The sequence below is a fragment of the Tachypleus tridentatus genome, chromosome 3, assembly GCF_004210375.1.
Source record: "Tachypleus tridentatus isolate NWPU-2018 chromosome 3, ASM421037v1, whole genome shotgun sequence".
In the NCBI taxonomy this organism is placed as follows: Eukaryota; Metazoa; Arthropoda; class Merostomata; order Xiphosura; family Limulidae; genus Tachypleus; species Tachypleus tridentatus.
The window spans coordinates 2,449,788-2,738,145 of record NC_134827.1 but is presented as its reverse complement, the minus strand read 5'-3'; the positions used below and the strand labels follow the sequence as shown (position 1 = coordinate 2,738,145).

The following is a 288,358-nucleotide window of genomic DNA, read 5'->3' as shown; positions in this document are numbered from 1 at the left end:
TTTATGTAATGACAATTTATAGAGGCCGCCACTTTTCTTTCGTCTTCATTCGTTATCCGGTTTAATGTGACGCATAAGTGCAGAGAAAACATAAACGTTCATGTGACTGAATTTTATATGCAAAAACGGCTCGTTTGGGTTGAGAAAATATTTTACATAGAATAGCGAAGAACGTTTCGACCTTCTTCGGTCATCGTCAGGTTCACAAAGAAGGAGGTAACGGACCGGAAGCTGACCACACGTTTGAAAGGGGTTGTGTAACTGAGTGTCGGAATGTAGAGAGCGGTGTTAGATGTTTGAACATATAATTTTATTTGTTTTATTATATTAATATAGGTATAAAGGCGTTCCTTTATATTGGTTTATTTTGGGTTTAAGTTGTTGTATAAGTAAGGCTTCTTTAATTTCGCGTTTGTTTATATTTGTTTCTTTATTTAGTATTTGAGTGTTTTCTATGGTTATGTTGTGCTTATTTGACTTGCAGTGTTCGAAAACGTGTGAAGGTGACTTTTTATGTTCTTTGAATCTGGTTTCCATTTTTCTACTTGTTTCTCCAATATAGAAGTCGTGGCAGTTATCACATTGTATTTTATAAATAATGTTGGTGTGGTGTTTGTCAGTGTAGTTTTTACATAGTATAGACCTCAGTTTTGTGCCTGGTTTTTGAATAAATTTGGTATTAACTGGAATGTCATATTTTGTTACTAATTTTTGCCAAATGTTGGTTATTTTTCTGCTGATGTCGGGAATATATGGTATGCAGCAGTATATGGTTTCGTGATTTTTTTAATTCGTGGGTTATATTTACTTTTGTTAGTTGATTTTGCTTTCTGTCTGGGTGTGTGCGTATAATATTTTCTACGGTTTGTGGAGGAAACTTATTGATGTTGATGAAGTATTGTTTTATTTTGTCTAATTCATCGTTAATTTTATCTGGTGAGCATAGTTTTATGGCTCTATTTATTTGGTTTCTTAGTATGTTGAGTTTTTGTTTTGTTTCATGTGCTGAGTCCCAAGGAATGTATAGTCCAGTATGGGTGATTTTTCGGTGGATTTCTGTTTTGAATTGTGTGTCGGTTCTTTTAATTTTGAGGTTAAGAAATGATATTTGATTGCTTTCTTCCTGTTCACATGTGAAGTTAATATTGGGATCTATAGAGTTAATGTGATTGAAAAAATTTAGTATGTGTTCTGTAGATTTGAATCCCGCAACCGTGTCATCTACATATCTGTACCAATATAGTGGTGGATGTAATGCTGTGTTAATTGCTTGTGTTTCAACTTGTGTCATAAACATATTGGCTAGAACTGGTGATACTGGGTTGCCCATGCTTAGGCTATTTGTTTGTATATAGTTTTGGTTATTGAACATGAAGTTTGTCTTTATCGTAGTGAATTCTATGAGGGTTGCTAACTGGTTACTGGGAATTTCTATAGTTGTGTTAGGGTCTCGGATATAGAGTTCTAAGGCTATCTTGCAGGCTTCAGTGGTTGGAACTTCTGTAAAGAGGGATATAACATCGAAACTGGCCATTAAGGCTTTATGATTAAGTTGATTTAGATTAGACTTGAAATTAAAAGAGTCTTTGATGAATGAGCTGGCTGATGTTACATATTTGGAGAATGCCCATGCTATGTATTTACCAAGATTGTAATTAAACGATTCACATGTGGACATTATTGGTCGTAATGGACAATCTGGTTTATGAGGTTTGGGGATGCCGTATATTTGCGGTGTGCGTGAGTCGGTTTTACGTAGGTAGGAATAAAGTGTTTGTGAAATTGTGTTTGCTTTTTTCATTTGTAGTAGCAATTTGTTCAGTTGCGTATCGTGTGTCTTTGTTGGATTTGTGTGTATTAGTTTAAATTTGTTCGTGTCTGATAAAATGTTATTCATTTTTTGGATGTATTCATTCGTGTTCATTATGACTATAGCGTTACCTTTATCTGCTTTTAGAATTTTATGTTTTTGTCTTGTTTTAGGTTTTTAATGGAATTAATGTCTCATTTTGTAAGGTTGTTTTTTAGTTTTCTGTTTTGTGAAATTATGTTGATGGTTTTGTGAGAAAATTCTTTGAAAAAATCGTTTAAGATGTTGTTTTTAGGTGTTTCTGGAAAATATAAATTTGTAATTTTACCTGGGAAGTTTGGCTGTTGGATGTCAATAAAATTATCTAAGTTGTCTTCTTTCTGTTGGTTGTTTTTGGCTGTTTCCTTGTTTTTGTTCTCTGTAGAAAGTATCAGAAGTCTCCTGGCTAGGTCTTCTAAACATGTTTTGATTTCTATGGTTGGAATGTTCCTAGGTGCTATTGCGAAGTTGAGTCCTTTATTAAGTAGATGTATCTCGTCTGTGTTTAATTGTCGGTCGGATCTGTTAATTATGAGGTTAGTCAACGGTTTGTCGTTTTGGTGTCTTTTCTGTTGTTTGCATCTTAGTTTTTCTAGTTTTTTATTGTGGCAGATCTTTTTTGTCTCTGTCGTTCTTAGTATTGATTTGGTTTATGTTTCGTTGTATAAGTCCGTAAATCTCTGGTTTAATGCAGCATGCCAGTTGATGGTCTAGGTTCATTTTTTGTTTTTGTAAGTCATGGAGTTCTTTGTATTTTGTGTTCAACATGGCTTTAAGTAGTTTTTTCTGTAAATTTTGGATTATGTTTGTGTATGTATTAAAATTTTTTGAAAGTTTTACTTTTACAAAATTAGGGGTTAGTTGTTCCTTTCTACATTGTTGAATAAAATAAATGTCATTTCTTCTATTAATAATTTGTTGGTTTAAATTTCTTAGTTCCTTAACGGAACGCCTTTATACCTATATTAATATAATAAAATAAATAAAATCATATATTCAAACATCTAACACCGCCCTCTACATTCCGACACTCAATTACACAACCCCTTTCAAACATGTGGTTAGCTTCCGGTCCGTTACCTCCTTCTTTGTGAACCTGACGATGACCGAAGAAGGTCGAAACGTTGTTCGCTCTTCTATGTAAAATAATTTCTCAACCCAAACGAGCCGTTTTTGCATATATATTTCTCTACAAGTGGGTTTCTCGACATCATTGTTCATGTGACTGGAATAATACTTAACACCTCAACTGCCTGGGAGTCTTATGTGTTGGAGGATACTTATTACGCAAAGTGTAAATCTGATATGTAAACATATGCGGAAATTTGATATACACTGTATGTATCTACGGGGAAATTAAATTCTGAGTGCTTCCGTGAAAACGCTCGTGTTCAATATTTGCAATGTACATCAAGTAGACATAACTAAATCATTGTATCAAAGAATTTATGGGTAGAATACTTTTAGTTTAGTATGTCAATAATGTATAGTCTTGTACATAAACCTAACATAAAGAAAGTAATTTATCCTTACCTCTATATTCTAAGACAACTTTAAACAGTTTACTATGTTTGATAACGTGAAAATGAACTAAGATGATTGAAACGTTATTCTGTACTTCATTACAATTTAAATTTTAACATCCATACCAGTCGTCTTTAGAATATGTTTTTACATCAAGTGGGTTTCTCGTCACCATAAATGATACTTTACAAATAATAAAGAAACTTCCGTGATAAGTATCTGATATAAAGCGCATGCACTTATTTGGATTACAAAAAAGAACCCCAAAACTTGCAATTATAAATTATCCAAGCAATTTATTGCTCAAGTAATAAACTTTGGCGTATTCACTATAGATGACTTGCAAAATAACTACAGAATAGTATCAACGAGTAAAGATCAAGTTCTCTTGATCAAATTCCTAAGAAAGAAGAATGAAAAATCTTCATCCATAATCTACATTACGATAATAATTATGTGTCTGCCTTTATTCATTCAGAGTCGAAACATCAAATTTAAATATCTTAATTTTCTTCCGAAAATAATAAATGTCGGGCTGTATATTTCTTAGCCTCTTTTACTTTCTCTCAGCCAGTCATTTGCCCATTTCTCCCGTCACAAACAATGCACAACAAATAATCTCACCTTCTAATCATGCATGAATAATTGCTCTTTCTGATTTCAACTGTTTTTATTCCGTTCCTTTAATGGGAATTTTATTGGTGAACCACAACATATAAAAGTGTTAATAGCGTAATTGTATTTCTTTTATATAAAATCTCGTTTAAAAATCTGTTTTATTCATGCTATGATTCAATACGAGATGAAATCCTGTTAAACACCTTTCTAGGCTTAACTTTCTCGGTGTTTCGCAAACACAGCTTCTTCCTCCTAAACGCATGCACGAAGGAATGGGGGGTAGGCTGTTAATGTGCTTTTACACCACCCATAGTGCAACCCATAGAACACGCAAGAGAAGATAGTTTCCTATTTATTATGTCATATTCTGGTTATAATTACGTTTCTTAACTAATAAGTATAATTAATTAAACGTTGTACTTTCAGGAACAGGTTTGTTTATACTTTTTTATATAATAAATACATATCGCAGGAAAATAGTTTGGTTTGAATTTCGCGCAAAGCTACATGAGGATTATCTGGGCTAACCGTCCCTAATTTAGCAGTGTAAGACTAGAAAGAAGGCAGCTAGTTATCACCACCCATCGCTAATTCTTGTGCTACTCTTTTACCAACGATTAGTAGGATTAACCGTAACATTATAACACCCCCAAGGCTGAAAAGGCAAGCTTGTTTAGTGGAAGGGGGATTCGAACCCGCGACCCTCGGAATACGAGTCGAGTGCCTTAACCACCTGGCCATGCCGGGCCCATGGAAGAAGTTCTTTAAACTAGCAGTTCTTTCAAAAGATAGACTATTTTTATAGTTTTTAATAACCTTAATATGGACTAGAATAAATTGGTAACTATATTATTGTTTAAAAGCGTCATACATCAAAATAAAATTAGCAATGGTCACTGAGGATATGAGACTTTGATTATGAAAACAATAAATCATAGGTTGGTGAACTTAGTTCAATGATTACCTAATGAATTTCGGTCACTGAAGAATTTAAAGTTAGATTTAAATGTACACATTATTTCAGCAGTGCAAATTAATATTTATAATAACGTAGCAATACTATGAAATGTAGGTCCACTAATGTTGTTTTATCAAGAAAATCTAAACGTGGGTGTTACTAGCTAAATAAGTATTCAAATTTTCTTGCACATGCGCATCTGGTACTTGATCCTTCACTCAGCGCTGAATACGAGATAAATCGATGTATGGTCGGTCCAATTCGATGTTAAAATTGTTATGTTGTGGTAAATCCAGTTTATATGCGCCTAAATGTCTCTAAGAACCTAGGTTCTAATAATATTTATGAGCCAAAAATCATAGTAGCAGGCATCTTTATTCGTAACAGTGTGTGCAATATGACGCATACAGGAGAGATATAAAAACCAACATCAAAGCCATTAGGGGTCTTCAGAAATTACGGAGAGTGAATGATGCCTGCTGGTTTACCAGCCATTTAAGATTAAGTTACTTCTGCAAGAAGAAAGTGTAATATGTCTTTGTTTTCCGGGGAAGTTTACTTTAATCAACTGGAAACCGAGAAGTCCTGATGTATTACAATACTTGAATTAAAAAAAAATAAAACCTAAAACAATTGACTCCTAAGCCCTTTTATTTTTTTAACTTAATTTTTTTTCACTTTCAAAATTACTTTCATAATTTATAATAACTTTTTAAGCCTGTTTTGACGATTACAAATATTATTTATGTCTTATATTTCGAATAAATTTAAACAATGCATGACGGTTCCGGAATGTATAAAAACGTTTTTGTTTTGTATAAACAATACATTCATAAAGCTTAACTTAGATTCCAGAAATCTAAAGAGCGAGTTCAATATAATAAAATATAACGTGATATTAACGCCAACAAAATCAGCCATTCGCTAGACATCATCTTATAGTTTGTATATGTAAAAGTTAGTGAAGCATTCATCCTTTAAGATATTAAGCGTAATGAACCATCAAAATATGAGTAGAAATATCATAAGGAATTTTACCTTTACCTAGAACGAGCTAACTAAAGTTCTACAAAACAGATTTTAATCAGAGTTTCCGAGTTGCGTCCCTTGAGGCTAGGGGATAATTTAGAGTATTCTGGTTAACAAGGTTGCGGTTATTATTTCAAAAGACTAAAATTTGGTTTGTGTGCAAAATAAAAGTACACCCCTAAACATACACACAAACACATCATAGTTATTGATAAACAAACAAATAGTCCAGGAACTTGGCAATTTTATGGTTATTTTTGTACGATGTATCTTGCATGTAAGTGGTTAGTATTTCCGTCTGCGGACCGGGGAACCAATGTTTGAGATCAAACCCTGAAATTTAAGCAGTGGACATGTTATTTAAGTGACATTCAACCTCAGTAATTCGAAACTATATATGGCTAAACTTTAGTTTGATAACGAACGTTTCTATCTCCATAATGAAGCCTCATGGAAACTCTTTTTATGGAAAGAATCTCATTTATGACAATTTTGCATACTATCCATTATTTACTACACTGTATCTATTAACTTAAACATTTAAATACTTACTATAAGGCTGTGATGATCGAATATTAATCGTTGTTACATTAAGTAACCAAGCGCGGTATGGCCAAGTAGGTTGAGGTGTTCGACTCGTAAACTGAGGGTCGCGGGTTCAAATCCCGGTCGCACCAAACATGTTCGTCCTTTCAGCCGTGTGGGCGTTATAAAGTGACGGTCAAGTCACTTTCCTCTAGTCTTATACTGCTAAATTAGGGACACCTAGTGCAGATAGCCCTCGTGTAGCTTTAAGCGAAATTCAAAAAACAAACAATTTAGTAGCCTATGGGACCATCTAAGTTTAATTATTATTATTTTATTGAAATTAATTACTAACTAAATTTCATTTTAGGTTTCAGCTACTAATTTTTATCGTATTAATAGAGAGCTTGTTGGGTTATCCATCCTTCTTGAATGTCTTAAAAATCATTAAAATAAAAACGTTGATTTAAGCTCTAATTAAGAAGACAGATAGAAAATGGTAGAACGCTCAGGAACATTCCCAGCTGTCAGTCATCATAGTAATAGAACTCACAACCTGCTGCCAAGAACAAGTAAAATATTATCAACAACAAGAAGTCTTACCCATTGGTTCACTTCTGTCATCAACATTCAGTAAAATCTACAAGGAAATAATGGTCTCAATACAATCACTATAAGTCCAGAACTTGGTTCTGACATGTTGAGGATAAATTGGTAATATGACCATATATTACAGATAAGCTGCAGAATTTGTGAACCACCTGAACAAACAACGTCCGACCATACTGTTCAAAATAGAAAGGGAAGAAGATAAGGATATTTTGTTTGTAGATGCGATAGAAACCAAGACATATAACTTATATACTACACAAGTGTACAAGAAGCTCATAGACTCTAGTGAATACCTTGATTACAAACTAAGGTACCACAACAGTGCAGGGAACACGTATTATAGATTTATTAATTTCTAAAATGAAGAACGTCTGTAAGATCTGTAATACTAAGCACAAATACAAATAATAGCACCATGACCTTCTTTAACAATGGACACCAAGAACACTTTATAAAAAAGAGAGCAAGCACAAAGAAAAGAAACACATAATATTCAGAAACCACAACGAAATGCAGTTACAGTTGGTACACACCAAACACCTTAAAGACCCAAAAGAGAAGAAAAACAGTACTTATAAGATATCCTGTTAATATGAACTCTAATAAGCTGAAGAAACAAATAAGCCAGATAAATTAAAATTAAAGAGCCTCATAGACCCATAAAACTCAGTAATATTGATCTACGTAAAATATATTATCGTAGCAAAAAAACTATTGCATTCAGTTAACTGACAACACACTAGGTCAATTGAGTATAGAAGTCATACGAACCCAGGTAACTCGCTTTAAAAAAATCAAAATAAGTTAATTAGTTCATATAGTAATAGAGAAGACCCTGGACAAGTGGACAGCACCTTAATCACCTCTACCAATAAGACACAGGATCTTATCGTGACTGTACCAATAGAACGTTTCAGAACATAACTAAATGCAACAGCTGGAACGTGTGAGGAACTCACTATTATATATTTCTTTTGAGACCGATGTTTGTTTTCGTTAAATGTATTTTTAGAAATGTGTGTAATTTATGCTGTTCAAATTTTTTTTGCGAAATTACCGTCTCTTCGCTAAAGTTGTAAAAGAGTATCAAGTGTAAAAATCAACAATGTGTGTATGTAAATATAAGTAATTGGCAGTATTGTTGCCAATTGAAATTTCGGGAACTTGGCATAACATTTATAAACCGACGCGCCCCATATATATCGTTGGTTTGCTACAACAGGTATACTATAAACCTCGGAAGCTATAATTGTAACTAATGCTTATTAATAACTTAATAATTTGACAAGGAACATTTATACATTTCAAATATTACAAACAATTTAATTTCATAGGAATACCATTGGACGTTAGTATTTTTACGAATATATTATATAACCTCAACTGTGAAACACTTGTGTGTAATCAGTGAAGAGCTTGTGAGTTACCTATTAAGTGCCTGTATCAACTCGGATTTAATTTATTCATCCTGAACCGTAGATAAAATATTCAGTTACAGACCAGATATAGTCGATAAAAAAGCAGAAATATGGAAACTAGATTCAAGGAACACAAAAAATATCTTCACACGATTTTTAACACAATATAATCATAGAAGACACCCAGATATTAAATAGTGAAACAAATATAAACAAACACAAAATCAGAGAAGCCCTACTTATACAGCAGCTAAAACCAAAACTCTACCAATATAAAGAAACACCTTTATACCTTTACTAATTAATAACCCAACACCCACCTGCAACGCCTCCTACAATCCCATACCCATTTATACTCTCGTCCGTAAAATATGTGTCCGTCAACGGTCACATTCAAATTTTCTCTTTCTTAACCTGAAGATGACCTACGAAGGTCAAAACGTTGTTCTATCCTTAACAATAAAAGGGTTAATACTCATACCAGCCGTACTGAGATAGAAGAGTTAATACTGGTTTTAAGTTTGTAGCACTTTGTATAAATTCAGTATTTCTAACAACTGTTATTATAAATGATATCATTGTTTGTATATTAAAATACATTTGTATTAAGAAAGAAAACACGTAACCTTCTGCCAATTCAGTCTGCGAGTTTCATGAACAATGTATTTTTTAATGTTTTGGATAAAATAAACTTAATATTAACAGTACAACTGGCAAAAATGTGAATATAGGATGAAAACTGGACGTAAATTCCATTAAATACAAGAATAATATACTAAATCTTAAAAATTCCTTATTGCAAAATGAGTCGATATTTTACTCTTAGCTGAGCTGCCCAATGTTTTAGAAATGCATTTTAGAATTTTGCCAAGAGAAGAAGGTGGTCAGGACACTTGACTCGCAATGTGAAGGTTGTGAGTTCAAATCCCTATCCCACCAAACATACTCGCTCGTTCAGGGGGCGTTATAAGTGACAGTTAATCCCACTATTCGTTGGTAAAAGAGTAGCCCAAGAGTTGGCGATTGATGTTGATGACTAGTTGCCTTCCCTCTAGTCTTACACTGCTAAATTAGGGACGGCTAGCGCAGATAGCCTTCGAGTAGCTTTGCGCGAAATTCAAAACAAACCAAGCCAATCATTACATAATATCTCACTTAGTTTGGGATTTGAATTTTCAGTATTACTGAGATATTTAAGAATAAGTCCATGAACACTTGAATGGGCATGCGCACTGTGATAATCGTCACACCACAGACATTAATTGCATGTAAGTGATGTCAAACAATACTTTCTTATTTTTCTTTCTTTTTTGGTACTATCGTTGTATAAGTTCAATAAACATCAAGTTTTACGGGTTTACTTCCGAAGTCGAACACAGTGGATACTTGATAGTTGTTGACCCCTATCCTTAACATGTTTCATGTGGTTGATGTATTTTGGGATTTAGGATGAAGTAATAGAGTTATCTCTAAATAAAAATGTTTGTCTAAATAATTTAGATAATGTAACAGAGAAGGTTATACCATTATGACATAGTTATGAGTTAAAAAATTAGCTTATTACGAAGAGTTAGAGATTAACTCTTTAGATCAGTTGGTAGAACACTCAACTTGCGTTTAACAGCTTTCAATGTCACATCCGATGTGAGGAAAAATAAATTACACTTTCATTTTAATTATACCATATCTCATTAATTTAAACTTCTAAAGTACAATAAGTATGTTTCTAATACATGTAATAAGTTGATGAAGAAATGCTTACTTGTTCCCCGAAAAAGTATATTAAAAACTTTGATAATTTTGTTACTATAAAAAAGTGTACCTCCACAGACTGGAATATTTACAGTTTTTATTAGTATATCATCGTATCGTTTCGAGAAATTTGACCTTATTTTTTTCTTATTGTCGTTTTTTTATTTAAATATTTCTACTTTGTTTTTATGCTCTCTAGAAAAATTTTGGTGAGAAAACATTTCAAATAAAAATTACATGAACTAGGAGAGAACCTAGGAGAAAACGTATCTTTGTAGATAAGGTTAAGAGATGCACAAAGAAAAAATTATGAAACCACAGAAAGAAAGTTATAGTTACAGCGCTTCGAACAAAAATATCACTCCAGTGCAAACCATAACCTGTGGAAGCTGCAAATAGACGCAGTCTTCCGCCATAGTTGTTGAGTCTGCTGCTGACAGTTGTAATGTGCTGTTTGAAAGGAAAGAAATAGCCCCGCCAGATGTTGCAATTGACAGTAATACTGAAATTGACATGGTCTGTGAAGCCAGCAGAAGAAAGTAGTCCTTTTCAATCATATATGTTTGTTCCGCCCCGTAAACATGTTTCAGTTATGGAAATTTTGAAGTTTTCATCTGAGCATTCTATTCAATCAAACTGCATTTTTCAAAAAATGTTTTGACCACAAAAAGACACACTAAAAATAGTTTTTAAAACTATAAAGAACTGGGCCTCTGACTTCCAGAATGGCGCGCAACTTTTTTCCACAGTTTTTGAATAACATTCTCTGATAACGAAAATTTCCCCCTCTGCATTGAAAATCGTTTATATGAAAATAAAAAAATATAATGCGCAGGGTTGGAATTCAAGAGTTGTTACTGGATATCTGGTTGCTAGGAACGACATAAAAGATACATTAAGGATAAAGAAAAGAAATATATTTTCTGAGTAAGATCACTGAGATAATTTGTTTATAAAAGACAGAGATTAGGGTACACAGTCTATCATGAAGAAGAGGTTTACACACATGAAAACAGTTCATAAACAAGTCATGGGAACGTTTTGGAACTGCTGTTAGAGAAACATTTAAAAATAAACATTGTTACCCGCAGAGAATTAAAAAAAATTTATGTATGGAAAAGTTATATTAAGACAAAGCTTAGCTGTAACATTTCTGTCTAAGACGACATTTAACAAACACACTGATTATTACCTGTCACATTAACCAAGTAGTTATAGCAACGGAAAAAGCGATTTACAGTAGCTTAGTACTAGATTCCTCAAAGGATGTTGTAGTTACTGATCAGCTGTTAGTGGGTGCCAAATATCTGGAGAAGACTGCTACGAAGGAAAAGTTGATTGGGTTTTCGCCTGCTATTACTATTTCAGTCCCACAACCTGTATAACTTAATGAATGTAGAATTAGAAAAAAAACGTGGATTTTTACTTTAAAATGTGGTAGCCGTGCCTATGATGTTGCACAAAACTAATAAAAAATGGGACTGTCCTACTTGTAACCTGGCTTTAGCTCAATCCAGCTAATATCACTACAACCGCCACTTCTATGTTTGGATTACTTGGAAGATTAGCTACTTTCTTTTCAGATCCTTACAAGTTATGTAAAAGGAAACAGTGAAGGATTCATGTACTTGGTAGTGAAAGTTTGTTTCAATTACACAAGATAAGAAACCACGATTTTGGTCACTATAACTTGTTCTTGTGCGTGTTTTCATCGCTCTGCTACTCTGCTTCCGAACAAAAAAATGGTCTGAAATAATTACTGAGATGCTTATGGAGATAAAAGATATTGTAAGCAATTTGATGCCAAATCAAGAAATGAAGAAAATTTCTTGATTAACAAACTAAAAAAGTTTGAAATAATTATATACTTTTCTGAAACTTTTAACAATGGGCTTGTTAGTCTTGTAGACTGCTGCAGTCTTCAAAACCTGACTATTTGCAAGTATGGCAGCTACTGTCAAGTTTAAACCAATTTACTGAAGATTATGAATGAGTTCTAAGCTATATCTTCTCAGGCATAATAGCTTGCAGATTTTACGGGTAAAGAAATGTTTGAGTGAATTACAAAAAATTGAATGGTATACACCTCTTTCTGTATTTCAGCCTTAAAGTATGAACGTTATTACCACAGTGGGAACGTCGATATGTAAGATATCTTGTGACTGCAGATTCTTCAGCATAAAACTATTAGAACTAGGTTGTACTCTGTGTTGCGTGACAAGTCTTTCCAGGCTCTTGTGATTCTAAACATTTGTAAGGAAGGCAAACAGTGAGGTCATCTAGCGTCTGTGTGTTCTAATTAGATGTGTGTTGTACAATTAAGATGTAGTATCTCAGTCTCGAGGTATTAGCATCATAAACCTTTACAGCAGTAGTTGTCAGATATTTATATTTTTTAATTTTTATGATTTAATAGTGATAGCATAAGACAAATGACCTGTATTTATATCCTAACGCAGTCAGTATGCTCCTGAGCTGTCTGTTCAACAATTATCATATTTCATTGAACTTGTTATGAATTTGAGAAATTGGGTTCACCTGGTGAAGTTCTATTTGTAAACTGATCCTTGAGTAAGTATGCACCCATAAAACATGAATTGGAGAAGGTTCCTAATGGGTATTTTTGAGAAATGGTATACTCGTGAGAAAATGGAGACCACCAAATGTAACAGCTTCATAGGACTGGACTGTAGTAGTTTATCAAGTCCATGTTTCGAAAGTATATTGTTCTGAAATATTGAAAGTTGCTCATGAACTCTCCATGGGAAGTCATTTAGGTGTCAACACTTGTTTGTTTGTTTGTTTGTTTTTTGGAATTTCGCACAAAACTACTCGAGGGCTATCTGTGCTAGCCGCCCCTGATTTTGCAGTGTAAGACGAGAGGGAAGGCAGCTAGTCATCACCACCCACCGCCAACTCTTGGGCTACTCTTTTACCAACGAACAGTGGGATTGACCGTAACATTATAACGCCCCCACGGCTGGGAGGGCGAGCATGTTTAGCGCGACGCGGGCGCGAACCCGCGACCCTCGGATTACGAGTCGCACGCCTTAACACGCTTGGCCATGCCGGGCCAGGTGTCAACAAGACACGTAACAAAATTATGAGGCTTTTTTATGGCTATAAATTATGCAAGACGTTTCTCAGTTTTATGAAACTTGTCATACATGTAAAGTGATTAAAAAACATACCCAGAGAATTCCTGTTGGCTGCTCCTTTGAAGCCTATTCCATCTTTCGAGTAACCCTTAAGTCATGTGATTATTGATTATGTTGAGCTAAAAAATAACATTTGTGTCTAAGCACTTTCACTTCAGAGAATTAACTTCGGACATTAGTATTTGCACGAGGATACCGAATAATTTTGTAAATTAAAATTCAAGCTGTAAAAAGGCGTGACACCAGCCAAGAATAGAGAGCTAGCTAACTACCCTTTATTTGAACGGTACTGATAACAAATTGAAACTAATTCGCTTACCGTGAACCGTCGATTAAATATATTCAGTTCCAGACCAGGTAGAACACTCGATATTCTTTGTAAGTTTGTAAAACTTTTGTATATAATTTATTATTTGTAATAACAGCTATTATAAATTGTATTACGGTTTGTATATTAAAATATAGCTGTGTTAAGAAAGAAAACAGTGCATGTCAATCTTGATGGCAAATATAAAAAAATTTGATACATATTGAGATTCAGTTAAATCCTAAATTAAAAGTTCAGGCTATTTACAATCGTAATACGTAACATAATAAATCGGACCCTCATCCGAAACAGTGCCTAACATGTGTATGTAACGTAACTAAAGCAGTTACATGATCTCCCTAGACTATTCATATATGAGGCGAGGTATACTTTCAAATCCTTTATATCGAGGATAGTACTAAAATTTAACAGAGTGACAGTGCTGATACTTTAAGTGTCTTATAAATAAGTAAAGAAATTCACGCACAAAATTTTAACGCATAAACCCTTCTTCTGATGTGCGGCTCTGAGGAATGACAGATTTATTCCACAAATATCTGTCCCTTTACAACGCATATTACTTTTTATGTCCGTTTGCCCCTCCCAGTGTCACAGCAGTATGTCCATGTTGTGTTTGTTTGTTTGTTTTTTTACTTTCGCGCAAAACTACACGAAGGCTAGCCTAATTTAGCAGTATAAGACTAGAGGGAAGACAACTAGTCATCACCACCCATCGCCAACTCTTGGGTTACTCTTTTACCAACGAAAAGTGGGATTGACCGTCACATTATAAAGCCCCCACAGCTAAAAGAGCGAGCATGTTTGGTGCGACGAGGATCAGAACCCGCGCCCCTCAGATTATGAGTCCAACGCCTTAACACAACTGCTAATGCCGAGCCTACCTGTTGTGAGAAAACGTGGCAGGGGTTTAGTTTAGAGATAGAGAAGGCTGAAAAATTATCTTCCAACCAGGAGTGGTGAGGAACGTTGTGGTTCCTCTTCGTCCCCTCACATGGACAAAAGTTTGTTTGTTTGTTTGTTTTGTTTTTGGAATTTCGCACAAAGCTACTCGAGGGCTATCTGTGCTAGTCGTCCCTAATTTAGCAGTGTAAGACTAGAGGGAAGGCAGCAAGTCATCACCATCCAACGCCAACTCTTGGGCTACTCTTTTACCAACGAATAGTGGGATTGACCGTTACATTATAACGCCCTCACGGCTGAAAGGGCGAGCATGTTTGGCGCCACGGGGATGCGAACCCGCGACCCTCAGATTACGAGTCGCACGCCTTAACGCGCTTGGCCATGCCGGGCCTCTTGAGTATAGCATAAATTTGTTACATTCGTATTTCAAATAAGCTTATTGAATATTGTACCCTTTTTTGTCATGGTAATCTACTTTTCAGTATGTTACTTTCAATCTGTAATATTAAGATCACTATGAACCGCGTCGTCCTTCTACTTCATGTTATGTAAATTGTAAAACGTCAATCATAAAAATAGTTTAATAACGCTTCTATAACACAACATAATGGCGAACAACATTCCAGTTTTCTCAAAAACGCTTATATAATGCGTCAAAAGTAGTGTATGAGGTGTTCACAAACAACAACCGTTAATATTATAAAACTTAAGAATCGGCGATAGCTTTGACTTTTCAGAATTTTTTTAATAACTGAAATAATAAATAAAATGGCAGTGAATAATAAATAACAATCTATAATGATAAAAAAGCGCATGTGTGTGTATGTGTGACTGTCACATAACTCCAAGAGGAAAGAATCTAGAAACTTAAAACTCTGCACTCATACTAAGTGGACCATGAGGTTTTGCAACCCTTATTACTTATACACGTGCGCATAAGCGTGTGTGCAATATTTTATAAAAAAAAGGTCGCAAAAATCTACATACAAAAGAAATGTGAATACCATAGCTTCAAGAAGAAATAACCTAGGAACCTAAAAGTTTGCAAAGGTACCAAGTGGATCGTGAGAGTATGCACCTCAGTATTATTACTTATATTATCGACTTACGTGTATGCATGTGCATCTTCTTGATGAAACATGTATAACAAAAAAAAAATCACAGAAAGAAAAGTGGTTCTCTTGATATTACGAATAGAAATCACATACTGTGAGCTTCGCACGTTTTATAGCAAGGCTACGAAAGCTATGTGCCATTGATCCTAAATTTTGAGCTTCCAATCAGAAGAAATACATAAATCGTCAACAATTTGGCTATTATTTACCAACAAATAGTGAGATTGGTTGTTATATTATAACACCCCCACACCTGAAAAAGTAGATATGTTCGAACACCGGTAAATAGCGTTTTGCGGAGCTATTTCAACATTTGAAATTTGTTGTTTTTTAACCGGGTTTCATAGACCCTTCATTACGATTCATATTATGTTAAAGATCTGAATCACACAATGCTTATGTCTTAATGTGTTTTTATTTTATTGTATTTTTAATAAGATGGAAAATAAAGAAACTAATAGGATGTCCAACGGATTCCAAATGGAAATCAGATAATAGTCTTTACCTGAAGTGATAATAATCTTCCCTTTGCTGTTGTATCGACCATGTCTTCTGTCATGTTTAGTTGGAAATACTGAAAAGAAAGTTAAAGCAAAAATATACAACTAGATCCTACAAGTCAACCAACAGTAAAAGATACGTAATAGAAACATGAGAATAATTTAACTTTTTATTTTTTGAGCAACAACAGAAACGTAGAGAAAGATGACAAAGAAACTGACAGACTTCATTTAACACTCCAAAGAGAGAAAAAAACATTTAAAAAAATAATAAAAACATGTTCCACTTTCCGTCTTGTTTTTGGATTAGATTTGAAACTTCTGTTTCAAGGCTATTAAATACCTCAAAATACGGAAAATTAGAAGATAAAAAATATACTAGAAAAGTATAAGCTATTCCAGTGAGAAATGCCTTCAGAACACATTATGTGATGAAAAATCTTGTTTAAAAAAATGTATTTTATGTCACATTCTCTTACAATGTTGCTGTTTGTTATTAAGTACAAAGCTAAATAAACAACTGTCTGTGCTATAGCCATCCCGGTATCAAAAGCCGGTTTCTAGCAGTATAATTTCGCAGACATGCTGCTGTGTTAATGGGAGGCAGCCCTTATTAATAGTCTGATTTAAAATATATATGTGAAAACGGCTGGTTTGGGTTGAGAAAATTTTTATGTAGAGGAGCGAACAACGTTTCGATCTTCTTTGGTCATCGTCATGTTCACAAAGAAGGAAAGAGGTAATTGACAAGTGGGTTTTCTCGTCATCACTGATCAATAGTTTGATTTGGTTTGTTTTGAATTTTGCCCAAAGCTACTTGAGAGCTATCTGTACTATCCGATCCTAAAATAACTATGATAGACTACAAGGAAGACAAATATTCAATATATCTTATTGCCAACTCTTTGGCTACTCTTTTACTAACAAACAGTGAATTTTACCATAACATTATAACGCCCTTACGTATAAATTGATTAGTATGTTAGGTCATTTCTATTCGAGCTCGCGACCCACAGGTTGTGAATTAGCACCTACCAACCATGGCATATTTTTACCAATAGAAAAATAATAATTTTGCAGAGGTCAAGTACATTATATTAAGACGATTTTGGAGCTTCATCACGTCGCCACGTTTAATTATGATATATCTGAATTGTTCCATTTGAAAAGGCTCTGATGTCAAAGGCACGCCATCCTCCCTGCATTGCTTTGTATAAGTTAACTAGTGTACAATGACAACGATTTCTCAGTGCTTGTTTCAAGACATGTGAGGTTGAACAAATATGTCATTAAGTAATTTATATAAATATATGTGTGTGTGTGTGTGTCATTTGTTTTCTCCTTCTAGTGAGAGATTCTACTTGAATGTTTTAAGTACTGCTTATTACTTCGGGCACGTGGACAGCTTGTGCTAGTGATCTTTGTGATTGTGGATTCTCACCTGTGCGGTGTCGTGTAACATAATGGTATTGTAAAATAAAAGAATGTGAATCAACGTTCGTATCAGAAATTCCATTGTCTTGGAAATCTTGAGTCCACGATATGATCACATGATTTAAGTGCAAGAAAATTTTTGTCTAAGTGAGTTGCGAAATGCCCTTCCTGAGAGCGATCAACTTTTGATGACATCAAACTGTCTACGTAACACCAAACTTGTCAAGTTAAGGCTCTGATACATACCGTTTAATTACATTATATCTGTTTAACTATTATATGCAATTCACTGCATATTCTAAATCATTTTTATATAACATGTTTAAACCTCTATAAAGCCTGTGACAGTAAATTCATAAATTCATAATGAGCTGTCTAAAGCGATTGGGAAAAAAAAACAACTGCTGGCAGTCTATTTTATCGGAAACAATAACACAAAATGGATATGTAACCGAAACAACTTGAAAATCAGTTTGTGAACTTATATTCTAAGCTAGTATTGACCAATTTTACAATAAAGTTACTAAGGTTCTAAAACCTACCAGAAATTTAAATTTACTATTTTTAGGGTTTGACTGTTTTAAAGTGGAATTTGGAGCATATTGCATTAATTTGGTACAATATCACTGACGTTTCAGCAGTACAATCATATGTCTAAGAACTCATAATGCTATAATCCAGGTTTCGATCCCCGTGTTTAACCAAAAACATTGAAACAGCAACGCTGAAAATATCAGCTATTATTAAAGTTTGAATACAGATAATTATTAAGGCTTATAACGTACATATGAAATTTATTTACCACAACTTTTCTCCGAAAATATTAAATATTTTGACATAAGTGCATGAATAAGCAAATTTATAATAACAATAATATAACTTGGCATAGCCAGGTAGTTAAGGCACTCGACTCGTAATCTGAGGGTGGCGGTTTCAAATCCCCGTGCCACCAGACATGCTCGCCCTTTCAGCCGTGAGGGCGTTATAATGTGACGGTCAATCCCACTGTTCGTTGGTAAAAGAGTAGCCCAAGAGTTGGCGGTGGGTGGTGATGACTAGCTGCCTTCCCTCTAGTCTTACACTGCTAAATTAGGGACGGCTAGCGCAGAGAGCTCTCGTGTGGTTTTTTGCGAAATTCAAAAGAAACCAAATAATAATAAATATATATATACGTACCATGTTGCCATAAATAAGCAACAAAACTTTAAAGAAACATGTGAGTTCTGTGACATTTATAACGTATCTTGCATATTATTACGAAAGGCCAATGACGTTTCCAAAGTTTACATATTGGGGAGATTATTACAGAACTCCAAAGAACGAATACTTGATACTCGAAAAGAATGTTACTGAATTAAGAAGGAGAGAGAAAGAGAAAGTACTTACAATTTCATTAAAATAATTGTAAACGTTATTCTTAGTTACATTATTTTGTGTTTTATTGAGTGTGAACGATGAGTTGGAGATAATGTAAACCTCAGGAGACGTATTATCAGAAGTAAGTGGTAGTTGCTCCTACTTTTACCTCTAGAAGGTTACGAACTAAAGGGGGGCAGAAGAGCGAATGTTTGTGTTCTTCGTTATTCTGTTTTACACCATACTACTAGAACATGTAAATTATTTTAATCCCCTTTTAGTATATATGAGAAAAAAATTAGAAACACAAGGGAAAAGTTTTGAAGCTCTTAATATTATGGCCTTGTATAAAAATAATTTATGCCTACACTCCTCAAACTTAGTTTTTGTAAACGAATTTAGACGTAAATAACTACTGATTTAATCTGAGTTATCTAGAGACTATAAAAATAAAACAACATGGGAAAACTCGTTCTCCATAAATAAGAGGAAACGTAAAAGTTTCTACAACGACTCACTTAAATGTAATCAGCAAGTTCCAATAAAAGAATTGAGAACGATATAAAATCCAGAAAAGTATTAAACCTCACATGCCAAACATAGATCTTCTAAATACAACACCTGAGAATTCGTTACTGAAACGCTTTTGCTCCAGAATATCCATAAACCACACTTCATAAATACATGAGCTACACTTAGGAAAGTTGTCGAGTTTTTTTCACCCAACGTAAGTTTTATGAAAAGAGTAAATAAGTCGATGTAGTTGTTCGTTCGTTGTTTTGATACACAATTTAAATGGTGAATGTTCACGATTGTTCAAAAAGAGATCTCTAAATAAAACTTTATATTTTATTTTTAAGTAAATATGTAAATAATAATGAAATTTTGAAGTTATCAATACAATATGATTATTTCTGTGTTTGGGGAACACTAATGTGCAGTAAGCAGACATTTCCACGTCTGTATACAATTGCACAGTACTCACAGCTATAATACAATGTTATATGTATTATTTTACCACATACGTATATTTATTGAATCAACTATAAAACGCGTATTAAGAAGTATCTGCCGTTGTATCTAGTCGTGAATTATAAATAAATATCTAGCAACTTTTGGATCAAAAAGCTGATATGATTATGCAAATATCAATTAAAAATTTGTTTGATGCGTTTAAGAGAGGAAAGTATGCGATCAGTTTACAATAATTTGTTCTACGTTTTCGTTTGTTTTGTTTGCTCTGATCATAATCGCCGTTATTTTACTTCGTTTAGAATTTATCGAATCTATGCAAATTACGTTCATCAGCGAGTTTACTCAAATGAGCAAGCTACTTCATATTAAAAGTACTTAAACACAAGCGTTTATAGCTAATATAGTTCAAGTTAGCGTAAGATTTGTAGCTAGTATGCTTCATGTTGGCCCGGCATGGCCAAGCGCGTAAGGCGTGCAACTCGTAATCCGAGGGTCGCGGGTTCGTGCCCGTGTCTCGCCAAACATGCTTACCCTCCCAGCCATAGGGGCGTTATAATGTGACGGTCAATCTCACTATTCGTTAGTAAAAGAGTAGTCCAAGAGTTGGCGGTGGGTGGTGATGACTAGCTGCCTTCCCTCTGATCTTACACTACTAAATTAGGGACGGCTCGGTGCAGTGGGCTAACAACCTACTCATTTAAATACCTGTTGAAGAATCCGCAAGCGATTGCGGCCCTATGTTCTTTGATGGAATCTAATGGTGATAACTAACTAACTAGTGCTAAATAGATATTTATAACTAATTATAATTTGCTTTTGTAATACGAGTTCATAATTTAAAAATGTCCCTTTGTGAAGCAGCAGTAAATTTATGGATTAACAACACTAAAATCCGGGTTCGATTCACCACGGTAGACACAACAAATAGACTAATCTAACTTTTTCTCTAAATCAAACAATTTAAATAAATGAAAATAAAGTAAAACTATGCTTCACTAAACAACCTGGTTTTTATAAAGCTCTTAACGGGGATTTTTCCCATCAATGTGTATGTGTTTCCTTAAAGAAAAGCCACAGCAGGCTATCTGCTGAGTCTACAGAGGAGAATCGAACCGCTGATTTTAGTGTTATAAATTCGTAGACTTATCGCTGTACCAACTTCTCAGCAGCTACAAAAGTATAAATTTGTTTTTTATAAATAAAAAGATATATAATATTCTATCTTTGTTTTGCCCACTGCACGTACGAAAATGTTTGATTTATAGAAAATGGATCGTAATTCGTGATGACGAGTCGTCCTCATACCATACCAACCATCCTGAGATGCATTTTTACAAATAGGTTGTAATTCAACGTAAGAAACAAAGTTTAGCACTTTTTATATTTCGTATATATTTTGCATGGCATTCCCTGGAAGTCATAGACATGCGTCCCGTTATCGCAATATTGCACTCCATCCTTTAGGGTCGTGGGTGTACTATAAGACTAAATGGTAGCATTCCATTATTCAGTAAGATTAAACCAGAGCAAAAGTTGGCTGTGAGCGCGAGCGAATAGTTTTTGTTTTTTTTTTATTTCACGTAAAGCTACACGAGGGCTATCGGCGCTAGCCTTCCCCAATTTTGCAGTGTAAGACTAGAGGGAAGACAGCTAGTCATCACCACACATTGCTAACTCTTGGGCTACTCTTTTACCAATGAATAGTTGAATTGACCGTCAAATTATAACGCCCCCCGACTGAAAGAGCGAGCATGTTTGATGTGATGGGGAGTTGAACCCGCGACTCTCGGATTACGAGGAGTAAACAGTAGTAAATAGTCAATTCAAAATTAGTGGCAGTTATGTGTAAATGATCCCTAAGTAAATTTGAAAATTTGCAAGAAAATCTAAAACGAACAAACATACATTTTCTTTATACTGCAATTCAAGAAACGCAAGAAACCACGTATAATGTATACAATAATTTTAATAATCTTCTTCAAATCAGAAATAATAATATAAATAATTATTTTACTTGGCAAAGTTTACTGAGTCAGCACAGAGTGACCTAAAACTATTTTTGTACTTTACAGGAATAATTAGCCAAACTTTTTTACCCTCTGGAAAAAATTCAATTATATTAAATATCTTAGCATATATTTAAAACAAAACTTTATACATTGCTTTAATTAAATAAGCAAGTTAATTAAATAAAATAAACCGTTACCAGTTTTGATTACACGTTTTACTTGTTTTGATCAAAATAATCCTTAACCTAATAACTTTCTTTCCTTTATCAAACACAGGTCTATTATCATGTCAGAAGATATTTATAATATTTCTTTGTCAGAAGATTATGAAATGTTTCCCGAAGCTGAACTCCAGAATAAATCCAGAACGTTTTTCAACATCCCGAGGGACCAAACATTTAATATTTCAGATTGTGTATTTAATGACACCTGTGAGAACACTTCAGCTTCTAGGTATCCTGTGGATCTGAACAAGACCCAGGTATGGTTAGTTGCAATATCATTTGCTTTGTCCATTTTGATCTTAGCAACCATCTTAGGAAATGTGTTTGTAATAGCAGCAGTTATGTTTGAAAAAAACATTAAGACTGTGGGTAACTATTTAGTTTTATCCCTAGCCATGACGGATCTACTGGTTGCTTGCTTAGTGATGCCCTTGGGCGCTATTTACGAAGTTAGCCAAGAATGGACTTTAGGCCCTCTACTGTGTGACTTTTGGATTTCATGCGACGTCTTGTGCTGCACAGCATCTATATTACATCTTCTGGCTATTGCAACTGACGGCTACTGGGCAGTGACTAATGTGAACTACATCTATCAAAGGAGTATGCGCCACATTGGATTTATGATTTTTATTGTCTGGTTTGTCGCTTTACTAGTTTCGATCGCACCTTTTTTTGGATGGAAAGACCCCGAATTCGAGGAACGTATTCGTGTGTATAAAGTATGTTTGATTAGCCAAGATTTGTCATATCAGGTTTTCGCTACCTGTGCATCGTTTTATCTTCCCCTGGTAATTGTGTTGATCCTTTATTGGAGAATTTATAAAGAAGCAAGAGAAAGGATTCGTCGGAAACCTGGAAATGCCAGCTATCGTGCGCATCGAAGATTAGTTGTTCCACGAGGAGCACAATCAGTGGTAGAGGTAACAACTACATTTGCCATGTGTTCATCAAGTAATACCAGCTCTGGTATGAATACAAACACATTACAAAACAGGCCTATATCACAAAGGTTGTCTTCTAAAGAACCGAGTAAGACGACACTTTTAACCAGTAAAAAATTGAAAAACACAGCAAAAGAAAATACAGATTTAAAACGTGAACGTAAAGCAGCCAGAACGTTAGCCGTTATCACCAGTGTATTTGTGGCTTGTTGGTTGCCCTTTTTCATCATCGCTTTGATGATGCCAGTTTGCCACAGCTGTGATATCAGCCAGTTACTGTTTAGTGTGTTCTTATGGCTAGGATATGCTAACTCCTTGTTGAATCCAATTATCTACACAGTATTCAGTCCGGACTTTAGATGTGCTTTCAAGCGTTTAGTATGGAGATGTTTTCGATAGCCAGCATATACTTATATTATTTCAGTTGCTTAAGTATTATTGTTTTATATTTAAACTTGACTGTCTTAACAAGTTGTTTGCCAACGTGTCCATGTTTTTTGTTTTTTTTCATTTCTTAGCGAAGTTTAAAACAAATGAAGCATATATAAACATGTGACTTTATTTTCACAACTACCTTCACGTGTTTACGGATGTTTCTTTTGAGTGGTCTCATGAATTCCAGAAGCTGATAAAAACTGCTTCCAAAATAAAGCTTGAAAAGATTTTGAAGGATAGAAATTATACTTTAAAATAATATATATATTTAAACTGGCAAAATTTTCCTTAAAGCAACGCCATGTTTGTACAGTTAAAATATACATGCTTTAATGTTCATCTATTTTGAAACTGGGTAAGCTATAAAAGAAACGAAAAAGACTTTTGTTACACTTCGATACTAACGGTTATTGCGTTGCTTTATCTCTTTTTAGACTTCTCGTTAAAATTGTTTTGATTGTCTGTGTAATATTTGATATTAATTATTATATATGTCATGAAATAAAAATGTGTTTTCTTATAGCAAAGCCACATCGGGCTAGCTGCTGAGCCCACCGAGGGGAATCGAACCCTGATTTTATCGTTGTAAACCCGTAGACTTACCGCTGTATTAGCGGGGGCCGAAATAAAAATTAAAGGCCTATGTGAAAAGTCATATATGTATGTATATATATATATATATATAGTTATCGCAAAACAAGAAACATAAAAACAAATATTTTGGATTCTATTTGTTATTTCTTCATTAAACTATAATTCGACCATTGGTATAATCGCATTTCTTGTTTTGTGTTTTACCTAATCTCAGAACTCCATGGTTTGTAAGTATGGTGAATAAGTGCATATAAGTGTTCTAATATTCAACTGTGTACTGTTTTCAGTAATTACGGACATTGTTCTTTCAAAACATTTGTTTCTGTCTGAAAGACTTATCCAGTTGTTGTATGTTTTAGTTTAGTTTTCAAATTCTATGTATTACAAACAGGCTTCGAAAATAATATACTGTATTTTAATCCACATATATTGTCAATCAAAAACTAAACTGAACAAAGAACAAATAACATTTAACGTCAGTCTCTGTTAAAATCAAGGCCTAATGAGAAGAATGGTCTTTTAGAACTGTTTATGATGTTTTAAATATATGTTAGTATTTTTCGCCGTTTGAATAAAAGTAAATTCATACGTTTAAGAGCATTAAAACTTGGATGTTTAATACTTTAGTAACGAATTCTGCTGCCAGCAAAATGTTACATACGTCAGATATTTAATATAAAAGTTACTACTTAAATCACAAAAAAGCAAAATACACTGCAACCATTGAACAGTCTTATGAAATGAAGTCAGCCGGAATTCACATCAAACAGAGGATGATGTAGGCTTTTCTCTTGAACATAAACATGACAGCTAAATTATTTCGTTGATGTTTATTAACAGTAATTACTCTGTGTAACAGTTTACCATGAAACAGAACCCTTTTATTTATTTATTTTTAGTTTCGCAAAGTTACATATTCTGGGGCATCCAAGTTATTCAGATTTATGAATCTTGCCAATAAATATAAAATCATGTTCTAGGATATTTTAAGAAGTAGGGTTTGACAATATGTGGGAGTTTGTTGCGTTTTAAAAGCTGGTGTATGGTTTGTTGACTGCATTTCAAATGTTCGGGAATGGTTTATTGCATTTTATTTTATTTGACTTTGTTTCTTTTGAATTTCGTGCAAAGTTACACGAGGGCCATCTGCGTTAGCCATCTCTAATTCAGTAGTGTAAGGCAGTTAATCATTACCGCCCACTGCCAACGCTTCGACTACTTTTAATGACGAATAGTGTGATTGACAATCAATTTATGATGCCCCCGTGGCTGAAAGGACGAACATGTTCAGTGCAACGGGAATCCGAAACATGATCTTCAGATTGAAAGTCGAGCTCCTTAACTACCTAGGCCATGCTGAGCCATTCGAGGATGGAATGTTTAACGAGTGTCTTATACAAACAGCAACTGTTCAATTGTCTGATGGCTTCATCTATGTGAATAACCATCATAGCTGGGCCCTAATTGTATGTTTTAATTGCTGTGCGATTCTTGAGTGAATAAATTGAGTTATTATTTCTTTATTCTTTGTTAGGTCGAAAAGCTATTTTATTTAGATTTAGTTCAACAAAAATTAACGCATTTGTCGAGGCTCGGGATTCTGGCCCGGAATGGCCAGGTGGTTAAGGCACTTGACTCGTAATCTGAGGGTAACGGGTTCGAATCCCTATTATACCACACATGCTCGCCCTTTCAGCTGTGGAGGGGGTTATAATGTTACGGTCAATCCCACTATTCGTTGGTAAAAGAGTAACCCAGGAGTTGGAGGTGGGTGGTGATGACTAGCTGCCTTCCTTCTAGTCTTACACTGCTAAATTATGGACGGCTAGTGCAGATAGCCCACTTGTAGTTTTGCGCGAAATTCAAAACGAACCAAACCAAACTTACTAGTTCTCTTTATCGTGGTGTCCCTTCGCGCTGTTTGGATTCTAAATATTTGAAATAATATGTAGAAATAATTATAGAGTCTAGTATGGTGTCATTAACGGTATTGGTACCAGTATGGTTGGTCATTTCGCTTCTGACGTTGGTAAGCGTTGTGTCAGAAGTAGTTTTAATACTGATATGTGATTTCAGGCGACAGCGTAAGAAAAAAAAAATCACATAGGCATGAAAATATGTATATTTAATGCATAGTTAAATATGTATATTTAAATACAAAGGTGTGTGGCTGTTATTAGGATATAGTAATACGTGGTTTACTTGGTATGGAAACGTTAGGTTTTAATTGCAACAAATCAGGTACACTTTGACGCTTTGTCTTTCTTACTACAAGCGTTTCGTCACCGACGTTTCGTACCTTAGCTGGTTTTTCCAACGCACGGTTGTTCGGGAACCCTACAGCACGAGTCATATCGTTGCCTAGCAACATAGAGCATAACACGCATCAATAATAAGAAAACAGCTGTTAGAGCTTGATTTCTTACCTGAAGACCTTTATATATTTCACATTCTTAAAATGGCGTAGAATCAGATTTTCTGTTGTAGATTTCGGGGTATACAACACGTACATGAACAGCACTCTTCTGACTTTTACAGATGTAAAATACAGCTAGTCGTTATGTAATAAAATCTTGAATTATAAATGGTATCAGCGAAGAAATAGTTACCATCTCAAAATAAATGTTCTCACAGCTTAATGTAACTATAACCTTAAATATTTATAAATAGTCTAAGGCAATTTAATTGTTTCGTGACATTGATGTCGTAGATACTACAGTTGTAACGTTACTGACCATTACAAGAGAAAATGTTAAATTAAAACTTATAATTTTAACTATAAAGTGGTTGGAATGTTGGTAAAAAGTTTTATGATACTATTCATCAAAAGTATATTTGATATTTCCATGTACCTATTTTCTATAGTTTCTAAGAGACTGTTTCGGAATTAATCTAATAATAAGAGGTTTGAAATTAATACTTCACAGCCCAGTCCGTTATAACCAGAAAGACTTAATAAAAACATTCATAGATATAGAGTTTTAAAAGCTTTCGTCTCAATTTACAAATATCATTATTACCCCCATACACACACACATGTTATCTAACAGTTCATTGATAAGCCCGAGTTTTAATATCCCTGTTGAGCACAGCACAAATAATTCACTGTGTGGCTCTGTGATTAACTTTGAACAAAAAATGCTATTTATTCCCCAACAAATTTTACTCTTGTTTATGACATCGTATCCGAAGCAAAAAATATTTTAAAAGCAAATAAATGATAAAGTGAAAAAATATTTACATAAAATATATTCTGTAGCTGGTATTAAGTCATTTTTTAAAACAGGTGAATGTTTCAAGAAACGTACAGAGATAACAGAATCACAAATTGAAAACAAACAAAAACATGTTACATTAAAAAAGGTTGACAAGTCTAGCCTATTAACTCTGAAGAAAAGGACAACTCTTAAAAGTGCTAATGTTTTATTACATTTTTAATAGCTATGACTTGAAAGTTACTTGAAGGTAATTTTACAAGATCGTGGAAAGTTTGGCGATTAAGCTTTCTCCGACAAGATAACTCCAGTCGCCTTTATTTAAACATTAAGAAAAACCACTTCGGCCCGTCATGGCCAGGTGGTTAAGATACTCGATTTATAATCTGGCTGTCACGAGTTCAAATCCCAGTCACACCAAACTTGCTTTCCCTTTTAGCCGTGGGGGCGTTATAATGATGGTGAATCCCACTATTCGTTGGTAAAAGAGTAGCCCAAGAGTTAGCGGTGATAACTAGCTGCCTTCCCTCTAGTCTAAGACTGCTAAATTAGGGATGGCTAGCGTAGATAGCTCTCGTTTAGCTTTGTGCGAAATTGAAAACAAATCAAACCAGCGACTACTTTACTAACACCGAAAATGCTAAGAATACCTAAGAAATGACAGTGAACAATATAGTACAAGAAAGGTTATATTTATACAAGTATTTTAAAAGCCTTAAATATCACCTGAGTAAAGCGCATTATTGATAGTGAAAGAAAAGAGAGTCTGTGTATATGTGCTTTTCTTATAGCAAAGCCACATCGGGCTATCTGTTGATTTTAGAGTTTTAAAACTGTAGACTTACCGCTGTACCAACTGGAGACAAAGAAAAAGAAAGAGGGTATTTTATAGTGTTTTATTTATTAACATCTTCAAAGGTAAAGTAATATAGCTGTTCATGTAAGTAAATATAGAATACGTTATAAATGTTCTTGTACTTAGCGTGTAGGAGTGTGATTATGAGGTTTATTGTTTGGAACCTGTTACATTCCAGTCTTTTTCCGCATTTCGAGGGTGTAGATGCGTTGTAAGAGTGAAAAACAAATTTCACTATTTAATTAATTAGAGTAGCCCACGAGTTGGTGGCTGGTGGCTGGTGATGTGGATTAGCTTCCTTTCCTCGCGTTGATAATCTAAAAATTAAGTGCGGCTAGAGCAGAAACATTTAGAATGGATTTATACGAAATTCAATAAATTACAACAAGAAAAGACTACATTAATATATTACATAATAAATTACATTTTCTAGTTAATTCATATATTAAGCAAATATTATGCTTCATCTGACTTAAGACAAATTCGTCTTTAGTTAATTAAAAAGGTTAAATAATTCTTCCAACCTCTCACATAGACCTTTTACGAAGGCTATATCAACCAGCGATATATTGCACACTGACTAGACAAAAGTTAAGGAAAGCTTACATAGAATCTGTATGTATACACTACAAATAACATTGTGTGAAAACAGTAGATATTTGGCTAATTTATCAACTTATGGTATTTTATACAGTAATTATATACAAAGTGTAATCTAAACGTGTTCAAATTTCTCCTAAAGTCCACAGGAAATCAAAATAAATAAACTTTTCAGTGAGAAGCATTAAAGTTACTGGATTACGAGTCGCACGCCTTACGCGCTTGGCCATGCCGGGCCACAGGTTTGTCAAGAACACATGATGTAAAAGTTTCTTATGTGAAACAGAATGTAGAACATTTGGAAAATTATAACAAAGGATTATTTGATGAAATGACTGTTCAACTAAAGCTAAGAAAAAGTTAAAGGTTCTAACCGGATGATTTTGTCAAGAAAAGTGAATAACACAAAATGTAGGAGCAGAACTACATAAAGATCTTGACCAGCGTGGCTTTCTCAAACATGGAAATAAAAAGGATGTAAAAACTATATTATTACATGTACAAAGTGTCATAAAGAAGGAACATGGCATGCTTGTAGAGTAATATGATAGTCAAATTTCACACTCAGAGGACACATTTTTAAATATTAATAAAAACATAATTATATTTAGTTTGTGTATTGAGCATTCAGACACAAAGAAGGCGACAAATTGTTTCAATCAATATTGCAGAAGAATGCTAAATTATCCCTCTTTTAAGTCTGAAGCCTAAATATGTTGATGAAACAATATAAAGAGAAAATTTACTGCAATCTGAGAAAGAAACAAGATAGTATTTAAATAGTTGTTCCTATGTTTCTACATAGGAAATGAAGATTTGAAAACGTGGGTCAAGACAGTAACAATATGTGACTAATGTGTCATTGATAAAATGGAAAGATTCTTTTGTTTTTTATTCTGTTTGTAGTTAAGCACATAGTTTAAGCTATCATGATATATATATTTATGTGTATATATATATACACATAAACACACAGTTTGATGTATCATAAGCCCCACATTGGGACAGCGGTAAGTCTTCGGATTTACAACGCTAAAACCAAGGGTTCGATTTCCTTCGGTGGGTATAGCAGATAGCTTGATGTGGCTTTGCTGAAAGAAAATCACGCACCTTTATGTATCACAATTTAAATTTCCTGTTGTAGTTATAATATTGTATCATAAGGACATTAATCAAAGGATTAGCATACAGTAGTAAAAATGACGGACGAAATGTGAGGACAAAGAATAAAGAGAACATCCGTATTATATGTCAAACATATACAAGAAAATATGTGGATTGTTTATTAAAAATCTTTTGAGCTTCAAAACAACACGGTTCATTTTATAGCTTTTACAATGAAACTAAGCTTTCTTACTTCCTTTCCCAAAACTTCTCTGTTTTTTTATAGAATAATTTAAAAATGATGAGCAGATCTAAGCTGTCTGAAAGTACAAACGTTTTACCTAAAAGTTAAAAATTAATTTTAACTACAGTGGGATTTTTATAAAACAAACATTGCATATAATTGAATGAGAAAGGTGTTAACGTAAAAAACAATATGAAAATATCGCAGTGATATTTCAGTTATAATTTTACTTTTTCTCAAGCATTTTTTTGAAATACCTGTTAGTCATGGTTTAGGCTCAGGTGTATTATAATTCAACTATATAGTCAAGGCATCTCTCGTTCTGTTTACATGTCCACAGCTGATTAACTAATTCATATAATGCGCAAATGACGAATCATCATTTTCATTCATATATATGTTATGAAATGTATAAACTACTAAATAAAATAAAATTTTGTTTTCTAATTTAGAAGATCCGCTAACTACACAGGCTTGTTTTTATTACTTAAATTTAAAATCGGAGGGCAAGTCAAAGGGAAGCTTATCTTTATAACAGGTAACATCCAGTAAATGAGCAACAAAGGCATACGGGTTATACTTTTACGGTAAAATGGGTTTTCAGAATACACAAAATGATACAGTCACCTAAGTTAAATCAACCTAATAACCCCACCAAAGCCAGATTTTTTCACTTGTATGTATATATATGTAGCAAGTAAAACACAACACTATTATTTCATATGTGACATTTTCAAATTTTATTATCGATAACAAAATTGTATTCAGAAAGATATGAATATGTTTTAGGTAGAAGATAACTTACGCTCACTAACTGCTGCTTTCTTCTGTTTTGAGAAGCAAAAACATAAATAATATCATTGCACAATATAAAATACAAAACCATAACGAACTGTTTTCATTTTTTGTAACTTTGGAGCCGTGTGTGCATTATAGTAATAACAGTCAAAACTCATTAGTCAGTCTAACTAGAGTAGCTGAAAAATTAGTGATGGGTGTTGTTGGATAGTTATTTTTACTCTGGTTGATCCTTTCAAAATTAGGTACATCTTGCGTAGACATCACTGGCGTAGCTTTGGGCAAAAGCCAACAAAAGCTAAGAAACAAAACAATCACAAATTTACGGACCATAACTTTATAAATAAAGCATACTTACATAATTATTTATGATATTCTAGATAAATGTCTAAGATATACTCATGAACTTCTTATGAACTCAAAAGACATAAATTAACATATATAAAAAAATTAAAATTCGGTGCACTTTGTTTTCGACAACTTTAGTGTACTTTTATGAATCAGCCTTTTTGTTTGTTTCAAGACAACATTTCGAACTCCATGTTGATGAAGAACTCAGCATGTACCTTGAAACGTTCTTTCAAATTGAGACAAAAAGGGAGAGTAAAGTCCGCAGAATGAAAATCTGCAGTGTTAAAGCTTACCACGGAAGTTAATCACATGCTATTTTGAACATCCGGTTTCCTTAATTATTCAGTGAATGCATTGAATTACTGGTAACAACATACAAACTAACTGTTTTTATGAAAACCATATTTTAAAAATATTATATTATTAGATCTCATTATTTTTAATTTTAATAGTACAGTTTTGAAATAAAATTAATTTACATGAAATGTTTTTCGATTACTAACTGTTTGTTTTTTCTCCCGTGGTTATTTTAGTGTTTTATAAACGAATTCGATAGTTTCCGATAATTATTTAGGCATTATAGTTTATAATAATTTAATTAACTGCATTTACAGACTTGTTTTTAATTATTAGAAACGGTAAGAATTATTCACTTAAGAGCCATTTTATTGTATTTTCTTATGAGTTCTTAAAACCAGTTGTTATTTCTGGTAGTATACCAATAGGATGTTGCCTAAGCCATTATTTTGTTTAAAACAATGTATCACTTAAGTACCTTTCTTACTGAACTCTGAGCCATTTATGAGTTATTATTAATTATTCTGTAGCTCATTTTTCAAATCTCTGAAATAAGTAAAGATGTTATTTAACTTTACTTAGTATTATTGTCCGGATTCAACTTTGGTCAATAAGGCTTTAAGCTTGCCTCACATAAATAATCTGAGACATACGTTGTTAAGTAGAAAGAGAAATAATACATACTTTTTTCTGTTAACACGGGACCTTTCACTCACTGCTTTTGTTTGGCAAGACAACAAACAATAATTTATGGTAATTTGTTTATATTTTATTATATTGAATAAAATAAACAAACATGTAATCAAAGTAGCTGGAAATGATAAACAACAGAGATTATCCTAGTTATGATATGGAATTTAAATAAACCAAATAAACAAACCAGACCAGTCAAGATATTCTTTGAAAAAATATCTTACAGTTAAATGCAAATTTCTCATGTACAACTGAAAGAGAACGTATATAAAATTCCTGTTTACCAGATTATTCTTCAAGTAGAACATGTTTATACAATTATAAATACATAAATAAGCGAAACGTTCAGCTTAATGCAACAAAGAGATTACAGCTTCCTTTTGAATGTTTTGTGTTGTGGAATGCAAACGTATTTCTGGTAACTGTTTTTGTTCTTTTAATACATACATTTCTACTGCTGCTCGTTTCAACACATCATTTATAACAGACACCGTTCAAACGATAGATTGAAAGGCAACATGAAATCAGACAGGAGCTTAGATTATGAAATACTATTATTTCTGTTGAATTAACTTGTTTATTGGATGCCTAGTTGCTAAATTTAACATTATTTTTAAATAGTATTCCTTTAGGAGAGTTTGGGGTTGTAATTATATTGATTCTGACTCTAAAAAGTATAAAACTGATTTAATCGTATGTGTATGTCCTTACACTTTCAACTATGTTTTTCCTGAGTTTCTTGCAATAACTAATAAGCTATATATGTATATATTACTCATCACTCTGTATAACATGCTTTTCGAAAATATTAACTTCTATTTTAAAATATAGAAAAATTGAAATTTCAATTAGAGTTATGTAAATGATTACTTTTTTACATTTATACAAAAGTTATGTTAGTAACAATTTCTGATAAAAAAATAGATATTTTAAAAAAATCGTTCTCCCTCCAAACAAAACAAAAATACATGAAGGAGCTGTTGACAATGATGCTCCACACAAATGATACATTACATAAAAGTTAAATTTAATATCATTTATATTTATCTTTGTTTTATTTTCATAGTCCCCTAGTAGCACTGAGATACATCTGCAGACTTACAAAACTAGAAAGCGGATTTCGATACGCTTGGTGGGCAGAGTTAAAATAGCCCATTGAGTTGTTTTGTATTTAATTTCAAACAAACTTAATTTCATTGTATAATCATTCCACGTTATCTGAAACAACATTCACGAAACACATAAGATAATATACAACCTATAATTTTTTTATGAAAAAAATCGTACATGACTAATATAAGAAAGCCAATGAACGTCAAGAAAGTCAATAGACTTTAACCCCAATATAAGATGATGATGTTAATGGAAGCATATGAAAAAATCCAAAATGAAAATATAGAACTATTTAATTTATTTCCTTAATTTAAAATATTTCAATGAGTGAAATAGATGATTTACTCAGCACTTTACGTATCTCTTGTAATAAATTTCTAGTTTTTTTTGTTAAGCAATATAAGGTACAATTGCTGATGGGAGCCCTCCCAGACGTAGTAAATAGTGGGATGTATGTACATACTAATGGGATTGGAAATCGATTACCACCGCATATAATCTTTGAATAATTTAAGAGACTTTTATAAATACCTAATTTACGTTTTCGAGATACATATGATTTTTGGAAGTAGAAACGTTGCATCAGTACTTCTGGTACACAGCAATAAAAATTGTTATTGAGTAACCTCTCTTTCCAAATAAAAAATAAAGGAGTATTAACATTTAGATATTTGTCAGACCTAACAAAAAAGAATTTAAAATAATTGTTTGTTTATAGAAAAACTACTAAGGCTATCGACCGTAAGTTTGAACTGCCAAAAAGAGGGAAATCAAAAGAACAGCTGCAATGACTATTAATTCGTAGGTTATTAGTTTTCTAACGAATAGTAGGATTGACCTTCACGTTACAACATCCCTATGGCCGAAAGAGCGAGCATTTCAACACTAGATAGAAGTACAACAACCGTTATATCTACTCGAAATTTGAAAAAAAGATGGAGGTGAACATATTTTTTTATATACAGACATTTTGAATGTCGATGTATCTCATTATTTATATCATTTTTGAATACCAATGGTTAGAATTTTAATATGAATTATATCGTCTCTCAAGGTTTCTTTAAAAAGCGAAGTAAACTGACTACATTTTCTTGAATAAAGTATTATTTGTTTCTTCAGAATATAAGCAGCTTTTTAAGTTCATCATACGGCATCCATTGATCCAAATACATAACGTCATTGAAAAGTATCATAAGTAACTTAAAAGACACATAACGTGAGTTTCAGTAGATATTGAATTCAATGTACACTGCTGACCAAAACCTTAAAGCCAATGAACATAAAGAAAAAAATTGCATTTTGCGTTGTTAGACTCAACCACTTATTTGAGTAGAGCTTCTAAAGATGAAAATAAAAAAAGGGAAAATAAAGATAAAAACTTTTTTAGCATTTAATAGGGAAAATGTGAACACTATGAAATTAGCCTTAATACAAGCTGGTCAAAAGTTTAAAACCATACTGAAACGAAGCGTTAATTGGTAAACACGTAAAGACATTTAGTCATTTGTGTTTAAGCATTAGAATTGTCAACATCTCCCACTGACATCTCCTCTGTTACATTGGGTAAAAACATGGCAAAGGCTAAACGTCCTCAAAGGCCACGTCTCCTTCCACACCACGAAACAGCTCGGTTAACCTATGCTCAAAAGCACCAAACATGGGACGTAGAAAAGTGGAAGAAGATTTTGTTCTCTGATGAGAAAAATTTAACCTGGATGATCCAGGTAGCTTCCAACGTTACGCACGATAAGGATATCCCACCGGAGACATTTTCTAGACGACACAGTGGAGGAGGTTCCATCATGATCTTGGGTACTTTCTCCTTCCATGGAACTTTGGAGGTTTAGGTTATACAGGGGCATCAAACAGCAGCTGGCTACATTGGCATGTTGGAGAGAGCATCCTTATTGACTGAAGACCCTTGCTTGTGTGGAAATAACTGGATCTTTCACCAGGACAGCGCTGCAATCCACAATGCCCGCAAGACAATGGACTTTTTCATGGCAAATAACGTGATTCTTTTGGACCATCCAGCGTGTTTGCCCGAACTGAACCCCATTGGAAATGTCTGGGGGTGGATGGCAAAGGAAGTCTATAGGAGTGGACGTCAATTCTAAACAGTGCATGATATTCGTGAAGCCATCTTCACCACTTGGAATAACATTCCAGCCAGCCTTCTCAAACGATTATATCGACCATGTCAAAGCGAATGTTTGCAGTTATTCGCAATGACGGCCATGCAACTCACTATTGAGACTTCTTGTTGGGCATTTCCTACACTGTTTGGGACTTCTTTTTTGGTATGGTCTTAAACTACTGTATAAATATAACATTTCAGAATTATTTTTGTTTTCCACAAGTTACTGACCAAAAGATCTTTCGTTCAATATAAAATTTCCTGTATTGGTTGGACGTCAAAAGTTTTTAAGGGAATACGGAAATTTGTGAGGTAGTAGAACGTTGCATTCTCTCTTTGGCCTGCAGAAGTATTCAAATTGTTGCATACTTTACTGATGTATGATTGGATGAGGAGAGTAATACTGAATCACTGAAAGAGAGAAGATACCAAAGAAAGAAGTGGTAAAAGTAAAAGAAAACAGTGGCGTTAGCATCGCAGTTTAAATATGCAAAAAACAAAAGAAGTTTGAGTGAGAAGTTTTAATTACTTAAGATTGACAAATATCAAATGGCAGAATAGACGTTGAAACAGCATCAAAATGTGGGTTATCCAATCGAGGAGACATATGATAGATGTTTAGGAGATGGTCACCGAATGAAATGAGCTACCGTAGTGGATTTACGTACAGATATATCCAGAAATTCTACAATTGTAGTGTTATTGTTTACGAAGTATCGATTTATGTATTTTTGAGAACGTTTATGGAGGTGTGAAACGATGCGAGGAAAGGCAATACAGTCGTATAATATAACACTCAAAAATCATTAGACGATCATCATATTTAGGGGAAAGTTCACGCAATATGATCATAGACACTGTATGAATGATCAAAGGATCTATAAGTAGAGAGCAAAATGGGAGGAATTTAATCTTCAGTGTGTTCTAATAAAGTATAGAATACATTAATTCTTTTAACGACTTTGGAGCAAGTTACAGTTATGTTGTCTTTCTAGATGAGATTCTTATCAAAGGTAATGCTTAAGTATTTAAGAAAACCTGAAATATAAATTGGAACATGAAAGGCGTTAAAGAGAGAAGTATCAGGAGAAGACAAAAATATTATTCGTAATTTGATTTAAAATTTACATTTTTTAATGTTATTGTTAAAAAGTTGAAAGTTAGCGAGACACTAGAAACCAAATAACCTAAAATTTTATAAATCACGAAAGACGCATTTGTTTTTTGTACACATTCCTCTTAATGTGTTGATTCCAAATCAGTAGTATGTAAAAATAACATTTCAAATATATATTTTGACTTCATAAAACAATGTCCAAGAGGAAATTTATTCAACATCAAACACACTAAGTGGCCTGAAAGATGAAATACAAATGTTTTTCATCTATCATTTTATTACAGCTGGTACCAGCAAAGACTTATGTCAACTTTCCAGCCATCAATTAAAACTTCAGAGCGTGAAAATTATGGATATGGATGAATATGTGATAAAGTGAGCTCTCCGTTAATAAACAAAGAAAATAGAGAGAGAGAGAGAAAAATTGTTAAAATGATTGATACACGAGCGTGGTTTGTTTACCTGTTTATAGCTAAGCATAAAGCTACACAACGGGTTATTTGTGCTGTGCTTACCACGAAAATTGAAACCCGGCATTGTAAGTCTATAGACACAACTGAGCCACTGGGGGGCCACAACGTGAACAAATTTGATAGGATCTACTTACAGCAGACACAAGATCTCTACAATAAAGATGATATTGAGAATTCTGATATGTAAACTGAATGATGTTCTTCATATATTCAAAACTTTATTTAATCAGTAATTAAGGTAAATGAACAAAATAAAATGATCTTCAGAAATGAGTAAATGTACGGAAGCATGTTTTTAATACGCGAATCAACATGTTTAGGGTCACCCTCTCGAAGAGACACATGTTAAACAGACGTTTAGTAGCAGTAAGCAGTTTTCATGAAGATAGAAGGAAATAGCTTAGCAACTTCGCAAGGAAAACGTTTGGAGCTTGGAAGCGACATGTGATAGACTTAATAAGAAGCTCCTAAAAATAAGAAAGAATGAATATTATGAAACTTGATTTTGAAGGCTAGGCAAAGAGTATGTATTTCTGGAACCACAGGTCTTTCGTAAAAAGAAGAAGAGATAGATATTCATTATGTGTAATTACAGGTGACGCAAGAACGTATAGAGGAGGCTCTAAATCACAAGTAATTGCAATCAAACTCCGCAAAAGTGTGAATCGTTGTGTGATCTTGAAGTTCAGTGTTTCAAAAGTGAGACTCAAATATTTAAAGCTTTGCTGTAAAACGTTAAATTTGAATAGTAAACAGATGAATATTTCGGACCAAACATAATTGCTTTGAATTTATGTGTGTTGAGTGTATGTAAGCTGCGAATTTATACACAACACAAGGAAGCAACTGACGGCTATTTGTAGAAACTTGTTGAAGGCGTCCATGGTCGAGCAAATAGCATCACCAATATGCTGAAAAATTACTTCTTTTGTTTTTGTGACACTTTCTTCCAGCTTGAGAGTCCGTTAAGCCATTAGAGAATTGTGTCATATCTTCGACCAACAGATTTGATAGAATAGAAGATTAGTGGATTATAATGAAAGTATAAATACATCAATTCGTGAAGATTAGTGTGTAGATGAAGTTATGTATAAAGTATAAATACATTAATTCGTGAAGATTAGTGTGTAGATGAAGTTATGAATTGAAAAAGTAGATTATTCGTTTCTCAAAGGTACAACAGACTGAAAAAAGGTGGGAATGAAAAGAATTATTCAGTTATTTAGAAATATATAACTGGATAAATATGAAACTGGGATACCTATATGATTGGGATAATTTACGAGAAGTGATATGACATAAATATGATCTGCTTGATGCAAGAGTAATTTCCTGGCTGAGGGCATTCATTTTAAAATGTTTAATGTTTAGAGAAAAAAACGTATTTGAATATATTTTATGTAACGTTTTCAAAGATGTAGAAGCTTATCGGTAGGGCATGTCGTTTCAAATTCATAAAATAATATTGTGTAACAAGCAGAAAAACAGAAATTATAACCACGCACAGGATCGGACAGATGATATGTACGAGTATAAAAGAAGATATAGGTTTAAACCACAGAAGGCTCCTTTTAAGCATTACAGAAATGTGAATGAGAGCAGTTACGCCTGCTTTCCAAGTGAAATGTTCATCGAATATGACACCCACATATCTAAGAGTAGCAAAGCGCTTAATGACATTGTTGCTGGTCTGTACATTAAATACCAAAAGTTGCGACATGGGTGAAACTTTCTCTTCTTACGATCATAGGGATCGTTTTTGTGGCATTAAGGGTATGAAGCCAGTGACGACACCCAATCAATACTTTACTTTACTTTATTGTGAATACAAATAATTTTACAGGTGTTTACAAGGACAGTATTGTAACTGTATAGACGATCCGGATATATCGTTTTAGGTTTATCAGGAACATGAAGAACATACAAAAATGGTGAAATAGCTGAGCCATACAAATTCTAGCAGAAAGATTGAAGAATCTAGACAGTTTTCTCAATTGAAACAACTGTACGCCTTCTTAATAGAAGGGAATTGATAATCTGTGATTAAGTGTCAATCTGTTAATTTCGTAGTTTAATGTCAAAACTTGTTCGAAAATTAAAAATATTATACAAAGACTGGTGAAAATCAACTACCATTATCAGTAGAGGAAATATTTGTGAAATACATTATGATATCTCTTTCAACACGAATTCTACAAGGTGGTTAGTCGCCATTCAGTAGTTTAAGAAAGGAGTTATTTTTGTCTAGGCTCTCATATCTTAGCTAAGTCGGTATTTAAACTTGCATGAGGAGATGATTGCTACTTTTCACCCACGCTAGAGATAAAGAAGAGAAACTACCTCTGTTGAAACTCTAGTACAGCATCTGGTAGATAGCTTGGTCTGCTAAAACTCTAGCACAACAACTAGTAAAGAGTGTGATCTACTGAAACTCCTGTACAGCATCTGGTGAATAGTTTGATCAGCTGAAATTCTAGTACAACATATGGTGGATAGTTTGCTTTGCTGAGGCTCTAGTACAACATCTGGTGAAGGGCTTAATCTTCTTAAACTAGCACAACATCTGGTAAAGAGGGTGATCTGCTGAGAGTCTAGTACAACATTTGGTAAAGAGTTTCATCTGCTGAAACTAGCACATCATTTCGTGAAGAGTTTGACCTGCTGATACTCTGACACAATATCTGGTGGATAGTTTGATCTGCTGAAACTTTAGCACAACATCTGGTTTGATTCCAGAGGACTTGAAGAATGATGAGGTAATACAGAACTAATAATAGTACCAAAAGTCGATCATGTCTGAGGAATACCTGCTATGACAGTTGATAAACGTTTGCCTTATTAAATATACGAATTATTTTCAGCCTTAATGCTGTCGAGCCAGAGCAGGGTAAAGTCTTCTCTAAGACCAAAATGTTATGATCAATGGAGAAAGTGGTCGGGATGATTGAGTAAGATATGATGGAAGTATGGTTGGAGTAGGACGAATTTTATTTAAAAATGTATTGGTATTAAAGATTCTGCAAAGAAAGTTTTTGTTTGCTTGTTTTTAAACTTCGTGAACAATTACTTAGCGACTATAGGCGCAAGCCGTTACTAATTTCAAAGTGATAGATTCGATGGCAGTTAATCAACACCATGCTCCTACTCTTGGGCTACTATTTACCAACGAAGAATAGGATTGGCCACATACTGTAATGATCCCAAGACTAAATAGTGGGCTTTTTTGTTTATGGAATTTTATTCTCGACCTTAATAAAGCAACTGAAGTGTTCTGACCACCATGACATGCCAAGTCTGCAGAGAAAGTAAAGGGTATATTAAAGAGGCTTGGATAAATAGATATAAGGAGGGAAATTTAACATAGGGTGGTCATGACGAGCCAGATAGTCTTCTTGCATCACCTAAAGACTGAAATGGTATTCGGCAAAAGTAAATTGTTTAGGAGGCTGATAAACTAGACGTTTTTTAAAATAACTGTTTTATTCCAGTCCTTCAAAAGAACTGACGGGTGAAATAAATGGATACGCATGAACACCTAATATGGGGGAAATAGTATAAAATGTTTGTTAAGAGATTAACCAAAAATTTATTTCTATATTACTTTATTTCAACTCTAGGGGCTAGCAAGCCACCAGAGAGATACGCTCTCCCTCTCTTCAGACAAGAGACTAACGAAAACTGAAGTATAGAGGATATAAGTTAAGTGTTAGAAGACGTGAACTAAATGCTACGGCTACGAGTAATGTGAGAGTTTAAATGTGATTCTGAGATGTTTATATATTCAGTATAACAATTCAACAGTTACGATTTGAGATTCTAAAGCCGAAGCATTAGAAGCCAACAGACCAAATTTTGTGATAAATATCACTTAAACTCTAGATTTTTTCACATACTTCTTATGTTGGCCATTTCCTAATCTCATGACGAAATTGTTATTTGTAGAGTCCAATTGACAAGTCCTGGTATTGTACGAAAAGTCACTTGTAGGAGACAAAAGACAGATTTGAAATGCTGTCTTTACACACCTCAGATTTTGAACCTGAAAGAGACAACTTAAAAAGCAATATTGAAAAATCTGCAGTTTATGTTTTTTAATCACGGTTTACTGATTGTTCGTCAACTTGGATTAGCTTAAAGATGAAAAAATTCTTATATCACTATTCTATTATTAATGTTTTGTTTTTTTTTATAAACCTTTACATTTATTCAAGGACTACATTTTATCCAGTTTAGATTTGTAAGCCTAAACAAAATGGTGTTTCGTATTACATTGCATTAGCAATTTGAATCTGTTGTTCATTTACTGCTTATAAAATACCAGTCACTGTTTTTGTTGTGTTTTAGATATGATAGTTTTTGGGAAAATAAAAGTTTAATTTAGGTTGCTGTTTCATTTAACAAAATTATAATGAAACGCTAAAAATCGGGGCTCAACATCCAGTTTGACATAGCGCATATAAGAGTTGCGCTTAAAACAAAACGCACACAAATTCTCACAAAACTAATTGACTTGTGAACAAGAAAATATTAGATTTTTTAGGAAAATGGCCAATAGCACTTGCTTTAGAAGAACCAAGTGTGTAAATCTAACCGTAAGGAAAAAGCATATAGTTATTTTTATAAGCTGTTAACTCTTTTTCTAAGTAGGTAATTTGCTGTCATTATTAATTCACTTTTTATTTTCGTATATTGTATTTTAGTAGTTATGAGATGATTTATTTGTATGATTTTACTCTATTTGTTTGTTTTTAAACAAAAACTACATGAAGAGCTATGCCAACCACGAGGATCGAAAAATAGCTGTTAGCGTTATAAGCCTTCAGACTTATCGCTGAACCACTGGAGGGGTTTACTATTTGATTTATATCACACACAAATTTAAGCATGTGAACAATTTAAACATTACAATAAAACACCTTTTATGGGTTGACAGCTACTGTACAGCAACAAGGTTGTTCTATAAATCATGTATCGTATAACTGTTATCAACGTATCTTTTTTATATATGATCATTACGTAATTCCATGAGAACTAATAGTCTTAAAGGACAGAAAGTAGAGCTTAGTAAACTCTCATTATGAGTTTCTTCATTTCATGTCTTTGCCAAGACATTAGTTTTAAAATTTTTTTACTGCGTTCGATCAATTAGATCAGGATAAGCCTGAAAGACTTAATATTCATGTACAAAGAATAGTCAACGAGCTGCAACTATGAGATTTTAACAGGAGGGAAGTAAGTAACTTAAGAGATTCCCGGAACCAAATTAATGCTTCAGAAAAATGCACTAGAATTTTTAAATACGATATTAACTAAGGAAGATAATACTTCATACTGGGTACAAAGCACAAAGGAATCAAGAAGTAGATAATTCACAATTCTTTAAATCCGGAAAACTGAATTCTTCAATTCCTTAATGACTCTTCACTGTAACCAAAAGCATAAATATATAAAGAGTAAATGAGTAGCAGGTTTCTAGTGGGTTGCTGATTTTATAAGTGGTTGCTACAGAGAATAATTAATTATTCAATGACATATGCTTAATTTCTCAAGAGAAAATTAAAACTATTATCACTAAGATTATAATAATTAAACACCGTTTCATATGAATTTAATAACTTATCATCTATTTCTCCATAATTAAAAATATGAGGTGTGAAATTAACATTTAAATTCCATCAATTCCCTTAATGTGCATAAGAAGGGGAGGGATGTGTATGTGTAGTTGTATAAACAAGTAGGTTATAAAACTCTTTGGAAACTGTTTTCCCACAATCTACTATAAATATTATTCCTATTTATTCGTCGCAGTTTATCGCTTTCATGTTTGTTGCATCTAACAAATAAAGTATTGTACTCTTGGCTGGTTTACTGAAATCCAAAACGCGCAAAGTTACAATACATGAGATGAATAAGACCTGTCTCTAAACTCTGGGATGTTAAGACTAAACATAAATAACTGCAAACTAGTTGAATTAAACTACTTTAGAACTTGCCATTAGGAGGCAAAAAGTTGTTTTAAACAATGTTCTCATAACGCTTGACAAGTTTATCGAAACATAAAACGTGAAACAGCAATTTCATAAATCAATAAAAAGTAAACATTTCTGTATTAAAAAGTAAGTAGAGCATATTCCAAAGCAACACTTTTTTCAATATACACATTATGAAATTAAATAAAGAAAAACAATTTCACGACAATTATAGAGCTTTTTATATAGATATTTTGTCTTGGTACGGAATTTCGAGTTATATGGAATTATTCGTAAAACGATTTTTATTGCCTGAATGATAAAAACATAAATGAAAGCTGAACATTCAGACTAAAGACAAACATACAGAGAAAGTCCGAATCATTCTCAGTTGCGGTGAAAATGATTCCATCAATTTTAGTTTAAACCACTAAGTAACCACTTACATATGTCAACTGTTCAAACTTATAGAATAAAAGTCAGTCTTTTAGGTAGTCATAATGTTTAGGTTTTTTTCATTATGAATTCAATGGGATCAAAATATAAATTCTGATGAACCAAACATACATTAAAGCACCTGGAGTAAAATAAACAAATAAAGCCTAAATCATTTTACTTAAATAGAAATATTGGTACATAACTAAAATCCTAGCATAATAAGTACAATAATAAACATGTTGAATTATAAAGGGACTTACTGAAGCGTTTTCGGGACCAATGAATTAACAAATTCTTCACTAATTACTGGTACTTAATACAGTAATAATAACTATTATTTATTATGATTTCTTCTTCTTCTAACTCTTACCAAGAAGCAACTGGCAAATCCACGTTAGATATTGCTTAGGGCAGCTAAGCCTCGCTTGCACAAACTATAAGATCACCAGTTCAGAAAATGCAGGGTAAGGTTCTATATAATTGAACACTTGTTAGAATTTCAGTTACGTTCCAACATTTCTACTTACGTAAGTACATTTTCTTACACTTCTTTTTTTATCTTCGCAATCTTACTCTGCATTTTCCCGATTGGAATTTCTTTATTACTTTCTCAACTTAACATGATGTACCCAATAAACCTCTTTTTTAATATTATAAAATATGAAAATGCAGTTAATTATCATTAAAACACGAGTATCATAATTTACTACTGGTTACATACTTAACCACTAGTCACTTATTTGGGATTTACTAAAAAAAATGTTTCCAAAACAAATCTTTAAAGTCAGTTATTCGAAACAACAGTTCATGGAAAGTGGAATTTTTAGATGGATTTTTTATTAGAACTTAACGTATAAAATATTATAACTTACCTTTCGAACTGAAACAGACTGAAGTTATTTAATACATATTGATTATTTGAAGTTAAGAACAAAGCTATACAGTGGGCTATCTGTGCTTTGCCCACTACAAATATCGAAACCCGGTTTGTAGTATTATAACTGCAAACGTATTGCTGCGCCAATACATTGGTAATAATACATGATAATACATGAGAAAGGACATATATCTAAAAAAAAATAAGGTGTTTAATCAGAATAAAAAGTGTTACTAAATCAGAAAACTTTTACTGATCGGAAAAAATATCTTGACTGTGCAAAGAGATTAAAAAAGATTTATCAATGCGTTTTAAGAATTATTACTTGCATGGCATTCTACACATAGCGTAAATTATTAATTATTATATGATTAAAATAAATATAAAATGTTGATGAATATTTTAATGGCCTGATAAAATTGTTTACTGACATTACAGACTGTTATCGCTTGGCTAGCATTGTGACCTTAGTTCCACGTTTCTGTTCTTACGAAAATTAAAATGAAATGATATCATACAGCTAGTTTACTGTGATAAACTTTGTAGTGAACGGGTAATGCTTATGAAACGCACATGGTTTCAAAGAATTGTTTTCGAAGGATTTATTGCATATGATTTATTGGTAGTTTTTTATTCGTTTGATCACTAGAACTAGCTATGTTGAACTATGGTAGTTTTATGTAATCGATATAATTCATTATAACTATACTATACATTACTAATACGTTGTATCTATAAAGCTATGATACTACCTTCACTCATGTAGCATCAGACAGTTGAAACATTTGTTCGATTATCAAAGGATGAAGAATTATAAGGTGAAATTCATATTTAATATGACGTGAAATGTCATCAAACGTTACTTTGATAAACGTGAAATAACATCACTCCAGCTTATTCAATACTTCAGCTATCCGTTCGTAATGATGACAACAAATAATATAACACCAGCTTAATCTGTATTTCAACTATCTTTTTGTTATAATAACAACAATTAATACAACCACAAATTAATCTATATTTCAGCTATCTATTCGTAATTGCAACAATTAATATAACGCTAGCTTAATCTGTACTTCAGCTATCTGTTTGTAATGGTAACAGCAAATAATACCACCTCAACTTAATCTATACATCAGTTCTTCATTCGTAATGATAACACTATGTAACACAAATTTTGTTCCTGGATAGTACGTCTTATTTATTAATTGCTTATGTTGTAAAGGTACAGAAAATGGCCATTATTCCCTTCAAACTTTGCTTTTGTGACCTGAATAATGAAATTTAGAAATTAACCTATTTTCTATGTAAAAACGGACAAATTTGCAGATTGTCATCTACATAAGGTCTGAATAAAACAACATATGAATCACGTAGTGCGCGGCATTGTCTCTGCTGTCCCAAAGGCAAAGATAACAGGGAAACTCAGCAAAGCCTCTTTGAAGACCCGTCAGGAATACCACCATTTTGAAGTCTCCGATAACCTCTTAACCATACTCATCATACTTCAAGGCTTCTAGGAAGGTCTCGACGCTGTAGTATTCCTCTTTGAGTTGCACCGAATGAGCCAGGGAAAGAGACGGATACTTAGTACCGTCATGGAGCAGCACAGCTTTGAGGCTTGTGGATTAGCTATCAATGAAGAGGCGCCACTTGTTTGGGTTACAGGCAATTCAAATTGCCTCGCACAGACCGGATACATTGTTCAGAAGCATAGCCCATCTTGACGAGTGAAGAAGCTTAAAAAAATGTCGGTGACGCTTCCTCTGACTTGCGACTTGCACACTTTCATCTAACAAATTCCACTCCTTGAGCCTAGATGTCAAAAGCTCTGCATTTGATTTTGTTAGACCAAGGCCTCTGATCAAGTCATTGAGGTCTTTTTGGTTTGGGTAGTATGGGTTTCTCTCACCAGCTACACCTTTGAAATTGTAATCTAGATATTCAACGTCTAACTCTTCTTCGGATTTGCTGCACTCTTCTGAGGATGGCTGCTTTCTCTCAGGCGGAGCTCAGGGCAGTGTGGCACTGGGACGATGGATGATGAAAGGTCCGGATACATGATAGCAGATACATTCTTACCAGCCCGACGTTTGGAAGGATCCACCATGCTGAAGTAACAATTACTTAAGTGTTCAGTGGGTTCACGCCAATTCTTGGAACAGCGAACTTCATGGCTCTCTTTTCCCCTCTTACCATCCTGCAAAAGAGCAAAATAAAATTGTGATTATGAAGAATAAATTTAGTTCATCCACAAATAGTGTGTAAGAGGTTAATGCAAATTATTTTATATGTGATGTTTTTTCTACACTTTTGGAAATTAAAATAAAATAAAATAAATTAAAACATATTTAAATTTTAAAGGTCTAAAATTTATATAATATAAAATGTTATTATTCAAGCAAGAAAAATTGTCCGTCTTATCTTCTAGAGTTCTTTTGCAGTGTTCGCAGGTAAAATGAATGCCCAGCATTTGTCTCGATCCCCGACAGGTCTTGTAGGTTTCATACATTTTAGCAGATGCTGTCACAAAGTATTTTTTTGTTCTTGTCTTGATAAATTGGCCACTTACATAGCAGAATGCATCTGGAGAATACTTGCAGTTTTTTGATACCATCTCTGATAAAATCAGATAGGTCTTTGTGTTCACTTAGGCAGCTAGAACTAAACTGAAGTGGTGAGTGGTATATATATTACTTTGAAAAGTTCTTGAAAATTCTTGCAAGTTCGAGAAAATTATCTACCAGCTACATAGCACTGAATCTATCTGGAATGTTCAGGAAAATGGGTAGATTTGAATATTTCATTACCTAGGTCACAAAAGCAAAATTTGAAGAGAAAAATATGTCTTTTCATTTACTTTAGGCATAAGCAATTGGAAAATAACACTTTCTGCCCAGGAAGAAGAAAAACTAAAAATTTTGTTACATAGTGTAACAACAAATAATACTACTTCAAATTAATCTATACTTCAGTTATCCATTCGTAATGGTAGCAACACATTCTAAATTAGTAAAATCACAGAATTTCCTCTTGATGAGAAACATGTAGTGACAGTCATATCACAACAGATGTAGCTGATAATTGTCTTCATTAAGTTCAGTTGAACACAGTTAAAGCTGTAGATTGAGGGAGTAGCAGCAAGAATCATTGTAATAAATTGTAAATATGTTAAAATTCTGTTATTAATTAAAGCTTAAGATTTAGTGTTATTTTACATTATGTATATATATCTAAGCCTTTAAGGCTTCAAGCATATTTTGGAAAATATTGCTGCTCAAGGTTTTAATTTTAACCTGAATTATATATGATAAAACACTCTCAGTTATGACGCGTGTTACTAAAGACACATTACCATATGTTCTCTATGGAGGTAATTTGAACTATACGTTCATAGCAGCTGTAGCTTATTCCCATAGGAATATGATATATATTTACATGTAAATAATGGCTAATTTATGTAAACATTTCAAGGGGAAAATGTTGCATATCATGCCTCAGTAAACAAGCGTGTGGAATTCTAAATAGAAACACAACAGCGCATAACGTTCGTAACTGAGATCTTCGAGAATACAATAAAAGAAACAACTCGTAGTTTGACACATAGAAATAAGTTGTCAAGCCATTTTGTTCTAGTACACAAAAAATGTTTTGTACCATAAAGGTAATTACTATATTGCAACAAACGTCACCTACGTGTATACAAGTGATACAGTTGTTTCTAGAGTATTTCTTCATCATGTATAGGGTAAAGATCCAAGTTCTTCCAAAATGAATGATCCATATTTGTTTTCGATTCTTAAACAGATTTCTCATTCATGTTGTCGCTGGTTAATAACTATTCTACAGCGAGTCTCTTTCTAAATTTGATCTACTAAATACAGATTAGCGTGTTACAACAATAAGTAGCTAACAGCTGTTTCTGAGAGCGAAAAATCTCCATTCTGTTATGCATGTTTCGAAACTTTAAAGGTGGGTGTGTTTTTTTATAGCAAAGCCACATCGGGCTATCTGCGGAGTCCACCGAGGGCAATCGAACAAAGCGTTGCAAATGTCTAGACTTACCGCTGTACCAGCGGGAGACTTTAAATGTGAGTGATTACATTGTTAATTAAAATAGTCTGTACCAACGTTATCTCTAGTAAGTGCACTTTTCCTTCATATTTCATGAATGATTGCTGCCTCTAGTATTATATGGTTTTCACGATAGATGGCACGCACATCAGGTAAAAAAAAAAAACAAAGGTAAATATGGCTGACATCACTAACCTGTTGTAAATTCTACTGTATATAGTACATTGGTACGTTCAGGTTGACAGTACTTCCATATCGTCGCCACCCTGGGACGGTTACCGTGTACAATATTTCCATACATCTAACAATTTTAAAACAGCTGTTTCTATGCGGATTTGTTAAGCCACACATGTATAAGACAGCAAGGTATATGTTCTGTAAGCACCTTAATAAAAAATGATGGCACAATAGAGCAAATTATCCGTGCTTTCTGTTTCACAACATAAATGCATTATTATATTATATCCATGTATATATGATAATATATATATATATTAACTGGGCACCAACTTCTTTCTACTTGCAGTCTTCAAGACTTTATAAAGTAAATTAATTGCTTAGGAATTTCAACTGGACATGTTATCTTAATTTGAATAGCATTTGAATAATTTATTCTAAGAGCAAACATAAAATTCCTTCACACATATTTATCACAATTAAGTTTCTCTAAATCAGATGCTTTCCAAATTTTCACTTCAACATAAGCCTCATGAAAACGGGAAATGTGACTTTTTGTCCTTTTTGTTACATCCGATGATTAGAAGTATGTGAGGTTCAGTAATTTTTCACTAGAGTTGATTTTACAAGTGATTCACTTACAAATCGTCCGCGTCAACGGCAGTAGTGAAATGACCAAGAGAGAACTAAGCCTCTAAACGCGCTATATGTTAAAGATAAATAAGAAATTGGAATTTCAAAAACTGTAAATAAGAATCGTAAAAAGTAGGCAAACGGGAAGTACTGTAGACATAAAACCAAAAACAGCGGTTTGTTATTGAGTAAATAATATCTAAAACACCACCAGCTTTGTTTTCTTGCTTTTTATGATCCTTATGTACAAATACTTAAATTCTGAAGTCTTTATTCATTATTTTTGCCTGCTTTTTTATGCTCAACTATGGGCAAAAGATTACATGATGTGGTACCTAAACATGTATTTATATATATTGTAATGATAATAAACATAGCTAGAATCTAGTTGATACAGTTCATGATGATTAGCTATAGCTATTGACTAGCTGCCTTTTCTCTAGTCTTACACTGCTAAATTAGGGACAGGAAGAGCAGATTGTCCTCGTGTAGCTTTGCGCGAAATTTATAAAACAAACAAACAACCTTATTCAGTTTTGCATTACATTTATATCGCACATGTCATAACACAAAAACCACACGGTTTGACATATCGGCTGTATCTTTTATCTGTTTCTGTTTCAATTTCGCGCAAAGCTACACTAGGGCTATCTGCGCTAGCCGTCCATAATTTTGCAATGTAAGACTAGCGTGAAAGCAATTAGTCATTACCACCCACCAACTCTTGGGCTAGTCTTCAACTAGCATATCCTATGAACTTTTCTTCTTTTACCATCCACATACGAGCCGCAATAATTATCAGGAACCTCAACTTCATGACCTTTGTACCAAGATAGACTTTTAAAACATCAAGCTCAGTAACAAATTACTTCCTTTTTCATCAGGTTAAGTCTCACAGTTAATCTCAGTAATAACTTCCTTACTTATTCACCAGGTTAAATCTCACTATTTGGCAATACTGTGAAAGTTTTCTTCGGATCGTTCAGTTTCTCCTCACATCTAACTTTTGACATTGAAACTATAAATCCCCGCCGTCCTGATGGACCCTAAGTCCCACAACGGCTATTAATTTTGTGGTTCTCCTTTTTAGGTTTTACCTTGAAGCTGAAGAAGTCTTCATTCCTGTTTCTTTTGTTTTCTAAATCCAATCAGTATTTTTTTCTATTTTTTTTCTTTCTGCACCACGTACGTCTTCAAATACGTCTTCAAACATACGTCTTCTACGTACCTCCCAACATATTTAATACACGAGCGTGGTTAAGAGAAAGCAATTTTTGAGCATCCCAGGTTATATTTGATCCCAAAAATTCGTCAAATAATTTCAAACTGACAACCAGCCATGATTTTCGTTTGTAGTATTTGATAAGAACAAACGGGCCCGTATTATCGTCACACCAAAACATGCTCGCCCTTTTAGCCGTGAGGACGTTATAATGTGCTATCAATCCTACTATTCGTTAGCAATAGGTGGTGATGACTATCTGCTTCCCTCTAGTCTTACACTGTTAAATTAGGAACGGCTAGCGCAGATAGCCCTCGAGTAGCTTCGTGCGAAATTCAAAACAAACCAAACAAATGGAAACTGAGCATTGACAGCTGAATTTGATGACTCAGTCAGTATATTCACTCCTGTCTGTCAAATAAAATTAAAAAGAGCTAAAGTACGTGCTCAACACAAACACCAGAAAATAAGAAAAAAACACAAAAAACAATCAATTAGAACTCTTGTTTTTATGTATACTTTATATAGTGTCACTAATATATGTGTTAAAAACGGTTAACAAGGAATCAGAATCAGTAATTATAGTTCTTTTATATTAAATAATTTTCTTTATATTAATAAAAAAGCGTGTGTGTTTTTACTTTCAGCAAAGCCCAATCGGACTATTTTCACCCAACGAGGGGAATCTAATCCCTGATTGTAGAGTTGTAATTCCGTAGACTCACCCCTGTACTACCGGGAGGCAGAAAAACCCTCAGTAAATGGTTACAAAATTTCACACGTAAACCTTTTCTTTCATTTCTTATAAACAAAGTTGTTTGTACACTTCTTGGGCTATTCTTGTCTGCCAGAATAGTGGAAATTGACCGTCTTTCTTACAAGTGCGGTTTTACCATATCGGGACGCGAATCTAGGACTTTCCATTTACAATTCGGATAGATAGTCGCTCATTATTCACCATAGCTGGAGAAAAATTAAAAATTTTCTTTAGTAACAAGAAATTCTACAATTTGGAACCGTTCTAATGTTTCAAACACTAACATCGAATCTGCTTTCCGTAATTTAAAGCTTTAATTTACTTAACATCTCCTGAGAGACAATGGGTATGTTACGTACTTACAACTCTAAAATCTGGCATTCATTTCCCCTCGGTGAAGTCCTGGCATGGCCATGTGGTTAAGGCCTCGGGTTCGAATTCCCATCCCACCAAACATACTCGTGGGGGCGTTATAAAGTGACGGTTAATCCCACTATTCGTTGGTAAAAGAGTAGCCCAAGAGTTGGCGGTGGGTGATGATGACTAGCTGCCTTCCCTCTAATCTTACACTGCAAGCTTAGGGACGGCTAGCGTCGATAGCCCTCGTTTAGCTTGGCGCAAAATTCAAAAAACAGCAAACGGTGAACATACCATATAGCTCAATATGGCTTTTCTCTAAAATCAAACTGTTTAAATAAAAGTTGATCTATGAAACGTTGGTTATCAGTTTATGTACTGAAAAAAGTAGTACAATTTATATAAAAATATAAATTGGCTTTAACTATGTTTAAGATATTTTAAGTCAATTATATATAGTTTATCCAAATTAATAAATAATTTATTTACTTTTTTTCTATTCCATTGAGGCGCTCCTCAATTTAATTCTCAAAATTAAAAGGGACAATAAGGAATATTTGTTGTAATTTGTGTATGTCGAATAAACATAAGTTTAAAATTATTATATGCAACCATCCTTTATAGAAGCAATTTAAATAAATGTTTTAGTTCTTGTTCTTAACACTTATTGAGATAAATGAGTTACATGGTTTCTCTTTTAAATTTAGAAAAGTTTAAACTACATCATCAAATTATAATATGTAACGAAAAAAACGACCTTGCAATTAGTCAAGAGATATTTGGTGACGGTTTTTGATAAGGTTAAATTTAATTTCATAATTAACTAAATGAGGTGTTAAATAAAACGAGCGGAGGCTTGTCAACCGGCTTACGTTTGTCAATATATATATATTATACACGTAGCCATAGTCTCTCGAGAAGAAAGTGATTGGCTCACTAATGTCCTCTAGAATACATCAATCGTCAGGTGTCTAATGTCATTCTTCCTCGTGTATAGTCGTGTAGCAAGCACGTCCTAGACAGCTGTGTTTACGACACACATTTCTGCTGCACTGACGTTTCAAGGATTACCCGAACAATGTAGATAAAAGAAAACAACTATATTGGTGATTTGAATTACGTCCCTTCCTACTTTCCTAAATCAGGAAAGCTAATATATCAGATTAAAGAAATAGAAATAAAATATTGCAGCGAATATTTAGTTACTACCAGTTATATTCCTGGTGATTATCTATACATTTAAAAAAGCAACAAGACTGGTTTTATTGATATTAAAAACACTAACAAGTTAAATGAATTTGGTGTTTACCTTATTTGGATTTTCCTTTTTATTGATATATTGTCAATATTTGCATAATACAAATAATCACGATATTTTCTTCTAGTTATTTTAATTGACATATGAGAACTTCGAATTAGAAATATCAAATACAATATTACTGTACACTCTAGTTTATTTTATATTATATGTTTAGATATTCACAAGAAGGAGTTTTAAAGTTACGTGATGAATACATTTCGTCGTTTTCTGCCAAAAATAAGACTCACAGGTTACGTAGGAATACACTGGAATGGACGGCAGCCGTCTGTTGTAAAACAAAAACGAAACGCTGTCATTTACACTTGTCGTCCATTCCAGCGCATTTATCACGAATATTTTGCCTAAATAATCTGCCAAAGAAAGAAGAAAAACTTTCAAAACTGGTAAATATTTGAATATACTTCTGATATTGGCTATAATGCGGGATATGATACAACTTTATATTATTACTTTGGTTCCTATTGTCATTGCTATAATACACATTAAACTAAATTGTTATCTTATGAGGACATTTCTACATAACTTTTTTCTGGTCCAAGAAAGGAAGAAGTTTATTAGTTACGAAGTCAGGATACAGAAAACCAACGATCACAGCGGCGGCGTCCAGTAACTTTGAATAAGAATTTTCATTTGCAAAGACATGTCTAGATATACATTTCGACTCTAAGTATGAACAAACAGAAACACTGAAAACCATTTACAATGAAAATAATATTATAACTTGTGTACTAGCTGGCCAGTTATGAATTCTCCATGAAGCTACTCGAAGGCTATCTGCACTTGTCATCCTTAATTTAATAATGATAAACTAGAATGAAAGCATGAAGTCAACACCACTCACCTGCACATTCTTTGGTTTCACTTACATATAACGCTCCTACGGCTGTAAAGGACGACAATGTTTGTTGATGAAGATCTGAGCCCAGTACCAATAGGTTGCGAATCGAGCAAACTAATCAACAGGTCATGTCAGGCGCTTGTACCGAACAGCGAAAACAATGTGATTTTCTAGATATAGTTACGTACGGAGTTAAAGCAGTGTGACATATATCGTTTTTATTTGTTTTTGTCAAATTACATACTTGAATTGCTAATAGCAATGGTTAAAATAGCTACATATTGAAACTTTTATACAAAAAATTTATTCTAAGACTCTAAACTTAAGTATTTTATATATGTTCTCAGAAAAGTCTTATTATATATAATTAACATTTCCTCTTTTCTGCTTATGGCATTGCTACTAACGTTGTTGATTGGGCTAGTCGTTGGAGCTTCGAATTTATCGTCAATCACAACAAATTTATATTAAGTTGAGGTAGACAGTTACGAGTGGAGCACACAAGTCGCTAGCTCAAGAAAGTTTATTATTAGAATAAAGAATGACTCTGAGATTGAGGTTTCAAAAGAAACATATCAAATTTGAATACTTCTTCACTTTATTACAAACAACTTTTTACATTAGATATTTATCTATCTCTAAACAGTTCCTCTATAAGTTTTATCAAATCATCTATTATTCTTAACAAATTCTCGATCAAAATAATAAGTGGAGTAAATTCAAACATATCATAAATTATAAGCTTCTTTTACGATTAACTATTCTATTTTCTTTCACTAACTACATTAATCAATCGATATAAAAGCAGTTTTCACATACATCAAGGTTGATACAGTACTCTGGCCTCTTTGAATGATAGATAACTTTGACATTCTGGAGAACTTTAGAAGCTATTCTCTATCTACTGGATATACACTTCTTTGGTCCTGGAGAAAAACTGAGAGCATCTGATTTTCAGCTCCAGAGATGAGTTTTTAAATGATGTTTCCTCAGTATTCTTACGTGTTTCCAAGTAGCGTGTTTAGTTAGTCACAAGTTGTTTTGACTCTTCGTTAGTTTATTTCTGTAACTCATCAGACGTTGCAAGAAAAAAACAAGAATTATTTAGTGATTGGTTTCTGTTATAGTCGGTATATCGGAGGGCTACTCACATGTACTGCTACATGATTTTATTGTTATCAATCCCGCATCAAAGTCCCGATCCTCGAACCTAACATAATTTTTCTCACAGAGTTTGCTGTACTAGTAGACTAGCATCATCATGTGTCAAACTCATGACTATCTTTTTGTTTTCTATGCTTCCCCTTGAATATGCTGGGCGGCGGTTTTTTATCAATCTTGATTCTCTATCCTAATTAACTGTAATCTCCCTAATTCTTGACATCATTGCTTAACATAGGTGATCTCTTTCACACTATTTTTCCTTTTCTCATAACATGGCTGTCATATCTAGAGATTTCTATTACATAGATTATTCTTAATTTTCACTTAATTACAAAATCAATTGTATTAAAATGCTTAATATTCCTAATTGCTTGGTTAGTAACAAACCAATATAATTGGGTTACTACTATATATCATATATAATCGGTTGTTTTGAGTCGACATTAGATATTTGCTGTTATTGACACAACTAGTTTCACTAAGTTGTTTCATGTTCAAGTTCAATATGATTTACTTCGATGTTTTGATTATAAACGTTTCTTAAAATATCAGACTGAAAGGGCAAACGTGTTTAATATGGCCCTTAAAGGTCCTTAACCATCTGCCCATGCTTGGACGACCCAACATAGAAGCCTTCGCAATAATATGTTTATTTCAATTAGGTCTTCAGTTATTGGAATTCTTTATGATACTTATGAACTTAGTTAATTTTGTCATAACAAGTATATTCGTAACAACTCATAACGAAAAATGAACAGTGCTGAAACATGTCCTGCTCCTAGCAGCTCAGCAATAAATCTGAGGGCTTCAATACTGTGATTATTACAAGTTAGTATATAGCTTTGTACTAACAAACCAATTTGAAACTTAATATTTATATCAGTAATAAAAACGTTTTGTAAATATAAAATTATTTAGGATAGCAGTGCCAGAAATAATACGAGCAAGAATAGAGGGATGATACAGCTAAGCCTAGATCATTTCTTCATGACTTTCAATGTTAAAATGTAATGCTCCACTACAAAATGAAATGACAATGATATTATGGTAAACAAATTGTATACCAACAGTCAATAATACGTAACTTCCAACTGTAGTAATGTTAAAGTCAAATATGCAGTTTACAAAGCAATATTAAACTTTTTATTACGAATGCTTTATGTGTGTAGCTCTGTCGTTCTTATATTCTTTTCTGTGTCATTTTTGGCACTGCCATCCCTACATCATTTTATATTTGTAAATTTTTTTTGTTACTTGTTTTGTGACGTCTGTTATCCTGACGGAAAGTTATTGTATTATATAAATGTGTATAATAAAATTTAATATTATGTGTATTGATTTTGTTTTACTTCTTCACTTCATACGTAGTATATGGGTTGATTTCCTAAATACATCGATTGTATGGTATACAAACAAATTGAGTATTCTGCATGCTATATTGATCTAATGCTTACCTATTATTGGCTGGTAGTTCCTGTTTTACCCTGTACTTAAGCTTTATAACTTATTCATTGAATGAGAGTGCGCTGTATAGTGTACGGTTCACAATAATTAGCAGCTGTAGTGAAAGGGTTAACCTTAATGTATATAAAAGCTTTTTTTTCTCACATTTAAAAAACGAAAATCGGTAATGAATATTTCATGTGCTATATATAGACTAAGTAAAGCTGGTTATACAAATTAATGAAACAGATCACCGCCACGCAATCCAAAAGTAACCAATTCTGAAACTAGAAAGATCGAAAAGTGTCTATATCACTGCTTCAGACCTGCACAAAGCTATCTTTGTACCAAATGCTGTGTAATTTGGTTAACGTGCATATGAATAGTTTATAAAAAAAAATCTTTTTTTTTTATATTCAGGTTTGGTTTGTTTTGAATCTCGCGCAAAGCTACACGAGGGCTATCTGCATTAGCCGTTCCTAATTTAGCAGTGTAAAACTAGAGAGAAAGCAGCTAGCCATCACCACCCACCGCCAACTCTTTGGCTACTCTTTTACCAACGAATAGTGGGATTGACTGTCATATTACAACGCTCCTACGGCTGAAAGGGGGAGCATATTTGTTTTGACGGGAATTCGAACCCGTGACCCTCAGATTTCGAGTCGAGTGTCTTAACCACCTGGCCATGCTAGGCCCTTATATTTTGGAATGAGGTCTGTAAAAAATGGTAATTTTGCACCAAATCCCATGTAAACTGGTTGATCTTGGCAGAGGTAGTTGCCGAGAAAAACCCTTAAAATTATGCTTCTTATGGCATCTTGAACATATATAATTACTAAAATTGGAAACGTCTAACATTTTTGTTTGCAAAGGTATAGGACCTGTAGAAAAGTAACTTTATACTAAATTCCATGTAAATCGAAAAATCTACGACCAAGTAATTGACCAAAAACTAAAAAATTATCCATTTTTATGAACTCTGACCTAACTTTAACCTCTATAAAAATGCTAAAACTTAGTAGACCCAACTGTTTTGTACGTCAATGTGCTAAGCATATGGAAGTTTATATTTGTCAAAATTTTCAACTTGACTGATGATAATGTTATTGCAGAGAATTCCAAAATACTTATTTTTGGGATATTTTACCTCTGACGCCGTACAATTCTTAAAAAGGTTTAAATAAAAAAATTAAAAAAACACTAAGCGTATTGGACTGAGGTATAACTCTAGTAAGTTGCATATCAATCTACCTAGAAATGAAAGAATGGCATCGATTAAAAAATGTTTGGAAGGATAAGAAAGAAAGACAAAGAGAAAGAAATAAACACAAGTCAGTATGTATCTCTGCGGAAACATAATTAGGTTGGTTTTATTGATAATATTTTATTTAGTAACAACTATGTAGTAAATTATGTCTCACCCTGTAGATGTACCAATGATCTTAAAACACTGAAAATAAATATCAAATCCAATCTATTATTCGACTTACTTCTTGTGACTGAGTTATACTGATTTCATGGAATTCCATTCACATTAAGATATCTCGCTAACGACCAGCAAAGCAGAAAAATTAGACTGCTAACGACTGAAAATTCTCATGTGTAATATTTCCTGACAATTCGCGAAAAAAATATCACTAGACACATATATAGAACATTTTTATCAATAATTTCACAGATTAAAATAGAAACATTAATGTATTACTAGTAATGAAATACCTTATAACATCAAATGTGTTTTCTTCTTTAATTAGATACTCAACACTTCACTTAACAGCTTTTTCACGAATCTTCCGCTAAACACAAACCATGTTGCTACTTATAATGTATTTAATATTATTTTAATATCTAAATTTGTTTCAGTTTAATATGTATTTGGAAATGTACGTAACTTATATTGTTAAATGTGTGTTGTGCACGTCCCACCTATTCTCTATATTTGAAGAAGCACTAGCGTTTCTTCGAGTATTGTTGCCAAGTGAATTTTCGAGAATTTCGCCTTAAACTATATAAACCAACGCGCCGAGGGACAGTTTAATATTGTTTGTCAGCCACAGTTTTATACTATAAAGTTCGAAAGCTATAATTGTGAGAAATGCTAATTAATCGGAAAACTATAGATATTTGACCAGAAATGTTTATAGATTTCGAATATTACGAACAGTTCAACTTTATGGAATTAACCTTGGACGTTAATATTTCTAAGAAGACATTGTATAACTTAGGTGGTGAAAAACTTACGAGTGTCTTTGAAGCAGTTATCTAACTATTCTGACAAGTTATTTGTACATGTTGTACAGTGCTTGTTTCTGGATAGTTTTCTTTTCGCACGTGACATATATTCTTCACTGTGTAATGCGCGAATCTCGTATATTTTTGGAATTTGTAGAAGATTTTTGAAAGTGAGAATCAACAATATTTGTTTTACGAAAACGTGCTAGAATATTGTTCAAATATCGAGAAAGCTACGTGACATTTTATATAAAAACCGACACTCCGAGAGACAAAGAGCATTGGATAGCTACAATCAGTGTGCTCTATACCTCGAAAACTACAATTGTAATTAACTCCTATTGGTCAGAAAAATTACAGAATTTGACCGGGAACGTTATAGCTGTCGAACATTACAAACTGTTCAATTTCAGTGAATAACTTCAGACGTTATTATTTCTACGAGAACATTAAATACCTTCTTCAATACGGAGTGAGCTTCTAAATGGTGTGAAGCTATTCAAGAAAGACATCGTTTACTTAAGCGAGGTGTGAAAGTATCAACTCAAACTTAATTTGCTCGTCGTGAACCTAGATCGTCGATAAGATATTCAGTTCTAGAGAACATATAAGAATCAGTTTTGTTTGTAAATTTTTAAAACTGTTGTATATAAATCAGCACTTGTAATAACTATTGGTAATAACCATTGTTATAAACTGTATTGTTATGTGTTTCTATATATTAAAATGTATTTGTCTGTACATTTGTACTGTAAAATTGTATGTACTTATCTTGTTAGCAAATAACATAAATTTGATAAATATTGACATTTAATTAACTACTAAATTCAAATTTCTAGTTATTTGAAATAGTAATACGTAAACATACCTTTCATAATAATTCGGAGACTCGTTCGAAATAAATTATAATATGTAACAGTGTTTATCAACAAATGATTAATTTGTTCTCCGTGAAGCCTCAATTAGAGATTCAGTTCCAGACCAGATATAATATTGTATTGCAGAGTATTGTATATAAACCATTATTCAAAATAACCGTATTTATAAATTGTATTATTATTTGTATATTAAAATATATTCGTTTTAAGAAAGAAAATTGTGTGTATCAATCTTGTCAGAAAATATCATAAATTTAATACAATATCGACATTCAATTAACATCTAAATTCAACTTCAAATTTCGGGTTATTTGAAATCATAATACGTTAATGTACGTAGCATAATAAATCGGAGACTCGTCCCAGATAACTTACATGTAACATAATGAATAAGCTGCGAAACGAAATGGTGAAAATCCAGTCACAGAAAAATACAAATTAGGGGATATAAAGTCGTTTAATAGCAGTAGTAAAATGTCTTTTATACTTCAATATATACTACAGGAATTAATATACTGAAGAGTTTTACAGTTCATAGTTGGCAAGTGTATAAAAAGGCATAGGACAAATGATTTGTTTGTTTGTTTCTTAATTTCGCGCAAAGCTACACGAGGACTATCTGCGCTAGCCGTCCTTAATTTAGCAGTGTAAGACTCGAGGAAAGGCAACTAATCATCACCACCCACCGCCAACTTTTTAGTTGCTCTTTTACCAATGAACAATGGTATTGACCGTAACTTTATAACACCCCCACGGCTGAAAGGACGAGCATGTTTGGTACGACGGGGATTCGAAACCTCGATCCTCAGATTACGAGTCGAGTGCCTTGACCACCTTATCAGGGACAAAAGAACTGTAATAAATAGTAAGATCTTGCTAGTGCAGGTTCTTCCTGCCGTAACTAATGTAGAAAAACTGATATGGAGAACCCACTACCCTCAAGTTAAAATGTAAAATTATGATGTTGGACTTTGCTTTAATCTCTGTTAAATCCAGCAATAATAGTTCATAATTTAAATATAAATGAAGGTATACTTTACTGTCACAGTCCTTACAAATAATATTTATTCTATTTGTTTAGAATGCGCCTAAGGTCGCACATTACCGACACAAATCTTTTTACGCATTCTTAAAGTCTTTAATATTACAAAGTTAGTAATGAAGTGTTAAAGTCTAGCATCGAAAGTCGTTTTCTAGAGTCGTAAGTCGCTAGGGGGGTTACTGATTTAATTTACAACAGTGAATGTTAAATGTTGTATAAATTCTTGTCCAACGTTCAAGTATTGCCAAATTTAGCAACAGAAAGTAACAGATGTTTCTTTAAAATGAACATCAAAATGCTACCCTGCTGAACATTACTGGAGATTCAAGTAAACATAAGACGTCATTATAAAATTTGTTGTTTTTTAAGTTTGTGTGTATTTTAATATATATATTTTTTCACATTAAAACCTGCAACAAAATATGCATGTTTGTTAGTACAAAAAATGTTCTTAACTGAAGAGATTCAATAAAAAATGTAAATTGTAATAGAAAATGTGCAAGATCTCCCCTCTTTTAATCCAGGTTGGAAAAAGTGGTTAAATTGGGGACACGCGTGAGAGCAGAATCTCACAGAACTGTTATTTCGAATGTCATAAAACTAATATGTTTTTAGTAAAAACAGTAAAAAAGAACTTGAAAGCTTGATCAAACATAAAATTTCTTACGTAAACATTAAAATAAAACTATATTTTTGAATTGATGTTTTTCTAGCTTACATTTTGTTGCTTTTCACTTCTAGCAGTAAAGAAATTTCAATAATGTCGTGTAATACGCATTTTTAATAGCATGATACAGACGCCTGTGTGGAGAAAAATAACAGACGCTGTTAATTTTTTCGGATATTTTTTCTTTTGTTATGTTCAAAGATTAATAAATCTTAGATTTTTTATATATATAAACAACTATATTAAAAGTACGTACTTATTTGTTTTATTCACACTTTTAAGAACTTAAGAGAGTGTGTTTTCTATACTTTGTAGGTAGTGTACGGCACATCAACGAATCATTCATAATGAAAATAAATTATTTTGGCTATGGATGAGTTAATACTTATTAGAAACATTCAGTTAAAATTATTACTTATTCAAAGTCTGCATTACTAGAAGCTATCTTAAAACAATGCATTACCTTAATACAGTCTAGTTTGCCAATGTACCAGGATGTTTTTTTTAAAAAAAACTGTGATATCTTTAAATCATAGAGCCGATAAACTTAATCTTTTGGGGTGGCCAAGGTACTCAATAGCTGTAATACAAATATGCACACATGAAAATCAACAATGACCGAGAGTGCTATCTTAAAATATGGCTGCCACTAACTTCCTTTTTTCCCCTACCCAACAAACCCATAAACAAAGCTTAAAATAACCGTTGCTAAGATAACAGATCAGAAAGTGACCAACCCGGAAGACCGTTCATCATTTTTTTCTATTTTTTCAGTCCAGCTAAATTTATCAATAAAATCGATTTAAACTTAAACCCACTCTGTATGTTCCTGAGAAGTTCCCGCTGTTATCACGTACCCGTAATAACTAGTAGTACGTGTGTGTTTGTGTGTTTTCTTTTAGCAAAGCCACAAAGGCTATCTGCTCAGCCCACCGAGAGGAATCGAACCCCTGATTTTAGCGTTGTAAATCCGGAGACATACCGCTGTACTAGCGGGGGGCAACTAGTAGTAAGTAACAAAAATAGGAAAGTCATAATTCTGGTATAAACGATGTTGTCGTTATCCCTTGAAGCTAACTTTTTTTACAGAAACCTACTGTTCCTTACAGAACAGTACTGTAATTGGTAGGTAAATAGGCAGCTTATATTTAAACGAGAGGGAATCCTCAGTATCCACGGCACTTGAAATTATTTAGGCAGGATTAAATTAAAATACTTTATGAGACATTTTTCTCTTGTTATTAGTTATATTTTTGCGCGTCACAAATATCAAACGTTGGGCGCACGCATATCTGATTTAATTTTATTACTCATCAATATTTTTAGGAACCTACCCTTAAATTAAATTCCTTTAGATGGAATTAAAGTAAATTAATATATCAGATATTAAGAGTGGTCAAATACAGCAATTGAAAAGGTTTGGCTTCTCGAGTCCAAAATTGAAATTGACCCATAATAAATCGGTCAACAGATGAGAAAGCTATGAGCTAAGAATTTTAATTAAAAAAACACACACAAAAACTCAGAGCCGTTAAGCCGCGACTAAAAACTAAGAGAAAAATTAAAATGTTATTACTTTTGAAAAAAAAAAGGAGGAAAGAATGGTAATGATGGTCATGGAGTATAAATTTACTTATATCTTGTTAATTACCACTTTTCTCTAAAGCTATGAGAAAGAAAAATTTTGAAGAAAGGAGTAGAATTATTTATTTAAACTGTGTATCATTATGCACAACAGATATATAAGTGTAATAAACAATCAAAGAGATAAAACAACCCTAACAAATATTCTTGATTTAAAGATGGGTGTGATGATTGAGGTTGAAAGTTATTAGGACATTTAAAAGTCTTTCATTGGTTTCGCGTTCTAAGTATAGATTTCTAAGCTCAGATATCTTAGGTTGATGCAACCTTAGAAGACCTTATTTGTTCAAATTTTTTCTTGTCATGACAATACTACTTTTAGAACTATAGGGGCACTCAGTAAAGCGCATACCTCCGCCCCATGGTGTTGATATATTATGCAAAACAATTAGGAAAATATTTAACTTGTGTCCACTGAGTTTCATGAAAATCATATTATTTTGGCTGAGTTATAGAGCAAAAATTGTGTGAAAAATCGGTTTCCATGTTAGATTAGGCTTTTTATCTTTGTAACCTTCACCATACAAAAACTAATAACTGAAAAGTTGGGTCATAGTCCAAATATATGCCGTTTTCGAGAAATCTTGCTGAAAAACAAATACACACACAGGGATAAAACCACAACCTCAGTTGCTTTCGGTAGCGAAGTTAATGATGTATAAAACACACACTTTCTAAAATTTTTTTTAGTCCAGTTTATTGACCCTCAAAATTTAAGTATTGTATAATTAATTATGTTAGTAAATCCTCATGTGTCACAAAATACGTCTTTCTTTTAGCTGTTGTTTATTTAATTACGTTTATTTGAATGGCTTATTTTATTATTAACTTGAACGGAAATTATGTAAATTCGTAATTGATGAAAGGTTATCTCAAAATACGAATTATCACTTCCCTAAATACATAAGTGTAAAAAAATCTCAAAACAGTCCATACAAGCTGCAAAATACAAATATGAAATATCACGTTTAAATGTAGTGTCTTCGAATGAATTCAGTAAATATTCATGCCAAATTTGATGAAGATCCAACAACAGTGGACAAAGTAGTGAAAAAAAACACGCAAAAACGCATTTAAACCGTATCTCCTCTTGGACTCAATTCATCCCCATAACAACTTTGGTGAAGTTCCGTTTACAGAGGAAGAAGTAGTGGAAATAAACGTCCATAAAATCCCGCAAAATGTAAATCTGAACATTGGTACGTACTCTCACATGGACGTAAGAACTTAGATAAGAATTTTGATAAAGATCCATCCACATCTTGCGAAGTAGTCGCGTAGATATACATACAACAGACAACAAATATTATATTTATATAGATGCATCATTTTTATATTCGCTTTTTCCAAACAAATAATCAATAGCAGAAAAACGCGTGGTCAGCATAACTGAGATGCACTGGATATGTTAAAACTAAAATGTTAAGAGACAACATGGATAAAATCTTATAAGAAGTTTTGTTCTTGTAACGGAACCTCAGTAACACGAATAACTCACTAAACTCAACGTCTGGTTCGAGGTTACCTGCGGGCTTAAGTTTTTGTTTTATCTTTTTTATTTGCATTTTGAAGTGATGTTAGTATAAATTCTCACAGTAAAGCAGGGGGAACAAAATATTTCGCTTTTTTGGCTGCGGACTAGTCAGACCTAGTAGCTAGTGTGTCGGGCGTGATGTAATGTTTCAGAATTCTAGACGCGATGCACATAAATACATTTTGACTTTCATCTATGATGGCATTATAAAAGTGACATTGAATACTACTATTTAGTTTGAAAAGTTGAAAAACCTTGTGGATGCTTCTAGTTGGCTTCTTTTTCTCTAGTGAGTAGTTTAAAATTAGGGATGTCTGTACCTGAACCAAAACGATTACTGACCTGGCCGTTACCACTTAGATTGAAAATGTTAATACCAATTTTTGTAGTTGTTTCTAATTTTGAAATACAAACTATACAACTTGTTAATTGAAGAAATAGTTTTTATTTATAATTTATTTCTTAATCGCCATTTTACAAGTACTATTTAACAGTGTTTTCATGGCCAAGGCACTCAGCATTTTATAGAACCTAATTAGGCCCGGCATGGCCTAGCGCGTAAGGCGTGCGACTCGTAATCCGAGGGTCGCGGGTTCGCGCCCCCGTCGCGCTAAACATGCTCGCCCTCCCAGCCGTGGGGGTGTATAATGTGACGGTCAATCCCACTATTCGTTGGTAAAAGAGTAGCCCAAGAGTTGGCGGTGGGTGGTGATGACTAGCTGCCTTCCCTCTAGTCTTACACTGCTAAATTAGGGACGGCTAGCACAGATAGCCCTCGAGTAGCTTTGTGCGAAATTCCAAAACAAACAAACAAACAGAACCTAATTAGGCCTGGCATGGCCAAGCGTGTTAAGGCGTGCGACTCGTAATCTGAGGGTCGCGGGTTCGCATCCCCGTCGCGCCAAACATGTTCGCCCTTTCAGCCGTGAGGGCGTTATAATGTGACGGTCAATTCCACTATTCGTTGGTAAAAGAGTAGCCCAAGAGTGGGCGGTGGGTGGTGATGACTAGCTGCCTTCCCTCTAGTCTTACACTGCTAAATTAGGGACGGCTAGCACAGATAGCCCTCGAGTAGCTTTGTGCAAAATTCAAAAAAACAAACAAAACAAAGAACCTAGTTTTTCAAGTCATTCCAGATCATTTATTTATTGGTTAACGTTCTTACCAAAATGTGAATGGACAAAAAACAGACAATTGCCTCACACTTTGTGAACATGGAATCCACGGTTTACCGCAAACAGGTATCGACATTAAGTGAGTAAGTGTACTGATCGTGTAATGATAAAGCACCGTTAATATATACAGGAAAATAAGAAAACGGTTCGTAAATGCAAAGTGCGTGTGTGTGGTACGTGCGGAAAATACCCCCGATGTTAGTGTGGATGCAACGGTTTAAACTCAGTGGCCAAAACTGCACGAACAGCAGGCAGCAAAATGTCACAGAACAAACTAAAGGCACGTAAAAAAGGGGTTGATTACATTGTTCCATTGGAGAGTGATGAAGATGAAATATCTAACGATACTTCTGAGAATTCCTTGGATTTTGTGACACCAAAAAAACGACGTAGACTATTCAAGAACTCAAGCGTAAAAGCAAGGTTTTCAAGATGTTGTAGTACGTCAACATGGCACAGGAACGATGTCTATTCAATGAGTCAGTTCTTTGTTATCGAATCCACAGTAACATCAAACTTTTCAAGTGAAGAACCTCGATAAAAGACATCAAGTTTCAGTATTCTTGACAAGAAAAATCGATTGCTTGCGTTCTACATGACTGTATTAAGAATTCTGTTAATTCCAGGAGATCCAGGTGGTCTTATCAACGTGACTGGAAACGACATTTTAAAGGAATCTGATGATACAAAACTATTCTAATATTCCAACGATGTGCAACAAGCTTTGTTGCCTCTTAGCTGAGATCTATCATAGTTTGTCCAACATTACTGTAAGCGAGTTGCACTGATCACGATGATAAGAATTATCCCACTGACGCCAAGGTCAATGCCTTCGTATTTTTTTCTGAAAACAGAGAACAGGAACGGAAATAAACAGCCAAGAACACAACAAACTATGATAGATCTCAGCTAAGAGGCCGAGGGGGTAAGTCAACACCACACGTATATCTTCTAAGTTTACTACTATATACTATGAGAGTCGGAACTTTCATTAGCGTCACTAAATTTGCGAATTATTACGTAAAATACTGTGTGAAATTGTTTTGGTTAGCCTGAAAAAATGATGTTTTATATTAAAGTCTGCTATAAAGCCTCAATCATGGTTTACTGGCCCGTGGAAGCACTTTTAAGACAAAAATAGAATTTAAACTTTGACTAATCATGATTTTACAAGAATATGGTTAGTGATTTTTAGAAAAAATTAGAAAATTAAAACAAAATTTTCGAATATCAAATTTCATAAAACTCTTAATAAAATCATAACGTTTCAGATTATTTTCAGTAGGCGCTTTAAAATTAATTCACTTTCAATCAGTTTTTCTTTGTAGATGATAACTTTCGTTATCTTCACTAGTGTCTCTTTTATTAATAAAGATGACAGTTCTAAAGATTTTATTTCGTTTCTAAATCCTTATAATTTTGACATATGTTCTTGTCCTCTTCTCGTAGCTTGTTTTGTATAAAAATCATGTTTTTCACTGGGGCACAAAACGACTCTTGGTTTAATTTCTATTTAGCTGCGTCTACAAATCAATTGCCGCTTCAAATTGAGACTAAGAATCTAAAGAGAAAATGTTTTTATACGATATGCTTCTTAATTACAATCATACAACAGTGTCTTTGTCTTGACGAAACAACTTTCTATTCTAAAACAAAACATCATGAAACAACAAAAGAATATTCGGCCATAAATAATTAATATTTCACGTTGAAAATAAAATTAATAAACATTATTAATGTATTAACTTCTTCCATTTTTCATGAGAGATTCTCGAAATACTTACAATCCTGAAAGTTTTTAATTTCTTATGTTTGACAAGTGCTACCTTTTAAAGCCACTGAAGTCGTGTTTACTGAAACAAGCAGTAAAATATTTTAGGATGTTTGTGTTCTTATTTACAGTTCTTTAAAAACTTTCCGGTTATTTCATTTAAAATATTTCATTCATTCATTGTATCATATGTCATATTAAATACGCTTGTAGATATTATTAATGACTGTAAATTGTTATGACAGGCAGGCACAAATACAGTGCACTTGGGCGTATTTTCGAAATGCATGCTCCTATGCGTTTTTATAATGTAATAATTTTAAGGGTTAATGGGCTTCGCAACTGGAAATAAGCTATTTCACATGTGAAAATATGGATTGTAACGTGAAACATATTTTCTTGTATCTGATAAACTGAAAACTTATCGAAAAATGTAATTTGTATAATCACGCACGTATCGTTTTCTGTATAAGGATGGTAAATATACAGAAAACTCTAACACATAGTCTTGGCCCTCCTTGTCTTATTTCGATCAAACAAGAGCTAACTGTGCTAGCCATCCCTAATTTTGAAGTAATACAATAGCTTGTTTTTTGTTAAAATAATGCCAAACAATTGGTTATTTTGTACCTACCTATAACATGTACTGAAACGCAGTTTTTAACAATATAAGCACTCGGACTTACTACTGACTCACTTGCAAAAGAAGGGGACTGACTGATCGACTAGAGTGAAGGCATATTGTTATTTCATCGTTATTGTTTTCATGGTAAAAAGCTACATAATTGGGTAATTTTACTGTTTCCAACCCGGTAAATCAAACTAAGAATTTTTAGTGTTACACAGCCCTAAATGTATCGCTACCTCACTGGGGACAAAGCAGAATTTCATAGCCAACAGCACTTACGGTCAAGTGTTGGAATACTCTAATTAAATTGTGGAATTTGATGATCACTCTTTTAACCCAATCACATCCCCAGAATGCGAAACGTGATTTTGCTCTAACGGGACACAATTTGGAAATCTCAAGTTCACAGTCTTGCTACACCCGGACTTTAGTACTTCCTATCTGCACTCTTATCACAATAACTACTAGGTCACGTTCGACTAGAAGAGCGAAAGGAAAGAAATATTTGATGTTGTTGTTTCTACAGTTGGTAATGTTTTGTTGATTGGTTTGTACAATTGCTCCCCAGATGACACGGAGGTATGTCTGCGAACTCACAGTGCTAGAAACCGGATTTCAATACCCATGGTAGGCAGAGTACAGATAGCTCATTATGTTGTTTTGTGCTTAATTCCAAATAATCAATCAATCGTATAATTCATACAGCATCTTTGTTGAACTTAGTTTTAATTAGCGGTATGTAAGCTAAAATTTTGCCTCACGGATATAAATATGAGTTATATGTTAAACAGAACTCCAAACATAAATACAATGGCGCTTTATCTGAGTTTGATTAAAAAGTTTGTGTACGTGAAAATGGTGCTTTATTTTATAAACTAAGTGAGTTACTACCAGCACCCTAATAATGACATACAACAGGAAGTCTTGTATTGATAATATAATCTGAAACACATGTTTGCTGCATGTAATTGGACTTCTTCGCTCAACAATGATACAAACCACACTATAGACGGTTTTTTAAAAAAAACAACAACAAATACATATACAAGTAATCCTAAATAGTAAACCCCTGTCGGCAATCAACACTTTCTACCAAACTACTAAAATGTAAAATAAGACCAATTCACTTATTTTGTTTCCTAAAGCTCAGAAAGGTGAGAAATCATGTGAAGGTGAGAAACCTTATATTATTTCACAAAAGGTACTTTTAAACGAAGATGTTTATATTTGATAATACATCTTAACATATCCAATACAAGATAGTGTTTGAAATAATTGTCATTTTTGTCACTTTTGCTGAAAAAACGGCTTAATTCGCAAAGTTCTGCAACAATTAAAGACCATATCTGTTACACGATGGCAGCAGTGTATAGGGAGGAAGCGAATTCACAATGTTAAAATAAATGGGCAGAGTGAAATCGATAACACCACAGTGCAATCAGCTCCAGCTTTAAGATGTTGCACATTTCTTTCTGTCTGTCTCTCTCTGTCCTCAAGATATTCCAGACTCAGTAGTAGTATTTTCGTCTCTATCACAGATGCAATTATTCTATTTTTTTTTCTATTCTAGCCGTTGAATTATTTTCTCTCTACATCCTAGTCATTGTGTTATTTTATTTTCAACTCGAGCTTCAATAATGTTATTTTTATTTGTATTGTGTCTTCGGTACTGTCATTTTACTCTCTGCTACAATTTCTTATTCATAATTCGATTGCCACAAACTTTTGATGGATAATTTTTATGTGGTTTAATATGTTCCTCGATGTCCATTTTCCAATTACTTTCAAAAGTCTTCTTCCTGAAGATTTTTTTCTTTTTTAGTCCTACCTCTACCTTTTGGTTTCTAGTCTATTTTTTACATGATAATTATATTATATACTCCAGTAAACTTCAAATAACTCTTCTTTTTTATTCTAGTTAGTTTAGCAAGGTTAAATTGGCGAAAAATCTGTAACTGAGCAAATCGAACTTTTAAGGCTTGATCCATCAGTCTATTCAAAAATGCAGTTATGTAGCAGAATTTGGGAGTGGTTTACTCAAAATGTCATTATTACAGGAAAGAAACGTATAAACAAAGGTTATAACTTCTCGACAAATGAGTGTCATTAATCCTTACACTGTCATAAATAATTCTGTTTTATATGAAAAAAATAGAAGATTTAAAAGCTAAAATACTTAAGATATTTTAGTTAAATACTCACCATATGTCTTTCTGCTGCGAAGATATGAAAATAGATTTAAATAATATCTATGGGTAGTACTCAATCCTGTTGGTTGTTGATTAGCGAGTTTGTAATCTAGAACTTTATTATGGAAATTATTGTAAGTAAAGTCACGAAGTCAAGGCTGTTCCATTTACTTGCCCCCCCTTTCCACGTGGTTGTCAATGCTAAGTCTGCTGATTTTCAACACTACAATCCAGAGTTCGATTTTCTGTGTTGAAAATGATGCAAGTAACACATTGTATCAAAGCGACAACAACAACTAAAGCCTTCCTTCCCATGGTTTTTCACCAAGCTTGAGGACCTATGACGCTAAAAATCGAGTTTTAAAACTCATGGTCGGTATAGCACTGGTAACATGATGAACCCTCCCTTAAGTACCTGTCTCTTCCAAACATCGTAAATAACATTCTTACAGCTAACTGAATCCTAGACGTAAACGTAGCTCTATTAAAATGGTTTTGTATACACAAATAGGATTATGTGTGTTTGTGTGTGTGTGGCTGCTCAGTGGAACTTTATTGCGATCACACGTAAGTGAAGCTAGTGAAAACATACAAGTTAATATCACTCCATGAATTGGACATGGCACGAAAAGGATATATTTGTTAAAACTGCGGACAATGGGCAATATTTAGTATAAAAAAAATGTTGATGGTAAAACAGTGTATATATTTAAAATATATATATATATGTAGTTAAGTTCTTGGTGATTTTACCTTCAACATTTTACTTTTATCTCTTTTAACAAAAACTACTGGTAATTTCATACACTCTATTTAACATAACGCAAACACAACGTATTATCTAGAATTCAATAAGAGTGTGAACAAACGACTTCATGAGACGGACGAACAGGTCTACGTTGAACCTGACCCTTCCTGGTCCAAAATATGAACCAAATCCTGATCAAGATGATGCTAACCCTTCTGTAAGTTTGTGCTTAACAATAAACAAACAATTTACTTGAAATTTAATACTCAGACATTCATCACTTATATTCCAGTTTTGATTTAAATACATTAAAGTTAAATTAATTGACCAATACTTAAATAATTTAAACACCTACAAAAAACAACAAGAAAGTAACCCAAATGTTAGGGAAGTAATAAATTATTTAGTATTGTTAAAAACGTTAGTTGTATTTATGTAATTGTTTTATCTCGTTTCCTTGCTTAGTTTATCGATATTATTAACTTTGTTGTTCCCAGGGACTATCCTTCAGAAAGTTCAAGAACTGCACAAAATGAACACAATTTAACCATAGATCATGGATAATATTAACCTATTTGTATATTAAGTTATTCTAGCTTTTGAATTAATGGAAGATTTATGTTAAAATTGACATTAGAGAAAACATTCAACTCACATTATATATTTTTTGTGATAATTCGAAACTGAATTAGTTTTATAAAACGAGGGTACTAGGTATTCAACAATATAAAATCTTAAACTTAATTAAGATAATAACACTATCTTTGTTAAATAGTTTTAAACCTAGTTGATTGTACATATTTTATTTAGGAATTATGTGTTAAAACTCAAATGTAATTTCATCTGTAGCCGATAAACATAACAGGTTTTTAAAATATTAGTCTTTTAAATCTTTTATTGTAATTAATACATTTTAAAACACCAACTGTTGGACTTGGGCAAAGTTCAGGAAATTTTATGTCCTTAGGCTTTCAATTGACTTTCGTAATAAATTTTGAGAGATCATGAAATTCGTTAGAGTGTATTTTTTCCGACATCCATGTCAGTTTTGATTGCTGTAACACTCTTCAGCATTTTCGTAAACATTTTGGAAAGTGTCTGTTGATACGTTATTGACAACAGACTTTTTTACAACCAATGGGGGAGGGGGATGATTTTTGCAACTACTTATGTGGACTGTTCAATTTGCAAATTGGTAATCTCTGATTACGTGAACCTGAAAGCTGTAAACATGCAGTCACAGAGTAATCTTGTTGCCACGATACTTGCATGTATACTTAGGCATACTGACTGATACTTAACGAACTATCGCTTAGATCGAACAGCTTAGAAGCACGCCTATATTAAAGACGTGCATTTCGGCTACTGAAAAAGCCTACATCTAGGCCTAATTATGTAATTCGATTGGTAAGAACACGAGAATCACAAGAACAAACACACAATTTGTAGGCCTGTGATGCAATAAAACAATTCAACAGACCAAACTGTGGGGGGGATGATTGTATGCACCATACCCCCCACCTAAAATGAAGGGGGGATGTATACCCTCCATCCCCCCAGGATCTACGCCCCCTGATTGACAAGATAACCTCCATAACGATTACTTCTATTAGTTACGTCTTCGTAACAACTTCGACAATAATACGTATTCTTTGTCATCATGAGTAATGTTAAGATGATATTGTTAAAGTTTGTACGATAATGGATATTTTAGTTTTATACGAATAACTTTTAATTATTGAAATATTTTCTTTAATTCTTCAAGTTAATGACACTCTTTTGTTAGCTACAGTCGAGTAACTTTATTTTATAACAACTGAATTATTTTATGAATCTAGTACCTGTGTATTATCTCGGTTAATTTAATATCTATTAAATTTATTTAGACATAGTCTTATTGATAAACAAGAAAACAAATCAACTGTATTTTAAAGGCACTGGTTTCTGGTATATAATTTTCAGATAATCCAAAGTAACTATGAACTCATAATGTTTGTTAGACTTAATATTGGAAAAGTATTTAAACACATAAAATAATATAAACTTTTCTGAAGTTGAAATATTAACATTTGAGTTTGTTACTGTTATGACATTATAATTTTCATTTATTTCACATTATTTAGTTAACCACGTAATATTTTAGGTTAATTAAAGATGTGGCACTAATAATCCGTTTATCATTTTTGTTTTTCTTTTCATCGAAAAGTGGTTCAAGCTCATTGACATATAATTAAATGAAGTATTTGGAAAGGCATGGCGAACCATTATATAACTATTATGTATACGTAGATAATGAGAATTCCCGATTACAAGATTAAATTTTATTTTTGTAGTTAAAATACATTGCGTGAACCGAATTCTGTCTTCACCTGTAAAATTGTGTTTTCTTTATTTTGCATACATTTTATTGTAAAGCGTTTTATACTGATTTTAGTTGTCGGGTGATCAGCCGTAAATCTGCGGATTTACAATGCTAAAACATCTAAGGTTCGATTTCCTGTAGAGGAACATATACCTCATTGAGTAGCTTTGCACTAAAAACAAACAAGCAACAATAAAAAATGTTTTGAATTTTAAGGGTTTACCCTGATATCTTTTAATAGTCGTCATAATTTATTTAGCAATTTCTGAAGAGATATTTATAAACCTAGGAACTTTAATATTTTTGTTGCAAAGAAGCTTTTTACGAAGCACAAACGATAATAAAATTTGACTCTTTGCTGACAGTTCTTAAATAGTTTTGAAATACGACAGTGGTTTTAATATAAATTCGTCAATTTTGTCTATTTTGGTTAAATAAATTTTAATTTCTGTTACAACATTTTGTCGTGTTTTTAATCATATATTCATGTTGGTAATTTCAGACGTTTTGATTATTTATTAAAGCTAAGTCTATTCCTTTAGGCTCGTTTGCTTGGAGGATATATGTTCTTTCAGTTTTTTCTGTTATGCTATCTTTTGTGTTTTTTGTTATTGTTAGTGTCCGCGTTTAAAAATATATATTATAGATGGAAACACGTAGAGACAAATGTCTCATTCAACTTAAAACAGCATTGTGTGTTTTAGTGAAATGGGCTATCTGAGGAGTTGATATTGAAACCTGATGTTTAGCGTTATAGGTTTGTGAACTTATCGCTGTGCCCCTTATTGAGCTACTAAAATGAAATTTCTGTTCAAAAGGCGAATTTTCCTAGACGTATGAAGTCTTAATTATAGTTTTATTTTATAATTCATCAAAGTTTTATGATTACAAAACTTAATTTCTAATTAATAATGGGCCCGGCATGGCCAGGTGGTTAGGGCATTCGACTCGTAATCTGAGGGTCGCGGGTTCGAATCCTCGTCATACAAAACATACTCGCCCTTTCAGCCGAGGAAGCGTTATAATTTGCCGGTCAATCACACTATTCGTTGGTAAAAGAGTAGCGGTGGGTGGTGATGACTAACTGCCTTTCCTCTAGTCTTACACTGCTAAATTATGGACGGCTAACATAGATAGCCCTCGAGTAGCTTTGCGCGAAATTCAAAACACACCAAACAAAGAAATTAATAATCTGTTGTTTAAAAAACTTAGATATATTTTATAATTTTGGGTTTTAACGGAATTCATTCTAAAGATGTATAATATCTTAAGTATTTATTTTAGTTTAGTTTTTAAAGTGAAGTTTAACTTTTCTGCAGTCTCTTTTTGCAACTAGTTTGACCTTAATGTATACAAATAAAGCTAGTTTTTTGTTTATTTCTTTGGTTATTTGTTTCATGTGACTTATTAGATACACTCACTTCCTTAGCTTTTGTTTGTTGTGCACGAAGATGCATAATCAACTGTTTGTACTGTGCTCACAGCGAGTATCGAAACCAGTTTTTGGTGTTATAAGCTCTCAGGCTTATTATTAACTCAGCGGTGGGGTGGAGGACGATAGCTATTAAGTTTAGTTAATTTTGATTTTGAAGTAGGCTTAGCTATATCTTATTCAGGTTGGCAGATTTCTTAAATTATAAAGTTGCAATAAAATATAACTTGTGGAAGGAATGGAAAAAATATTTTTTAAACACTAGTTTTACACCAGTAAATCTGTATTAGCTTTCTGTTTTGTGTGTATATGTGAGTGAAAAGGCTTAGCTTTTCTGTGTTTTATTCAGTATGTTACAAGTGACAGTTTTTGTAACTTGTTGTGTGTAGGTTTGCTAATTATTTCTTCCTTATTCCTTCTCGCATTTTCGCCTTCCAATAGTACATCAGTATGTCTAAGAAATCACAATTCTATAAACCGGGTTTTGATATCTGTGGTGGACAGAGCACAGATAGCCCATAGTGACTTGACTTAAAAAATAATTGTAACATTTTTGTTCATGATGTGTTATTAGCAGCTAACGTTTTACTTCTCACAAATCGTAGGTCATTACTGTAGGTGAGTCATTTGGGGGAAGTACTGATGATTTTTTTAGGTTCTAGTCTTCATTGGTTGTCATGGCTACCTGATAAATATCTTTATCCATTCGGTGTTAGTGATTATTCTGTGTGTCACTACCGATTAAGTCTATACTTTCTAGTTGTTTTGTGAAAGAATTATTTTAAGGATCTGTGAATCTTATGTCTACTGATTGGTAAAAATCTAGCTCTGAACTCTTACAGACCAATACTATCTTGAAAACACTCGCTTTATGTTGACAATATCATAATAAAGTGATTATTATTATCCTCTCCTTGAAATATCTTTTTAAAGTTATTCACGAGAAAAGTCTATTTTTTTGGCATCTCTTATTCTAATGTCTTAAGGCGAATAAGTTTTTGTGCATCTTTTAGAATGTATTCATAATTTTCAAAGTAAAAAACAAACACTTTTTTTGCTGCTGTCCCTCACAAAGAAAACTTTATGTGAGTTTTCGTATTTGAAATATAGGTAACTTAGACTACCTTGCTTTATGAATAATTTGTGCCTACTATTTACAACCAAAACCTATATTATCTTATTTAGTAAAATTATTCTAAATGTACGTATTAATTATTAACTAAAATTGCTATTTGATCAGCACAGTATCAGTTTTCTCTAATGATGTCTCCAGAATTAAAAACCCAAATAATTCCTTACATTTATAAAATGTTTCAAAAGTAATTTAGTTTAAGACATTACAAACTCACAACTGCTGCAAATCTGTTAACATATTTTATTAATGTAGACTAGGTTGTAGTTTGGTTATTGATTAATTTCTTTTAAAGTAGTATCTCACTTCGAAGTACAATTCAGACTTTAAACAGTATTAGTAGCTACAAAAAATAGTAACAAAAACTCTTGGTTTTACATTTTTTACCATTGACATAAAAATACCTACACAAACAATTTTTACGCTGCTAAAATATGAAGGTATTACCCCTTGTCCTATTGTTTTCATTGCTAAACATAGAGCTTGATGGATCTATATTATTTATACCTTAATAATCTTAAACATCTCAATCAAATCCCCTCTAACCCTTCTCTTCTCTAGAGAAAACAAGTTTTAAAATTTTAGAACAATCCCACCATTCCAGATATTATTCTAGCGGCTTTTCTCTAACCTACACCAACAATTCGATCTCCTCTTTGGTAAAGGGAGCCCAGAACTGAACACAATACTCAAAATGAGGCCTTACAAGTGATGTATAGAATAAACAAATGATATCCTTTGTATGGTATTCAGTATTTCTATAGCTGCTACCTAGATATCAAATTAGCCCTATTGTTGTCTATAATACATTTAGATTATCTAAGTGGTTTTTCGATCACAACATCAAGATTTGGTTTCTTTAATAAAGTACTTAATATGTTCTTATTTAAATTGTATTAATAGTTTGAATTCTAAAATCCTATATGCATAACCTTACATTTTGGATAGTTAATCATCATCCTCCACATATTGCCCCAATGAATGAATTGATCTAAATCTCCCCACAATTCTGTAACGTCCTTGATTCAATTAGAAACGTCAAAAGTCTTAATGTCATCTTCAAACTTTAAAATGTTGTTAGTCAGTCCAGTATGTTTTTCCTACAAAAAAAGCCACATTGGGAAATCTACTGTGTCCATTGAGAGGAATGGAACCCCAGATTTTAGTGTTGTAACTCTGTAGACTTACCATTGTCTCAGCGAAGAACTCGTCATTCCAGAGTCAGTATCATTATTATAAATTCAAAACAGCAGAGTATCCAGCATAGAATCCTGAGAAACAACGCTACTGTAATCTAATCAGGTCTAACTTCATTTATTACTGTTCTCTGCTTTCTACTCTTCAGCCAGTTTTCTATCCAATTTAATAGCATTTCCTCACACTCAAGTTAAACCACATCCACAGTATTTGCTTCATCAACTCTTTCAGTAATATCCTCAAAGAATATCAAAATATTTGTTAAACAAGATTTTCCCTTAGTGGAACCATCCTGGCTCTTTGACACTATATTAGACTGCTTTAAATGACTCTGCAATGCATCTTTAAGCACACTCTCAAATTTTATTCCAGCCCCTGATGTAAGGCTGACTATCCTATAATTGCTTGAACAATATTTACCACATTCTTTAAATATTAGACAAGCATCATTCAAATTCCAATTTTATAATCCTCTTCCACTACACAATGATCCATAAAATTATTAAGTAGTTGTTCACGATCAAATTATTTAAGTTCCTTTAAAACTATAGGATGAAAGTTGTCTCATCAAAGGAATTTGTTAATTTTTAGATTTACCAACTTTTATCTTACAGTTTCATAAGTTAAAATGATATCTTTTACATCAGTATATTTCCAATACATTACGATCTCTGGTTGATGCATAATACTTGTATCTTTCTTCATAAAAAACTGAAGAGAACACATAATTCAATACGTTTACCATCACATAACAATTAAAATTAGCTCCCACTGTCATTGTTAACAGGCCCAATCCCAATCTTAACATTTTGCTTACTTGTCATATACCTAAAGAATTTCTTATAGTTTGATTTAAGTCTCTCAGCCAATCCTCTTTCATAGGCAATTTTTGCCCTTTTAACATCCTTTTTCAACTAGCTCTCTTGACATCCTAAAGTCCTCAAAGTCGTTATTTTTCACTCCATCATAATTGGCTTTCCTGAAGTTAGTAGTCAGGGTACAATTCTTCTTGAATTATAAATTTATAAAAAACCCAAACATATTAGTGGAATGGTTACTTGCACTTAAGTGCTCACCAACCAGGACACTGTTTACAATATTCACATCGGATGCTAATATTAAATCTAATATAGCTTCCTCTCTTGTAGGTTTCATGTGATAATATATTATAGGAAAAGTCCTCTTTACTTGATTTGTAGTACAAAGCCTATTTACTTGGTTTATAGTAAAACAGTGTACAGTCATGTGAAAAAATATTGAAACACACTATAATAGCCTGTGTATTTTTGTAACAATTTTGGAGAAATGTATATTTAATCTCAATTGTAACAATACTGAGAGATTAAAGCAATATAACTAAACAATTAAAACTGAAGAAAAGACTTTTCAAGATCTTCTGTAAAATGTAATTCTACAAAAATGCATATTCTAACTGAGGAAAAAGTTATTACACACCCACATTTATACCCACTTAAAATGGCTCAACTCACACACAAGTGTATCACACCAGGTGCACGTGATTAGAAAATCGTTACTCAGCATTTTGAATGAGGCTTGCCCTATTTAACCTTCAGACATTTAGTATGGTGTGCTCCTACCTGTTGAAGTGTGAGTGCCCAATACTGCTTGTGTTTGTTCCTGTTGTTATTTGGCGTGTTGTTTGTACCGAATACTGTAAAATGTACCGTACCGAGTTCCGCTTCGTGCATGTCCTGTGATCGTGTGTAGCCTCCGTGCTGTATAGCAATGTTTGTGTGTGGGTCTTTGTGTGTGTGCGCGTGTTCGTACCATGTAGGTCGGAATGGCTACGGCCATCCGACCGTACTCTGCTAGGCTGCATTCCATCTGCTTCGTTGGGCCCGCGGCCTCGCTGCCATCTGCAGTTATCGAGACCATGAACGCTGCTGTCGGGGGCAGTCATGTAAACTGCTTACAACATTTTGGCAACGGGAATTATGTGGCGACGCTGGCACCAGCCGTTCACGCTCGTCGCTGCTCGACCAAGGAGACTTTCCCTTGGGAGACCAGCGTGTGTCTGTGGAGCCGACTGGCCTGAACGTTAAGTGGATCACCCTCCGGTTGGTTTCCTACGAACTGTCCCATGACGTCGTCAAAGTCGTGTTGACGGCATACGGATGTGCGCAAAATAGAACACGAAGCGCACCAGACACGGCCGACCGTGTGTACAGGGAACCTTCGTGTGTGTTTGCACATGAAGACGACGGTTCCAAACTTCGTGTGTGTTTGCACATGAAGACGACGGTTCCAAACTTTGTGTGTGTTTGCACATGAAGACGACGGTTCCAAACTTCGTGTCCATTAACAGGTAATGTGTCATTACCCGGAAATGTGACGGCTGTGTCGCTGCTGTGGCCTCGAGGGCCACTTATTGGCAGAGTTCCAGATCCCGTGTTGTGGGATGTGTCTGGCATATTGACATGTAGACGCCTCGGACATATTCCTCGGTGACTTTGTGGCTGCCGACGATTTCGCGGCCCAAGAGGGCCAGGGCGAAGCGGACGGGGACGGCGTCTCGTCCTCCCTCGTCATCGACCATGGCTGTGAGTGGGGTCCCTGAGTGGACGCCTGTCCTGGAGGCTGCTGTGTCTGGGGAGGGGTTGTCACGTCCCCTGACAAAACGTCAACCACCTATCCAGAGGATGCAGCCTCCACGTCCTTGGTGGGCGACGTTTTGGATGCTGTGGAGGATTCAGCCCGTCCTTCAGGCCCTGGTTTGGTTGGGGCCCCTGAGGTGGCTCTGGTTGGCCTGGGGAGCTCTGAGGCGTCCTCTGTCTCTGGGGGAGCTTCAGACCTCCCTGTTAGTGGTGTGGGGGTTGGGGGCTGTGTGTGCGCCCACGATCCTGCCACCCCTGTTCGGGTTGGGTCAGTGAGGATTGTTGGGAATTCTGAGGAGCCCCTGGCTTCCCCTGCTTGTGCTACAGAGGCTGGGTGTTCCAAAAGACCCTCGGCACTGGCCCTGGCGTTGGTGGATGTTCTTGACTCCTCCCCCGCAGCCGTGCGGGCGCCTCGACTGGTTCTATGTGACACCTGGCCTATAGCAGAGCCTCGGTGGGGCTGCTGTTCCTCGGGTTGAGGATGTCTCGTTTTCCGTTACTAACAATCGGGCATTTCTCACCACATTCCAGGATTTTGTCCCCGTTTATCGGGGCCCTGGTGTGTGGAGGCTCAACGTCTCCTTCCTTCCCAAAAATGGGGTTGGAGACGCTTTGCTTGCTCTTGTTTGGGGGGCTCTGTTCTGTCGAGTCTGTCACTGGGTTTTGGTGGGCGGGTCTCAAGGAGACCTCTGCCTTCTTGCTGAGGCAAGCTGGCATGCGGCTTTCGCTGGCCGCCGCCATGGCTTGCGAGGCACGCAGGACACCTTAGCTGCTTTGCTTCGTGGCAAACCGACGGATCACTGGGTCCTCTCGAACATTAAGACTCTTCATCGGGATATAGATTTGGATTATTCCAAACTGTTCCGTGCGGCGAGCATCTCTAGTCTGATCGAGTTGCTCGATTCTAGAACTGCCACCAGAGTTCCACTGTGCAAGGCACGGGAGATGGCTAAGACCCGACACATCTTCAGTCTGGTGTTGGAGAATGGTCAATCGTCATTTGACATCTCCGACATTCTGGACGCGTGTTTCGGCTACTATTGCCATTTGTTTTCGGCTTCGCCCGTGAACGAGAGGTTGTGGGGTGACATTACTCTGTTCTTGCCCTCCCTCGACCCTTCCTTTCATGAAATGTTGGTGAATCCAGTCTCCTTGGGCGAGTGTTGGTCGGCCATTCGGTCCAATGCACTTGGTAAGTTCCTGGGCCGGATGGACTGCTGGTGGTATTTTACAGCCACGTTTGGCATGTCATCGGACCCTCTTTCGTCCGACTTTTTAACGACTGTCTGGATGCGAGGTCTCTGCCACCGGGAATGCTGGATGGGCTAATTACACTTATCTGTAAGGATCCCAGCCAGTCTGACGATCTTTCTTTGTGGCGCCGAATTTCTCTCCTGAACATGGATGTGAATATCATTTCTAAGGTCCTGTGTGCCCGTTTGGGTGCGGTCATGTCTTTGTTGGTCCACTGCACTCAGGCTTGTGGCGTGCAGGGCAGAAGTATCCAACAAAATTCTCAGGGACCTGTTCCAATACATCATGGATCAGGATATCCCTACAGTCTTTGTGTCCCTCGATCAGAGCAAAGCTTTCGATCGAGTTCACCATGGATTTCTGTGGTTTTTTCTGGAGAAGTGTGGCCTCCCTCCAGTTTTTGTACACTATGTGAAGGCCTTTAACGCGACCGCTTCGAGCAGGCTCTTGGTTAATGGGTACCTGACGTCCTCCTTTCCCATCTTTCAGGGGGTTCGTCAGGGCTGCCCGTTGTCCCCAACACTTTACGTGTTGATTAACGAGTGCCTGCTCTCTCATCTGTACCACTCGGTCTCGGTGCATGGTCTCTAGCTGCCGGGGGTTGTGCGTGACGTATGTTGAGCATGCGATGATGTGAACCCGTTCCTTGAGAACTTAACATACTCAGGTTCAGTGCATGCCATCGTTCATAGTTACTCTCGGGACAGCGCCAACTAGTTGAATGTCTCCAAGTCTCGTGCACGGGGCTTTGGCAAATGGGCCTTGTCTGCCAACTCCCCGTTTGGTCTAGATTGGACCCCCTCCCCAATTACCTGTTTCGGGGTTCATTTTCTCGCGGGCTCTGGGGCTGCTTGGGAGGGGGTGGTTCGGCTTGTTGGTTCGACCGTGCACGATTACCGCTACTTCCCTTTTAATCTGTTTCACAGGGCAGAAGTGGTGAGGAGGAGGATCCTCCCATTGGTATGGTACCTGGGGGCTATCCTTCCTCTGGATGACTGCACTGCTCGAGCCATCTCTGCCTTCCTCTGTGGTGGAAAGCCCTAGGTGGTGTCTCGGCACTCCTTGACGCTGCCACCTCGTAGGGCTGGTCTGGGCATCCCATGTGTCCAGACCCAGTGTCATTCCCTTCTTTTGTCTTTTACCTTTTGCTGTCTGTCTTTGGTTGGTCACCCCTGTTGCCACACTATGAGATTCTTGGTTGGCACAGGGCGCAGGCTCTTTGGTATTCCTTTGAGCCTGCAGACACCTATGTGTTTTAAACCTCCACTCTGGTATGTCGCTGATGCTGCCGCGTTGCGACGGTGTCGTGTCGTGTCTGCCGAGGTACCGACGGACTCCCGGTCTCTCTACTGTCTGCTTGTCCCCACTTGTACCCACAGGATTGAGCGCTACCATCCTGCTCTACCGTGGGATGTTGTGTGGGGCCGCGTTCCGCTGGTCCATGTTGATTGCTACCTCCAGGCTTTTAACTGGCGTGTGGTGCACAACATCCTCCGGTGAGAGAGTGTACCTACCTCTGGAACTCTTATGCAACTGAGTTGTACCCAGTGTGTCACACTCAGGTGGAGTCTGGCTTGCACAGGTTGGTCCTCTGTCCAACGTCGGCGGAAATCTGGGAAAGGGTTGCTCGCCTTTTCCGGGTCCCGCCGCTCTCAGCAGAGACCATACCGTACCATGTACCAGTCCCTGTTCCCAGCTACATGGCCTTTTCCTTTCTGTATACACTTTCCATCTTTAAGTACGTCATCTGGCTGGCTCGGAACAACAATTTTGTCTTTTGAGCAGGCTCTGGTGTCGTACTTTTCGATACTGGGTAGGGCCACATTACGGCTCTTACTTCACCTTGAGGAGGTCTACCAGCGCCTGGGTTCCGTGACGTTTTACCATCTTTGGAGGCCGGACTTCTCGCCCCTTTGTGCGTAGGAGGGGGGTCGGGTGGAGATCGGCTTCTGAGCCACCCTGCCTCCACTCTCGTTTCGTGTGTTTTTGTATATACTACTGTTGTATTTATTTAATTTTTTGTCTATCTTTAATGGTTTTTTTCCATTTGTATTTATTAATGTTGTATATATTTCATGCTTTCCATTTGTATATATTAATGTTTGTATCTATTTAATGTTTTTTCTATTTGTAAATATTATTGTTTATCGCTTGTTTACTTTTATTGTACCTTTTTTTTGTAAATAAATTCAAAATAAGTTCTACTCATTGCGTGGATTGTCGTGCCGTCATTTGCCGTGCCCGTCACAGGTGTGTGTGTGTGTTGTTTGTTACCGTGTCCCGTATGGTATTAGGCTTCACACGGATTTTTTTTGGTCGTGTGTTGTGCAGGTCCTGAGCAGCCTTTTAGTGTGTGTGCGGTGTAGATCGGTATGTTTTTTCATTTGTATATATCGATGTTTCTCGCTTGTATATATTTAATATCTTGCCTTTTTTGTCCTGTTTTATTTGTTGTCAATAAATTCAAAATTAGAGCAAAAGAGCTGTCTGAGGCATTCAGAAAACAAGTTGTAGCAGCTTATAAGTCTGGTAGGGGATTTAAAAAGACCCCAAAAGATTTTGAAATCAGCCATTCCACTGTCCGGATAATAGACAACAAGTGGAGGGCTTTCAAAACAATGCCAATATGCCCAGGTCTTGTCGTCCAAGCAAGTTCACCCTGAGAGCAGACCGCAAAATGCTAAAAGAGGTCTCCAGAAACTGTGAAATGATATCACGGGGCCTACAGCAGGCTCTGGCTACTGTTGATGTGAAAGTACATGCCTCTACAATCAGAAAGAGACTGCACAAGTTTAACTTGCATGGGAGGTGTGCAAGAAGGAAACCTTTGCTTTCTAAGAGAAACATCAAGGCCAGACTGAAGTTTGCCAGAGTGAATGTAGACAAAGACCAGGACTTCTGGAATAATGTTCTTTGGACAAATAAGTAAATATTGAATTATTTGGACACCAGAACAGAGGACATGTTTAGCGTAAACCAAATACAGTATTTCAGGAAAAGAACCTCAAACCAACTGTGAAGCATGGAGGTGGATGTGGCATGGTTTAGGATTTCTTTGCTGCAGCAGGACCTGGACAGCTCACAATCATAGAATCCACCATGAATCCACCTCTGTGTATCAGAGGATGCTTGAGGATCATTTGAGACCATCTGTACGAAAATTAAAGCTGAAGCGGAACTGGACCCTGCAACATGACAATGACCCAAAACATACCAGTAAATCCACCAAGGACTGGTTGAAAACTAAGAAATGAAGAGTCCTGGAATGGCCAAGTCAAAGCCCAGATCTTAATCCCATTGAAAGGCTGTGGGGTGACTTGAAACAGGTTGTACATGCAAGAAACCCCTCAAACATCTCACAGTTGAAAGAATTCTGCATTGAGGAGTGGGGCAAACTTTCTTCAGACCGATGTTAGAGACTGGTAGATGGCTACAAGAAGCGTCTCACTTCAGTTATTTCAGCCAAAGGGGGTAACACTAGCTATTAGGGGGTAGGGTTTCCTAACTTTTTCCTCAGTTAGAATATGCATTTTTGTAGCATTACATTTACAAAAGATCTTAAAGTCTTTTCTTCATGCTTTCATAGAGTGTCATAATTTTTTCACATGACTGTAAGTCTTGTTTCCTTAGTTTATAGTAAAACAGTGCAAGTTCCATTACATAGTTTACAGTAAAATTGTAAGTTCCGTTTTTAGTTTACATCAAAACAGTAAAAGTTTTTTTTATAATAAATTGGTATTTATTTTGCTTACATAATTTATATTAAAACAGTGTAAGTTCCGTTCACGTTGTTTATAGCAAAACAGGAGAGGTTTGTTTTTGAATTTCATGCAAAGCTATAAGAAGGGTTTGTGTGCTAGCCATTCCTAATTTAGCAGTGTAAGCCTAGAGGGAAAGCAGTTAGTCATGACCACCCACCGCCAACTCTTGGGCTACTCTTTCACAAACAAATAGTGGGATTGACCGTCACATTATAACGCTGAAAGGGCGAGCATGTTTGGTACGACGGGATTCGAATCCACGATCCTCGAACGACGCCTTAACCACCAGGCCATGCCAGGCCGATATTAGAAGTTCCGTTATTTAGTTAATGGTAAGCACTAAAATTCATGTTTACTTGCTTTAAAGCAGAACAGAGAAAGTCCTGTTTACTTATTTCATATTAAAAGAGAGAAAGTCCTGTTTACTTGGTTTATAATAAAACAGTAAAAGTCCTGTTTAGTTGATTTATTATGAAACAGTCAAAGTCCTATCGTCTAAGTTTAGTATATAAGCTTTATAAAATGTTTAGCATCTGTTTTGCTGTGACATCTATGCTTAACTGGTGTTTGATACTTCTCTAAGTTACCTGATAACGCTAAACTGTATAAATATCCGTACCTTTACAACATCTGGACGCAGTTCATTTTGTTGCTTTGCTTGCATTCATTCTCTCCTTTTAGTTTAGTTTAGTTTATTTGGTATTAAGCACAAAGCTACGCAAGGGGCTATCTGTGCTGTACCCACTACGTGTATTGAAACCTGGTTTTTAGCGGTGAGTCTGCAGACATGCCGCTGTGCCACTGGGTGGCTGTTCTCCTTTTATCACTCATGTTAGTTTGTATGATAATTATAAGAACAATGTAATCACATTAAATATTTAATATATATATGTGTGTGTATTATTATTTTTCTTTATATTGTTTCAAAATTGTTACTACCTGTCAGATAATATGGTGTCTTTCACTGCCAATCACTCTAACCAGTTAACCTCGTTTTAATAACTCCTCTAGCGTAAGACTAAAAAAACATTCTTTGGACGTTTATAACGAAGAATATTGTATTTATCGTTCGAAACGTGTATTACGTTTCTCTTCCTTCCCAAAAGAAACTGTATAGATACATCAGTAAAATAAATGTTTTCATTTTATTTGATTACAACAAGGAACATTTAGTGTTTAAAATTAGTAATTTGAGTTCATTCAATACTCCTGAGGAAGTTATATTTTCTTATATTATCAGATATCTTACTACAGATGCAACTTATTTGTCTTTAAATTACTGTCTTTTGTGTTTGTGCGTTTGAATAAACAAACAGATTAAAAGTTTCTTGTGCCACAAGATAAAAGTTGTATGGGTTTAAATACATGATATTTTACTTAAACGTGAAATGCTTACTGCACTCTGTAAGATTTCATACTTGTGCCGTGCAAGCATGTTTAATTAGCTGGAGAAGAATAAGCTGACACTTCATAAGAAGGGAACCTGAAGATCTCGAATTTATAAGTTTTATTTAATACCTTAGGGCACTAATCAGTTTCAACTACGACAACCAGAGAATCCCAGATCGAACCGAGGGAAATAAAATTCTCAAGGGCAAACTAATCCTAGACACGTATTTATGAAAACTACTCTCTGGGGACGCCAGATAGAAGGGAATTAGTAAACCAAAGTCTCTCGGATCATTAGGAAGCGGTGACTGCTCGCCTATGCGTGATCGCATGCTAACACTAGTCTTTCTTGAAAGAAGAATTCAGCTTGAAATTGTTAGTTGGTTGTTACACCATCCAATGTATCCCTACATATCACTTTATATCTCTTACTTTTCACAGAAACGACTCATACGAAAGAACGAATCGTAACTTAATAAGTTCAGGAATTTTCTCTTCAATGATTTCAAGGGCATCAATAAATTTACACCCACCCATTAAATAACCATGTCGTTATCTACTGGTGTTAGTTGAACTAATCGAAATTGTGGTTTGAAAAATTAAATAAATGTTTAGTTAAAAATTACATTTTTTTTTCGTTTTCCTTAGCCTATTAATAATATTTTTTATAATATTCATAAGTATATTAATTATAAAGGTTTTATCTTAAAAGACCTCTAGTCTGTTTTTTCTTCCATTTATATATTTAGATATTCTAATAACGTGACAGCAGTCAACATTCTATATTCTTTGGATTAAGTAAATAATAACACATTTCAGTAATAACGATCCTAATATATTGAATTCCAAATTATTTTATAAAGTAAGTCGTATCAAGCTCTGAATACAATATAATTTTAAATCTTAGGTATAAACACACAACCGGTCATAATCTCTGGCAAAAAAAAAAAACAAAAAACACTTGTTTTTCCATGTGCCTAAACAGCGGAAGTAATTCTTGCCAAGACATCAAAATGCATTCTTTGTTAAGCATCTCTGTTCTACACATGCATCCAATTTTGTAATTACAATAAACATTATTATTCATTTCAGAAGTATTACCACGATATAAGCAACTATCAAATACTAGACGCTTTAAAATGTGGCTTCAACTGAGTGGCTTCCTTTGTGGCATATTTATTTCTCACACCAAAGTTGTGGGTTTTAACAAAAAATTACACATAGACAATCTGTACTATGTCTAACATGCGAAATTAAATACCAAAGTTTAACGTTGCAAATCCACAAACTCGCCGTTGACCTAGCTAAGTATTTCACATGTTTCATACCCTTAACACTTTCGTTCGAAATGATTTAATATTTATGAATTTCTAGCAATGCTAAAACCATCTAAGAAGCTTAGATATACTAAAAATTGGACAAACAAGAAAAGTGTTTAGAATCGCAGAGAAACAACCGCATATTATTGCTTTTTATAGTAAACTTTATATTGCTCAAAAATTGGTTTGAAGGGTTAGGTTAAAGGAAACGTAAAGCATTTCCTGCAATGACAATTTTAAGGTCAAATAAAAAGAAGGATGGTCAAGAAAAGAATGCAGACGCTGCAATAGTTATTTGAAAACTTTTAACATCAAATCTATTCAAAATATTTCAGAACTAAATGCAGATATACAAGATGTGTATGAAACTAGTAAAGGAAATTAAATTTTTCGAAGGCAGTAACGAGAAACAAGATCTGTATGAAAAAGTTGCATCTAAACTCTGATATTTCACGAGTGAACATGGTTAAGCGTTTTATCTTTGCACAAGGTCACAAAGGGCGGATGGGGCAATAAGTTTTGTTTTTTTAACTAGCATAACACATTTAAGCAAAAGCGATAGGAATCGAAAGAAAATGGGTCCCCCGCTGGTACAGCAGTAAGTCTACACATTTATAACGCTAAAATCAGCGGTTCGATCCTCCTCGCTGACGTCACTAATATAGCACGATATGGCTTTGCTATAAGAAAACACACATATGAAGCAAATGGAGTGTAAGTTCTATGCTATTTGACAGTTAAAACTTATAATGCTTAATATCTAGTGAATTATTTATCTAAATAAACGTATTGATTCAAACGAAGCACGTGACAAGAACATCAGCTACTAAATTTAAGTAATTATGAAAAATCCAGAATCAAAACAAAAATCCATCACGTCTATTGGATACCTGTCCTCAATGTTCTATATTAGTGAAATTAAGAGTCTCTCTTTTTGTTGAAGAAAAAAAGATAAACTGAGAACTGCATAACAATTAAAAAATATTGATCATATTCTTTGTTTCTAAAGAGATATAGTTAAGGATATTCATCTTGATTGAATTACGTTGTCTAAATCAGAAAAAATTCACTTATGTGCACCTAGTTAGAGCTGTCATAAAAACACACTAACTGTTTTAAAGATAAAATGTAAAAATGCGTTAACAAAGGGACTGCTTTCCCGTTACTGTTATAGTGTATTAATGATATAAAACGACAATTAGAATAGCATATTAAAGGAATGAATAATTTATTCGTATATTATATTAAATAATTACTCGAAAGTCCTTGGCTCATTTCAACTGAAACACCTCACTTAATTTTTTGAGTTAATTTGTTAGTTAAATTCATATCTTACAATTTACTGGAAAATAAAAACTAGTTGTTGTTTCGAATTAAGCATAAAGCTACACAATGGGCTATCTGTGCGCTGCCCACCACGTGTATCGTTACCCGGTTTTTAGCGTTGTAAGTCCGCAGACATGCCGCTGAGCCACTGAAGGGGGGGCTTAAAAACTAGTATTCAATGCGTATATTTCTATTCGGATGTATACTATATTTTAAACCCTATGCACCATCAGAAATGGCTTGTATTTTTACTTTTAATGTAGTATGATGTGTGTTGCTCAAATCGTAAATGCAGTAAATCGTGTAGTACATTGTTTCTGTAGCTTCTCTCTACAAGCTTGTGTCCGTAAACTCTGATTTGTGACTGTGTAGACTATAGATCAATGTTTAAAATGATCAGAGACAAAGAAAACGCTTTTGTAACAGAGTTATTAACAAGAATTAGACTTGAGTTGTGAAAAAAAACGTTTTGAGAAAAGTATGTGGTTAGACATTGATCCATAAAATATTAAGAAATCCTTACTTACTTCGCATCAATTCAAAGTTTTAATAATGCCCGAAAGCTACATCCATATAAAACTCTTTTATCATCGAAATGGTTTTCTCGGTTTCAAGGACTTATAGCAATTAAATTAGTAGAAAAGTAACCTTTACCTATATCTTTCACATGTTTTAACATTAAAAAAACGTTAAATAAACAAACCAAAGTCTGAAAACGAAAATTAAAGGCTAAATGGGACTGAAAAATTACTCTAAGCTGGTTGATTTGTTTTATTTATTTTCTAATAAAATCTATCACTTCTGTGAACTTACGGATAAATATATTGAATATAACAAACAGGTGAACAAATATATGAGATTTAGTTATTAAATGTGACCATTTAAACTAAGTTGCAGTTTCAATGAAAAGTTAATTACGTTTTATGAAAGAACTGAATAAAAATTGCATACATTTTGTTCTAAGTCAATTGAAAGAAAAAAAATTTAATATTTAGAATTAAAACAAACAGTTGCTTGAAGGATGCAAACAATTACTGCTTTCACACAGTCGTTAATAGATGACAGACTAACGACGGCAGGTTCAAGCTCAGAGAGAGAGTTGAAAGATAGCCAGCCAGCCAGTCAACCTGATACAACTTCCAACTATTCTCCCTCAGAACGATAAGAAAATGATCAGTGCCCCGTGGGTCACTGTGAACCCTTCAACAAAAAAAGAGAGAAAAGTAAAGGGGAGCAGATAGACAGATAAGTCAATGACAGTAAAAGACTGACTGTGTGTATGAAAATAAGGATAAGAACCACTATTAAAAAGATAATGGTGTAATCCGAAGTATTATATGTAAACTCTAATTTTCTCAATTAAACAAATGACAAAAAAATCAGTTCGCTTTAAACAACGTCCGAAAGGAATGCTATTTTTATACTGAATGTTGGAAACATCTCAAATATTTAATAACTATGAAAAAACTAAACCGATATTTCTCATGTTAATTCGATGCATAAATTAGCCCAATTTTGAAGACTACGAGTTCTATTGTTTTCTGACGACAGGTCTACAAATCTCTATTAAAGTTCTGCATTAATATTTGCCAAGTTATTTGCCTTATTAGTGCGAAGTATATGCCGTTAGCAAATTCTCAACAATAAAGAAGACACCGACTCTTGTAACACATGCAATTAGCAATTCACAATAATAAAGAACAAATGAACTATTGTAATACATGCAGTTCTCAACAATAAATAACAAAGTGACTACTGTAACATATACAGCTAGTTATTCTCAATTGCAAAAAACAAATTTACTTTCACAATATTTACAATTACTAATTCTTAACATAAAAAGTGACTATACATATACAGTTGGTAATTCTCAAACATTAAGAATAAATTGAATCCTGTAGTATATGCAGTTAAGAATTCTCAACACTAAAGAACAAATTGATTCTTGTAAAGTTATTAAAATGAATATTGTCTGGCTTTGATATAAATTAATTGATACCAATTTATTGAGTATTATAACTAATCAAGAACACTTCAGCTAAAGATAAGTCAAAACCCAAATACAAAGACTGTTAATCAGTATGAAAACATGCTAGAACTTATTTCCGCTAATTTCTAAAGCAACCAACTATAGCCTTCAGTTTGTATCCACAATGGTACCTGAATTCTCGTAAACGTTGACTAATTTATTTTTTCTTTCTAAATATTAATGACTTAGGTTCTGTGGTCAGAGACTGTAATAACATCACTTATATACGAATGTCGTGTCACTTACCACTGAGTACGAAATAGCTTGGGTATTATCCTAAAGTAGCGGTAAATTAAAACTAAAATGTTACTTCACAGATTTGCAAGTTGAACTGATATCATTATATATAATGAAATATTACTACAAAACTTGATTGCTTTAATGTAGCACTATTATCATCCTATAAAATAAGATTCCCTTAACGTGAATGGTGGGTGATAGAGTACTGCTGACTGGCTAGCTTCTCTCTGATCAAAAGTCCAAAACTAGGGACAGCGATAGATAACCTTATTATCTTTAGCCATAAATACTGAATTTAAGAAAAGAAACTCATTTGTGGTGGTAATAGCTTCTTAGCCTTGTGTTTCTTTTTCTTCTAAACTCTAACTAGAGGTGTTTTTTTTAGACCGGTAACCTGAAATGTATGAAGAAGGACCAAATTTATTTCATGATTAATGATCTATAATATAACATAAGTCTTATTATTCATTAATTCATTTTAGTTATTAACTACCACATATATTTTTATATAGCTTTATCAACTAATCTTCACTCGTATTCAAGAGAGATTCTTGGGAACCTCTGTTTCTAACAACAGAAGGTAACATTAAAACCAAATATATCGTTCACTCCTCTATGCTCTCCAAAAGATAAGCCTATCAAACATTAACACAAAACTGATATATTATGCTCTAAGGGTTAAATCTTTCATTTTTGGTCAGTAGACAGTGAGCTGGTGTTTGAGGGTTGTAGAGTTTTTAACGTTACTCCTACTTAAAATTTAAGAGTAATGATAAGAGTTGCCCTGAAAATTATAAACCAGTTAATCTTACTTCAGTATTCTATAAAGTGTTTGATAAAAGAAGCTTTACAGAATAAGTTAGTGAAATACGATATAATAAAAGAACGCCATCATGAATTCACCAGAGAGAAATCTTGTCTTATTAATATTTCATCATGTTTTGAAGATATACCTGTTATCTGGACAATAGGTGTATTTAGATTTTTGAAACATTTTTAACAAAATGCAATCAAAAGGTTAATTAATAACATAATGCCGACAAGGGTTAGGGAAATATGTAAGGTGGAAGAATGAAAGAAAGCAAAATCTAGGCATTAACGGAATTCAGTCAGAATGAACTCTTATTACAAATGGGTGCCTTATGAGTTAGGTTTTGGTCTTTGTCTTTTTTCGTTTGCATTAATTAGTAAATTAATACAATTTACTGATCGATTAAACTCTTTCTTGAGGATATTGAAGTATTGCCTAGTGACTAAGAGCAATTGATAATTTGGACAGATATTTGGCAAAGTATCTGTAATTATAGTAAATGCAAAGTAATGTATTTGGGTTATTATCATTTGAATCACTTTTTTTAATATAGACTGGGACTCTCTAAATGGGAACTGGTAAGTTACTCAAGCTGTTGAAGGACTGCTCCGTTACTAATAGTAAAATTAATAGGCTTTAAAGGTTGTAGTTATAGATAAAATGGATATAAATCAAAATGGTAATTATCCCTGGATAATTGGAAAAGATTCAGAGGAGAAATACTGAGGTGATTTCGGAGATCGAAAGATTACGTTCCAAGAATAGGGGCCTCTTAACCTTAGGAAAATAAAAGAATATTGTTTAGGATAATAGTGTTTGACGTTGTGCTCTCTTTTAAAGACAATAAAAGAAAGAGAGATGGTTCTGCTTGTTTTTCAATTTCGCCTAGAGCTACATGAGGGCTATCTGCGCTAGATAGAGAACACAAATTTGAGATTTGGAAAAGACAGTCTAGGCTCCAGTTAATATAGCTTTACTTTTATGAAGAGTAAGTAGTTTATGGAATGAATTGGCGTTGGTAGTTGTGAAGCTGGGTTCTTTAAAAACGTTGATAAGAATACACATTTTAAGAATTGAATTCTGTGTTTATATGCTTTTAAGTTTCATAAAGACAGGATAGACATGAAGGACCAAATTATTTCTTGTGATCTATGTTGCCTTCTAGTGGCACTGAAGTATGCGGACTCAACGAGAATGGAATATTTGGTCATGTAACAATTTAAAAAAAAAACTTTTATCTTCAAATATTGTGAAGAAACTAAAACTTGATAAAAAGTACAAAAACTTGACTGCTAATGATTGGAAAGGGGTGTTATGAACAGATGAGCCCAATTTTATAATAATTGGTTCAAAACGTAAGCTGTACGTCGGCGGAAAAAAGGAGAAAGATGTATCAATGCATAGCACATATCAATAAGCACGAAGAAGACAGTGTAATGTTTTAATGGTATTTTTCTTGTAAGGCAACAGGAGATATTTTGTAAAATAGGTAAAATAATTGACCAGTGCAAGTACCATTAAAAACTTATCCGTCACGGAATACCCAGTGATTCTACTACCAGGAACATAATAACCCCTAAAGCTCATTCAGTCTATGCAGAAATTACTTAGTTAAGAAAGAAGTTGCTGGTGCCATTCAAATGATGATATGACCCCAACAGAGTACCAATTTCAACCTGATTGAGCAAATTTGGGACTTGATAGATCAAAAATTGACAAATCAAAAGTTACTTCAAAAGAACATTTTCGTAAATGCGTTAGAGACATTTGGGTAAAATCCCAAAAAAATACTTTGATTAAACATGTGGCAACAAAGCTTGAAAGACTGTCTGCATATTTTAAAACAAAAGGAGGACACAAAATATTAACTGTTTGTTGAACTCAAGCACTTCCACTGAGCTTCTGTTGTACTGAAGATTAATAACAATTTTGATATTTCAATTGTGATTTACCTTTCATTGTTCTTTGAAAGTAGCCTGAAATCTAATTTTTGATCTTTTTTTTTAAATAATTTTCTACAGCACAGTATATATTTTACTAATCAGCTATATTTTTATATTTAAATTTATCGGACCCCTGAAAATTGTGTGTTCCACCAAAAGTAAAAGTTAATATTGTTTCTGACTACAGAATATTTTTTCTCGAAATATTAAGAACTATTTACAGCAGAGAATGAAACTGAAGCTTTTTAGCTGATGTTATCTTAGATATGTTAGTGTTGTAACGTAATAGCATATATTTTTTGCTCCAATAACATAATATTAATTGTATTTAACCACATTTATATGCTATCGGTAATTCTGTTTACAAATAGGTTAGTCTTACCCATACAAATGGCTAAAATGCAATGTGCCATTGTATGTTTTTTTTTCGGGTAAGTCAATGGTAGTTTAAAAGGTTTTTTCATAACTTTGATTATTTTGACTGATAATTTATTCTACTTATCTCTTAATTATGTCTACTTTTACACTGATACAATTTTAAATAAAAATAACACTAACGATGCACAAGTGACCTCGGAGGTGGATCTTAATACGATACTATAGCTAGTCTCTATAATTATGTTAGGTCATTTCACGCCAGATTTCCTGAAATAGAATGACTTATAAAAGCCAAAATGCATATATCCAGATCGAATAGTTCGATTACTTTCTATCTGACCATTACGGTTTTAGTGACGTGGAGCATGGAGACCGTGAAGTATACCGTTAAACTTGCAGTGAGTGTTGATAAAATAAAACGTAGTATGGCATCACCTAGCCTAGAGTCAAGTGTATAAAATTTATCATGAAAGTAAAAATATCGATTCAATTTTAAACGTAAATCGTTTCTGAATTAAGATTTTTTCTTTCATATCACCAACGTTTTTAACAAGAAACAAACTCTTTAATGAACAGAGACTCTGAATTACGAAATCAACAAATATTTTTCCAGTTTTGTTGTCCTGTACATTTCCTTTTATACTTTCAGTTCATAGACTAACCACAGAATAATCTAATATTGTTGCTTCTTTGTTGGTCACGCTTGATTTCGAAAAATTTGTTTTAGTTACCTATGAAATGTGAGCTTGGCATATACTTTGGGGTAGGGTTAGTGGAACTTACTTCGTTATTTTTGAAAAGCTATATCTTATTGTTAATTATAATGTACAAAATAAAAGTAAACATTTGCGGAATCACTCATGTTTTTCATAGTTGACAAGGAAATAATTATCACTTTTATGCTCAAGTTGTTTGATGATTTCATAATCGTTTCACATGCATAGTATTATTGGTTAATTTTTCTTGAATAGGATTTGTTTAACCATTAAAATTATTCTTGTAACGTAAATATTCTTCTTTTGGCATTTTATAAATGATATTAAGTTGTTTTATATTTTGTTTAACAACCTTTAATCCGTATAGTGTTTTATTAGATCACGTAACCACTTCAGTTATGATACACTTCCATAAAAGAAGATAAAATAAGCATTTGTTTAAAAATAACGTTCACAAAGTAAACCATTACGTTGTCCAAAGAAAGGGAGCACATCAATGTTTATTAGACATATCTACAAGAACATATAAATAGTTCGACATGATAACGACATAAACCCAGCTAAGTGTTCAACTGTTTTAAATCACTGACTTCAATAAACCTTTCCAAGTTTTCTGTGGCACGTAATCTGGATCGTCAGATATGTACAGACTTTGCTAGATAAGGCAAGAATAAAGCAATTCTATACAAAACTGATGTAAATGTCTAAACCTAAGGTACAATGTTTTAAAAACATGAATGCTAACATAAAGACATAAAGAAAGAAGATGGAGACCACATTGCGCCTAAAATATATTTCTTCTTCTTTTACCAATCCTTTTTTTTTACCCATAACTTACACAATTATTTCACTTTATAATTTGTTGCTTTCCAAGGATTTACGTAGAGCTGACGTCAGTATCTAAACATAAAAATATAAAATAAACTTTTTTACGTGAACATGTGTTTACTGAAAGAACAAAGCACAATATCATATTTTACGTTTTAATACCATGACTCCAAAAAATTCATATTCTTTTACTAATAAAAAATGTTCTATATGCAGCTTCCATAATTAATTTACTTTTATATGTTTATTGTCTTCCATATTCAACTTTGACTTATATGTTAACTTTCCATTGTGACGCCACTTATAATATTTTATTGGATCTGTTCACCAATATACGATTACTTCATGACGTTCAAAGAAAACGTCAGTTATTTACGTCTTGAGAGAAGATCTAAATATCAGCAGCTAAGCTTCTTTATCATTAATTTTAGGCAAGCTTAGTTCGCCTGAATGATTGGTAGCACTGATTTACAGTTTTATGACTACTACTCGCAACTTTGCTTTTTCAGTTCACATTTCACCTTTTTAATGCCGCAAGTCAGAGCTGGATAGGATTTAACACATTATTATTAGGGTTGAGTAATAAAAAAGGAAACGGTAGAGAACACCACTTAATTCACCTGCGAACGTAGAGGAATAAAGAGCGACACTTTAAAGAACGGTAATCACCATATTACAAACTATCCATTTCGTAGAATCTTTATTGGACTCTTGTCGGGTCTTTATTTAAACTGAATGTATCTGGATTTGCTATCTGGAAAGCCAGGTCTAAGAATGATGTCATCTCGCTTCCAGAAGGTACAGATGCCGTTAGCACAAAACGCATCTTGGCTTTTTCTTATGTTTTTCTTTACTTATGGTTTATGATGAATTCGTTTCGTGGCTTCTCGAATGATTCAGGAAAATAAAAATCTGTTAGATTTGTTGCTAAGATTCTTGCCAGTGGTTTTTTTACATAATTACAGAAAAGTTACCGAAACTTATGTCCCTTACAATGTCATTTTATCTTTCCACACAGGAAAAGTATCTCTCTACGACTGAATCTTCGTTTCGTTCGTATTGAATCACTGCAACTAGATGTCATAAGTCCAAAATAAAGAAGTAATTATGAAAATATATACATACAGAAAACACAACGAGGTTTCAGTTTTTAATCAAATAAAAAAGCGTTTTATTACTTAAGTCAAATATGAACATTATAATTATAATAATAGTCAGTTTTATTTTAGCAATATCATTTTGGTATACTCAACAGTAATATCTCATGTTAATAAAAGTTTAAGCATAAATCAATAACATAAGTAATTTTGTTATTATATATAAGGATAATAGTTCTGAAAGTTCCATCGTATGGTAAACAAACAAAAGGAGAAATTTAGAGGAATAATAATTTCCATCAATATATCTCGTGGAAAGTATTATGGAGTCAGCAAGTCACTGATGCAATGGTTGTTTTTTGTGCCGTAATACCAATTATATTTTAATAAATTTCCACTTCTTGAACCGCACTTAAGCATAAAGAATGAAGTTCAGGTATTTAGTTTGTTTATAATTACTAGCCGTTTATCAATGACGTTTATACATCTAAGTACAATTGATACATTGTTTCTAGTTACATTGAATATCCATATAATAAAATATATAATTCTAAGTTACATTTAATCTTCAAACCATAAAAGTTATAATTCTGATATTCATGTAGATGTTTTTAATGATCATTTTTAGGAAACAATTATTTTAATATTTAAAGACAATATATCAATCACAACTACGTGTAGGATCAGAGTTCCAATATACTTTGACCTCTTTACAGCAGTGGAGAAAATCTAAAGACATTGAAAGTTATTGAGAAACAGAACATTTTTCTCGAGAAAGCAGCTTCATAAGCTTCATACTTAGAAGAAGGTGTTCCAACTTATAATACTCCCTAACCTACTTTTCGTTGGTATAAAGAACATGCAACCTTTAGGTGACTTGGAACCTGAATAATACACCATTCGAAAAAGACGTAAATTTTCGACTTTACCCGAAAACTTTGTTTGTTTGTTTTGGAGTTTCGCACAAAGCTACACGAGCGCTATCTGTGCTAGCCGTCCCTAATTTAGCATTGTAAGACTAGAGGGAAGGCAGCTAGTCATCACCACCCACTCTTGGGCTACTATTTTACCAACGAAAAGTGGGATTGACCGTAACATTATAACGTCCCCACAGCTGGGAGGGCGAGCATGTTTGGCGCGACTCGGGCGCGATTCCACGACCCCCAGATTACGAAGCGCACGCATTAACGCGCTAGGCCATGCCAGGCTACCCGAAAAACTACAAAAAAAAATAGTCATGAAAAAAATAAGTTCCGAAAGCTCATGGTTCTTTGATGTATCATATAAGTTATGGAACGTACATCACTAATCTGTTAAATAAGAACCTTCAAAGTCAAAAATGCAATTTGTATACACTTAAGAGCACGCTTAATTACTATAGAGAGCCCACCAATAAAAGTTTGGCTAAACGCTGAATCGATTTAATATTACAAGTGTTGAAAATTACAACCACTGCTATTGGTAGATACACAACTTAATCACAATGAATGTTTGCTTTATTTCTGAGAGTTTAGTTTTAGGTAAGGGCCCACCCTGCATATTAACTGCAAATACTACATACGACGATTACGTTTATAAGCACAATTATAAAATCATGTAACGCTAAGTAGAAATTCAAAATATCTTACGGGAACTAAAATCGGTTCTATGTTTGAGCGACATCAAGTTATAAAATTAACATTTGTCTCTTGCAAAGATCATCTTTATGTAGTATACAACAGCATGCAGTAATAAGAAATATATAAATATATGCCAAGCGTTACTGTCTGTTTGCTGTCGCAAAAATCATTCGTAACATCAGATGAAGATTTAGATTAATCTCTTTTGTCAATTTCAATGAAAATGGCCGCGACTCACTACTTGCCCAGATGTAACAAAAACATCAGCTCTCCAAAAGACACTAAATCCATGACCACCAGTCAAGTACAACCCGCTAACAATCTCTCTAACACCAACATCAAAGCAGCATCAATCTCTCAACACCCACCTACAATCGTCATCGAAAGCATGCCAGCCCCCAAAGACACAAGTAGCCTCAGAACTCCGTCGTTTGGTCCTTTCCATCGACTTCAACAACGTCTGCCGTCCGCCCCGAGGTGGAATCGTCAGTAAGTGCACCTACCCCAAGAACTGCTTTAACCTACTTAATTCGTGGCTTGCCAAGGCTTTCAATGAATGCCCAGTTAAGCCACATATCTTAACCGACAAAGAACCCAGGAATAGTTCTCGTCCGAAACAATCCACTCGATACCAAGGACTAGGAAATCGACGAAGGATTACACTTCAGAGAGAATCATTTTCTCACCTTTTCCAGGATCAAGTCCACTTGCACGCAAGAATTCACACCAGTAGTCCGCATTTCACTAACGAACACGAAACAATCCACACAGATCTTACAAGATAGCATCACTCTTTGGTTTCGCTGCCTAAAGGTTGAAGAGCCCAATTACTCTTCAGTTACGTTATGTTACTGTTGGTAGCATTTTGGACACACCAGGTTCTCCTGTACTTCGTTGTGTTAGGTGTTCCAGCGATCATGAAGGACGAACTGATACGACTTTGATCAACTGTGGCGGACTGGATAAAGCCAGATCACAGTGTTCTTCTGGGCTCACCGCTCTTCCTATGAATCACAACCAGCATAATTCAGCAACCAACCTACATAGACACTGAATTCCTACACCACCGCTGCCTGACCTCAACCTTCAGTGCTGTCGCCAAAGTATCACATCTTACGCCCCACTGGCCTCATTGCCTTTATCTTTGAGATCAGGTCTGCTACCACCAACCAGCAAGACGACAAAGACACGTTCCTGAACAACGTCTACAGTACCAACCGACACCACCTCAAGCACCGAGGTCGTTCACCCGAAACGCTAAATAACCAAATCTTAAGTAGATTATCGGGATAACCGTCATAGGTAAGTCAAATAATTCTCTAACATTTTTTGCATGTCAATATTCAAGAGGGCCTTCTATTTTCATAGAAAATATGACTATTTAATCTATCCAAAAAAGTAAATGCGTCTCTTATAACGGTCAATGAAAGTCGTTTAAATAACAACTTTAAATTCTGCCTCACTTACTACTCTAGACATGAAAACATAAACTACAAAGGCACAGACAGCCCTTTTTTTTATAAAGATAACTTAGTTGTAACTCTCAATGTTCATAATACGCCCACCTAACATGAATACAATCTATATCAAATCAAAACTCCATCCTTACTCAGTATCACCATAGTAATTATTTACATATTTTTGTTTGCATTATTTAATGTAGAAAAACTTTAGGTCGGTGCCTTAAATCCTTACTCCCCCAGTTACAGAGCTATACCATTAATTCCACTGTTAAAATAATAGCAACCTTTACTCATATACACAACATGAGTCCACAATAATCCACCTCACTAGCAACTTTAAAGTTCTCGAAAACAATCAGAGGAGATCACAGCCTTTCATCGTTCGAATTGAATAACCTCAACTAGTGTAACCCAAATAACTACAATGAACTTATTAACAACATTCTTAACATCAAGAAAGTTAACTGGTCAACTTTAATAATGAACTAGATTACAACTTACCCAAATTTAAAATTTCAGCTAAATCAAAAGAAGGCCTAGAGCAGTATTGCAACAACATAACACAAGCAATACTCTAAACCTTTAACAATACAGTCACTAAGAAAATATGTAGAAACCACGCCAAACAGACTGTATAACACCAGAAACTCATCAATTCATTTTAACTAGATGGGAATTACTCAGAGAATTAAAAACCATGAGAAAACAATCACTAAAAAGTGAAACAGAAAGTTGAATTCCGACTCAATAAATATAAAACTGAAAAGAATTTTGTGATAAGCTTGTTAACCTTAAACCCAATCCATCCACCTTTAAGAAAACTGTTAAAAGAATATGTCGCGAAAACGCACAGTCAGTAAATATTACTAATTAAAACATCACTGCCGTGACCGATACTGTAAAGTCAGAACTATTTGTACGATATTTCGAAAAAAAACATGTGTTACCTCTCAGAACATTAAGTTCTACAATAAAAACCATGATAAAAATCAACTTTTTGTTTAAAATAAGAAATGTTTTTATCAATATGCTTCCCAATAGAGATACTCCCCACGTCTATTACATAGCCCAACAACTGACGTATCAACCCCAATCACTACAACAGAAATCGAAATTCACTCTATAAGCCTTAAAAATAAAAAATAGCGAAGACAGAGCCCTCAAAGCCATCATCAAAACTCATTAAAAATAAAAAATAGCGGAGACAGAGCCCCCAAAGCCATTATCAAAACTCATTTCCTATACCTTTTTATAACCTGTTTTTTTTCTGGATCTCTCCCAAACCCATGGGAAATTAGCGATTATTACTATAATTCCTAATATTTCTCTGTGATGATTAATTATTTTTTTCAGAAATGATCATTTTTTTATCAAAATTACTGCTATCTAGTTAATTATTCGGTTCAACGAGTCGAGTCCTATAAAAGCTATGTTCTGCGGGTGTTGCTGACAAGCTGACTTCGTTCTGGCCAGCATTTCAAAATTGTCACAGTTATACGTAAGTAAGCTCTAAGACTCTTTACCCCGACTTTTAGAACAACAAATAATACACCGTTCGGTTTAAAAATTCCATTTCTATTTATCCTGTTTACAATAGCAATTTAAACTCATTCTATGCGTTATTTTTTTTTCTAAGTATATTTTAGCCTTTCATACAAAAAATTTTTCCTTTTTATCTTTTTTTCATATTTCTACGCTTTCTGACTATACAAGGTGTAGTAAGAATTTTGCATGCCTATGTATCTAACTGGAAATACTGCCCTAACTTTCTCCTTCTGCCAATACAAACATTCTCAATTCATATTCCTTGTTTTTATGCTGGTCATATTTAATATGTCATTGCTCGTATTTAATAAGTTATTGCCCATATTTAGTATGTCACTGCCCGTATTTACCAATAGCTCAAACTGAAATTACCAATTACTAAGCAGCCTGCCAGTAACACAGCGGTATGTCTGCGGACTCACTCTGCTAAAAACCGTGTTTTGATACCAGTGAGCAAAGTACAGACAGCCCATTGTGTAGCTTTGCGGTTAATTCTAAACAAACAAACAAAAATTAACTAAGCAAGAAAGATCAACCAGGAATAAAACCAATTTCCATAAATCGTGATATTTCTACTCGAATTTTCTATAGTATTTGCTATATTTTCCTTCCAGACAATTTTCCCATCTGCGGCGCCTCAGTCTTTCTAAGATGACTTATCCAAGACTTCCAGCTTTATTTTCTACATACACGACATTTACTTTTCCATCTAGAGCTCCATACTTCCGTTTCATAGACTGTACACATTACCCATTCTATTATAACACAAAATCGTTTTCTCGGTGTATTTCTTGAAACTTATTGTATTTATTCCATTTATAGTCACCATATAACAGGTTAGTAAATATTCTTTCCTTGACCTTCCGTTTTCTCAATTTATCCTATCCTACCCATTTTAACAAAAGTTGCTTCTTCTATTTTTCTGCTTTGTATTATTTCAGTTATTCCTACTACCATACTTCAATGGTGATCTTTATTTTTTTGTTTCCCGAAGAGACTTTGACATTCATCTTGAGTACCCGGAAATTACCGAATTTGTTTTTCTATAGCTACATAGAAAACAAAATTGAGATGTGGAACCTTAATACAGATATTGAGCTATATCTCCAAATATTTTTTCTGTCTGCTTTGTTTCGGGTATTCACACAAAGACACTCAAGTGTTACCTTCGCTAGCGTCCCTAATTTTAGAATAATAAATTAAAGGGAACACAGCTAAGGAACAGTGCCCATCGTCAACTCTTGGAATAATCGAATAGTAGAATTTTACTGTCACTCTTATAATACACTCAGTACCCGAAAATTTGGAGATCTATTCAATCGTATTTTAGTGTCATACTTTTTCGATCCACGGACTTACAGATCAACAGTCAATCACACCTAGTCCTCGCTTAGGAGAAATGCATACTAAAAAAGTCTAAGATGTCATAAGTTCCGCTTAGTTTTACTCACAGAATACCTTATTATGTTACATTTTACCTCTCACTATTATCATCATATTTTCACCATAATAATTTATTTCATTTGAAATTGTAAGTTGGTGTTTGGTCTCATTGTTTGCACTGTGTCATTCACCACATTTTTCGAACGTCTTTTGGAAAGAATATTTTTATTTTAATGATAACTTTTTCAAGAAATAAGACTTTTGAGTACTATTTTAAAGTCAAAACTTTTTAAAGTTGTTTTTATCTAGTTATGCCATGATTTGCTTGACAGAGTTGATAATAAAAACTTGGGTTACAGATATTCTTCATATACCTACTATGGATATTAAACCATATCCATGTGATATGTATCTAATATCAAGAAAAGCTTTCTATCTGTCACTGAACACATCTCCTCCTAACTTTGTTGACCAATTCAAACTAAACTTGATATACTAACTAAGTAGTCCAAAAGCAAACCAAACTCATAATAAACTTTCTCCTAAATTAAAAAAATATATACATTTTATAGAAAAGCTCTGTATTGTTACTCCAATAAAGTTCAAATAGATAAATCTGAACAAAACTAACTCACACCACATCAAAATTTTAGAAGTCAAAGATCGTAAATAAAGATTTTTAGCATTTTTGCTTGCTTCCTATAATAATCAAAATAGACAACAATATCATAGCCAGCTACAATATGGATAATAAAAACTATTACTTCTCTTTTAATTTCCCATTAATTTCTGATTCGTTAACTTCCAGCTTATACTAGGACTGGAGCAAGCAATTAAGCCTGAATTACATAAGTATTTCATAATTAAAATATTTTAGAACATTCTTACTTCTTGGTGTTGTATATAGTTTTCCGTTGTATTTATTGCACTAAACGAACCAAATTCAGACAGTATGAATCTTGACCACATCTCTACTGTGCAACTGGCTGTGTGGAAAAAGAAACAGCACAGCTGATTTGCTCTTTCTTTCAACTTTCTCGACTCGACTGCTGCACCTCCTCACTTACGATCCACTTCTCCTATCTTTAAATAGTTTTCTTGCGAATGAATGTAACTGAAAAATTTTGCAGAGATTTTGCTTATTTTTAGCAAATTTTGCTTGTTTTCTGCGTCTTCAAGAGAAAAAGACAAGAGAATGCAGTCTTTTTAAAATAACCTGCAAAATTTTTAAGATAGGAAATTTAAAGTGCATTACAATAGCTTCAAAAAGAAAGCCCATTATGTACTGAGTGTTTACTTATTTGTAGACTTTCATTGAATCTGTCGGTCTTTCAGCAACGTCAGAAGCTGAGTGGACCAGGTGGGTTAAGGCGTTCGACTTGTAATCTGAGGATCATGGGTTCGAATCCCCGTAGTACCAAAAATGCTCGTCATTTCAGCCTTGGGGGCGTTATAACGTGACGATCAATCCTACTATTCGTGCAAGAGTTGGCGGTGGGTGGTGATGACTAGAAGCTTTCCCTCTAGCTTTACACTGCAAAATTAGAAACGGCTAGCGCAGATTAGCCCTCGTGTAGCTTTGCGCGAAATTCAAAAAACAAACAAACAGAGGCTAGGTATGCAATTTGGTGCTCAAAACATTGCACAATTTTTCTTCCCTACGCCTGTGGTGTACGGTGTTTATATCCCTTTTGTGACAACAAATAAACTTTCGTTTTTTTCACAGGGAAAATTCTTTACTTTATAAAGACTTCTTTTATTTTTTTAATTCTGAATTCACATAATAAATACTGCAGATATTTTATCTATGTAAGAAAGAGCCTTAATTATATATACCTTTTCCAATTTTTGTTGAATGGTTAGACTTGAAAATTAAGTGGACTTTACTGTGTCTTTTTTAAAACAATAATTTTAATTATTTGACAAGAAGATCAAGAAAGTCTAAGGAGTTGATATTTTCATGTAAATTTAATTGATTCGTTTTAAAAAAATCAAATATGTTTCAATAGCTTTCAGTTTTTAAGGTACGTGTTTGCATGGACGAAGAATTGGGCTGCGTATCTGAGGTATATTTTAGGCTGTAAATGAGCTGTAGCAGCAATATTTTCTTCCAGATGTTTCTTATGGATTTCTGGAAACACTGGAGAGGAAGATGAACCTATTGGTGATCCAATATTGATTTTGAAGAAGCAATTTTTCCTTTTAAAGTAATTGTGTGCAATATAGAAGCTTAAAACTTGTTTGTTTGATTTGGAATTTCGCACAAAGTTACTCGAGGGCTATCTGTGCTAGCCGTTCCTAATTTAGCAGTGTAAGACAAGAGGGAAGGCAGCTAGTCATCACCAACCACCGCCAAGTCTTGGGCTACTCTTTTACCAACGAAAAGTGGGTTTGACCGTAACATTATAACGCCCCCACGGCTGGAAGGGCGAGCATGTTTGGCGCGATTCGGGCGCGAACCAGCGACCCTCAGATTACGAAGCGCACGTTTTAACGCGCTAGGCCATGCCAGGCTTAGTTAAAACTTCAATAATAACTTAAAATGGCAATTTGATTGTGAGCTCAAATCTAACACATGATCTCATGTAAATGTGAAGAAAAAAGTAAATAGGACGAAAGTCGCGACTCTTAAGAACAAGGCTCAAAGAATACCAAAGTCACATGCGTAAAGGTGAATTCCAGTTATCCGCTCCAACATATCATCAATACGAAACATATTACGAAATATTTTGGAACGAACTTCTACACCAAAGCAAGACTAAAGACTGTTCAGAAACTATAGAAATAGTCAAAACAAATTACCCCTCATTAAACCATGGCAATGGCTCCAGCAGCATCAACGATATTTATTAAGGTCTATTCACTGCTCATACACTTGATCATACCTACATTCTACCACCTGCGGACACCATTTCCGTCACATTTAATCCCTATTGTACTTGTAACAATATATATAAACCTTGGATTATTTAGTAATGAACATACCTGAAGGAGATAGACCAATGTTCTGTCGAAACATGTAGTATGTTCTACCATCAATAAAATTGTTCCTTATGCTTATAATTAGTTGTTTAAAGATGGCTTTCACTTAATTAAGCTACTTGTTAAATATATTATTTTAAACACTTATTGCAATTAAATGTAAAAGGATACAATAATTGTTCGACTGTTGCATTAGCCACACAGTGGCACAGCAGCGTATGTATGCGTACTTATAACGCTAGAAACAGATGGCTTGCTCATCATGCAACTATAATGATAAACAATACATTGCGACCTTACGACTGTTTATCTTGAGTCTTGTTCAGGTGAAAAGTGTAAACCAGTTTATTTCAGTAGTATAATTTTAAGGCGCACATAGAAACTTATAAAAGAATCTAACATTAGTAAATTACTTAAGAATATATACAAATACATAAATAAATTATTGTAAAAACTATCTCGTACGTCATATCTGAAAAAGGCTTCGGATGAAAATCGAAAGCACGTACTCCTTTTTTTTATTTATTTATTTATTTATTTATTTATGTATGTATGTATGTATGTATGTATGTATGTATGTATGTATGTATGTATGTATGTATGTATGTATTTATTTATTTATTTATTTAAATTAAACAAGGCCCGGCATGGCCGAGCGTGTTAAGGCGTGCGACTCGTAATCTGAGGATCGCGGGTTCGCATCCCTGTCGCGCCAAACATGCTCGCCCTTTCAGCCGTGGGGTCCTTATAATGTGATGGTCAATCCCACTATTCGTTGGTAAAAGAGTAGCCCAAGAGTTGGCGGTAGGTGGTGATGACTAGCTGCCTTCCCTCTAGTCTTACACTGCTAAATTAGGGACGGCTAGCACAGATAGCTCTCGAGTAGCTTTGTGCGAAATTAAAAAAACAAACAAAAAATTAATTAAACAAAAAGAATGAATTAAAGACTATAACAGTTGAAATAAATTAAAAATTATGACAAATTAAATAAATTAAAAATTATGACAAATTAAATAAATTAAAATCTGTGACAAATTAACTAAATTAAAAACTATGACACTTTAAATAACTTAAAAACTATAACAAATTAAGTAAATTAAAAACTATGACAGATTAAATAAATTAAAAATTGTGACAGTCTAACAGTTAGTATTTTCTTACAGTGCAAGTTTAAAATAATATTTAAGGATAAGTTTTATCTTTGTGGTTAAATGGACGATATTATCACTTATGTCTATTAATAAATTAGGTTTTTAGCGAATAATTATCAACTAATTTTGTATCTTAAGCGTTGGCAGCTAATCTCCTATCGTCCTTCACGAAGTGATGAGAATAGAGCTGGAATTAGAATTTAGAGAAGTCATCCAAGCTCTCAAAATATTAAGCTTATCAGGGGCTTAAATATGAACAAATTAATGGTTAATTAGAATTTTTTTCATAAGGTATCCAACTTTTGTTTGTTGTTTGTCTGAATGAGCTATAAGCTGTGCTTTAATAGATTTGTCGTAATTCATATTTCATTATTTTAGCATTATTTTACTTAATTTTGTGATATTTTTCTATGGCATGATGTGCTGCAGTAGCTATTTAATTACTGAAATTAATTATCCCTTAGTTTTTACAAAATCCATACACTATTTTCTAAACATCTTTGTTATAGCTTTCAGTTAACTACTAATTTATTTAATGACATTTTCTGTCTTCATACTATAGCCGTTATTGTTCATATAATAAACTGCATTAACCACTGTGATAGGCGAGATTCTTATGCAAAGAAATAACATAACATATTTATTTTTATAAATGTAAAGTCAGAATGAGAACCACTCAACCAACAACTTTGACAGTTAGCAAGAGTTGCGCTTCAAGGTGACCCAAAATGAAATTGATGTCAGAGTTTATTTACTTATAGACAAGTAGATCAACTACTTGATATTAAATGTTGACAACAGAATGTTAATTATCATTAAACGATGATGTAATTCCTTCTTTTATTACATCATTCTCGGCCAGCCATGGCCAGAGGATGAGGGCGCTCGACTTGTAATCTGAGAGGCGCGGGTTCAGATCCTAGTCACATCAAACATGCTCGCCCTTTCAGCCGTAAAGGTGATGGTCAATCCAGCTATTCGTTTGTAAAAGAGTAGCCCAAGAGTTGGTTTTGCGCGAAAATTCAAAACAAACATCTTTCTTCGTCTGTCATCGAAATGGACAGAAATGGATAGAATGTATTCTATAATGTAGAATACAACTTATAATAATACTACTGTAATTCTTAAGATGAAAAAAAGGTGTTTCAAGGTCACATGTAGCACCACTTATGGAGGTTGTTTTCCTGATAAATATATTTATTATATGTTTTTGTACATTTGTAACCAAAGACAGATCTGAGATATATGGTTTTTTCAACCACTCGATTGTTTACATCAAAGTTTATTTTGTGCCAGCCTTGTAGATCGTTTGTGTCATTTAATGTTCTTTTTGAGTATATAATGTTTCCTTTCACAACATATTAATGAATAATTATGTTCGATATAAAACCTTTCCAGCTAGTGCATTTTTTTTAAAGATGATATTTTTAGTTTAAGCCAGGCCCGGCATGGCCAGATGGTTAAGACACTCAACTCGAAATCTGAGGGTTGTGGATTCGAATTCCCGTCAAAACAACTATGCTCGACCTTTCAGCCGTGGGGGAATTATAAAGTGATGATCAAACCCACTATTTGTTAGTAAAAAAGTATCCCAAGAATTGGCGGTGGATGGTGATGACTAACTACCTTCCCTTTAATCTTACACTGCTAAATTATGGACGGCTAGCACAGATAGACCTAGTGTAGCTTTGTGCGAAATTCAAAACAAAACAAACCAAAAACTTAAACAACCCTGGGTAGGACAGTGGTAATTATACAAACATTCAAAGAGAAAATCGGTAATTCAATTCCCGCGGTATACACCGTAGATGCTTCAATATGGCTTTACTATAAAATAAACAAACTTGTAACATAATACTTTCTAAGTTATTGATTAAAACATTTAATACTAATTATAATTAATTATATTAATTATGAAACCATTTGAGGTAGTGTTTTCAAAAGATATTGGTGCTATTAAAATCATAGTTTGTGAGTTTTGTTCTAGAAGAAAAAAATACCAAAAAATCCAATAGAAAATAACTCTCTTAGCCACTGTGGCTAAACAAAGTAATTTTCTTTTAGCCACAGTGACAGTTGTTTAGCCACAATTTTAGGTCGCCAAAAACTGTGTGGTGCATGACTTTTAGTATGCATCAATTTCATCCAGTAAAAAATAGTTGTAATTATGTGAAAATCTACAAGACATTATGTTTTGTACTATTTTTTTTATTCCCCAGCAATCTTCCCTGCCAAAAAAAAAACAAAATAACAAAATAAACATGATAAAGAGGAAAATAAAGAGATACATTTCTCAAAATAACACAGAAACAAAAAAAAACGCTTAAAACTAGAATACGGTAGCATGACTAGTAAGTAGATAAATCCAATGGTAGCTCTTCAGCCAAATCATTCTCAACAGAAGATGTGGTAGAAGTTAACACCTGAGGTTCCGAAGCACATTTCTTCAACAGGGAATGGTACCCATGTCTGTCTTTGGGAGTGACCCAGTATCTGAATGCAGAGTCGAAGTTAAAATGATCTAAAGGTTCGGACTCCATGGATAAGTTCAGTAACATTTTTGTCTTGGCCACAGACAGACTGCTCCTGGCATCTGTTTTGGTGCTGTTGTACCTGCTAATTCCCCGCTCACAGTCAACAGATGTAACTGGAACTATTAATCCAATTACTGCAAGCTGAGACAAATTTGGAAAAGTTTGACGGGTCTGGTGGATGTATTCCTTGTAGAAGTTCTTTGTGTTTCTGTTTTTGTCAGTGCATAAACCTCCTGTGCAAAAGAAGAGAAGTGCTTGATGAGTTTCTTCAGATCATCCTCATCAGATACTGCTCTGCTGTGACATGGGCTAAATATTGAAAAAATGACATGATGTTAATGTATAGGAATGCTACTTGTAGTCTTGTGACCACTGCTTCAACAAATGACTCAGCATCTGATCTGTACTTTTTATGTTGTTTATCAATATCTTTGATGTCATGGCCTCTGTAAGAAGTGTAACCACTGGCATCAGGAGCTTGTGGGAGTTCCTCTAGTGCAGTCTGTGTGTGTCAGGACCAGGGATGTCTACCAGCAACTGAATTGACAAAACTGACTCATCAATAATTGCTTTAGCCTAATCATAAGATAAATCAGCTCTCTGTAGAGACCTTGACAAAAGTCCAAGAATGCCAACAGCCTCAGCCAAAAAATGTGCAATCATGACAAAGCTGTAACATGACATTTGCTGGACTAGACCATGTAGCATGGCTCGGCCTGGAGTATTACGTTCCATTGCTACGACCTGCAGGCAGCTTATCACAGATGCAATACAGTTGACTAATGCTTGGACGGAATCATTAAAAGAGAGCCATCGTGTGAAGAACACTTGCTTGATTTTGTTGCGTTTCTCTCCGTACAATGCTTTGCTCTCTTCCAGAACCCAACACAACTTGGGAGAATATTTCAGGCTTTTTGCAAACTGGTTCAAAACTGAAATGTATTTCACAAGGAATGGCACCTGGTTTGCTGCCTTTTCAGCTGCCAACTGTAATATGTGTGCCAAACAATGACCTGTTATTATCCAGGGGCATTCCTCCTTAAATTTTGTAACAACACCTGTTTTTATTCCCATAATGACATTTGCACCATCAGTTGCAAGTCCAACCAAGTCAACATTAAATAATCCTCAATCTGCCATAACTGAGCGCATTGTGTTGTAGATAGAATCAGCCCCAGTGTTGGTCAGCTCACGCACAGCAAGGAATCGACTTATAACCTCGCCTAATGGTGAAAGATACCTGATATAAATTATCAGTATAGAGGTGTTTCCTGCATCAGTTGCTTCATCTGCTTCAAGAGCAAAAAATGGGAAAGGTGATGTCCGAATGTCTGCCTGAATTTCATCCTGAAGTACATGATTTAGGGCAGTGTGCATATCATCCAGAGACTGGCTGTGGGTGTATATGAAGCTCTCTGTTCCACTTTGTGACTGAGTCTCTAGTTTTTTTAGAGAGGTCACTTCCTGTTAAAAATATATAATAACTTGTGTTTTGAAATAAGACCACCAATTAAAGTAATAAACAAAGATATTTGGAAGAGTTGGCTAGCTACTTAATTTTTGACAGATATTTTCAAAATGTTTTACTTTTAGAAAATTGTCAAATTGCCTTTTGTTTTAAGAAAATACTGTAGAAAACAGAAAGTATCTTATTAATACTAAAATGAAGAATATTCTTACATTGAATACTTGTAGTGAAAGGAGAGAATGAAACTTCACAGTTGGGATGGCTTCCTTTGCTTGTACAAGTAATGTGGCCATCTGTGCCTGAATGCCACCTTTACACCCCACATACACATTCACAGCAGCAGTTGACATGTCCTTCTTCAAAATTTGTGATGCTACTGCACTGCAATGATCTTCTGACTGTACATGCTTCACCAAGTCATATTTTTTAGGCTTAGTAGCAGTTTTTCCCAGTGGTAGCATAAATATTTGTCTTCTTGTCCCTGCATAATTTGAAATGAAATGTATTTTGTTGGGAAACATGTTCCAGCCAAGGAAACTATGAAAGCCAAGTTTCTTAACAACTCTGTGAAAATCGCGGGTATATTTCTTTTCACACCGACAGTCTGATCACTGCTGCAAGCTTCAGTTTCTTCAGAGCTGCCTTTTCTTTTGGAAGTGGATTTCCCATCATCAGTTGATGTTGTTGATTCGACCTTCTTTTGAAAAAACTTGATATATCTGTTTGGACGTCTTTTTATCTGATCTAGGAGTTGTCATGATCTCAATTCAAACACATGTCAAACGAAACTTGGGATTTTCACTTTGATATAGACCATATGTTGGTTTGACGAAAGTCAGGTATTCTCTGATTATTGTTTGTGTATCACGAGTAGAATCAAACATGTAGCATAAGAAATGAAACTAAAAGAAATCATTAGCACAGCTGAGTAATAATTTTTTTTAATTTAATTTGTTAGTTGTCATATACCTGAAATCATAAAAATACATATATAAAAAATATAGATTACAGTCAGTGGTAGTTTTAAAAGACGTTTCTTGTTTCTTCAACTCGCTGGGGGGCGCCTCTGGTCACTTGTTATCATTAATGGCGTGGATGGCGATAAAAACCACGAAAGCTGTTAAGACCGAAAGTTGAGCAGAATAAATAAAGGAAAACCATCCAAAACCGAAAAATTATTATCTTTTGCCAGTGTGGCGAAACCAACACTAGAGTATTTTAGCCACAGACTGTTTCTTTTCGCCAATGGCGATGTGGCTAATGGCTAGCGGAAGCCTAGACTAGTTACAGTTAATTATGTTAATTAACTTAACATTTGACTAATGTTTCCAGCTAATGTTTCTTTGAAGTTTTTAATGTTTTAACATCACAGTTTCTAAGTTTTCCCTAGTAATGTAATACTAATCAGTTAAATTTGTTAATTATAGTTCAGTAGGAAACACTTTTTAGTTGTCATTTTCTTAAACATATTAATAATATTGACCATATAATTTCTAAATATTATTTAAGAAATGTAATATAACTTATTTTTATGCTTATATTTTACTTAAAAACTATAACCATTTGGGATTCTAATGTAAAATATTCTGTCTGGTAACTTGTTTTAAACATATCTTAGTAAAAAATACGAAATTCATCAGAGTTTCACAGTCACAAATTTGTAACTGACGAAAGGCACAGAAGCAGTTTCAATGGTAGACTAACGGTTTATTCTGATGTACCAATAGAAATTAAATTTTTTGAATCAATATGTTGGTTTTTTTTAGTGTTCACAACAATCATTATTCAAATACAAACATTTTTCGGATTACAGATTGATAACCAAAGTATATCGCCTACTACTCAAAAAATGTTTCATTAGGTCAGGTAATTATCTCAGTTATGATACACTTCGATAAAAGGAAAGTAATAAATAAAGAGTTGTATTTGAATAATGTTCACAAAGTAAATCAAAACATCGTCCAAGAAATAGCAGCACATCAAAGTTTATTAGACATATCTACAATAACACATAAATAGTTCGACACAACTGTTTTAAACCATTGACTCCACAAAAGCATTCCAAGTTTTCTGTGGCACGTAATCGGGATCGTCAGATGTGTACGGATTTGCAAAATGAGCCCCAAGTGAAGCAAATCTATACAGAACTGACGTCAATACCTAGATATACATAAAGTCAACTGTTTTATCTCTGCATATGTTCACAAAATAGGCAAAGCAGAAGATATGTTGTACTATGATATTTCACACCCTGCCTTTTTATATATTGTTTTCTTCGTTTTTAAGAGAAAATAACCTTTGTTACTTTCCTGAATAGCATATTTCTTTCAAAATTCAGTTTCGACTGGATTTCCGCATAATTATTAGCTTCCCGTTATGGCACCGGTTCAAGAACAGAAGAAGGTTTTATTAAATGCAAGAGTTTGTAAAAATGTTTTTAGTAATAACTGGTTCCTCCAAGCTATTCGAGGAAAATATTGTGATTTAACTCAGTAGAGAAGATGTAGATTGCACTTGTTGATTTTCTACCATTCAGTTACTGGCAGAGTGACTCAAATAAATGTTTATATTGTGTCACAATTTAACGACTAGTGCCTACAGTACGACGTTGTTTTTTTAGTGTTACAGTTTAAAGATTAGTGCGTACGCCGTTGTCTTTTCAGCTCTCCACACATCATCTTTTTAAATGCGGATCGAAAATCAGGACTGAAAATGGTATAAATGATAGGATTTAACATAGAATTAACGTAGCCTAACCAAAGAAGAAAACTGAAAAGAACAGCACTTGGTTCACATAAGGAACACAGAGACATCAACAATGCCATTACAAAGAACGGTAACCAGCATATAACAAAAACTCCAGTTATAATGGCAAGGGTCTTGGCAGCCTTTCGTTCTCGCTTTGCTTCCAAGGATTCCTTGGTTTGTCTCTTCTTTTTCTGGAGCATCTCTACTTGAGTATTGTTTGAATGGTGGGTATTCAGGCCATTAGTTGTACTGGTTGTATCCGGGTTTGATATCTGAGAATTCAAGTTTGAGAACGATGTCATCTCACTACAAGAGGGTACAGATGCTGTCAGTGTTGAAGACTTTTTTCTGTTTTCTTTATTTGTTATTTTTCCAGGTTTGTGACGAATTCGTTTCCTGGCTTCTCGGAAGATTCGAAAATATAGAATCAAGATTAATACTAGCGGTACGTAAAAAGAGGAAAATGTAGCGAACACCTGATAAGAAACGTCCTGACTAACAAGACACCTCTTCTCGTCTTCTACTCGTTTTAAAAAGTCGGGGTCTTTCCATCCAAAGATAGGAGCCAAAGAAACTACAAATGCAACAGCCCAAACTATAAAAATCATAGTGCCGATGTGTCGAGCGCTACGATTTCTGACATAGTCAACTTGTGTTACGGCCCAGAACCTGTCAACAGCAATGGCCAAGAGATGAAGGATAGAAGCTGTGCAACACAGGACATCAAATGCAGTCCACACATCACAAAGAGCAGCGCCAAGAATCCATTCTTGAGTAACTTCATACACAGCTCCAAGTGGCATTACAAGACAAGCCACCATTAAATCAGCTACTGCTAAGGAGAGTACTAAATAGTTTCCAACACACTGCAAATTTCGGTCCATGAAGATAGCCACAATAACGAAAACATTCCCAATAACCGTTGCTAAAATAAGCAGTCCAAGAATAACGGAGGTTATGCTCATGAGCACAATGTCCTCTGGCGGCTGAATAGGAATATCGCTACTTTCTGTAAAGTTTGTTGTGGAGTTGTTCGCTAAAGTTTCGTACACATTCATAGACAAATTATCAAAACTTAAGTCTGCTATAATGTCAATATCATCATTCCATATAGTAAAAGTATACCTCTGTGAATGAGTTCTCGTTTCGTTCATGGTAAATAATCACAACTAGATATCACAAGCTCAACATAAAGAAGTAACTGCAAAAATAATTGCAGAAAAGATCACAATATTTCAGATATTTTATATAAATAAAAAATAATTATTAGTTTAAACAAAAAATGTATTATAACTTAACAGATTTAAATTTTTCGAATATAAAACAATATTTTATCAAATAACTACATGTTTATTGTTGTTATCAAATTTCCTTTTTTCTATATAAACAACTCCAGTGGATTCGACCAATTAGTTCTAAATAACAGTATTACCCCCACAGTAACATATGATAACATTAAAGGTCAAATCACTCAATGTAAGAGTAGAACAACATAATAATTCTTTGTTGCCCTAGCTGCTCAACATTGTAAAACTTCCATATAAAAACAATATTTTAAAATATTTTCTTTAACTTGGCCTAACAGAAATTCTTAGAACATTTACAGTTCTCATTAATATATTCTAGGAAGAATGTTAAAACAGAGTGAATCCAGTGGTATTGGAAGTTCTTCTTAGACATATTTTTTCTTTCTTTTTTTAAGCGGACAATTTCATAATCGGATTATACACTTAGTGGAAACATTCTAATTAATAATCTTCTACAAACCACTTCATTATTTGTAAGAAATTAGAACGCTGGCATAGCCTGGAGCCTGTATGCAGCATTCGAAAATGTTTATCATCGGACTAGATATTTAAAAGAGGCATTCCAAATTATAATTGTCCCTAAACCACTTTCTCATGCATAGCAGAATAATACTTCGGTGTGACTTGAAGCCTGTGTGCAGCATTCAAGAATTTTCAATATTATCTGAAAAACAATAAAAACATCCATAAAAAAAACGATTATTAAAATATTTTGATTCAGTGATGTATTATATAATTTACTAAATGTACTCTAATAACGAGCTAAAAGATAAAGAGTTTTTTAATCGATAGAGACAATACAAAACTGAAAAAGAAAAACAAAACCAACAGCAACAAACCATCATTTTTTTAGCGACTAAAGTATGTTTCGTGATCGTTTGTTCAATCTGATGTTACAAACTTCTAAAGGTTTACAATCGTTATCATTACAAATACAACTCAGCCACGAATAAATGTTTGTTACATTAGTTTCGTTCTCTTGTGTTTTAATATTTGATCTTTTTACTCTATATATTTATCTATACGGTAAATCTGCTTTTCAATTATATTGGACACATAAAAGCGAGTAACGACAAGCAGAACAATAAAATTTTCTAGAGAAACTAGCATCGACATGAAGAACAACAGAAATACAAAAAATTAAATATATATATATATATTAAAATATGTATGTCCATCATTAAGGTCATTTTAAACATGATATAAATATGTAAAATTGAATAAAATATTAACTACCCTGTCTCTCAACTCGTTAGGTAAAACAATACTATCTGAAACAAAGGATTATATTTTGACCGCACCAGATTTAGATTGAACAGATTACTATTTCGATATTTACATTTTGGTCTTTTTGACGTAACGTTTATATTGCACTGCAACCCAAGCTAAAACTTCAAAAAATTTAAATTTGTTTACAAGAACGGTGAATGTAACGAATGCAGTAATCATTGTGAAAAAGCAGTTTTACGTGATGCAACATGTCGGAAAGTGTGTCTTAAAAGAACTCAGTCATATATTAACATATGAGTAAGAAGACATGTAGAACATTTGAGCAGGTAATGAATTAAATATAAGGAATATAACAACAAAGCACAATTTAAGAAACTGGTATAAAAACAAGGTAATAAATATAATGTTTTATTCTGTTCGATAGTGGAGATTTCAAACTCTTTGTTATTTCATATAGTCGAAAAAATGGTGAACCATCATCAGATTAGAAACCATAAAAGTGCAGTATCATCAGAATGCTTTTCCATAAAAAGCTAGTCAAAGCGGAGAATTCCATTAAACATATTATATTGTTAAGTAAGAAAGTTTCTCAAACAGCAAAACATTGTGAAATAAGAAGGGAAAAACGAAACAATTTAACATGATGTCATAAACCGCCTGTTTACCTAAATCATAGACTGCAATTACTTAATTATTAATGAAGAAGCTCTCTAAAAGGATAGCTATCTCAGTTTAATAAATACGGATGGAAGCCATAATTCAACATATAATTTAGTTTAATTACGTATTTCAGGTTAACATTATATAAGGGAAGATGATTTTATCATTATGGCCGTATTTTATTCTGTACTTCTGCTCATTGATTAAAAGTTTTCAGCACATTTCTCCAGATTTGTAGCTACAGCTTTGATACAACAAGCTGGAACTGATACTTTGTTGAATCGTACTGGAAACAGGCTTGGACTGGTACTTTGTCGAATATTACCAGAAGCAATCTACGACTGGTAGAGCTTTGAATCTTACCTGACATAGGCTGAGACTGACGTTATGCCGAATCTTATCGAAAACAAGCTGGAACTGATACTATATTGAATCTTACCGGAAATAAAGTGGATTTTTACAGCTTTGAACCTTACCAGAAACAGGTTGATACTGGTATTATGTCGAATCTTACCGGAAATAAGCTGGAACTGATATTATATTGAATCTTACCAGAAATAAACTGGATTAATACAGCTTTGAATCTCATCATAAACAGTCTGGGACTGGTGCGATGTCGAATCTCACTGGAAACAAGCTGGAACTGATACTGTGTTTAATCTTACCAGAAACAATCTGGGACGGGTACAGTGTCGAATCTTATCGGAAACAAATTAGAACTAGTAATGTGTTGAATCTTATCGGAAACAAATTAGAACTAGTAATGTGTTGAATCTTATCGGAAGCAAATTAGAACTAGTAATGTGTTGAATTTTACCGGAAATAAGCTGGACTGGTACAACATTAAACCTTACCAGAAAGAGACTAGGATTCGTAAGTGTTAAATCTTTCCGAAAATTATCATATAAAGAAGTGAGCTATCTTCGACTAATCACTGTTCGTGTTCTAAACTGACTGATTATAAATTTATATTTTCAAACTAATAACAACTTACTTGACATTTTCCTGCTATATAGAGGCGTGAATGATCTACAACTCGTTTTCTTTCAATTATGTGGATTTAAGCCTAATATCTCTGCCACATTATCACTACATCATAAGAAAAATGTCTCTCCAGGTGTTAATTGCTACTTATACTTCTAACAACAAGAGGAAAAAAGGAAACAGTGAAAGAACATCAATAAACTTATAATTAAGGTGGATAGGTTTTTGTTATTATGTTTGTCCTTTTTTTTTGTATCCTCGATCATCACTAAATTTTTATCTGTTGAATCTACACTACTGTAAATAAATGAATATTGTCAATTGTATTCATATTTCGTTTATTGCTGATAACATGTGAGGACCTTAGGAGCAATAAATTTGTTTTTGTATTTCTTTAAATTGTAAAATATTCAGTTATGAATTATTATTTTTACTTCTGATCTTCTCTGTGGAATGGTCTAATGATTAGCGTAACCAGACAGTATGTCTGAAGGTTTATTATTATTTTCTTCTTGATACAGCATAATAGAGCTCTGCGCTTTGGGCTGTGGATGCACTGAAACAGTGACTGTCAAATACCATTCTCGTAAGTTAGCACTGGACGTGCGAACGAGGTACTTTCCTTCTAGCCTATTAGTTCTAATTAGTGACGTCTCTGGGTAAATATTTCTTGTAAAGTGTTTGTGCAAAAATTATAAACAAAATTCAAATCCCATCTTTATAATTATCTTACATTTGATAATAAGTTATTAATAATTGCTGCCTGTGCTAAACGGATATTTAGAGAAAAACAGCATGACTGTATAATCATTAGTTCCTAATATTACAAGAATGAAAAATGGCGCAATAAACAACACCGTTTTAAACCTAGCGGTTATCCCAAACTTCTACAAATACACACCCTCAGTGACTCAGCAGTAACTTTGAAGACTTATAATGTTAAAAATCACGTTTTAATACACATGATGGACACGTCACAAAGAGCACATTGTTTATATTTGTGCTTGACGATAAACAAACTTTACAAACACATCTATACACCCTAAGGTAAGACGTGCAATTTTTAGTTCTTAAGTTAAAGCATTATTTAATGTTGCCAATCAGTCTTACTTTCCCTTCCTCTGAGACTTAGAGTGTTCTACAAAGTAGCAAGGGTTGTTTTTATATTAGATTTGTATTTTACTCTTTGCTCTCTTCCTATTCTTAGTTTGTTTTCAAATTATCTTTACGCAACAGTTTTACCCAATTCGATTTTGGTTTGGATTTTTACGCAAAGTCACACCAGGGGTATTTTCACTAGCTATTGATAGTTCTGAAATTATAGGTATTTTGTCAACAGCACATTTCATCAAACATTGGACTGCTCTTTTCTTACACAATAGTTGATTTTGACTCTTAATCTTATAACGTACTTACTGCCTCAAAGTATCGAGCAAGATTTTGCAAACCATTGATCCTCTCGGATTTTTAAGTCGACACATCAACCTCTGAGCCATGCCATTTCTATCTATACATAATTTGTGTGTGTTTTATTATAGCAAAGCCACATCGGGATATCCGCTATGTCTACCGAGAGGAATCGAAGCCCTGATTTTAGCGTTGTAAATCCGTAGATTTACCGCTGTCCCATTAGGGGACATATGCGTAGCTACTTCTCTGTTGTGTTCAAGCCCGACATGGTCACGTGACTAGGGCGCCGACTGGTAATCTAAGGGTCGCAATTCGAATCCCGTTACACCAAACACGCTCGCTCTTTCAGCCTTGAAGACGTTATACGTAACCTTCAATCTCACTATTCGTTGGTTAAAAAGTATCTCAAAAGTTGGCGGTGGGTCGTGATGAATAGTTGTTCTTCCTCTAGTTTAGTACTGCTAAGTTAGGAAAAACTAGCGCAAATAGCCCTCGTGTAGCTTTAAGCGAGAATTGAAAAAAAACAAAACTGTCGTGTTCCTTGTTTTTCCTTGACTCATGTATTCTACCCGCTACCACATAATATACGTTTCTGTTGTTACGTATTATGTGTGTATGTATATATATATATACACACACACACATACATTATTCTCTTCTGTCTGGCCCGATTGTGGCATACTAGTAACGGTGGGTCTAAGGGTATATGTTTTGTGTCCATTGTCTAAAAAATAATAGCGCTTCACGGTTTGAGAACATAGGTGTGTTGTAAGAGCGACTGTCAAATCTACTATTCTGTTACAGTATCCCAAAAGATAGAGGTAGGCGCTGCTAACTATCTGTCTTTTATTGAAACTGTTAATTGCAAATTCAGAATAAATGGCTGAAAACTCTCGTGTAGTTTTTGGGGAAAAATACAAAATAAACAAATATATAAACAAATTGGTTTATTTAGTTTGGTTCATTTTGAATTTCGCGCAAAGCTACACGAAGACTATCTGCGTTAGCTGTCCCTCTCTTTGACATCATCCAATGTTGTATATCCAGTATGATGCTTGATAATAACTCTTATCTTTGACATCATTCAATGTTGTATATCTGTAATGGTGCTTGAAAACAGCCTTATCTTTGATATCACTCAATGTTGTTTATGTGTATCGATGCTTGATACCGGCGTCCATTACCTTAGTCTTTCTATTTCGAACTCCATATAATCATTGTACACACTGAACAGAGAAATGGCTTTACTCAAATAATAAATCTTTCTCTGGAAAGATAAAGCATAACTAGAAATGAATTTTTGTCTTCATATCTCCTTTATTATATTCATTGTTAATTTTTTTTTCATTTGTATATTCAATTTATGTTTGTTTTTCAAGTTTATTTGTTTTTCAATAAATCCTATTGTTTCTGCCTTAACGAAACTTCCTCCTACAAGTTCTCTTATCCGTATCATCACTTTCCATACTTCAAAGACTGATATCTAGCACACAAGTTCTCTTTTGTTTTTCATTAAGGTTGATAGCTCGTTATTTCTTCTTTTCTTATATCATGCTCTCTTTTCTTGCTTTGTTTTTAACAGAAAAAATATCTTTCTTCCCTCTTTTCTTGTGAACTAAAGAGATTGTGATATAAAGCTTAAATCTGTGAAACTTACTCAGAAAAATGAGTTGTTGTTTTCTTCCTGTTTTCTTCAATACACAGAAATTTAAAAATATGATCCCACCCTACAATGGCTTAACAGTAAGTTTTATGATTTTATCGATAAAATTCAGGGTTTCTATGCCCACAGTAGGCACAACACAGATATTCCATGTGTTGCTTTGCACCTGACAACAAAATAAGATCTAAGAGTCACTGACTTAGGACATAAGGGCGTTATCATACGGAAGACTATTTTGTTTGTTTGTTTTTTTAGAATTTCGCGCAAAGGTACACGAAAGCTATCTGCGCTAGCCGTCCCTAATTTAGCAGTGTAAGACTAGAGAGAAGACAGTTAGCCATCACCATCCATCGCCAACTCTTGGGCTACTCTTTTACCAACGAATAGTGGGATTAAACGTCACATTATAACGCCCCCAGGACTGAAAGGACAAGCATGTTTGGTGTAATGAGTATTAGAACCCGCGACCCTCGGACTACGAGTCGAAAGCCTTAACCACCTGGCCATGCCGAGCTTCATACAAAAGAAACCCATACCAGTAGTCTAATATGCTGGCAACCATATTTAAAATATTACTTCCAGAAAAATTTTCTATGTTGTCTCCTTACCTCTTACTAGATCTGGTGTTTGATTGCAGGCAGGCCAAGTGTGATTCATTGATGACCGTACTGTACTATGGATATGCGAGTCTGACGTTAAAGTCCTGTTCCTGCAAAAATATCATACCTACATTTTGCGACTAGAGGTGTGTCATAAAGGTAACAGTCAAATCAGACTTGTCAGCCATATAACAGTAGCACCAATAGATGACGATGGAGTGCGGTTGACTAGTTGCCTAATTATCAGTTCTAAAGTTAGGGCCAGTTAGAGCAAATAGATCTTGAGCAGCTTTACGCGAATATTCGAAAACAAAAAAATAAATCATCGTCAGTTCATACTATTTCTTGTTTCAACATGTTAGGAATTTCGGAAAACAAATTTCATATAAGCGTTGTTGTAAATCTGAATTATATTTGTTAAATGTAAAACAGTTGCCGATCCTCAATCGTGGAATTAAGGGGGCTATATACAGTCATGTGAAAAAGTTAGGACACCCTATAAAAGTCTGTGTATTTTTATAACATTTTTGGATATATAGATATTTAATTTCAATTTTAACAATACTGAGAGATTATAGGAATATAACTAAACAATTAAAACTAAAGAAACACTTTTCAAGATCTTCTGTAAATGTAATTCTACTAAGATGCATATTCTAACTGAGGAAGAAGTAAGGACACCCTACCCCCTAATAGCTAGTGTTACCCCCTTTAGCTGAAATAACTGCAGTGAGACGCTTCTTGTAGCCATCTACCAGTCTCTGACATCGGTCTGAAGAAAGTTTGCTCCACTCCTCAATGCAGAATTCTTTCAGCTGTGAGAGGTTTGAGGGGTTTCTTAAATGTACAACCCGTTTCAAGTCACCCTACGGCATCTCAATGGGATTAAGATATGGGCCTTGACTCGGCCATTCCAGGACTCTTCACTTCTTAGTGGATTTACTGGTATGTTTTGGGTCATTGTCGTGTTGCAGGGTCCAGTTCCGCTTCAGCTTTAATTTTCGTACAGATGGTCTCACATGATCCTCAAGCACCCTCTGATACACAGTAGAATTCATGGTGGATTCTATGATTGTGAGCAGTCCAGGTCCTGCTGCAGCAAAGCAGCTCCAAACCATGACACTTCCACCTCCATGCTTCACAATTAGTATGAGGTTCTTTTCCTGGAATGCTGTATTTTGGTTACGCCAAACATGTCCTCTGTTCTGGTGCCAAATAATTCAATTTTGGACTAATCTATCCAACGAACATTATTCCAGAAGTCCCAGTCTTGTCCACATTCTCTCTGGCAAACTCCAGTCTGGCCTTGATGTTTCTCTTAGAGAGCAAAGATTTTCTCCTAGCACACCTCCCATGCAAATTAAACTAGAGGCATGCACTTGCACATCAACAGTAGCCAGAGCCTGCTGTAGGTCCCGTGATGACATGTTAGGGTGTTTGGAGACCTCTTTCAGCATTTTGCGGTCTGCTCTCGGGGTGAACTTGCTTGGATGACCAGAGCTGGGTATGTTGGCAGTTGTTTTGAAAGCCTTCCACTTGTTGACTATTTTCCAGACAGTGGAATGGCTAATTTCACAATCCCTTACCAGACTCATATGCTGCTATAATTTTCTTACTGAAGGCCTCAGACAGCTCTTTTGCTCTCACCATGGTGCTCACTCTCACTTCAACAGTCAGGAGCACACCAAACTAAATGTCTGAGGTTTAAATAGGGCAAGCCTCATTCAAAATGCTGAGTAACGATCTTCTAATCACGTGCACCTGGTGTGATACACCTGTGTGTGAGTTGATCCATTTTAAGTAGGAATAAATGTGGGAGTGTCCTAACTTTTTCCTCAGTTAAAATACGCATTTTTGTAGAATTACATTTACAGAAGATCTCAAAAAGGCTTTTCTTCAGTTTTAATTGTTTACTTATATTTCTATAATCTCTCAGTATTGTTAAAATTGAGATTAAATATCTGTATATCCAAAACTGTTACAAAAATACACAGGCTTTCATAGGGTGCCCTAACTTTTTCACGTCACTGTATACAGGAGATAGAACGTTTTTTTGTGAATATTCCAAGAATAAGACATATGTTTGGTCTTTGTTTCGTAATCACATGTCTGTTTAAATTTAACCAAGAAAAGTACAGACATATGATACTATGTTATATAAATAAATAAATTTCGTTCGTTAAAGGATCTCTTCTTCGGTGTGCAATAAATTCACTTGAGATATTTGTGTCAGGTAATTCATTATCGTTTACAAAATATTTCTCTTCTCTAACATGTTTGCTTTTCCTAAGACAAGTTATGTATCATAATTAATCATGTACAATTATTACTTGCTCTAAACATTTGAGTGCGAATATATTCGTAATTTTTTTTGGACTTTTAATTTGTAATGTTTAAATTAATAGTTTGGAAATGTAACAATAAATAAGTAAAAAGACAATTTTCAGAATATGCGAGTGAAAGTAAGAAATAATACATAACGAACAATATGTCACACAATCCACAATACTCAGTGCCAACAAGGTCTTTAATATCAGGATTCATCAGACAGGCTGGAATGCTTCAGTCTAAGTAGGAGTTAAGACACTACTTATAGTATCAAATTTTATAAACAGCTGCAATGGTGTGAACAAGATTAAGTTGGTGGTGTGTAATTTTTATCACTTTCACTTAAGTCACTCATAAATCAAAATTAGGGTAAAGATTAGTAACACAATATCGCTAATTTATTTTTACACCAATTATTTATTTATTATTATTTATTTTTACTTCTCTTTTACACAACTTTACTTGTTATTCAGGAGATCCGATGGAACAGCAAACTCATCATATATGAAGTGGAAGATACATCTATGCATTACACATTTTGAGATAATTATAATATTACTCTTACGAGAGAGCTTGATATAAAGAAAAAAGCAACTTTCGTCTAGGTGAAAGCTGTAAACCGTGATCGTATGTTCACGTTAAAATTTTCCAGATTTCAAATATATTTCTTGAAGGATAAAAATCAAGAAAATTTGAAAGAGACATATTATGAACTTCAAACTCTATACCTCTTCTTATATGAAAGAGAAATATATATTAAAGCGAGTTATAGAATTCCATCGGTTGTACTTTCCTAACACGGTCAAACTAACCTGGTAACATCAGCTTCAACAGCCTTTGCTGTGTAACTTTTTATCTTGTTTGATTAAACTAGAAACCAAGACATTTTCCAAACAAAGCACGTTTAAAGTAAATAACGAACTTCCCGTTTCCAGGCAATCTTGTAATCCGCTTAATCCAATAATCAACACACACACACAAACATCTGAACAACACGTGAAATAAGAAAAAAAAATACACAGGATTATTACGTTACGCAAAGAGTATGCAATCTATTACATCAGTAAGGACCAAGCCTAATGTGAGTATAAATAAAATAATAATCCATCTGAAAACCTGCTAGTCATTGTACTTGCAGAAAAAATATCACATAGTCAAAGAAATAGCTGAATTTTTTTAGAATAATGAAAAAATAATAGCATTGCCTCTTAGAATAAAAATTCCAAGCTATCTTTATGCGTTTAAATAAGTCCAAACAACACCTTTATTATTATTTTTAGAATACATTTGTTCACGCAATAATAAAGTTGGCTGTCAGGATAAAAGTGTCTAATAATTATTATTATACTTATGGATAAAATAGTCCAATTATTATTATTATCTATTAAAATAACAAAGCCAAAACAATAACTACACGTTTTTATATCTCATAGCTTTGTATAAGAAAACTGCTTATTAGAAATATAGCCAATATAATCATTTGCTGACATAAAATGGCTACACAAATAAAAAAGAAATAAAACTTCATTATGTCAAACCTGAAAAAGGATAGAAGTTATAGAACTTGTCAGAGATATATCATATGGTGAACATTTCAATTAAACGATATGCAACTTATACTTAACTATACCAACTGTACTACCTGTTAGTTTGTTTGTTTGTTTTTGAATTTCGCACAAAGCTACTAGAGGGCTATCTGTGCTAGCCTTCCCTAATTTTGCAGTATAAGACTAGAGGGAAGGCAGCTAGTCATCACCACCCACCGCCAACTCTTGGGCTACTCTTTTACCAACGAATAGTGGGATTGATCGTAACATTATAACGCCCCCACGGCTGAAAGAGCGAGCATGTTTGGCGCGATGAGGATGCGAACCCGCGACCCTCAGATTACGAGTCGCACGCCTTAACACGCTTGGCCATGCCGGGCCTGCTGTCTCTTAGAATAAACGTATCAAATCGGGATGGGAACGACCTAGTAATTAACGTATTAGGTTGCAGATTTAAGGGTCCGCCTTTCGACATGTGATATTATTGAACACACTCAGCACTTTCACATTTAGATGTGTTATGAACGTAACAGTTAAGCTCGTTATTTAGCTTATAGGGCAATTGATCTGTTTTCACTCTAATCAGTAGTTTAAATGGCGGTTATATGTAACCCTAAGTGTCTCCCAGAAGATAATTTTGTTTATCCTATGAGCAAAAGATGTCATTTATTATGAAAATTTCACTTTATAGTCCATTAAATAGCATTACTTGTAACAATACCATAATCCAACCAACAGTAATATTCGTTCATACAGGATTCATTATTCGAATATGATATTTTTATATGACTCTCAAACACGAATACCTACATTTATATGACTCGTGTATTGAAAGAAATTCACACTGCACGACAGCGTAAGAGTACGGATCGATTTGACGTGTACTCCTCATAAAGCTGGAGTACTTTCAGATAAAGATTGTAAAAACCAGTAGTATTTTATAAAGTAATGGTTTTCAGATCTTATCAGTGTCACATTAACACAGAAAGAAATCATTCACATTAAGACAGAACATCACATGCATTGCGGCAAAAAACTAACAATTTCTGGCGCCAACTGCCCAACAATTGTATTTCATTGATCATTTTACTTCACCATTAAATTAAACAGACTTGCAGTTGATTTTCATGTGAATAATATGCACATTTGGCAAGGAAATTAACTCAAGGAGTTTGATTTCAATACACAATAAAATCAAACAGCTTACGTTATATTTTTTTAATTATTGGCACTTGCGTAATGTCCAATGTTAAACATTCATACTTCTTTTTCAAACACCGATAATTTTTATACAATTCGAAAAATGAGACTGCTTTCAATTTTAAAATTACAATAAAATACAAATAACTTACGGTAAAGAGTAAAAATGTAATAAAAACCCGACGACACTGGAGAAAAAGGCTCTCACACACACTATGTGTTTTGATGTGTACTAATGTAAAATATTACACTCACGAGGGTGACATCAAAACTTGTAGAATTTATGAGACTGATTTCCAATATCCTCGGATTTTTTTTTTTATTATTTATCCTCTACAGTAAGTTACTTGTGATTTATTGTAATTTTGAGACTGGAAACACTCTCAATTTTGTAACTCTGTAAAAAATAATTGTTACTTTTAAAGAAATGTAAGTTTTCAACAGCTTATGCTATTCTATTTACTAATGTCTATATTATTTTAGCGAGCATAAACACTGAAACTACATTTTGAAAACGGACACCCACTTATAGTTTGTTTTTCCCTTGAATACAGTAACAATTACTTCCTAAATTTTTATGTATTTCTTTCTTGAATTATACATTTTTTTCAAACAGCGGTTAACTAAAATTATTTTACGACGCACGAAATCTTCATGTCAAAATTGAATAGGAATAATCGTCACTACCTCGGACATTTTTTCTTGTAATACTATTATTCATTTTTTTAAATACTTACAATTGTGTAAACAATTAAAAGAAAAACTTGCTATTGTCTGTAATTTACATGGTCAATGTTTACGTCTATGTCTACTCTCTCTTTGTCATAACATGCATGAAATGAAAATTTGTATTCACCTTTCGAATTGTTTTATCCAACAAATGGCTAAGAAGCAATCATGTAGACCAAAAGAGTCACTGTAAGTTAAATACAGTATGATGAATTTTGAACTTGAAAAAATCTAGCCCTGGTTAGTTTGAAGGCTTCCTTCCCTCTAGTCTTACACTGTTAAATTAGGGACGGCTAGCACAGACAGCCCTCGTGAAGCTTTTACGCAAAATAAAAAAAATCACAGAGACAATTTATTATGTAGCTTTATGCTTAACAACAAACCTTAAGTGCTTATTTTTACATTTTTTATAACACAAAACTTTTTTTTATTTCGAACATGCCACCAAGTTCATAAATATAACACGTAAAATTATGTATTAAACATTTAAGTTAGGGATCAGGTAACATTACACTAGCAGTTAGTAAATATATATTAAATATTAAAGATAGACTAACAGACTATCAAAATCAATCGGGTTGGACAAGCATTTGCCTCGAAACTAAAGTGTACTTGACGTGGCATTAACTACATGAAATATTAGAAAGTGTCTTTGTTCTGTTTCGTGAAGAACGTTTGTCGAGGAGTGTGGTGTATACAAATGTATTATAGTTTAAATGTAACGTTCAAGCCTATTTCGAAAATACTCAATAGAACCAAAATCTATTGTTTTTCTGATTAACAAAGATGAACAACTTCTCTTTGAACTAATCTCAGACAATACGAAAGGATCAACTGTTGCATTAATTACGGTCTTAGAAGAGCAATTTCTTATTAAAGAAGAATTGAATGGGTAGGTATGGTTCGTAAAAACATTTAAATACACTCTAAATGATAATTGCATTTTTAAATAAATCAAATGACCGAACCTTTGCAACGGAAATATTCCAGCATTTTGCATTGTCGAAATGATACAAGCATAGCTAAATGTCTCATGCTGTTCACCACGTATTTATTGTCAGTACAAAAAAAAAAGGCATTAAAAAAACTAATGAGATTCCCCATCACATTTTCGAGCCATTCACTGTCCATAGTTTGTGATATAAGTATCAGTAAAAATATAATATTTTCTGGTATATACTGGTATATAATGGTATACTTGTTCTATTTCATTTGCTACTGTTGACAGATCTTAATGTCAAATGTCTTTGAATAGCAAGTCCGTGAAACGGTCTTTGATAACTATATTTCTTCTAAACGAGCACTCAGTACTATGATTCTTTCTAAACTTTCTTGCTCGCACCTGGTGTGTCCTTGACTACAAATTCTATGAATGTGTTTTTAAACCTCAAAGAATCATCAAACATACCAGTGATCACTGTATCTTGCAATTGTGTTTGTGGGTATTTTATTAAATTAGCCACCTAGTACTATTTTAATCAAGCATAGTTTAGATTTAGATTGTTTGTCAAAGATCCTAATAAAACGACCACTTAGCATTATTTTAATTAAGCACAGTTTAAGATAAGTGTTTGTACGTGTATCACGTAAAATATAAGAAGTACTGAAATTGGCATTGAAAGCAGATCAACAAAGATGTAAGGTGTTATCCCTAGCGAATTTTTTGATATATTATTCCATTGAAACACAATAAAATTAATAAAATTTGAAAAAATTGTTTTAATACATGCAAAATAGCCTCAACTTTATCATTGAACAAAAACAAAAAAATATAGTTTTGTTGTAAGCAAATTGCACTGCTACTTATTATAATTGCAATATTACAGAATCCAGTTAGCCTCGAAGAAACCGCGAACGACCTCTTATTAACATAGCAACATGATTTTCCTACCAACTTTAAAATGTTGCAAATAGCAAATCCACAAATATTCTTTTACTTATAATATCATAGTAAAATCAACACTTGTTTTTAACTCAAACAACTTTTTTACATAATATTATTGAATCAAACCTGAAATTTGATATTTAAAAGTTATGTCATAGGCATGCTCTTTTGAAACCTTATCAGCAATATGTTCTATATTTTCACAAGCTTTGAAACCTGGGACAGTAGACAGCAAAGATGACAAAAGCAGAAAAGTTTATATTTGTTTTATACATCTCCGTTCTTGTGTTTACTAGATAAGATTTAGTGAACTTTTCACTCAGGAATATTATGTTGGAGATAAATATATCAGTGTTACGAAACTCATAATAAACTTAGATACCAAGATAGGTCTGATTGTTTCTAATATATTTTAAAACAACAACTGTTTTTTTTTATTTTGTAAACGAAAGCTTTATTATATGAGATTTGACACCAAGTTATTTATGATTTGACTTTAACTAGTAACTACCTGCTTTCCTCGTATCGATATCCGACGAAAAAACAGTCGCCGTGTGAATTTAACAAATAATAGCTAAAAAAGACGGGAGTTTTCAAGTCTAATGTGATTTGTCGTACGAATAACAGGAATACTGTAACATATTTTGTCGAAAACAACAATAAAATCTTTCAAAGTGATTAAACTAGTAAGATTGAGAAAAGTTAATTGAAAACAAAATTTATGGTTGTTTTTTTAAGTCAGCTCTAAGCTGTAAAGAGAACAATCATTCAATACTGATGTTTTCTAATATTTATGGTCTCTTAGTTGTTAAAAGTTCTCGCACATAGTTGTTTCGTTATAAAAAATTGTATAGTTTGAAGGAACAGAGTTTCACACATAATTTATCCAACATACAAATATAGGTTTCATTTGCATTTTTTTCAAGTAAAAACATTTTCATGTTATTAATAAGGCCCTGAATGGCCAGGTGGCTAAGGTACTCGACTCATAATCCGAGGGTCGCGGGTACGAATCTCCATCACACCAAACATGCTCGCCATTTCAGCGGTGGGGGCGTTATAATGGCACAATCAATCCCACTATTCGTTGGTAAAAGAGTAGTGTGATATCTTTTATGTAATATATTTGACAACATTCTCTTTCCTCTGAAAAGAATGTGTTTGTTTTTCCAAACTCCGAAAGTCTCATATTGAAAGTTTAATATGAGCCTTTCATAGTGAGTTTAAAGGGCCTTAGAAATTTATTCTAAGAATGTATTAACTTTCCCCATCTAGGACAGCGATAAGACTACAGATTTACAACCCTAAAATCAGCGGCTCGATTTCCGTCAGTGGACACATCAAACAGTCGAAAGTGAATTTGCTGTAAGAACACACACAAATAGATATATTAATTAGTCTCCTCCTAGTTTTAAATATGAAAAAAATATACTTCCTTTTCAAGAAGAGAAAACAATTATTAAAATGATTTCCTCTGGTTCATAAATTCCTACTCAGTAAAATTCTGTTGTTCAGTACTGCAAATATATATATACAGCATCACAAAATAACTTTCAAATTACTTCGACAAGCTTGTTATGAGATTCAGAGAAAAGTTTAAAGTAAAAATAGAGAAAAGGAGTTGTTTGTAGTAAAGCACAAAGCTACAGAATGAGCGATATGAGTTCTGTCTACAAGGGACATCTAAACCTCGATTCTATCGTTCTAAGTCTACAAACATACTGCTGTGCCATTGGGGGTCATAAGAAAGGAAACTACATTCCCAAAACCTTTCAGACCACTTCATCGAAGAAATCTGGTTTCAAACACAGGTATAAAAATGTTTAATTAAATATGTAAGAAAATGATTATTATTGTTTTCTCAAGGTAAAATTTGTACTCTCAGTATTCTATCAGGTACATAATTTGTTTTCAGGAACACCATTCGTCTTATTTCGTTATTTTTAGTAACATTGAATTAGAATCTAATGGAGAATCTTTAACGTATTTTACACCCCTCTCCACATTGTCTGAGGTAAGTTTAAAGCTTTCTAATTCTAAAACCCTGTTTCTGATGTCCGCGTTGCAAATATCACAGATAGCTCAATATGTGGCTTTGCGCGAAACAACAAACTAATATATCCCACAAACTGTTTGTCATTTATAACAACAACAACTATACATTAGTAACAATATTTACATATACAAATTACATAGACTAATTACAAAGAATAGCAACCTCAAGAAAAAAGTTAGCTATCGAACAGAAACAAATAGAGATTTTAATGAAATCTGTAAAATGTGAAACTAGACTATATTAGCTAAAATGCATAGCATATATGTCTGTGTGTAGCCTATTCTAATTTTAATTTCTGGGTAATTATCCAACGTGATTATGTTCTATACATTATTTCAGAGACGTGTTTTTTCACATTTTCAACACGTTTGCAAGACGTATTAACAGCAAATCGCACTTGTGAAATGCATTACACAAATGAGACGAAAATTATATTAAAATAAAAACACTATCAATATCTTAAATAAAATAAAAACTGTTCTTATTCTTTCGGGAACTATACTTCTTTTACAGCATGCAGAATACACAATCAGAAATACGACTACTAAATTTAAAATCCACTCCAATAAAAAAGTAAAGAAAATGTGATTTTAACAATGATGTAGTGTTAGCCTTCGAACTTTAAATAAATGGCAACAATTATACTTTCTATAGCAAAGTGGAAAAAAGAAAATTTCAAAAAGCATACAGATAATCATCCCTTACTTAAAATTCAAGTTTTTCCTTTCCATCTCTCTGTAAACAATCACCTATTTAATTTGGCATATAATACATTGTCCTAAGTTTGTATTTACTGAGATGTATGAAATCAGTGAGAAGAGAAATTGTTTATTAATAAATTTATAATTATCCATATATCACAATAAATTCTATATACTCTTTTTATCGATAATTAGATTAAGAAGTCATTACTTTAACGACCCCCAGTGGCTCAGCGGTATGTCTGTGAACTTACAACGCTAAAATCCAGGTTTTGATATCCGTGGTGGGCAGAGCACAGATAGCCCATTATGTAGCTTTGTGCTTCATTCAAAACAACAACAACAATTACTGTAAAGAAGAGGGCGCGGCTGCAGATGGAGGACGTTAAAAAGTTAAAATATTACAAATTTTTGAGAGTAATTTAATATTTATATCATAATTTATAGTAATTTGAGTGAAGTAACTAGATATAGTAATTTTGGTAAATAAAAGTAAAACGGTAAAACTAAAAGTTTATTGGTGTAATTTGACTACAACCTTAAAATAAGTTTAAAATGCATAACGTCAATTTAGGCATAGGGAAAAATTCAACTTAAGGTAAATCGTATTTGTAAATGCAGAGTAGATATCTTGTTTTATTAAATACATACAATCTACTAGCAAGTTTACTATCTTTTAGTGTTTTAAATTCAGCTTATACTCTTATAACTTACAGATATAAATAGATTATAAATCAGGTTAAATATATTTTAGTGTTAACGTTACGTATATTTTTATTCTAATAGGCCTTGCATGGCCAAATGGGTTAAGGCAATAGACTCGTAATCTGAGAATCGCGGGTTCGCGTCACCGTCGTACTAAACATGACCGCCCTTTCACCCGTGGGGGCGTTATAATGTGACGATCAATCACATTATTCGTTGATAAAAGAGTAGCCTAAGAGTTGGCGGTGGGTGGGGATGACTAGTTACCTTCCCTCTAGTCTTACGCGGCTAAATTAGGGTCGGCTAGCGTCTCCTTGAGTAGCTTTGCGCGAAATTCAATAACAATAGTTCTAATATTTTCTGTTTCTAAATTGACTCTCAGCTTTATATAATTAAAGGTAAACTTTAGTAGTGATCAAAATAATAGTATTGGTTTTTAAACGTTAAGCTTAACAGCATTAACAATATATTACTGGTAATGGTTTTTGGAACTAAGTATTTATTTTCAGATTATAAGTATAAATACAATGATTAAAACTAGTATAGGAGTTAAACATTCACAGTTTGTTAGGTGGAATGAATAGGTTTTATTTGTAAGCTGGCATGTACTTTTAAGTAAGTTAGTAATGAATATATGCAATTTTTATGCAGAGTTTATAGGTTGGTGGCTATCCTATTAAAAATAGAAGCAATAGATAAAGAGAAATGTAGATTATGGGAAACGGCAGCAGAATTTCAGAAGTTTGAGCATTTACATGCAAAAAATACATCAGCTAACAATAACTTTTAGGAAGTTAAAAGAGTACTATTAGTAAGAAAAGTAGAGAATTTAGTTATAATGAGCCTATTCTGTTAAGCAATGTATTTCAGCCCTTTGTTTCTGCATATGAGGAGCTAATGTGGGGAAACAAACGGGTCAGAGAAGGATGTGGATGATAAAGAGGTTATAGTTATTGGTGATTCCTTGACTGGGGAGGGATATTGAGAGAATAGTTTGTGGGGAAAGTAAAAATCAAATTAATTATGTTACCCAAGAGCATAAGTAAGAAAATAACTTACAAAGCAGAAGATATAATAAAAGGGGCTGGCAGAGATGCAGTCTTGATGGTGCATATAGAGACTAATGATGTAGGAAAAGGTAGGTCAGAGGAGTTAATTAATAAGTAAAAAAGGTTGATAATGGCATTCTTAAAAAAAAAGGCCATAACTTAATTTTGCCAGGGATACTGCCCGATATTAATTGTGTGAATGAAAATATAAATAAGTCACTAGGGCTAAATGTTAGGCTTAGGTTAGTTTGTAAGGATGAATAGATAGGTTGGGTTGGACTTGTGAGATTACTTCTGCGAGTAAAAGGAGCTTTTTGAAATGAATGGTTTACATGTAAATAGAATAGGTAATGGCTGGTTAACTAAGGCTATTAACTCAGCTGTAAGGGAAGTTTTTAAATTAGAATTAGACAGGAGTGAGGGCCAGGAAAAATTGAAAACAAAAAGAATAAGAGGTAGAGAAAATTTTAGCACAGGAAATGAATATAAAAATAGTTATAAGGATAGACTTAATTGTTACTATTGTAATGTTAGAAATATAAGAAATAAAATAGATGACCTTAGAGCATTAATAGGAATAGAAGCTTTTGATGTAATGTAATTAACTGAAACATGGTTAAACATAGATTATTTTAATGAGAGAATTTCTTTGAAATACAGGGTTGCAGGCTATTTAATAGAGATGGAGTATCAAAAAAGGGGAGAAGTGGCTTTATACGCAATATGTGAGTAACATTCCTGCTGAAGTTGAGAATATTAAAGATAATCAATTTGAGTTTCTACTAGTGGATATAAAGGGATAAGGCTTTTACTGAGAATATATTACAGAATACTAAACGATACTGATGAAATTAGTAAGAAAATTTTCAATAAGATTATGTTTCCAGCTGGTAATGAAGTCATAATAATTTCATACATATAGTTTGGGAAATTTTAGAGTTAACCAATGAAGGTGAACGGATTTTGGAAACTGTACAAGATGGCCTACTTAATCATTTAGTCCAGCAAAAAATGATATTTTACATTTATTGTTAACTTCAAATATATAAACGATCGAGAGGGTAGAAATTGTGGAACATCTGAGTGCAAGTGGTAATTGTTCCGTTAGATTTGATGTTTTGCAGCATACGAAAATAAGGAATAATGATATTGTGGTTACAAATGTCAAGAAAGTTAGTGAAACAGGAAATTAGACATTAAAAGATTGGATAAAATGTAAAAATTAACAAAGGTAAACAAAATATTAGAATGGGGTAGGAAGGACCCTTGACAGATGTTAAAGGAAGGCTAGTATATGATGATTATGGGATGGTTGGGTTATTAAACTGTCTTTTCTTCGGTTTTTTACAAAGGAAGATTTAAGCAGTATTCCACATCTCGAACAGTTCATAAATAGAAACAAGATGACTGCATTAATTCTAAGCTGGTTAAGAAAAACTTGGCTAGCTTCCAATCTTTAGGTACATGCCCACTGTTCACGGAATGAGAAGAAAAATATAGTAAGTGGCTCACATATCCAATTTTAAACATGCTTCAACAGTCTTTGGCAAATATTCTGTGGCGCAGGAGCCTTAACATTCTTTAAACTTCCCAATTTTGCTTAACCCTTAATGACAAAATGTTGGCAATCCAATAAAATCCTGCTTTATAAATATTTTGGTATTGCTGCTTCTGTAGATGAGAGTCAGGGTGAATATTCAGTATATCTGTTAGGGATTTTTTTTACTATAGAAATGGCTAAACATGTGTATATTTAAAAGTATACTTTAGTGTTTAAGTAAAAGGTGACTCTTGGTGACTGATTAAAAAAGATATGTTATACTGATTAATATTTATAAAAATAAGTATGAAAGATTATTATAAACAAGTAGTAGGTTTTAAGAAATTCAGTTTTTATATTACATGAAAAAATAAGCAAAGAATAAAAATTATTTTTCTGACAGAGAAGAAACAAATGAACGGAGATCACTGATTCCTGAATTTAGATTAATTCTGAAAGGATGAAGTGTTTATATTAGCAATCCAATAAGCTTCTTTTATTTCTCTATATGCTTTAATTTTTAATCTTGTTTCAATGCCAGTGAGAGTAACATTGTTAATTGAATGACCGTATTAGTTAAAGTGTTGAGCAACAGGGAAGTCTTTTTCGTGTTAAGGAAAAATTTATAATTGTTGAAATGTTCTCTGAGATTTGTTTGTGTATTTTTTACATACTGGTGATTGTATTTTTTAAACTGTGTAAGATAAATGGTGTTTTTTGTTCCACGAGTGACTTTTTTGGATATTTTAAAATTTCTTTGATTATGATCGTTAAAAATGAGTCAGTGGTTTATAAGAACTTACAGGTTTGACAACGAATTTTATTGCATGAATGACGACCATTTTTAGGTGGCATGTAATTCATTTTTGTGTGAACAGGGATATGTTTCAGAGTCCTGTTTTTTCGGTAGGAGACAACGGGAACTTTAGGAAATACCTGTTTAAGAAAAACTGTAACGTCAAGAAAGTTAGTCTGGGTAGGCGAGTAATCACAGGTAATCTTGATTGTTTTGTGAAAGGAGTTTGCACGCGTGATAAATTAAGTTATTTAAGACCGGTTGTTCAAGTGAGAAGTAAGTCGTCTAGGTAACTGTTCCATATATGAGGTTTTACAGAACTTAGTTGTAAAAGTTGGTATGACCCATAAAAATGTTGGCATAATTGGGATTTATTTTGGTACATATTGCAGTACCGTTAACTTGAATGTAATGCTTGTTATTAAATTCCAAGATGTTCGGAGTTAAACCCAGGCTGACAAGATCAGTTACTGTTTGAGATTCTGATGTGTCAGAAAGAGTTAATGCGGACTTTAGAGTTTTCTAGTCCTTTACCATGTAAAATATTGGTTTAAGGGAATAAATATCCATCGTACAAAGGAGAATATTGGGTGGTAACTTTCCGTCAGTGTCAACATCTATGATATTAAGAAAGTGGAGAGTATCTTTATCAAAGGAGGGAGGGTAGAAGGAGTACATTTTATGTGTTAGTCAACAAAAGCGGACAGTTTTTCAGTAGACAATGTTTGTATTAGAAATTGTGGGACAGCCAGAATTGTTTAGTTTGTTGATTTTGGGTAAGAGGTAAAATCTGTCAGGAAAAGCTTGTATGGATCTCAAATCTTGAAATGTTTCTTTGTTAATTTTATTCTTTTGGAGAAGTTATTTAAACTTATCGGTTACAGTTTTAATAAACTAAGATGTAGGATCATGGGGGAGTTTTTATGAAAAGTAGTGCCCTCCAGTTACCGGTTAACTTCGGCGATATAATCTTCTTTGTTAAAAAATAACAGTAGCTCTTCCTTTGTTTGCCAACTATATTATGATGTTATTCGATTTAAGATTGTTTAAAGCGCTTCTTTCATTTTGGTTAATATTATTAGGACATTGCTTGGAAGACTTTAAGGTCTGTATTATGTCATTTTCTACAGTGTCTCTCCAAGTGTGGTGTTCTGTTTGGTGGAGGTGTCCATAAAGACCTTTCTTTAAAGTTTAGTATACAATCATGTGAAAAAGTTAGTATACCCTACGAAAGCCTGTGTATTTTTGTAACATTTTTGGATATATAGATATTTAATCTCAATTTTAACAATACTGAGAGATTATAGGAATATAACTAAACAATTAAAACTGAAGAAAAGACTTTTCAAGATCTTCTGTAAATGTGTTTTATTAGGGGTTGAGGTTTTAAACTGAAACGTTTGTTCAGTGGCATCACGAAGAACTGTTTATACGTAGCCCCACATGTTAACTACTAGGCAATGTTCTGCATACCCCCAAGTGGCAAACTCACACTGCTAGAAATCGGGTTCGACACCCGCGGTGGACAGAGCACTCATAGCTCTTTATGTAACCCTGTGCTTAATTCCTAAAAAAAAATCACCTACACATTAGTGCGAAAAAATTTTCAACATATTAAATATTCGTAAAGCAAATTAAAAATTAGAACAGCATTTTATTTTAGAATTTTTATTTTATTGACTAAAATGTGTAGTTTCACTGAAGAAGAAAGAATTCGTGAATGAATAATAAATAATGAATAACTAATTGTGACGGGAACATCACATGTTATTTTATGTACTTTGTAGTAAATAAAGTTTTATACATCAATGTCTGTAAATACGTTGCTTCAAAATACTTTATCCATTCAAAAATTAAGATAATTCACACTCTTTTGGTTGAACGTGGTTTACTGATTAGCGTTTTTGAACTTTAACTAATCATTCGCGATTCGTTGTCGATTTTTGTCTGGAGTTACCGTATAGAAGTAATGATCAAATCTCAAAATTCGATCAACAAGTAGGCGGGTGGTTCTGTTGAATACCTAGCTACCTTGACCATAGACTAGAAATTAGAAATAATAGGGCAGCTATGTTCAGATAATTATTGAGGAGATCTGCAGTGGGCTGAAACAAACAATAACTTATGCCACGTAAAATGGTAAGAATAAACTGTTAAAGGATTCGAAAATCCCAGCAAATGAATGTTTCCATAATTTTATCATGAATCAATAAAGTAATTAATGATACTTTTAAAGCATTTGTAAATCCCAATAGAGGAATTTTTCCTATATTTTCATTGCCTAATTTCCTTTTAAAAGAATAATCTTAAGATTTATCAAACTGGTATGTGTGTCCAAATCTCAAACAACCCAAACTTATAAGATGGAAATCTCGTTTAACGACTTCAGATATACAGCAGAATAGAATATTCCAGTTTTTGTGTATTTTACAAGTTCAAGAATATACAAGAGTCAATTCAAACTGCCAAGTTAAGTAATACCTGATTATTATTAGACTAAGCCAAACTCGTATGATACTAATACCAAAAACGTTTCTATAGCAGCTAAAAGATCGGCAGTGAAAAGATCCTTTATGACTTCTTTTCCACTCAAATCATTTATAATACGTGCTTCATATGATAAAAGCTATAATGAAACTCGTAAATGTCACAATTTTGCGTAACTTTGAAATTATTTCATCAACCGAGCAATTTAAATTACTATAAAAGAAGAATAAAATTACCTTACAAGCTAATGAAGCGAACAACAGTTACTATTTTGTACTATCCAACTTTAAACATAAAATGTGTATCATCAAATTTAAGTAATTATTCATCTACATTTAATGGTTTATCTCTGTGACGTATGAGGATAAAATGTATCAGAATTCAGTTGTTTACTGCTCGCAGCAGTATTACTATTCAAAGATCTATCCCTTTAGACTTTCCTTTTGCATATCATATTTTTATGAGTAATCTTTAATAGTTATGTAAAAAGTACGTTCTTTCTATGTAGTCTGTTACATCACAACTCACTGAATGAGTTTATTTCAAAAATTGGTTTTATATTTATTGATTAAATTAAGCAAGAGTACAATATACTTAGAGTACATCTAACCCTTCTCCCGTTCACAAGGAGGACGGGTGTACAGTCTTTATTCAACCAATTTTGATGCTGAATCATTATTGACCTCAATAGGACATGATGAGTCTATCAAAATTAGTGGAGTTTTAGTTTACGGAGATAAAGATGTTATAATGTGTTTGTTTGGTTTGAATTTTTTGCAAAGCTATACGAGGGCTATCTGCGCTAGTTGTATCTGATTTAGCAGTGTAAGAGTAGAGGGAAGGCAGCTGACATGAGCTACTCTTTTACTAGCGAATAGTGAGATTGACTGTCACATTATAACGCCTCCACGGCTGAAAGGGCGAGCATGTTTGGTATGACGGGGATTCGAACCCGAGACCCTCGGAATGTGTTTGTCTACTAAGAACTAAGTTTCATCATTGTCCATTTACTGAAATTATTTCTGATCAGGCTGATGACGTCGGTGTGAGCTCTAGTAGATTAACCATTATTTAATGTTTTCTTCTTACGATAAGATACCATGGCATTACTGGTTTAAGCGTTCTCAAACTATGTTAGGTTGAGACCCCTTTTTTGAAGATGGGTCACTAATAATTGTCAAGTAACTAGGCAAAGAAACAATTCTTTCTAGAAAAACTATTTATATAATAATGATATTTTACACTAACAGTTTATTCGAAACTATACAATAACTTTAATTACTCAATATAAAAACAACAACTGAACATACATAAACATTTCCCTATAACATAACTAGGCAACTCTTTACATTTATAAATATTAACAAATTATGATTTTGAAATATTCATGACATTGCACGTGTTATGCTAATTGTACTAAAATGTTTTTATACAGTCTGATAATTTTAGTGTTTGAAATTTACTAAATAGCTCGTAAAAATTTCCGAAAAAGAACAACCACAAACTGACACAAACGAATGTCCTGTTTCAACGACAAGCGGAATGTAAATTTATGCCTTAATATTCAGAGATCCCAAAGCCACTTGACTCGCTACATGCAGATATTATTTTAAAATTTCCAAAATCTAAATATTGGTGTGTATCAATTTTCATTTAAATCACACAGGTAAACATGAAAACCTCTTTTACACCTTTTTTATATCACATTAAAGAAATTTTGAAAACATAAACACTTGTTTAGAACATCTCTTGCGTGTCCATGCCAATTGTTATTTAAACTCTTGGGTACAGTCAGCGAGCTCCTAAAACCCTTTTTGCGGATAAGGGAGCTACAATTTAAGAATTTTAAAAATCTGAATTCATACTGCCCTCTTGAACGGTTAGTTCCTTTAAAATTAAGTAACGATTTCTTTAGTAGATCATTTCTATCAAACCTGAGAGTGTATCACTTTTAAGGCTATTTTTTAGAAATAGTTTGAAAAACATATTCCTTTACGAAAGTCAATAGTCAGCACATGAAATTTTGATTTGTTTTTGAAAGTATTTGAAGGGAGTTAAACAATCAAATAATCATACATTCATAGGAACATTTGAAAATTGTTATACGGATATCTTCTCTATGCTTTAGCTATTTTTCTATGAGTGTATAACCTATAACGTACAACAATGATAATAAAAAAGATAGTAAACATAACCTGTCCCTAATTCTTTAACAATGAATTGTTGAATTAACCATTATAATGCCCCCACGGTTGAAAGAGCAAGTATGTCCACGAACGTAATTGCAACTTGAGACCCTCAGGTTGTGAGTCGAGTACCTTAACCACCAGGCGGATTTTTCGAAACAAAAATGTATTCAAAACGAAAAATAGTGGATATTACAAGATATTTTTGAAGTATGTTAGTTTCTTTGTTTTAAAAGAAAACCATATTAAGCTGTCTGCTATATCAACAGTGAGGGATGAAGCCCGGATTTTATTGTTGTAAATCTATCGATTTACCACTGTCCCACCGGGACATCTGAAGGTACATATTTTCTATAAACTAAACAGAAGACAAAAAGCGGTAGTAGCTGTTAGTCGCAAGTATGGTAAAGCATTATTAAAATACTGATTTTTAAATAATATTTATAAAAAATATTAATTCTAGGAAGTATCGTATTTTGTATTTCTTATATTCCATTTAATATCGATAACAAGTGTCTGTTTAGAAGAAAGAAAACATGGTGAATCAAACCCAGTAAAACATCCGATATCATTTGGTAGTTTAACAGAACCTACATATCACCAAATATTAGATTTTATCTTTCAGTTTTTTTCATCTTTCATTTTAAGAATCTCGACTGAATTCGAAACCCACACACACTATTTCTCATACAGAAGCGCACTGGGTTTGCTGGAGATTAGACATTTTAGCCTAAATTCACCAGTGATTTTTGTCAAAACTGATTTTATTTCATAGAGTTCGGAGGCAATTTGAATGGTTAGTGGAGTAAAGTTCATTAGAAATGTTCAGTGTTCATATAAACACATGTCACCATCTGGTACCCGATGTTGACATACGTTTATAGGAACATTGAACCTTTCTAAATTAATTTATTTTCTCTACCCATTTAAGCCGCCTCCGAACTGTATTTTCGAAAAAGCGGGTTTCTTTACATAAAATTTGATTTAATTATTTTATGAGTATAGTTTATTTTTCGGCTATAGTGCCATTGGTTCCAAAAATTAAAAGTTTACAATGGAGTGTCGTGTTCCCGTGCATGGCGGAGAACACCAGAACTCATCCTCGGTGTTGTTTTACTCTATAACAAGAGTACAGTATACTTAGAGTAGATCTAACCCTTCTCCCGTTCACAAGAACGAGTGTACTTGAAAACCACACTAGAACGATTGAGAGAGCAAGGAATCTTATCCTTGACATTCAAGAAACGTTTCAAACTAAAACGATACTTAAAAGTGAATGTTACTTCTACTTGAGGTTATGAACTATTCAATAGTTACTATTCTCGTCTCTGTACTCTTATCTTGATTGTTTATGGTCGATAGTAACAAAACACTTCAGCACAATAAATGTGTTTGCTTCCTACAAAAGGTGATAAACATATATTTTTACACAAATATCATTAAGAAACGTCTTAAAATTTTAAATTAAGCTTCGTGTTGTTAATAGAGTCAATACAACAAGTTGTTTTGGATCTGGAACTTAAAACTTCTAGGAAGTCTTATTCAAAATCTATAAATACTTTTATTAAGGTACTTACCATAGGTACAAATAGAGTGGAAAGGAATGGGGAAAATCCACAACCTTTCAGTTGCACTTTCCAAAGGGGAAGAGATAATGAAAGTATTTTTAATTTTTCGTAAAATTTTGACTTCTTTGAGGGAAATTCTTTTTTTCTAACCTGCAACTAGAAATATCTTTTATTAATTGTTTAAATTTGCAAAATAATAGTAAAACAATTTGTATGAATAGGACAGTTGTCTGAGTCGGAGAAATAGACGTGTAAGAAATTTAACCCTCATGCAGATTTTAGGGGTAGAAAATAGATGAAAATTATATCAACTTCGGAAACCAATAAAACATACCAAAAATAATTGTCTGTAATAATGTCACTCAAAAAGAGTTGTGGTTATATAAACGAACCAAACATAACAAAAGAAACACCATCAAATGTAACTAGGCGAAAATATTAGTTATGGCTAAAAATGTAAAAAGATATAATCACTGATGATTAATAATCCAATGTACGTTTCCTAACTACGAATATATAAAATAAGAAACTACAACTGGTAGTAACAATATATTATTATGGTTAAGATTTTATTTGTTTCACAATTTAACGTAAAGCTACATAAGGAATATTTGGACTTGTTATCCCTAATATTGAACTGATAGGTTGGAGGTAAGGAAACTAGTCAACAACTTGGAATACATTTGTCTTACAGAATAGCGAGATTTGGCCTCTACTCTTACAGAGCATCAACAGTCCCATCTGAGAAGAGAATTTATGCAAGAGTGGGTTGCGAACCATAAACCATTAAATACGTTGATAACTAGACCTTGCCCGTCTTTCAGAATTATAAGCCAGTTTAGTTGTTTTAGGCCTGCACGTGACTGGGAAACTCGGCTCGTAATCTGAGGGTTGCAGGTTTGAATCCCCGTCACACCAAACATGCTCCCTCTTTCAGCCGAGAAGGCAATACAATGTGACGGTCAATCCCACTATTCTTTGGTAAAAGAGTATCCCAAGAATTAGCGGTGGGTGGTGACGATTAGGTACCTTCCCTTTAGTCTTACATTACTAAATTAGGGACGGCTAACGTAAGTACCCCTCGTGTAGCTTCACGCGAAATGCAAAAACAAACAAACAAATTATCAGGTAATCCCACAAGTTGTTCCAAAACTTTAATGCGAAAAACACATCATCATTTTTGTATTTGTAGAAGGCTTTGATGACTAAAATATGCAGTAGGACGTGTATAAAAATGTTCAGACAAATAAAATAAACTAACCTAACACCACTTTTTCAGATAATTAATCAAATAAACCCTTATGAAGATGGATGTGAAGAGCACATTAGGTATATAATGCTTTATGAGTTTAAAAAGGCAATAGTGCAGCAGAAACTACATGAAACATTCAAGGTATTTATGGTGTAGAGTCTCTCAGTGAAAGAAAACGTCGGAGGTGGTTTCAGAAGTTCAGATCAGGTGACTACAGCTTAAGTGATGCGCCACGTTTTCGTCGTCCTGTTGAATTTAATGCTGACTTGCTGTTAGCTACATTTGATGAAGATTGTGCTCTAACAGTTGAAGAACTAGCACAGAAGCTTAATTCAACTCATTCAACAGTTTATCGCCATCTGCAACAGCTTAGAAAGGTGTAAAAACTTGGAAAATGAGTCTCTCATGATTTGACAGAATCCAATTTTAGAGCAAGAGTGGAAATTTGCACTTCTCTGCACTTTCGTGAACGTAGCTCACCTTTTTTGGTCAGATTAGTGACTGGAGATGAAGAATGGATATATTATAAAAATGTTAAGCGCTGCAAACAATGGCTCAATGCAGGTAAACTGACTAAAGCACAGCCCAGAGTAAACCTCCACCATAGAAAAGTTTGTTAAATGTTTGGTGGGATATTGTTGGATTGATCCACTTTGAGTTGCTGCCACTCAATGTAACGATTATAACAGAATTCTATTGTCAACAGTTAGAGTGCTTGAATGTTGCACTGAAAGAAAAGAGGCCTGGTTTGATCAGTCGTAAAGATATTGTGTTACACCAGAATAATGTACGGCCCCATACAGCAAGGATCGAAGAGCTAGACTGGGAAAACTTCCACATCCTTCTTATTTTCCAGACCTAGTGCCATCTGATTATCATCTGTTCCGAAGTTTGCAGAACTATCTTGATGGAAAAGAGCTTGAAACACATAAAGATGTCAAAACTACCCTCTCTATATTCTTTTCCTACAAACCCCAAAATTTTAAAGAAGTAGCATTCAGAAGCTTGTGAATCGTTGGCAGGAAGTAATTAATAATAATAGAACATACATTATTGATTAAATAACATTAAGATCGTTTGAAATCCTTTCTCATATTCTGAACCTAAAATCGGACATTACTTAAGGGATGACCTGATAATTTCTTTAGAGCTGTTCAGAATTAAAGCTATGAACTATTGTGGGTACTTTCGAATTATTTACATTTAAGATTAAGAACTTGCGTGGTTACTTCCTAACAGTGTGTATTAAAGTTGAGAGTAAACGAATATTATGCTATAATATATACTAAATTTACAAGGTCGTTATACATTCGCAACTAGTTCCATTGACAAATCGTCACTTTTCATCTGCTCGCATTTTCGAACACATATTTACATTAAATACATGTTTTAAATACACTTTTGATAATCTAATATAAGCAGTGTATTACTTACGTTCTGAAGGTTAACATTTTTCTTATGAAAGTGATAACAGCTAGTTAGAATTATCACCATCATGTATGATATAAAAATCTATGGAGGTTGATAAATCGTTCATGTACGTATCTGTCGTGGATTGGTTATTTATTTGTATATGAACTTAGAATTCACAGTTACGAGAAACCTACTGAGCATTAAACATAGTTCCACGTCTCTTAAGGTACAATACCGAACTAGAAATCGATGACAATTCCATATCTTTTGACACATGAATGGCATATCCTAAGGCAATTTGCAATATATCCTATTCATTGTTGGGTTATTTATTGTTTAAAACAATATATTTTAAAGAATTATACAAAGTTGTTTCCTCACTACCATGCAAAACAACGCGGGAACAAAATTCTCCTTTCGTATTCAAAGTATAGATAAAATGAAAATGATAATAACATTAATCGACAAAATTAGAAATTTTTCTGTTATTAAAGATGTAAACACACTTTTTGTTTTCGTCTAGCACATTTAGTTATCGAAATATGACTGGTATTAATTTTAGAAAAAATTAGGTAATAATCACGCATTGGACTAGATAACATTATAACTTAATTTTTCAGTATAACCCGCATAAACGTTATATTCATTATAAGCTTGGTTAAGTTTCTACAGCATACACTCATGAAAAAAGAAATGTACAACAACGTAAAAACGTTGCAAGTACAATTTCCTTTTGTAAATTTTGTCCGGATTGTCATGATACAGCATCCAGCAGTGGTCGTTCCAGAAACCTTGGTAACGATTTTCCATTGCCTGAATGTCTTGATAGAAGCGTTCTCCTCTTCGTCACTCGCCACTGTAAAGTTGTCTGGAAATAAATCTTAATAATAATGTAAAAACATATAATTTCAAGAACATACGATAGCCTCATCTTTTGATATGTATTGACTAGTTTCTGGACTCCCTCTTTGTATGCTAAAAACTTGTGGTTACAAAAGAAGTTTCCATGAATACATATGAAAACTACCCATGCTTTTAGCTCTAAGACATTGGGCTTTCTTCAAAGCCTCCATTCTGCAGAACCTTCCTAATGGGGGATCCCACAAAGAGTTCTCCTTCAATTTCGAGGCAATGACGTTTGGAAATATCTCAACAAGGTATTGGAACCCTCTCGAAGTCGTCCTACCCATCGTTTTTACAAAATTTTTCATTAACGTGAGATTAATGTGGAGAGATGGCAGGAAAATCTTCTTTGGATAAATTGAATAAATTAAGGCAATAACCTTTGAAATTTGATCAGTCTCGTGACAAAAATGTGACATGCTAGACGAAAACCAAAAACAGATTTGGAATCAGTGTCTTAATAGCTACCTGGCACACCTATAATTATACCAGACGAAAATGACTTGTTGGCCAGTGTCACTAAAACACAAAGGATAGACAAATCTACCAAGAAAAATGTTAGTTGTGGGTGTAGAAAATGTAAACGTTAACGCGAAAAGTAAAATAAGGTACTGAGAATAATTCGTGAACAAATTAAGCGCCTGAAAAACAGTATAATATATTACATGTACAATTAAAATTTTTATCCATAGATGTGCATGTCATACAAACAATTAAACTGGTTTGTGTTATAACAACTTCAATTACTGATTGAATTATTTGAAGAACTAAACACATCAACCAAAACAAAACTCAGTTTTAATTACATGAAGTCGAATGAATTGGCCAATGCTCCAGAAAAATTAAAATATTTATGAATTTATGCATATCTGTACTCGTCAACTTTTATGAACAAATTATTCGATCATACATCTGTTGTTCTAAACTCCTATTTAAATTGAAACCGTTAGAATCTCTTTTTCTTTTTGGGGGATTAATTCATATCATATTTCGAAAAAAATACATTATAGCGTATGCATTCTTCTGCTAATACACGAGCAGTAAAAACAATTCTTATTTCCGTAAAAAAAATATAAATAATGACAGTTCGACGCTTTCTTTTATTCGTTTTTGCTATAATATGAAAGCTAAATAGTGAAAGACAGCAATATTTGATAGAAATTCGAAACTCTGAAATCAGCTGTCAGTTCAATTCTACAGGGAGTCTTTGTAACACGTAATCCATTACAGTTATGAATTTTAATTATCCAACATATCTACGTACTTATACAGTGTTGAAAGATATACTCCGAAATAAGGCATTTTTTATGGTACTTTCGTCTATAAAGAAAACATATGGTCTCTGAATTTATTCAAGAGATTGCTTAGAGTAACAATATACAGCTTTAGTAAATCAGAACCTTGATTATTTTAATGAAACGGATTACCAGGAACGCTATTTCTATGTTCGTGCTAGTGAAAGGTATTACTGATATCTCTCTGTGTGTGTATATATATATACGACAACAAAAAAGAAATATCTTGTTTGAGTTGTATGGGAATCTTTGGTTTGTGTTCGACAGAAGTTCGTGACACAATAAACGAAATCAACTGAAGTTGTGTCCGTAAGAAACTTGTCATTAAATACTAATACCTAAACCTAGACTTATAGAGTCAACCTCGCCCCCCGCTAGTAGAGCGGTAAGTCTAAGGATTTACAACGCTAAAATCAGGGGTTCGATTTCCCTCGGTGGGCTCAGCAGATAGCCCGATATGGCTTTGCTATAAGAAAAATACACAGACACCCAAGTCAACCTTGTTGCATATTATATAGAAGATTCAACTACCCTTCTCAAAAAACTATTCGATTTTACTGACTTTGAAATCAGAACAAATCAGTTAAATGTCTCACCAATCTACACTCCCTTTTGATATTTTCAAAAAGCCCTGCCAAAATATATAATATATCATAGAGAAAGTATCTGAAGAGATTACAGACTGAAAATATTACAAGCGAGCATGAAGAAAGAAAGTGGAAAATGAAGTTATCCCAATAAATATATACTTTCGACTGTGTTTAATAATTTTACAGGTAAAAATATATATATTTATTGGAATAGATTCATTTTTCACTTTCTTTCTACATGCTCGCAGACTTGTTTTTAAGAGAAACACAAATGCATATGTGTACAGATTTCGGTTTAGTAACTGCGTGAGCTTGCCTGTAATAAGATTTTCCATTGAAGCTTTGTTACATACATCTCAATTCGCTTACGCTGTCCATTATCTAAACATAATATGTACATTGCTTGTCAATCGATAATTTTCCGAGTACTACATTAACCAATATTGTCGGTCTTATATATTCATGGTTTCAGAAATTTTATCTTCTAAAGATTGACGAACAGTACAAAAATAGATTGAATCCTGTAAGTGATGACTGTTTATCTAAATTGAGAAATGCACAAAATTTCAACTCATTATTGTTTCAATTACTTTAATAATTCAAACTGTAAATGTATATTGCCAAGTCATTGCAAGAAGTGCCATTGAGAACTTTGTTAACTACATATAAGTGAATTTATGATAAACCTACATTGCGTGCTTTCTGCTTTATTTTTAGCTTTGACTCGTATTATCCTATCGACCAAGCAAATAATCATTCACTAATCCTTTAATTGATCGATTCGACGTTCACTAAAGCGGTGACTTATCTGTCCCAAACCACAAATCATTTTACTATGTTTCTCATCCACATACCCACTAGCATATTTACTCACGACGACCAACTCATGGTATAATTCAATTTCTGCTTTATGTGTTCTCTATCTGTGAGCCTACCTAAATATACACTTTATCATTATCTATCTATATACCCAACTATTCACTTTATCATGTCTCCATCTGTGAACCAAACCAACTATCCAGTTTTAAATATTTCTCCATCTAAAAAACCACCCACCTCATCATTTTTTATCACTGAAACAACTTAACTAATCTCTATCATTTTTTTCATCTCTAAACCTACCCAACTATTCCCTTACTTATTTCTCTATCTTTAAACCTACCTAGTTTTTACTTTATTACTTCTCTGTTTCAAAACATATCTAGTTACTTGCTTAATTATTTCTATATCTCTAAACCTATCTATGTATTCAGCTTATCATTTTACTATCTCTTAACGTACCTATCTACTCACTTTATCATTTAGAAACTCCAAACCTATATTCAACTTCATCATATCTTTAACCCTAAAACTTATTTAATTACTAACGTTATGATTTCGCTGTAAAGATATTCACTTTATAATGTCTCATCTGACTGCTTAAGGCCCACTTCAACCACATGAAGTATTGAAGTAACAGCAGACAACAATGTAAACTACAACATATATTTGTTGGTTTTGAATTTTCGCGCAAACTTACACGAGGGCTATCTGCGCTAGCCGTTCCTAATTTAGTAGTGTAAGACTAGAGAGAAGGCAGCTAGTCATCACCATCCACCACCAATTCTTGGGGTACTCTTTTACCAAAGAATAGTAAATAGATCGGCTGTCATATTATAACGCCCCCACGGCTGAAAGTGCGAGCATGTTTGGTGTGACGGATTCAAAAAAGGTGTAGCGCGGGTTACAAATACTAAATATGAATCGGGAAATATTTGACAATCCCAATAAATTACACTCATAAGATTATATGTATAACACGATACATAGAAAACTACCTTTCGTTCCACAGGTTCTCATAAATAAACTCACGACTACGTCGGTTCCTTCGTACTCACTACAAAACATACTCAGATGAAGATACAAATTCAAGCTTTTTGGAATGTGTATCAGATTGCTATAGCACATTTGCTAATTATAAAGCTAGTGCTAAGGGATAAATGTATCAGGTACGTTCACTAAAACAATGGTTTCGTTTTGTCAATTACGCAGTACTAAAACAGTGGTTTCGCTGTTTCAGCTTTATATAATTAAAACTGTAGGTAGTTCCACTGTATCAGTTACATAGCACTAAAACAGTAGGTCTACTGTAACTGTTATGTATCACCAAAATATTAGTTCTACGTTAACAGTTATCTATCGCTAAAACAGTAGTCCTATGTTGTCAATTACATACCAATAAAGCAATAGTTCTGTAATATCAGTTATGTATCAGTAAAACAGTGATTGTATTTTGCCAGTTGCGTATTATTGAAACACTACTGCTGACCTGTGAATTACGTTATTAACAAAACATAAGATCTGTCGTGGAATCTACAGTAGTTTCATCTTTGTTACGATTCAGTAAAATAGTACTTCTATCAGTGATGTCGAGAAAATTGTAGAGAAATATATATGCACAAACGGCTCGTTTGGGTTGAGAAAATATTGTACTTCTATCGTATGACTAACGAAAAACAACAGTAGTTTTGTCAAGTCAGTTACGTATCAGCAAAACGCTAGTTCTGTCGTGTGATCTAGGTATGATTAAAATAGTAATGCAATTACCAGGTTATGAACTCTACCCAGCTATATTCCACCAAAACAGTGGGACCATTATATGAACTACGTTCTGTAAAACTAATAGTACAATTATACAAACGTGCTGGAAACTACTAAGCCAATACTATCACGTGCGATCTGAGTATCATTAAGAAGTAGTCCTATGAAATAAGTTGCACACTATTAAATGGGCAGTATTACATAAAATTGGTAACACAAAGTGAACAACCAGCGGACTATTATAAGTATTGAACAGTTAAAGGTATATACTGCTACAGTAACTTATTCATTTATATTAACATTATTAGATCATTTTCCTTCTTATGCAGTGCCTGCAAATCTCGGCCATCTAAACACAATAATTTCTTCTTTCACACCAGCAGGTTTTTACCTAATTGTTAAGTAATAGCTCAGTTTTTAAATTATATCTCAGTTGTAAAATTAAAATATAATTATTAAATAATAAGTGTAAAACAACAATAAAAGTAGCTTCGCATGAGAGGTTGCCGGGATTTGTATGAAATCCTACCATGCGATAAGTAATTGTCTGTTGTATAAATATGGCAGAATTCCTGCCTCAAGTCATAGTTATCGAATGATTTTTAAACTAAAATGTCATTAATAACAGTTATTTGTTTAAGTTAACAAAATTAAAGCTTTATTTTATCTCTGTTCTTTCCAACTTTTCGTAATTTCGCAGTGTTAAAAATAAGGTATAGTTCGTAGCATTTCTATATTCACATATTTTGAAGTGAGAGCATGATATTTTTCATTACGTAACTGTTATTTTATCAATATGGATAACTATCCATAATAACCTAATATAATAAATATGTGATATTTCATAGTAGTTGATCAAACTTACCGTGTTTGTCTCGCAGCCGCTTTTGTTCTCAGACTAAAAATATTGTTGGTTAACTTTTAGCGATGTTTCTCAGTGTACAACTCCCTACTTAGAGCAACGAAGATGTTCTAAACCACAGGTTACGATCATTGGATAATATACTCTTAATTTGTGACGTCACAGTTAGAGGTGTGTCTTATTCCGTCTAACGTATTTGTAGTTACCATTCAGACTCCACCGTTGAAAACATACTTGGATTACTTCAAACTCGAACTTGCAATTCGATGCCCCATTCATAAACTATTGAGGTTTTCAGTAAAACTTCACCCCCATTGTTATTTGCGAATTTTCGAAAATCTAATAGTTTTGTAAAATAAAAACAAGCTTGTTAACAAATCATTTTTAAAACATGGTTGCATTTGGCGTCAACACTCTTTTTTTTTTTCCAGGTATTTGAATATAACCATATTCTGTAATCGATAACCGACTAAGTATCATCACGCGTCGTCTTTTAACTGTTAAATTACATTCAATAAGTACAACAAAATTAACCAAGTTCCATCGAATAATTTTGAGGTTAATTAGAGAGACAGCTATTGTATAAAACAAAATGAGTGGAAATATATATTTTGTAGAGTTTGAACTAGGAAGCCTTGGTACTAATATTACAGTAAAAAAAAATCGTATTCTAATCGTAGGTTAGGGGAGTTGAAACAACATGAAAATCTCAGATTGTGCAACAACAAATATAAAACATGCCCATGGTAATACATATATTAAAAACTGATTAGTTGAAAATATCAGCTTGTTTTAACTTTTCCAACCATTAATGACAAAAACACTTTCGTTATATCTGGTCTTCAATAAGAAATTATTGATTTATTTATATGGATAATGTACTAGGTAGTTTATCTCAGACGAACGAAATAGTAAGTGGAGCCCACGACATGAATACTTATAGCGTTTGCACCATATCGTTGAAACCAGAAATTAAGTCGTAAGAACGACATAAATATATTTTTCACCCATGACTGCTGTTGAGATGTTTACAAATATTACATGTTGATACCCTTTTTGTAAATTAATGTTTGTGAAAATTTGAGAGTAAGCACACTGTACGTTGAGTATTTATAAATATATTTTTGGTGTTTTCTTTTTCTGAACGTACGGAGTAAATACATAAAGAAACATTATAAGAGTGTTTCGATACAAAAACTTAGTTAATTAAAACCCTTAACTTATCAGTTTGTAGAAATAACTAAATGTATATGTTGTCTTTTTTTTCTGTTTTCATTCATAAAATTTAAAATATACAACCTAACTGTGTATGATGCTTTACCAATGAAACAAGCCCTACAGGGAGCCTTGTGGACTGAAGTAACTAGTTATTGTTGTATTAAGAGTCTTTCCTACATATTCTATATCATATCAAACATATAATCAGTATATAAGGAAAAGTTTTAGAAGTTTGTTTGTTTTTTGAACTTCGCGCAAAGCTACACGAGGGCTATCTGCGCTAGCCGTCCCTAATTTAGCAGTGCAAGACTAGAGGGAAGGCAGCTATTCATCATCACCCACCACCAACTCTTGGGCTACTCTTTCACCAGCGAATAGTGGGATTGACCATCACTTTATAACGCCTTTACGGCTGAAAGAGCAAGCATGTTTGGTGCGACGGAGATTCAAGCCCGCGACCCTCAGATTGTTGTAGAAAGCTCAACAATGTTTACTAAAAATGAATTCTAAAAAAAAAAAAAAACATTTTTGTATATTAGGTTCTAAAAGAGATATCTTATAACACAAGCATATAAATAATAATTATTATTGAAAATAATTCTGATTCCAGCAAAATAATAAAAATGGAAGTTTAACCGTCTTACTATCATACAAGTACATTCATTTTTATCTTTACGTCGCTGCAGGGCAAAATACTATGTCTTAAAAAAACTAAGAATGAGTTTCTTTACATTCTTTTTATCACGAGTATCTCAGTTTTAGTATTTTTTATAGCCCTCAAGATATTTCGTTATAACTGACATAAAATATAATATAGAATTAAAATAGAGAGTTTAAAGAGCTGCTAACATGTTAACTGTACGAACAAATAATTTTTTTTCTATAACTACTTTTAATAATTAGACCTAGTTTCCGCTATTCTGAAGCATCTAATTAGATACATAATTTACATGTAGTTTAAAGCAAGGGTGTAGATCACATATTAAAAATGATAAAGTTTTCGTAGAATGACAGCAATTTCTTATCTGTCCTGCTAAAGCATATTAACTCCTCCAACTCTGTAGTGTGCCTTCAGTCTATTACTCTAATAGGCTGACAGGAGATTCTACCCTTTCTTGAAGTTTATATCCTTGTGTACCATGTTTGATGTATGTGCAACGGTACTTGTGTTGTGATCTCGTTTTTTTTTAAAATAAAAGAGTTATCGAAGATAAGGGGTTATTGTTGTATCACATATTTAAGTTTTCAGATTTCATTAAATGTTTTGTACATTCACACCAGGTAATTCGGAAGTCTACTGACTGGAAAATAATTCATAAATGGAGAAGTATAGGAAAATAGGTATTAAGAAATTAGGAGTTATGGGCTTGCCGTATGACAATGTTATTGAAATCATTTAAGGTCATCTTCAAGGTCAGGTACCTTGAAAGTTTTGTAAGTATGCGCCATATACCAAAAACGTCAATAACGAAGGTGTAGACAATAAGAATTAAACACTTTAAGACAAAAAGTATAAAAATGTTGGAATAGTAATAATTTCTATGTATAAGCGTCATTGTATCTTCTTTTGTGCCATACAATGTCAAAATCTGATAAGAGCATCAGTTGGTACACAAACCGATGTTTGAGGTGAATGGTCAGAATTTTTTATAAGCAGGTCATTGTACATTTGAAGGGTCCAAAAGGTTAAAAATAATAATAAAATAGAAAGAAATCCTTTATATAAGTTGTCATACAAGCTATTTGCTGTAACTGCTTCAAAGTCATTTAAATAATAACCAAATATTCATTTTAATAAAAATTCAACACTAAGAGTGTCATAAGATTGCCCATTAAACATTATTCTTCCTTCCAGATCTTTGGAAACGTTGTTAATGACTGTGCACTACAGACTTATGTACACATAAAGAAGGTTAAAGTTGTCATATTAAAACGACTTTGAGCCACATCTGCTTATGCTGTATACGACGAACGTGCATCTTTACAATAGTTCCGCAGAGTAAGTTTCCTTTGCAAAAGTCGCCCTCGCAATGGCGTTAGGTCCGAAGCATATCACTCCTCCCTGCTTTCTGATCTTTCATTGATATTAAAGAAGATTTGAATGACTCCAGCGATACAATGCCAGTTAATGAATCTTTTAATTTTACTATTTCTTGCATCTGTAAGGATGAATGACCAAAGATATATCAAATAAACCAAAACAAAAACATTTAATTTTTCAACAACGGAATAGATTGAGGGAACAAGTATTGTTAGCCTTTTAGATCCAATTCGTGAACATGTTTGATAACTCAAATTAACGGTATGATTCATCTAGAACTTTGTTTTGTTATGTTAGTAATGTTGGTGGTACTTTTAATAGCTTCATTGATCCACACATTATTGAACTATTCTTAATATTTATAATTTGAAATTACTAGTGAGAGTGAAAAGGAGAGAGATTGTTACTTTTAATGCTATGTTGTTGTTGTTTTTTAAAAGAAGGGTTGATGTCGTTAGCACACAGCCATACGTATAATGGGCTACCTATGCTCTGTTCACCGCGGGGAATCGATCCCTAGTTTTTTAACTTACTACTAATCCACCAGGAGAAGTGTTTTTAAGGGGAAATGGTGTTGTTGTAACAAAAAAACTCATAATTATCTTTATTTGAAGTGGATTTCGTCTCATCAAAGTGTCTAAAATTAAAGACATAAATGCTTTGTTTTTTGACCACTGTAAAAGTTATTTATAATTCAACTACGAAATTAAATAAATTGTTTGGAAAATGCATATGTAGAAATGAATATTTTTACTATTAATGTTATTAGAAGTGGTTTATTTCTTAAAAGCTATCTTAGAAAAAGAAACTTTCTATTTGTTGTTTGGTTGTAGTTAAGCTACGCTATAGGCCATCCGTGCTGTGCCCACTACGTGTATCGACACTCGATTTCAACGATATGAACCTTCAGAATTGACGCTAAGAAACTTGGAAGCAGAAAAAAAAAGTGATTATGGTATCATAACATATGTACCTGTATCAGTTATCAGGTACAAAAAAAATAATACGAAAGTAATAGAAAAAGTGTGTAAATATTCCATAACGGTTCAATTTAATTTTAACAGGTTAAAAAATCGAATTCTTCCTTTTTAAAAATGAATTAAACCAGATGCAATTAAAAAAGAGATTATTTACAGTGTTGAATGTATCGATTGTGGTTTTAAATATACGCTACATCATGGCAAAGTTAAGAATATAATAATTAGCTGATTGGAGCCTAACCTTGATAAACATTAAATACAACAAGGCTTTCAGTAAATAAAACTTAAGCAGTGGGTTGATATTTATTTTAAGGTCGAAGTTATATTCATGTTGTTATCAGTGTAGAAACGTTGTGTTGTGTTTTCCTTTTTCTTTATATGTGCTTCACACGAGAATATAAATTTTACTTGAAAGTACCTTTGAATGAAACATTTCCCTCTGATTTTCTATTTTTGTTTTGTTACTGATTATGATGTTATAGTAGGATAAACTAACAGTATTAAACAACGGTTCCCGAATAATAAAACAGGATATGTATAGATTAAAGGCGTAACCGATACTTTAAAATGAAAATTGAAACTACCTCAAAGCCCAGTAGATGCGAACAAAAAAAGTACTTTTGATAAATACAAAAAAGTGAAAAATCAGATAAGGAAAGTTAAGAAAGGCGTACATGAAAAATGAACCCAGAAAATGTAAATGTATGCTAGAATAAAAAAAAATAGCATAGTTAAGAGATAAAAGGCTGGGAACAAGATTAGTGCTGTTGAGAACAATGGGGTAAAAGGCGTGTGAGGGAAATATCGTCAGTGAAGACGTATGGTAAAATGTCGGGTTTATTTGATAGATTTTATACATCATTTATTGGATCCATCCGCTAAGATAAAAGTTTCTTCAACTGGTTAATGCAGCCATCAATTTAAGATTGTATATACTGCGAGTAAGTTTAAATCAAGTTCACTTCAATATTTTGTCGTCTTTTCAGGAATTACTAATATTTTACTGCATGTAAATTCATTCAAATAAAGTTCAATGAATACATATGCCATGTTATAGGCTTTATTCACGAATTTAAATAATGTTCACATGACACGTACCCTGTCAAGATGTAATAACTTTATTCAATACGCATTATTCCACATAAAAATTCATATTTTATTTTCACAAGATTTATGCAGAATATGACAGTATTAAGTTAGAGGAACAAAAAGTAATACAAACACCTTCGTTAACCTGGTTTGTTCAAAACAAAACAGCAATAATGCTTTCCTAAATACATTAAAGATTATACGTCTTTTTCAGTGTCGAACTACAAAGGATGGCCAACCCGAATAAAAAGTAATCGAGTCTATATATCTAAAAGAAATTTATTAAAGAGGAGAATTTTGTTATGGAAGAGCTAATTTTTCATTGCTATTATTAATTTTTGTGACAAAAAGATACTTTTACGTATTATAATTTATAGCGAATGAGTCTCCAATTTGTCATGTTACGTACGTTAACGTATTACAATTTCAAATAACCAGAAATATGAAGTTGAATTTAGAAGTTAATTAAATGTCAATATGCATGAAATGTATTACATTTGCCAACGAGATTGATACACAATTTTCTTTTTTAACTCAAATATATTCTAATATACACACAATAATACAGTTTACAATAGCGGTTATTTCAAATAGTTATTAAAATATTGGTTTATATTTTGTTTGTTTGTTTTTTGGAATTTCACACAAAGCTACTCGAGGGCTATCGGTGATAGCCGTCCCTAATTTTGCAGTGTAAGAAGGCAGCTAGTCATCACCACCCACCGCCAACTCTTGGGCTACTCTTTTACCAACGAATAGTGGGATTGACCGTTACATTATAACGCCCCCACGGCTGGGAGGGCGAGCATGTTTGGCGCGACTCGGGCGCGAACCCGCGACCCTCAGATTACGAAGCGCACGCCTTAACGCGCTAGGCCATGCCGGCTTTATATACAAGAGTTTTAGAAACTATACTGAGTCTTCTCTCTGGTATAGAACTAAATATTTCATCTACGGCCCAGGTTCACGCCGAGAAAATTGAATTTTGACTTAAAATTGTTACACTTCGCTTAATCTGGTTAGCTTGGTTGGCCTCACGCTTCTTATAAGCTGTCTTTTTACCAACAAAGATATTTAACGTTCTCTTAGAAATGCAAACGTCCGAAGTTAATTAACTAAAGTTAAACGATTTGTAATGTTCGAAATATATAATGTTTCTGGTTAAATTTTGTAGTTTTCCTATTAATAAGCGTTAATTACAATTATAGCTTCCGAGGCTGATTGTAGCGACCACACAATATAAAACTGTCTCTTGGAGCGTCGATTTTTAACATTTAGGCGAGGTTCTAGAAAGCTTAATTGGCAACAATACTGGTAATCACTAGTATTTTACATACATCGTACATTATTGACTCTTACTCTTCACAACCTTATAACAATCATTTTTCGGTGAACGATGTTAAACATTGCAATCCCGTACCATAAAATTAGTTCTTTAAATAGTATACGTCATTAAACAATAATTATTTGTCTATTTTAAATTTTTGCGTAAAACTATAGTTTTGCAGGCTGCATTATTATTGATTAAATTAGAAAGAAATAGACCAGTCAACAGCTCCCACTTCAAACTCTTCAGGTACCCTTATCTGATCGATTAGTAGAAATGTACAGTCAGTCTTATATATATATTGGGCACCCTTGACCCATGAGTATAAGCGCTTTTTTTCTGCACCATTCTATCGCCATGTGCCATAAACCCTTGACACTGCTGTCCAGGCACGCTACCCACTTGACCACACCCGGCCTTTTAACATATGATAAAGTCGTTTCGAACTTAATATAGTATTCGATGTTTTCCTTACTCAAAGTTTTATTCATGAACATATAAAATGATTGTCAAAGAAGCTTCTAAAAATAATTTACGTGCTAAATTTTTAAATATTTTTTCAACTTTTTATAAGCAAAAATAATTCCAAAATTACTGCTTGTTATATTTCCATTGCTTTTTTATGACTAGGCTATTTTATTCGTTGGTTTGTAAGTTCACCTTACAAACAATCTATTCTACAAAAAAACAAGCACATTGGAACAAGTATCTTAATTGGATATTCAGCCACATACAAAATACCTTTACTTTTTCTTACAATGTAAGTTCTCCAAAGTTCATATTCATGAGGCCCAGCATGGCCAGGTGGTTCGAATTCCCGTCACACCAAACATGTGCTCCCTTATACCCATGGGAGCGTTATAATGTGACAATGAATCTACTATTCGTTTATAATAGAGTTGACAGTGGGTGGTTATGACCAGCTGCTTTCCTTCTAGTCTTTCACTGCTAAATTCGGGATGGCTAGCGCAGATAGCCCTCGTGTAACTTTAAGCGAAATTAAAAAAACAAACAAATTTTATTCATGTCGAAAGAAACAAATGCTTTAGTCTACCCATCCAGTTTTTGATTTTGCATTTATATTGCATTTTAATGGTATAATAAAATATTGTAGTAGAAGATTCCTTTAGTATATTCAATATGCAAATAACATATTTCTTATAGAGCAAGAAAGAAAAAACCTCGTCTTAAACAATCATATCCGAATGAAACGTCTGTGCAGACAATTTGCTGATTGCCAAACGCAGAGTTACCCCAGATATAGATTTCCTTAAGGGATCCGCCTGTACTTGCACTTTTGTTTTATCTTTATTAAATACACCCGGAATAGTGAAATGGTCGCATTGTCAACTTACACATGAGTTTCATATGCAATATTATTATTGATTAACTTTTATTACGATGGACGTTTATATTTGTTATAATTAACGAAAACTTTGAAATGGATTTTTTTTCTTATTGGTAGAATTTTATTAAACAGCTGCAGGACTGAAACTGGAAGTTTATGAATCAAGAATAAAGTTTTAATGATACGAAAGATAAATACAAAACAGAATGATTTTGGCCGTTGCATGTATGGGTTTATCGCGACTTGAATTTTCTTTGATTAAACGGAGAGATATCAGGTGAATTACTCTATATTTACCTCATTATAGATAAAACAAGGAAAGTATAGTTTCATTTTACTCTAGCAGTTTTGAATACTGGAATGGTATCTTTAAATGTTAGTAAAAATCAAAGTAATATTGAAGTAAAAGCACATAAAAAATATTGATAACAGAGTAAGCTTGGGTATTTAAATAGCTAAGCTGAAAGATTAAAAAAGTTTTATTTAGCATAATGCAAGATTGAATCTCGTAACAAGGGAATATTGGAATTCATGTTTTTTTCTATGGTTAGGTAAAAAACCATTGTTAAAAAACATTATCAGTACCCCTTTTCCCTAGTTCATTGCAAAACAGACGTCTCATATGAGCAATATGATTTGAAATGCAAATAATTGGTCATTCGCTTATTCGGATAAGTTATTTTGTAAAAGTAATTTGATATCAAGTAGTTTGCAACATTTTACTTTACATGGTGTAAAGTTATCACAAATGTACAGCAAAGGTAAATTGGCAGTGAAATTACCTTTTTAAATCAAAGTGTAAATATTGTCTAAAGTATCCTCAACCACTTCTCTGGTATTATAATGAAACTCTGGAAATATTTTACCCTAAGTTTCCTTAAAGTAGTTAGAATTCATCTTTGCTAGACTGTGCATTAAGTGAACTTTAACATCCTCATCATGTAAGAATCATGTGACAGCCAGAAAAAAATCACTTTTAAATTTTTTGTACAATACTAGAAAGTCCTTATTGTCTGGTGTTGAGTGAAAATTCGCTCATGGTTCGATGAAGTTATTCAAGTACATCAAATGTATATGTCCAGTGTTTAAACTCTCACATGCCAGTCCTTTTCACATGTACTTGATTTATGTTTCTTACAATGTGCTGATCATTGTAAATTGCATTGTACTATACTTATGTGAATATGTGCACTTTGTTAATAATCTGCTTTTTGTTTAGGAAAGAAAAGTATCTTTTTTTGCCATCTGTACAAACTTTTGCAGGGATGATTGCAGTTCTATTACTGATGGGATGGTATTTATGTTTATCTTATACCGCCACATCGATGTGTTGATCTTCTATTATTTAAAAGGTTACATAATTACATCAGCAGTATTGGTTAGAATGTGTAATATATACTTGTACACCTCTTTAGTGGTGTATGAGAATTACGGCCAAAACTGTCGCTGACAGCGAAGGTTTCTAACTGATAAAACATTTTAACCATTTTAAGAAAGAGCATGAGAAAAATATATTAAATTATTTATGTTCATTACCAGGTTTATCTAAAGCTCTAATCTATATAGGTACGCTATGTTAATATCAAGAATTTTGTCACATCAATAATCCGTTAATAGAGCAAAATTTAATTAGTGTTTATTATAACTTCAAATAGAAAAACCTCTAAGTCGGAAACAGAAATTTAATTTGAAGTAAAAGCTGATATTATCGAAAGGCTTGAGATATTTGTGAATTCAAGTAAGTAACTTTCTTACACAAAGGCTTAAAGAAGTAGTATTAGACTATAAATTGTATTTGTACTTGGGGTAATCAATATTTACTAAGTTCCATACGTGTAAAATAACTGTTTTCAGCTATATAACCCATAACACTTTTGCATGACTCTAATCTGTTATGAAAGCACTCACTGAATATTTTTATGTGTATTTTCTATTACAATTGAAGATTGTTACTATTTGAAGGTCTTAAAGTTTTGTTTGTTTTCCGTGTTTCTATAGCATTTATCCTACTACACTCAAGCATCATATTTTGTTAAACATTCACTTCACTGAGCAAACTCACTTTGCAGTATATTCTTTTAAGAGATATCAAAATAAATTCAATAAATACATTTTAGTTTAGAGAAGCGAAAAATAAACTCATCAAAATAAATATATAATAATTTTAAAGCACATTTGGTCTTAAATTTGTATTCATGTGGTGATAACGAGACCCCAACCACATATCGTCAGCTACTCCATCAGGCACTTTAGTTACTGTATCATGATAGGCCAGAGTGATAATATACGTTTTAAGTTGGTTACTGATGCTCACTATTACATTCAGCCATAGTGTTAAAATGCTTGCTCTCAACGACATACTTTTTAAACCAAATGTCTTCACATGTTATTCTCAACGTACAACATAATATACGTGACTACTAAGTAAGATTTCATTTCTTTGTTCAGTCGGTATTACAATTTAACGCTTTGATCTGTAAACGAGGGCTGCACTAACATGTCTACCTACGAATACGTTTTGTGTACAAACTATTGTATTATGCCACTGTTATTGTATTATGTTAACTGTTTGTTAACCACTGTAAGAAAATTGGTTACGCATTGTATTCACTATTTGTTTTGCCTGATTATAAATTGTGCCATTCACAATTGGTTGTGTTTTCAATAAATCGTAATAACTAGTTACGAGATGACTTTCTTCGCTTCAAAAGAAACTTTGATAGACAACCTGTATTGAACGTAGATATATGGCAAACAGCGTTAGAGCTTATCTGTATTTACCATTTCATAGTATTTTGAAAAAGTAATCTCGCATTTACTAACCAATTTATTTCGTGTGGTTCTACTTCAAGAGGTTCCCCGAAGGGTTAACAGTAAGTTAATTAACTTTCAACCATAAAATTCAGAGTCTTATTGCCCGCGGTGGACAAAGCTCAGGTAGCCCATTGTTTAGTTTTGCCTAAAAGAAATCATATATATAGAAAATTTAACAGCTGTAAATGCAACTTTTTGATATATACAGTTTAGAAATTTAACAAAAACGTAATGGAAAACTGTCAAACGAAGAAAGTTTTACAACTAACAAAGACCTTGTAATATGTTACAAGGTACCAACAAATTATTTGCGTCCATCCAGAAATTAAACTAAATATCATTAAAGTGCAGTTAAAGTCACTAATTATTGGAGAGACATCCCTTATGTATTCTGAATACAAAATTAGTGACTGCACTTAACGTTTTACAATGGCTGTTGTAGCAGGTAAAATGTACAAGTACTCTATGTGGTGTAATTAATGTTCAGTGATTTATTACATCATACTGAGCTAACTTGTATCTATGAAACGGAGTTATTGTTTGATATAAAATGATTTAAAAACCATAACCAGAACTCGTTTGTGAGGTGGACATCATGAAAGTAAATACTCCTAGCGTAAAATTCTTTCCAGTTTTAGTCTCCTTTTATATTAATTGAAACGAACTATGAATATTATTTACAATTCTGAAAATGACTGTGAAGCTAGAAGTGATGACTATTTGACATCCAGTGAAGATGATCATTGACCTGTTGATTGAAATGTTAGTGATGCGAGTGAGACTGATAATGATGCTGATAAAGAAGTGGAAGTGTGTCTGTCAAAACATAAGTAAGCGTGGTTGTTTATTATAACACCAAGACAACATTCCACTCGGAGACGATTAGCAGTCGTTAAATACACGAGGTCCAATTAGATATACGCGAATAACTATTGACGTTTCATTATCTTCATTCAATGTATTAATTAATAAAATCATTATGGAGGGCATACAGGCAAACAAAAAAAGAAAAGCTTTATTAGAAGAATAGTCAATTTATTTGGATTTTCACAAGCCGTAATGTTTATGCAGCTTGACGGTCCTGTCCAGTGTTTATAAATCAAAATAAAAAGCAGGTAAACAGTTTAGAAGTTAGGTCAAAAGTGGATCAGCTTTTCCATGTGTCACCCACTTTCTTCAAACTTCAAGGTGCCTTTAATTTAAGAATGTTAAAAAAGATAAACAAAAGAAAAACGAGTTACCATTAAACTATCTGAATATAAAAATATGTAGTTTCGTCACTAGTATTATTTACCATCAGAAAATGTAACATTGATGGAAAATTAGTCACATTCCTGGAAGGTGTTCCTCTACATAATATATTCCAAGAAAACCTGGGAAATATAACAGGATAGAGACTCGTGATGCATCCTGTGTTTATAATATGGAAATATATAAAGGATCTGACGGATTTACCATTATATCAATATTTTAATATCGAAGTGTGTTTAAGTTAAGTTTATATTTAGAAATGTAGATAGCTTATACTGTTAAATCTGTATTGCGAAATTCTCGCTTATTCACTAAAGTTAGGAAGGTTCTCGAGTGTAAGAATCAACAATGCGTGTGCACGTAAATACTGGTGTATTCTCAGTGTAGTTGTGCAGGCCTTGAAACTCTTCTCACACCTATAAATGTAACCAACATGATGCACAAATAGACAGAATATATTTTTGGCTTGCTATAGTTGGTATACTATAAACCTCGGAAGGTATAATTATGATTAGTTAGTTAGTTAGTTATCACTATTATATTCCATCTAGAAACATAGGGCCGCAATCGCTTGCGGATTCTTCAACAAGTATTTAAGTGAGCAGGTTGTTAGTCCACTGCACATAATTATGATTAATGTGTTTTAATTGGTAATTTCAGATATCTGACCAGGAATATTTATAAATTTTAAACGTTACAAACCATTTAACTTCAGCGGATTTACATTGGACATTAGTATTTTTGCGAATAGCTATATAACTTCAGCTATGAAAAACTCAACGTGTGATCAGCGAAGAGCTAGTCAGCTCTCTGTTAAGAGAATTGTATCTGCATCAACTTGAAACTAAATGGCTCATCGAACAATCGATAAAGTATTAAGGAAGTTTCAGACCAGAAAGAAGACTCGATATTGTTTGTAAGTTTGTATAGCTTTTATGCATAGGTCATTATTTCTAATAACCGTTATTGCAAACTCTGTTATTGTTTGCATATTAAAATACATTTGTATTAAAGAAAAAAAATCTGTATGTATAAACGTTGTTACCAACTTTGATAAATATCTACATTTATTTATCTTCTAAATTTTAATTATCATTTTATTAAATTTTAGATTATTTGAAATTGTAATATATAACAGCGAGGAGAATAGAAGCAGAAAGAAGAAAAATTAAGGAGAAATTTTACTGGATATAATTTAAAAATTATAATTCAGTGGACTAAGCAAACTCATTACACTAATATTTATCCAAAACGATAAATAACACAGGTTATTAGTCTTACAAAACTTAATAGAATGTCTTAAACATTTGACCCCTTTTGTCAAATTATAAGTAACTTAATAGGTATGATACCTTAAAGCGTTTGTGGTGCTCTTTTTTTCAAGCGTTATCCTAAGTATATCTGTGAATGAAGGATACCATGAGGTTGCAATCAATTATTGATTGTGACACTCAGCCAAACTGTATAAAATCCACTTGGGATACCGTAGCTTTCTAAAGGCAGTGTCAAATATAACAGTTTTCAAATAAAGGATGCTGCGTGACTTGGTTACAATTTTCAATATATTTTGAAAACCGCAACTCCTTGGCTATCATATATGTCGGAGGCTTAGTAGTTGTTAATCACAAAATTACACAATGAACTGTCTGCGCTCTGTCTACCAATGTTTAGCATCTTAGGCCTGATAACTTATCTCAGAAATGCTGAAAGGTAACCTTTTCGAATTCAGTCTTTAAACAAAGACATGTTTTAAACAATAGTATCTAAGAAATTTATGACTTTCATTAAAATGATTGCATTTTATCTCATTTCATGAATACAAGATGAATTCCACGAAAACATTTGTTGATACTGATACCTGAACAAGATAAACATATGTTTTCGTGGAATTCATCCTGTATTCATAAAATGAGATAAAATGCGATATTTTAATGAAAGTCATAAATTCCTTAGATACTATTGTTTAAAACATTTTAAGTTACATCTTTCGAATAACAAAAACGTTTCCATAAAATTTACTGCATAAATTTTGTGTTTGTAATATTTAATGATGAAGAGAGATCATTATGTTTTAATAAACATGCATAATGTTTAAATCACTGTTTTGAAAATAAGTTAGAAATGCCAAAATCTTTTGTAGAACTGTTAGTTTTGAAGTAAAAGTAAGATTAATAAATTGATTGAAGATGAAAATTATTTGTACTCGTAGGACCTGAGTCCCCTTCGCCTCAGCGGCAAGTCTAAGGGATTTTCACTCTAAACATCGAGTTTCGATACCCGCGATGGACAGAGCACAAACTGCTTGTTGTCTAATTTTGTGCTTCATAATAAGACGAACAGATGTGAGAACCGAGTATTTCTAGGAAGAAGTCATGTTGATTTTTCTCATACTATTTCCGTGCTGTTAGGACTTGTAGTATTATTTTTGATTGCATAGTAGCCATAACGTAAAGAGAAAAAAATCTACATCTTGTAAAATTTTCTTCAAAACAATTTATGTTAAATAAAAATAAAATTTAATTGTATTTTATCTAAAATATATACTATACCGAGGAGGAAAAGTTATTTGTGGAAGATGGAGGAAATTATTTTTCAAGTTTTTACTCGTGTTTAACATAATGGTTAGCGTTCGAACTGCTGATGGAAAGATCCAAAGTTCGAGCTGCTGTATATTTGATAATAAAATAACTTGTTCATTGCAAACCATTATTATATAGATATAGTGGGTTGTAATGTTATGACACATAACAACACAGTTTTTAAACGATTATTTTAGGATAAGAATTTTAGAATTCTTGCTTATATAACATAATACTGCTGATTTTATTGGTCCACAAGACCGGAAATATTACCAAAAAATAGTAAAATAGATTATAAGTATTTTTTCAATAATATTTCAACTACCAAACATTCAGTAGTTCTTTTTAAACTTTTCGAACTGAATGTTTGTGTTTTCTAAAAGCAAAGCTGTGTCTGCCGAGGGAATTCGAATTCCTGACTCTAACGTTGTAAATCCAAAGACTTACAGCTGTCCCACGTGGGGACTTACTGTTGTGAAATTCATGATAATTAACTTTTCTGTAAGTTTAACAAAATTAAAGTCATTAAATATTTTCGAGTTTCAGCTCTCGTTATAAAAATAAAAAAAGGACGTTTTATAGTAAATAGAATATGAGACTATGAATCAGAGAATTCACTGTTCTAGCTCCCCACTTTGGGACCGTGGATCTCCATAGTCAATTAGCCAAAATTAAACTGAAACTTGGCAGTTGTCGCTGTTGACTATAGTCTACCATTTCAAAATTAAGGATGACTGCGTGCAGAAAATCCTTAACTTTGATCGAACATTCTGAAAAATAAAAGAAACTTCAAGCTTGCAGTGATCAATAACAGCTTTGCACGCCGTTGTGAGGCGCTACGGAAGATACGTTTCCACGCGATTCTTACACCTCTCAAATGTATAACGCTTTTAAAGCAACATTGAGAAGGTTATGTCTTCTTCGGGGTCCAGAAATGTCTCTGAACGATTAACACAATACATATACTGGTATTCTGAAACCAAAGAGATATATTACAGGAACATGTTGATTTATATCATATAATAACTTTTCTTTTTACGCCTGCAGGTTTCCTGCTAGCTACATCAATGCCATTCATATCTAATATACTGTAAAACATTTTCTGCGATTTTTTCTAATGTGTTACATTATTTACATTTTAACTGTTTTCTACTGAGAAACTGCAAAATGAAGAACAAGGGAGAGCCTTAATAGCCGTGGCATTTTAAATTTGTTTAGTCAGGATTAGAGTAAATTAATCTATGATACCTATGATACATCAATCGAAAGGGTTTGGCCTTATGAATCCAAAACTGCAATTGTATCTCAAATTAGTAGATAAATCACACAGTTATGAGCTAAAACAACTCAAAGTTATTCTATGAGTCGCTTTACCATAACTAGAAATTATTAACGATAAATGATTCAACGGTTATATCATTTATAATTTAAGGAAAAATAACAACTTATGAATTTAAAATTTTCACTTTCGTTTTTTTTTCATTTTCAGCGTAATATTTGTTTAATAATTCAATGTCACTAAATATTCTAAACTTACGAACGTTTAGAGAATATGTAATGACTAAAATTAAGATGAGTTTCTTCACTAAAACTATATTACCTTCTTGTTTACTACTAATGATATAAATTATGATATAAACATTCTTATTTATTTTCTAATTATGTTGTGATAGATGACAGATCGCTAGAGAAAAGCCCTTCAGCGACATAGCGATAAATCTGATCATTTATAACGCTAAAAACCGGTTTTTGATACCCATGGTGGGCACAGTACAGTAAAAAAGGAATATTAACCATTCATCTTTATTTCTTAATGGGGCCCGGCATGGCCTAGCGCGTTAAGGCATGCGCTTCGTAATCTGAGGTTCGCGCCCGAGTCGCGCCAAACATGCTCGCCCTCCCAGCCGTGAGGGCGTTATAATGTGACGGTCAATCCCACTATTCGTTGGTAAAAGAGTAGCCCAAGAGTTGGCGGTGGGTGGTGATGACTAGCTGCCTTCCCTCTAGTCTTACACTGCTAAATTAGGGACGGCTAGCACAGATAGCCCTCGAGTAGCTTTGTGCGAGATTCCAAAACAAACAAACAATTATTTCACAATGATTGTTTATTACCTGACAGACAGATAAATAAACGGATTTGCCTAGATGTATTTTTATCTTAAACTTTACCACGCTAGTTGCAATTAAAATATAAGGTAAAATAACTGATCATTAAGGAATTATAATAACTTACAGATTTACAATGCTTCAATTTACACAGCTGCAACGTTTATACGGTGTGCTTATGACTGTTACACTTTTGCATTAGTTCACGTATAAAAATATTTCTTTTACATTTATATAATTAAAAATGCTCTAAATGTGTTATTTTTGTCTCTTTGATTTAATTTTACCTTCTTTATTTTTTATATAGGCTATCAAACAATAAAAAAAGAAGTAGGCAAAAAACATAATTTATTTGTCGCTTCATATCTTTCCTCAACTTTATGGTTTCAGAAAAGGCTACCGCTAGGAGCTCACACTGATTAATGGCTCGCAAACTTGTGATGTAACGTTATCATTTGGCCTCCAGGTACAAAAGATCGTTAACGTGACAAGGATGCGGTTCTGTTCAAAAGTAAAAACTTCGACTCTATGGAGTGTGTCTGTTTATGATAGAGTAGAAAAGTCTGTACGAAATATCATGTTTTACAAGTTTTAGAAAGGACATATATCTGTGTCTGGAGGTTAGTCAGAGTTATTTGAGAATAGTATAGAGGATGATGTGTTTTTTTTTTCCATCCCACGACGACTTGTTAGTACCCTCAAGCAAAAGTCATCATCAGCGTTATATTAGAACAGTTAATCATAGTCTTATGTAACTAAGTACCTAACTCTTCCATGGCTAGAATCTCTTCTGAAACTATCAATACGACATGAGTTGTTTACAAAATTACTAGTCATTAATCCGAATAACAACAAAAATACAATAATCAACGTTTATCATATGTTTCATATGAAGAGTAATTAACTTTCCATTGAGAACAAAGTCCTTTCGACATAATTTTCTTTTCTTCTTTTTGTATTTGTGCTTTTGTTATAGAACAGAACTACAATGGGCTATCTGCTGTGTCCACTGCGGGGAATCGAGCTCTGGATTTTGTCATTATAAGTCCATAGACTGGTCTGTCTCATCGAGGGAGTCGAAGACTTTTGAACCATAAATGTTAGACACATCAAAATAATATGAGTTTTATAGTCTCTTAAAACAAATAAAACATGGTTCCCGCTGAACAATGTTTGTTCTGCTAACTCAATAAGAATGTTTCCCTTCCATCTTTTATACTGTGAAATATAAGTTGCGCAATCGTAATAGTTAAGTGCTTTATTCTATTCATGATAAAACAGTTCGCTTAAGTAGTTTTTGAGGTAAGTTGCTGAAATAATAACCATGTTTAAAGGGATATTCTATTCACTGTATCATGAAATAAGAGCAGTGTCCAAATGCAAAAACAAAAAGCTGGTTTTCTTAACTAACCCTAACTTAGACAAATAAATCGAGAACTTTGTATAGTTACTAAAGATAATATGTTAAAACAGAATATAAGTTTTAAAAGTGTATTATATACTGGTAATTATAATTTAACAGTAGTAATTTATAGTAAACTATTTAAAATATTTCTGATAAAGTATTTTCGTTTTTGGTACATTCAAACTCAAGAATTAGTAATATCTGCTATTTCTACAAATACAAATTGAAGCCAGAAACACAAAATAATATAACGTGTTTGTGTAATGTTAAATAAAACACACAGAAGTTTACTCCAATGAGTAAAAGCAAGAAATGATTCACTTGACATATAACTAATTGATGCCTCAAGCGTTAGCAGAGGGCTTCCGATTCAACTCGGTTAATTAACCACACATCAGGATTCAAACCGCAACTTAGTTACAGCTGCAACGTAGAAAAAGTTCTCTTGAACCTACTGAACGTACCATGATTATTAACAAAAACACTGTTATACCAAATTTCAAAATTATAACAGAATTTATGTTAACTTTAATTTCTTGTCATGGTTTTAATTGAAGAAGAAAACATTACTAGTTTCTTATAGTAATTTGCATTGTAAGAATTTTGAACTGAACAAAAATTTCATATTGAGTAAATCGATGTAAGTTGTTTAAATAACTAATTGCTTACTAAGTTGATTAGTTAATCCATAACTTTTAATGCTAATTGCTTAATAAGATGATTAGTTAATCCATAACTTTTAATGCTAATTGCTTAATAAGCTGCTTAGTTAATGCATAACTTTAATGTTATGTTTATTTCGGTAAAAGTTTCATTTGAAAATGTATTGAACTATTATTTCTTATTAAACTGTTTCAATTCTTCTTTTTGGAATTATCATTCCAGAAAGTTTAAGCACCTATTCATTGGATTCGAGGTTTAAGTTCATATTATTATTGAAATTGAATTTGACATATAAAAATAAGATAGGTAATACAACAGTAGGGAAACTAATCCTTGTTAAGGGCACATTTGTTTTTAGAATAATTTAGCCTTAGGAACAAATTAAGCGATTTATTTAATTAATTATGAACGCTGTATGCCCATATTATTAACATTCATTCTAAACAGGAAAAACACTATTGTTTCTTTGGTTTTTGGAACCGAGCTTTAAAACGTTGATATTTATTTGATTCTAAGGTTCGTGAAGATAGATTATATCAAACTTCCAAACAGTCAAATTTCAATCAAATAATTTGCAAATAACAATCAAAAACTTGTATTTTAATTCAAGGCTGCTCCTTAACACTGGTAATTAAGCATGTATGATGGGAATGTAGAAGGCAGAAACATCATATATACTAATTAACCATACAAAGAATATATATAAAAAATAACATAAATCGTACATAGAAAAAGGATGGCAGTTCGTGAAAAATAGTTTTAATAAGTCTCTTAGAGCTAAAAATAAACCTATGAGTAAGTCCCCGCGCTGATACATCAGTAAGTCTACAGATTTACAACGCTAAAATCAGGAGTTCGATTCCCCTCGGTGAATTCAGTATCTAATCTGATGTAGCTTTGCTATAAGAAAAACACACACCTATGAGTAAAATAATTATCAATGAAGCTATTCAAAACTATAAATCGATTTCTAGTAGAGACTTACGACGTAAATATAATTTGAACAGCTGAAACGATCTATTTTCATATATTACAAAGATATAAATAATTAGTTTGATAACGAATTTTTAATGCGTATATGTGGCGAACTTTAGTATGTTTACTGTCACTTCAAATATTTTCTCAATGAAACAAATTTTGTATGTATTTTTCTTAAAATATGTTGTTGAGTACATTAACATACAACTTTACTTTTACGTTTAATGGAAGACTTCAGCTATAATTTGAAATATGATGTCCAATTAAAGAGGTCTAATTACCATGGTTGTTCAACGCTAAACACGTTTCTTAAAGAAAGTTATGTGTGATGCCGTTTAAGAGAACATACAACGAGTATAAACTCACATTAACATGTGAAGGTCTCGTAATTAATCTGTTGAAAAATAAATATATTATTAATTGGAAACAAATTTCTTTAAACCGATAGAAAAAATAAACTAACTTTGGAGACGTCTCTTTCTCTAACGAAAGGCCTGGCTGGCATGGCCGAGCGCGTAAGGCGTGCGACTCGTAATCCGAGGGTCGCGGGTTCGCGCCCGCGTCGCGCTAAACATGCTCGCCCTCCCAGCCGTGGGGGTGTATAATGTGACGGTCAATCCCACTATTCGTTGGTAAAAGAGTAGCCCAAGAGTTGGCGGTGGGTGGTGATGACTAGCTGCCTTCCCTCTAGTCTTACACTGCTAAATTAGGGACGGCTAGCACAGATAGCCCTCGAGTAGTTTTATGCGAAATTCCAAAACAAACAAACTTTCTCTAACGCACATATTGTATAAATGTTTAGTAATTATTCCTGTATAAGGAATTGATATTTTTCTACTCATGTTACTTGAACTGTTTTATTTCAACAAAAGTGTACATGAATCTTTATTTTTTTCCCAGTTAAACAAGACATAACAAGAACTTTAATGCTAGTATGCAAAGAAAATAAATTGGAATATAACCGCAACTTAATCAATTTAAATTTTCTTCAAACAGTTAATAACGAGTAGCGTTTCGTATACAAACAGAGAAAGAAGACCTGGATATGATTGCTTAACAGAGGAATTATCACAAAGAAATGATGCGTAGATATAACCACTATTTGCAAGCTTCAAACGAGAAAATACTTTCTTGAATCATATAACGACACTGAAAGCGCAAAACATCCAGTGTCTAATGCTTTTCAAAAGTGCGAAGCCCTTTTTATGTAATATCTTTCAAAACAACAAAACTTACCCTGTCTAATACCTTCCAAACACGTACAGCGCCCCATTTATAACTTTCCAAAACGCCGAGCATGGACAGGTGGTTAGTGCGCTTGAATTGCATTCGAAGGATCGCGGGTTCGAATCCCTCTCCCATTAATAACTATTCAAACTGTCTTTGAACCATATGATAGAGTAGAATAAAAAAAAAAAGCAGCTCTGCAAAAAGCAGAGCACGATTGTTTCTTTTTCTTCATCAGTAACTAAACGTGAACACTCAACCTGCAGAATCACGGACCGGCACGTTAATTGTAGAAAACAATCTAAATGCGAATGTCTTTGCAATGAGTTAAGTTTATTTGTTTGTTTTTGAATTTAGCGCAAAACTACATAAGGATTACCTGCGGTAGTTGTCTTTAATATACCAGTGTAAAACTAGAGGAAAAACAGCAAACTACCACTACCCACCGCCAACTCTTGGGCTACTCTTTTACTACGAATAGCGGGATTGACCGTCATAATATAACGCCCCATGTCTGAAAGGACAAACATGTATGGTGTGACAGGGATTCGAACCCGCAATCGTCAGATTATGAGTAGAACGCCTTAACCACCTGACCGTGCTGGGTGTTTTCTCAATGTTACATAGCTTAAACCTTCTTAGAAAACGCTGCTTATCGTATTTTCTCGCTAACAGACCTCCGGTAGGACAGCGGTAAGTCTTCGGATTTACAACACTAACATCAAGAGTTCGATTCCCTTTAGTGGGCAAAGCAGATAGCATGATGTGGTTTTATTATAAGAAAGCACACATTTCCAGCTAAATTAGGCTGTGTATTTGTTTCTTTCAATCCAAAATTACACAGTAGGCTATCTATACTGTACTTCTCCACGGGGTAATCAAAACTCGGATTTTTATACTTATTACCTGCCTTGTAAGGGACGCTGAAACAGGTAAGGCGATTTTTATCTCAGTGAATAACTAAACAAACAAAACCTACGTTGACACATAAAGAAACCGTTCCCTTGTCGATTTCCGTTTCCCTTTCTACTCTGGTAATGGTTATTGCTACAGAACATTAAAAGTTGGATATATATGTAATTTTCACCCTTTGTATGTAATAATTTACTTAAACTTGTCATACTCCTATGCGGTTTAAAACAGGGCAAAGAAAGCACAATATACATATGTCTTACTTTCTTTGTCGTAGCAAATTATTTGTTGTTACAGCATTAAAATCATAACAAGTAATTGATTTTTAGGCAAGATTTTAGAGATGGATTCTACTACACTAAAATTGATATTTATTCCACAGTGTAGAATGCATTAAATAATCAGTTGGGTTCCTTCGCTGTAAGCCAAATTTTTAGCCTTAGCCCCAGCTATTAAGAAAGAGAGCAGACAACAATAGAAAACAGAACCAAATCTTTGTCTACACTAATCGACTAGTGAATTTTGTTATGATTCACCAATATCTCCATAGCGCAGAGTTCGATTTAGACGATAACAGGGCGTAAATTCTCAGTTTTACAGACACCACGGTAGCCTCGTAATAAACTGGGAGCTTTTAATAGATCAATCATAATGTGCAATGTAATAAATTAGGGGTTCGTCCGGAATCATCAGAGACAGAATTCGATGAAAATTCAAATTGAAATTATGACTCATTTTGAATTTACCAACGCCAACAAGATTTAATTATATGATTATCAAGCTTTTCTTGAATCAACCTCCCTAGAACAACTAGAAAGATATAACAAAAATGAATTCCTCGAAACTGCCGAAAGTTTAAAATGTGTAACGGAATTAATGATACATATTTAAGTTATTGATGGTTGTTTTAGTCAAATATATATTTAGAAACGCGTGTCAGTTAAACGAGTACTGCGAAACGTTCACCCATTCCCAAAATTTATAAAAGAAACCTCAAGTTAAGAATCAAAATTATATGTTTTACGAAGGCACTAGCATATATTCAAGTATTATTACCAGCTGAAATTTCAAAAACCTTGCTTAAAGTTTTTTTTTTTAAATAGACGCATGAAGAGACAACATTACATTATATTATTGGTTTGCCATAATTAGTATATTATAAACTTCAGAAGCTATAATTGTGATTGACGCTTATTAATCGGGAACTACAGATACTTGAACAGGAATATTTGTAGATTTCAAACGTTTTAAACTGTTCAACTTCTGAGAATTAACTTCGGACGTTAGTATTTCTACGAAAATATTATATATATTCATGGGAGAAAAGTCAGCTTTTAAACGGCGTGAGACCAGCAAAGAATAAAAAGCTAACTAGTTATCTATTAAGCGAACTGTACCGATATCAATTAGAAATCCATTTGCTCATCGTAAACTGTTGATAAAATATTCAGTTCCAGACAAGATAAAAACTCAATGCCGTTTGTAAGTTTCTAAAACATTTGTTTATGAATTATTATAAAATTTTGGTACTGTTTGTATATTAAAATATATTTGTGTTAAGAAAGAAAACTGTGTGTATCAATCTTGTTGATAAAAATCATAAATACATATTGATACATATGTATACATTGATACATACTGACATTCAATTAACTTCTAATACATATCAAAATAAATTAGAGACCTGTCCAAGATAAATTATAATATGCAAGGTAATAATACGCTAGTAGTTTTCATTAGTATGGTATTACTTATAGTAGGAATAGGCCAGATGTGCAATACAAATTAAAATCTCAAATACACTGTAGACAGCATGTAAATACAATTTTATAAGCACTTTACACACCCTGTTGAGTGATAAACAAATCAACTACAATATAACAAGACAGAAAAAAGCACTTTGGAAAGTCAATAGAGTAAAAATTAAAATTTCAAAAACCACAAATTCATCTTTCTGACTGACTGACCTTGTTGGTAAAGCATAGCTATATTCTACCTTCGCTTTACGCAAATCTAAATACACATGATAGATTTGCGTTACTTTGACTACATCTGATTTGAGGGTTCTGTATTAGACAAAGAAATTCTATCTATCATAACAGTCAGTACCTAAAATGTGAGTCTTCTAAGTTTGGCACAGCTTTTATCAATTGCTCTGGACTGAAAACAAGAATGATAAGTTGTATTATATAACTTTGTATTGTTTTCAAACATAGTTTGAGCTATCGACAAAAACGTTTGTACTTGACACAGTTTGATTTTTAAAATATGTCTTTCAAAGAAACAAAACAAGAGAAAAAGAGAAAATGTTGTAATGATAACCTGGAAACGTCTTTGTCCCACCGAAGAAAGCATCACTGCAAGAATAGAGAGAGTAATGCTCAATATTCCAAGTAAGCCTTAGTAATTAATCCAGCCACAAAAAAGTTGCCATCCTGGCTAAATAGAATAAAAACTACAGCAAAGACCTCAGTAAAAGTCTAAAAATTTCGAGAGATGGCTTTAAGAAAAGCTACGAAAAAGTAGGCCTATAACCCAATAAATCTCGAAATTTAGCACCAAGAAAAGCTACCAGAAGAATTGACCTTTAGCCCAGTCTCTCTCAAGACTCAGCACCAAGAAAGGCTACAAAAAGAATAGGTCTAAAACCCACATAATCTCAAGACTTAGTACCGAAAAAGGCTATGAGACAAGTGTAAAAATACAAATTAAGAAGAGGGAAAATACTACAAAGAAAACAAGGTGAGAATAGATGGGATAATATGGTGCAACCTCAAAGAAAGCGTGGCCACCATTGCACCAATTCCTACTTTGCCTTTTATCTTAAACTTCGTTCAAATTGCATATTTTATTAGTGGCTAATCCTTTTTAAACACTCAACAAATTTGAAAAATTAGTGATTGTGATATTATTCTTTTAGCCCACTCCTTACCAATCAGAACGTTATAATGAAAGGTCAGTTTTAGTGATTTACCTAAAGTAAAAATTTATATGAATTAAAATATATGTAACTTTATTTGTTAACGTTTCCACGTTTAATAATTTTCAATAGATTTTAAAATTAAAATTTACCTTAAATTTTGATGAATATTATTCCTGCCATCTCCAAGCAGCTAACTATTCTATTAGTTTTCGAGTTCATCACAGAAGGCGTTAAAGACAGAGTGACTCTAAATAGAAGCTGCTTATTATATAGATAAATTCTAGAATACTTTGTTTGTTTATGAATCTCGCGCAAAGCTACACGAGGGCTATCAGCGCTAGCCGTCCATACTTTAACAGTGGAAGACCAGAATGAAAGCAGCTAGTGATCACTACCCAACGGCAACTATTGGGCTACTCTTTATTTAATGAAGAATGGAATTAACATTATAACGCCCCCACGGCTGAAAGGGCGGGCATGTTTGGTGTGACGGGGATTCGATCCCGCGATCCTCAGATTACAAGTCGAGTGCTTTACCCTCCTGGCCCTCTGGAATAATTGAGATAATGGTGTATAGTTCTTATGATCATTGACTATTTGTTGTATTTATACATGTTGTAGAATATCAGAGAGTTTGATAAGCAAGCCTTAACTTGATAATATTAAAGTATTTTAAACAAGTTCTAGAATAACAATCGTGATAATGATATAAAGATCATAATATGAAAAAATATTTTTATTTTATTACTTGCGAACCATGTGATTTTTGTAATTGATTTATTATCATACATTTTTAAACATCTATATTTATCTCAGGTTAATGTGCATAATGTATATTGTTAAATGCGTATTACGTAAGTCCCACCTATTCTTTAAATTTGTAGAAGATTCTCGAGTGTAAGAATCAACGATTTTTTTTCACGAAAGTACTAGAGTACCTTCAAATATCATTGCAGTGAATTTTCCAAAAACATACTTTTACAATAATGAATATAAAAGCTAGTTATCACAAGAGGCGTAGGGACAATAATAGAATATTGTTGGTCAACTACAGTTAGTATACTATAAGCCTCGGAAGCTATAATTATGATTAACGCTTATTAATCGGAAAACTACAGAATTTGACCAGGAACTTTTATAGATTTCTAAAATTACAAATGATTTAACTACAGTGAATAAACTTCGGAAGTTAGTATTTCTACAAGGATATTAAATATCATTGTCAGTAAAAAGTCAGCTTGTAAGCGGTGTGAGGCCAGCCAAGAATAGACAGCTAGCTTAAGCGAAGTGTAACAATATCAACTCAGAATTAATTCACTCATCGTGGACCTGGGGCATTTATAAAATATTGAATTCTAGACCAGATACAAGACTCGGTTTTCTTGTAAGTTTGTAAAACTCTTGTATATAAACCATTGTTTTTAATAACTATTAGTAATAACCATTATTATAAATTCTAGTATGATTTATATATTAAAATAATTTGTGTTAAGAAATAAAATTTATGTATCAATCTTGTTTGAAAATATCATAAATTTGATAGATATCGACATTCAATTGGCTTCTAAATTCAAATGAGAATGTCCGGTTATTTGAAATCGTAATATGTAACGTACGTAACATAATAAATCGAAGATTCGTCCGAGATAAAATAATATTACATAACAGCCTATGACCCACATTTACACGGTCGCTATAACACAGTTCTAATGCTTGAACTACTGTTTGGTACTTCTTTAGTTTCATACTTATTGCAAATTTAGTATATTTAACTAAGCTACGAATGGTAGTTAGTAGGCTTACTTATGTACATGCTCTGATGTAGCGCAACCCCAGATTTTAGGTCCACTTGCGGATAATCTCCGTAAAAGTGTTTTCGCCCAAGGAATGGGCTAAAAAAATTACTTTTGTGCAAACCTCTGGACCGAAACGATTCGTTTGGCACAACTTAAAAGTCAATGCAAATAGCGGATTAAAAGAAGTTAATTGACACGGACAAACAACGAATCTTATCATGCAGATTTTTAGAGATTATATAAAAATGGAAACAATGATATATGGTGAGCAGGTTGATAAGTTAACGATTCACGTCTTAATTCGTTTAACCAGATATTTAATTTTTAGTGACGAAGAGCTGTAATAACTGAAGAACATGCTTCTAAACTGTTAAAAGTGCGAAACAAAAATAAGCTTTAAATGAACAGAAATAAGAGCAATCAGGAAGGCTGCGTATTTTTGGTTGACTTATATTAATTAATTACAGGCTTAATGATTTAATTATTTAGTACACTTATACATATATTAGATGTACTTCTACAGGGTCCTCAAAAGTGTTCTGTTTCAAGAGTAAATAAAACCAAAATGAAGAGTAACAAATATTTTTATTTCTTGCTTTTCAATTTCATATATCGTACTGTGTTGTAATCTATAGAGTTCATAACTTTTCTCGTAATTCCTGCATGCACACTTTCTACGGACGTCATGACAAATTGCAGCGTTAAACGTTCCTTATGTGACATAATTTAAGTGCCTACTGACTGACTGACAGACTACACACTACTGTATAGTAATGACAGTGGTTAAAACATATGACATTATTTTTTATTAACGCTAGAAAATTGCAACTATGAATTTATAAACATTGTAGATATAAGTCTTTATTTACTGTAAAAGACTGAAAATATGAAACGATATTTATGTGATATTTCCCTGTATTGTTTTTCAAAATTTCATAATTCTATTTGTATTGCCTTTCTGATACATCAGCCTGTTTAAAGCAAGTTATATAATATAGTTTTTGTTTAAACGCATCTATTAAAGTTGAATATGTCTTGCTATATGCATATATTGTTATTTTACTTTCCTAATCAATAATTATTTGCGGAAAAAGGAATCCTTCTTCATGGTGTGTAACGCCTTGTGGCGTGGAACTTGATTCAGTGATTGGATGTCATAACATCACATAAAAGATTGATAATACTTTTTACATAACAGTGTATTGCATATTATATACTATAATAAATGTAGCCTTTAAGATGGGTGTCAATCATACACATTGTAGTTAAAATAAAAAATACCTAAAGCATACGAACGAATGAAGACAAATTTGTAGAGCGTACTGTTCTTTTATTAGCTTTAATTTTTTCATTAACATTTTCGTAAAACTTTAAGCTTGCCTTATAAAGCGTTGTTGTTTTTATATTCGTAAACAACTTTTGATGAGATGCTCAAAAGGAAGCGAGATTTCCCCCCGGATTCTGATTATGGGTAAATTGCGGTCAGCGTAAGAGGGCGTTAAAGAGTAAAATATTGTTAGAAGTAACTTTATGCAACAGATAACGGCATATCTTATATTGCTCATGGCGTATCGATTACAGTCGAGAAGTTAATGTGAAAGGCATTTTTCATTTCGCTTATTCCTGACCTAGAAACATTTTATTTTCATTTTTCAATCAAGCGTAGCTTAGTGGTTGGCATGACAGATTTCATAACAGAATGTCCAAGTTATGATTTTGCGAAAAGCCACTATGGATGTGTAACAGAAGTGACAGTTAGTGGTTACTGCTGACAGCTCTAAGTTAGTGATGGCTAAGCCTGAACCTCACGGTCTGTGACCAAGTCGTTTAGTCCATGTGTCGCTTTAAGTGCCGTTCAGATTGAAAATAGCAAACGCTCTCATCCTGTTTTCGGTCCCATCAAAGACAGTGTGCATAGAAGAAATATCTGTTAGGATAGTATTCTTAAAGCAGCTGTCCGCAACAACATCCACGACACCACTCATGCGTCTTACTGAAGTACCATGATAAAACTCATGGAACAGTGTAAAAAGATCAATAATACTTAGCAAAAGCTTTCATAGGAAATGACGTCTAATTGGCCATATTTTCAAAAACACTGATGTACGTTAATTGAATGCGTCTAATCTAAAATAAATAAAATTTTGTTTCTTTTCGAACAGCCTTCTTACATTACACACTAATATTAATACCGTAATAATAAAAGCAGAATGTATTCTAAACGTCTTTATTATAAATCGGTTTTTGTAACTTTATTATAATAAAGAATTTACATTGAAGAGTCTTGTGGGTATATTTTTAACAGGAATTCCTTGTGTAACTTCAAAATTCGCTTTCAGTGACTCCCAAGAAACATTTTATAAATTCTGTTAAAAGTTAAGCACACTTAAATATTTGGTTAAAAAACAACAGATGGATAATTTTCTTGGTTCGAAAGGTGAGGATTGCGTCCAAGTTAATTACCAATTCAAATATTTAATAAATTCAGGTGTACATGTCATTGACTCCCTGAATCACTTGATGTATCTAGATTGCATTTTGATTGAAAATTTGAAAATTATATAACCTTTCTAGCTACAGTTGTGATCGTGTTGGTTTTTATAGTGTTTGACACTTGTTAATTCAACTGTATTTAAACTGCTACTGACTAGTGTTTGAAATTGATGAGGAAACATCATGCAGCTATTATTATTAGATCCTTACTTCAAAATGAACAAATTACACATTACAGTATAACTACGTCTTTGTTTACAAAGTTAACATTTTGATGATTTCTATGGCTTATCTCCAGTGGTTAGGTTTCTTACCCATCTAATTCACTCTAACAGTTGTTTCTTGTTTAATACTCTTTTTATTGGCATATCAACACTGGCTTAAGGTGTCTTAATTCGATCCACGCCTTATAACTGTGAAAACAAAGATATAAAAATGAAGAAAACTTAATTTTAATTTTGTTCTTAAAGAATGGAATATATTTAGAGTTGTTAATACTATTTATGTACTGTATATTTAAAGCATTTCTTATGTGGTAAAACAAAAAAATTAAATATTTTATTTTCTCCAACTATATTGTTTGTGTTATTCGACAACACAAGTTTCAAGATCCACCCTACACTTTATGAAAAAAAGCTGTCATAAACTAAAAGTGATAAAGGAACATCAGTTTAAAGTTTCTTTCTTTATTATGATGCATTGCATATAAAACATCTATATTTTATCTCTCAGATAAATTGACAGACTTTACACTAAAAGGTGCTACAAATCCATTGATTAAAATTTATGCAGTAACTCTAATAACGGCTTTTGTTATCCACAAAATGGACATTTTCTTTCACAAGTTAAGCGTATTAATTGATAATTTATTAAAACTAACCATCTATATTTCCAACTTTACCAACCAGGGAAGAAAGATTACATAAACTCAAAAATATTATGACTGATAGTTTGATAAACCCGAACTGTGCACAGTTTCTGTAGTGTACGTTTTTAGGAGTAATGGCTGCCAGTGTAAATAGAAGGAATCACGTAAATGACACAATAAACTACGAGTTATGTTTTGAGTTTTGGTGCAGGAGGTATCCCCATGATACGTTATACTAAGATTTAGAAAGACATCTGGCCGAAGCTGTAGGTAGTTTCTAGGATTTCTAAGGAATCCTTGAGATCAGTCAGGCTTCAGAATAATAGCTGTAAATGAAAGAAGTAAAATGGATGACCTTTCTGCCTTGAATCTGAATGTTGAAACTAGGACTTGGCGTGAAAAAGCTTTTCTTATTGAAGATCAGAAAATTCTGCGAAAGAAAGACTCAAAGGAAAGCCGGTAACTTTTATATGTAAAATTATTAAAACATTTACAGCAAACTAGTGAGAAAGTTGAAGAAAGTTAGAAATAACGAAACAGTTACAAAATAAGATGAACTAAGCGGAAGTGTAATTCTGCCTAAAAACAAAATTATTAAACTCTTAAAGCCATGATGTAATTTTACATTGGCGTGTGCAAACTTAGTTCACTCAAGATGCATTTCACAAACATTATAGTAAAGAGTTTAAATGTGTTAGAATCCCCCCGTACAGCGGTAAGTCTACGGATTTACAACGCTAGACTCAGGAGTTCGATTCCCCTCAGTGGACTCAGCAGATAGCCCGATGTGGCTTTGCTATTAGAAAAGAAACACACACACATACTTTAAATGTGTTAATATTATTCATGTACCTTATTTTGTTTTAAGTGTTTCTTGTACGAACTTGTAACGTATGGAAAGGGTAAAAAATGTAATTAGGAAATGTTTCTTATGCTGAGTTGAAACGTATTGAAACAATTAAAATTTGTAAATATTAAATTATTTTACTTTTTTGTAGTTATTCACGTTCTATTACATTATTAGCTTATTCTTTGTTTTTGAATTTCTTGCAAAGCTACTCGAGAGCTATCTGCGCCAGCCGTTCCTAACTTAGGGCTACTCTTTTACCAACGAATAGGGGGATTGATAGTAACATTTTAACGCCCCCACAGCTGAAAGGGAGAGTATGGTTGGTGTGACTGGGATTCGAACCCACAACCCGCGGATTAGGAGTCGAATGTCTTAACCACTTCGCTTTGTCGGGCGGATGTAGGTGGTTTATCATCATTGATTTATAAGTAAATTACACATTATTTTCACTAGTAATTTAAAAACCTGAATAAACATTATATTCCAATACCTTTTAATTTCCATTTCAACAGCTATCTTCCTCCAATGTTAGAAGTTAGTTGCTGTTCTATCTCCCTTCCCTCCCCCTGTGACTCAACAATAGTTCTTGGGGCTTATAGCTCTTAAAATCATATTTCGACGCCTGTAATTGGAAAATGAAGACATGGAATCTTTCTCCTAGGGCCCCACCGCATTTTAAAGGTTATTTACTCAGTTATCCTCCTCTAACATGTTTTCAGTTTTTTGCAGCTGTTCTGTATCTGCTATGATTTCTTTTTGTATTTTATCCACTGTGATTTTAATGTATTTATAATCGATAATAAGATGTTGTTTTTGTTACTTCTATAGAGTACTGATTGCCTTGCGCACTTACGATTGATACTGATAGCTTTATAGCTGTGTGTATGTAGATAGCTAGAGAGTTATTGACATATGCATACGTCCACGCATACTTGTGCAAAGACTATCCAATAGTTATGTTAATTTTAGCATTGAAAAGAAAAGAAAGCATAATTACAACTTGACACTTTAAAGGCGATTTTTGGAAAACTAACTAAAAACAAGAAACGGTTAACAAAGAAGAGAGTGGAGAAGAAAACTGATACAAAATTATAATGTCCGAAACGCAGAATGTATCTTAGTAAGAGATGTCTCTCAGAGAGTTAAAAATCGTCTATGCACAAATATTTCTTCTGAAAAGCAAAGACAACGCTAAGAGTAGGTATTGCTCGAACCCACCTGGTTGCACATTTAAAATTACTGTTTGCCCCATGTTGACAGTTTTGTACGCGTAGATAAAGACTACAAGTGTATAAATTTGTGGAAAAGGCATGATTTAGTGGTTAGCGTACCAGGCTGCGGAAAGAAAGGTCTGTATTTCAAGCCGTTACCTGTAACTGAATATGCTCCGCTTTCAACTGTGAGGGCTGAATAAGCCTATCCGTGTGTGTTGCTCTTCGGTTAATAGCATACTTGTAGACGATGAATGGTGCCGATTGGTTGTCCTTCCTCTGGGATGCAGTTTTAAATTAGAAGTGGCTACGGCTGGACTTTCTGTTTAGCTTACTTGTCATGTAAAATGTGGTCCAAGGTGAGAATACCAAAAATCAAAATTCATAAACATAATTGAAATATTTAATACAAAACTTTTTAACTTTCTATAACGAACTATATGTAAGATTTTTAATTTAATAAAATATTTAGTGTGATTATACTTTAAGAGAATGATTATTTAGATATGAACAATATTTTGGAAAACCATACAAATCTATAATTGTTTTCTAAGTTAGCGTAATAATTTTTATTACAAGTAATATTACATTTGTCATTGCGATTTTTAGAATGGTATTTTAAGATTACCTTTTAAGCAATAACCTATTTTTATTAAAAAATAATAGGTTTGCAAAATAGAAATGGATAAATACGTTTACGACGACGACGGTTATGGACTTTTTTTTCAAGCTAACGAACATAAAGTAGTTTGAATACAATTATTATGCAATCTTCGAATAATTAAATATATAAAAGTTTCAGATTACATATAAGATGTAATTAGAAAAATATAATAAATCTAGTAATAATAATGTCTGTAGGCAAGTAAACAAAATGTTTGTATTTTTTGCATAATAAATTAATATTATGGATTTTTTAAAGTAATGTAAGGGCTCTTACTGTAAATATTTCTCATAAAAGATCATAAAATGTTCATTTTTCTTGTTATAAATGTACATTTACAAATAACTCAAAAAAAATAAGACAAGGTGAAAACAATGCAACACGGCCCGGCATGGCCAAGCGTGTTAAGGCGTGCGACTCGTAATCTGAGGGTCGCGGGTTCGCACCCCATCACGCGAAACATGCTCGTCCTTTCAGCCGTGGGGGCGTTATAATGTGACGATCAATCCCACTATTCGTTGGTAAAAGAGTAGCCCAAGAGTTGGCGGTGGGTAGTGATGACTAGCTGCCTTCCCTTTAGTCTTACACTGTTAAATTAGGGCCGGCTAGCACAGATAGCCCTTGAATAGATTTGTGCGAAATTCAAAAAACGAACAATCAATGCAATACAAAACAACCATCACCAAAACGCCGTTTCAAGTTTCACAGGAGTGAAGTGATTTTACATTCTCTGTTGAATGGTTAATTGAGTCGTATATTCTTGACACTTATCATAGACAACATAACAAGAATTACCCTAGACTGATAACTATTTTCTTGAACTTATTAGTAATGCAAACCTTGAAATAGCTAAAAAAAACTTCATAAAGTATTTATCTGTTTTTATCATAAGGAGGCTGGAGAAGCGTACATGAAAAGAAATCAATATTATAACTGTTAATTAACAGAGAACGACACTGTCAACAAATAAGTAAAAAAAACTGTTAACTAAAGGCGTGAGTTATTTATAGAAAACGTAAGTTAACTGAAACATGACTAAACCTGAAGAATTGTAATAAGAGTTATTAAAATATCACATTTATAAAATTGATTTTGAAATTACTTTGCGCTATTTAAACAAAAGCATTATATGTTCACCACAACCGAAACACATACTATAAAATATTTTTTTTATAAACTGTAAAAGCTTAACATTATTACTGATGCTAAATAGATTACAGACATAAACTGTTAACTGGATGGCGCATTTATTAAAAATAATTTCATTAACTTTAAATTATTTTACAATTTCACTACAAGAGATCGAAATATCTCTTACTCCAATTTTGTTCGTTTTAATCTGATTAAAAACTTATTTTGCAATTTAAGCATGTACTTTTAGTCAAATCACATATGTAGCAAAGGTTTATTACTAAAATCTCACTTGGTGAAAACATAAAACTAATCTAAAGTTTTGACCAACAAAAACATCTAAATTAATTGCTATTTTTAACAAAGCGGCATTCTTGGATTCACAGTATTTTGTATCCATAAAGTATGGTTTCAACTGTAATATTCTGCTTGCTTTCAGTTTACCTGCACCGTGTGTAATGTATTGTTCAATAGATTCTTTTCATGAATTCAAATGAAGTACAAGGATATATATACACAGGGAAATAAATAATTAATTTTCCACATTTCGTTTCTCAGTAATTAAGAAGTTCTTTCTGCAATTCTAATTGCTTTATAAGTTACAAATTTATTGTATTTTTAAATACTCTATCTGAAATGAAACTTTTTACTGAAATGTATTGTTCCTATATTGCTTGGTTGTGTGATGTTTATTTTGATTCTCGAATTAAAAGCAAATACTAACTAATTTTAAACACACACGTATATATATATACGTCATAATGGTCATTTAATTGGTTTAATTGGTCATTAAAATACCTCTGAAATTCACAGTGACATAATAAATATGAGGTAATTGCTCTTATCCTTGTTACCACAATCTCTTTAGAGTATATCTAATCTTCAACACGTGGGTGAAAGGACTCTTAATAATAAATTACTATCAGAACTTTGTATTTATCTGTTGATTGCGCTACATTTGAGAATGGTGATATAATTAATGCTTTAGGATTCAGGTTATTTTCACATTCTGAACTCTTCTCGAAAACATGTTTAATTCCAAGGCTAAAAAGGAAAGCTTAAAATGAATTCACAAACAAATATATATGCTGATTAAGGGGAAAGTCTCGACGGCTTTTATAATGAGAAGCCTTAGTGAACGTGTTAGTGTCATGAGAAATGAATCTGTCATTTTTGAACAAGGGTGCAACTGACCTGTACCGAATGCTTCTTCTGATTTTAGTCATAAGTAAAGTATATACAAACATGTTCATTTGTTTCTAGCCATTAAGAAACAACAACACTACAAACCTCTTTACAGATACATAAGTGTGCTCAAGATCCACATGTTTTTAATAACAGCTAAGACACGGTCATATGTAAAGAGTACATGAGCAAAATAGTATTATTTAATGGCACAATTATGCGATTTTTTTATCTCTTAGCTCACGTAAGATATTTAATGTTTCGTAAAATTAATAAATCATTGAGGTCAAATATTTTTATTTACGATTTTGTAGATTGTAACAATGGAAAAATGTTTAGTCTTATCTTAAAGAAAACGTGAGGTGAAAGAGGCTATATTTATAATAAAAGTTGGTTGTTAACCAGAATAAAGAAGGTATAAAATGAGCTGATGACCACGAGAGAAGTGAAATATCCACTCTTAAACTCAATTAAACCATTATAATAAAGGTTATGATCATAATTATTGCCCTCCTAACCTCACTAAAGCTCCTCTAATAGAGGAGACAGTGAGATGATGGTGATCATAAAAAATGTGATATATCCGCCTTTAACATCACTTACATCATTACAACTAGTAGTTTACCAGAGGTGGGAATTATGAGAAAATATATAGATCCTCTATTGCTCTAATTTAAGTCATTCTCACTTAATAAAATTAAAATAATGATAACAGATATGATAGAAACACTCCAAGATCAGAAAGGATGCTATAAATTAATCAAACTATAATGAAAATAACAATAATTTTCATTATGCGACACGCAATTTTAGTTGTGTTAACAACTGTGATGAATTTTTACTTTTTTATCCCCTCTTGGCGTGATCTAACTTATCAAACTATTAAAAACTTCTCAGCAGTAAATTTCAAGCAAATATTTGGTCAAAAAAAATATTTAGTCTATAGTAATATTAGTAAAGCTTGTAAAGGGACCATTATTAGTTATAATAACGTACACTTCCATGATTTCAAAAGATTTAAAAGATTTAACTTATACAGTAAAACCCGTCTAAGCCGGAAACTACATAGGGTGAAAATCTGTACGAGCCATAAGTATCAAAAGTTTGCCGCATTATCTTAAGATTTTTCTTATAGAAGGCCCTCTATATGGCAGAACCTGCAGAACACGGATAGAAAACTATCTTTCACCTCCCTTATCTATAAATAACTAGGATCAGAACCTGAGTAAGGCAGAAAAAAGTGCTGTTGATTAAATTTTAATTTCTTATTTAATTAATAATTTACTTAAATATAAATAAATTTCCGAACATTTTGTTACAGTAAGTATTGGTTAAATATATTCTGTTCTTTTTTATTGCCGTCATTATTCCGGAGGTCGCTATTCGAAAGACGATTGATTGTACTTTTGGTCGCATTTGCTGACGGAAAACTAAAGAAACCATGGGTAGTTGGTAAAAGTGAAAATCCGCGCTGCTTCAAAATTTTAAAGAAAAATCAACTTCCTGTAGAATGGAAAGCGAATAATAAAGCGTGGATGACAAGTGCTATATTCGAATCTTTGAACAAATTAAACAAAAGAATGAACAAGAAAATAGGAATATTCTACTTTTCCTAGATAATGCAACTTGTCACCCAAAACTTTCAAATGTTAGTTTAATCATTTTACCTTCATGTACAATATCAGTTCTACAGCCACTAGATAATGGAATTATACAGTGTATAAAATTTAAACGTTCCACGCTAGTACAGCGGTAAGCCTACGAATTTGCAACGCTAAAATCAGGGTTTCGATTCCCCTCGGTGGGGTCAGCAGATAGCCCGATATGGCTTTGCTATAAGAAAACACACAAACACACACAATTGAAATACAGAAACTTGCTGCTTTGGTATATTATTGCAAATATGGACAACTGTAAGAGAGCACCTGAAATGACCATGAAAATTGGCGTGTTAGATGCAATTGCATTTTTAAGTCATTCAATCAAATGCGCAAAAAATGAATGCGTATAAAGTGCTTTTGAAACCGTGAATTTATTCTTGATAATGGTGAAGATTGTGGAGAAATTGTTTGTTATGATGATTCCAGTGAAATCCAGACTCTGATTGAGAAGACTAATGTAAATGATTCTGTGAACGTGGAAAGTTTTGTGAACAAGAATGTTTTAACAGAAACTAATGAAACTGATTTAAAATCTATAATAGAATCGCAAGATGATAACAGTGTGAGAGATTCAAAAGGTTGCAAAATGGAAGTGTGTTTTTCTTTTAGCAAAGCCACAAAGGCTATCTGCTCAACCCACCGAGAGGAATCGAACCCCTGATTTTAGCGTTGTAAATCCGGAGACATACCGCTGTACTAGCGGGGGGCGCAAAATAGAAGAGATAGCGAGGAAATAGAAATCTCTACTTCATCGCAAGTGTTAAGTTATATTAACACTAACACATTGTATGCAAAAATGAAGGTGGGAAATGAGCTCATGAAAAAGCCGTAGAATTGACGTTCTCTTTTAACCGTATGAGAAAGCCCATTAAAAAAAACGAAACAATTGAAATTGGACACTTTATTTAAATAAATTTGATTAAGATTTTGTGTACTTATGTGTATTTTGAATGCCTATTTTTGTTCTTATTCTAACAAATATGACATAAATAGTATAATAACTTTATTCACAAACGTCTTACTTCCCTTGAGTCAAGCAAGTATAACGTTCCGCTCAAAAATTATATATAATTAAGAAAATGCATGTTCGCTATCTAAGGCGGAAATCCTGCTTGAGCCGGAAATTTTACTCCGTTTTGTGTGATTCCGCTTTAAACAGGTTTTACTGTATTAAAAATAGTCGTTAACATGAGTTCGCTTCTGAACACTTGGCTGCTTGCCATCTGTCAACATTTTTAAGCACTGAAGTACTGGAAAAACTTTACACGTTACTACCTTTTATGAATAGAGAATCAATCAATACAAAAGGAATCTCGAAAGAAAGGAATTAAATTGCATTAACTTAAATACAAGTTAGAAAATGTATAAAGAAATTTAAACTGGTAATGAAGATGAGGCGGTATCCATCGGATATTAATCGTTATTGTATTGAAAAGCCTATACGATCACTTAAGTTTTTTGTAAGAAAAAAACGGAAAACAGTAAATACCTAGTAGTTTAACTTAGGTGAAACTTACTACTCCCGTGTACATTGAAATGATAAACAGTTATTGTGAGATATGTATAAGTATGTGATTTCATTAATAAAATAAATTAAAAGAGTTTTAAATTTTATTCTTACGGATTTAATCCAAATAGAAACGTTCATGGATTTTTCGCCACTAAAAATATAAATAGCAAGAAGTATTATAAAAAATGCGATAATCTGAATGTTTAAAAAAATTAAAAACTATTATTACAGTCTCTGTAATCGATTGATACACTACAATTTGAACTTGACAAAAGGTTTACAATGTTTGAATGATTTTGAATGAAAACATTATAACGCCCCCACGGCTGAAAGGACGAACATGTTTGGCGCGACGGGGATGCAAACCCGCAACCCTCAGATTACGAGTCGCACGCTTTAACACGCTTGGCCATGCCGGGCCGTCTATGATGAATTGTACCTTTAAAAATAAAATAATTATCTGTATTTGTCATAATGACCTATAATACAAAATGCAAATTATCTATCTTTAAACTTACACATTATTTCTTGGAATATATCTTAATTTTTATTTATGCCAGAAGTGTCATTTAAAATAAATAAGTAGTAGTCCTTAAAAAAGCATTATTGCTGTGAAAACACCACATTATCAATGTACAACATCAAGTCTCACAAACACATTTTTAAATAAATGTTATTTGTTATTTTTATGGTGCGATTTCTGAAATTCGGTATTTCAATGGGGCGTCATTTACTACAATTTCAAACAGCCTAAAACTGAATTAAATTGCAATTTAGATTTAGAAGGTAAATAGCTGTCAATATGTACCCAATTATTGATATTTGCTAATAAAATTGATGCACACAGTTTTCTTTTTAATACAAATATATTTTAATATACAAATAATAATACAATTTAAAGTAATAAGTATTACAAATAACGATCTATTTACAAAAGGTTTACAAACTTACAAACAATATCAAGTCTTCTCTCTGGTCTGGAGCGTCCTTGATGCCTTATCGATGCTTCACAATGAGCGAGCTAATTTCAAGTTGATGAGGCTCAATTCACTTAATGAAAAGCTGGCTAGCTCTTCGCTGATCACACGTCGAATTTTTCACAGCTGAAGCTATATAATACATTCGTAAAAACTAATGTCTGATGTGAATTCGCTGAAATTAAATGATTTGTAATGCTCGAAATTTGTAAACGTTTCTGGTCAAATAAAGTTACTGATTAATTAGCGTTCATCACAGTTATAGCTTCCGAGATATATAATATACAAACTGAAACAAATCAATAATATATACTATCTCTTGGCGCATCGCATTGGTTACTTTTATAGGGTGAGGAGAGTTTCTAGAAATTTCAACCTACACAACAATATAGACGATACACTAGTGTTAACGTACACACATATATTGTTGATTCTTACACTTGAAAATCTTCTACAACTTTAATAAACAGGTGAGAGTTTCACAATACAGATTTAACAGTATATGTTATGAACATTTTTAAATATAAATTTAACTTAAACATCGATATTAAAATAGACATATAATTGTAAATCTGCCAAAGGCTTATTATGTATTAAACGTTGTGCTTCTATTTACACTCAGTTTGCAGTTGGTTTTCAATACTTATGTAATTCACACATAGTGCTATTATTATCATGTTTTTTATTTAGAGATTTTGTTGAAATAACTATATGATTTATAATATTTAGTACTTTATATTTATAAGGCTAAATTGTCTTCAAAGTTAAATTTTCATTTAGAATATAATGAGGAAGTTCGTTGAATGTTATAACTATTTACGTTATATAATTATTCTTCGTCGATATTAATACGAATATTCAGAAGATGCGCTTCTCGTCTAATTTTAAATTTTTTTATATTCAAAAAAATTATTGGAAAATCATATCCACTAGCTACTAATTCAGTAAACCATAATAATTAGTAAGCCACCCTGTTTATTACTTTGATGCAGTAAATAAAGTTATTTCGCTGTAATTTGTGTCGACTAAAGCAGATTCACAGATTGAACAGCCATTCTCACATATACTAACGCCGCAATCCAAAGGTGCATCTTGTTCAAATACAACAGACAATCTTAATTAAGCATACGAGAACTCGAGTAAACAACGGGGTAAGACAGAACAAATTGATTGCTGTGATGTTTAGCAAATAATAATTTGCGGGGAGTTGAAACTAATCAGATATTCCATATGCAATAGAATTAGAGCAGAATCTAGAGATCGATTAAATATGGCAAATATAAAAAAGATTAACTTAGACCATCAAGAATCTGTTTCGAAAAATCCGGTTTTGATTGATACTTGTACTCTGGTTTACGATGCAGGAAATACAAAATTATTGAAACCAGTGCTCTATAGTTTTGGTTATTAAGACAAAGCTCAAAAGCCGTACAAATATGATAATAGCTCAGTACTGAAAAATTGCTTGTGGCTAATCGATAAGCTTTGGAACATATAACAAAAATTTAGAGTTCGATTTCTGCATCGAATAGATCGCAGATAATCCATTGTGTAGGTTTTACTGAAGCATATAATATACAAAATATTTCAAATTTATTTATGTGTCAAGATACGAGAAGTAACCAGCTGTCAGAAATCTGTTTTATGAAATGAAAATTCATTACACCCGTTTGTTGTTCGCAATAAAACTTGTTTTCTTAAAATTGATTTGAGTTTGCAAAATAAAAAGTGCAAAACATCTTATATCTGCTCAGAAATATTATCTTCGACTTTATCGAAATGTTTATGTCGTATGATTCAAGTCCTGGTGAGTATGTCTTGACCAGATATTGGATATAAAATATGTTTTGAGGACCAAAATCGTGTTTTATACATTACTTTACAGGTTATAAACTGCTAAGTTAAAAATACGACATTTATCACGCATAATTTTCTATTACATTAGTTTTGGCAAAAATACAAAAATTTACTTATTCGGGTAAACAGTTTTAAAATCCGATACACCCCATTTTCAGTTATATTCAATATCATTTATTTCATTAAACAAACGAAATGCAGAGCAAGAGAAGGAAGAAACGAAGGCTAAGTATTTTTATTTAAATAACTTTATATTTATTATGATATGATTCACAATTATTATTATGATATAATTATGATATTATATTATGATATAATTCACAATTAGAAAGAGAGGCTTATACAGAAGGTACTCCTGCGTGAAAAGAACAGAAAAAAATATTATACTTTCATTTTACAGCAGTCAAAAAAATTGATAATGAGTTATAATAAAAAGAAAATTAAATACATGAGATAAACAAGCTCTAGGCTATTTATTTAAAATAATAGTGCTATATCTGAAACATCGCTTTTGACACTTACATTTTTAAGTAAAATGACCTGTATCTGTAGGAATAACTTTTTAATAGTAGCCTGTGCATTGCGGGTTTGGAGATTTAAAAGAAGAAACTTAAATATTTCTATATGACGTATAAGTGGTTGAACTGTTCCTTGTTAACAGACAATTAAATTGCACGTAAACTTAGATTTTTGCTAAACCTCTTTCCCGCTAGTATAGCGGCAAATCTACAGATTTACAACGCTAAAATCGGGGGTTCGATTCCCCTCTGTGGACTCAGCAGATAGTCGGATGTGGCTTTGCTATATGAAAACACACACACTCCTTAAACCTATGAAAGCAGAATTTATGGCTATTTAAAGTCTCACATAAACAAGAACCGTTGTCGATAATAACACTAAGATAATTCATAAAATTATTAGTTTAATTTTGTAAGTTTTAAAGAACATGTATACAGACGCTATGAGATAGTAATTTCAAATTATAATTATAAGTACTTGTGGTACCAAATTAGTATAAGCTGTACTCTAAATTTATTGCTAAATTATAAAATTGTCATCATATAACATCATGAAAAGAATGGAGGTTTTGTTTATTAAACATCATATAATTTAATGTTAAATATTTTGCTTAGGTTTTGTGGTATGTGTATCGTTTTTAATTTCATTGATATTTAATTTGAAATAAACTTAAACGATTAAGTAATGAAATATTTAACATATTTTGTTGTGTAGTTTATCTGCCATTTAGTTTAGATTAGATTTAACAAATATCTAGAAATATATCATAAATGTATTACAATATTGCACATTCGCCCCATGTTATTGTGCTGCTTTATAGGACTTTTTCATCACGTCCAAGTAAACTATTTAGTGCTTCGTCTAACATCCATTTGAAACAAATGTACGAAACACTTCATACCCGCATCCTAAAGTTATATGATCCATATATTACAAAAAAAACAAGCTTTCTTTTATCACAATTTTCCCATTTAAAATCTGATAAGTCATATTTTCATAATTTTTGTAAAATTACGCACAAGGTGATATGTAGATAGTATTTTACCGAAACTAGTATTTTTTGCGAAATATCGTACCTATGAATAACTTGAAACGTTAAATGGTTAGTACTTCCAGTCCACTTTAACGATACTATAAATTCCGTTTTGGAAAAGACATTGAAACATTGCAGCACAGTCTAAAACAATGAAACTACATTTCTTAAATTTAACTTTCAAAATTTGATTTTCATACAAAATTCCCTGACGAAGTTTCTCTGCTTACGATTTCGACTAAAATCACTAAAATGGATCTGATAAAACAACAAATTATCTTAAACCTTTAAGTGAAACGTTCATAAGTTACACGTCCATCCAAAATGTTCTGTCTTGATGCGAAAGAACAAGTTAACTCCGTGTGAGATGTTCTGTCTTGATGCAATAAGAGTCAAGTTAACTCCGTGTGAGATGTTCTGTCTTGATGCAATAAGAGTCAAGTTAACTCCATGTGAGGTGTTCTGTCTTGATGCAGTAAGGACGTTCATAGTTGACTCTACTCCATACAAATTTATTTTAAAATGAAAAAAAAATATTATGAAAGTTGTTTAGGAATAAATACAAACAAAAATGTGAAAACAACTTAAAGACGAACCAAAACATAAAATTTCGGATTCATCACAGCTTTAAACTCGTTATATAAACATTTTCATCATAACTTGAAATACCCAAAAACTTTGAATAAAACGTATCAACAAGAAAAATTAAAATAACAGTGTAAGGGCAAAAATAAACGGAATCGGTATGAGAATATTTATGTGTACAATGTACTTTGTCTACAGAAAGGATAGTGGTTGAAGAGTGTGAAGAAATTCCATGATAATCATGAAGACTAAAAGGTAACACTTATAAAACAAAATTAAACTTTGTATTTAATATTATTATACACACATAAGAATCCTAACTACATAATTTTGTTTTGTTTGCTGACCTAAGCTGTGTTAAAGAGCCTTCAATAAGTGAAACTGCAGTCTACCGTAGAGGGTGCAGCGAATCAAGGAATGTATTTGGCCTCTACGTCACAGATTATATATTCATTTTTATCTTTAATGAAATCAAAATAAATCTGTAATATAGTCACAAGATGATAATTATTCAAGACTTTCTGTGTAGATAAAACTTATTGAAACTAACGATATGATAACACAAAGTAAAAAACATTCTTATGAGCTTATAACATTAAAAGACTTGTTAAACACGAAACTACGTAATTAACTATATGTTCTGTGTCCACCGTTATATATTCTTAAAGTATCTAAATGGTACACATGTTGGGAATAAATTTAATGATGCAGATCAATATTATCTAGTATATTTTTATCTAGAACTTAATGGCAAAAACCTAAGTATCTTATTTTCTCTCTTTTCTTATCATGCAGCACAATCTTTACTGTTAATTTTTTTTTTTACTTTAGTAATAAAGAAAAGTCTTTTTATAATTCAGCAATCTCCAAATGAAATTCGCCCCAATAACATAATGTTTTCTAAGATATTAAAGTACTGAACCCAGCTATGGCGACTGGAAGCTCGAAATTATTCAATAAAACAAATTAGCAAATGTCCATGTGGTTAATTTCTAATGTCGTTATTTCAGAAAATGAACACGAGTAAAACAAGTTTATGATGGGTTTTTTTATAGATTGTTTAGGCAGAGTATTCATGATGAAACTTTGTAGAATGGACAGCAACTGCCTCTTGTGAAGACACATGTGTAGAGGACGATGTTTCGAAAGTACATGTGTGTACGAAAACGTAAACGAACGTGGCAGGGGTTTAGTTTAGAGAGAGAGAAATCTGAAGAATTTTCTCTCGAACTGGGGTGTTCAGGAACGTTGTAGTTCCTCTTCATCCTCTCACGTGAGAAGTTGTTAAAATTTCTATGAGTTTTTTTTTTCATTTACTTTTATTTTGATATTTTTAAGGTGGAGTGAGGTATTTGTGAGTGATAGGATAGACGGGAGAACTGGGCGAGAACAGCATAAATGAAGTGAACCAGACCTTGGCCCGTGGACGGAGTACACTGGCTGCTGGCGAGTTGATTTAAAATTTACTATAGCTGGATAACCTATAACTGAATAAACGGCTCTTTTCAGGATCAGGTAAGAATGTGGCTGGGATCTACAGATCCGATGCCAGAGATTTTGCTGTGGGGGGAAACGGGAGTACCTCAAGAAAACCCACTTTTATGGCCTGGGCGCCGAAAAATCTGCCCAGATCGTGCCCGGAAGTAGCTGAGAAGAAACATAAGGAAAAAAAAAACTGATGAACTGTGACGGTGGTATACATGGAAACAGTGTGTGTGCAAACGCAAACTAACGTGGCAGGGGTTTAGTTTCGAGAGAGAGAAATCAGAAGAATTCTCTCTCCAACTGGGGTGTTCAGGAACGTTGTGGTTCCTCTTCATCCCCTTTCGTGGAAGGTTATTGAATTTAGCTCTTTTTTTTAAATATTTTTTTAAACTCTTTTTTGGGTGAAGGAGTAAATGTTAGTATTATTCGTGAACGAGGCACAGGTAGCACCGGAAAAAACGGCCAAATCCCGTCCCGAAAGGCAGATGTCACTGTAAATGTGAACATAAACCTAAACGACCCGATTCAGGGCATGGCAATAAAGTTGCCTTGGCTGGGATCTAAAGATCCAATGCCTAAGTTTTTGCTGTGGGGGGGAAACGGGAGCGCCCCGAGAAAAACCCACTTTCACAGGACAGGCGCCGAAAGTTTTACCTGTCCTGTGCCCGAAACCAGAAAAAGAAAAATACATGAATTTTGCCCTTTAAGTACTTTGTTGTGTGATTTGTGATTCTTGAAATATATTATATGGTGAAATAAATTTGGATGGTGCACTAGTTAATTTATAGAGTGATGCCGTTAATTTGTTTCTGTGTTCTGCTTTTAAATAGTATTTGTGTGATATTTCTGTTAGTCTATTTCTTAGTGTTTGTAAGTTGCTGATTTGATGTATATAGTTTACTGGAGTGAATGATGGTAGACTGAAAGCAGATCTTAGTATTTTATTTTGTTGAACTTGAATTTTCTGGAGTGTGTTATCTGACATATTATATGTGACTTGACATCCATACTCTATTAGTGGACGGATGTAAGCCTTGTATATTTGTATAATGGTATTTGGTGAGCATTTCGAGTGTTTGCTGGTTAAAGTCATTAAGTGTGAAATACGTTTTATAATTGATGAGTGTATGTTGTTAACATGTTTTTTCCATGTTAGTTTTGTGTCGAAAGTGATACCAAAGAATGTGATGTTTTTGCTCATGTTAATGGGCGTATTTCCAAGTGATAATTTTATTTTTTCTAGATTTTTTCTTCTTTTTTTTTAGTTTCCTGTAGAAGGTGATTGCTTGTGTTTTGGTTGGATTTTAAACTACTCTCCACTTGTTACTCCAGGTCGAGACTTTGTTCAGTGATTCTTGTACGCGAGACATGGCCATTACTGGGTTTCTGGAGGTGCTTCAGATGGCGATGTCGTCTGCGTATTGTGAATTATGCGTGTATGTTAAATTGGGGAAAGGTATGTCACTGACGAAAATAACATATAGTAGTGATCCTATATAGACTGATCCTTGGGGCACTCCTGCAGTTATATTGAATGGTTTAGCTATAGTTTTATTGACTTTTACTTATGATGTTTTATCTGTTAGGAAGTTTGATATCCATTTAACTATAGTAGAGTTTATTTTTAGGTGAGTTAGTTTGTATTTGATGGCATTTTGCCATACGCTGTCAAATGCTTTTTTGACGTCTAGGAATACACCAATGGTTACTTGGTTGTTGTTAAAAGCTTTGTAGACTGATTCGGTGAGTCGTGTGAGGTGATCTGTTGTTTGCCTGTTTTTTCTGGAGGCATTTTGGGTTTCTGGGAGGATATTGTTTATTTCACAAAAGTGGAGAAGACGGTTGGAGATAACCCTCTCCATCAGTTTGCCAAGACAGCTTAATTATCTGGATTGGTCCTGTTGGTTTGTTTCTTTGGAATCGTGGTTATGATGGCTTTTTTCCAAATGTCGAGGTAATATCCTGTTGTTAATGAAATGTTCATGATGTTTGTGAGGTGTTGTAATAGGAGAGTAGAGCTTTTTTTTTTAGAATAATGTTTGGTATTTGGTCATTTCCGGGGGAATTGTTTTTCAAGTTTTTAATATTAATTTTTAGTTCTGTGATGGTAATTTTCCTGTTGATTGATCTTGAGTATGTTTCCAGTGTCTCGCCAGGGAATTGTGGTGCGAATGAAGCTTGGTTTGTGTTTATGAAGTTGTTGACGTGATGTTGGTGTTGTGTGTCAAAGTCGACTGAATTTAGGTGGCTGAAGGAGGATTCGTAGTAGTCAGCTAATAGATCGGCTTTCTCTACGTCCGTCCTTGCGATTATATTGTTGTGTGTGATATGTTGTAGCGTGTGATTTGTGTTTTTTGTCTGAAGAAATACTCTTGAATTTTTTCCAAAATTCTTTTGGATTGTTTTTGATTTTTCTAAGTTTTTACAAAAGTTTTGCCAATTAGTTTGTTTTGCTATTTTAATTTCTTGTTTAATTTTTGCATGAGCCAATCTGTTTTGGTGTAAGTGTATGCTGAGGGAGCCACGTACGCCACGGCAGGGTGGCGCGGGTGAATCATACAGGAAATGGGGAAGTGGTCACTCGTGATTTCATCATGTACTCTGAAGTTAGAGATTCTGTTTACTGTGTCCTTGGGTGCTATCAGTGATGTCGAGAAAACCCACTTGTAGAGAAATATATTGGGTTGAGGAATAATTCGTGAGCGTTTTTTCAAGTTAACAAAATATATTCATAAATGAAACGCTTTCGCAAAATATTTTATGTCATTTGGTAGATAATTTTTTGCTCTAATAGATGGTGTGTTTGATTTTCATATGTCTTTAATTTTTGCTTTCATTTTCAGCTCATTAAATGGAATGTCAAGTGAACAAAATCGAGCATTTTCGACACCATCTGCTTTTCGCATTTAATTTCTTGCAATTTCGTTTAAAACAATGCATACTATATACCTAGGTATTACATGAAATAAAGTATCATAATAAATGTTTTGGGTGTAATGTGTTCATGCATTGAAGTATTGTATAGTCTTGCATGTAATACTTGAATGAAATTATTTTAAAACGCTCACGAATTATTCCTCAACCTAATATATGCAAAAACGGCTCGTTTGGGTTGAGAAAATATTTTACATGAAAGAGCGAACAACGTTTCGACCTTCTTCGGTCATCGTCAGGTTCACAAAGAAAGAGGTAACTGACTGGAAGCTGACCACATGTTTGAAAGGGGGGTTGTGTAACTGAGTGTCGGAATGTAGAGGGCAGTGTTAGATGTTTGAATATATAATTTTATTTATTTTATTATATTAATATAGGTTTAAAGGCGTTTCTTCATATTGGTTTATTTTAGGTTTAAGTTGTTGTATAAGTAAGGCTTCTTTAATTTCGCGTTTGTTTATGTTTGTTTCTTTATTTAGTATTTGAGTGTTTTCTATGGTTATGTTGTGTTTATTTGACTTGCAATGTTAGAAAACGTGTGAAGGTGACTTTTTATGTTCTTTGAATCTGGTTTCCATTTTTCTACTTGTTTCGCCAATATAGAAGTCGTGGCAGTTATCACATTGTATTTTATAAATAATGTTGGTGTGGTGTTTGTCAATGTAGTTTTTACATAGTATAGACCTCAGTTTTGTGCCTGGTTTTTGAATAAATTTGATATTAGCTGGAATGTCATATTTTGTTACTAGTTTTTGCCAAATGTTGTTTATTTGTCTGCTGATGTCAGGAATATATGGTACACAGCAGTATATGGTTTCGTGATTTTTTGATTCGTGAGATATATTTACTTTTGTTGGTTGATTTTGCTTTCTTTCTAGGTGTGTGCGTATAATGTTTTCTACGGTTTGTGGAGGAAACTTATTGATGTTGATGAAGTATTGTCTTATTTTGTCTAATTCATCGTTAATTTTATTTGGTGAGCATAGTTTTATGGCTGTGTTTATTTGGTTTCTTAGTATGTTGAGTTTTTGTTTTGTTTCATGTGCTGAGTCCCAAGGAATGTATAGTCCAGTATGGGTGATTTTTCGGTGGATTTCTGTTTTGAATTGTGTGTCGGTTCTTGTAATTTTGAGGTTAAGAAATGATATTTAATTGCTTTCTTCCTGTTCACATGTGAAGTTAATGTTGGGATGTATAGAGTTAATGTGATTGAAAAAATTAAGTATGTGTTCTGTAGATTTGAATCCCGCAACCGTGTCATCTACATATCTGTACCAGTATAGTGGTGGATGTAATGCTGTGTTAATTGCTTGTGTTTCAACTTCTGTCATAAAAATATTGGCTAGAACTGGTGATACTGGGTTGCCCATGCTTAGGCCATTTGTTTGTATATAGTTTTGGTTGTTGAACATGAAGTTTGTCTTTATCGTGGTGAATTCTATGAGGGTTGCTAATTGGTTACTAGGAATGTCTATAGTTGGGTTTGCTCTTCTATGTAAAATATTTTCTCAACCCAAACGAGCCGTTTTTGCATATATATTCCTTGGGTGCAATGATGAAATCAAGTACGTCGTATGACCCGTTGGCGGCTGAAAAGTGTGTAGGTGATTGGTCGTTTATTAGGTGCATTTTGTTACTAGAAAGAAAAATTTTTATACTCAACCCTCTGCGTGTGTTTCTATTTCCCCTTAGTTCTGTGTGTGGAGAATTAAAATCCCCAATAATGATTGGTTTGGGTTTACGGTTAACACATTTCTGTAGGTTGAGATTGGGAAGGTGAAAGCAATGTCTTGCAAGGCTGCAAAGAGCCTTGAGTGATTCCTGTCTTGATTCAAAGGTAGAGAATTCACTCAATTCGATTAGCATTGCTAATACATTTGTTGAATTCCGTGGGGTTAAATGTATGTGTTGTTTTCGTACGTGTGACGTCTGCGTATGTCCGTGTTAATTGTGGCTGAGTGGTTGTGTTTGGGATCTGTGTGTCTGTTGGACAGTGTGTGTAACGCAAACTAACGTGGCAGGAGTTTAGTTTAGAGAGAGAGAAATCAGAAGAGTTCTCTCTCCAACTGGGGTGTTCGGGAACGTTTTAGTTCCTCTTCGTTCCCTTACATGAGAAATTTGTAAAATATCCGTGGAATTTTTACTTTATTTTTTAATATTTCAAAAATGGAGTGGGGTATTTGTGAGTGAGAGGAAGGACGGGAGAACTGGGCGAGAGCAGCGAAAGTGAAGTGAGCCAGACCTTGGCTCGAGAACGGAGTACGCTGGCGGCTGGCGAATTGATTTTTAAAATTTACTATGATTGATTTGATACCCGTGACTAGGTAAACGGCCCTTTTCAAAATGAAGCTGGGACCTACAGGTCCGATGCCAGATATTTTTCTGTGGGGGGAAACGGGAATACCCCGAGAAAACCCACTTTCACGGCCTGGGCGCCGAATAATCTATCCAGACCGTGCCCGGAAGTAGCTGGGAAGAGAAAGGAAAGAAAAAAGAAAAAAAAACTGATGAACTATGTTGGTGGTATACGTGGAAACTGTTAGCTGCAGTCTTGTAGATCAGGTGGTAACTTCGTCATGAACTTGTTTTTACACTTGAAGCCCATTGGTGCAAGTGAAAATTGTAGTCTCGGTGGTGGAACTACTGGCTATTCTTCGGTGAGTTGTTCTTCGCTGGTCTGTGATGCTTTGTTTCTTCTTGAAATTTTGGTTTGAGTTTTCTGCGTGAAGGTAGTTTGTTTTTCAGTTTGAACTGTCGCGTCGATGGTTATCTTGCTAATAGTTTGAGTCTGGCTGGTTGTTGAATTCTGTGGAACTGGGATTGAAGTCTGACAGTGTGTGTGCAAACGCAAACTAACGTGGCAGGGGTTTAGTTTAGAGAGAGAGAAATCAGAAGAGTTCTCTCTCCAACTGGGGTGTTCAGGAACGTTGTAGTTCCTCTTCGTCCCCTTACGTGAGAAATGTTTTAAAATATCCATGGAATTTTTACTATATTTTTAATATTTCAAAAATGGGGTGGGGTATTTGTGAGTGAGAGGAAGGACGGGAGAACTGGACGAGACAGTGTGTGTGCTAACTAACTAACGTAGCAGGGGTTCAGTTTAGAGAGAGAGAAATCAGAAGAGTTCTCTCCCCAACCGGGGTGTTCAGGAACGTTGTGGTTCCTCTTCGTCCCCTTTCGTGGATTGTTATTAAGATTAAGTGGTGTTTTTTTTGGGGTTTTTTAAAATTATTATTATTATTATTTTTGTATTTGTTTTTATATTTTAATAAATTAATTGTTGTTATTGTTCTTGACTTTTTGGGTGGAGGATGTCTCTCTAAATGTTGTCTTGGGTGGAGGCAAAGGCAGCAGCGGAAAGAAAGGCCGGGACCTGTCCCGAAAGGAAGAAGTTGAGTAGATGTGAATATGAATATAATTCAAATCCAGATCAAATCAAACGGCACGATTCAGGGTCTGGCAAAAGAGTTGCCTGGGCTGGGATCTAGAAATCCAATGCCTAAAGATTTTGATGTGGGGGGAAACGGGAGTGCCCCGAGAAAACCCACTTTCACAGGACAGGCGCCGAAAGTTTTGCCTGTCGTGTGCCCTGTATCTGAAATAAAAGGAATTCATGTTAATGACATGGATTTTATTTATTTAGATTCTTTGTTGAGTGGATTGTGATTCTTGAAATATGTTGTAAGGTGATATGTATTTTGTTGGAGAACTTTATTGATAATTTTTATGTTATAAACATATTTTGTGAGACATGTAAATTGTGTTCTTGTGTCTAATAGATCGGTTGTGAATAGTGTCTAAAGCCGTAACTAGAAAGATTCATGAACTCGAGCCTCGACATTCTCATGAACATATGACGCAGTTTCAACTGTGTGGGTGTTTTAACCATAAAAGCAGTCCTACTTTTTGGATATGAGTAGCTAGTTATACTAACACTGGTTATTAATTCTACATTAGATACCGCTTTATCTAAACACTGGAGCTTAGCTGGCTAATTGCAGAAGGTACCGTTAAAGTTTATTATATCACAATATTTTATACTTAAATTTTGCTTGCAAATACCCATAACAGATATAATCATTTTACTCAAAGACATATTGCAACCATTACATCTTATTGCTATATGTTTTGGATAGAACAAGTTATATAATAAATTTCCAATAATCTAAACTTTTTACAAATTTTGTGTTGCAAACGAGCTAATTTCAGTATTTTTTTTTCAAAAGAACATGGCTCAGTGATTGATTTACAGGTCAAAGAGCATTCATATGGGGGTTGGGGGACTGGAAGCACCAGGATGAATGGTCCCCCAAAAGAAACTAACATTTATTTGGGCATGTTTAATAAATTTAGTAAAATTATTTCAATAAAAACACTATTCAACAGAAATATTGTTATTTTTTTACTTATTCAAGTTTAAAGATTTATTGAGAGAATTAACTATGATTTACATATTATACAAACAAAGCAAATGCTGCACTGCACGCAAGACATGTATCCCTAATTAACAGTGCTAAAATTTTCGTATCCTGTGAACCCTGCCTCGCGGTATTTGTAACCATAGTTGAATCTACAGAGTTTCAATCGCAGTCTTCTTCCATCAGGTTTCAACTTCAGACCTTTCTCCAGTAAAGTATTGTTAATATCAAAGTGAGCTGCACTGTTTACAATCTTCGTGGTACTTTTTAATTATTTTGGTGAAAACCCCACAAATATATGTGCATGTTAAAGTTTGTAATTAGGGTTCTTATATACTACGTATAATATAAAGCAGCTAACTAATCCCTTTCTTCCCTCCAAAAAAAAAGAGCCTTTTATGGATTATTATGAGTAAAGAACATAAGGAAAAACAAGTACTTGCTTATTTATGTTCTAACTAACTCTTCTTATCACAGAATAACTGCATTGGAAAGAAATATATTTTACAAGTTCTTGTCTTAAGATATACAGCTCATTATAAATCGATCATTATTTCAAAGAGGATTCAAAATGTTATAAATGGACACAATAAAGCATTGGAGATATAAGACTTAGTCGCGGCTGTAAAATCATCGGCCGTATCCTTTTTTCTAAATATTAAAAATAACGCACATGACACAAGCTCTGGTTCCAATAGGTATATGATCCGAGATGCTAGGTCATTAACCTCTACTTTAAGGCATCACATGCTTATTCTCATATATGTCCATGCTACAACAGACCATGTCTCTCACAGGGATGTGAACTTGTGGGTATTAATTAGTATTCTGATGAGAGGATAATTTTTAAACTAAGACAAACGGGAAGACCGTAAAATCACATTACAGCAGCACTACTGTCATCACTACATATTTATTCATAACACTATGTAACAAAATTTTTACTTTTTCTTGTTCCTGGGCAGACAGTGTTATTTCCCAATTGCTTATGCCTAAAGTAAGTGGAAAAGACCTACTTTTCTCTTCAAACGTTGCTTCTGTGACCTGTGTAATGAAATTTTCAAATTTACCCATTTTCCAGAACATTCTAGGTAGATTCAGTGCTGAGTAGCTGATAGAAAATTTTCTCGAACTTACAAGAATTTTCAAGAAATTTCTAGAATATTGTAAAAATTTCGAGAACTTTCAAGAACCTTTTAGAATTTTCTAGAACTTTTTATTATAATATATGGCTGGAAAATGGTGGTATTCCTGATGAGTCTCAAAGAAGGCTTTACCAAGTTTCCCTGTTATTTTTGCCTTTGAGACAGCAGGGACATCGCAGCACGCTACAACAAGAAGCACTGGTCATAACGAACCGAGTTCTCTGTGAGGAGGCACAATGTCAAGTGTGAGCCACTAGTGGACCTCCAGAAGGTGTTGTTCCCACCATTGCACATAAAATTGGGTTTTATGAAACAATTTGTCACAGCTCTTGATAAGGAGTCTGCAGCCTTCTAGTACCTTCGAGACTTCTTCCCTAAACTGTCTGAGGCAAAGGTCAAAGCTGGTGTTTTCGTTGCACCACAAATAAAAAAGATCGTGGAGTGCACTGAATTCCCCAAGAAGCTCAATAGGGAGGGAAAAAAGCTTGGGGGAGCTTTGTCGCAGCGGTTCGAGGCTTTTTGGGCAATCACAAGGCCGAAAATTATGTGGAACTAGTTGAGGCTCTGGTGATGAACTGCGGCAAAATAGGCTGCAAGTCCATATTCTTGACGCTCATCTTGATAAATTCAAGGATAACATGGGAGCATACTCAGGGGTGCAAGGCGAGCGCTTCCACCAAGATATACTGGGCTTTGAAAGCCGCTACAAAGGAGCGTATAATAAAAACACGATAAGAAACTATATTTGGGGGCTGATACGTGAAAGTGATTTGCATTGCAGTCGCAAATCTCGAAAAACTACTCACTTTTAAACATTTTTGTTGATTTTTGTATAATTGTAGTGTAAAGACATGTAAATTTTGATTCATGTGTTGTTTTATTCAGGCCTTATGTAAATGAAAATATGCAGATTTGCCCGTTTTTACATAGAAAATAAGTTAATTTCTGAATTTTATTATCCAGGTCAAACAAGCAAAGTTGGAAGGGAATAATGGTAATTTTTCGTACTTTAACAACATAATCCAGGAAAAAAAAATTGTGTTACATACTGTAGTTATAGCAGCGCTATCGCTACCTATATTTTTTAAACTGACGTTTTTCAAGGTAATATTTTTCAATGGATAATGTAAAAATGAAAAACCTAAATTCAGTTATAAATGATAATGCGGTATTGCTACAATAACATAATGCAAACTTCACAGCCTTTCAATATGTGAATGGTGACATTTTTTTTGTTTAAAATTAAGCACAAAGCTACACGATAGGCTATCTGTACTCTGTCCATCATGGGTATCGAAACCCAGTTTCTAGCGTTGCAAGTCCGTAGACTTAGCGCTGTAGCAACGGGGAACTGATTAAAGGAAAGCAGCTTACAACCTTTGAGCCTTTGATACATTTAACGGTAGCACTTTGAGAATATAATGGGAAGAATAAAAGAATATAGTAACAGTAACAATAATAAAAGAAATAATACGTTCACAACAACAACTGCATCATGTAACATTTCATTACTTTTCGTAAAAAAAATCCAGTGTGAACGTGACTATATACAATATATAAAATAATGAGATAATGCTATAGTATAGTATAACATCATAAATATATAACATAAATCACGATATATAACTATAAATAGTTAATAGTATAATATAATACTATGTGTCCGCGATTTTTTAATTAATTATCTGATATGAAATATAAACTAGCTGGTAATAAACCTTTTAAATTAATATCAAATTAAACTGAACACACAGACTGTAAAATTTAAATATTACAATTTTATAAACAAATACAAACAATCCATTATATGTATTACATTGTACTACGTCACGGATAGCCGGCAAGAGAAAGCTGCAGATCGAATCTGTTAAATATGTCAGGTAGCGCAGGCGAGCTTAATTAATTCCGATACAATATACATATATATATATTATAACAATGTGTAATTGCACATAATTACATAAAATATAATATTATACAATATACAAATGATTACAATATATATTTTATGTTAAGAATGTAGAGAGTGGTGTTTTGCATATAAGAAAAATGGAGAGGCGTTTCCTACCATTCTTGAGAATTTTCCAATGTAGTACCTATCCACAAGTCGCTCTTAGAAACACAGTGGTGCTAAACACAGCTCTGTTTACTATTGTATGATTTAAGAAAAATAACTGATATTTAATAATTTATTTATAAATGATAGTAACATATGTAAAACACTGATTTCGCTTAGACTGAAATTCAAAAATTGAGCAAACTTAGGCTTACATTTAGTTAAAATTTTGCTTCCATTATCATGGTTTGCTTTCATCTGTTTTGTTGGAACTGCACAAGTTTTCATAGGCCTACAATGTGTGGTATTACACTTATGACGTCATTGAATTTATTTTCTGGCAGTTATTTAATGCCCTGGAACTACTAGAAGACGTTTTAATTGGTAAACATTTCATCAAGTTGTTCTGATATAATCAACAGTAACGATGTCTAGAATGCAAACAACTTCATACTAGGACAGGTGACAATAATAGTTTTTCAAAAAATAAAAAAAAATTAAGGTAAGACAAGTGGCTAGCACAATACAAAACAGAGCATGTCTTCATAGTTTGGAGATGAATCTGATACACTTCAGTGCCTGACAAATAGACTTTTTTTCCATAAATCGGACCTTCTTAGTAATTCATATCAATGTGTTTCTTGTATTAAATTTATGGAATTATATATGTAAGTATACAGATTATTGAGAATATAATTTAAAAATACCAAAACGTAGATAAACTAAAACTTTGATATCTATAGAAATGAGAAAAAACATAACAATAAAGATGGCCCAAGTACTGCAGCATACTTAGAAAAAATTGATAAATCTAGGGTAAGAAAAAACAACAACTAAGATATCAATAGACTTGATCAGCCCAAAGAATGTAAGAATCATCATTGATACCATGAAATAGACGGTATTTCAGCAAATAACTGGGAGTGTAATGGAACAGAGAAAGTCTTCCACTGTATTCGATGGTACTGTCGATTACAGCAAGAAAGATGTTAGTGTACTGATGGTTCAATATCTGGTTGAAGTCAAGTACGGTTTGCCTAAGCCTGTGGAAAAACTTGTTGACGTTTCTTTTCAACCAATGGTGAAACTAATGATATTGTGTTGAAAGAAAAGATTATGAATCTATACGCAATATGTCTTTTGAAATAGTCTGGATTGTAATCCAATGCTATAATGGAGGCGAAAATATGCAAGGGGAATTTAAGGGTCAAGTCATATGTATTCAGCAGGAAAATAGACAAACAATGTGCGGGTGATGTAATGCCCACAGGCTGAATATTGTGCTTAATTTTGTTGTGTTGTTCAAATGTACGAAATGCGTTTTATCTGCTAGGAGAGTTGTATGTTTTCATGAGAGGCCAAAAGAAAACGAGTTGTTTTGTTTTTTTAATTACAAGAAAAGGAAACAAACGACAACCGAAATTCCTGTCCGCAACCCATTGGAACAGCTACGAAACAATAGTGGAGACAATAATCAGTGATGACGAGAAACCCACTTGTTGAGAAAATTTATATGCAAAAACGGCTCGTTTGGGCTGAGAAAACACTTTTACATAGAAGAGCGAACAACGTTTCGACCTTCTTCGGTCATCGTCAGGTTCACAAAGAAAGAGGTAACTGACCGGAAGCTGACCACATGTTTGAAAGGGGTTGTGTAACTGTGTGTCGAAATGTAGAGGGCGGTATTAGATGTTTGAATATATAATTTTATTTTATTAATATAGGTATAAAGGCGTTCCTTTATATTGGTTTATTTTGGGTTTAAGTTGTTGTATAAGTAAGGCTTCTTTAATTTTGCGTTTGTTTATGTTTGTTTCTTTATTTAGTATTTGAGTGTTTTCTATGGTTATGTTGTGTTTATTTGACTTGCAGTGTTCGAAAACGTGTGAAGGTGACTTTTTATGTTCTTTGAATCTGGTTTCCATTTTTCTACTTGTTTCTCAATATAGAAGTCGTGGCAGTTATCACATTGTATTTTATAAATAATGTTGGTGTGGTGTTTGTCAGTGTAGTTTTACATAGTATAGACCTCAGTTTTGTGCCGGGTTTTGAATAAATTTGGTATTAATTGGAATGTCATATTTTGTTACTAATTTTGCCAAATGTTGGTTATTTGTTTGCTGATGTCCGGAATATATGGTATACAGCAGTATATGGTTTCGTGGTTTTTTTATTCGTGAGCTGTATTTACTTTAGTTGGTTGATTTTGCTTTCTGTCTAGGTGTGTGCGTATAATGTTTTCCACGGTTTGTGGAGGAAACTTATTGATGTTGGTGAAGTATTGTTTTATTTTGTCTAATTCATCGTTAATTTTATCTGGTGAGCATAGTTTTATGGCTGTGTTTATTTGGTTTCTTAGTATGTTGAGTTTTTGTTTTGTTTCATGTGCTGAGTCCCAAGGAATGTATAGTCCAGTATGGGTGATTTTTCGGTGGATTTCTGTTTGAAATTGTGTATCAGTTCTTGTAATTTTGAGGTTAAGAAATGATATTTGATTGTTTTCTTCCTGTTCACATGTGAAGTTGATGTTGGGATGTATAGAGTTAATGTGATTGAAAAAATTAAGTATGTGTTCTGTAGATTTGAATCCCGCAACCGTGTCATCTACATATCTGTACCAGTATAGTGGTGGATGTAATGCTGTGTTAATTGCTTGTGTTTCAACTTGTGTCATAAAAATACTGGCTAAAACTGGTGATACTGGGTTGCCCATGCTTAGGCCATTTGTTTGTATATAGTTTTGGTTGTTGAACATGAAGTTTGTCTTTATCGTGGTGAATTCTATGAGGGTTGCTAACTGGTTACTGGGAATTTTTATAGTTGGGTTAGGGTCTCGGATATAGAGTTCTAAGGCTATCTTGCAGGCTTCAGTGGTTGGAACTTCTGTAAAGAGGGATATAACATCGAAACTGGCCATTAAGGCTTTATGATTAAGTTGATTTAGATTAGACTTGAAATTAAAAGAGTCTTTCATAAATGAGCTGGCTGATGTTACATATTTGGAGAATGCCCATGCTATGTATTTACCAAGGTTGTAATAAAACGATTCATATGTGGACATTATTGGTCGTAATGGACAATCTGGTTTATGAGGTTTGGGGATGCCGTATATTTGCGGTGTGCGTGAGTCGGTTTTACGTAGGTAGGAATAAAGTGTTTGTGAAATTGTGTTGGCTTTTTTCATTTGTAGTAGTAATTTGTTCAGTTGCGTCTCGTGTGTCTTTGTTGGATTTGTGTGTATTGGTTTAAATTTGTTCGTGTCTGATAGGATGTTATTCATTTTTTGGATGTATTCATTCGTGTTCATTATGACTATAGCGTTACCTTTATCTGCTTTTAGAATTTTTATGTTTTGTCTTGTTTTAGGTTTTAATGCAATTAATGTCTCTTTTGTAAGGTTGTTTTCTGTTTTCTGTTTTGTGAAATTATGTTGATGGTTATGTGAGAAAATTCTTTGAAAAAATCGTTTAAGATGTTGTTTTTAGGTGTTTCTGGAAAATATAAATTTGTAATTTTACCTGGGAAGTTTGGCTGTTGAATGTCGATAAAATTATCTAAGTTGTCTTCTTTCTGTTGGTTGTTTTTGGTTGTTTCCTTGTTTTTTGTTCTCTGTAGAAAGTATCACAAGTCTCCTGGCTAGGTCTGTACCTAGGTGCTATAGCGAAGTTGAGTCCTTTGTTAAGTAGTTGTTTCTCGTCTGTGTTTAATTGACGGTCGGATCTGTTAATTATGAGGTTAGCCAGGAGACTTGTGATACTTTCTACAGAGAACAAAAACAAGGAAACAACCAAAAACAACCAACAGAAAGAAGACAACTTAGATAATTTTATTGACATTCAACAGCCAAACTTTCCAGGTAAAATTACAAATTTATATTTTCCAGAAACACCTAAAAACAACATCTTAAACGATTTTTTCAAAGAATTTTCTCACAAAACCATCAACATAATTTCACAAAACAGAAAACTGAAAAACAACCTTACAAAAGAGACATTAATTGCATTAAAACCTAAAACAAGACAAAAAACATAAAATTTAAAAGCAGATAAAGGTAACGCTATAGTCATAATGAACACGAATGAATACATCCAAAAAATGAATAACATCCTATCAGACACGAACAAATTTAAACCAATACACACAAATCCAACGAAGACACACGAGACGCAACTGAACAAATTACTACTACAAATGAAAAAAGCCAACACAATTTCACAAACACTTTATTCCTACCTACGTAAAACGACTCACGCACACCGCAAATATACGGCATCCCCAAACCTCATAAACCAGATTGTCCATTACGACCAATAATGTCCACATATGAATCGTTTAATTACAACCTTGGTAAATACATAGCATGGGCATTCTCCAAATATGTAACATCAGCCAGCTCACTTATCAAAGACTCTTTTAATTTCAAGTCTAATCTAAATCAACTTAATCATAAAGCCTTAATGGCCAGTTTCGATGTTATATCCTCTTTACAGAAGTTCCAACCACTGAAGCCTGCAAGATAGCCTTAGAACTCTATATCCGAGACCCTAACCCAACTATAAAAATTCCCAGTAACCAGTTAGCAACCCTCATAGAATTCACCACGATAAAGACAAACTTCATGTTCAACAACCAAAACTATATACAAACAAATGGCCTAAGCATGGGCAACCCAGTATCACCAGTTCTAGCCAATATTTTATGACACAAGTTGAAACACAAGCAATTAACACAGCATTACATCCACCACTATACTGGTACAGATATGTAGATGACACGGTTGCGGGATTCAAATCTACAGAACACATACTTAATTTTTTCAATCACATTAACTCTATACATCCCAACATCAACTTCACATGTGAACAGGAAGAAAACAATCAAATATCATTTCTTAACCTCAAAATTACAAGAACTGATACACAATTTCAAACAGAAATCCACCGAAAATCACCCATACTGGACTATACATTCCTTGGGACTCAGCACATGAAACAAACAAAAACTCAACATACTAAGAAACCAAATAAACACAGCCATAAAACTATGCTCACCAGATAAAATTAACGATGAATTAGACAAAATAAAACAATACTTCACCAACATCAATAAGTTTCCTCCACAAACCGTGGAAAACATTATACGCACACACCTAGACAGAAAGCAAAATCAACCAACTAAAGTAAATACAGCTCACGAATCAAAAAACCACGAAACCATATACTGCTGTATACCATATATTCCGGACATCAGCAAACAAATAACCAACATTTGGCAAAAATTAGTAACAAAATATGACATTCCAATTAATACCAAATTTATTCAAAAACCCGGCACAAAACTGAGGTCTATACTATGTAAAAACTACACTGACAAACACCACACCAACATTATTTATAAAATACAATGTGATAACTGCCACGACTTCTATATTGAGAAACAAGTAGAAAAATGGAAACCAGATTCAAAGAACATAAAAAGTCACCTTCACACGTTTTCGAACACTGCAAGTCAAATAAACACAACATAACCATAGAAAACACTCAAATACTAAATAAAGAAACAAACATAAACAAACGCAAAATTAAAGAAGCCTTACTTATACAACAACTTAAACCCAAAATAAACCAATATAAAGGAACGCCTTTATACCTATATTAATAAAATAAAATTATATATTCAAACATCTAATACCGCCCTCTACATTTCGACACACAGTTACACAACCCCTTTCAAACATGTGGTCAGCTTCCGGTCAGTTACCTCTTTCTTTGTGAACCTGACGATGACCGAAGAAGGTCGAAACGTTGTTCGCTCTTCTATGTAAAAGTGTTTTCTCAGCCCAAACGAGCCGTTTTTGCATATAAATAGTGGAGACACATGAGCACATCATAAATTATTTACAAAAACCGAAAGCGGCAAATAATGGTGCTACACATATTAGTATAGTTGGGTTTCTCTCAAGTTTAGAATAGTTGCAGAATAGTTTTATCAGTGTTTATACTAAAGGTCATTTATAAAAGAGTAGGATCAGCATCCCGGGTTCTGCAATAATCTACAAAAGACCTAAGTGTTGCAGCATCTCCTGAAAGATTGCAAGCTTCAGCTCACCACACTATTGTCAATGATACAAAACAGTTTGCAAACCTTCATGATATTCTAGCAGGTATTTCTATTAAAATTTCTAGGCAACAAAAACTTTTTGATAGTAAACTAGCCAGTAACGAAGCATTAATAAAAGTTTTTCGTAAATGTACTGTATAAAGTCATTCAGCAACTACAAAACCGATTATATTGTAGTAATTACTCTTTCATGTAAGAATGTTTCATTCTAGTTAACCTTCTTAAAGGTAATTATGTGACTTTGTTGGCAACAGATATTCAGGTATTACATAAGAACTATGGTTCTGATGCAGTGGAAGTAGTAAAAGAGTTCCAAGATTTTCGAGAGGCATACAGAGTCTACCAACAAGAAGACTACCAGTTTTGATAATAAAAATGTTCCCGAGGTAGAGAGTGAAGTGAAGTTTCAAACATTTGTAAATCTAGCACACCAAGAGAGGCAGACGCAAAATAACAGTTTTGTTAAACCACTGCATCTAATCACTCATCTCTCCAGTTATCTATACATTACAGTATCCTTATATGCTTGACAGCATCAATTCCATCTGCTGAGAACTCTGGGCAAGCTTAGAATTGTGAAAAACAGGCTGCGATCTACCATGACTGATGATCTGTTGTTACAAATGTTTGGTTTAGCAGAAGAAGAAGACATTCTGTTCAAATGTAAAGCAAAAAATATAGTCAATGAGATATCTAGTGCATCACCATTTTTAAGAAAAACCAGTTATAATCAAATGCTGCTCAGATAAAAAATCAAAAAGCGTGAGATGTGCTTATGGGGACGTAATATCATATATAAAACTAGTTTGTATCTGTTTGCTCGCACCTTTCAGCCACATGTTCTTTACAGGTTTCCATATTCCCCGATTAATCAGCACCAAACTTGACACAGTGGTACAAGATGACATGAGAAGGGTCAGGAAGAGAGTGAGGACTGATACCCGATGTTCTATGTAAATAATTGTCAATATGCGTGATTGTATTTTTTTTATCAATCAACAACCAACTTAACACACTGACACGGTATAATATGAAAAAGTCATGAAGGAGTAGGATTCCTACCTCATTTCATACGGATAGAATTCTCGAAAACAGTACGTCTTTTTTTCTAATTTTAGTATCTTTATGTATTTTCATTGTACTTTAAATATTTATAATATTAAGAAAAAATAGAAGCACAATTTCCTATCCTTTATTATAAAACATTTGTATGTTTTTCACTCGCCCAACGGACGGGTACACCAGCTAATATTGTAATAAAAAGAAATATAGGTTTGCTTTGTTTTGAATTTCGTGTAAATCTACAAGATGGATATCTGCGCTATCGTCCCTAATTTAGCAGAGATAGACTAAACTAAAGGCAGCTAATCAATACTAACTACAGCCAACTCTTGAGCCACTCTTTTACCAACCAGTAGATGAATTGATCGTCACATTATAAGACCCTCGCGCTTAAAAGGTCGAGGATGTTTGATATGAAAGAAATTAGAATCCGAGAGCCACAGATTTCGGGTCGAAAGCCTTAACAACACGCCTAGTCAGGCTCCAAATAAACTTTTAAAGTATGTGAAATTGCATCGTTAGGATAATTTGTTAATATAAATGAAAAATTAAAGTACGTTTTAAATATTGTAACCATTAGGTTAATTTTATCCAAATTACGTTTGTTCAGAAAAAGATTTTAACGTTTATCAAACAAAACAAGTGTTTGTATAAAATGTACTTTTTTTCACTAGAAAATTAAACTCGTTATATATATATCTTCCTTAGCTGAAGAAACCAGGCATGACCTAGTAGACAGCATCTCGAGCTGCCTATCTGTAGGTTTATAGGGCGAAGCTAGACCAAGTTATTGTTTAAAATTAGACAGAGAGATTTGGTTTGTTTTGAACTTCGCGCAAAGCTCGAAGGCTATCTGTGCTAGCCGTCCCTAATTAGCAGTGTAAGGCTAGAGGGAAGGCAGCTGGTCATCACCACTCACCGCAAACTCTTGGGCTACTCTTTTACCAACAAATAGTGTGATTGACCCTCACATTATAACGCAACCACGGCTGAAAGGGCGAGCATGTTTGGTGTGAATACATTTTTAGGCGTTAAAATTATCATCACATTTTTAAGTTCAATAAATAATAAAAACATACGTCAACTCTGAAGTAAATATGAGAAGAAAAATAATGTACGAGTTAAAATATTTTTTCTGCTCTTAAAAATCCAAAGGTTGAAAAATTATTAAATTATAAAACTTTGTAGTGGATATATTATATTCATAAACGTCTTCTACTTATACTGTTTTTTCTTCCCGATAATAGTAAAATGCAGGAGCGATGAATAACGAGAAGGTGGCGTGGTTCCAGGTATTAACAAAGCTTTCCTTCCCTTATCTCTCACCTGACGTCCCTGTAACTATTACCACAAGAGCTTTATTGATTATCATCCGGGTCTGCAGCGGATTGTGTATTTAATAGGCATTTTAGCTTATCAATCAACACGTACCGTATTCTAACAATGGACTGAATGTAAGACTCTTGCTTCTATAATCTCTGTCAGAGCTTTACTCGATAGTGAAAAAATTCATTAACAATAAAATAATAATAATAATAATTTATTCTATGGCACTAAAGTATTATTAACGTGTTCGTAAAATATTACTCTCTTTCCCCCTGTATGTGTTTCATATCAATGTCATTGTTAACCTGATTAACCATATTTAATATCTTTTATCCCAAATGTTAACTCCAGAATAACATGTAATTCATGTCATATAAAGTTCTTACGATATAGTGTTCATATCATACCATTTGAATATAAAGTTCCTATTATACAGAGTTCATATGATATAAGTTCTGTGTCGTACAAGGGTCGTATGATGTAGTATTCTTGTCATATAGAGTTCGAATAATATAATATTCATGTTATAAAGTTTTCGTGTCATATAATATTTGCTTCATATAGTGATCATGTCACTTATTTGCGTCATACAAAGCTCATGTGATAGAGTGCCATCATGCAGTGCTTTCGTCATATACTGTTCACTAAATTTTGAATTTGCATCATACTATGTTCGCGTCATATAGTGTTCATGTCATATAGACCCGTATCATATTGTAACATATTTACTATTTCATATTTGTTTTAATAGTTGGTTTGTTTCAGTTTAATATATATTTAGAAATACGTGTAACTGATATTGTTAAATGTGTATTGCAAAAGTTCCACGTGTTCTCTAAATTTGTAGAAAATTCTCGAATCTAAGAGTCTGTTTTTCAATTTCGTGTAAAGCTACAAGAGGGCTATCTGCGTTAGCCGTTCCTAATTTAACAGTGTAAAACTAGAGAAAAGGCAGCTAGTCATCACCACCCACCGCTAACTCTTGAGCTACTCTTTCATTAACGAATAGTGGGATTGACCAATTGACCATTATAACGCTTAAAGGCGAGCATGTTTGGTGTAATAGGGATTTGAACACGGAACTCTCAGATTCCTGACTTCCTGGCCGTACCGGGCCATATAAGAATCAAAAATACATGTTTTACAATGTTGCAAACTGAACTTTCAAGAATCTCACCCATGTTTTATAAATCGACGCGCCAAGAGTCAGTTTTGAGAATATTGTTGTTTGTTTGCTACAGTTAGTATACTATAAACCTGGGAAGCTATTACTGTGATAAATACTTATCAATCGGGAAACTACAGATACTTGACCAGAAATTATTATAGACTTTGAACATTACAAAACGCTTAGCTTTAGAGAATTAACTTTGGACGTTAATATCTCTATAAGACCATTAGATATTTTTGTCGCGAAGAAACTAGCTAGCTTCCCGTCAAGTAAACTATGCATTTGTCAGTTATTGAGTATTAAAGAAACGTGTACAAAAAAAATGTGAGCTTCCCACTGTTTATGTATATTATAAAAAGAGTATTACTGAACAGTTTCATATACTTAGAAAAACTGGAAATGTTGAGTGTTGTTTTGGAACTATGGTTTCAAATTACAAAAGTATTATTAACATATCTTCTATACTACACTTCTCTTAGAAGACCTACTGTATCATACTTTATCTGGTGAGAATGTTTTCACTGTTCCTGATTTGATGAGGACCTGTTGTTCAGTGCCGTTTTGTGGCAGACCTGTTATAACATACCTTCTAGAAACATGATCTGTTGGAAACATACTGTACCGTTTGATATGATATAAAATCTGTTGTATCACACCTGATCTGGTAGGCGACTTACTGTATAATACAAAATCATAAATGTTTTTGATGTTAATATTGCGTTCGTGATCTTAGCAGTCTATATTCATTGTCAAATACACGACTTGTGTTCTATAAAATTACATCACGTGCATTGTTCGCTTCCTGATAACTTGCGATAATCTTAAAATCTTACAAAACTTTGCCTTAAAAATAAATCATAGTTTAACTTCATTTCTTGATTGCAGTTGAATCTTTTGAAGTCTTATTTGAAAAGGGATATTATAAAAATCTGTTTTGGGATAAGAAAACCATGATATTTGTTCCGATTCCTCACTCATAGTTGAGTGTAAATCAAATACTGTTTTAATGATTAAAACTTTCAACTAATTATAATACTACAGATGTACACAATTCTCACAAGGAGAACTCACGGCTTATTAAACTGAAGGAACAATTTATATTTTATTATTCGTTTAGTGGAATCATGGACTAATATGATTTACATGTTTGTGATATTACAGAATTTTTTACTCTATTTCATATCTGTTGTAGTGGTACAAAACTATAAACACTACTGTTAATAAGTGCGTCGTTTACTCTGCGTTGTGTAAGTAATATTGCTTAGAGAAAGGGCAAGCAGGTTTAGAGCGACGGGGAATCGAACCCGCAACCCTAGATTACGAGTCGAACGCCTTAACCCACCTTGCAATGCCGAGCCGAATGTTATTGATACCATATTTTTTAACCCCAGTGAACAACATTAATTATTATCACGCTACTTGTAACACAAATAACAATGCCATTTCTAGAGTAATCAACATTGTTTCGAGCAAAATTACGAAAACGTTATTGGGAAAAACTCAATAAATCATGATACGAAAATAAACATAAAGAAAAATTTAAAAACGTACTTAAATATACAGTAAAAGTTCACTTATAAAATCAGTAAGATCGATTTCAGTTATATCATTTAAACAAATAGTTTTGAATATACATTTGTGTGTTTATCTTTTGAAATGTTGCAAATAGAGATTCTACATCCAAACTGGCTACACAAATATATGGTGACATCGGTTTGTTTACATTAATGCGCATAAGTCATCATCCAAATTATTAATTAGAATGACTTGTTACGTTTTTATTAATTATGCAACCGCGATAGACCTGAAATTTATTACTGATATCTTGTAAAATATTGTGTGATTAGCGCGCGCAAGAAAACATTCCTTGAACAAAATGACATTTTCAGCTTAAATGACATCTTTTTCGACACATGGGTTAAACTGCTGAGTTACAGAGCCCCAAAGAATAAAACATAAATATCTCTAACTTAGAACTTTTAACCAAAGCGAAGCCACTCAGAATGTAACACATATCGCCTAATGTTTGGCAACCTCTTACTCTAAGTTGTGTTTATAAAGACTCTACAACTGAAATAGTGGAGCATGTTCCATGAAATATCAGCTGGAGCCTTGAATCTCTCATCTATAGTGTGGTACACTATCCACTCGATTAAAATAAGCCGCGTCTTAAATATAATATTGTTTCATATTTCAAAGCCATACGTCAAGATAACTTCGGAAAAATCAAAATTTAATTATTGTTTCACTTCGCGCGTAAACAGTTTTATGTATTTCATAGCCCTTGGTGCATAGAGCGCGGAAATCCCATTGTGTAGCTTTGCGCAAAAAAAGAAAAATAAAGATGTCACATAATTTGATATATTATAAGATGACCCTCCTCGCAAAACTACACAATAAGCCATCTGTGCTCAACCAATCACTGTTATCAAAACCCGGTTTCTAGAGTTATAAATCCCCAAACACTGGGTTATCATTATTGTGAACTTTTTGTTTATTAATTTGGACATAATAAACTTTTGGATGTTTAAATTTAGTATTTGCAGTTAGAATAATACTACACTGTACTTCATGATTTACTGTTGCAAATATACATATATTAGTTTAATATGTGATCTATGTAGTAATGAAAAGGCCTCTTTCGGGTCGCTTTGTACTAAAAAATGATATAGCTTAAAAGTTCCCCTCTAGTACAGCGGTAAGTCTACGGATTTATAACGTTAAAATTAGGGGGTTCGATTCCCCTCAGTGAACTCATCAGATATCCCCATGTGGCTTTGCTATAAGAAAAAAAAACACACACATAACCTTAAAAAAATCTTCATCTTAACTAACTATATAAGCTAAAAGGAATCCAATATATTGAAACGTGAAACAGGCAGTACAACTTGGCATTATACCCTATACAGCTTCATTCTATATCTGTAAAATTAATATTTGTTAATTACATTTTGACAAAGTGTGTAGCACGCTTCTTGGTTTACACATATAAATATTTACATATTAAATTAACTTATAATCTACATAGAAGTCTGTTTTCCGTATTAACCTAACTAATCAGATTCTACATATTTGTATTATGCAACAAACTGATATCTATACATTAATTTAGCTTAAAATCTATGCAGTTCTAAACTTAATATGAGCTGTAATAGGTATAATAACTGAATCAACAAAGTTTTTACATAATAAAGATCTAGTGTTAAGCTCTTATATCGGAAATCATATAAGTTTATCTATAACACTATTTCTAACTTACAGGTATGCTTTATTTATTAACATAAACAATATTATTAAAATTCAGGTAATACAAAAATCTATTTATGTATTAATTTGACTTACTGATACGTATTAGTTAGTAATGTAAACCTTCATACCTTGTATATTTATCCTACGAATCAATCATACTAATATCCTCACACTGAATTACATATTCAGATGCCTATGGGATATTTATAAACACAAAATGGTAAGTGTTGATATTTATCTAGCAAAATATATTTATTAGAAAATTTAAAAAGTTTACACAAATGAATATATTTTCACTTATGATAAGTCAATCCTTTAGAGAAGAAAACGTTTTATAAAGCATAATATCAATATCACTATTATATAGTTGGTGCAAAGCTATTTCCTGGAGAGTAAAACTATACATAATAATAAAAATAAGACTACATATGCTGTGATAAATTAAATAGTATTTACTGCTTATCTTTCATTTGGACATAAAAGTATCAAAAGCGAACAATAGCGAACGCGAACGATCAAGTAAAACGCTTTGAATATGTATTTGTGTGAATTTTATTTTCTTAAGTTGAAACAATGAGTAATTGTAGACAGCCGAATATGTCATAAAATAATCACAGTTCAAGATCACACGTTTTATGTATAAACTGTCATTGCTTCAGGATGAGTTCCTTAGAGTAGTTGTTGCTTTGTTGTTTTAAATTAAGCACAAAGCTACATAATGGGCTATCTGTGCTCTGCCCACCACGGGTATCGAAACCCAGTTTTTAGCGTCGTAAGTCCGCAGACATACCCTCCTTAGAGTAAAGCCGTCTCCAATCTGCGGCCTCACACTCATACGCCATTGTCCTAAATAAAGTACACGGCTTTTCCGAGGATTAACTGAATTATTTAAGTAATCTGATTAGGTTGTTTCTAAAGCACAAAGCTACACAATGACCTATTTGTTCTCTGCTTACCACGGACATCGAAACCAGAATTTTAGCGTCGTAAACCTGGACACTTATACCTGAACCATTTGGGGCAGCGTTTAAATAACGATTTAAATTATTTAAATTTGCTAGAGTCAGAATTATTTTCAAATTGTAATTATGATTTAGAAGACAGGCTCTTGAACGTCCGTTTTATTCATACGTGAAGGTAAAACATCCCTCAGCTGCATGAAATACATTTTTGATATCTAAAAATATTTTAAACCAATCCTTGTTTTAACTGCAGATGGCATTCATAATTAAACATGGCTCATTATACAATCTTGTGCATTTTTTCATAACATTCATCTTAATTGGTAAAAACCACATTCGAAAATAAGGTGGCCGTCTTACCCCATTTTTCCCATACTTCCTTCTTTGAAAGAAAATTCAGTTTTATTTAGCTACACAAAAGAGTTCTGTTTTGAATTTTATATTTCACATTAAGAATCCCCATCAAATCCAGTCTGTTAAACACACTAAAGTCTAGCTTAATATTTATATATATTTTTCTTACATACGATGCGCTTTGCTTTACGTCCGGCATGGCCAGGTGGTAAGGCGCTCGACTCGTAATCTGATGTTTGTGAGTTCGAATCCCCGTCACACTAAATATACTCGCTCTTTTAGCTGGGAGGGGGGGTGTTATAATGTGATGGTCAATCCCACTATTCGTCTTTCTGGTAAAAGAGTAGCCCAAGAGCTGGCGGTGGGTGGCGATGACTAGCTGTCTTCCCTTTAGGCTTACGCTGTTAAATTAGGGACAGCCCTAGTGTAACTTTGCAGGAAATACAAACAAACAAGCCTAGCTCTAGATTCCTACCAGATTACGTTCTACGTAACTAATACTCGATTAGAAGAGTTATGGTTTTGAATTCTTATGAGTTTATTTTCTTTTATATTTCGCGAGAAAATTGTATGGCATTGATTCCTCATGCTAAAAAATGTTTTAAGTTAATTTTTGCATTTGTGAATAAAGTAAAGACTTTGATGAGGTATCCGTGTAAACAGCTGCAGTGAAAAAGATATTGAAAAGTTAGGGTTGAAACTTTGGTTCTTAATAATGTCTACTAGATGAATAAAGTAAAATACTAGATGCGTAATTCTAAGAGTTATCGCTGTCTACTACATTAGCAAACTTAAACTGTGGGTTTGAAATTATTTGTTCTCCAATAAGACAGTGGCAAGTTTATTGACATACAACACTGAAATCCGACATTCGGTTCTCTGCGGTGAACACAGCATATAAGCTAATGTGGCTTTGTTCTAGAAAAAAAAATTGTAGAATGGCTTAACTCAAAATTACTTTTTAACTAAGAATTTTATTCAATAGGATCAAAGACCTCGGCAGATCTTTCCAAAAGGCAATCTGTAATTAACCAACAAACAGATGTGAAAAGGCTATGGAAAAATAGATCCAGATAGTTGATATTTATTTAAAGTAACTAGTAATATATTATTTGTATGTTCGGTGGTAAGTTTGAGAGGCGTATAACACTAAAAATCGGTTTTCGATACTCGCGGTTGACAGATTACAGATATCCCACTGTGTAGCATTGTGCTCAAAAACAAACGAACATTTATTAGTGTATAACTCTTTTCAACAAGAGTGAATGCGCTCACGAGTCATCCTGTTTTGTCTCGGCTACAGCCGAATGTTAAAGTGTTTTTACTATTACTTTCAACATAAACAATATGTTTTATGTGACTAGAACGAAGACTATTACCATTGTAGTAGTGCAGTTTCGTCTTCATATTTCCTAAAGATGTGATTAAGTATTTCTGAGTATAATATTTCTGTATCCAATGCTCTGGGTTGAAACTTAATGAAACATGTAATACGAAACGTTCTTTCTTTATACACATTTTGTAAAAACGCATAATAATAAATCATTATTGTTTATATCTATCTATGTCTGTGGACTTCACAAAATGCAGACTAGTTATAATAACAAGTAAATAGTGTTTAAGATCAAATAACTAAATGGTAATATGCTATTAGTTAAAAAATAAATAAATCAAAGTGTGGTTTTAATTAATACTCTACTCTGAGATACAACTTGCTTCATTTAGTTAACCTAGATCACACCATAACAGTTGTTTTTCATGCAAATGATGATATAAATAGAGCCTATTTTGAGTGGATGGAAGAATCTCATTGTGTTCTTTAATGATATATTAACGTGCCAGTGGACCCATTTATTTGGATATTTGTTAGTGTGATTAAACCAAGCACTACTCTAATATGGTACATAGCTTCCTGTCATTAAACCAGAATTATGGTTAGCTACCATAAATAGAAAATCCTAAGTCTCGTAGACTTCTAGAACTTATTATCTAAACCTTTTAGAACACATTTAGGTGCAGAGGTCGTCTTCGCCTTAACTGGACACACGACTCGAAAAGCTTAGTAGTGAACTGACTAAGGAATGAAGCATAATCTTCCATATCATTATCTGCCGAAAGTTCAAAAGATATTATGCACATTTTATCAATTACAGGAGACTCACGCTAAGTACTGTTTCTTTAATTTTCCCTTCCTTAGACCAGATGACTAAATTCAGTGTTAGGGATGTAGTTCCGTATTCCTTTGCCGTTTAAACACTCTGCAATGTGACTTTTATCAGTTCCATATAGAACATTAAATGCCTTTCTCGTCAAGATGAATCATTTGTTCTGCATCGCTTAACAATATCACTGTAATAATATATTTATTTGGAAAGTCTTCTTCTATTCCTTCATATATATGTTGTCATGCATGGTGGCGCTGTAGTGTCGAATGGTCAGAAATTCGTCATCATTTAAATATATAGATGCTAAAAAATATTGCCCATGGGTGTCACATTTTGCATAAACACAAATAAGTTGTTTTTTCAAGGCGGCTCTGCTTAAGGGGTTTGTAACGTTAAACTCTGGGATTTGATACACGTGTTAGGTATATTGTGTAACTTTGTGTGTAACCAAACAAGTAATAAACAACGTATCTGTGTGATAAAGTAAATGAATCGAGTTTTTAGGCGTGCTTCATAAACAAACTTTCATCAAAATATAGATATTAGCTAGTAACATTAGGAGAATGTTAATACAGTGCTTTAAGTTCTAGAAAACAGTTAATCATTAACTATCAATTTTAAAATACTGCGAGATTTTGGAAAATATTTCTTTAAAATGAGTTATTGCAAGTACAGAAACGAATAAGTTATTTCGTATTTTATTCTTAAGACTCAAAAAATTAAAACAGTCGGATGGTATATTGACAAGCGCATCGAGGCCCGGCATGGCCAGGTAGTTAGGGCGCTCGACTTGTAATCTGAGGATCACGGGTTCAAATCCCCGTCACGCCAAACATGGTCACCCTTTCTGTCGTAATGGCGTTATAACGAGATGGTCAATCCCACTATTCGCTGATAAAAGAGTAGCTCAAGAGTTGGTGCTGGGTGGTGACGACTAGCTGCCTTCCCTCTAGTGTTACACTACTAAATTAGGGACATCTAGCGCAGATAATCCTCGTGAAGCTTTACGAGAAATTAAAAAAAAGAAACATACAAGTGCACCGACCATTACATTTAGAACTGTAATGAGATCGTTTCAAGTATTTTTTGCTTAAAATTATCAAATAATATTTTTATCAATACAAAGTCTCTAACAAGAAAATGAAGAGGAAGTACAGTAGGACTGTACTACTGACAACAAGAAAGACAACCCATCCGGAAGCCACTGCAATCTCTTGGGCTACTCTCATTGAATCCTGGGATTGACCATAACTTTCTAATATTACCAGTCTCCCCCCCCGAATGAAAGGAAGAGCATATTCGATGACAAATATTGATTCAACGACACAAATTTTGCAAGCCGAACCCTCTAACCGCCAAGCTATGATAAACCTCCTTCCCCCTCCTCCAAAAAAAAAAAAAGAAGAAATAAGTGAAGTGTAAGGAAACAGAAATACTGCTAAATGATGGACGTAATAATCAATTATGTGGAGCGTGTCTCCAACAGTTATGTGATCACTCATACTATAGTTAGTGTATGCGAGACATAGCTGCCATTCTGTCTTGTTGACATTATGTAAGTTAGAAGAATGAGAGAAAAATAATTATTATTGTTACTGTACTAAATAGAAGTAATGAGTAAATAATTTGTTAATTCAGTGGTGCCTAAATCTCAAAACATTTATTTATTCTTTGTCAGTAAAATCAACGAATTTTCTCCTTTTAAGATCAAAGCAAATACGATATCAAAAATGTTCAGAATCATAGGTGATTTGCAGCTCGGAACGTCTGGCATGGGGTGAATGACATCTTTTAAGGATACTGGATTATGCTTCCCGGAATCTCCGGACTTGACTCTCGTGAATTTATTTTTCTAGGGACTATTCAAGGTACGTGTGCACAAAGAGAAAACCAGAGACACCGAACATCTGAAACAATTAATTCGAAACGAGTGTTGGACCATTAACAACGACACGAATATGCTTCACAGTATTCAAAGAGAATAAAAATACCATTTCCAAAGTTGTTACGGATTACACGAATAACGTGTAATACACATTCTGTAAAATTTATTGAAGTGCCGATGATTCCAGACTTTTCGGACACTTTGAGGTATCAAAGATAAAAGAGGTAGAATTTAAAATTGAATTAAATATCAGAGAAACTACTGAAATCAAAAAAGACAATGATATCGTACTAAACAAGGAAGCTGGCTCCATGTCTACAAATAATGAAGTATTGAACAAATGTTTTGTAACTTTGGTTATTGTAAGCTTATATAGTATTATTGGTGTATAAAAGATTATGTGGATATATAAGTCCCAACCATGCCTTTACCGTTGCTCCTAAAGACGGTGTCATAGGACACTGAATCGTATGAAGATCCTTTTTAGAGTAAGTCCCTGCTTTTAGTAATTATTAATTGTGCAAAGTGTTTAACCTTATATTCCTTTTAGTTGTAAATTGACACTGAGGTAAGTTTAGCGTCCACATAGTTAAAGCTTTAGGTTGAAAAGTGTTGTACCATTAACAACAGTAAGAATGACTCTAACAAACGAGAAATGTATTTAAATTCTCTTATTAACTGAAGCCTAAATTTCAGTACTATTTTACAATTAACATCATAAAAAAGTTGAATGTTGCTGGTGAAGGTTTTAATTTTAACCATGAATGATATGTGATAAAACGCTTTCGGTTATGACGAGCATTACAAAGCACACGCTATCATATTTTCTCTACATTGCTATAAAACGTCCTACATGATTTAAGATTCCTAAGTCATGGGAAGCTGTTTAATATTCAAGAGTCATGAATGATAGAATAATTATCTCTAATTTTATGCATTAATTATTTTAAAACTTTTTTTACCTGAATTGATTGCTTTTTAGTAACAATCTTTAATGAACTTGTAACAAGTCTGAATTTAATTGGGGTTTTAAGCAGTTTACAAATTACATTTACATACGTAATATTGAAAATGTAATAAACTTGAAAGAGTTCTAAAACTTTAATTATGCTGATTATAGTTGTTCGGATAATTTATTGGAAATCTCACAAGTTTTAGTAAGATTCAGCTCATTAATTATAATTGAGTTTGTTTGTTTTTTGTAAATAAAACCAAAACAGTTTTCTGCTTTATCTGTCAGCGTTATAAAAAACTTATCTGGAAGATCTTTACTTTGTCTTTTTATCAATTTATAATTAAACCTAATGGATAGTTACTTTGACTTCAATATTTCAAATTTATTTAACTTTATTTAAATTAAAGTATTTCACTAGAGAAAATATAGATGGATAACTATGAGAAGAATTTGACTTAATTATACATGTGATTTTTTTTCATACGTTTCTTCCCTGAGCCCTGAAAATCACTTTCTTTTAATTTGATAATCTATGTTTAAATAATTCATGAATAATTTCCTGAGATTTATAATCATGTATAGTTTCTAAGTTACCAATAACGCTTATAAGTCAAATTTGAGAAAGTTTGTTAGTGTACACGCAAGACAAATTATATATACTGGAAAGAACTAAACTATTAAAAACATTTGTAAATATAAATCACATACCTATTTGAAAGTGCATAATGATAATTAATGAGCGGTTACAAGTATTTAAGTGGAAGTGTGTTTGTTTAGATATTGTCTGACATAAGACAGCTGCAATTTTCCTCATCTAAACCTTTAATCTTATATACAGAAATATGCAGTAACGTAATCATAACGTTGTTTGTGCTCAGCTATAAATATATATATATATGTCTTTAAAGTGCTGCAATATATCATTTTAATCAAACTTAGTAGAACAAATACTTCAGTATTTTGGTTGTTTATTTTGAAAATAAATTTAAGAGGAAAAGTTATTTGTTTTCTCAGGATCAGGTTTTATGTCATTAGCGAGCAGGCAGGATCAGGTTCTTTGGACATCTCTTCCTCCGTCATGTGCTGCAGTTATCAGATATTTTTGGCTTTAGGGCAGGTAAGCTGGTTTTAAAAGTATTGATTTGTTTTTATTACTACTTTCCATTTCAGGGCTATGTCCATTTTATGTTGTCAAATCTATGTGTGTTTTCTTCCGTTTACCATGTATTTGTAGGTCGTGTTATTTGTGGTAATTGAAAAATTGTGTAATGTGTGGCAGTACTGGAGTTAGGTGTTCAATGGCTATTGTGATAATTAAGGTAAAATTGTCATCTTGATTATGGGGGGTTTTGTATTGTGCGAAGAGATAATACAAAATTGTTTGGGCTGCTTCTGCTATTTTGCTTATTATTTGTGTGTTCTTCATTTGTTTTGATATGTTTTCAGCTTGGGTATGGATTTTTTACTACTTGAATTAATGTATACGTAGTAGGTTGGTGATAGGTGCTAGTCAGAAATATACCTTGTTTATTTTTGCGCAAACTACACGAGGGCTATCTCCACTAGCCATCCCTGATTTAGCAGTGCAAGACGAGAGGGAAGGCAGCTAGTCATCACCGCCAACTCTTGGGTTACTCTTTTGTCAACAAATAGTGGGATTGACCGCCATATTATAACGCCTCTACGGCTGAAAGATCGAGAATGTTTGATGTGATAGAGATTCGAGCCCACAACCCTTAGAGTGCAAGTTAAGCATTCTAACCACCTGGCCATACCAGGCCGTAAAAATGTACTTTAGAGCAATTGAGATAATATAAATGCCATTAATTAAATTCAATATGTTACTTTAACTATGAGGGCTACTATCCATACTGTGTGTGTGTGAGTGAGTTATGCATAAAAAATAATAAAACAAGTTGTGAACTTAATGTGTGTTTTTATTAGCCGCCACTGGTGATTGATTGCACAGCAATAAGTTTGGAGTCGTTTACGCTAAACACCTGGGTTCCATGACAGTTTATTATTTGAAGTTTGTTAAAAAAGGTCAAGTAGTAATAGATTTAGAGTGTAATATGAATAATAATGTGATCAACAGCTAATAATACATTTTACTCATTTCTATTGAAAGTGTCCCCCAAGAGGATAGCAGTAAGTTAACGGACTTACAACACTAAAATTTGGAATTTGATCCCCAAGGCAAGACAGTTGATAACCTAGCGCTGCTTTACTCTAAAACATACAAATTGTTAAAATATTGTTGAAAGAAGTGATAAACGTAATTTTTCTTGATAATAAAAGCCAATAAGATTTTATAGGCACCAGATAAGCCTTATCAAAGAGGCAAGAACTATTGTCATTAATTTTCTTGTTCTGTTTTGAAGCAGTTCTACAAATAACAATAAAAGCACAGTCGTATTACATGAACATTTATCAAGAGTAAGGTTGAAGTAACAGTAAAAAGTGGTGCATTGTAAGCTACTTTTAAAGTAATCCTTTTGTCTTTCAGCTTCCTATGTTTTACTTTAAGAAGGAATGAAAAAAAAAAACTAACATTATCCGGTCACCCCTGCATATTGACGCGAAATAGCAACAATGGTTTAAAATGAAAAGAGTAATAAGTTTATAGAAAGACACGAAAAGGTCGGTAACGCGCTCCATGAAGAAATCATATGATAAGAAAAGAAAAACCAGAGATAAAAGGAGAATTCTGGAACTAATGACTGCCTTTTAAAGACCTTTATCAAAGTTCTGTCATCTTAAGAAGCACGGATTTACTTCTGCCTTATTAGTTTCGCTTTTAATTTTTAAGAGCTAACGACAGCAGTATCACCTTTTTGTGATATAATTTTTCTGTTTTCTAATTTCTCTTCTCTTCATATATTTTTGTATTTTGAAGTGTGTCGTTGTTATCAGTAAACACATGTCTTCTAACTTGATTTTTGAAGTAAGCTTATATTGGTTAAATAAAAAGAATTACAAAAATACAATATAACTTAACACATTTGTGGCTACTTCAATATTCTTTATTCGTCTTTTAACTAATATATACTTATCGTCTATCTTGGATGGATAATAATTTGGTTCCATATAACTTTTGGAGTAAATCGTAATATAAAGCATAAGCTTTGACTTGGCTTTAACTATAGTGTAATACAAAAACATTTAACGAAGAATTATCTTAATTATTTAGCATTTAAATGGCATACATAGAACATTCCTTAGGGAAAAATATTATCTTTAAGAAATGATGAAAAAAAACAACACAGAAAAGGTGTAACAAGAACACATAAAGACATAGCAAATTTTTCCATCACTAAAGACAAAAGTTTAGAGCAACGGTAAGGTTTCTTAATGTATACATCAAATCTAAAATGAGATATATGATGCACGAGAGGTACACGTAGATGTGCCTTTAGTGTTCCAAAGACGTATGTACAAGTTCAGCGTAGAATACAAAGATCTACTCACGTGTAAGACGAGATGTATTTCAAACTACTCAAAATTTACAAAGGAATTTCGGGCTGTAGTAAACTTCTTCTACCTCAAACAAAGAATTCTCCTTTGTTGTCTCACATCCATATTATCTACATTTTTCTGAAGACTACATTTCTTCAAGGTAATGTTATTCGGAGTATCGTGACCAAAGTGGCATTACTTACCTTTGAAAAAAGCAAACCTATATATAAATTTATGTATATATTATCAAAAATAAAATAATAACGATATTACCAGCGTCGAGTTTCTCTTCAAAATAATATTGAATGAAAAGAAAGTTTTCCTTAGTACATTTTACTCCTGCCACTTTCATTATTAAAATATTACAAAAACATAGAAAAAATATATTAAAAATGAGTTACTTAGATCTCGTGTAGGCTTAAACTGCTAAAACATAAACTCTGTAATTTCTACTCCTTTCTAATGAAACAGCTTTAGATTTGTGCTGTAGTATTAGCAGGGGGCCTGAATTTATTATTGAGAGCACTAAATGCGGATTACACTGGACAACAAAAATTTTCTTCTGGATAAAATTCAAGCAATTCTGGATAGTAGGGCTGTTTTCAAAAATTAAATTACAATTTGTCCATCACTTTTAGAATTTGAGTTATTATAATAGCTCAATATTTTATTAGCACTATGTGAAATAATATATAATCAACTTAATACAACTGATTTGTGCTGTGAAATTAATGTTTACTTAAACAATTTAATTGGTAAAAGGCTTATTGTTTTGATAACTTCATACATTGACTGTATTATGTTGGTGTAAAGTTCAAAATATATCTGATCTTGAATTGCTCCACTTTAGCTTCATTCCCATGTTCACCTCCTCCGCTCGAGAATCATGAAATCTTCTCATGCTCAACTTGCTAGAGCATTCCAAAGGTTTCGTGACTGAACATGAAAGAGGCAGAGTCGGATACCACTCTCAGTTACCTCTTACTCACTCAGTTGGTCACTTCGCCTCGTTCTGCCCACAATCAAAAAAGACCGCGCAACACACTTTATTTAAAAAAATAAATTCCGAATAAGTTATTTTATATTTTTGTAAGTCATTTGAAACGTTGCTTGTTTTGAGTTAAAGTAAAGTCTGAAATCGCAAAAATCAGCCAAACAGTTTCTACTACATTTGTGGAAAATATATTTTAGTTTCGAGAAAGAAATACGTCACGCTGATAATAAAGGTAGCTTACTACTACCATTTTGGGTGTAAAATTGGTTATCAAGAAAAATATCTGACTTCTCGTGTGTGTATTGTAAAATTTGCACATTTGGCTTGACGAAGTAACTGAATAAGAAAAGAGTAAGCATGCTATTCGCTATTTCCATGATACGGCGTGAACCCAAAGATCATGTAACCGAATGTCAGTTTTGCATCACTAATGTTCCTGAGTATTCAGGCAAAACTAAACAATGCATTAAATTTTTCAGATAATGCATCTGGAAGAAAACCAATACCTCATGTGGATGGTCTTCCAGTGCCACATCCACCAGTGAATTACGAAACAGAAACACTATCCTACAAAGAAGACAATGAATCATCTTCATCCTCTTCATCTAGTAATTCTATTTCTGTGGCACCTCAACATAAACTGCCTCGTCTTATCAAACAATGAGAGCTAAATGATCTGATTTGTGACTTGTTTCTATCAAAGCAGCATGGAGAACTTCTTGGTTTTCGTTTACAGCAATGTAATTTATTAGTTCCAAGAACAAGAGCTTCAGTTTACAAAGTCGCCATCAGAGACTTACTCCTCACTACAGCATGCAAGATACTTAGTTTTTCTGTACAAATGTTAATGTATTAAATTAAAAGACGAAAGCAATTTGGAGCAATGGCACAGCGGTTTGTCTGCGAAATTAAAATACTAGAAAACGGGTTTCGATACCTGTCACGGGCACAGCACAAATAACTAGCTCATTGTGCAACTTTCTGCTTAACTACAAACAAGCAATTTGATGTAAAATTACATATAGATAATAATTCATTAACTTATGTTATTTCTTCTACCATTTTGTGTTTCGTCCTTGTAATAATTACAATATGTATTACCAAAACCACACACATTTTTCTACTTATTTTGTATTTCCACAGTTAATCATTTTCTCAGGATTTTAAAACAAAAGCACTAATGTTTAGCGAGTAAAGAAATATTAGCGAGCCGACGGGCCTATGACTCACATATATATGGCCGCTATAATGCAAGTTTAAACAAAGATAATATCGCTTTTTTTGTTGCTGGAACACCTTGACCAGCATGCTGTCTTGTGTCAAGCAATCCTAGATCTACGAAGGCAGATTTGACGCCTTTCTGCATTGCACGGAGAATTTTGGAGACGTCTTTGAAGTAGATTGTGCGCATTGATGACGTAGGAAGGTCGAAACGTTGGTCTTTGCTTATCAATAAAAGTGTTAATACCCATACCAGCCGTTCTGAGATACATTTTTATTTCAAGTGGGTTTCTCGTCATTAAGAATTACATCTAATTTTATTTCAGAGCTAAACTGTTGCCAAATTTTGGATAACATATTTGCAAAACTTATTCTAAGTGAACATAAAGACTTCCTCATATCTTTTACCAGTCATTTGACAAACTCTCATCACACCGTACACTGGGTGTGGAGTGATCAACGCAGACATGGTTTCCACATGTTGTGCAGGTTTGACGCAATTTCATGTCTGCGATTCTCGGGCAAAGATAACATCGTTTTCTCGTTGCTGGAACACCTTGATTAGCATGCTGTCTTGTCACAAGCAATCCTAGATCTACAAAGGCAGATTTGACGCCTTTCTGCATTGCACGGGGATTCTGGAGACGTCTTTTAAATTGGTTGTGCGCATTACTTCACTTCAGGAGAGATCTAAATACGTAATCACTGTTTATCACAATGAATAGCCTTTGTAAGTTCATGCACACAATGCCTGATGAAAACACAGAGCTCCAAATCTGTATATTACTTAGGATTTGCACGGACCCAATGCAACTTTTTATTCACAAAAATTATTCGACTGCAAGACATCGAAAGTTTTACTATTTTGTCAGAGGATGATAATGTGAAAATTACATGAAAATAAATACAAATATAACTTATATAGCCCAATGAAAAAATAATAAAAAATATTTATCGTCGAGGGTCCATATGGACCGCAGGTGTACTGATGAAGGTTAACCAAGTTACGAGTGGTAATTAGCAGGTCTGCTTATTTACTTTCTCTGTTATAAATCAATGCAAAAAATATGGAGTCTGCTTTCGGAGAATCATCCTAAAAGTGTTTCTGCAAAATACCTGGGTTCTCCCACGAGGCTGAGACAGTTTGTTTTGCATTATTTAGATATTAGTGAATCCAGCAAGTTAAGAAAAGGAGCTTTCGGGAAATCCTCGATTTCCCCAAGATGTGGGGTATAATTTTTTACTGTTATGCAAATCTTGAGATCGAGACGGCTCATATCGTCCCATTCAGAAGTCGGTGCGATCATTCGTTTAGGAGAAGTTATGTGACACACATAGACATGGAATGTTATTATATAGATCCTAAGTTAATACAATATAACCTTCACCTAAGTGGTGAAAAAAGCGCACGTTTTGGTACATGAAAAAACTGTTTTTTTGAATAACAAAAACTGTAAGAATAGAGAACGGCCCGGCATGGCCAGGTGGTTAAGGCACTCGACTAATAATCCGAGGGTCGTGGATTCGAATCCTCGTCACACCAAACATGCTTGCCCATTCAGGCGCTATAAATCCCATTATTCGTTGGTAAAAGAGTAGCCCAAGAGTTCGCGAGGATGACTAGCTGCTTTCCTCTGGTCTTACACTACTACAGATGGAAAATATGTGCTTTGCGGAATTACTTTTTCCCAGTGAGAATAATTATTGATCAAAACGTCAGAGTTACTTCAATCTAAGTTTTTTGGAGAGCATGTTTATAAAACCTCTATGTTTGAATTTAAGATGTATGTTTACTCTGCTCTTTCGGTTTTTGATATTCGGTTTTTTGAAGTATTTTCATGTTTTTCTTTACCAGTTTTAGACTGCTAACTTTTCAAAGAGGATCTCTTAACAAGGAAACCGAACACATCATTTTCATAGTATGTTATGTTGGCAAAGATGCGTAAATAACAACCAAGGTAACATTTCATAATAGCTATTTAGTGTTGTTGGAAATACTATGGGATAAAGATCTTTAAATTAAATATATATGGACTACAAGTTACCAATATATATGTATTTACATGCATTTTTATTATTAGTCATATACAATCATAGCAATTATAGACTACGGAAATATTTGTTAGTAGTAATCGTAAAGGCACTTGCAAATTAGTATATTTTATTTAGTTAAAATGCGATAATAGCAGAAAAGATATTCTCTGTTTATTTTGTGAATAAAGTTGATAAAAGAAAACTACCTTTACTTTCCAGGTAACAAAAAACTTTTCATTTCAGCCAGCGTTTCTCCAATGCGAATACATTAGGTCTAGTAGCATAAGAATTATTCATAAAAATGGCCATTACTCTCCATATAATAAATAATTAGCAAACAACTCTTTCTTTCGACCAATGTTACGCTATTATGGCTTCACCAGAATTAGTAGCATTGCGTATTATTTCGGACGAACTACTGATTTATTACGTTATGCATGTTACATATTACTATATCAAATAACCGGAAATATTTCTAGTGAGCCAGAAATAAGCAACAACGTATCAGCAATCTTTGTAGTCAAGAAAAATGTATAATTTGGAACCAAAGCTTCATACATTTTTGCTAAATCAGCTCATATTATAAAAACTGTGAATTTTAGAAGAAGCCACAATCGTTGTTTGTTTGTTTATTTTTTTGTTTTTTTCGTCATTCACATCAGGTACTGAATTTTCTACATTTCAATTCAATTATTCAACAGTGTGAGTAAAAATAACAGGGAAGACATAAAGGAAGTTTTTAAAGATTGGGTTTTGATTCTCGGACTTTTGTGGTGGACTATTCACTCCAATAAACAACCTCAAAAACGTATTATAATAAAAGAAATTATAGTTTGATTCAAAATTTCATTTCAGTAGAACACTGACTCTGGTTACGGTAATATATAGTAAATAGTACTACAAAATAATGTCAAACTTTATTAGTATTCATCTGTCTTCGTAATAGCCTGTACACTGTCATGCAAACATTTCAAATCACCAATACTTTATTGTTTAAAGAGAAAAGAAAACAGAAATAAAATCAATGCTAGTTTGTGAGAAATTCGTTTAAGATATTTAGCATAAAATGATTTTGGAACGCTGCATTGTGTCCAATTTATTATGAAAAAAAAACTCCTGGTGAAATACAGTTCCATTTGAACAAGTTGTTACAAATATATAATCACTTTAAATGTGAAGTGGTCTTTAAATTATTTGGGTTCGTTTAGTGTAAACTCAATATAAGTAGAGAGGTAAAGGTATAGGGGTTCATTCAGAAAAAAAAAATTGAAGATTAATTTTCTTGCTATGTTATCTTCCTATCGCACTCTCTGAAACTATAGTTAACCATCTGTAGTCACACATCTTGATATCCTGCGAATACTACGATAAAAACATATATTTTTGTTTACTTGAATAATGTATACATTTAAATAAATATTTACTACGTCTTCAAGTTAAATTTCCTTACTAAATGTACATATTTATATTGTTTTACATATTTACACGAATATAAATAAACAGTGGTGAAATTACCTCATGGAAGTAAATTATCTTATTTGCAGATGAAAATTATATCCTTCCACTTTAAAACATTTGTTTTTCCAAATAGTATTTGTACTAGAGCTCAGAAATCTGAATTCCAATGACTCACTAATAAGTGGTTAATTAGTTAGATTACCGTACATACGTTTGGACCAATGTTTGAAGACTGACATTTGTTTTGTGTATTAAAATTTCTTATATGAAGTAAAGTATTATCTTTATTTTCTTTCTTGTGAAGCGGAATCTATTCTTGTAGAGAAGAAATTAAACCCGTTATTGTGGCGAAACGGAATCTATTCTTGCAGAGAAGGAATTATACCAGTAATTGTTGTGAAACGGAAGTTATTCCTGCAGAGAAGGAATTAAACCCGTTATTCTTGTATAATGGAATCTATAATTGTAGAGAAGGAATTAAATCCGTATTTGTTGTGAAACGGTATCTATTCTTCTAGCGAAGGAATTAAACCTGTTATTGTATGTTAGTATATTTTATTATTCAGCTTGATTAAAGAAATGATGTCATGAAAGGCTAATCAGTTGCTCTTGTAAAATCCTTCTGCAGAAGTAATTGTTTTAATACTAAAATAACGGAATCTAAATCACATTGAAATATTTTTAATTTGATCGATATCTGATTACAGTAAAACAATACTCTTAAGAAGCCTACAGTAAAGAAATGTATTGTTCATAAGATTCAGACAGTAAAATAAATTGAATAGCGGCACCAAAGAAACAAAGAATTCCTTCAAGATATAAAAAAGCATTCTAATAGCGTGTCTAGAAATCCAGGCAATGCAACTATATTTGTCAAGTCCAGTTTTAATATTGCGACAAACTATTTTTATGTCAAATCGTTTATCTTCATCGCTTTACCGTTGTAATGGACCAATTATGTTTTTATTTGCTATAATATAAAAAAGACCCTTTCAGCGATTTGAATGTGACGGTAATACACAATAATACTTTGAAAAAATAAAATATTAATATTATTGTGTGGATCACTTTACTAAATAAACTCTCAATAATTTTGCTCTCTCCTAAGTCTGATTATATCAGGCTGTTTCAGTAGACTTCGTTTACATTTGGAACACGTACTTTGTGATTAAGGTTTGGAAAATTTACTTGCCATCTCCGTAGGAAGTGTTTTTGTTTTTCTGAACCTAAACTATATATATATACATTATGTTCGCTTGAAATGACAAAAACAGATGGAAAATCGATGCTAATGGAAGTAGTTGTTTTTCGTTTACATTTTGATAAGCATGTTAGAGTTGAAATACTATTTTAATTAGCAACTTGTATAAGAAAAACTTATTGCCTATCAAAATTAAGTTATGTTATTTCCTGAACTCATGTGCGAACGTGAATAGACATGTAGTTCGACTATTTAAAAAAGACGACAATTTTCAAACTTTACAAGCTAAATTTTAATAATTGCAGCTTACCATTACTGTGCAAGTGTGGTGTCAAAAAACAAAGTCGCTCAGCAATTATAACATTACTTAAAGAGAGAACTAAACTTGAGAAAATAACCTCTCTACATTTTACAGTCACTCACGTTTGTGTGATACAAGTTACTTATAAAAAATACTCAGATTTTAAAATAATGTCGAAATATATTTGCTTTATTTTTGTCTCTTCAGTTCTAAATTTAAACAAAACGTTATGCAAGTATTATAGATATTGTTGTTATCACTGTACTGTTCGATCTAATTGTCTATATTATTATTGGAAACTCGTAATAAAGGTCACTTTCAACCAGCTTGAAGGCTCGGCATAATCACGTAGTTAGTGCACTTGACCTGTAATCTGAGAGTTGCGAGTTCGAATTCCTGTCACACCAAGCATGCTCGCCCTTTCAGCCGTGAGGGCATTATAATGTGACGGTCAATCCCACTATTCGTTGGTAAAAGAGTAGCCCAAGAGTTGGCGGTGGGTGGTGATGACTAGCTGCCTTCCCTCTTGTCTTACACTGCTAAATTAGGGACGGCTAGCACAGATAGCCCTCGAGTAGCTTTGTGCGAAATTCAAAAACAAACAATCAAACAAACAAGTTTCTGTATAATATTTTTGTAGTTTTACTTTCAATGTTCAGCAACAGTTAAAAATACTGAGCCGTTTGTCCTGTTGTTGTTTTTTTTCAAATATTATTATTTGCGGTGGGATTCAAAATTGTAAACTAAATAACATACTTTTGAAAACTCGGTATTCTCTTACAAAAGTAGACGGATATTTCAAACTTAAAATATAACTTTGCTTGTGTCATTTTGTTTTTCTACGGTTCGCATTACTAAGTTCAAAGATAAGTGATATATTTTTTGTTGTCTTTACGTCTTGCTTCCAGAAATAATTTAATGTACTCAGATGTTGCAGATAAGAAGGCTAAACTGAAAATTTTATTAAAAAATAGAGTTTTCTTGTTTCAAGTGTAAAAAAGAAACCTAATGAGTTTCATTGTTTTCTAGAGCTTTGGTTATTGCATGTAGTTTCTTATTTTCGTTCATCCCAAGAACATAATCATTATTAAAGTAAACCTCTCCTTGGAAAATGAGTAAAGATCTCCCAGAAGATCCGTCCTATCAGATTTAAATGGTGAACTATACGTTAGCTTTATTTTTATTTTGCCCGAAACATAGTAGATCATTAGATAGAAATCTGCAGTCGTCAACACAAAGACACTTTGAAGAGATACATAACCCATTATTAGTGTTCACGTTTGAGAAAAATCAAAATATATGTTTATAATAACTTATCCATAAATCACTTAATCCAAATATCGTTTCAAGACATTGCTAAAATGTTGCCAGTAAAATAAAACTGACTATTTGTAGAAGTTTATTTGTTTTTTTGCTAAATGCAATGTCTACGGTTTGTGTAAACTTTTTGTATTTTGCTCATAGTTCATGAAGTTCTCTTAGTTATTATACGTAGGCAATTCAAACACAGATATTTTGATTTTCTAATGTTTACGTAACTTGACTGAACTATTGCCTTAAATGTGTTGCAAAGAGAAATTGGAAGCAGCATTTCTGTAAACATTATTACAATGTATACGATATTTTGACGAATAACGAATCTTGAAGCCATAACGTTATCACAAAATTCTAGTTTTACAATGATACTAATCCGTAGGCCCGGCATGGTCAAGCGTGTTAAGGCGTGCGACTCGTAATCTAAAGGTCGCGGGTTCGCAACCCCGTCGCGCCAAACATGCTCGCCCTCCCAGCCGTGGGGGCGTTATAATGTGACGGTCAATCCCACTATTCGTTGGTAAAAGAGTAGCCCAAGAGTTGCGGTGGGTGGTGATGACTAGCTGCCTTCCCTCTAGTCTTACACTGCTAAATTAGGGACGGCTAGCACAGATAGCCCTCGAGTAGCTTTGTGCGATTTCAAAAACAAACAATATTAATCCGTCAGTTTCGTTTCAGTTTTACTCACTGTATCATAATTAAACAGTTTCAAATGTTCAACTGAAATTACAGGAAAAACAAAATGAGTTAGTTGTACAAAGCTTTACGTCCCTAGCAGGAGCTTAATATGATTTATAAGAAAGGTAACGCTAGAAAAAGCAATGCTTGATATTGTCTGATGTATTATATTACGCTAAATATTTTCAGGGGATTAATTAGTCCTTCACCCTATTTATTGTTGATTCTTTCTCTTGTTAATTGTAATTACACAATGTAGAGAAAAGAAAAAATTGACGGTAATCATATGAATTACGCCAAATATTGTTTGACAACTACAACAAATATTAATTTTAAATTTTTCGTTTCTTTGTTTGCTTTGTTACCTTCAAAATTATCAAAATTAGTGCATGAAGTATTTTTCTTGTTAAATTGTGTTAATATTTTTATCTTTTCTTACAAAATTACCCTTTGTTTATTTACACAAATCTTCAGGTAAACAGTTAAATAATAAATTTACCAAGTTTTGTATTGATTAGTAACTTATTTCTCTTCTTTTTTTCCCAAAAAGAGAAGCTATATCTTGCTGCCTGTACTAGAAAAGTTTTTTAACAAGCAATCTGTTGTTTGTTTTATTTCATAACGTATAAGATAATGAAGAATTACATATTTATGAAATATATATAAATGCAACTGAATTTTTCTTATAATCTTCCTGAGACATAAACAATTACTTCAGCTGTAAAATAGTAAATTTTAATTGTTGTCATTTAGATTTGCGAGATTCAAATTATATCCTCAGACATCCTTCTTCTAACTAAGACATCCAAATATTACACCTACCTCAGAACATTACATTTTAATATGAAAATTTAGTTTACAATAACAAACTAATACTCAGAAAATGATTCATTTCGTTACTGTTACATAAATACCTTTTCAGCAGCGTTGTCTCCAATTCAACACTGAAAATGAAAATAAATCCTTTTCATATCGATTACAGAATTCTCTGTTCTTCATTCTAACATTTGTTGTCGTTTCATATTTTCGTGATCAGCTCTGTTTGAGTCAAGTTCAAAATAATTCTATGTGGCCAAAAATCAATTTAAGAAAAATCACCAAAGTCTTTAGTAATAAACACTGAATTCACGTGTGACATTTTCTAAAATAATAATAATAATAAAGTTTGAATCCTGATAATTTTTAATGTTTTCATCTATACATAAAGTCCACTTTTCATAATCACTTTCACTGTCAGCCTAGAAAAGACGGAAACGATCAGAGTCACGAACGTGCTATGTCGTATAATTTTTTTAGGTTAAAGATTTTGTGTATGAGCTTTATACCCTTATTTTATCACCACCCATGAATTACAAAGGAATGACTACATTTTAACTCTCGGCGACGTAGCCATGATTACATAGACTCAAGTCACCGTCATGCCAAAGTGCACTTTAATTTTGATCAGAGAAGATTAATGACTGTTCTTAATATGACAGTGTAATATCACAATTCTACGTCAAACTCCATGTGCGTTGCCAATCAAGAAATCACGTGAAATACAGAATCAGATTGGATATGGGTTACGTTCATATAAGTTACATATTTAGTAAGATTTGTATGTATATAGTTGATACGTTTGACACTATTAATGTATGTTACATTTGTCTCTTTGTTTCAGATATTTACGCAAAGCTATACAAAGGATATATTTACATGCTGTCCATAATTATGATGTGATTGACGAAGGAAAAGGTAGCTAGTCAACTGCACCAATCGTCAACATTTTTAACGATTCCAATATAGTGGGATTTAACCGTGACCTTTATTACACGCACTAAGCTGCAAACTGGGGAGTTCGATTTGTTTAGTTTGTTTCGTGTTATTCTTGTTTGTTTGTAGTTTTTTTATTTAGCAATAAAACCTTTCAACCTCAGTTTAGTACGCTATCCACTAAGATACGTTCGACCCAGGTAAAATGTGCTTAAAGGAATCCTAAAATATTAGAGAAATATAAAACATGGTCCGAAGTATGTATTATTAGAACACTCTTTTAGGTTTAAAGATTTTTGAATGAGCGTTTCATTGCAGTATTAAAATTTCTCTTTGGAAACTGATACCGTTTATCTTTGTTATTAATACAGATACACATAGTGAAAATAGCTAAGGGGTGTACATAAGAATAAGGGAAAACAAAAACTGATTTTAAAAATGTCAAAATAATAACACGTGCCTGTATATTTATATTTCTAAAAGTTGTTTTGGTTTTAATTACGGATTTTCTATAATTCAGCTTTGCAGAATTAGAAATCAATTTTTTTTTCTATATCTAAGGATTTTTTACAAATCGGGAAAAAAGAAAAGAAACTTTTACTTATAAAAAATTTACAAGAAATTTATAAAATAATGTTTTTTGGGTAATTTACACAACCCGTTGCCATAGCAACGAATAAATAATATTAGAAAGAAAAAATAATATAAAAGTTCAAGCACAAATAAATACTATCCAGAAATGACACATCGTACAGCCTATTAACTGTTTATATAACTAGTGATGTATTTTTCGTAGGTTTTAAAACAATCGATAAGACCCTCACGTCGCGATTGGGCTAGACTCTAGAGAAACCTATAACCAGTGTTTGTCCAGCATTCTAAGCATAACAAAATGTGACTCTATTTCAATGAAAATGATTCACTTAAGTAAAAGTACATATGACGTTTTGTGATAAGCCTGTATGTCATGGAGAAAAATGGATATCACTTTCAGATTTATCGAATTGGAATTACGGGAGAACGTGTACAATTTCAAAACAATAAATCTATTACAGGCCAACGTAACCATTCAAAGACTCAGTTTTGTCAAGTACATATATTGTTTACTACTGTCAATTAGGTGAAACATTAAATTTCTGACTTGCTTTTATACTGTTTATTTAAATATTATATCACATATACTACTGTTAATTTTTTTGTGTATTAAAATACTAAATTGGGTGAACTCTTTCATTTTCTGTAGAAAATACATAGAAGCCCAAGTAGCAATTAGAGAAATGAATTGTAATATTGAAGACAATTTTGTTATGGTTTTCTCGTCTGGTTCATATGTTATTAGGTGTTCTCTGCTGAAAAAGATCTTAGAAATACAAACAATAGTTGTATAAATATTTAAAAAAATATATTTTTAAAAAGTTATATCGCTAGCAACTATTTAGATTGTAGTCCTTTGCATTCTTTGAAAAAACTAGGTATTCAACCAAGCTGTTCAGTAATCGGTATGAAAACTAACTTGTAATAATGGTTTATGTTTGTCTAAATCTATAATAAATAATTTCAGAAAGTTGTATTTAAATGCAAGATGAGAAGATTTAGCATATGTTATAATAATTTTAAAGAACAATTGAAATACTATTAAAATATTTCTTGTTTAAAATTATCAGTGCAAACGAAATAGCTCGTAGGGAAATAATGTTTAGATACTCTCTGTTATCACGAGTATGTTAACATGCTTTCATCTCTCCACAAATGACAGCATAATACATGATATTCTACTCATAATAACGTTTTTTTGAAGCAATTCTCTTCTCTTTTCTTGCTTCATAATTTAGCTCTCTTCTTTTAACGAGAGATTTGTTATACATGATGGATTTCTGTCCCTCAAGAGTTACAGGGCCGGCATGGCCAGGTGGATTAAGGCGATTGACTCGTAATCTGAGGGTCGCGGGTTCGAATCCCGGTCGCGTCAAACATGCTCGCCCTTTCAGCCATGAGGGTGTTATAATGTGCGGTCAATCTCACTATTTGTTGGTAAAAGAGTAGCCCAAGAGTTGACAGTGGGTGGTGATGACTAGCTGCCTTTCCTCTAGTCTTACACTGCTAAATTAGGGACGACTAGCACAGATAGTCCTCGAGTAGCTTTGTGCGAAATTCAAAAACAAAAAAAAACAAAAAAGAGTTATATTTAACAGCTGTGTTTATCATTTCCTTCCGCTGATATTTGATAAAATGACCGTTTCTTTTGTAAATTCACTCAAGTTTGATAAAGCAAAATTTCTCGGTCAAAGCTGTTGTTTGCAAACCTGAACTTTTTTATCTGCGTTATTTCAAGACTCGAAATTAAATGAGGGAAAGAAAAAAAGAGGAAGAGAAACAATTTGCATGTCATCAACAAGTTTGCAATAAATGTTTGATTTGATTTGCCATAAGATCACTCAAAAGAAACTGCCTCGTCTTAGATTCATATTCTAGATCTGCTATACATTTTAAAGAACCCAAACAGAATTTATAAAACCCTAGAGTTGGTGCTGGATAGTGTTGACTAGCTACCATCCTCCTCTAGATTACTATTTCAAATTTAAGGATGGCTATTACAGATAGCTCTTGAGTAGCTTTGCTTAAAGTTGAATAAAGAAATCAATTACAAGAGTAATTTACACTTCAAAATACCCGAACGTTTTGTATCTTGTAAGAAATAAGTTACGTAAAGTCAACATACTTTTGACCATGTAGTGTATCTTGGGATATTTTCTCACAAGTTACGGAGCGCGCTAGTGAAAAAGAAAGTTAAAATCATGAAGCATTTAATAAATACTTGCCAAAATATCTTTTGTTTTTATTCAAGTTTCAGTATTTTTACTTTCGCCAACACATGTTTAACACAAAGCTACGAACAAGAAATGAGAAGCAGGGAAAAAATCTAGATTTTTTTAGCATTATTAGAGTAAGGAAACCTTATAGTTTCACACATAAAAAAACTTCAAATAATGAACCATATACATTCAAAAACAAGTAAAGGGATAAAAGTACCAACGTATTTAACGGTGCTATTGCGTATTTGCGACAACGAGTCGCGCAACATAAATTTCGAATTCACACTCCTGGTACGCTAGCTATAGTCCACTTCTGGTCCCGCTATTTAGTATTAACAATATAAATAAAAAAGACAACGAAACTTGGTTACAGATCTTTTTTTACTATTCTAAAAGAAATGAATTAAATCATGTTGTATCAAAACGATAATTTTTATTGTTGTTTTTGTTTTATTTTTTACAACATTTTGAATTAACTTAATATAAGCTGTGCTAAGTAATTCCATATAAGTTGAGAGCAAGCTTAAATCACTCAGGTTAAAGAATCTCGCTGATGCCTTGATATCTTATAAATGGTTGAGTCAGAATAATATTTAAAGACTGACACTATACCAAAACTAACGTTCAACGAATGTATCTTATTTTTACTTTTTCTCAAATATGTTTAGTTAGTTTAACAGTATATGATTAGTTTTAATCCTTGAGATCATAGTCTTAAAAAAAATAACGGAAATCTGATTGCACTGATTTGTCGTATTTCATTAGAACGTGATTTCAGTCATTAAAATGTAACGGTTTTCCTGAGGAGTCTGGTAATACATTCCGCAAATTGGTAATTAATCCCCAAGAGTCAGCTCTGATGTTTTAAGGATGTATTAATGATAAAACTTCCATAAAAAATATGACAGGCTTCTATGGAAGAAGATCTACCCTGATTCGTCAGGAAGATGAATTTAACAGTATCAACTATACATGAACAAGGAAATCCGGTCATTTTCTTATCAGTTGTATTATTGCTGAATATTGCAAAAAACTTATTCATATAGAGTTAAAATCTAATAATATATACACTTCATGTAAGTAAGAAGATAAACTGCATCAGTCCGCAATGGCCACAGTATAGTATTAGAATAATTTAAGAAAGAAGCTTCTTAATCAATATATTCTAAAGAAATTTGGATCAATTGTAGAAAAAATATAAAACGAGCCCTAGAAAGTGACTACTGCGTGCTGATTGAAGTTTATGCATCTTTGTTATTATAATATCTTCACCAGTAAAAGTAGGTAATTAATAAAACTATATGAAGAACAAAAATCATGTTACTAAAATTGGATCAATGAGTTTTGAATAGGTGGGCAGTTAAACCTCAAATAGGATTTACGTTTTCTTACTTTGGTTAAATATGTTTGCCTTTATTCGGTTACAGTTTCTATGTTTTGTTAAAACAGGTTTATAGTGGGTTATGAGACTATATCAGTATGGACAGAGAGCTCTTTCAAGAATTGCACAACAGCATAGTCCTTGATTGGAAATAAAAACGTTTGAAATATATTTTTCAAATACGACAATAAAACAAGTATCGCAAATTCTTTAAACTTTAGCCACTTGTCATAATTAACTTGGGATGATTTGTTTTGTTGGTTTCACTGCGTCTTTTTCTTCATAAAATACTCTATCTGAGGTTAAAATAGAAGACTTATTTTGAAAATTCGTTAACTGAAGTGAGAATTACTTAATTTCATCAGAAATGACCAAAATTCCCATCACAAGTTACTTTGCAATAATAATAACTGAAACATGTGTTGATGCGTAAGATTATTTCTGTTTCATTAAGTTTGTAAATAATGATTTTATAAGAATTGTTCGGTGATACTGATCACATTGAAATCACTCAGTTTATTTTCCAAGACATGATTTTAGATAATATATTAAATAAATAACTATATCACTCTTTGGACTAGATACAATGGCAAAGTATCAAACTTATTTTGAATAAAAAATCATTATTGTTTCATTAGATTGTTAGTATATCGTTTCATTAATGTCCATTTCTCACCTAAAGAAGAAGCTCTTAATAATTTATGTATTGTTTCTTGGTTTTATGATAGCTGCAATGTTTAAAAAGGCCTTTCAATTTTGATAATATACAGAATTGATCGAATTTTAAATGTACGATTTGTTTAGGCTTGTGCAGTGGCGTGATTTTACAAATATGAGCTGTATTGTTAGAGCCGCCATGCTGAGCACCTTCATATTTGATGGTACAATCAATGCTACCACGTGAAACATTATGACTAGAGACATTTGTCATAGCGTTTTGAGAGAATGATATTTTCATAGCGAGATTGTTAAATGATGTAAAGTTAAAAGACAAAACATTTGGAAGAAAGAAATATCCAGTGCTCTCCATAGAAAAGAGGAACGCCCATGTCAGAGTTTCAGAACAGCGTGACTAAGTGGTTAATGTACAGAAATTTGGAGGTGAGGTTGCGTGGTTCATATTTCTTTACCACCAAGAAAATAAAAACAATCACTCTTCGCACTTCAATGCTCTGGATTTGTTATAAAAGTAACAGCAAAATTCCACTATTTCAACTGATAAAATAGCCTGAAAACTAATGGTGGGTGATGTTGACAATCTGCTTTCCCTTTGAAATTAGGAATGGATACACAAACACCCTTCATACATCTTTACGTGAAACAGAACAAACAAACAAGACTTAAAACTCGGGAATCTATGGTTTTAACTAATTGTGGCATTTTGACTTTTCTCCCTCGAATTCAAACTTGTATTATTACTTTTAATTTTTGGTGAAAAGTATTTATTTCAACCGTTATAGATAATTATTTACATGTATTGTAACAAATAGATTAGGTGGGGAGAATTGATGTTTTTCCAAACTAATAAGTGTTCATTAAGAATATTTTTGATGGTGTATTATATTACTTTTCTACGATTTTGTGATCTCCCACTACGGTCTCATACTGCTAGAAACCGGGTTTCGAAACTCATGGTAGGCAGAGCACCGGTAGAACATTGTGTAGTTTTGTACTTAACTATAATCAATTCATGCATATGTACTCCCATAGCTTCAGCAGTAGTATTAAGTATTTATACATTACAATTCGGGGCTCGATACCTGCTATGAACATAACGAAGATAGAACTTATGTAGCTTTACTCTCTTAAACATAAACAAAGCAGATGTTACATGTCAATAATAAATTTACTGATAGTCTCTTTTTTATCAGTGGAAAAAAAGATAAGAGGATATTTTTTAAAATTGCGCTAAAAGAATTACCATTCTTTAAAAAAAATAAATGTAAATAACGAACATCTATTTATATTTAAATACTACAATACTACAAATAAAAAATCCTCAATTTAACTCAAAGCTACTCAAGGGCTATCTGCACTCTAGCTCTCCCTAACTTATTAGTAACAGACTAGAGAAAAGACAACCAGTCAACACCACTCACCGCCTACTTTTTCCATCAACGAATTGACTGAAACATTATAACGATATCATAATTGAAAGGACTAGCATGATCTGTGAAGGGGTTTCATTAATATCTGTCTGTGCCAAAAACAAAATGAAGTATTGTAACTCCTTCGATCTGTGCCAAAAAACAAAATGAAGTATTGTGAGTTCTTCTTCCTTTACAAATTTACGAGTCAGCGAAATGGTGGTCCGTATTTTGTCTTATTCTTTGCCTCATTTGCTACCTTGGATAAATTAGAACATGGTTCAGCATAACTAAAATGTTTAATGCGGACAATAAAAATGATGGTTGAATGTAACGAAGCTGAATAATGTATGATTTTTTTGTTGTTTTTTTACATTTACGTAAAGATACTTTTACCATTTGAAAATGTCCGATAACGTACACGTGCATGTGAAAGCCCGCTTAATGATCATACAGTCGGACAAAGTACGAAACTTGTACAAACAACACAGACAGTCTACTTCATTAAACCAAAGCCCTGTCATTCCATGGGAGCATTATAAGGTATTGGTCAAACACACTATTCGTTGGTAAAAGAGTAACCCAAAAGTTGGCGGCTGGTGCTGCCGACGGGGTGTCTTCTCTCTGGTTATCAGTTCATTACTAAGAAGGGCAAGAAGGGCAGCAGCTAACCTTGTTGTTATAAGCAGAACAAACAGACAACTACATTGACAATTTTCACATAACACACAGTGCGGCCAGGTATGGCCAGGTGGGTTAAAGCGTTCGACTCGTAACCTGAGGGTCGCGGGTTCAAATCCCTGTTGCACCAAACGTGTTCGCCCTTTCAGCAGTGGAGGCGTTATAGTATGACGGTCAATCCCACTATTCGTTGGTAAAAGAGTAGCCCAAGAGTTGGCAGTGGGGGTGATGACTAGCTGCCTTCCCTCTGCCTTATACTGCTAAATTAAAGACGGCTAGCTCAGATAACCGTTTAGTAGCTGTGTGCGAAATTAAAAAAAGAAACACACGCACATTGGTAAAAACCGACCAGTAGGTGGCACCATGATCATTCAAAGATTAGAATCGGAAGATCGAGAATTACCCGATAATTGTGCCCATACACGATTTAAAAAATTCATTAACTCTTTCACGAGAACTTCCTGTCCAAAATGACACAACACTGTGTGTGCTTCTGCAGATGTACACATGAAGCCCATTTTACTTCGCGCTGACCTCCCAACAATTGCAACTGCAAGATTTAGTCAAAAGGTAATTCAGTTGCGATTATTTGAAAACAACCATTACAAGAACAACAAGTAATTGTGTAGTGTTGTTTTAACTCAGTAGTAATGTTTGTACCTATCTATGCCTACAAATAGCCTGCATCGCAACAGTGACCACCTTTCGGCTTTGTGTTATTTTATTCTGCATTTTTTACATAATTTTGTATTTTATTTACTTTTTTCTTCTCTTTAATTTTCTGTTGTTGTTGTTTTATTTTCATTGTCATTGTGCGTAAGTGTATTTCTGTATTCTAAATTATGTATATTTATTTATTTATTTTCAATGCTAGCATTTTGTTACTTTTATTCTTTATTTCTTCTGCGATTATCGTCTTTTTCATGTCATTCCGATATTAATTAAATATATAAATATCTGTTTAGTACGCATATATATATATATATATATATACACTGCTGTCCAAAATCTTAAGGCCAATGAACATAAAGAAAAAATGTGCATTTTGCATTGTTGGACTCAACTACCTATTTGAGTAGAGCTTTGAAAGATGAAAATAAGAAAAGGAAAATAAAATTAAAAAAACTTTTTAGCATTTAATAGAGAAAATAAGAACACTATGAAATTAGCCTAAATACTAGCTGGTCAAAAGTTTAAGATCATACCAAACAGAAGTCTTAAACAGGGTAGGAAATGTCCAACAAGAGGTCTCAATAGTGAGTTGCACGGCCGTCATTGCGAATAACTTCAAACATTCGCTTTGGCAAGGTCGATATAAGCGTTTGCAAAAAGCTGTTTGGAATGTCAAGATTATGCCAATGTAGCCAACTGCTGTTTGACGCCCCTGTATAACCTGAAACTCCATTGTTTCATGGAAGGAGAAAGCACCCCAAACCATTATGAAACCTTCTCCACTGTGTCGTGTAGAAAATACTTCCGGTGAGATATCCTTATCGTGCCAGTAACGATGGAAGCCATCTGGACCGTCCAGGTTAATTTTTTTTCTCATCAGAGAACAAAACCTTTGTCCACTTTTCTACGTCCCATGCTTGTTGGTTTTCAACAAAGTTTAATCGAGCTGTTTCGTGGTGTGGAAGGAGGCATGGCCTTAATCTGGTTCGACGATCGGCTGGTATCTTGCCGGACAACCCCCTTCGAATCCTCCTGCTCAACGCCGGCGAAATTTTCTTGAGCCGACCACTTGAAATTCTCGTTCCGTATCCCTCAGGGTCTTTTAAAAAATTATCAACATCAGTTTTACTACATCCAATCTCACCAGCGATGGCGCGTTGAGAGAGACCTTACTTTTGCAGCTCGACAATTCTGCCACGTTCAAATTCTGTCAACTTTTTAGCCTTTGCCATGTTTTTACCCAATGTAATGCGGGAGATGTCAATGGGAGATGTTGACAAAGCTGATGCTTGAACACAAATGACTAAATTTCGTTACGTGTTTACCGATTAACGCTTCGTTTCAGTATTATCTTAAATTTTTGACCAGCTAGTATTTAGGCTAATTTTATAGTGTTCACATTTTCCCTATTAAATGCTAAAAAAGGTTTTTTTTATTTTCCCTTTTTTATTATTATCTTTCGAAGCTCTACTCAAATAAGTGGTTTCGTCTAACAACGCAAAATGCATATTTTTTCTTTATATTCATTGGCCTTAAGATTTTGGCCAGCAGTGTATGTATGTAGTCTTATAAGACATATATATAGCTTGTACGTACATTTTTGTGCTTCCCTCTTCTTATTTTTCTCTTTACTTTCTACTTTTGTTGTCTTTTTCTATGTTATTTCGAAACGGTATCTTTAATTTTGTTTTATACTTTAAATATATTTTTCCATATTGTTTTATTTCCAGAATTTTGGACAGTATACCGTCTTATAATCGAATTCTAGCAATATCCAAATGTTGGATTCCACCAAATATGCTCGCCATTTGAACTGTGGGGCGTTATAATGTGATGGTCAATTCGTTCCTACTATTGGTTGGTGAAATAGTAGCCCAAGAGTTGGCGGCGGGTGATGATGACTGGCTGTCTTCTCTCTAGCTTTGCACTGATAAATTAGGAATGGCTAGCGTAGATAGCACTCGTGAAGCTTTGCGCGAAATTAAAAAAAAATATATATATTCCCGAGTTAAACCAAAATGCACTTGAACTTTCACTGAAACTGAAAGTGCAAGTCAGATAATACTTTCTTCGTTCACTGGAACTAACATTTGTAATTAGCACTGTAAAGAAAATCGATTTAGAATAAGTGTATTCGTTTAAGCTGTCACTGAAATTTTGAAAGCCACTGGAGCCTCTCTACTGCTAGAGTCACGTTGAAGAGATAGTCAATCCAACTATTCGTTGATAAAACAGTAATCGAAGAGTTGACGGTGGGTGGTGATGACTACCTGCCTTCCCTCTAGTCTTTCACTGCTGAATTTGAAACGACTTGCACAGATAGCCCTCATTTAGTTATGTGCAAATTCAAAACAAACCAAAGTAACAAAGATATTGAGTAATTCTATAATTCATATTCTGATCAAAGTGAGCTACCTAAACAGGTGAGAACCAAAATAAACTTACTATTATGTATAACTTATTTAATATACTGTTCTTAGGTCTTTACTTATAATGATTAATTGTTAACTATCACATGATATAAGTAAAATGTTCTCATCAGATATAATTTAACTCTTCTTTTTTTACATTACATGTTTAAACCGCTGACACGTTTTTCGTATTTAGCTGTTTTTTCTACACTTAATAGTTTTGGTCATAATTTGCTATTTTTTGGGTTGACAAGGACTTTAATTTTTCTACTACTTTACGGATATTAGAGAAATGTGAAATTTACACACTATTGAACATTAGTTTTTATATCTAAATGTTTTGTAAAAATAAACTAAGAGTTTTTTGCCCACTTATGAGTCCTATCAAATAAACTATAATAATATTTTCGTACTAAATGGACACCTTTTTTATTATATATGTTGTGTATATAGTAAAACGTTTTTTTTTAAAATAAGCTAGATTTATTTTTATATTTATTAATATTTGAATACACCTTCCTAGTCTATTTAGACAATTTGGTCTATAATAAAATAAATAAGATAAATGATAAAAATATTAATACCTTGTTATTAATAGTTCAATGCTTATTTCTTTTAATCTACAATAGATACAATATAATCTCATAGGATACGTTATATTCAAAGTAACTAAAAAACAAATTGTAGGCAAAGAAGGACTCGAACCTCAAAAGATTGTAGTATAGTGTGTTATACAAACAAACAATTTCTCTTATCAGTACATTCATATCCCCCTATATTTTTAAGTTATTACATTCAACCTAGTAAACGCGTAAAGAAATTATCGACTTAAATTATCAAAAGCATGTTCATAAGAACATATTAATACACGTGCCACAGTTATCAACAGTCTCTAGTTCTTGCCTGTATTCAGTTCACAAGTTTTGTCACTTCAACAAGTTGAAGAAGACAAACAGTAATAATTTTCCCTTTTTTTTTTGACAAATTATTTTATTAACTCTAAATTTACGTGGCTGCTGATTTTATTATGATTTAACAGTGTTTAGGTCTGTCCAGAAACATTAGAATAATGACGTACCACCACTTGGAACATCTGTACCAGTACCCAAAATAATGCCAGAAGTTCGATTCCAGTACATGAAATCACAACAGTGTTACTCCATTTTCTAAACTGACTGAAGCTACTAGATTAGAAAAGTTTGTAATTAGATTTAAGCAACTTTTCAAAGTGTTCTTGTTTTTTTCAACCAATTATCACAAAAATGTTAAATCATGCATTTTTTTTATTCTATAACAACTAGATAACACCTCTTATTTTACTTTTTTAACCTATATTTTCTTAGCAGTTCAATAGATGTATTATTCAAGTCCCTTCTGTGCATATCACTGATGAACTAAATAACTGTAGTAACTGATAAAGAAACCAAAGATGGAGGTACCCTCGGTTATGTTTCTTAAAGTTTCATTGCACCCAAAAGAAACTTAATGATAATTTCTAACCAAGCGACAATAAAAATACGATATGCATAAGTTTTATTTTGTCATTATCAGGTCCCCCACTGGGACAACGGTAAGCCTTAGGATTTATAAAGCTAAAATCAGTAATTCGATTCCCCTCAGTGGACACAGCAGATAGCTCTATGTAGCTTTGCTATAAGAAAAAAACATGTCATTATCAGTGGTAAATTTATGGTTGTGTAGGCCCATGAGATAATATTGTTTCGTGTGCTCTATCTACATCTCACGTAATTTTACATAGAATAAAATTATGAATGGACCCCCGTTAAGACCATGAGCCCTGGAGTTGAGTCTCCTCAAGCCCCTACCTAAATGACCTACACACTGGTCATTATCGCATACGATTGTTCTTATATAATTTACAGGCATTGTTTTTATTTATTAAACAATATAGATTGAAATGTTAAATATTAGTAAGACATTTGAAATATCTTTGTGATAAAAAATATTCTAAATGAATTTCACTGTCATTAGAAAAGCTTAAGTGTTTGGAAATTGTAGTTTGGAAATATCATTAACTTATTAAACGTTGCTAATTTTGAAATGCTTTACTTGTGAATTTCATTATCTTATTAAAATGAATTACGAATTAAATAATTTTGACATTTATACTTGCCACCATATATATTTCTTTATTTTGTTTAATTTCACTCAAAGCTACTCCTAAGATATCTGCGCTAGCTGTCCATAAATTTTGATAGATTAGAAGGAAAGTAGTTATTCACCGCCAACTGTTGGTCTCCTCTTTACCAAAAAAAAAAAGGGGATTTGCCATCACAGAATAATTCCCAGTATCTACAATAATGAATATATTCGGTGACAGGATTAATCTCACACATTGGGAATCGAGCGTCCAAGTTTACAAATGTAACGTAAAAACATAAAACAAAAGAGAATTAAATCATTTTAGAAGTTTATTTGTATTTGAATCTTAATGCTTATGAATGTGAGTTTTTTGGGTTTTTTTTAACAGAAAACATATTCAACACTAAGCAGAACATCGATCTTAATAGTTTTCCGACATTTTTTTTTCTTTTAACCTTTGTGCGTAGGTAATTTATGTTCATAAAATTAAATTCACCCACGACGGTATGGAGTCGAAATCAGTTTCCATAAATGATAAAAATATTCAAAATGTGAAATTAACTGTTAAGACTGTTTTAAAGTGTTGTTTCGAAAACTGAATATATAACTTGAAGACAAACTCACATTGAACTTGTAACATCCAAACTTTGAAATAGTTCTGGTTCTATAACTATCAAGAAAATGATGGCGTTTGTCATTTTAAATTCTTTACACAAATCTAGGTTTAACTCAGAACACCAGTGAACATTCAGTGAAATTATTTCCTGCAGGTATAGATTCTCTCATCCGTGACCATCGTTTAGTGTTCGACGGATATTGTCTCGGGCACACAAGAAACCCTCATTAAAAATAGATCAAACACATGTCTCTTTTACTTCTGGGCCTGGCATGGCCAAGCGTGTTAAGGCGTGCGACTCGTAATCTGAGGATCGCAGGTTTGCATCCCCGTCCCGCCAAACTTGCTCGCCCTCCCAGCCGTGGGGGCGTTATAAACATACAGTCAATCCCACTATTCGTTGGTAAAAAGAGTAGCTCAAGAGTTGGCGGTGGGTGGTGATGATTAACTGCCTTCCCTCTAGTCTTACACTACTAAATTAGGGACAGCTGGCACAGATGGCCCTCGAGTAGCTTTATACGAAATTAAAAAAAAAAAACTTTTACGTCTTATGAAAAAATATAACAAAATGAGAAAACGATGTGTACAGTAAATGTAAGGCTCTAGAATAATGCGCTTATTCCACCTATTCCACGTTCCAGAAGTAAAAATAACTTATTAAAGGAATATATGTATCTATTAATAGAACAGAAAACAGTCAAAAATTATCTTTGAAAATGAAGCAAAATTTAGAATTCAGAAAAATTTATCAACATACTCTCCAAAGCGAGTAAAATTTAATCACCCTGATCTAGTTACAGATTCTTTAAGTGATTCATAGTAAATAAAGATTGTGTTGTTTCACGACTTAACTTTACTGCTGTTTGTGTTTACGGAAAAATCTTATGACGTTCAGTATTAGTTGTATGATTTCTCTGTTTTATCATTTTCATATATGTATATATATATAACAAATCTTCATAAAAATGGCCAGGTGGTTAAGGCACTCCACTCGTAATCCGAGGGTCGCGGGTTCGAATCCCCAACCCACCAAACATGCTCGCCTTTTCAGTCGTGGGGACGTTATAATGTGACGGTCAATCCCACTATTCGTTGGTAAAGGAGTAGCCCAAGAGTTGGCGATGGGTGGTGATGACTAGCTGCCTTACTGCTAGTTTTACTCTGCAAAATTAGAGACCCCTAGCGCAGATAGCCGTTGAGTAGCTTTGTGCGAAATTCAAAACAAACATACAAACAAATATTTAAATCAGGTATTGCACAGATTGTGTGTGTGTAGATATATATTTATATGTAACGGAAGAAAATATGTTAAATGCATACTTTGTATACTAAATACTATAAAAAGTACACACAACATGTTGTTGGGTCCGTAAATATCAATGATGTTTTAGTGCTCTGAATGTACAGTAATTTGAGTTTTGTAATGATAGGTTAGACAACAGTGATAGCGATGCATAAAAAAACATAATATTAACTTACGTTATTTCGGAATATCGTGGATTTCATTAACTAGTAATTTTCGAAACCAGTTATGTAATTTATAGTTGTTCATGATCAATATGTTCATATCGTCCCAACCTATAAAGTCCAAACTTTTACACTGTGTAGCAATACAGAGTAAGACATGAAATTTAATGAAACTAATCGTAAAGCGTAGTCAGCCAAATGCACATTTGATATATACATGAGAAGAAATGCAAATTTTACCTCTGAACGTTTTTACCATGAAGCTCTAGCCATCAGTATTCTTATAACACGTTCGTCGCACAGTGTTAAGCTCACTTCATAAGAACAATATTCCAGGTCCCATGATGCTCTTGGAACTATTTCCATTATCGATTGCACGTATTCATTTCAATAACCACATTAATGCACTACTGCCTGAAACTGCAATTGGTACTGTTAAAAAGCTTTTGCAATGGATGGCGAGGCCACTCTGGCCCCTAACATCTTTACATAAGCTCACCACTGCACGTTAAGGCATCTACTTTCAGATTGCATCTAAGCACAGCAAGCGCTACATTGAGACATCTGATAAGTATAAGATCAAATGAGGATAGTATGACTTCAGGTCCTTAGGTTTTCGTTTTTATGTGTACAAGTGCTACTTTCATTGAGCGAAAGACTTATGATTTTTACGCTTGTAAGTTATTCCCAATGGTCAAAGTATTGCTTATCTTTCTAAGAATACCAGAATATATAACCAGCATCCTCTCAATGCCTTTTTTGTTTTATTTTGCGACATTCCTTCATTTGTAAACGAGACCATTCTCATCTAAAATAAAGATACAAATTATAAGGTTTGATTACTTTTGGGTTTCCAGTATCAAAAAAAAAGGTTCACCAGTGGTTACAACGTTATAAACCGAGTTTTGATGCCCGTGTTTGGTATAGGACAGGTAGCCTATTGTATTTTTGGGCTTAACTTCAAAAACGCTCAAGAAAACAATGAATATATTCTTTATCTTAACAGTTTATTATTACTCCTGTGTCAAAGGTTAAATACAGTGGTGATGGTCTGATTTAAACTGTACTATAAGAAACATTGAAGTATCATGCAATAATCGAGCACTGTGACGTCGAAAGAACCTGATGATCAATAAACACTTAAGTCGTACGATAATAGAATACAGTAGTAACGAAACGTTGAGATGAACAACCGTATTTTTCTCGTTAAATATATTAAATATAGTTAACTATATTCTTCTTTTGTAAGATACTGGAAATCACCTGACCTACTCTTGAAACACAAAGTATGATCGAAACTTGGGCTAGTTGATATAAATCAGAAAACTCTGTGTAACCTTATATATACAAACATGCACTTCAATGTTTATCGTGATAGTATTTTTTTCGTACCAAATGCATTCTTTTTTCCCACTCAGTGTATAGTTCTCGTAATTTATTTTTGTGGATTGACACCAAACAATCAAAAGATTTATCACAACTGAAACTCGCATCACTGATTTCTTAGACGTTCTCACTATAAAAAAATAAAGTGGATTTGTAAGGTGCCTATCTGATTTTTCTGAAAACGAAAAGGTCTATTTCACGGAAATTACTTTCAAAAGATTGGCAGTTTAAATAACATTCGAAATACATAGGCAGCTCTAGTGTCAAGTCCAATAATAAGTTTGAATATCAGATACACAGAATTTCAAGTAAAAATGAGAAACGCAGCGTCAATTCGGCATTACTTTCATTATTATTGATAACACAGAACTTGAAAACTGAATCCAGCACAAAGCGACTCCAAGAACTTTAGGCTTTAGATTTGGTTGATGTGTATATAAGAATCTCAGGAAAGATTTTTTAACAAAACTGAGATGTCTATTTTCATCTTCTTCTTTCAGACTTTAACTTGACATAAGGAAGCATCGGAGATTTCAGGAAGAAGGATGAAAAATAAGGCTTCTTCAAGCACCGTTACTGTGGCAACGTTTGAGGAACTGTCAAGAAACTGCCTCTGTTTCTTGATATACACTTACAACCGTTATTTTCCCTGAGTAATTCTGTATTCCTCCATACCTCATCACTTCCATGTAGTGATCAATACTGATTTACTTAGGTCATACCGATAAAACCTTATTTCACTTTCAGTTTCAATTATAATTGTGATTTGCTGAGCTAAGCTAGTATTTTACATCCCAGGGCATATAAAGTAGTTAAGTTAGAATAAGTCAACTAAAAGTATTAAGAGAAATTTTAAATTACCATTGAAAATATACATATTACTGTATTTGTTTGCTGTTTTTTTCACTGAAATATACATTTTTAAAACCAATGTTTATTTTTAAGTAAGTTATTTTGAATATTTAACCTCACATAAAATTTCATAAAACTTTGTTTTAGTCTATCTTTAGGGTTCTGAGGCGTCTTTACACAGAATTAAGAAGAGCTTTGTGGTACTATAAGGTTATGCTCATCCGTCTTGGTTTAAGCAGATGCGAATTCTGGTAATTGTATAACTTAATCACAATAAATGACCTAAATTTGTTATTTGTTTAATTGAAATTGTCCTGTATAAATAGCAAACTCTAGATGCTGCGTGTAAATCGTTCCTTGAAATTATATTAAAAAGCTCCTATCAACATATGAGTCTATAATGTAATATTTGAGATATATTTTTATATATTAATATCTTGAATAAAATTATTTTTGAAATATTACCTTTAGAAGTGTCAATAGCATTCCATAAGTCCCAGTTTAACTCAGTGGGTTTTGTAATAATAAAAAATATTTGGCTATGGAAGGAAAGGAGATTGATTGGAGAAGCATTCTATTTCAGAGTGAATTTTGGGAGGTTTAATAAAGCTTCATATCTAAGACAATTATTCTGTTTAGTTTCGTACGGTAGAGAGGCTCAAAATTCAAATGCCAGATATTTCTTATAAAGTATGATTATCTGTTTGCACTAACTTTGTATATTAAGAAAATATAACATCTCCAAACTGTATAGATTAGTATACTTTATGGAAGGTTTAAAGATAACATCTGGTATATTATTACCTTTCTTAAAGGTGGCTAAAATACATATTAATTAGTTTGATCAAAATTAGCAAAATTTACATTCTATACATTCAAATAACATAAGAAGAAATTATGTAACCTAAAGGGCTAAATAATATAATATTTATCAAACTTACAGATACACTTGTCCCAAAAGGGGGGGGGTGAAGCAGCTCATCAATTTTCCTAATATTTTCACCTTATCCTTAGAATAGTAATCAAATAAAATCATTCAATTTTGCGTAAGGGGGTGGAACAAGTCAAAAAGACTATGTATTATGAGTGTTTAAAAAGATAATATTTGGGGTTCGCTTCCCTTCATCAAACCCATCGCAGATATCCCATAGTGTAGTTTTATGCTAAAATTAACAAAGGAACAACTACTACGATTTGTTGCACCACCGTAGTTAATTGATATAAGTGTAATAATCGCTTGAAATTGAAATTAAAACGAGTATGTTGCGGATTTTCCTATATCTATTCATATATATCTATATCTATTAATATATATATATAGAAATTATATGACGAAACAAATGAGCTTATACCAGTGGGTTTCAACGTTTCGTTTCTTATAGATCGTTTCAAACAGGTTTATCTGCGGAAGATGATCCTAGAGAATATAAAAACAGTTACTGGCATAAGAAGAATGAATAAATGTGTAAGTTTATGACATGTTTGAATAATACAATAATGCAATATTTTCATTTAATCATATATCGTTTCTTCAAAAAAACATAAAAAACTCTATAGTAACTGTTGCGGACAGGATGAGAGCCATGGCCATTTTTGAAAGAATGTAGTAATGTCTTTTACTACATTATACTTTACTAACAATTAAGTATAATTGTTATGTTGAGTTGTCATAACCGGTCAATTATAAAATATGTCTAAAATGTGATTAACTCTTTACAACTCTCTTGGCTTTTTTTATCAAAACTATTCATCACATTTGCACCTGAAACTTTATATTGAACTATAGCTGTGTGAAACGAAAGAAGGGTTAAATAGAGTATATGTGAGTTAAAAAAAAACACACAAAAAAGGCAAATTTATGACCTGAACTCAACAATAAGCGTGTGATAAGGTGTCGAAAACTCTACCATCGAAGTCATTGCTTTGCCAGCTGAGAAAGCATGATAGGTATACCGGCAAGATAAAATGTTTTATGTATGCAAGTTAACGAAACTTTCAAACACAAATCTGATGAAAATCCGTCGGGTATGTTAGAAAATACACAGAAATATTATATGTAAACTTCTAAACGTTACCGGTAAATACAGTGTCATAAAAGAAATATCGCAGCCTCGGTAAAAAAAAAAAAAAAAACAGAATTAATTGCACTCCATACATTATGAACGAGCTATACGTTTTTAAAAACGATCAAGAAAATGTCTATTCAATCATCAGTAATGAAAGGAAAAAACAAGCATTGTCGTTTGGGTTGTGCAATCAATAATGTAACAGGACTGACGACGTTACCAAACCTATTGCAAAATAGTTACTACGACAGACGTAAAAAAACAGCTTAATGTACACGGAAACTTAGACTTCTTACCTTAAATACAACCAAGTTTGGAAGGAACTGACTCCTTTTGAAATCGCTGGTCAGGTCTACCTTTCCTCGTATAGACAGCGAGGCTTCTTTAGGTTGGACCAGTCTAGCCTAGAGAGGTCACTTGTAAGCAGCACATCCTCTAATAACAGGGATGATTTGGGTGCGCGTAGCTTGCAAGTTACCGCGAAAATTCCCATTGGTCGGAAGTGGCGCACTCTAAATCGACCCAACTTATATATATATAAAGAAAGTAAAGTGTTTATGAAATGATGCTAATTCAACTAAGAAAATTTATTGAACATAAATGAATGTTACTCCTTCTTACTCTAAAAATTACTTGCTTCAATCCCATCTCTATCGCAGCATTATGCAGAAATCTAATCCATGATGCAAAATATGTATAACCACCCTCCTACGTTGGTTAAAAGTTTTCATTATATCCATTGAACGTTTTATAGTTAAAAACTTGCCTCATTCTGTGGGTTTACAGTTACAAAACCAGTAATTTGACAGAAATCAATAAAAAAAGTTAGGTGTTTTAAAACTTCTTATCGGCATTTCTTATGCCCCCCAAACACACACGCATACACACAAACATTTTTAAATTGAATGAAGATAAGAATAAGTTGTTTGTCGACTTGCATGCAACATGTAAAATTCACGAAAAAAACAACTACTTGTGACATTCTTCCGTCTATATACAAACATGCGATATACATTTTCACGAAAGCTTGTATTGTTTTTAGTTCTCAGTTCACGAATCCTGAAACTTTGTCTCATGACTTTTGTTAACAAGTTTTGTTAATTACCATAAAAGAGATGAAATGTAATTCAGTATTCCAATTTTTATCTACATGAATTTTTTTTAAATTAAAGTTTCGATCGCATATTCAAAAGAATCTCGTCTGTTAGCCAGTATCAATGGATACAAGTGCTCAGTACATTGATTATGATATGATGCGTTTCAAAAAACTTTATTAGCTGTAACGTCTTGAATGAATGGTTTCATAGTGTTTTTACTATGAACTATGTTTTTACCAACATAAAAACATTTACTATTTTCTGTTTACATGTGCTCAAAGGTTTCAGTCCAAAGTCTTCGACTGTTGTTTCATTTAAGGAATAGGTAGAGAAACTTTATCTATGAAATCAACTGCTTTCGGATTCTTGTGAGTTTCGACGTTTCGGGTTTTATTATGAAGCAACAAAAATACTTCTCTATAGTTTCCAAAACGTTCTAAGAACACACAAAAAGTTGCTGTTTCTGTATTTTTCCACTTTTTTCAGTTATTTTATTGGAATAATTCTTGTCTTCTTCAAGAAAACGTTTATGAAGACATTCTACCTAAGATGGGCTGCCTGCGACTTATATTGGTTAGCCTGTCTGGCTGTATATCGACCGGTCTAAGGTTCAATACGTGATACCATTGAACACTCCCGCATTTTGTCTTAGAGCGTTTTTTATAAATTATATTAAATCCTATTAACCAACTCAAATTGGTAAGCAAAACTCCTGAGTGGAGAGCAAGCTAGTAGTTAGCTGCTTTCTTCTTTTTTTTTTGAGTAATTCAACATTAGATAAGACTATACTTGAGTGATAGGGATCTTCGGCCTGGACATTTATTCAACAAGTACAATAAGTCACCTCAATTACAATTCAATACTTTAACACTCACTAAATATTAGCTAAAAAGATTAGATTTACTGTTTACTTCATACGCGTGATACCCTTAAGCTAATGTCCTCATTTACTATTTATTACTTTAATAACTGATATTAAAAGTCCATTAGCAAACAATATATTTGCATTTGTGCATGATGTTGATGGAGAAAAAATTAAATCTGGTAAGTTCGTTAAGTTAATTAAAAAAACAAAACATATAGAGGAATTTAAAATGTCGTCCACTATTTCTTGACAACCAGATCAATTATATTTAATCAGGAAAAGGAAAAATAAGTCGCTATTTTACTAAGAGAAAAACATTTTTATAATGGAAGAGACGAATGAATGTCAGCTTGTGTTGTTACTCAGTTAGAGCTTCAAAATATAGTTTACTTTAAGACAAAAGCAATTAGAAACCATTAAAATTGTTCAGATAAAAGAAAATTTAAATACAATTTGATGAATTGTAAAACATTTTTGAACATATATGATTCAAAATCACCAAAATATTACGTCAGAATTTCAAAAATAATAACTATTTCTTTCGAAATAGAACAATAATCTTTAGTGTTCATTGGTCATATTTCACTGATTAACAGTGACTGTTTTAACCAGTACATCCGACATGCGGACGGTATTTCCATGGACTTTTTTCACGTCCCTTTTCCATTTTATAACCTGGGTCCTTCTTCAGTCCGGAGGAAGTTAATTGAAACACTGTCAACAATTAGCTCGATCTTAAGTAAAGTATACAATACCATGTACATTGGTTAAGTAAACAAAATATAATCCTCACTTTTACTGAAGAAGACAAGTGAAGACGTCAAAAATAGTTTTTTCTAGTTTTTAAGTTAATATTTGATCCAAAAGTGTTTTCCATATGATGACCAGTATGCTTTGTTTAAATTATATTTTCAACTTTGTTGTATTAAGGTTCATTAAATTTGATTAAAAAAGAGCATCGTGAGTCAAAGTAGTAACAACACTTATTTTTTATATTTAAACTAAACTGTTCTCATGTATTTCATTGATTGAACCTTATTTATAACTTAAAATATTGAAGTCAGATTAGAAAACAGATCATTGTTATTAGTTTATACGTTAGCTGGTAGTCAAAGCGAGTTATTCTAGTGACTTAGACACTGTGGACCGAGATGTCTACTAAGTAAACATAATAGGAAAATAATTAATTTTTATGTTGTCAGCCAAAAACAAAAACAAAAAATGTAACAATAACATAATTTTTATTTAGTCACTCCAATTGTTTTTAAAACCTTAAAATCTCTGGTACTTGTTATAAAGTTTCGATAATCCAGCTTTTCAACTTTTTTCTGTGTACTTCATGAAATAAATAAGAATTTCAAAGTTCAAAGATACACAATAATTTCTTATCGACAATTGAAAGAAAAATATCCAACTACAACTCTAGATGTTTCGATTGCTTTTCACACGGTAGGGAACATAAATTGCTAATTACTTTTCTTTGTCGCCCGGTATGGCCAGGTGGTAATCAACGCGTAATCTGAGGGTCACGGGTTTAAATTCCTGTCACACCAAACATGCTTGCTCTTTCAGCCGGGAAACCGTTATAATCTTCGATTAATCCCACTGTTCGTTAGCAAAAGAGTGGCCCAAGAGTTAGTGGTAAGTGGTGACGCCGAGCTACCTTCCCTCTAGTTTTACACTGGTAAACCAGGGACGGCTAGCGAGATAGCCCTCTCGTAGCTTTGCGCGAAATTCAAAAACAAACTCTTTTTCAACAATCTCCAATTGCGATTTAAGTGTAATAACCATACTTAAAAATACGGTTACGACAGAAAGTGTTCGTACCCCTGCGTCCCGAGTAGTTTTTTGCTTATAACTTAAAAAAGTATCACGATTAGGATAATAGACGTATAATATATCATAAATATTATACTAACACACATCTACATTAATTTTTATGTAAATTAAACAACAAATAAACTGTTTATAAGCAAATAATCAAAAACAGGAGGAGCAGAAAGTGTTTGTACATTTCAGAACGTGTGAAAAAATTGATATTCCCGTAAAAGATTTGTTTAGTTTGGCGAATGAACTACATTCCAGAACTAGACACTTGATTCATAATTATTAGAATTTAGCCAGCAAAATATTTACTTCCGGCAATTTAGCGCCATCTCCGTCATTATCTGCTTGGTCATTATGGCGAACAGAAAACAACTGTCCAGTGATTTAAAAAACAAATTATTGTAAAATACAAGTGTCGTTGTCTCTCTCCAGTATTGCTACACAACTTACTGTGCCGAAATCTACTGTTCAAAGCATAATTACCAAGTGTAAACTTACAGGATCAACTGCTAACCTCCCTCGTTTCGGACGCCCCACCAAAATTCCAGAGAGAACCAAGAGGAAGGTTCTCAGAGAAGTTAGTAGGAACCCTCGTTTAACAACTAATGACATACAGAAACTCATAACGGAAACTAAGGTTGAAGTAAGCACCTCTACAGTTACTAACATGTTACTCTCTTCTGGGTTCAAAGCATGCCGTCCTCGTAGAATTTCATATTTAAAGCCTGTTCATTTAGAAGCACGATTGAGGCATACAAAAAAGCATGTAGATAAACCCTTTACCTATTGGAAGAGTATTCTTTGGTCAGACGAGACTAAAATCGAGCTTTTCGGCTACAATGATGTTTGCAATATTTTCCGTAAGAAGGAGGAACGAAATCTTCCCTACAGTTAAACACGGAGGTGACTCGATCATGCTATGGGATTCCTTCAGCTTTTCTGGTGTAGGCAGCCTTCACCGCGTCAACTAAATCATGAAAAAAGAAAAGTACGTTGATATAATAGGCACTTATATCAAGAATGATGCTCGGAACTTGGGGCTTGGGCATCGTTAAATTTTCCAGCACGACAATGACCCTAAGCACACATTAAAATATATGCAATCCTGGTTGCAGAAGAACCATATAAGCGTTCTGGAGTGGCCATCGCAGTCACCCGATCTCAACCCAATTGAAAACGTTTGGCATAAGTTGAAGACCAGGGCTCATCAGCATTATCCAAAAAACTTGCAAGAGTTGGATGCCTTTTGTAAAAAAGAATGGAAGAAAATACCAGTCGAGTACTATCAAACGATCATGGAGGGCTATGAGAAGAGATTGCGCCAAGTAATTCACCTGAAAGGCTACACAACTGACCAATAAAGTAGACGCACGAACACTTTCTACCCCTCCTATGATTGGTTATTTGTTTATAAACAGTTTATTTGTCGTTCAATTTACATAAACATTTATGTAATTGTGTTAGTATAATATTTATAATATACTATACTTTGATTCTCCTAATCGTGATACTTTTTAAGTTATGAGAAAAAAACTACTCACGACGCAGGGGTACGGACACTTTCTATCGTAACTGCAACAATTTATTTTCTTTAAATTTTATTTTCGATGGTAAATGTTTTTGTTTTGCTTTCAAGTTTGTGTGTTTTGAATTTTCCATCAAAACTACACGAGAGTTATCTGCGCTAGCCGTCTCTCATTTGCAAGTTGCGGGATACACTTATTCCCTCTTCAGCGAAATAAGCTTTCTCTAATTTAGATTTCAAGATTAAAATATTCTATATTTATGACAGAGAAATCGATAAAAGAAATATTATGACCTGTTTCAAAATGCAAACAAATGGATGAGTGGTTGGGGTTAAGTTATAAACGATTGGTTTTGTTAGGTCCGGCCCGGCATGGCCAGGTGAGTTAAGGCGTTCAATTCCTAATCACGGGTTCGAATTCCCGTCATACCAAACATGCTTGCCCTCCCAGCCGTGGGGGCGTTATAATGTGACGGTCAATTTCACTATTCGTTGGTAAAAGAGTAACCCAAGAAATGGCGGTGGATGGTGATGACTAGCTGCCTTCCCTCTAGTCTTACACTGCTAAATTAGGGACGGCTAACGTAGATAGCCCTCGAGTAGCTTTGTGCGAAATTCAAAACAAAAAATCTGTTAGATCCTTCTAAATGTTTACAGAGTCCAGTTTTAAAGTGGCGTTTTGTTTTGACCTTTCAGTCACTACACAAGTCATGAACGTAAAAGTTTATGCAGTTGACTTTTGTACTGAAATATTTTTTTTAATGTTGAGGCTAGGCCTGTGTATTATTGTGAACCGAATTTGGGGATAGAATTTTTTGTTAGAGAGGAGAGTTGTTTTTTAATATAAAGAAGTTGGGGATAAAACTATTAAAATTGATGTAGAGGCCAGGAGTAGTTATTTTATGATAAACAAAAATAGAACATATTTACATTATTTGGTAATCTTGGCGTCCAGGAACGGTAAGGAATGATTTTCCCCGAGTTAGGATGTGAACTTGTTAATGGGTGTTGGGAATTAAGGTAAGAAAGGAATTCTAAAACGTGACTTGATTGTCGAAACAAAACAACTACAACGATACGTGGAAGGAATTTTAGTATGAGATCCTCTGAAGCAAAGCTTAGAGGTATTACCAGGGATGTTTAGAAGTTTTAGCTTTCTTCATTCGTCTCGTGATATTGGTGAGGGCTTCACTTAAATGTTTGTACTTTAAGCTTACTCAAAGATGATTGGCAGATATGAAGATGGATCAACCGGTAAGAAGTTCAGATAGACTTGATTAAGGCCCAGACCAAAACGGCTCCTATGAAACAAAGTCTCCTTCAGGGCAGCAAGGATCCAATGACAGAGTATTTTGCTGGTGGGAATGTAACGCCCCGAGAAAACCTGCTTTCACTGTCCTAGAAAAGTCCTGAAGGGGAAAAAAAGGGCAGTGGTTGAGAAGATGAGGTTTAGCTTCTCAGAAGATAGTAAGTCCGAGATGTTGTCAGCTTGGAAAGGCACGATTGTGGTCATCGACTTTGTTATAATCATCGTAAGTTGAGTTAAAGTAACAGAAATCTTCTGGTAGAGTAGGATCGATGTGTGGAGCTGGAGTCGTTGAGGTAAGGGGCTAAGGAAAAGAACGACAAATTTTTGATAGGCTGTAATTGCAAGAGCCTATGGCGGAGAGAGTATTTAGTTTTGTGCATTTTGGGTAGGTCATAAAAAGTACCGGGTATGGTGCTGCATGGCACAATTTGTTAAAACGTCGCTTCAGAAATAATATTTTCACTTTTGAGGGTCTTGAGAAAACGTAGGACTTTATCTTATCTTCCCTCTTGAGGGTTGTGAAAAAAAAAAAGTGTATCTAGTTTGTTTTTTTATTTTTACGAGTCACCCAACTGGTTATTTATTTTATTAATATAATCAGTTTTTTCTCAACTTGACAATACCATTACCTCTGGTTCAGTGATAATAATGTTTTTTGACACGAAACACAAAAGAGCAGAAAACTGGATATCCCGGGTATAAGAGTTGTGGGAAAGAACTATGTTTTTTGGTTTGTTTGTTTTTGCTTTCTTTTGTTTGATATAGTTAACAATGGAAATGAAATAAGGGTCCTGTAAGCCTTTTTAAAATTATAAATATAATTAGGATAGTTTAGTATTAAAGGTGGAATGCCAAAATTCGGGTCTTTGATTGCATTATCAAAAACTATAATCAAGTTGGAGATCACTCAGATTAAATATTACATTAACAGGATTAGAGCGTTTTCTGTTTTGAACTTGTTCCTGTCTGGTTTTTATTTTCTTGTTATTCTTATGGATAAAACATGTCAATTGCACAAAATCAATGTAAGAAACGCACTTTCAGAGATCTTGGTATTGGCGTTCTAGGTTAGATAGACATTATCGGTAGTGTTAAAGGTTCAGTTCTAGATGTTGGCGTTGACAGGCGATATATACAGATGAGTTCGTCAGTTTGTCATTTGCTACCTTGAAACGAAGGAAAGATGGTGGCAAATTATGTTGTCTGCATTCTATAAGAAACTGAATGTAGAAGGTGGTTTATTTAGTCTTTAAATCAATCCTTTCACACCATCCAAAAAGCCGTAGGATATTGGTACAAACTTTGACAATGGAGTCATGATAGATAAAACAAAGCTTCATAATGAAGAAGAAGGAAGTTAATAAAACACAATATACACAAAACTGGATACTCTCTCCACCCTATTCTCTCAGTTGTACATTCATACAATTACAGCCTGTCAAACGTTTCACTTCCTATCCTTATATATTTAAAAACGGCTGCTATAGGTAGAGAAAGCACTAGTAGAGGAGTTCTACCAACACGATGTGTATGAGTGTCAATATCACGAGCTACGTCATAATTTATCACTGTTTTGATGTGAGGGATATCTAGACCTCGAGCTAGGAAGGAAGAGTAACAAGAATCAACAATATAGCTTTAATTTATCTAAACTGTTTTACTCTACTCACTAAAATTGCTATATATAAACACACTCATAAAATTCAATTAAGATGCTTCCACTACATATAGCATAATCACAAAATTAGGTGATACCATACTGTGTCTTTTAAATGCATTATACAAGCACCAAAACAAATTATCTCATCACCATTCTTACAATATCTGATGAGGAATTACAAAAAAAAGAATAAACTATTTAGTTCAATTTTAAAAAGTGTTCAAAAGTTCACATCATCCTTTTTTTTGTCATTTTTAATGATAATATTGGTAAGTCTTCCAAAACACTTATCAACATGTTTATAGGACCAAAAAATACCTAATTTTTTATTTTTCTTCCTAAGGTTTTGTTATATTGAACCTGAAACCACGGAATATATAGATATATTTCTGTAATACACAGCTATCCAATTTAAACCTATTATTATAAATGCAAGTTTTATACAACTGCAACATCAATCAAATACTTCTTAGTTTAACATTGTGCTGAGTTGTCACATACTTCTGTATTTACCCAGTTTCCAATAAATTCCTTCTTTCCACACCAAAAGGACTGACTACTTGTAACAATATAACAAGGTGTGGGTTACTTACAATATATTTTATACATATGAAAAATGAATCACAAGTTCCAAGGTGCTCTTTGAACTGCCTCCACTCTCACTGATAGTGCTGTTCGATGGTTAAGAATAGGTACTAATTCCTAAAACCACAATTCAAATCACTAGCTCAAATAGTTCAAACTATTTCCACTATCACTGATTGTAGTCAATTTGATTCTCATGATAAGGCACTCTTTGTGACATCACAGTTTCTATTGTAACAACTTTCTCCAAAGTCAAGTGTAGACAATCAAATACTAAAAATCTTCACAAGGTTTCCAGATATATCTGAGAATGGAATGGCTTAAATACAGTTTCATTCTTTACTGGTGTGAGCTTCACTTAAACGTTTGTACTTTAAGCTTACTCAAAGATGATTGGCAGATATGAACATGGATCAACCGGTAAGAAGTTCAGATAGCCTTGATTAAGGACCAGACCAAAACGGCTCCGATGCTTTGAACTTAGGTGTGACTTGATGATTTATCATGATGCAGTCATATTACTTTGGCACCATGGCTACAAGAGTGTGGAAACTTAATCTTGCATAATAAGTATACCAGTACATTCTTTTAAATAATACTCAGAGTTCATCATTGCTGGGCTAGGCACTTCATGAACATCTACCACAATATAAGTCTATGACAATCATAAATCTCAAACACTTAACTTTGCTTACATTCTCTGTATCATGATGTAATTGTCCTTGCATTACATTTGTATTAAAAAGTCACCTGTGTAACAAATGTTTAAGATTTTTTCATGAAAAAAAGGTAGGCTTCCACTTAAAAATCTAGTATTTTTGATTAGTCAATGTCAAAAATACACAGTTCCCATACCGCGGGCAGAATGACTTTTTCCCTGGCCAAAATGTTATTTTTTTGACCATCTGATTTATGTTTGTTATGAATCGTTGGGATATTTATTACCTATAATAGCACATATAACTGCAAAATGTTATTCCTGAATTCTTTAACAAAGCCAAAAGAAGCAATATGTTAAGTCACAGTTTGCTTACATGTCATCTTTTAAAGTTTCAAAATGATTAGCACACTGTTACAGACTTATTGATACATTATAAGAACATAGATATCGAAAATAGTTTCTCCATTTTTTATAACTGTGCAATAAGTACACACATTATCAAAATCATCATTGTTACAGAGCACATTGTATTATTTTTACGTGTTTTGAAACTGTGCCTATCAATCCGTGATGATGAGAAAACCAACTTGTATAGAAAAATATATATGTAATAATGGTTGGTTTGGATTGAGAAAATTGATATGTAGAGGAGCAAACAACGTTTTGACTTTCTTCGGTCATAGTCAGGTTCACAAAAAAAGAAAGAAGTAACTGACCGATAGCTGACCACATGTTTGAAGGAGGTTGTGTAACTGAGTGTAGGAATGTAGAGGGCGTGCTCAGATGTTTGATTATTAATATGGGTATAAAGATGTTCCTTTGTATTGGTTTATTTTGGGCTTGAGTTGTTGTACAAGTAAGGCTTCTTTAATTATGCGTTTGTTTATGTTTGTTTCTTTATTTAGTATTTCTATGGTTATGTTGTGTTTATTTGATTTGCAGTGTATCTATATTATTTGTTTTTGTTTTATCCTTGTATACACCATTTTTCATAAAAACGAAGTAAACTAGTGATTATGGTATTATTGTTTCAGTTATAATCATCTCCATAACACTATTTTCAGATTTCGCTGAAGATATAATGAATGCATTCCGAAACGTTCTACACTGTAAATAAAACATTCTGTGTCTTAACAAAAGTCTTTATCTTCATTATTAGACTTCGTTCTCCCATCATTAATCTATTGTTAATGCTATAAACAGTTCTATTATACACACCATATTCCCGAAAATGTTAATTTCCCTAGACTTTTAAGCCTTTTTTTCTGTTACGATATGTATTTAGCTTATTTCATGTGCAAATTGATTCACTAGACTTTCTCATTTATAGTGTTTATTGCTAAAGAAAATTTTCTGAGTTTTCGTGTGAACGTTAGGAGCAATAAACATTAATGGTTAATGGATATATATGTATATCATAAACATGTATTATCTAAAGAAACTCGTATTGTTTATTCCTAGAATTCCTGAGAGGTCCATGAAGACTTTTCCAAACACATTTTTTGTTTGCTATTCATGCGCCAAATTGTTTGCGAGTCTATGTTATTGTTGGTTACACATGGAAACACATGAATTACAGGTCTTCTCTGTATTTAACCTAGGCAATCAGTAGCTTCTCCCATTTTCTAGTTAGTTCTTTACGCCCTGTGTTTAAACAGCCAAAAAACATCAAATATTTGTTACCATTCTTTCAGTGGCAAGTCTGCAAACTTATAACGTTAACAACTAGGTTCTGATACCCCCACTAGGGATAGCACAGATAACCAACTCTGTGCTTAACAACCACCAAACCAAATCAAACTGTATAATTGTTACTCAATATTATGCAACTGTTGATATCATCAATATTGGATAGTATAATAATAAGTTGGTTTTTATCAAGGTTAATGCACTACATTTGCAATGAGCCTGTGCCACTCAAACAGGAGATTGCTTTTTTCTCTATATGTACATTTAAAGCTAAGGAATTTTAAAAATAATACAAATTAAGCCGTAATTACAAAGGTTGGTTTGATTAAGTACATTATTTAATGAGTAATGTGTTTGTATATGTGAGCTATATTACAATATGGTAGAGTAAACGAAAAGGTTCTGTCATTTCTAAAAGCATTGCCCTCAAATTAAAAACAAATTTCTATACCTTTTTCGAGTGGAGTGAATATGCCCATTTAGTTGTTGAAACACAAAACTACGAATGCTGATGTGCTTTATTTAAATTGTACTTTCTTAATCTACGCGCGTGTGTGTTTTTTCACATAGCAAAGCCACAAAGGGCTATCTGCTCAGCCCACCAACGGGAATTGAACCCCTGATTGTAGCATTGTAAATCCGGAGACACACCGCTGTACTAGCGGGGAGCACTCAATCTATGCCTAGAATGAAGAAAATTGCCCTAATTCTTTGGCAAAAGTATCATCTTTAAAGTTAGTCTTTTTATTTTACTTTTGGAGAGTTTTGTATTATTTAAGTACAAGAAAGTATAAATAATTAGTTTTCCTGTTCTGGTGTGATGAAATTAACTTCTATTTTGTTTTTTAGTTTATTTTATGTTTTAATATTTTAGTCTCCTCTACATTAGGATATTATATTATGTAATTATATATTGGTTATAGGTTGGTTGAGTATATTACTTTGTTGTTTGCATCTGATTAACTACAGTTCACATGCTCACCAATGCACTTGTATAACCCTGAACATAGCTGTATATTTCATTATTATTCGGCCTGGCATGGACAAGTGGTTAAGGCACTTGACTCGTAACCCAAAAGTTGCGGTTTCGACTCCCCCGTCACACCAAACATGCTCGTTCAGTGTTTAATTATGCATTAAAATATTACAGTCAATCCCACTATTCGTTGGTAAAAGAGTAGCCCATGAGTTGGGGTGGGTGGTGATGACTAGCTACCTTCTTTTCAGCCTTACACTGATAAATTATGGACGGCTAGCGCAGATAGCCCTCATGTAGCTTTTCTCGAAGTTCAAACCAAACATTATTAATTTGTTTATAGTCGGGGTAATAAAAGTTAGCACGTGTGATATCCCCTACCTCCATTTCATTACAAAGATACATTCTTCCAACTTTCAAAAGTTTTGAAAAATCTTTATAATATTTCATGTACCATTTTATGCCCTAATTATTAGGGGGCTTACATTATTTATAGTTATTACAAACACATGTCTCATCGATCTAATAAAGTGTTGTTTTTCTTATTTTATCATTACCGACAGATCCCTACTAATCTAGCTATGATGAAGCAAATAACTCACTGGATTTGCCTTATAATTTAAGCTAAGGAAATCACCACAAGATATCTTTTACAAGTACAAAGCTTCTATTTTAGGACATGGAAAATATTCTGTCATATTTAAGAACAGTCTCTTAGATTCAGAATTATTTTGCATATTAGGCTTCAAACCATCTAGCACGTTATTCCCTTTAAAACTGTTTGATTCATGTTTCACTATTCATATATTGTCGTATATGACGCAGAATAATTATAACCTCATAAACTTTACCACCAGCCAAACATATAATAAAACGCTTTTGTACGTGATTACTAGACTACTTATCCTTATGTGTTAGGGAAAATGTATAAAAGGGATAGGAATTAATAAGTTAGTTTAAGACTAACTGAAGCCATTATAACAAATACAAATGACTGTTCAGTACAAATATACTCGTATACGAAGTTCTACACAAATCGCTTTTGCGTGAATTTGTCTCAAATGTCATCAAAATTATTTTGTATATATTTCTTTGACGTATGACTTAAAATTTTGCGCATGTGCATATTTTAGAAATCGAGACATGAAATTTAACTGAAATGAATACTTGATTAAAGGTGATATTTGATTTTCTTCCTAGTTGTATGAATGACAAACGCAAAGCAAATGCCCTTCTCGTTAACGTCTTTTGTATGATTCAGTTGTAGTCCCTTATTTATGATGGGTGCGGTTCTTTGTTTGTTTGTTTCAAAATTCACGCAAAGCTACACGAGGGCTATCTGCGCTAGCTGTACCTACTTTAGCAGTGTAAGATCAGAGGGAAGGCAGCTAGTCATCACTACCCACCACCGACTCTTGGGTTACTCTTTTACCAACGAATAGTTGGATTGACAGTCACATAATAGTGTTCCAGGGCTGAAAGGGCGAGTATATTTGGTGTGACGAGCGCCCTAACCACCAGGCCATGCCAGGCCCCATGGGTACGATAGAAGCTCTTTATGTTCCAAAGAAGAATCATCAAAATCCTGTGGATTGATGTAACATGGAGATGTCATGTATCAGCTTGGAACTTCAAGAGTTGTTATTTGAAAGTCCTTCATGTTCAGTTTGGAGACTTAAGAAGAAAATATGGAGAAAACATAACACAGAAAATAGTTATCAATAGAAGATAGACATCACCTTAACTTTACTTTTAAGGCCCGGCATGGCCAGGTGGGTTAAGGCGTTCGACTTATAATCTGAGGGCCGCGGGTTCCAAACCAGGTCGCACCAAACATGCTCGCTCTTTCAGCCTTGGGAGTGTTATAATGTGACGGCCAATCCCACTATTCGTTGGTTAAAAGAGTAGCACAAGAGTTGGCGGTGGGTGGTGATGACTAGCTGCCTTCTCTCTAGTCTTACACTGCTAAATTAGGGACGGCTAGCGCAGATAGCCCTCGTGTAGCTTTGCGTGAATTTCGAAACAAACAAACAAAGAATCGCACCCATCATAAATAAGGGACTACAACTGAATCATACAAACGACGTTAACGAGAAAGGCATTTCAAAAACTGAAACTAGTTAACAGCATAATACACAATTTTGTTAACATATTAAATCTTTGCTTTGCGTTTTCATTCATACAACTAGGAAGAAAATCAAATATCACCTTTAATCAAGTATTCATTTCAGTTAAATTTCATGTCTCGATTTCTAAAATATGCTTTGCGCGAAATTCATAAATAAACAAACAAACACTTTTAATCCTTTAATGTAACATTATCATACGTACTAGTAATCCCTTGAGGTTTGGAAAGTGTGAACACATGCACAAAAGTTACAGCATTTGAAATAAATAATTTAATTTAATAATAGTAAAATAGTCTTGAAAATATAGAATGAGATTGTGACTGCTTTGTCAAACAGGCAATTTTTATAATATCCGGCCACAGTAACATCACATACATGCCTGCAATGTCTTTATTGTATGGAAAGTTTTACATGTTCTTTACTGATTTCTGTATGCCGAATCAAAAACGATATCAATTTTTCTTCACCACGTACAGATTTATTTTTCACAAAACGTCATATGTAATTTTACATAACTGAATCGTTTTTATTGAAATCGAGTCACATTTGTTTATGCTTAAAGTGTCGACAACTGCTGGCTTTGAATGTTTTTAGACTAATCACGAGGTGAAAGTCTTATCAGTTATTCTGGAACCAACATAAAACACACCACTACTATATAAACTATTTACAGACCACATAATGTGTCATTTCTGGATAGTATTTGTTTGTGCATACACGTTGACATTATTTTTTCTCTTCAATGCTATGGCAACAAGAGGTTGTGTAAATGGCCCAAACATATTCTGTTATATTTGTGATGTGTTCTAAAAGTGCAAATAAACAAAGGTAAAACATTATAGAATTCATCAAAGAAGTGTATTACGCATATTTTAAAATAAAACTTGGGAACCAAGACAAATCATGAACTCCACAAAACGTTTCAACCATCTGTGTCGAAGAGTAGAGACAATGAACTAAAGGTAAGAAAAAATTATTTGCTTTCTGGAATTCCAGAAGTCTAGCATGAGCCTAGAAACCACGGAGATGACTGATATTTTTGTTCATATAGCATTGAAATTTACAACACTCGAACTAAAATGGAAATTTCTGGTCCAAACCTTCAAATCTGTGGTTTATGGACCTGATGTACCTATATCTACTTCACTAGAGACTTTTGATAAAGTTTCATCTTATTCTGAATCTGATGTCAATATAAGTGATGATAGGGATTGTTATCAACCTGAAATGTCTGGAAAGGATTTATCAAGACATCAGAAAGACAGAGAGGAGGTATCAGGGAAGTTGGAACATCAGCCAGATGGCTAATTACTGTTGGTCATTGAATCGAGATGCCCCAAACAAAATACATACATGAAAGACCACAACACGTGTCTATGAGACTACGTGCATTGTACAAAAACAAATCAGGATGAATAAGGATACATAGTCATTTGACGTCAATGTTCCTTCCTTTTCCTCAGCTTGTTTATATTTTTGTTAACGAACATAACTACGAAAATTGTTCATTGTGGTAAACGAAATAATAGTTTGGCTCTAAGTCAGTTTTTTTATTCCAAATTTTTAAAAAATCCTTACGTGATAGTAAAAAAAGATAATATTGTTTTCGAGATCAGTGTAGGTGAATTATAGAAAATCCGTTTTGTACACCCAAACAACTTTTATAAAGTTAAAATTCTCGAGCCTGTGTTATTTATTCTACAGAGATCAAAAAAACCAAAGGTTTTCTTCAGAACCTTCCTTAACACCATTAATTAATGGTGGTAATCAATACGGGATAGATATTTTACTAATCTAATTGTTGCCTGACATATTGAATGTAGAGAAATTATCTATATCTAAAAAACTTACATTAGAAGTACATATTGACTATCTGGTGTTCAAATAAAAAATTTTATGTTATCCAAGAGAATATATTTTTTTTTGTTCACAACAGTCTAATTGCTGTCTTGGCTGTTTTATTAATTTACCTGTTCCATAAAATTATTTATCACAGTAAGTATGCCGTATAAACTGTTTCGTTTCTTCCTTCAGTTAGGCTTATAATAAAGCTTTGTAGTTCAAGTAAAATTAAACAATAATTCCTTTAGTATCTTACCGATATAGTTTTAAAACAATATATCTAGCGGATCATCTTATCGTTATTAATAGTATACGAACACTGTAATATGTATCGGGGAAGTAGTGATTATTCAATAAGAACCTCCACAATTTTGTGTGTGTGTGTGTGTGTGTTTGATAACATTCATTCTTTAGCTTCATAAAATATAAAAGTTGATAGATCTGACCATGCTACAGCAAGACTCTGTGTGCTAATATTCTTTAAAATATATCATTCATAATTAATATTTTATTACTTATTATTTTAGCATACCGTAATCCACTTTAAAACAGCGTACGTTTTGAACAAAATCGAAAACATGTTTTACCGCTACTCGAGCTGTGACGTTCGTAACAAGTTCCTGTTTTCACTCTATTTATAAGTAGCATGGCTCATAACGTTCATAACTGTTTTCACTCTATATTGAGTATAATATAAAGATGGAAAACATGTGATTCTGAGGAGAGTGATAAAAGTATGATTTCGGGATAACATAAACCCTAAATATTGTCTATTTTTGTGGTTGGACATTTGAAATAGTCTGTTTGTTTGTAATTAAGCAAAAAGCTATACAATAGACTATATGTAATCCGTCCACCACTGGTATCAAAATTCAGTTTCTAGCGATTAAATCTGCAGACGTACTACTGTGCCACTGAGGAGCATTTGGAAGAGATTAAAAGTTATCATAATTTTGAAGATGCATTGCATTGCCTTTAAATAAGATAAAATTTAAGTATGAAGTAGTCAAAGTACACTTTTAACCTTTAAGTTATCACTCCGCCGGTACAAAATAGAGTTGACCTATTCAGTTAGTGAGTAGCCATTTTAGTAAGAACTTGCATTCCCAACGGTCTCCGGCTTATTTTTATTTAAATTCTTTTAAGTTACTGCATCTTTCTTGTTATGTAGATTAAAACTTTGCAGTGTATGTTATTATTTATCTAAAATTACAGACTCAAATATTTAGTGGATAATCAAAAGAAAACAGTCCCTAGTGTGTCTTATCACACTTGAAATATGTAATTCAGTTCAGTAATGGCTGGCTGTTGGCTAATTATGAACCAAGTTGCATTAATTCTTAATATAGTTTCACCAAACTAAAAACTATGATTTTCTCTCAAAATCTGAGTTATTTGTATCTTTTAAATCTACTCCCCAATGGTGCAGTGGCATTACAATACTAGAAAACAGGGTTTGATACCTGTAGTTAGAAAATCCCAGATAGTCCATTGTGTAATTTTATGCTTAATTTCAAGCAAACGAATAAAGTTAAAAAGCTTATATAAACTATTGGTTTGCGCTTCGTGACAGTAATAAACGAAAAAGGTATGCTTTAGAAGTCCTTCAACGAATGATTTGGAATAGTGTTCAGGTTCAACGTTTTATGTTAAAATGCAACAAGTAAAAAAAAAGTAGTTCTTCTAACTCTACTATTTTCCATCAACTCATAAAGAATTAGATCAACTTTAACTATATCATACTAATGAAAAGATAGTCGTTTAAATAACAAAAGACCGTTCCGAATATAGAAACATTCTTTTATTTGTGTATGTCAACTAGCGCCATCTATCCGAGTTATTACATTCATTATGATGTTTCTCTATCACACACAGACACATCATTCATCGCTCGCTAAAGAACAAATTACAATTTGAGATTTTATTAACTGATATTTTACTTGGGTAACTGTTTTTTTACAAAATTGTAAATAACTACTATATTTAGAAATCTGTAAAATCTTTTACAGTTAAACAACTCAAATTTTCTTAATCGTCTTAAAATTCTTAATGCACGTGTGTTTATACATCTAGGTATAATTTATTATAAACAAAAACAAGCTCAAACAAAATTCAAACAGACTGCACCAGTTGAAAGGATCCCCAGGGTACAGGCTATAATGTGAGATATAAAACCCTAGGTTTTGGATGTGACTGCGGAAGTAAGACCAACCTTCAGGTGTGGATATACCGTTTGTCAGTCTTAACCTTTATTCACAAGTTTCACATGAAAAATAAAATAATCAAACGAAATAGAAATTAGGAGAGCGAAATGTGGGTGCTCAAACCCGCTACGTCCCACATCTACATCACTCTTTACTGCCTGCAGACAGAGGTGGAAAGGTGACTGCTCTCGAAAGTAAAAACGGAGAAGAAAAACATTTGGGAGGGTTGGAAAGCCAATTTCAGGAGGTAAGCTTGTTATACTTACTTACCCCAAGCAGTAGTACTTTTCCTGTTCTCTTTTTCTTCTATACCCATCCACGTCGCACCAAACATGCTCACCCTTTCAGCTGTGGGGGCATTATAAAGTCACGATCAATCGCACTATCCGTTGGTAAAAGAGTAACCTAAGAATTGGCGGTGGGTAGTGATGGCTAGCGCAGATAGTCCTTGTGTAGCTTTGTGTGAAATTTAAAACAAACAAAGAAAACAATCTTCCATACCCTGAAGATCCTATCGATTAGTGCAGCATTTTTAAATTTTCTTTAGACTTGTTTTTGAATGTAATAAATCACTATCAGTTGTAGGTTTGGATTTGCTATTTTTAATGTAGTCCTTCCTTTTGATTTCATTTTATTTTACTTGACTGTTCAGTATTAATATTATATATATATAATATTTTGAGCTATTGTTATAAGCGTAAAACGTTTCGTCATTAACCTTATTCAATAAAATACGGTGAATAAATTATATATATAATGACACTATGTAACACAAATTTTGTTCCTGGATAGTATGTGTTATTTCGCAATTGATTATGTTGTAAAAGTACAGAAAATGACCATTATTCCCCTTCGAACTTTGCTTTCGTGACCTGGATAATGAAATTTAGAAATTAACCTATTTTCTATATAAAAAACGGGCAAATTTGCACATTTTGATTTACATTAGGTCTGAGTAAAGCAACATATGAATCAAGATGTACACGTACTTATACTAAAGTTGTACAAAAATGTTTAGAAGTGAGTAGTTTTTTGAGATTTGCGTCTGTAATGTAAATTACTTTAACGTATCAGCCCCAAATATAGTCTCGCAGAGACCGGACACATTGTAGCAGAAGCAGAGCCCATCTTGACGAGTGAAGAAACTTGAAAAATGTCGTTGACGCTTCTTCTGACTTGCGACTTGCACACTTTCACCTTGAGCCTAGATGTCAAAAGCTCGGAATTTGACTTTGTTAGACCAAGTTTTCTGATTAAGTCATTGAGGTCTCTTTGGTTGAGGTAGTATGGGATTCTCTCAGCAGCTGCACCTCTGAAATTGTAATCTGGATCTTCAACGTCTACCTCCTCTTCTGGTTTGCTGCTCTCTTCTGACGATGGCTGCTTTCTCTCTAACGGAATGGGTACAGAGTGCTCAGGGCAGTGTGGCACTGGGGCGATGGATGGTATACATGATAACAGATACATTCTTGCCAACCCGACGTTTAGAAGGGTCTACCATGTAGAAGTAGCAATTGCTTGAGTGGTCAGTGGGCTCTCGCTAAATTCTTTGAACAGCGAACTTCATGGCTCTCTTTTTCCTTCTGTATCATCCTGCAAAAGAACAAAATAAAATTGTTATTTTGAAGAATAAATTTATTTCATCCACAAATAATGTATAAGAGGTTCATGCAAAATATTTTGTATGTGATGTTTTTTCTACACTATTGGAAATTAAAATAAATTAAAATATATATAAATTTTAAAAGGTCTAAAATTTGTATAATATAAAATGTTACTATTCAAGCAAGAAAAAATTGTCCGTCTTACCTTCTAGAGTTTTTTGCAATGCTCGCAGGTAAAATGAGGTGCCCAGGGTTTGTCTTGATCCCCGACAGACATGCCGAAAAATGCCTTGTAGGCTTCACACATTTTAGCAGATGCTGTCACAAAGTACTTTTTCGTTCTTGTCTTGATAAATTGGCCACATACATAGCAGAATGCGTCTGGAAAATGCGTGCAGCTTCTTTATACCATCTCTGATAAAATCAGATAAGTTTATGTGTTCACTTAGACAGCTGCAACCAAATTGAAGTGGTAAGCCCTGTATATACATTAATATGGAAAGTTCTGGAAAATTCTCGTAAGTTCTACAGCATTCTAAAAATTTCTTGAAAATTCTTGTAAGTTCGAGAAAAGTCTCTATCAGCTACTCAGCACTGAATCTACCTGGAATGTTCTGGAAAATGAGTAAATTTGAAAATTTCATTACCTGGGTCACAAAGGCAAAGTTTGAAGGGAAAAATAGGTCTTTTCCATTTACTTTAGGTATAAGAAATTGGGAAATAACACTTTCTGCCCAGGAACAAGAAAAACTAAACATTTTGTTACATAGTGTTATTTTCAAATCAAGTAGTTCCGAAATATACAATATGTCTTATTTGAATTATCAGGGAAATACATGATATTTCGAACTCGTACTAAGCACGTCTTTAATGAAATAGATGTTAATCAATCCACTATATCAGTAACAATATAAATATAGTTTCAAGGTGTTTTGTAAGTAAAGAAATAACTTGGGAACTTACGGAAAGAAATATAACGTTTTGGAACCCCTAAGTAGTCTATAAAATATATGTCCTAAATGAGTATTTCAGTATCTAAAAGGTCTTTAAAAACAAGGTATAAACAAAGCATTGCAAGTTCTTACCAGCTTCAAAGGAAATTGTTGGTTCTAAAGAAACATTACTGTCTCTGTTTACTAAATTTAACTATTTGTCTCTTAAAGAGAAAGTGTGCATGTGTTAGTAAATTCACAATTATCATAAACCAACAAAAATAATTACAAATACAAGTAAGATTTTTTTTAATTATCTGTTGGTTGTATCACTGTTGTTTTTATTTGAAGCCGTTATTCTAATTTATATCGTCTGAAAATGATGCAGTTTATCTTCAGATGATTTTTTTTTATAAAACATTATCTACGATTCTTCAGATTCACTCAGAAATAGCACTTATACAACAGACACCGATAGAGTTTCTTCTACTCTGTTGAACTCATCCTCTGGTTGTTAAGATACTATGAACGGTGCTCGAAGGTAGCAAATTTCAAAATATCTAACTCTCTGCATATCAAACAGCTAGTGTTCTTCTTTTATGTGAATCTATTTGTATAGCGTGCCGTTAAGCACATTATGAAGATATATGAACCATTCAGAATTTTTTAATGATGACAAAAGCCTTAAGAGTGGGTACATGCCTATATATTTTAGGGACAAAGACCATATAATGCGTGCCTTTCTATATATATATTTCGAGGACGAAGGTATAATATTATTCGCGTGTCCTACATATTTTCTCGTTGTTCTTATCAAGCTAGGGTAATGGACTGAAAATACTTTGTTGGCGTTTCCGAGGAAGTAATGTTTTTCGATACCAAACGCAGCAAAAACTGCAACTATTGTTCGTGTTAATCATCAGTCATTCAAATTCATTTAGAATAATATATTCTGATCTATTATTAGCTCCTTCACATAATTTACACTATGCAATGGCTTAGTTAATCTTAAATTTGAAATAATATTTTAAAGCATACTGTTACGCGAACCTAGAAATAAACTGGAAATAATTAGGGCACAGTTACAGAATAATAATGAAAGTATATAGTCTATATATTTCAAATATTGATGAATAGATCAGTTATATCTGTAACAAACGTATATGTAAAGTGTAAAAAAGCAGTAAAATAGCTATTCAATGCTCTCTTCAAATTAGCAAATATATATATAAGTTCAAACACATCATTTGTTATATAATTACCAATCATAGATGGAAAGTGTATAGACTAGGTTCATATCAAGGCTTCCCACTGATTGTTAATGTTCCCTACTGACTTCACGAATATCAAATGCGTAAGAAAGTTAAATAACAGCTCCTTGTTCTCAAAATACGTATTTGTGGCCAGCGCATCTGGTTTCAAATACTAAACTGTTTAGTCATAAATTCTCCAGTCATGAGTATGAAGGATGAAAGTTTCCAATTCAAATCATGTTCTTTGGTATACTAATACCTGCATGTAGTTTTAAGCCACAGAGGTAAGGCAGCACTGGATAGCCACCGAATCGCAGTCCATATAAATCATAATGCATGTGTTTATCATGTATACTTGTGAAATACAAACAAAGTTTAGAATTTTCTTTCCCGTTAAGAATAAAATATGACTGACAAATATGAGTGTTAAAAGGCTAATATCTCTCCACCAATAAACTATTTCTCATACGACAAGAAAATGCCACGTCCTGTACTATACGTCTTGTCATGATTCAGAAGTTTATATAAACATTTTTCTCACCTTCACATAACCACCGACCTTTGAACTTTGTCTATATCTGGTTCTTTTAGAACCAAATGTGTCCACGCTACTGATAGCATTTGTCCACATTTAGATTTAGTAACTGATTTTACTAAACTGATGTGATATGATCATAATTAGTGTGAACATTTCGTTATTATCACTAATAGTAGCCAGTGCCATAAATAATGTTTTAGATACGGTTACTGCAAATGAATGTATAATAACACCAATTAACTCATTCTATCAAGTCGCACGTGCTTATTATTTTGAATCAAATTTCACTTCGTTAACCAAGTCATTTCTTGTCTAAAATCATCAGGAAAGATATAAAGTTGTCCATTTAGGAATTTGCACTCTCACCGTTCGAACGAAAATAGAGTGGTGGAAAAGAGAAATAATCTTCACACGGCTGGGCGTGAACAATTTATTCAGTCTTTGAATCTTTTAGTTTATAAAAGTTCCCGCGATAATGTATCCTAGAACATATTCCAAATATAAATTGAAATTTTAAAAAACATAAATATAGAGGTGAAGTATAAAAAAACAGTCATCATATGTCTATGTGGTTTCAATGTTAGATCTAAACAGCTATGTGTTTCATCTTACAACAAAGTTTTAGAATAAGTATAAAAACTATACCACAAATACTTTTAAGATATTGAGTTCTGTTTTGTTTACAATAATTGTGAATGATACCACATCCACACAACAAAGTCAACCTAAATTCCCACGAGAAAATGTTTCAAGTACGTCATTCCCAATGAAATAATTACAAATATGTTAATACTGCAAACATTGCACCTGAGTTGTTGTTTTTTCTGTATTCTAGTTGTTAAGTACTTATGGGCATTGTATGTGGTAGTTTAGAATTATCATTAGATTATACGGAACAATTAGGTGAAGGTTTATTTGCGCTAAAGTAACGAATTACTTGAAAGTTTTTCTACAAAAATGTAAAAGTTTGAAAAGTGAACAAAATGAATGTAATATGTACTACGACTCGTAAACTTGCTAACGATATAAAGTGTATGTATTAAACTCAAATATTCTACCTCAAAACTTACAAAGTAAACGTTTTATGCGTTATATACAGATCTGAATAAATATTAATCTATTTTCTATATATGAGAAACACTATAGTTCCTGTAATAGAAAAACCCGTTTTCTTTAACACACAATTTTTTTTAAAGAATCATTAAAACTCGAAACATCACTGTTTGCATTTGTTATCAGTCTAGTAAATATCAATTCCCGAATAAACGTATTTTCATAGGGTGTTATGTTTACTTTTGTGAACTAATGTATATTTTATACGTAATTATTTCAGTGAGCGATCTTATGAAGGTTGGTTATTCAAATATGAAATATAATTAAATCCAGAACTTTCTTCAAATTTTTACCCTGTGTTTATATATATTTTTTATTCAAGCCTCTTCTCGTAGTTTTAAATAGCAAAAGTTTTACTATCGTTTGCAACTTTAACAAACACAGTACTGTAAAAGAAATCGTTGGTTAGTTCTCAACCAGCCTGCTGTGAAGCTTACAGCAGTTTGAACAAAACGTAAAAAGCAGTTCGTTAAGTCAATCAACATGTTAGAATTGTTAATGCAATTTTATTAAATTACCTATAAAAGTAGTACGGTGATTATCATTCAGTCTGTAGTAATTATTTATTCATTTTAAAACTTAATAAATAAAGCAGATTAAAAGACCAATTGTTTGTAATTCTGCGATGGTGTTATCGTAAACCTTTATTGTCTGTCCTAAAGCAAAAAAAAAATTCTCCTGTCAATTTACGAATACCGTAAATGCTATAATTTCATACGAGGAACAATCAATAAAATCAACGATCTATATCTAGGACGGCTAATGTCAGAGACTCAAAATACAAGCCTGCATTCTTGTGATTGGTGATGACGAGAAACACACTTGAAGTAAAAATGTATTCTCAAGAAAGTTTGTTTGGATATTAAAATTTTAATTAAAATAAAGTATAGAACAACGTATCGATATTTTAATTAAAGTTTTAATACCCACATTTTAACACTGAAGTAAGAAACGATTGGAACGTGTTATACGACTAATTTTACAAGAATAAAAAATAGTTGCAATAGGTTTAACGTAGTAAACTTCTTTACAAGTTATGCACGCTAGTAAGATAATTATCTAATGTAAGAAGAGCATAACATCCTCTTCACCTAATCTCGTAAAAATCACATCTGATACTTATGCATTTATGAGCAACAAAACAGTGCAGTAGTTCACAAAAGTTTCAAAACATCGCATCATCTAGGACATATTGCGTTTAACAAGGTTAAGATAAACTTACTGCTATAAGGAGTGCTAGAAGAAAGCTAACTAAGCTACGTTATGATTATCATTTATTTTCTCCAATTAAAACCGTTTTATACAAAAATCAAGGAACTTTTACACTAAAACTCCATAAGTTTTCACTTCATACCTCATAACTCCAAACGTTTACATAACATTATTAATTATGGGTTTTTGTTTATGTATTTCATTAATTCAAATAATTAAGAGTTTATTTACATATAAAGTATTTTAAATTTTAAAAAGAATTTTGTCACGTCATAATTGAAAAAGAATTAATCTATTTTTAAGTTTTAAGTATACCACTAATATGGAACACTTGTTTTTAAAACTTCCTGGTATTATGTTTAAAAGTTTAAGGTATTCCAGTTTTATGATTTTGGAGAAAAATATAATCCAGAATTCACTAGTTTTTAATCATCTAGACAGTAAGTATGGTTCACCGGTATTTGTGTAATATTTAAAATTAAAATAAATAATTTAAAACAACCTTTCTTATTTACAAATCTAGTGAAGCCGTTCGGCTTTAATAAAAGTTGAAATTGCATCTAGACTTTACTTATTTTAACTAAGCACAATATCAAGTTACTTTTATTTAATTAACATACGTCTTCAGTTGCATTAAATTTATATTTGACAGTTAGTCTCTACTTATCATACACATACTTCGCACTTTCAACAAGCAGAAATCCACTGTTTGTTTTACAAATCTCTTAGTACTCCACTAAATCAAATCAAAACTAAGAAACCATTCTGAGTTCAAGAATTTCTGCAGTTGATGTCTTCGAGTTATTCAAACATTTTATTTGAATGTTAAATAACATACATTTTATTGGTTTAATCGAACAATGATTTTAAAACAATAGACTTCAAAAGAGAATACTTCTTCTGTAGACCCGAGTTAAGCGTGAAGCAGCTTTTGTTTGTTTGTTTTGGAATTTCGCACAAAGCTACTCGAGGGCTATCTGTGCTAGCCGTCTCTAATTTAGCAGTGTAAGACTAAAGGGAAGGCAGCTAGTCATCACCACCCACCGCCAACTCTTGGGCTACTCTTTTACCAAAGAATAGTGGAATTGACCGTCACATTATAACGCCCCCACGTCTGAAAGGGCAAGCATATTTGGCGCGACCGGGATGCGAACCCGCCACCCTCAGATTACGAGTCGCACGCCTTAACACGCTTGGCCATGCCGGGCCAGTGAAGCAGTTACCTAGCGTGCAGAAGTAGAAGACCGAGGTCCGTGTCCCGTTAGTTACAGCATTGTGCTCTGCATTTTAAAGATCTGGATGAATTATAAGAGCGATGATAAAGTTCTATTATTCGAGTAAAATAATCCAAGTGTTCGAGGTGGGTGCTGTTGACTACTCAAAATTAGAAGATGCTTGTGCAGGTTTGCACCGACATTTAAAACAAATAAACATACTGTGAAAGTGATGAAGTATTTTGATTCGATTGTGTAGACTTACATGACGTTTGAAACAGTTGAAATTGATTTTTTCCCAATTTTAACATTAGTGAAAGAGGCTCGGCATGGCCAGGTGGTTAAGGCACTCGACTCGTAATCCGAGGTTCACGCGTTCGAATCCCCATCACACTAAACATGCTCACCCTTTAACGGTGGGGTTGTTATAAACTTTCGGTCAATTCCACTATTTGTTGGTAAAAGAATAGCCTAAAAATTGGCGGTGGGTAGTGATGACTAGTTGCCTTCTCTCTGGTCTTACACTGCTAAATTAGGGACGGCTAGCGCAAATAGCCCTCGTGTAGCTTTGCGCAAAATTCAAAAACAAAAAAAAAATTGGTGAAAGAAAGTATATAAAAAGGATTTTAATTATGTTACTCTATGTTACATCTTTGTGCAAAATATACAAATATATTCAAACATTTAGGAGCTTTAGTGAAAGGAGATAGAAAAGTATGATTATACGTAAATGATTAGTCTATAATATATTTGCTGGTGAATTAATGCTTTTAAATATATTCAAACATATTTATTTGAAAATTTTAAAAACCCTTAAGCCGTTTTCGATAGCTGAACCATACAAGTGTACTGATATAAATACGTCTTTGTTTTAGTTTCCTAAGTTGGTAAGAATTTAGAGGTAATATTTCAATTATGAATCTTACTTTATCACCAAATACTTACAATTGTCACTTCCATTTAGTAAGTATTGGGTGGTAAAGTAAGATTCATAATTGAAGTATTACCTCTAAATTCTTACCTACTTAGAAAACTAAATGAAAGACGTATTTATATCAGTACATCTTACTTTATCACCCAATACTTACTAAATGGAAGTGACAACTGTAAGTAGTGTTTTGCTTGAAAATCAAGACAACTCTTCTTGAAATACAAGTTTTCCGTTGGAAATTTAGGTTACTCATACCATTTAATTGTCAGTTGCTCACCGGCAGTTGCCCTAGTCTCATTTTTTAAATAATTCTAAGCTCGAAAAAAAAACACTAACTGTAATAGGCCTAAAATGTGTTATAAAAATCACGCTAACCATAAATATTTTTCTACACGCCTCGGAATTTAAATCTCCAGTCGACAAATAATAGATATGTGGAAAAACAAGCCATCTGTAATTAATGTGGTTTTTTTATCATAAATTTTAGGTCTGTTGATTTCTAATACTTCTCCAGCTTTCTGTTTGTAAATTATAAATTTTACTGTAATTACAAATATTTCTGTTACTTTTACCCATGTATTACTTGTATAGAACACGTAATGATTCATATGAATTTTTGTTATGTTCTTTTTCATAGTCCACATAGAATAACACCAAACCACGCCCACCAAAGGTTAAGCTGAACTAGAAAGTAATAAAGATAGAACACAAAATCAATTGGAAATTGTAATTCTTTACCAGTTTCTTCACTTCAATGTATAATAATCAAATCTGCATTACATGATGTCCTGAGCATTTGAAAATAAATATAGTTAAATTGTGCCTGCAATAGTAACACCATGTTAAACACTTATTAGAGTTCAATAAATTCCGAATACCGTGAAAGGCAATACAATGTTCTACTATTTCATAATAAACACTGAGAAAGCATGGACCATTTTCAAAGAAAAACACCATTCCATATTTTAATAAACAATATTTTATTTTATAGAATCAAAGAAATTGCACTGTTCAAATCATTTCAGGGATTACTAGCTTTTATAGTCGTTAGGTGACATTCTCAAAAGCTAAACAATATTTAAATATATGCTAGTGTTTTCGTAAAACATATATTATTGATTTTTACACTTGAACATCTACAAATATAGAGAATAGACAGGACTTGCGCAAATTAACAATATAAGTTACATGCTTTAAACTAAAACAAACGCAGATATTAAAATAATTGTGTAACAGTAAATCCGTTTCAAGAGCTAGCCCAATGTTTAGCTTTATGCTTAACTACAAACATATAAACATAACATAATATGATCCAATTTCAATGAAAGTTATTCATTTTTGTAAACGAAAATATGACGTTTTTGGCGTTTTTGAAAACTCTGTACGTGATGGAGTGAAATGGATATCATTCTCGGATTAATCATACTAGAATCACTGTAGAACATGTAAAAATTTCAAGACAATAAAACCACCGTAGGCCTTTGTAATTAACGCACATTGGAAGCGTCCTATTGTTTTTAAGTGATGAAAACTGTTCACCAAAAGCAAGGTTATAAAAACATTGTTGAAAATCTCATTAATGATTGTAAAATATGTGAGGCTCAAACTGTGCATTACTTAATCGAAAGTTTGTTTGTTTGTTTTGAATTTCGCACAAAGCTACTCGAGGGCTATCTGTGCTAGCCGTCCCTAATTTAGCAGTGTAAGACTAGAGGGAAGGCAGCTAGTCATCACCACCCACCGCCAACTCTTGGGCTACTCTTTTACCAACGAAAAGTGGGATTGACCTCACTTTATAACCCCCCACGGCTGAAAGGGCGAGCATGTCTGGCGCGACTCGGGCGCGAACCCGCGACCCTCAGATTACGAAGCGCACGCCTTAACGCGTTAGGCCATGCCAGGCCTGATCGAAAGTACATAATTATTTTTTATTTCTTAACAAAGATTGGAATGATTATTTGATGATCTCCAAATTCGAAATGGCAGAGTTAAAATTAACCAGACAGTTTATTTCCCTTTGCTATTTTTTCTTAACAATGAAATACTGCAAGATGGAAAATTGATAACTCGAGTAGAAAAGCCAGTTCAACAATTTCTTATGTACTCGTTGGCAAAATCTTGAAAGCCAACACTTTGTTTCAATATGACATAGGTACTGCATACATTTTTAAATTAAAAGTTTATTACACCGGATCAATTACAGAAACATTGCACGATATAACTTCTATCCGTACTCGTTCATTATAGGCACTTGATGTATTGTTTCATTTCAAAAGAATTAATTCATTGTATATACAGACATTTTCAAAATATCTTATTTTATTTGTCTATTTTTTTTGTAACAAAGTCTAAGCAAAGATAAAGTCAAACATATTCAAATATATATTAAAAGAACTTTAATAACATTTTACACTACCAAGATATAAACGTGTAATGGAATACTGAAGATATTGTATAAATCCTGATACGAAAGTGTTTTAAAT

At 33.3% G+C, this 288,358-nt stretch overlaps 2 long non-coding RNA genes and 2 pseudogenes across 3 annotated transcripts; 2 read left to right on the top strand and 2 right to left on the bottom strand.

The window, feature by feature from the left end:
• Nucleotides 1–22,342: 22,342 nt before the first annotated feature.
• On the top strand, nucleotides 22,343–23,624 carry LOC143247905 (5-hydroxytryptamine receptor pseudogene; annotated as a pseudogene).
• Nucleotides 23,625–112,993: 89,369 nt separating this feature from the next.
• On the bottom strand, nucleotides 112,994–114,970 carry LOC143246215 (5-hydroxytryptamine receptor pseudogene; annotated as a pseudogene).
• A 151-nt stretch (nucleotides 114,971–115,121) lies between these two features.
• On the bottom strand, nucleotides 115,122–259,131 carry LOC143246005 (uncharacterized). The gene is made up of 4 exons (XR_013025718.1): nucleotides 259,006–259,131; nucleotides 257,996–258,060; nucleotides 142,392–142,538; nucleotides 115,122–115,723 (listed from the first exon to the last, which is right to left on the bottom strand). It is a non-coding gene; the product is annotated as an uncharacterized LOC143246005 (long non-coding RNA).
• On the top strand, nucleotides 214,971–231,264 carry LOC143246004 (uncharacterized). Of its 2 annotated transcripts, none has more exons than XR_013025716.1 (3): nucleotides 214,971–215,152; nucleotides 226,780–226,882; nucleotides 230,695–231,264. It is a non-coding gene; the product is annotated as an uncharacterized LOC143246004 (long non-coding RNA). The 2 variants fall into 2 exon arrangements; XR_013025717.1 differs by lacking the exon at nucleotides 230,695–231,264 and adding an exon at nucleotides 228,272–228,665.
• Nucleotides 259,132–288,358: the final 29,227 nt, after the last annotated feature.